General features: G+C 35.3%; 6 protein-coding genes across 11 annotated transcripts in view; 3 read left to right on the top strand and 3 right to left on the bottom strand.

Annotated features, from left to right (window-relative positions):
- Positions 1-30,543: 30,543 nt before the first annotated feature.
- c18h3orf33 (c18h3orf33 homolog (H. sapiens)) lies at positions 30,544-35,382 on the bottom strand. Of its 2 annotated transcripts, none has more exons than XM_051135525.1 (5): positions 35,162-35,382; positions 34,930-34,989; positions 33,963-34,116; positions 32,877-33,040; positions 30,544-30,981 (listed from the first exon to the last, which is right to left on the bottom strand). In XM_051135525.1, exons 1-5 carry the CDS (start codon positions 35,267-35,269, stop codon positions 30,709-30,711), a joined length of 759 nt encoding a protein of 252 aa, XP_050991482.1. In that variant the 5' UTR covers positions 35,270-35,382; the 3' UTR covers positions 30,544-30,708. The 2 variants fall into 2 exon arrangements, with proteins under 2 accessions (XP_050991482.1, XP_050991484.1); XM_051135527.1 differs by having other exon boundaries at positions 32,877-33,037.
- A 587-nt stretch (positions 35,383-35,969) lies between these two features.
- slc33a1 (solute carrier family 33 member 1) lies at positions 35,970-43,644 on the bottom strand. Of its 3 annotated transcripts, none has more exons than XM_051135524.1 (7): positions 43,552-43,644; positions 41,895-42,678; positions 40,231-40,433; positions 39,935-40,119; positions 39,666-39,783; positions 37,854-38,069; positions 35,970-37,767 (listed from the first exon to the last, which is right to left on the bottom strand). In XM_051135524.1, exons 2-7 carry the CDS (start codon positions 42,634-42,636, stop codon positions 37,600-37,602), a joined length of 1,632 nt encoding a protein of 543 aa, XP_050991481.1. In that variant the 5' UTR covers positions 42,637-42,678; positions 43,552-43,644; the 3' UTR covers positions 35,970-37,599. The 3 variants fall into 3 exon arrangements, with proteins under 3 accessions (XP_050991481.1, XP_050991479.1, XP_050991480.1); XM_051135522.1 differs by having other exon boundaries at positions 43,398-43,631; XM_051135523.1 differs by having other exon boundaries at positions 43,486-43,631.
- Positions 43,645-48,366: 4,722 nt separating this feature from the next.
- On the top strand, positions 48,367-73,453 carry gmps (guanine monophosphate synthase). Its single transcript, XM_051135352.1, has 16 exons — positions 48,367-48,557; positions 51,270-51,448; positions 52,367-52,481; positions 53,996-54,093; positions 54,214-54,317; positions 54,451-54,644; positions 56,922-57,087; positions 59,999-60,150; positions 60,444-60,617; positions 61,557-61,662; positions 63,393-63,508; positions 63,720-63,845; positions 67,428-67,543; positions 69,122-69,252; positions 71,315-71,487; positions 71,565-73,453. Exons 1-16 carry the CDS (start codon positions 48,531-48,533, stop codon positions 71,664-71,666), a joined length of 2,079 nt encoding a protein of 692 aa, XP_050991309.1. The 5' UTR covers positions 48,367-48,530; the 3' UTR covers positions 71,667-73,453.
- Positions 73,454-79,139: 5,686 nt separating this feature from the next.
- LOC127180459 (vomeronasal type-2 receptor 1) lies at positions 79,140-89,854 on the top strand. The gene is given in 7 exon segments (XM_051134503.1): positions 79,140-79,420; positions 79,956-80,160; positions 80,162-80,248; positions 83,454-84,263; positions 84,347-84,574; positions 86,946-87,069; positions 87,159-89,854. Coding segments are annotated over 7 exon segments (2,784 nt in total). The 5' UTR covers positions 79,140-79,178; the 3' UTR covers positions 88,247-89,854.
- Positions 89,855-113,647: 23,793 nt separating this feature from the next.
- On the top strand, positions 113,648-241,596 carry kcnab1a (potassium voltage-gated channel subfamily A regulatory beta subunit 1a). 3 transcript variants are annotated; one of them, XM_051135551.1, is made up of 14 exons: positions 113,648-114,156; positions 194,653-194,696; positions 206,804-206,841; positions 213,943-214,022; positions 214,105-214,149; positions 219,087-219,131; positions 219,632-219,675; positions 224,553-224,639; positions 230,527-230,612; positions 234,327-234,447; positions 234,585-234,679; positions 234,837-234,957; positions 237,485-237,573; positions 237,652-241,596. In XM_051135551.1, the coding sequence occupies exons 1-14, from the start codon at positions 113,921-113,923 to the stop codon at positions 237,739-237,741; spliced, it is 1,221 nt and encodes a 406-aa protein (XP_050991508.1). In that variant the 5' UTR covers positions 113,648-113,920; the 3' UTR covers positions 237,742-241,596. The 3 variants fall into 3 exon arrangements, with proteins under 3 accessions (XP_050991508.1, XP_050991510.1, XP_050991509.1); XM_051135553.1 differs by lacking the exon at positions 113,648-114,156 and adding an exon at positions 120,908-120,926 and having other exon boundaries at positions 237,652-241,595; XM_051135552.1 differs by lacking the exon at positions 113,648-114,156 and adding an exon at positions 147,772-148,673 and having other exon boundaries at positions 237,652-241,595.
- Positions 241,597-246,352: 4,756 nt separating this feature from the next.
- Positions 246,353-247,999, bottom strand: part of ssr3 (signal sequence receptor, gamma) — a 1,792-nt gene continuing 145 nt past the window's right edge. Inside the window, exons 1-5 of the mRNA XM_051135554.1 lie at positions 247,912-247,999; positions 247,515-247,641; positions 247,278-247,376; positions 246,741-246,872; positions 246,353-246,650 (exon numbers count right to left, since the gene is read on the bottom strand). The exon at positions 247,912-247,999 is cut by the window's right edge and continues 145 nt beyond it. Coding sequence (XP_050991511.1) covers positions 246,584-246,650; positions 246,741-246,872; positions 247,278-247,376; positions 247,515-247,641; positions 247,912-247,999 — 513 coding nt within the window. The 3' untranslated portion in view covers positions 246,353-246,583. The remainder of the gene's footprint in view (positions 246,651-246,740; positions 246,873-247,277; positions 247,377-247,514; positions 247,642-247,911) is intronic.

Genomic DNA, 247,999 nt, shown 5'->3' with positions numbered 1-247,999 from the left:
CTGTGAATAAACAGACTGTCGGATTTCTTTACATATTTAAAAAAAAATGATTATTTGACACGAGAACATTATACACAATGGAGCTGCATGATAAAGAAACTGATAATCACAACTATTTTGCTCCAAAATTATAACTGTGATAATTAATCATAACTGTTTTCCTTTGTAAAAGTGGTTTTACATTTAATCAGAATTATTGCACTGTCATGCAGGGATTATTTTCCCTCAGTTAGTTTCCTGATTTATTGTATTTATTATATAAATTAATACACTCTCCACATTATGAAAAACAAAAAACTTTTCTCAAAACCCAAAACATGAAATTTCTACTAATTCCAAATAATGTTTTTTTTTTTTTTTATTAAAACAATAAAACGTATTTATTCTATATTTATTTTATATCTAGTGAAACGATCGGCCATTTTTACGAAAAATAAAAATTTGTATACTTTTTAAGCACAAAAGCTCATGTAGCACAGGCTCTGGGATGTGCGTCCACGATGCTACGAATCCCGTCTAAGTTCATCATCTGTGTGCTCAAAAAGGTAGAGTATGGTGAAAAAACTCCATCTTATTTTCTCCTACAGCTTCAGAATCGTCCGACATCGTTGTACCTTTTTGTTTGTAAACAGAGTTTGACTTACTTGCACTTCCTTAGTCTTTGCGTTTTCCCTTTTGTAATCACTGGGTCTGTAGTTCCGTGTGACCTTTCGACGTGATTCAATAGTACGTAGCATCGTGGACGCGCATCCCAGAGCTAGTGCTACACAAGCTTTTGTGCTTAAAACGTATGCTCTTCTTCCTCGGCTAGGATCGTTTAGAGCCCTTTGAAGCTGCATTTAAACTACATTTTGGAAGTTCAAAATCGGGGCACCAATGAAGTCAATTATATGGAGAAAAATCTTGAAATGCTTTCCTCAAAACCATAATTTCTACATGACAGAAGACAGAAAGACATGCACATCTTGAATGACAAGGGGGTGAGTAAATTATTTGTAAATTGTTGTTCTGGAAGTGGACTTCTCTTTTAAGTAAAACTCCATTTATGGGAAAAGCACTAATTTAAACTTTTGACATCCAGGATAAATAAATAGCAGGCCAGTATCACAGATCATTAAAGGATTTGTTCACTTCCAGAATACAAATTTCAGTGACATTTTAGTATAGGGCCCGATTCACACTGTTAAAGGGATAGTTCATCCAAAATGAAAATTCTGTCATTAATTACTCACCCTCATGTTGTTCCAAACCTGTAAGACCTTCGTTCATCTTCGGAACACAAATTGAGATATATCTGATGAAATCCGAGAGGTCTCTGACTCTCCTGTACAGCAAGGTTACTACCACGTTCAAGGCTCAGAAAAGTACGAAGATGATCGACAATGTAGTCCATGCGACATCAGTGGTACAACTGTAATTTTACGAAGCTACGAGACTTCTTTTGTGTGCAAAGAAAACTAAAACAACGACTTTATTCCATATTTTCATCTCTACTGTGTCAGTTGGGTATGCGCATTTGAGAGTACGATACCATGCATGTGGGGGCGCCAACGCTGACCTAGATATGGTGTTATGACGTTGAAAACATGCGTTGTGCCTTGTTTACATTCGGAGAAAGACACACACTGCATGAAAGTGTCGCCACACATCAGGATACTCTCATGAACACGCATCCACAACTGACACAGTAGAGACGAAAATGTGGAATAAAGTCGTTATTTTACAGTTGAACCACTGATAAAATTACAGTTGAGCCACTGATGTCACATGAACCACTTTGTCGATCATCTTGGTACTTTTCTGAGCCTTGAATGTGGTAGTACCCTTGCTGTCTATGGGAGTGTCAGAGACCTCTCGGATTTCATCAAAAATATCTTAATTTGTGTTCTGAAGATGAACAAAGGCCTTTGAACAGGTTTGAAACAACATGAGGGTGAATAATTAATGACAGCATTTTTATTTTTATTATCAGGTGAACTAACCCTTTAACTAGTTAAAGTAAACTATCAAGGCAAACGGTTAGTTAACAGCGAGAATTGGACCTTAAAATAAAGTGTGACCCAAATTTCTTGATAAGTCACTCACCCCCTATGTCATTCAAATGTTCATGTCTTTCTTTCTTCAGTCGAAAAGAAATTAAGGCTTTTGAGAAAAACAATCCTTTTTTTTCCCATATAGTAGATTTTAATGGAGAAATTCACTTCCAGAACAAAAATGTACAGATAATTTACTCACCTCCTTGTCATCCAAGATGTTCATGTCTTTCTTTCTTCAGTCGATAAGAAATTATGTTTCTTGAAGAAAACATTTCTGGAATTATCTCCATATAGTGGACTTCAATGGTGCCCCAAAGTTTGAACTTTCTAAATGCAGCTTCAATTGACTTTAAACATCCCAGCCGAGGAAGAGGGGTCTTATCTAGCGAAATGATCAGCTGTTTTCGAAACAATTTGACAATTTATATACCTTTTAACCTCAAATGCTCATCTTGTCACGTTTCTGTGATGTGCATGCGTAGTCTGTGTAATCTGGGTTAACACAGTTAGGATATGTTGAAAAACTCCCATCTCATTTTCTTCTTCAACTTCAAAATCGTCCTACGTCGCTGTTTTACCTTAAAGGCCGTTTGATCTTCTTTGCATGTTCACTTTGTAAATAATGTATCGGTACTTCTGCAGCGATGTAGGACAATCGTGAAGTTGGGAAAACGAGTTTTTCGACATACCCTAACTCTTGAACCGGACAAAAACAGAGTTCACACAGACCTAGACAAGATGAGCATTTGAGGTTAAAAACTATATAAATTGTCAATTTGTTTCACAAATGACAGATCGTTTCGCTAGATAAGAACCTTCTTCCTCAGCTGGGATTGTTTAGAGCCATTTAAAGCTGCATTTAAACTACATTTTGGAAGTTTAAACTTGGGGGCACCATAGAAGTCCACTATATGGAACTAATTCCTGATTTTTTTTCTCAAGAAACAATTTCTTATCGACTGAAGAAAGAAAGACATGAACATCTTGGATGACAATGGGGTGAGTAAATTATCTGTAAATTTTTGTTCAGGACGTGAACTTCTCCTTTAATGGGAGCCAATGGATTAAAGGTCCAAATTCCAGTTTCAATACAGCTTTAAAGGGCTCTGCATGATCCCAGCCGAGAAATAAGGGTCTTATCTACCAAAACAATATACTTTTTAACCACAAATGCTCAACTTGCAGTAGCTCAACCGCACATTACAATGTCATGTTGGAAAGGTCACGTGACATACAGTAGACAGAAGTACTAACCCAATGTTTACAAAACAAACGTGGAAAAAAAGATTTGCCTTCTACAAAAAAAGGTAAAACAATGATGTCAAATGATTTTGAAGTTGGGGGAGAAAATGAGTTTTTCACCCTACCATACCTTTTTGAACCGAAGTACACAGAAGAAGAACTAACCAAGATGGCCTTTCCAGAAAATGACCGATTGTTTCACTAGATAAAACCCTTATTTCTCAGCTGGGATCGTGTAGAGGCCTTTGAAGCTGCATTGAAACTCCAATTTGGATCTTCAACCCACTGGCTTTCTTTGAAGTCCACTATATGGACAAAAAACTATTTTTGACTGAAGAAAGAAAGCTTGATAAATGATAACATGGGGTTGTGTAAATTATCAAGGAATTTTTATTTTTAAGTGAACTAATCCTTTACGCTTAATTAATCGAGAGAAATAGAAATTGTGAACATGATTAATACTCAACTAATCGTGTAGTCCTAGTACAGGACACTCTTAAACTAATCATAATTCCATGACTGTTTGATGTTAATTTAATATTCTGTCATCATTTACTCACCCTCATGCCATTTCAAACCTACATGACTTTATTTCTTCTGTGAAACACAAATGTGTTGGTCACTTAGTCAATGCAATTGACCCTTCGCCAGGAGTTTGACAGACAGGCGATCTGACTAATCATAACGCAGAATCTGCCATTTTTGTCCGACAAACAAACCATAAAGGAGACTAGATTAACGTTGGACTTGAACTTGAAAAATGGTGTGTATTGATGTCTTTACGCACTTGAAACAAGATACCTTCTGATGTTCATTCATGTTTTTTTTGTGCTATAGTAAAGAGGAAGAGAGAGCGCATTATTGTAGCGCAAAAGCACATTAATAGAATTACGTGAGCGCAAAATCTTGTGTGGATTTCCTTTGCTCTCGCACAAAACCAGATGCACGCTCTCAGATTCACACTGCTCTCGCCCAGAGAGAGTGCGTGCACTTAAAACATCTTTCCTCTATCTCAAACTGTGTCCTGTGCACTCACAAATCTCTCCGTGCTCATGCGCTAGATATTAATTCTTTTCGCACATGGATTAAACGTTGTCAAAAGTTATCAACCAATCAGATTTTTCTACGACTGACAGATGAAAATACTATATGAAATCTTATTGGCTAGGATATGAACCTGTAATTCTTTTGACAATCAAAGATGGATCTGTAATAAATGGAATCTGACCCTGATCTAAAAAGTTCTGACTTAAATCATAAGATATATATAAATATCTTATGATTTAAGTCAGAACTTTTTAGATCAGGGTCATATGCACTATTCCCTAAATACTTAAGATGTGGAGACCAAATATAACACTAATAATGAATTTCTCATATTTGTCATAACACCACTACATTATATTCTATGGGTTTAATGCATTTGCAGACAATGTAATTACCTGTAACTGTAACATAATATATCTGACATAATATGACATAACAGTGATCTTTTATCTTTTAGAAGTCTCTAGAGCCATAGGTTATTATATGTTCCTTTTAAATAAATCGCTCAGAGGGGTTTGACCAACCAGTATTTAGAGGTTATTTATATGTAAAAATCATCCAAGCACCCAATTTCTAATATAGATTTGATTAACATAATAACAACTAAAAATTATTAAACTGGAAATAAATTAAAGATCCATCTTTGATTCTACATACATAAAATAAAGTAGTAAAACAAAGTACAATAACCAGTTTATGTTAAAATAAAAATACAACAATAAAAAAAAATCAAGGAAAAGGCCTAACAAATCTGTTTTGAGATTTGAACTTCCAAAATGTAGTTTAAATGCAGCTTCAAAGGGCTCTAAACGACCCCAGCCGAGGAAGAAGGGTCTTATCTAGAGAAACGATCTGTAATTTTTTTTGGAAAATAAAAATGTGTATACTTTTTAAGCACAAAAGGTTGTATAGCACAGGTTCTGGCATGCGCGTTCACAACGCTATGTACTATTGAATCATGTCGAAAGCTCACGCCAAATGTAGGCGGAACCACAGACCCAGTGTTTACAAAGCGAACGCGCCAAGACTAAGAAAGTGCAAGTCAAACACTGTTTACAAACAAAAAGGTACAACGTGTCGGACAATTCTGAAGATTCGAAACAGGCGAACTAATTCCAGTACAGAACCTAGTAGGATGTTCCGCATGCGCAACTGAACGAATCACTCCCCAAGATGACTCTTCACGAGTCACATTAAAGATTTGTTCAAAATGAACAAATCGTTCAAGAACGACCTGTGGACGTGCATCCAAGAGCCTGTGCTACGCGAGCTTTTGTGCTTAAAAAGTATACAAATTTGTATTTTTTGAAAAAAATGGCCAATCGTTTCGCTAGATAAGACCCTTCTTCCTTGGCTGAGATCATTTAGAGCCCTTTGAAGCTGCATTAAACTACATTGTGGAAGTTTCAAATCAGGGGCACAACTGAAGTCCATTATATGAAGAAAAATGCTGAAATGTTTTCCTCAAAAACCATAATTTCTTTACGACTAAAGACAGAAAGACTTGGATGACAAGGGGGTGAGTAAATTATTTGTAAATTGTTGTTGAAGTGGACTTTTCCTTTAAGTGTCCAGTTTAAGCATCCGGTTTTGTGCGAGAGCAAAGGAAATTCACGTGCGAGCCGTGAGATTCTTGCTTACGCATTCTATTAATCTACTTTCGCACTACAATAATGTGCTCAAGACATTTGTCATTAAAATAACGCCATAGATGATCAGTTATTCCGTTTTCTGAAGTCATATGATAGCTTTGTGTCAGAAACAGGCCAACATTAAAAGCTGTTGTTCAGCGATAATCTCAATGAGCAGATCAGACTGATCCATAAACATAAAATTCAGATCAGTTTTGTGAAGTTAATCAACCAATTAATTGAAAAAATATGACTTGAAATGACTCATGAGCAAAGTTTTTTTAGTGACTGACATACATTTTGTCCTGGTTGTCACACAGAGCTGTCCTATGGTTTCACAAGACTAAGAATGCGGTTTCATTTTGATGTATGAACCACTTTATGCTACTTTGTAGTGCTTTTAAAAATTTTGGAGCTTGGAGCAATTCCGGTCCTCATTCTCTTCATTATACTGAAAATGTGAAAAGTATATTCTTCAAAAAGTCACTTTTTCTGTTCCATGGATGAAGGAAGCTAAATGGGTTTAGAAGGTTAAGTAAGTGATGACAACTTTTTTGGCTGAATTATCCATTTAACAGCAGTGTCCTCTATGCAAGTCTGCACTGCCAAATATCACATCACCAGACAGATTATTTTTCATCTGCTTCTATTATTATTTCGAAAACCTTCTGTCAGGGTATTCAGAAAAGCTGGAAGGATGTCTTGTGGGAGAATATAGGAACTAATTAAAGACCAATAATAGCGCCCTGGTGGACACTGTTGGAAACTGGTTCCTTGCAGAGCTCTCGAGAGAACAGTAGATCCTCAACATCCACACACCAAATGGTGGATCCAAACAGAGGAAAACACCACTTATCACATCTTTTCTGTCTTAATTAGAAACGATGATATTACTGCCTTCACTCAAACTTCACAACCATGCTTTCAACAGGAACCCCCACTGAGCCCGCACAATCCATCAGAGCACAAATAACTGTGCGGAATCTTAATATATTCATGACTGCTGCTCTGACAGCGTTCCCTCCTTGCATTCTTAGTATTGACATCAAAGAAGCACTGTTAGACAGTGTGGCGTTTGGGGAGATGCTCAGTAAGGTATTGGGCCAATTGGGGAAGCCCCTCCCCTTTGCCATTTCCCTTTACCCCGCACAAGGATGGTGTAGAGCTGATACAGATATCTCACAGAACAGAAACAAGCACCACTGTGAACTGTCTAATCTTCTCCACTTCAGAAAGAATGGCCATGGAGATGCATTGAATGGAAATTTGCCTCCAGTTTTGCTCTAATGGGGCTTGTTGTGCAGCTGAAGCCTATTAGCTTATACAGAATGGGTGATCGTAAAGGCCTATGGCTACATTCAACATTAAAATGAAAGTCATGTCCATTCTCTTGAGCTTGCTACACTAGAGGGATCACTACATCCCCAAAACAACCTCTTAAGTTTACCTCATTACATTTAATGCAGTTAATGGATAATTGGGCTTGTCTCTTATAATTTTCAAAATTCAAGGAAAGGAAAGGAAAGGAAAGGAAAGGAAAGGAAAGGAAAGGAAAGGAAAGGAGGTAACGCTTTAGTATAGGGACCAATTCTCACTATTACACAACTAGGTGCTTATTAGCATGCTTATTATTAATATAATGGCTATATTCTATATCCCTAATCCTACCCAATACCTAAACTTAACAACTATCTTACTAACTATTAATAAGCAGCAAATTCAACTGGAAAGGAAAGGAAAGGAAAGGAAAGGAAAGGAAAGGAAAGGAAAGGAAAGGAAAGGAAAGGAAAGGAAAGGAAAGGAGAGGAAAGGAAAGGAAAGGAAATAGGAAATTACAGAAAAGGGAAATGGAAATGAAATAGGACATGACGGAAAAGGAGAAAAGAAAGAAAAGAAAAGGAAAGGAAAGGAAAGGAGAAAGGATGGAAAAGGAAATAGGAAAGGACAGAAGAAAAGAAAAGAAAAGAAAAGAAAAGAAAAGAAAAGAAAAGAAAAGAAAAGAAAAGAAAAGAAAAAGGAAAGGAAAGGAAAGGAAAGGAAAGGAAAGGAAAGGAAAGGAAAGGAAAGGAAAGGAAAGGAAAGGAAAGGAAAGGAAAAGGAAAGGAAAGGAAAGGAAAGGAAAGGAAAGGAAAGGAAAGGAAAGGAAAGGAAAGGAAAAGGTAGAGGAATTAGGAAAATGAAAGAAAAGGAAATGAAATGTAAGGAAAGGCCAGAAAAGGTAGAGGAAATAGGAAACGGAAAGGAAAGGAGAGGCAAGGAAAGGAAAGGAAAGGAAAGGAAAGGAAAGGAAAGGAAAGGAAAGGAAAGGAAAGGAAAGGAAAGGAAAGGAAAGGAAAGGAAGGTAGAGGAAATAGGAAAAGGAAAGGATGGAAAAGGTAGAGGAAATAGGGAAAGGAAAGGAAAGGAAAGGAAAGGAAAGGAAAGGAAAGGAAAGGAAAGGAAAGGAAAGGAAAGGAAAGGAACATGGAGAAAGAGAAAGGGATGGGTGTACGTAGGTGAGGTCTGAAAATAAAGGGAATACTGCAGTGAATCATCATTATCTGAGAGGGAAAGCACTTTTTTTTTACATGAAAGACCTATTTTCTCTTTGCGTGGGAGTACCAAACAGTCACTGCAGTCAAAAACAAACATAAACTTACAAACGAGAGCAACCTGTTGAAATGATATATACCTGAGAACAGCAAGGTCATTCCATTGTGATGCAGGAACCAAACAGCATTTATTATTGCTGTGTATTTTACATTACGAGCAAGTACAGACACATTTGGCCAATAATAATATACTGATATTTACACTTTTCAGTTTTTCAATATTAAACATGTCACTATTCATAAATGGCACCATTATAAAGAACAGCACCCAAAATCTCTAGTGACAATTAAAATCTTTTATCAAACTCTCTACAAATATGACAGAAATAACACAGTGCTAAAAGAATGCACAAAGCACCGACGGAATGATCCTAGGAGACCCTGGTTATCATCACAGCTCACACACTCATAAACACCTTTATAGTTCATTACATGAAGCATTATGTATCCCTGTAGTCAGAGGCAGAGGTGATACATTCGCCTAGAGCAGCACTAAAGCACTGCACCCCTCTCTCAGACACGTGTTTGATCTCGTTTCGCAACGAAATCACGGAATAAAATGCATCCACGCATGACCATGTTTCTATAAATACACTATATGCAACCAAAATGTGCTTAATTTTGAACCCACTGCTGGTGTCAAAAGCAAGAAGCAACACATTTTTAATATGTGTTCCACTTTTGATTAATTAATTATTTCATAGTGTTTGCTTTGGTTACTAGCAAATATGTGTAACCTGAGTACAATCAAAAGGTTTTCAACATGTATACATTTATATTTATTCATTTAATAGATGTTTTTATCCACTGCATTAAAGGTATGCAATTTTAACAGTAAATGCATTTCCTGGGAATCGAACCCATGACTTATTAATACCAGAATCATTGTCAGATTTTTAGGTTCCTCACCCAGAAATCCCAATCTAACTGCAGATCATGACACAGATGGCACCAAAAACAATAACTAACTCTATCCTAATAAAGCAGAGCTTTAAGGCTGGGGTAAAAATCCCATCTATTTTATAGCTCCAAAATACCAATAGGTTCTTCATAATGAACCGTAATGGTTTTAATATAATTGGTATCACAAATCACATCCTCAGTTATAAAATCAAAATATTAAGTTTCACAGCTTGAGAACTAAATAGATGGCAAACATTCAATTAGCCACAGCCTGTAGATTTGTATTTTGGAGCGGAATCTCTTCCCCCCTCCCACTGAGTACAACAGCATTCCGATGTAGAACCCTGGATAGCTCCTTTCAGCACAGCACTTAAAGTCATGCCTGTACAAACCCAAGCACATCCCTAATATTAAAATGCTCAATAGGAGACTTAGTCTAGTATTGGTTAGTCTAAATTAAGTGCCTAATCAAAAGAAAAACAAAACACCCGTCAGAAAATAAACAAAACCAGTGCACAACTGCATCGTAACGTCCACACACATGCTAGAAAATGAATCAGTTATGCGATTGATATTATAGCAGCGTAATGTATGACTCACCCTTCTCAAAAGTGATATTTTTCAAAACTTCCAGCTCTGCCATTATAGTTGATAACAGGTAAACACCGCATTAAGACCGAATCCCTTTCGGTAAGACGGACAGAAAACAAAACGTGCGCTTCGGAATGCAGGTGTCATTACACTATTCCATTAAATATATCTGTAATAGGACACCCTTCCGCAGGAATTTATATGCGGTTACATTTTAATAAATAGATGCTGGCTATAAATTTTACATGAATCGTTTTAAAAAATCCATCTGATTCGTGTAATCAATGCGCGCGGAAAGGAGCTCTCCAATCTCCGCTCAGTAAGGCACGCGCGCTCCTCTTCTCTCACTCGCGCTCGTTTCGCCTCATTCTCAGTGACTCTGATCTCTGCATGAGGCATATCTGCGCTTCTTTTCTGCACATATTCGCGAGCAGAGGGGAGGAGGGGAGACGAGGGGATGTGGGTGTTATGAAAGCGATTAAGGGGTCAACAGAACTCGCAGTGTAACTCTCAGTCTCCTTAGTCTTTCTTATAAATCAAACTAAAAGCAAATTACTTGAGGAGTCGGAGTGCACCTGAGGCGCATGTCATTTTGTCTGGTAGTTAGAGGAATACTTAATACAAAAATCCTGTAATTCCCTCATGCCGTTCCAAACCTTTATGACTTTCTTTTCGTTGTGGAGATGTCAGGCAGAATGACTCCGTTCACTTCCATCGCGTCTTTTTCCAAACAATGAAAATGACTGTCTTATCTCACTTACATCCCGGAGACGTCTATTTGATGTCTGTATTTACATCTGGAAGACGTATTTTTTAGAGTGTTTGCTCATTTGCAATACGTCTATAGGATGTTTCCTTTTAGATGTCAAATAGACATCTATTAGATGTCTTTAAGATGTTTATCACGTGATCTTTAACAGATATCTTGCTGACGTGTGTGTGCTATCTGGGATACTACCTAGATAGCACGTGTACGTCTGCAAGATGTCTGTTAAAGATCACTTGATCTGGAAAGCATCTGCTGTGTGCAAACATCTGACAGACATCTGTCAGTTTTACATACATTCTAAATCATTAACATATTGCAGATGAGCAAACACTATAAAAAATATGTCTAAAGAAAAAAATAATAAAATCTAAGAGCAACTATTATTTAGTTAGGGAGAATTCTGGTAAACTAGGTCACTTTTTGACCATGATTTCTAAAATATGTTCCAATTTACTTATAATCAACCTATTTCACTGGTATTTGAGGATAAATTGATTAAAACACCATCTGATATTAGTTTAAACTCACATTTCTGGGATAATAAATGAACTTTCTCATCACATCATTACATATGAATGCACACTGATGCACGGTTCAGAGCTATTAGAATTAAGTGGAAGGTTTCTAAAAGATTAATATGTCCTAATGTACAGTATTGCTCATTGATTTATGTGCTGGAATGTTGGACTGCTGACAGTGAAAGGGAATACCCTGATAGCACACGTACATCTCAGAGAGGTCTATTTGACGTCTGCATTTACATCTGCAAGACGTATTTTTTAGATTGTTTGTTCATCTGCAATATGTCTATAGAAGGTTTCCTATGAGATGTCACATAGACATCTGTTAGATGTCTTTGAGATGTTTACGATTTAAAGTGTATGTAAAACTGACATCCTTCAGACATCTGTCAGATGTTTGTACACAGTAGATGCTTTCCAGATCAAGTGATCTTTAACAGACATCTTGCAGACGTCCGTGTACTGAGTAATAACTGAAAAAAAAGTTAAAACTTCACTTGTCTTTCACATCATATCTAGATAACACACAATAGTACGTCTGCAAGACATCTGTTAAAGATCACTTGATCTGCAAAGCATCTGCTGCATACAAACATCTGACAGACATCTGCAAGATGCCAGTTTTACATACTTTCTAAATCATAAACATCTTAAAGACTAATCTAATACCCTGAAAGCACATGTACATCACAGAGATGACTATTTGATGTCTGCTTTTACATCTGCAAGATGTATTTTTAGTGTTTGTGCATCTGCAATACGTCTATAAGACGATTCCTATCAGATGTCAAATAGACGTTTATTAGATGTCTTTAAGATGTTTATGATTTAGAATGTCTGTAAAACTTACATCTTTGTACACAGCAGATGCTTTCTACATCAAGTGATCATCTTGCAGATATATGTGTGCTATCTGGGTAGACATCTATTTGACATCTTATAGGAAACGTCCTATAGACATATTGCAGATGAGCAAACATAAAAAATATGTCTTGCAGATGTAAATGCTGACGTCAAATAGATTTCTCTGAGATGTACGTGTGCTACCAGGGTACTTTACTCCCCAGGCACATAATGGCCTACATTATACACTTACCACAAACTTCAGCCAAAATGTTGTGTCATTATTCACTCACTTATTCACTGGTCGTTCCAAATCTGTTTTTTCTACATTTACATTTATGCATCTGGCAGACAAATTAATCCCAAGTGATTTACATTGCTTTCAACCTATACAATTACATTTGATCAGTTGTTGCTTTCCCTCAGAATCAAACCCCTGACCTTAGCATTGCTACAGCAATGTTCGAAGTAAAACAGCGAGCACTTGTAATCGCTTCTAGTTATGATTACAGCTCCATATTTCACTTTCCAGATGTAACAAGCGGTAGTTCAGCTGGCATGAAATTGGACTTAGGATGCAGAATCCATGGGTACAAATCCTGTTAAAACATCACTCATAAGAGCTGAAAGATGAGAGATCGAAAAACAAGCTAAAGTGGCATGTTTGTCATTGCGTTTTGAAGTCACATACGTTTTTGTTCATACTGTTGGGTAGAGTTAGGTGTAGTGCAGATGGTACGTTATTTTAAAACGTCACTTAGCACCACTCAATGTACATTTCAAGAACTGCAACACATACAAAACCAAAGTCACATAAAATGTACCATATGTACATTCATCTGTTTCTGGGGGGAAACAAAAGAACATTCTTTTAGCGCCACCCAGTGGACATTTCACATCGAATATGACATAAAAACGTACATGGCAGTACGTATTTCGCATGTTGTAAAAGAGTTCCCAGAGGTACGTTTTCGTCATGAGACCAGGTTGCGTTTCTTATACAGAACACAAAAAATGTTTTGTAGAATGTTCATACTACTCATTTCCATACAACTAAAGAATACAGTGTCTGGCAAGCTTTAAAACTGAAAAAAACACCCCAAAAGCATAATAAAAGTAGTCCATATGACTTATTTGCTACATTCCAAGTCTTAAAAACATGTAAAATTGTGAAATATTTTTACATTTTAAAATAACTGTTTCCATTTTAAAGGGTTCATGAACTGAGAAATCAAAATTCCCTTGATCTTCAGAGGTCATTGTACTATAAAAACATCCTGTAAGTTTCAGAACTCAAAACGTTCTTGTTAGTCTAAAAACAGAATACATCGAAGCCAATTTGCCAAAACGATAAGCTGTGGAATGCACTACTTTATGACAAAATAGAACTTCTGAATATTATATGAGTTTTGTATTACTGATGTCAAAACTAATGTGTTCGACTGCACAAAAGTGTGACAGCCATAACCACAACATTTGTTAAATGGAAACAAGCAGCCTGAACATTCTGCAAAATCTCTCATTTTATGTTCCACCAAAGAAAGTCAAAGAAGTTTGGAACAATATGAATAAATCTGTAACGTATACATGCAAATATAAAAAATGTATAAATGATGACAGAATGTTTTGGATTTAAGTACTGTATTGCTTTAATTGCTCCTTTTCACAGTCATTAATTTTGCTGTAATATCTGACAAATGTTAAAATCACCACTATATAGACTAAAAATGACTTAAAAATACTCAGTGTGAGTAAAATACACTCATTCAGTGTTTCAACTGGCAAGCACTTCACTGTGAAGCTTCTGTCACACTCATTCATCACGCAGCATTAGTGATGGACAGAAATAAAGCCTTATAAAATATAAGCAAGCCTGGATCTTGTTGTCTACTACTTTGAGGGTATAATATTCACAGTATATAAATAAGCCAACTTTTCTTCAGACTGTGTATGCGTGCCCTTAAAGTGCTAAATGTCAAACTTGACATTGCTGCTGACTGAAAAACAGTCTAAATTAACCAATCAAACTCCCAAGAATAGATCCCGATAAACACAATGTAGATGTTCCCAAAGCTGTAAAGTGGTTTGGAATGAAGCTGACTCAATCAATATTGTCTGAGGAATCTGTTAGGTCAGGATAATGTTAGACTTCCCTGCTCTATTCATGTATGTGTTGTGTGGCAAGAAAATGTGTCTGAGCCGCTATCAAATTGGGCTGGTCAGGCATTACAGTGAGAAATCAAAGCTGTAGTCTATCGTATAATCAATTTACACACCAACACACGCATACACAGCTCTTGGTTTTATTTTACATGTGATTCATATCATATAAAACCTTTAAGATTTTCTACTAACGCATTTAAACTAGATTTCCACTTCATCCTTACTCCTTATTTTTTCTCTTTCATTTCTATCTCCTCCTTCATCGTTATTGCACTAGCCATGTGAGACAAACAAGCAAGCAAATGGCAATAAAATGGTGAGAGAGAGAATGAGACACAATCTGAGAGGGAAAAACTGGAAACCAGTGCAATATAAAAAGAGACCTGTGGAATTGGGAAGCAAATACAGGTTTCATAAACTTAAATCACTCACTTTTGTCATTTTCCCAGGCAGGCTGGCTACGGCAGGAGTGAAAACGTTTAAAGAATGAAAGAGGGTAAATTACTGCAGCAGTGCAGCCCAGCATGCCACGCAAGGAGAGCCAGACAAAACACCTCCCTTTAGACAGACAGGCGGGCTGCAGCCCACAGGGCTGATGGACATCATGCATCAACTGCCCAGCCACTAGGCAACAATCCCGCCTCTCTCAGAGGAACAAACACACCGCCATACCACCACACAACTGCATCTTGTTCATGTCATTGATGGCAATAGAATATGGGAATGGTAGGTCTACTTAAGCATTAATGTACATTACGTAACGTTGTACGTTACTACATTTTGAGTTAAACTGTGGCAAATTAATTTGAATGAGTATGGTTTTTATAAAGGCACACACTTCTCAGAAAAGGTCAAACAGCTGAAAATGCAAATCAGAGCAAAAACCAAGCCCTGAGGTCAAAATAACTGCCTGTAGCAAAGAGTATAGAAGTACCAAGAGGCGAAACTCTGTACTGATATGGGCAACAGTCTATAGATGGCGCTGCGGAGGCGTTGCCGCCATTTTGGACTGACACCTGCAAAAAGTGTGTAGAAGATGCGAGCGAGCAAGTGGCTGAAACGTAAGCAGTGTGCTGCAATAAATTGCAGCAATTATCAATCCACCAGGCATGATTTTGCGTTTCACCGGTTTCCAAGTGATCCACAAAGGTAATAATAATAAGGGGAAATATTTTAACTATGAATCGATTTTACAGTACATATTAAATTGTTAGCAGGACTGCTTGACATTAACATCCGCCAACTCGCCAAATGCAGGTTGATTTCAGCTGTAGCGGGTAACACAATTGCCGGTGGTGGTTTTGATCTCTGTTGCTTATTTGATTTTGATCTATTACTATTTTCAGTTCAGTGTTCACTTAATACATGACAAATTACAGAGACCTCACAATAGTTGGAGTCCGTGAGACAATGGTTGCTAGGTGTTCATATTTTGTGATAAATTTGAACAGTTTTTTATGAATGTGTACCATTTTTTTATAAATGTATTTTTTAATAAAAAAAAAATTACATTGTGAATAAATAAATTTGAGTATGTCTGACTCTATCACTACCAAACATCGAATCTGGTTATTTCACTACATTAAGTTTTTAACTTAACAAGGAAAAAAATACAATAGAACATAGATATGGGTAAGTAAAGGGTTTGCAGTAATTGTATCGGTTTACTTGGTAAACAGTAAGCAGTATGAAACAGTCTAGTCAATTGGTGAAGGGGACCTGTCTATAATATTTAATTTAGATATAAATACATATATATACAAACTTTACATAAGTCATTGTAAGTTGGTCAAGCGTGACTGGCTCATATTATTCTACGGCGTTTTGTGTAGGTGTCAGTCCAAAATGGCGGCAGCACAGTTATGTCATGGGCGGAACTGTTGCTATGGAGCGTTCTATTGAGTTTCGCCTCTTGGTACTTCTATACTCTTTGCCTGTAGTGCTCAGAAACAGGCTTGAGGCATCACTGCAACACTCCACCAATCCGGTCTTTATGGCGGTGTGGCCAAACTCAGCCCTCTCCTCAGTGAAGACACATAAAACCCACTTGGAATTTGCAAAAAAGCACCTAAAGGACCCTCAGACTGTGAGAAACAATATTCTCTGGTCAGATGAACTTGGAACCTGGAGAAACCTGAAAATATCTGGCAGCCTCCATCCAAGCTGACAGAGGTGAAGAGGTGAGGCAAAGAATGGCAGATAATTGCCAAATGGAGATGTGCAAAGCTTGTCGAATCATACCCAAAAAGACTTGCTTCAACTAAGGACTAAGTTAAGGGTATGAATACTTATGCAATCTACTTATTTCAGTGTTTTATTTTTAATAAATTTGCAAAGTTGTCACAAATCTGTTTTCTGCTTTGTCATTATGGTGTATGGTGTGTGAACTGATGTTGGAAAAAAAATTATTTAATGCAGTTTAACAAGGCTGCAACATAAAATGTGAAAAAAAAAAAAAAAAAAAAATGAAGGGGTATGAATACTTTCACTCAATCACTGTAGGATCAACCTGACTGCACTGGGTCACACACACAACTTCTAAGGCTTATCAGGAAGAAAGGCTTGTTAAACAACTGCATGTTTCTGAGAAAGACATTCTGACTAATATATTTCCACATTTTTCCAGTTGTTTGTGACTGTATTTTTTAGAAGGAGTAGTATTTTTAAGAACAATTTTATAGAGTTTGCACCTACAAATGTAGTCAATTATATGTGAAGAGCACTGGCCACAAACAGTTTGGGGTCAGTCATTTTTAAAGAAAATAATATTTTTTATCATTTTAACATTTAGAATTTTATTTTATTCAGCAAGAATTGATCAAAAGACAGTTAGAATGTTTCTAGTTATAAGATTTATAACATTTCTATTTCAAATAAATTCTGTTCTTTCAAACTTTTTATTCATCAAATAATTCTAAAAGAAAAAGACGGTTTTTACAAAAATATTATATTGTTTTAAACATTGATAAAAAATGTTACTTAAACATCAAATCAGCATATTAAAATGATTTCTGAAGGATCATGTGACACTGACGACTGAAGCAATGACAACTGAATATTAATAAATCAGAAATTGCCAATCATAAAATAACACATCACATCATGAATTAAATTTGTATACAATTTTTGGTAACACTTTACAATAAGGTTCATTAGTTGACATTAGTTAACTAAATTAGTTAAAGTGAACTAAGAATAAACAATACTTCTAAAGCACTTATTAATCTTAATGTTAATTTCAGCATTTACTAATTAATTAATAAAATCACAAGTTGTGTTTATTAACATTAGGTAATGAACTGTGAACTAACATGAACAGTGAACGACATTTTTATAAACTAACATTAATAAAGATAAATAAATGGTGTAATAAATGTATTGTTCATTGTTTGTTCATGTTAGTTAATACATTAACTAATGTTAACAAATGACACCTTATTGTAAAATGTTACCAAATTTTTAAACTTCTTTTTACATTTTAATAATATTTCACATTTATTTATTTATTTATTTACTCACTTATTTACTTATTTGATCAAATAAATGCAGCCTTAAGAAACTGAGAATAAGAAACCTTTGAGAAAAGACAAAAAAACCCTGTTTTTAATTCCGTGATATTTCTAGGTTTCTGAGCACTGTGGAAGCATAACTTATAAATATTATAATCAATATAAAAAATTACATTAAATTCCATTACATTCCAGGCCTTGAAATCATAATGTGATTCATAAAAAATGAAATGACTGGAAATGTCACAGGAAAATGTGGTTAATATTTCATTTAAAGCATCTGATGAACATATTAAGATCTGCGGTCTAGTATTTCGTAGGCTATAACCTTTAGCATTTAATAATGAGAGTTTATTGCCTGGCTCTTTGCACATCTGTCATTCTCTCCTCTACTCCTGTCTCTCCAATTTGCACGTAAGCATGCTGGACAAATTCTTTCATTTTTCAAACCATCTGTAGCCATTTGTAGTAGGGACTGTAGGAATATTTCTGTCAAGCTGTCAGTTTTGTGCTCAGAGCAGTGTGGCCTTGGGGACTCAGTCCCATTTAAACAAACGGCATCAAGTCAAGAAGGACTGATTTCCTTTCCTTTCAGTACCAAACAATCCAGCACAAGCGCTTTATTATTCTCATGATGTGAGATACAGCACCACCTTGTGTATACCAGTCCCAAATGCATTCGATAGTCAAGCAATCACTCTTTGCATTTCCTGAGATTTGGAGAAGAGCAAGATTCCCAGTTCTCATATTATGTATAACAATGCCGCATTACAGTATATCCATCATACGGACATAAACCTACCATGGAAGATGCTGTTGTCAGCTAGAAAATGGCGGCAATATTGTGGGCTTCCATGCTTGTCCATCTTCCTGTAGCTCATGATGGGATCCAGGAAGGATGGAGAGTGGAATATCTGTAATGGAGAAAAAAAATGTTGTTAAAAATACAGTACATCTTATCAAACAGAATACAGCATTACATTTAAATATGCATTTTACATACATAAAGACATATTCAAATGGTAAATGTCTTGACCTCTGCTATAAGAGCTAGAGGTTGATGTTCAGTGTGAAGACTGATCACACACGAGTCTCACATCTCGTCAGGCACAAAGCGGTCTGATTGGAAATGACAGGTGCAGTCCTACAGTTACAACACTGATTGTACTGATGGGATTACAAAAGAGATTTTGGAGAACGAGATGAGAGCAACAAATAAGATGAGGGAATGAAAAGGAGTGAGTATGTGTGTAGGGTAGAAAGGGACTGAGGGCTGAAGGTGCCCTGAGAGAGTTTATTACACATCCATGTCAATTATAAATGCAGAATAGAATACATAGTTGTGAAATGATAAGTGGAAATCTTCTCAAAGATGTAAATTAGTGCAGTATCACCTCTGTAATCTACAAATTTTTGCAATTAATTTAAATGGAAGATTTCTAATTTTCGGAAGATTTGGAAGATTTCTGAGGAACTTCTCACCTGAATTATTTTGTTCTTATAAATAGCGTTCTTATTACAGTGGTATTCATAAAGTAAAATAAAAAATAAAAAATAAAAAATAAATAAATAAATAATATAAATAAATAAAAGACTAATTTAAAATTAAATTAAAAAATAATAAAAAATGAGAGAAACTGTAATGCTCAATATGACCACTATAGGAATAAAAGTTCTAGCTTCCCATAAAAACAACAACAAAGAAGAAAGAAGGAAAATTAAAGAAACAAAAGCTTTCGATTAAATAAAATCTGGAAATAAGAATAGCAAGATTGTTAATGTTTTTTTTTTTTTTTTACATTTATAGTGTTACAAAAAAATTCTATTTCAGATAAATGCTGTTCAGAAATCACCAAAGAAATCACAGGAATAAATTACACACACACACACACATATATATATATATATATAGAAAATAGTTATTTTAAAATTTTAAAAATATTTTAAAATTTTACTGTTTTGTTGTACTTTGGATCAAATAAATACAGACTTGGTGAGCAGAAGAGAATTTCGATTCTTGAAAAACTGCCACTTTTGATCAATTTAATGCAATAATTAATTATCAATAGAAACATTTCTTTAGTTTAAAACAAATAAAATAAAATAATATAAAATAAAAACAAAATAAAATATACAAAATAAAATAAAATAATAAAACATAAAAATAAAATAAAATAAAATAAAATAAAATAAAAAAATCTTACCACTCTAAAACTTTTGACAAAAATAGTTATGATCAGACAGTGTAAACCCCAAGGATGAATTACCACTTTCGTAGATTAAAAATTGAATACGGTAACACTTTAGTATAGGGAACAATTCTCACTATTAATTAGTTGCTTATTAGCATACCTATTATTAACATATCGGTTGTTTATTAGTGCTTATAATGCACATTTTATGCATGACCATATTCTACATCGCTAATCCTACACAATACCTGAACGTAACAACTACCTTACTAGGAGTTTATTGAGGCAAAAGTCATAGTTAATGGTTGTTAATAGTGAGAATTGGACCTTACAATATGTCCAGTTTGCTACCCATAATTTGTGAAATGAAGAGCATGTGGAGCCAGATCGTAACAGAAACTAATCACTCTAACAAGAGCCCCCCACAACGTCTATGCGTTTGACCCTTTGCCCTCAGTCTGCACTAATTTCCTGAAACAAGCTGAAATCAGACACTAAAGCAGGAGCCGACGGGGGTCTCGCTTTTTCCGGAACTTTCTCCCTCAGGATGTTCCCATAAATCACCAGCAGACAAACACGCAACAGGTGCTGCTGAAGAAGAAACTTAACAGAACTAATGGATGATGATCAGTAACAGAGATATAAATGAAAAATGGTTACTTTGAAACATACAATACTGTACAGAGAGTTCAGGAAGAGACTCCCGGGGGAGGTATTTTTAAGGGAAAAAGTAGTTTCTGTGTGGCTGAAGGTTAAAAAAATCAAAAACAATGTCATATTCAGAGCATTCAGAGCAACAGTGTATGTGTATTCCATTCTGGCGATTAATAGAAATGCTTCTTGAATTGAACCACACTGCCATGATTCAAGACAAATCGACAAAAAGCGGTTTTGAATCTCTAAAACATGCTGTAAGTGCAATTCATATGGCCCAGGAGACCTGTTTCGAAAACTGCCCACTGTTAAAACTCCTCGCTCCATTCACCTCTCCTGGTTTCTCTCATCTTGTGATTTGTCGCTTACTGTCAGAATAGCTGGAATTTAAATGTGAGGGTAATCAAAAGCTGTCACATGTGCTTGAGATATTTATTCCCGTGACTATGAGACACATTAGCTATGGGATAAGAGGCTAGCAGCCCTTTTCAACAGGCATTATCCACACAGAGGGAGAAAATTGAGAATGATTATAGTGTCAGAGTGTGGTAATGTGAGCACTTGGCTTTTCAATAAACCATGCTGTTTGTACTGTCATAAGAAAGTCCCATCTGCCCCTGAGGAACACAATCTGGTTTGGTGGTGTCCCACTATTAGAAAGTGGAAATATATAACCTTCCTGGATTATGAAAGGCCTGCGTCTATAGCTGATGGACAGTGGTCACATTTCTGTGTATCAATTAATACAAGGTTTTAAACGCATTTAAACTGACAATTCAGTAGCTGGATGTTTGGATGTTAGGCATTTCTATTCAGTCGCATTAACCATATCTGGTGGTAGATCTCAGTGGTAGTCAAATTGATGGTGCAATTTGCATACATTTTGTATGCAAAACTTTGTCGTACTATCAGTCTCTGTCACTAATGTCACCTCCAACTGCAAGCTCTCATCCAAATCAAATGACTTCCAGTTGTTTTTCAGTGTAAATCAATCAGTGTAAACACCCTATTAGTAATCAATTGAGCGTTTATCTTGTCAAGTAAGAAATTAGGCACAATTAATGATATTTATCTCTCCTAAATTAAATTTATGAAACACTTGGCTGCATGTTATGCTGCCAACACACTACACAGCTTTCAAAGTAATCACATTGCTGTTATTTTCATATCTTTCATACTGACTGTCTGTCATCGCCAACTCTAATTCCACTCAAACACATTTCAGTCTAGGACCTGGATCGGAGACAGGTCTAGATATTTAACCTGCTTCAAACCTACTTAATTTAAGTATCTCTCGGGCATCTGTGATGCATCAGAACCATCTCTTAGATTGTGTCTTTGATAATTTAAGCATGGCTATTGTCATTGTGAGCTGTGCAGTGTGAGAGTGATATTAGTCCCTATAAAAGGAAAACTTTCGAATACAAATAGGGTCATTCCGTGTCAAATACCCAAATTTCAAAAACTTCCCCAGCTCAAATTTTTGATTTTGCTAATATTTTTTCAGAAGAAAGATATACATGTATAGTGATGAAAGACAAAATACTAAATGTCATGGATGAATATTCACTGAGTAATCCACTATTTTGTAGAGGGAGGTCAAAATGGCAATTTTCATCTGAGAGCCAAATTACAATTACAAGATTGGAGGCTCTATTAGTAAAATCTGTCAACTTTAGCAATCTTTGTTGCATTATATGCCAATGCTGACAGTTCAAAAATAAGGAAACAGCACTTTTTAAGTTTGTTTCTCCAAAGTTTGCATGCCTGTAACTTAAGAAGTATTAAAGATATCTTAATCATATTTTAGATAGTGGGTCTTAACTTTCCTTTTGGCATTTTCATTTTTAAGGCCCTATATAGTTCAGTTCCAGAGATATTGGAATTTCAATATGGCTCCAGCAGTAAATTGTTAAATTGTACACATTTTTAGAGGTTGCAAACCAAAAGTTGGTCACTTTGCATAAAGCTGATACTTATTATATTTAAAACGGAATGAAGTAATGTTGAAACTTGAAATGCATCTTGTTTTGTGGCTTGTGTGTGGTATAGTGATGAATGTGGCTTTCACCACTAAACATGTCTATCTTTCTTCAGAAGAAAAATATTAGCAAAATCAAAAATTTGAGCCGAGGACCTGTGGTTAAGTTGACACGGAATGACCCAATAGTACTTTGGCACAAGAAGATGACAAAAAGTCATCTCACTAGCATCTTATTTATCAATTGACACTGGCCTTTTAACATTTTCAATGCGTTTATTTAATCTTCAAGGACTGTAACTACTTTAAGTGAAGGAGCAGGCAAATTTCCCATTTATTTAGCAGTGGGCTGATAAATGCAATATTATTTCAGCTCTGATAAATGTACTAAACTAAGCAGACAGTAATAATTTGTCTCTCAGCAGATCATTTATCAGCTGATGTGCCTGCCTTAAAAATACAGCAGATTCTTAGTACTGACTTCATTTAGCATTCATACAACCCTGCACTGCTGAAAATGCTACCATGCATTAGATATGTTGGTTAGGCAGACTGTAACACTAAGTTAATAGTGACGATGGGTGATGAACAACCATTATTAAACTTTACTTGGTAATAAGGAATTTATTTGAAACATTTTCTGCCTCATAAAATAAAACACAATTAGAAATATAAAAGCTAATGATAAAGTTAAAAACAAGATATAAAGTTGAGGAAGAAAACAGACAGAAAGTTGTAGTTACAATATATAAAGTCATACTGTTACAGTTGAAGTCAAAAGCTGACATAGCCTGCACCATGCAGAATCTGCTAAATGTTAATTATTTGACCAAAATAAGAGGGATCATACAAAATGCATGTTATTTTTTATTTAGTACTGACCTGAATAAAATATTTCACATAAAACTGTCTGCTGTTCTTCAGAAAAATCTTTCAGGTCCCACAGATTTTTTAGTTTTTCAGCACTTTTGTATATTTGAACCCTTTCTAACAATGACTGTGTGATTTTGAGATCGATGTTTTCATACTGAGGACAACTGAGGCCTCATATGCAACTATTAAAAAGGTTAAAATGCTCACTGATGCTCCAGAAAGAAAAATGATGTATTAAGAGCCAGGGGTATAAACTTTTGAACAGAATGAAGATTGCCTAAATATCATATTTTTTCCATGTAGTACTGCCCTTTAGAAGCTACAGAAGATACTAATATGTTTCCCAGAAAACCAAAAAAATTTAAAATTACCCTGATATTTAAATTCAAAAAGTTTTCACCACTGTGGATCATATAGGTAACAACACAGTATTAAGAATCAAGCGTATGTAAACTTTTGAACAGGGTCATTTTTATAAATTCAACTACTATTTTCTCTTGTGGACTATATATAAAAGTCTTTTATGTGAAATATCTTATTCAGATTAGATACTAATACTATTACTATACGATAGATACTATTCAGATACTAAATAACAAATAACATTAATTTTTTATGATCCCGCTTATTTTGGTAAAATAACTGAAATTTTGCAGATTCTGCAAGGTGTATGTAAACTTTTGACTGCAAATGTAGTACTTTTTACATCAGCACATCTCAAGTGATATGTCACTTATGTTACGTAATGTAATACGTTATGTTATGTAATATTTCGAATATATTACTTGTTTACTAGGGATAACTAAAACATGCTTTCATAAATATAGAAACAGGACTATCAATACAAAGCACACAGACAGAGACAAGGAACAAAGAGTACATTTTAAGCCCGCCACCACTGTGATTCTTGTATGTGAGTAATTATATTAGAGGAAAGAAAGGTCATTAATAAATCAGCAAGTATGAGAGGGTTTGAGCACAAGGGATTGGGGTGACAGCACTTAAAATAGATTTAACTGTGGGGGTAGAGTCTAACCTGTGACCCCACACCCCCTCTGACTGTAAAGCAAGACACTTTCCCCCTTACAAGCCCCCTCGTGAGAGCCCTCCCTTATCCGGCAGAAAAAGTGGACGGCCTCTTCCGCTCACCCTGTCAAGCAGGATAAAGATCAGTCCAGCTAAAATGCTGACTCATGTTTCTGCATTATCATCTGTATCTGAAAGTCACTTTCACTCACAAACAGATAATGCTGCTATTTTATTGCCAGAATCTGTCATCTTTGAGAGCATCACAATATTTGGTACGTATCTCTTCAAGCTTTTGTTTTCAGAGCCTACTTGCTTCCCCCATCGAACCACTTGCCCTTCCCTCCCACTATCCCATCTATTATGCATTGAATTTGCAGAATGGTAACTGTATAAAAGGTCTCCTAGATGGTTATAACAACACTAAATCACAATAAAGTTAGAAATTTGTTTTTGAAACTTTTGAAACAAGATACTGGCTGCTTACTACATGCATCACTGTTAGAAAATAGGAGTAACATTTTAGTTTCTCACTTTTAGTTCTCTTTTAACCAATTGCTTATTAGCATGCATATTACTAGCACATTGGCTGTTTATTAGTACTCATAAAGCATCAAACTTCAGATCCCTTAATCTCACCCCATACCTAAACAACTAACTTACTAACCGTTAATAAGCAGCAAATTAGGAGTTTATTAAGGCAAAAGTCACAGTTATTAGTGGGAAGTGGTTACCAAATTAATGTGGCCATCTAGAGACATATATATATATACATACCAAAGTAATATAGCACATAAAAAGTATTGAAATAATGGCTATATTCATTCACACTCTTTATGTGCAACCTGTACCTTTTAAGCCCACCTGAAAGAAATGCTAATTTTCAAAAAAATATATTAAACATGACAAAATGAGACAGAAAATATAAAATGGGTACACTGTAAAAAGTTTTCACCAGTTTTAACTTAAAAACTTAAGTTCAGCAGCTGCCTTAAAATTTGAAGTTAAATCCACTTAAAACTACAAGTCATTTCAACTCACTATAATAAAATGAGTTAAAATGACTTGTACTTTAAGTTGATTTAACTTATGAGTTGACATTACTTGTACTTTTAAAGGAGAACTGCACTTCCAGAACAACGGTTTACAAATAATTTACTCACCCCGTTGTCATCCAAGATTTTCATGTCTTTCTTTCTTCAGTCGTAAAGAAATTATGTTTTTTGAGGAAAACATTTCAGCATTTTTCTCCATATAATGGACTGATATGGTGCCCCGATTTTGAACTTCCAAAATGCAGTTTAAATGTGGCTTCAAGCAATCTCAAATGTGGTTGTAAACGAACCGAGCCAAGAAAGAAGGGTCTTATCTAGCATAACGATTGGTTATTTTAATAAAAATAATACAATTTATATATTTTTAATGCTAAACGCCCGTCCTGTCTTACTCTGCCTGGACTGTTTTTGTTCCGGTTCATGACAGTTAGGGTATGTCGAAAAACTCCTCATCTCATGTTCTCCCTCAACTTCAAAATAGTCTACAAAATAGTCGCTGTTTTACCTTTTTTGTTAAGGGTATTTGATCTTCCTTGCATGTTCACTTTGCAAAGACTGGGTTGGAACTTCTGCAGCAATATAGGATGATTTTGAAATGATTTTTGAAGTTGAAGGAGACAATACGATTGGAGTTTTTCGACATACCCGAACTGTCTTAAGTCAGAATACACAGAGTTCAGGAGAGGAAGACAAGACGAGTGTTTGAGATTAAAAAAGTATTTAAATTGTTTTTTTTTTTTTTAATGATAACTGATAAGACACTTCTTCCTCAGCTGGGATCGTTTAGAACCGCATTTGTGATCGTTCGAAGCCGCATTTAAACTGCCTTTTGGAAGTTCAAAATCGGGACACCATACCAGTCCATTATATGGAGAATAGTGGACTTCTCCTTTAAGTTGATTAAACTTAAAATTTTAAGGCAGCTGCTTAACTTAAGTTTTTAAGTTGAAACTGGTGAAAGCAGATAGATAGACAGACAGATAGATAGATAGATAGATGGATCTGAAAGTTCTTGGCTTTGACTGATCTACACAGTACGAGTGGCAGACACATACACTACGACCCAGAACTATAGTGACAGACACTGGGATCTGTTTCAAGGCCACCGAGGACTAACTTCACCGAAGCCACATTGAGAACACAAAGAATACAGTTAACATGCCTTGTCTTCTGTTCTCGATGAATAAAGGCTAAATAATTAATCAGGTCTCCGCTTCCACACCGAAGCTTGTTTGCCGCCCCACGCTATACCCGAGCAGGGGAGCAAAATGATACGCTGTGCTTGGAAAACACTGGAGTCATTTTACCCCACACGTTCCAATACACAGAAATATGCATACGCTTTGAATAGAAGCTCTTTGCAGTGACAAACGCAAGACTGTCTTGGTTGCAAAACCTAACCTTTCCAAAGTGTGTGTCTGACATTTATATCACTATAATGTGATTCTCTGGATGGGGGCATCTTGTAGATACATAGGTAATATAATTTTAGTGTATCAATATACGCTACCAGTCAAAAGTATTTTTTTTACTGTTTTTGAACATTTTTTTAAAGAAGTCTATTCTGCTCACCAAGCCTACATTTATTTGATCCAAGGTACAGCAAAAACTGTACAATTTTGAAATAGTTTTATTATTTAAAATAAATGTTTTCTATTTGAAAATATTTTAAAATGTAATTTATTCCTGTGATTGTAAAGCTGAATTTTTTGAAATTTCTCAATTTAAAGCATCCTTGCTAAATAAAAATATTCATCTTTATCATTTCTTTCCCAAAAACTAACTAATAATAAATAATTATACTGAGTCCAAGCTTTTAAATAGTATAGTGTATAATGTTACAAAAGCTTTTTATTTTAGATAAATGCTGATCTTCGGATCTTTCTATTCGTCAAAGAATCCTAAAAATACATACACAGTAGTCAACAAATGAAGTGGATCAAAAAAGTTGAAGTTAAAGTTGTTAAAAGACAAGAATGGGTATTGGTTTGCTTTTAGGACAAATTTAATGAAAGGTTTTGATCCACTTCAAATGTTGACTACTGTATACTCAACTGTTTTAAATATTGATAATAATAAAAATAAATGTTTCTTGAACAGCAAATCAGCATATTAGAATGATTTCTGAAGGATCATGTGACACTGAAGACTGGAGTAATGATGGTGAAATTTTAGTTTTAATCACAGAAATAAATTACATTTTAAAATATATTCAAACAGAAAGCAGTTACTTTAAAAAGTAAAAATATTTCACAGTATCACTGCATTTGCTGTATTTTGGATCAAATAAATGCATGCTTGGTAAGGTGACAAGACTTTTTTGAAAAGCATTAAAAACTTACTGTTCAAAAATTTTTGACTGGTAGTGTATAATAAAACTCTTTTGATTTTTGAGATTAATCGGTTATGGGTTAAACCTCGAGAGTGTCATCTTGTTCAATCCTTGAGCTTTTTTTATTTAAGCTTGTTCATATTTGCCTGGTTAAAGTCTGTAAATAATATACAATTTGGGGAAATTATGAACATGAGCAACAATGATTGTTGAGGCTTCAGGGAACAGCACACACCCAGATAAATTTACCAGCCTGCAAAGTCAGTATGCTGTCAACATGTGTTTGAACATGCTTTGCCTTACTTACCCCCAGAACATTACATTTAACACAGAGCAGTCATCTCTGCACATGACTGGTGATTTGAACAATTCCCCTCTAGATAGGCTACTGTAAATCCCCTCCACTGGACCTGAAGACCACCTGCGCCTTTGCTTTTTTTATATATATAAGGCACCCTCTGAATATATAAAGCTTTTTTTTTTAATGTCATGTCATTTCCATCTGCCAAACTGCACACCAAGAAGATTATGCAAGTAAGTAAATAATAAATGTACTGTTTACAAAGTAATTCCTACAGGGTTTTTAACATTGCACAACAAAAGTCATACACAGCATAATTATTCACTGTCACTTTAAAATATTATATAGACAGTTCATAAGTGTAAAACAGAAGGAAGAAGAAAAGGGAAAAAGTGAAACATATTCGCTTGATACCGTTCAAACGTGCACCTGCTCTCAACAAAGAACGGAGACAAATCACTTACTTCAGTTTCTCTCACTCAAGAGTTTGCTTGTAATTCCGTTTTGGTTACAAAGTCAGCCTTGACTCTTATCATGGAAACATTGGAAACATTGTGTACTTATTTTCCTCCACACACGCGTCTCCAGGGCTCTCCTTCCCATGTAAAGCAGTGTTTACTGTTTAACTGTAAGTCTCCGCTCTCATTCAAAAGCTCCGGACTGGTAACTGACCGGAGCCGAGAGAAGCAGCCGCAAAAACAGGTGCGGACTTTTAGGAACGGACTGACAATGACCGACTGAAGGCAGGAGCGATAAACACCCGCTAATATTACCATCCAACAGCTAATAAGGTACTGTCGGTTCAGTTTTCCAGTAATATTTGTTTTTGCAAACACTGTTAATGGCACATTTCAACAAACAACTCATTTACACGTGGACTTTATTTTTCTTTCAAAAATCGTTAGAAAGTTATTGTTAAAAAATAAAACATACATTATAAATGAATACTTATATTAGTTATTATATAAAAAAAATAGATGGGATAAAATAGTGTACTACTGCAAAACCTAAAATGAGAGTTGTAAATTCAGTTGAGGGGCTCGAAATTCCAAGCTTAGAATTTGATACAATGAGAAAAGAGACGTTCTGTTCCCTCTCCCACACGAAAACAAAGGGCATATTTTCCTGTCACACATCTCTCATCTCTCACTCCTTCCACAGTTTCCACAGGTCTTTCTGTGTAACCGCCCATGTGCTGAATCTAGGTTCAAAGTCTGCTAGACTCATACCCAATGCACCTTACAATTCAAACCGCCTGTCCAATAAGAGTCCAGTATCTCTGCCATAGTCGCAAGGGACATTTGCACAACAAAGGGCCGAAGGGAGGGGGCAGGACACTTACCCGGTCATTCCCTCCCCCTTGTGCCCATTAGAGTAGATAGACTATTGCCATTGAGAACTGAGGCGAAAACAAAACCCCTACCAGAGAACCTGCGCTCTCACTGTTGAACAAACCACTGGGAGGGCCATTAGATGTTAGTTAAGCTTTTTTTTTTAAAGAGTCTAACAGGTCTGAGACTACATATTTTCCATGATTTGTTGTTCATAGAAAAAATGAAACCACCATGAGTAATTCTGAAACAAGAATAAACCAGAATGACTTCATGTTCAGACACCAGATTTTTATAGTTGGTACATGCAACACTAATATATTCGCTTTAAAAAATCTTGTTGACATTTCAAATGTTGCAAAGCTCATAATTATGAAACAAGTTCAATTCATCTCAAGTCAGCTCAATGCTGATTCAATTCAGTTTAAAACAGTCAATGCTCAATTCAATTCAGTTCTGAGTATTAAAACTATTGCCTTAATTTTTCAGATACTTTTTTTTCTCTCTTCTAGCCTCTTTTCTCTGTCTCCAAGTACTAAGGCATTTAGGACCCTGAGAAGGTGGCACCCCTGATGCACTTTGTCTTCTGAGTGTGATGTTTCTATAGTAATGGGGATCCCTCCTCCTCATTGTTTCCGTGGGGGCATCGGTAGACCCCCACTGCCGTGTCATCGTGACAAAGCACTCCCCCGCCTCCCCAGGGAAAGAGAAAACCGAGAGGTCTGTGGTATATGGATTTATGGGAGGAGGGAAGAGTACAAAGGCTTTCCGGTTGTCAGGAATATGATGGTGGTGTCCAGCACTACAGGTGTAGGACAGCATGAAAAATGTGATGGATTACACAACACTGCGATGTGTTAAGAACGTCTATCTTCATGTTGGGTAAATAAGGGCATGTGTGAAGAGACACATTCTTTACAGGTCAAAGTAAAAATTAGCAGAAAAACACATGGAAGTTTCAATCATTTAAGTTTAATTGCTGCTCACCTCATCCATGAAGTTCAGGTCTGAGATCAGCAACGCACCACTTTTAGAATAAATACACTTTTTTTAGAATAGATACAAAACACAAAGTTTTTGTGGTTTTTTTGAAAAAAGAAAAAAAAAGAGGAAGATTTCACTTCTCTTTAGTCCCTGATGTCCATTTGAAGAGTTTCTTTATTGAGCTGACCAGCATATTGTTCTTCAAGACGTTAGCAGCTCTCTCCCAGCGACTCTCTTCCTTCCACAGGCCTTTCCCTTTCTTCTCTGCTCTGCTCTCGGCCCTTAGAAAGCGCTTGTAGAGACGCCAGTAGATCCGAGAGTGAGGGTCCAGACCCACAAAAGGAGAGGTCCTAGCCAATCCATACCTCAAAAGTTCCTCATTCACACAGGTGTTGAAAAGTGAGCCCTATGTGATAGAGTGGGTTTAATGGATCATCTTGTGTTCAGTGCACTAATAACATGAAAATAACATTAAATTTATTATAAATTTAAATATTAATATCTAATATATAACAGTATTTACAATAGCTCCGCCCACCAACATGTGGTTGGGCTAGACAACGTTACAAAAGATGGTTGCCAAACAACAGCTCCAGTGGTGTAGATGATAAAGCGCATAGTCTTTTTGACGTGATCGACCCGAGTTTGAATCTGCCTTTTCACATCTCATATCAGAATCAGAAAATATTATATCGGAAAGGCATTTATTTTCAGTAAAAATTAAGGAAATAGTCAAAAAGTTGGAAATAAAGTTTCGGCTAATGTTAGGGGCAGGTGTAGAGAGGGTTTTATTGTCCCAACAAGGCGGGATAATTATTACATTTTAATCAGTGAATCTACATTCATTTTCCAGTTGCTTGTGATTACTATATTTTTTAAAAATCATTTTATAGAAGCTGCATATAACAATACAAAGCACAATTTTTTGCCATTTTTTTTTCTAGAGCCAACAGTTGAAATCAGAAGTTTTATATACACCCTGCAGAATCTACAAAATGCTCATTGATGCTTCAGAAGAAAAAAAAACGATGTATTAAGAGCCGGGGGTGAAAACTTTTGGAATTTGAAGTTCATGGTAAAATTACATATTTTGTCTTCTGGAGAACATCTTCTGTAGCTTCTGAAGGGCAGTACTAAATGGAAAAAAAAATATATGATATTTAGGCAAAATAGAAAAAAATTACACATCCTTATTCCGTTCGAAGTTTATACCCCTGCTTCTTAATGCATCATTTTTCCTTTTGGAGCATCAGTGAGCGTTTGAACCCTCTGTAATAGTTGCATGAGTCCGTCAGTTGTCCTTTGTGTGAAAAGATGGATCTCAGACTCATACAGTCATTGTTGGAAAGAGTTCAAACACACGAAAATGCCAAAACACCAAAGAATCTGTGACCTGAAGGACTTTTCTGAAGAACAGCAGGCAGTTTAACTGTTCAGGACAAACAAGGAACTCACTTACAACTATCACTAAACAAAAAAAGTACAGCTGTGGATCATTCAGTTAACAACACAGCATTAAGAATTAAGCGTATGCAAACTTTTGAACAGGGTCATCTTTATAAATTCAACTATTATTTTTTCTTGTGCACTGTAAACGTCTTTTATGTGAAATATCTTATACAGGTCAGTACTACATAACAAAAATAATATGCATTTTGTGTGATCCCTTTTATTTTGGTAAAATAATTAACATTTTGCAGATTCTGCATGGTGTATGAAAACTTTTGGTGTAAAAATTAAAATTAATATCAAAATTAAGAATAACAAGGGCTCTGACAAAAACTTTCTTTAAATGCTTTTAAATTATTTTATCTGCAAATCAGTTTTGAAAATGACCAATACCGATAATCATAAAAAATGCTTAATATCACACCGATAATCGGTCTACCCCAATTTAAACAAATTGTTTCAACTGGGAACCCACCTTTTTTTTGTTTTGAAAAACCCAAGCTTTATTAACAATAAATAAATACAAAATAAACACATTTCTACACTTGGAAAATGCAAATTAATACAATCTCATAATTCTGTGGTCATTTGTATACTAAATATATCTTCTTTTTTTTTTTTAGTCATGCCATGCTCTAAAAAAATTTATAAGGTCAAAATGTTTGAGTAATTAAAAAATAAAATCTAGTAAATCACAAACAGCTGGAAAAGAAAATAGGTCTTTCTTTGAATGTTGTTGTGGAAAACTGGGTCTTGTAGCCAGAAAGGTTATTCCCTAAGACTCTCATTTGTCAAGCTAACAACTTTCCTGGTGGCGTCTGACCCTGTGCAAATTTAGTAAATCACACCTACCCTGTTAACTGACACTAGGCAGTGGAGGGTCTCATTCTGTCGAGCGATCAGTCGGAGCCACACCGTCTCAGCTGGTTTCAGCTGTTGACCAATCCAGTCTTGCCCTTCTGAGGTCAGCTCCACTCCAGCCAGACGCACATCCAAAAGGGTCACGGGCTGACCTGCTGAAGCCAGTGTGAGTTGTCATCTCAAGCCAACGACCCTTTAAAACACTATATCAACAAGACTGTATTTCAAAGTGCTTTTATGATGGGAAAATAGTTTACGGAGCCAGTGTAAAGCAGCGAGACTTCTAAAAGATTTAAAGAATGGATCATTTTCTGTGGTCTGGGAGGACTGTTATGTGAACAAGACCCATAAGGTCACGCTATCCTGATGAGTATTAGTCTCTGTGGTTTACAGGAGAAAGCTAGATACGTCCATATGGTACAAGCACTAAGAGGTCAAGCTTAACAAGGCCATCTGTGAATCACAGTGACATTGATTGATATAATCTCCTTATCTAAACTTCAGGGAGTTGATACGTGACTGGTATAGCACATTTAAATCACATCTAAACTCATTTTAAAGGCATGGCTGGTTCATAATAGAATTACTTTTGACGACCTCTTTCTATTATCTAGCTTACAGAGATTAATTTGAAAATACTGAAACACAATCTTGTAGATGTGCAAATGTTATCAGTTCAGTGGCAATTTGATTAAGTTCTGAAACAACAGGAGGTTTTACAGGGTTTGGAGTGTAACAATAGCATGAGGGGACAGAGAAATCATGCTTCAGTGACTTGAGTGAATAGGCCTGAATCCAAGTTCAAAGCCAAAGTCACTTTTTTTGGTAGCAAGAAAAAAACGTCTTTATGCTTCCTAACACAGCAGGAGATACACAATTATGAAAAACGATAAAATAGTTTCTAAGAAAAATGGGCTTTTAAAGATTGATTTATAATTGAGGCCAGCTGTTCAGATGAACCCAGTGGTCCCTGTGACAGCTGTGAAATAATGTGCAGGCCTACTGAAAGGATATTTAATTAAAGTGTGTGAGGGGGTCTTCTAAAGGACTGCAAAAGGGGGTTGTGTGGTTACTTACGTTTACTAAGTAGGCGACTGACCAAAGGGACATAAATTGGGATGTGTTCCACTTCAAGCCCTTTCTCTGTGATATTACTTAGTCTTCCTCTGATGCTGATGTTTCTTTCAATGAATCGGGCTGGAATGTCAGCTGCGGAGCCAAATTTTGTAATCTGCAAAACAAAGACAGGACAATATGACAAGAAAAACATTATAGTTCACCCAAAAAATGAAAATCCTGTCATTAATTACTCAGGCTCATGTCATTCCAAACCCGTAAGACCTACGTTCGCCTTCAGAACACAAATTAAGATATTTTTGATAAAATCTGAGAGTTTTCTGACCCTCCATAGACAGCAAGGGTCCTACCACGGTCAAGGCACAGAAACACAGTAAGGAGGGTCAGAAAGCTCTTGGAATTTACCTAAAATATCTTAATTTGTGTTCCGAAGAAGAACGAATGTCTAACGGGTTTGGAACGACATGAGGGTAAGTAATTAACGACAGAATTTTCATTTTTGGGTGAACTATCAGGGCATCAGGAACCTCTGGTGGTTTATGCCATAACTACACCGTCATGCTGGCAGAAACCATGCTCCCATCCCCTTTAACGTAAATAAAAGTAGCTTTATAAAACACCAGGCATAAAATATCACTATTACCTGACAGATATCAATAAATTAGTTACCATGATATATATAACTATTGTTTGTGAGAGCCCAATGCTCTGCCAACAGTAAGAAAATACAATAATATGCCGCGGCCAGCGTGTGTTAGCCAATCAGTAAAACAGTATAGACAGCATTCTGCCAAACTCAACCAATGGTGTGCGTTTGGGGCGTGGCTACCCGTTTGTTTTACAATGTTTTTGTTTGCAGGCTGAGCTATTACCATCCGTTCAAATGCAAAATACAAAAACTGAAGTATTAGCATAAACACATTACTTAAACTTGAAAGCGTGTCATCGAGTGTGTTTGTGTATTTACCAGTCTGATGCTTCTTGCTATGATGAGAAGACCAGCGAGACCAAGACACGTGCTTATACTCTGTTGGGAAGCACATTAAAATATGCAAATAATAAGATAACACAATGAAACATGAATTGCGTCTTGCATGGATAGCTGGCATATTCAGTTTGTAGTCCGTAAACGCAGTATCTCAATACATTTCTACACCATTAAAATGAAATGACACGCATTGTTCAAATCTGTTACTTACCCGGACAAACGTTAAGTTATCGTCAGCAAATTGTGATATATGTGCAATAACGTTTTTGGAGGGCTTATCCTCCTCGTTCACTTCTAAAGGATCCGAACCTGGCGGCATGTTGTTTACAGAGGAAGAACTACAAAATGAAGCCACGCCCACTGTTCAAGGGTAGCAACGTAGGACAAAATAGTGAAAAACGTTTTCCATTTTACATGCACATGTTTTAAATGGATCCAACTTCCTTTCATTTATTTGTATATAACATATGCATTTATTTTTTTTTTTTTTTTTTTACATAGAGTTTCGGAATGTTGATAAAAACGTTCCTTGGAACAAGTATTTACAAAGATCCAAAGTCACCGCAGCTGTACCCTCTCCTCAAACCCCTCTTCCCACTATAAAACAACATAAAACAAATTATGGTGAACACTTAATGAAAATTACAAATATAAAGAAATTTGCATGAGGAAAATTTTTACAGCAGGTAAAATATTTAGCCATACAGTACAGTATTTTACAGGGATAGTTTACAAAAATTCTGCAATTCAGTCAAACTCATTTGGCTTTTTTTCCCTCCATGGAACACATATCTGTCAGAATGGCAGCCTCAATCACTGTTCACTTTTATTGAAAAAGATGATGCAAAAGTGAAGGGAGACTGAGGCTGCCAGTCCTTAAAGCGATAGTGCACCCCTAAATTAAAACTGTCACCTGAATTTGTTCAAACCTTTCTTTCTTCTGTTGAACACAAAAGATGATGTCTTAAAGAATGTTAGGAAACAAACAGTTGCCGGTAAACACTGACTTCCATAGTATGAAAAAAAAAAAAGAATGATAAAATGATAAAAGATGAATAACTAATTAAATAATTGTCAGTTTTGGGTGCACAATCTCTTTAAATTTCACCTCGGCATCACTGAAAACCAACTTTTAGTAAAAGTGCTGGTGATTGTTTAAATATCCCAGTCAACCAATAACAAACATTACAGTTGTAAATTCTAGGCTTTCCTTTCCACTGCTGAAAAGTCTAAATCATTTACAGAAATTCTAATGATTAATTTGCTGACATGGGTTTTGGTTGCGCTAACAAAATCTGTTGTCTTAAAAGACAAAGCTGGTTTCATGAATAGTAAGTTCAGTCACACACATTCAAACTTCACTAAAATCACTGGCCAGAAAAACAAAGAAAAAATACAAAAAAGAAATTAAATATAGTCTGCTATCAATATTATTTTTTTTTCCTGGCCTTGCAGAAGTTATAGTTAACTTTCTTCACTATACATTATATTGATAGCTAGGTCATTTGATTTATATACATAATAGAAACCGACACTGAACATAATAGAAAACAACATAATAAAACCATTTCCACCTCTAAAACCAATTTCAATAGCATTACAACCAGTTTCATTCACAATTATGTGACTGATGAGGCAATTTGGGTCTATAATGTATTAATATTTACATTCCACCTGAAGAGTTCAATTAGAATCAAGTCTTTCTGGAGATAAAGCATAAAAGCTGAAATGTGAATTTTGCATGCATATACTTGAGGTCAAAAGTTTACATACACCTTGCAGAATCTGCAAAATGTTAATTATTTTACCAAAATAAGAGGGACCATACAATAAGATCATAAGATATTTCACATTAAAAAAGACATTTACATATACGTCCACAAGAGAAAATAATAGTTGAAGGGCAGTACTAAATGAAAAAAATTATTACATTTAGGCAAAATATGAAAAATGTACGCATCTTCATTCTGTTCAAAAGTTTACACCCCTGGTTCTTAATGCATAACTTATTTTTTGGAGCATCAACAGCTGTGGATCATCCAGGAAACAACACAGTATTAAGAATCAAGTGTATGTAAACTTTTATAACTTCAACTATTATTTTCTCTTGTGGACATATATGTAAAATTCTTTTATGTGAAATATTTTATACAGGTCACTACTAAATAAAAAAATAACATGTATTTTGTATGATCCCTCTTATTTTAGGTGTATGTAAACTTTTGGCCTCAACTGTATATCATGTATGATCATGTACAGTCTTGTTGGAAGAAATGTGTATGATATTAGAAACGCAAAACCACAAGGCACAGGAACTCAAGTATTTCTAAGACAAATGCTTGATTAAATAGAGCAGTGAATGGCATGCCGCTATTTTGTATCGTGTACTTCACACATACGCTAGTGCCATTTCTAGATGTACAGATTCAAATTTGGCCTTAAAGCTTTAATTCTTGGGAATAATGGAACAGTTATGCTAAAAATTTGATAGTACAGTATATTTTACTATTTCAGTCCTCAAAGTGTTTAAAGCCTGTCTACAGGCCTGCTGTAGCATGACAAAAATAAGTCGTCACTCAGAGAAGGAAAAGAGAGGGCAAGGCATGGAGTAACTTTAAAACAAGAGACAAGAGTCCAGTTGAGATTATGCTATTTGGCAACCCTGCAATGCCACGCAGAGGGGCTTTCTTCTTGTAACCGCTTAATTCTTTTCCCGAAGAAGATCCACCAGCAGAGACCGATCAGAACACACACCACAGACTCAACGTAGTAACCGTCCAATGTTGTCACACATGTACCACCCTCTCTGACACAGAGCTGAAGACAATATAAGAACAGGTTAAAATAGGTTAAGCATAACCAATTAGCAAATGCCTCAAAGAATGATTCAATTTAACGCTTACCCCTGCTTCTTCAACCGAGCCGCATGTCTGGCCTGGGGCTCCCTGACACTCTTTAAAGGTGAGAGGGTCTACCAGCCATAGAGCTAGAGTAGAGGGCCAGTTCCCACCTAGATTAGTCACAGTGTTCAGAAGGGTCATGTAGGTGCCCCCTATTACAGGGTCACTGACCTTGGCATGAAAAGCCATGCAGGCAACATACATGCTGTATAGTGCCACCTAGTGGAGAAACACATTTCACAATAAATGCTAACACTTTACAATACAGTGACATTTGTTAGCATTAGTTAATATTAACTAACATGACCGAACAATGATCAATACATTTATTACACTATTTATTCATCTTTGTTAATGTTAGTTAATAAAAATACAGTCATTCATTGTTCAGGTTAGTTCACAGTGTATCAACTACTGTTAACAAACACAACTTGTGATTTTTATGAAGCATTAGTAAATGCTAAAATTTACATGAACTAAGATTAATAAATGCTGTAGAGGTACTGTTCATTCTTAATTCGTGTTAACTAATGTAGTTAACTAATGTTAACTGATGAACCTTATTGTAAAATGTGTTACCCAACAAGTGTGTTGATTTTAATGAACAATTAATAATTTAAACAACAATAATATATTATTATATGGGTATATATTAGTGCTGTCAAACTGATTAATCGCGATTAGTCATATCCAAAGTAAAAGTTTGTTTGTACACAATATGTATGTGTGTGTGTGTGTGTGTGTAGTGTAGTGTGCACACACATACACACAATCTTAATCACTTTAAACTTAGAATTATAATAATATTATTATGGCTGGTCTGTGTGTGTGATTCCAAAAAATTGGAAGACTTTCCAAACATATATAAGAAACAGACTCTTTTAAAAAGAAAAAAAAAAAGGTATTTTTATATTAGGCAATCATATAATCAGAAAAAGTAACTAATCTTAATTTGAGTATTTTAAAACATAATGTAATATATCACTGTAACACTGTATGTATGTATACATATGTACAAATAAATAAATAATTTTAATACATTTAATCTATATTTAATAAATAGATTCTATAATTGCAGGTACATTTGGTGTCCAAAGTCATTATTTTTTTCTGCTTTTTCCATTATAATTTGCTGCTTATATTTTTAATTATGTTTTTTTTTTCCAGTTAATTATTGTTTTTTTTATTATATTGATTATTTTAATAATTTGTATAAATATTATATTGTTATGGCCTGTAACATCTTGTGATCCATGACAATAAGTAACAATTTATTAAAATAATAATAAAAACAAAAAAAAAATCCAAATGTCCAAAGTCACTTTTTTCCCCCAGCTTTTTTCAAGTTATATTTTAATTATTTTAATAAGTTATGGATCACAAGATGTTACAACCCATAACAATATAATATTTATTTATATTATAAGTTATTAAAATAATAAAAAATATGTCCAAACGTCCAAAGTCATTTTCTTTAAGCTTTTTTCAAAGCTATATTTCAATTATTATAATAAGTTATGGATCACAAGATGTAACAGGCCATTAAAATAATAATTATATAATTAAAATAATACTTATTAAAATATAAGCAGATTGATGAGGCAATTTGAATCTATAGCATATTCATATTATAGTATAATACTATTTATAGAATAATAGTAAATGCTGAAATTAACATTAATTAAGATTAATAAATGCTCTATAAGTACTGTTCATTCTTAATTTGTGTTAATTCATGTACTCAACTAATGTTAACTAATGAACCTTAACAAAAAGTCATTGATCAAACTGCTGACAAAGTTAATATAAACTAACCTGATGTACTGCATAGCTCAGCAGCACAACAGCATAGTAATACACTGGAAAGCCTTCCTCCTGCCGAACACTTGGGGTCCACCAGACCAGCAGGGCATACTCCAGACCAATCAGCAGCCTTTGAGGAACACAAGCCACAGGTATCCCATTACTTTAGCCGATGCATGTATTCCCTCTAATGATTACACATGTGGCTGTATCAAATCTTGTGTACATCACAGCCAAGAATCAGTCAAGAGTCAGGGCACGTGTGTTGATTTTGTTTGTACCTGAATGGGAAAGCTTTGTAGAAAACATCAAGTGGACGTGGTCCAGCTGTGTATTTACTAATAACTAGAGGCAGCAGGATCTGCAGAGGCACCATGGGAACTGCCAGTAGAGCCAGCTGCTCTTTAGGAACCCCAGCTTCTACTAGCTTTAGCCCTGTCACGGCATCAGCTGCAGAGAAACCGATCTGAAAGTAGAGAGGAAGAGGAAAAAATGAGACTGATTTACATATAACTATAAAGTTACAGGAATCAAAACTAGAGTAAAAGTAAGGTAAGGCTTGACTAAATGACATTACCTTAGCAGTCAACAGAAGGGCACAGAATGTAAAGACAGTGGGCATTTTAATTATAGACAACAAAAGTTTGTAAGTCTCCATAACACTCTGTGTCTCCTCTCTAGGCTTCTTCTTATTAAGATGCTGTTTGTTGTTTTCCTTTTTCAAGACAGCAACCAGAGTGGTAGATACCATGAACACAATCCCCCAGAAAAACAGGAAATCTGAAAGAGAGCAGAACAGAACAAAGTACAAAGTATCAGTAAACCTGCATCTCTTGTTACAAGATTTCATTTATTTAGGGGGGGGAGGTAAGGCACCCTAAATTTATTCAAGAAATATTTTTTTTTAAAGATTTTTTTAAAAAGTTTCCTATGCTCATCAAGGTTGCATTTTTTTAACAAAAATACAGAAAAAAGTTATATTGTGAAATATTATTGAGATTTAAAATACCGGGTTTCTATTTTAATATACTTTAAAATGGAATCTATTCATGTAATGCAGCGCCAAATATTCATCAGCCATTACTCCTCAGTCTTCAGTGTCAAATGCTCCTTCAGAAATCATTCTGATTAATTATCAATATGCTGAAGTGTTGGAAACATTTGTGCAGCTTAATATTTTTTTCAGAACCTGTGATACTTTTTCAGGATTCTTTGATGAATAAAAAGTTCAAAAATCTTTAAAATGGAAATATTTTCTAACAATATAAGTCTTTACTATCACTTTTTTATCACGTTAACACATCTTTGCTGAATAAAAGTATTAATTTCTTTCAAAAAAAGACAGAAAACAACTGACTGATCGCAAACCTTTGAACGGTAGCGTGTATTGTTACAAAAGATTTCTATTTTAAATAAACACTGTTCTTTTTTACTTTTTACTATTTTTTTTTTATTATTATTATTATTTATAAATTTTAATATTAATTCACAGGTTCCAAAAATTAATATTAGGCTGCACAACTGTTTCATTGATAATAAATCAGCATATTAGAATGATTTCTGAAGGATCATATGACACAAGACTGGTGTAATGGCTGATGAAAATTCAGCTTTGCATCACAGGAATAAAGAAAAGGATATTAAAACAAACAAATCTCTATTTTAAATTGCAATAATATTACACAATATTAAAATTTTTATGTATTTTTAATCAAACAAAAGAAGCCTTGATGAGCATCAGAAACTACTTTAAAAAAACATAAAAAATCTTACCAATCCAAAACTTTTGAATGACAGTGTATGTATATATGAAGAAAGAAGAGGCTTCTTTCAGAAACACCAAACATACACACATATATATATATATAAGACGTCCTTATGCTTACCAAAACTGCATTTAAGTAATATTAATAATTTATTAATTAATTTAATTAAAAAGTAAAAACTGTAATATTGTGAAATTAGTTTGAAAAAGAAAGAAAAATAAAAGATTTTATAAAAATATTATTTATTCCTGTTGTGCTGCTTCATATTTTTGTGGAAACCAAAGAAACATTTTTTTTCAGGATCCATTAATGAACAAAAACATCAAAAGAACACTTAAAATAAAAATGTTATGTAACAATTTCCAATTTTTTACTGTCATGTTCATTTTAATGCATTTTTGCTGAATAAAAATATGAATTTCTTTAAAAATAATAATAATACTTATATATAATGAATATAAGTTGTTAAGCATACCTGAGAGTGTTACAATGCCCCGCTCCTGAGGCTCAAACCTCAGATACTTGTTGCAGAAATCAGCAGACTCCAGAGCCAGAAACAACACATTTCCTAGAAAGTATCCAGCCGTCTGACCCACAGAGTTACAAGTGGAAGCATAACCTACATTCTCCCTGGACAGCATAGTCAAAGCCCAGCCATCAACAGCAATATCTTGCGTGGCTGCGAGGAAAGCCAGCATGAAGAAGACCGCGGTCAGAGTGATTACATCCGGCCCTTTTTGTCCATCTGCCTGAAGCATTCCATCAACCGTGACGGATAGGTAAAGCATAAAAAGACCCAGCAGGTACTGAGTGGGCACCAGCCACGACTTCCTCCTGCCAAACTGCCGCAGGTAAAGCGAGTCCACCAGGGGAGCCCATAACAGCTTTAGACTGAAGGGCCAAAAGACAAAGCTAAAATAGGCCTGGTCCTTGTAGCTAACGTTCTTACTCTGCATGATGAGAGGAATGCTTCCGGCCAAGCCTAAGGGAATGCCCTGAAGTACATACAAAAATAATAACAGGGCCACATTGCCCAGTTCTCCTTTAATTCCACGACTCGCTTTTGTTTGTCCATCAGCCTTGTCTGAGTTTGGTAGAAGAGCCTCCTCATCACCCTCCACTTGTAGCTTGGATTCCCTTTCTCCCATGTCTGGGTTGGACACCACAGGCTTCCGCTGCCTCCCGTTCTTGTGTGTGATAGATTCAGACAGTTCCATCTTAACCTGCTGGGCATCAATCCAGATATCTTCTCAAAACACCTGTGTAAAAAAATATATAATAAAAAACAAATGAATAAATAAAACAATGAATACAGCTGCACCAATGTGTCTGTGAAAAACTTGAACATCATTGAGATTCTAATATTATTCTTTTTAATACATTAAATTACTTATTATTGTATTCATTCATTTTTATTTCAGTTTTAGTTTATTATGGTGGTACATGAAGTTACTAAACAAAAATGAGAAATTCCAAGCCTTGGCAACTAGCTGAGGTTTAGATACATAGATAGACAAACAGACAGACAGACAGATAGATAGATAGATAGATAGATAGATAGATAGATAGTTAGAGACAGACAAACAGACAGACAGATAGATAGATAGATAGATAGATAGAGATGGACAGACAGACAGATAGATAGATTTAACATCTGTTTCAGCTAGCATTTGTTTTGTTTCAAATATCAAAAATAGTTTTAGTTTGCTATAACAACAGTATAACACTATAACAAGACTAGGGAAAATGTGCATTCCACTCCAGAGAAGTTCTCTGACATGAAACCACTTAACGAAACAGATGATGAAGAAAAAATAGCTTGTTTTTCTTGTCACGTTAAGCTGAGTAAACAAAACAAATAATATTAGCTCGAGACATTATTATGCAGCACATTTTGATTGTCGGACATACTCAGAACGTGACAGTCACACAAGTATGAGATGGTATAGAAGCAGAAAATATACTGATTCATGGTTACCTTGCAATATGAGGACATACCACATGACAAGTCAAGACATCAAAGAATCAATGAACAAAATGCTATATGAATGACGAAATAAACAGACCGCTTCTTGACTTCAGATGAGCAGCACTTTACTGACACAAAAAATCCATGTAAATATATAGTATACCTAATGTTTACAAGACGCAGGGAAGCGCAGTTAGTACACCTGACTGCCGAAATGAGTAGGAAGCCGGAGCGGTGCGTCAGTAAAATGTGTCCGAAAGCTTCAGCTGACGTGTCTTACAGCGTTTGTTTTCAGTTCCGGCATCATGTAATTTGCACACCGTTTGTTTAAAGATAATTAATATTCTGTCCATGCATATATTTTACATATTAGTGACACATGACAGGTTTGCTGTTGTTTCTATATATATTCAACCCCCCAGAGACTGCAGTACTTTACAAATACAAGCTTTTCTGCAGATCTTTATAAGATTGCATCTACAACACATTACTGGCATATTAAAAGCGATAATGTCAAATTATAATGTAATATTTTTAAGTTCTACGATTTTTTTTAATAACACAGCTATGTCGTAATTATTTAACCCAAGTTCAATATTGCTGTTTTTAGTCACTTATTTGTATGGTGCGGAACAAAATTCCCTTAAATACAATTACACTTTTAGAAACTTTATTAGAAAACAGAACTAGCTTGAGCTGTTACACATACATACAGTTAGCCCATGCATGTGTTGAAGCTGAGCAGCAAATAAGGCAAAGTCAGCGGAGCTCTCGCAAAAGCTATAGAGAATAAATAATTTTATTACTTTAGAAAGTCTAAGGCTACCTGAAGATTTCCAAGACATTAAAAGTTCCTAGAGACACAGCTGGCAGCCTTATTCCTTAGCTTAAAATGTGTTGTACCAGAAAACCTTTGAGGGTGTTTAACAAAAAAAGCACAGTATCATAAAATGTTTGATCAGAGCAATTGAGAAAAACTTGCAATGTACAGCCAAAGACTTGCAAGATCTAATGAATGGTGGAAAAACATTTCAATGCAGTGTATAAGAAGAAGAACAATAGATGTTGTTTTTCATGTTGAGGCATCTTGCTAAATACCATTCTTGACCAAGAAGAAAAAAAAGGCAGACTTAAACATACTAAAATTCATTTGGACATACCGGAACAATGTTTTATGGATTGATGTGACCAAACTCGAACTTTCTGGACCTATGGATCAGTAGTATGTCTGGTGCAAAAAGGGCAAAGCTTAAAAGCTGAAGAACACCATCTACATGGTCAAACATGGAGGTGGGCTAGTTCTGTCATGGGGGTGTTTTACTGTTGCATAAAAGTGGAAATCATTACTGTATGAAGGACATCTTGGATTCTTAGATGTATCAGGCCATTTTGGCAAGAATTGTGATGCCTGTGGTGCAAAGACTGAAGCTAATGATCAATGGACTTTCCTGCAGGACAATCATCCCAAGGTAAACATCCAAATCTACTTATGCTTGGTTCAAGGATCAGTCAAAGAATGTTCTATAGTTCTATAGATTCCCATTAAAAATATTTGGTTGAATTTGTTAGAATGCAATGACAAAGTGAAAACCAAAGATTATCAGTGATCCAAAAGCTTTTTCAGGCGAGGAATGGGCCAAGATTGCAGTAGAGAGGTGACAGAAACTTCTAAGCACTGCCAAGCATCATTTATTGGTGGCTTTCAAGAATAAAAGACTCTACACCAAATTTGACTTTTGGGGGTTGAATCATTTTGAACATGAACATTTAGAGCCTATTTGTTTTTTGTTTTTGTTTTTTTTTCATTATTCATCAACTCAGAATTATTCAAATATGCATTAATAAACTTTCTCTAAAAGTGTTATTTATTTATTTATGTCTCTTATTTTGTGTGTGTTTATATATATATAAACACACACACAAAAAAAATATATTTATTTAGAGAGATGCTGCATTTATTGTGAAATAGTATGAGCCTATTTGTTTTTTGATTTGTTTTTTCATTATTCATCATCTTAAGATCTCAGAATTACTTAAATGTGTATTAATAAACTTTCTCTAATAGTGCCCTGATGCTATTGCTGAATTGTTTTGACAAAAAAATTGTTCTCTGTAGCAAAATGTCTTGCAGGTCAAGGGGGTTTAATAATTTCAATATATATACATATATGTGTATTTACTGTGAAATATTAGTATTTATTAGTGTTTATATACAACCCATAGTACATATTAAATTAAAGTATTGACAAGTTGTTTAATGTCATTAGTGTATTCATGTAACAAGAAGCGAAGTTTTCAATACTAAAAAAATACATCATCAAAGAGGCCTTATATATTGGTATCACTGTGGTGTGCATGGGCAAAAATATATAAATACATCACTATATTGCTCCTGGTGCTTCTCAAAACATTACTGGCTTATATTAAAATTTAATGACTTTCTAAACACCAGACTAAACTAGAGTCATAACTCATAAACTAAAACACATGTGACCATGGCCTGAAATAGCTGTCCCATTCACACAAGGCCACAGATGCAGTGTGTAATTAAAGTCAGCAGCAATAACTAAAAGTGGAAAGAAAAAGAAGAAAACTGGAAGAAATGTGTTATATATGCCTAGCATATATTTTGCCTTATTTCTATGATACTCACATTAAGTCACATAATGTAACTATGATATCTGATACTCAGTTGTGCTAATACTAATAAAGCTGATCCTAACCCATGCAATCCTGTACAAAGCAGTGTGTTGTTTGTGCTCTTTATGTTCTATACGAGCCATTTTATGCTTTCACTGTGAACGAGGACATCTCCCATTTCCTCTCAACAGAGATAATGAATGACAGTATGTGCAGTGTGTGGAGCCGTGTGGAGTCAGTAAAAAGGTTTAAATGCATGTGACTGAGAATGTTGAATAAAGACATGTGACCAGACGTGTGAGTGCAAACTAAATCAAACTTTTTCTATTAGCAGCCAGAGTAACTGTTATTTTCTCAGTACTCATTCAAGCTCCTTTTCATTTATTTACTAATGGATTGCTTCTGTTTTCTTGCCCAAACAAGACCACATAAATGTATTCTTAAAGCTTGCAAAGACAGCAAAGATTGCAATATCATATTAAAATTGTAATACTTAAATACTGAATTTGGGCAGCACCTTGCAGCTCAGGGCAAACATATAGCCTAAGTGTCATATTATGCAGAGGTGCAAAGTCAGCATCATATTTAAACAGAAAGGGTGTAAAATTTAAACTGTCAGTTGATTTCAGAATATGTAACCTTGTAGTAATCTCTCCTGTTATGCGTTGTCAATGTAAATGAAGCAAACTAGAACTCTTTTCATGACTAAATGCTTTATGTAAACACACATCCCATTAATTCCACTGGAGGACATTTCAAGACAGCTACAGCTCTGTAACAAGTTCTTCTATTGCCACTGTGATAAGTCGACTAGGGTTAGAATAGTAATAAGTAACCGTTTTTATAGAACTCAACAATATTAATATAATGTACAACAATCAACAATATTAATATAATGAATTTACTGTGAAGCATAAAGCAAGTCTGATTCACAAACAAACTCTGACTATGAGCCAGTCTTTGTAGTGGACTCAACAAGGTAGTCCAGTTTCCAAACGGATGACTCCAGTGAACCAGATTTTCATGAATCAGAATATTTAAGAATCAGGTTACTGACACTTATAAATGATTGACTGAAGTTATCCACACACACATGGAAATCCTGTCACCATTTACCTTGTTATTTGTATATATATATATATATATATAGATAGATATATATATATATATATAGATATAGATATATATAGATAGATAGATAGATAGATAAATGCTGTTTGAATGTCTAAACATCAAACATTTCTGAAAAAAAAAAATCAGTCTGCACAAAAATATTTCCCAAGAAAGATTTCTTATTATTAGCAAATCAATATATATTACAATGATTTCTACCAGAACAAAAATGTACAGATAATTTACTCACCCCCTTGTCATCCAAAATGTTCATGTCTTTCTTTCTTCAGTCATAAAGAAATTATGTTTCTTGAGGAAAACATTTCAAGATATTTCTCCATATAGTGGACTTCTATGGTGCCTGTGACTTTAAACTTCCAAAATGCAGTTTAAATGCAGCTTGAAAGGGCTCTAAACGATTCTTTGTAAACACTGGGTCGGTACTTCTGCAGTGATGTAGGATCATTTTGAAGTTGGCCGAGAAATGAGATGGAAGTTTTTCGACATACCCTAACACAGAGTTCACACAGAGCTAGACAAGATAAGCATTTGAGGTCAAAAAAGTTTTTTTTTTTTTTTTTTTTTTAGAAAATAACCAATAAGACACTTCTTCCTCTGCTGGGATTGTTTAGAGCCCTTTGAAGATGCATTTGAACTGCACTTTGGAAGTTCGAACTCACGGGCACCATTGAAGCCCACTATATGGAGAAAAATCCTGTACCATATATATATATATATATATATATATATATATATATATATGCTTTTGACAAAACAAACTAAATCCCTAAAACTTCCAAATATCTTATTTTATGTTCTACAGGAGAAAAGTCAAATTTTCAAACAATTTAGATTTTACATACAGCTATTAAATATGCCAATTATCTGCTAGCTAGTTGGCTGGTCTTTGCTGGTCTATAACCAGCCTGCTGACCAGCTAAGACCAGGCTAGATGATCTTTTTGGATGACCTTTTTTTTAGCAGGGGCATGTGAAAATCATGTACAGAAATCTGTTCCAAACACAACTTGCAATAACTGCAACCTATTTTTTTTTTTTTCCTCCTCTGTTTTGATCGTATATTTTTTGATGGTATGTTTTTCACATATTTCCTCTTTAAAAAGTAGCCTACTAAACGAATCGTTATTTGGATTCCCATGCCCACTGACGGGCCCCAGCCAACAGAAACTTTTATGACTCCTAACGTCAAACTCCTCCCTATCAGCGATCGCATACCACGAGCGGGCTGAGATACGGAGCTGTAGTAGTAAGCGGCCAGCAGGCGAGTGGGTGACACCGTCAACGATCACACGGAAGAGAGAGCAGCCGCTGAACACACTTACAACAGAAACACGGCAAGACAGGGCTGTCCGCTCCACATCACACATTCATGGCGCTGTGTAACGGGGATAGCAAGGTCAGTAAACCGGCCTAAGCATGTACAGAACCTAAACTGTTCAATCCGTCCTTGTGCGTATCACCGGTACTCGCCACCGGTACTCCCCGTTCACACGCGGCCCTGTCTGCGCTGGGAAACTTAGAACGCGCGGCGGACCCGGGGTTTTTGCCTTGGCTGATTGTTGTACTTTTATCAGGGCATATATGCTATTATAGAGAATTTTTACTGTCGGATCGTGCCTACAGCACTCCACCTGGATGATGTCGTGGTACGGTTTATGATATAGTGAGATCATCACATGCCCCGGGCGAAGCTCAGAGGCTCTCCCGCGTACAGCCCTGAGAAATAGCAGCTTGTACGTTCAGTTAGCCGGGCAGGCGCGCACAAGCTAATGCTAGTTAGCCACAATCAATGTGACATGCTGGGCTGCCATAGCTAATGAGGTTTCGGAGCTGTGCCTCAAATGAACAGCCAATCGTGAAACACTGTTGCGTTTCATGCAGCTACAAAAGATTTATCCTTTATACATTTAAATAGGACAAACTAAAAACTTGAACTGGTCAGTGTTAACATGCTATTACGAGCTGTAAATGCTGTACAGGCCAGTGCATTTTCACACTGGAGATGGGGTGATGTTTGCTATTTGTTTTAGTTTTGCATATTAAATTACTGTTAGTTAATGTTTGCTCTCTTTTAGCCGTTCATTAAGTAAGTTTAATTGCATTTTACCGGCGTTTTCTTTTGTTTTGAGTTCGTACTGCTGTGCTTGAGTCAGTCAGAAAGTGCTGTTTTCGTGTACTCACAAACCACGTGGGAGCGTTTCGTACTTATAAACTATAGTGAGAGATGCATGTTTTTGTAGTATGCGCATTATCTGTCTTTACTGATATAATGGCTAAGCTATTTTTACCTCACTGATCTTACTGTAAGTGTTTGGAGTTGCTTAAAATTTAAAGAAGTTATGATTTGATGACCAAAATTGCCCAAGAGGATATATTGCCAAAATATAGTTTAGTATAAGTATATAGTGTCTATCCCTCAAGCAGAAATTTGTGATTGTGTAGTGTTTTTGTAAAATAATTTAGAATTTAAAAAGTGTTGATCCTTTGCTGGAATTGCTCATTTAAATCATACTTGATACTATAAGTATATTCTTTCTGTTATAATAATAAAATGTAAAATATGTAATATTATATCTGGCTGCAAAGTTTGTTAGCTTTTATTCTTCTAATTATTAAGAATTTATGAAATTTTGATTCTTGTGGATGAATTGTTTATCTTAATAAGTATATACACCATATTCTGTATATTTACACTACCGGTCAAAAATTTTTGAACAGTAAGATATTTAATGTATTTTAAAGAAGTCTCTTCTGGTCACCAAGCCTGCATTTATTTGATCCAAAGTACAGCAACACAGTAAAATTTTAAAATATTTTTACTGTTTAAAATAACTGTTTTCTATTTGAATATATTTTAATTTATTCCTGTGATTTCAAAGCTGAATTTTTAGCATCATTACTCCAGTCACATGATGCTTCAGAAATCATTCTGATATTCTGATTTACTGATCAAAAAACATTTATTATTTTCATTATTATTATGTTGAAAACAACTGATTAGATTTTTTTTTTTTTCAGGTTTCTTAGATGAATAGAAAGTTCAGAAGAGCAGCATATATCTGAAATAGAAATTTTTTTGTAACATTCTGAATGTTTTTATCATCAACTTTGATCAATTTAAAGCATACTTGCTAAATAAAAGTAATAATAAAATATAATCTATGATTTCTTTAAAAAATATAGTGTATAATGTTACAAAACCATTTTACTTCAAATAAATGCTGATATTTGGATCTTTCTATTCATCAAATAATTTTAATAAAAATAGTCCTGTTTTAAATATTGATAATAATAATAAAAGCCTAAATGTTTCTTGAACGGCAAATCAGCATATTAGAATGATTTTCAAAGGATCATGTGACACTGAAAACTAATGATGGAAAAATTAGCTTTGATCACAGGATTTAATTAATTTTTAAATATATTCAAATAGAAAGCAGTTATTTTAAATAGTAAAATATTTCAGAATATTACTGCTTTTGCTGTGTTTTGGATCAAATAAATTCAGGCTTGGTTAGCAGAAGAGAATTCTTCAAAAAACAATAAAAATCTTACTGTTCAAAAACTTTTGACTGGTAATGTATATATGATAATAAAACGAATAATAATATAATAACGTTAAAAAACTTGACCAACCATAGGCAGTTTTGTACTTTGTACTAAAAATACTAACTTGATATCTAAGGAGCTGGCTGGCTGTCCATTGTGGTATTTATAAATATGTAATATATAAATATGATCATGAAATTGTATTAGATATTTAATAAGATGGACATAATTATATGTAATATAACCAAACTGATTAAAATAGCCAAATATTTGCATATTAATCAGCTTTCCTGATATACATTTTTACAAATTTTGTGTGCGCATTCATTTACAATGTGCAGGATCCGACAGTAACGCTTGCGTGCACTGCACGGGACATCACTTTCCTGGGACTCATGTGACTGATTTATCAGAAGCAGCACATCTTTAGTCTCCAGTCACATGCACACATGCACTTTAAATGCATTACAAATTTAATTAGCAGCATTTTACTTGCTTAGCACGGGGAATTACGTAATGTGTGTTCTTCATTGTGCTTTCTGTGTGTGTGTATCTGCAGCTGGATATCGTCGGCGAGCCTAAAGATGGTTTATGTTCCTACGAGGGTGCTGTGGTGATCCTAGACGCGGGAGCACAGTACGGGAAAGTGATTGACAGGCGGGTACGAGAGCTGTTTGTCCAGTCTGAGATTCTGCCTTTAGAGACGCCAGCCTTCGCCATCAGAGAGCAGGGTTTCAGGTGAGTCCATCAGTGCCAAGATAGATGTAGTAGTAGATGCTGTTTGGCTCTCATGTTCAAAAGTGCTTGGGAAACCTAATTGAATTGCAAAGTAGAAATGTTTGATATGGTAACTGACAGGCTTTAGTATCTGAACTAGCATTTTGTGAATCAAAAGCCTTCTTTGTTTAAAAGCAGAATACGTCATAATGATTAACCTTTATTGCTTGTAGCATATTTTCTTTGAACTTTGTGGTTAATGGGGAACACGCTGTTATTGGGTCGTAAAAGTCGAAAGGTTAGGTATTGTATGTTTTCTTCCATTCTATTTCAAGTTTTATTAAACAGCAGTTGCGTGGTGCAGCAAAGAGTAAAGCTTGTAATTGATTGTGATCAAGTTTTATTAGAGTCGTTGTGTACTTTAGGAGTTGTAAATGAAGACTGTGTATTTCAGATAAAATTTACTAAGTCATTGTATTTTCCATGATTAAATGTTTTGTTGAATGCATGATTGGAGACTGCTAACAGCTTCTCCTTTAAGACCTAAAACTATTTTAGAAAATTGTAAGGCACCAGTTGCTGAAGATAAACAGTCATATTGGTTTATTTTGTTAGTCGGTCTGTCCTTGAGAGAACACAGTGTGAGTGCTGTGCGTTCCACCTGTGAGGACATAAAAGGAAACAAAGCAGTTGTGTTTTTCTGAAGCTGTGAACATTGAGAGTTGGAATGTGGCTGATAGAAGGACAGAGTAACCCACACGTTGGAGAGATAAGTGGCTTTGATGAGCAGGCCTTTGCATTAGAACTTTCCTAGTCTCAGTAATCCGACAGACAGACTCTTTCCATCTTTCTCAGCCCCTTGAGATTTTTTGTAATTATATTTTGGTTAATGTAAATTGGTTTAGAATGTGTATATCAAATTATTGTCTCCAATGTTAGGGCCATTATTATATCCGGAGGGCCAAACTCTGTCTATGCTGAAGATGCACCCTGGTTTGATCCGGCCATATTCACCATCGGAAAACCGGTTCTCGGAATCTGCTATGGAATGCAGGTGAGAAACGAAGTAGCAATAATAATAATTGTTATTACTAATAATAACCATCAGAAACCATCATGAGGTTGGCATAATATATATATGTGTGTGTGTGTGTGTGTGTGTGTGTGTATATATATGTGTGTGTGTGTGTGTGTGTATATATATATATATATATTTTTTTTTAAAGCAGTCTCTTGTGCTTACCAAGGCTGAATTTATTGGATCAAAAATACAGTAGAACAGTTATATTGGGAGTCTTATTACAATTTCAAATAGCTTTTGTCTATATTAATATGTTGAAATTAAATTATTACTGACAAAGCTGAATTTTCAGCAGCAATTGCTCCAGTCTTCAGTGTCAAATGATTGTTTAGAAGTCATTCTAATATACTGATTTGATAATAAGAAATCCTTCTTTAGCACCATTGTTGAAAACAGTTGTGCTTCTTAATATTTTTCTGGAAATGGTGTACCTTTTTTCGGGATTTTTTTTTAATGGTTAGAACATTTAAATGTTTCATTTCCTGAACACAAAATTACAGATAATTTACTCAGCCCCTTGTCATCCAAGATGTTCATATCTTTCTTTCTTCAGTTGTAAAGAAATTGTTTCTTAAGGAAAACATTTCAGGAATGTTCTCCATATAATGGACTTCTATGGTGCCTGTGAGTTTGAACTTCCAAAATGCAGTTTAAATGCAGCTTAAAAGGGCTCTAAAGGATCCCAGCTGAGTAAGAAGGGTCTTATCTAGAAATGATTGGTTATGTTCTAAAAAAATGTATAATTTATATACTTTTTAACCTCAAATGCTCGTCTTGTCTAGCTCTGCAACATGCGTACTCTGTATGTTCCAGTTGAATACGGTTACGGAATGTCGAAAAACCCATCTCATTTTCTCCTCCAACTTCAAAATCTTTTTTTGGGCGTTTGACTTCTGCACCTTCACTTTGTAAACACTGGACTGGTACATCTGCAGCAATGTAGGACGATGTAAGTTTTTCGACCTACACTAACTCTGTTGAACAGAGTACGCATGCATGGAGCAGAGCTAGAGAAGATGAGAATTTGAGGTTAAAAAGTATATAAACTGTAATTTGTTTTTAGAAAATAACCAATTGTTTCGCTAGATAAGATCCTCCTTCCTCGGCTGGGATCGTTTAGAACCCTTCGAAGCTACATTTTTAAGTGCATTTTGGAAGTTTGAACTCGTGTGCACTGTAGAAGTCCACTATATGGAGAACATTTCTGAAATGCTTTCCTCAAGAAACATAATTTCTTTACGACCGAAGAAAGAAAGACATGAACATCTTGGATGACAACGAGGTGAGTAAATTATCTGTAAATTTTTGTTGTGGAAGTGAACTTCTCCTTTAATGTCACTTCATTTTATTGTTTTTTTTATGAGAGTGTATTCTTTCAAAAACAAAATTCTACCTACTTCAAACTTGAACAGTAGTGTATCATTTCTAAAACTCATAAATGCTATCAAAAATCAAAATGCTAAAAGTGTTTATTTTGTGTTCATCAGATGATGAATAAAGTTTTTGGAGGCACAGTACACAGGAAGAGTGTGAGGGAGGATGGTGTTTTCAACATTGCGTTGGACAATTCCTGCTCACTTTTCAGGTAAAGTCCTTTTATGATGTCAGATAGCACAGTGTTTTTTTCCCTTTATTCCTTTTTTTCCCCATTTATAGATGTGTAAAAGTAGTTTCCTTGCAATGAAACCCTTTTGTGTGTTTCAAGGGGGCTGCAAAAGGAGGAGCATGTTCTGCTGACACATGGAGACAGTGTTGACAAAGTAGCAGATGGATTCAAAGTCGTTGCACAGTCTGGAAACATCGTTGCAGGTGTGTAGGGAACCTGAAGAATATTTCCTAGACTTGCTTTGTGTCAAAAAAAAGTGTTACGGATGCTAGATTCTTTGTTGTGGCTGTGGGTGTTTGTGGTTTAAGATATTTCCCGTTTTTATTTCTGTCTTAGCCATTGCTAATGAGCAGAAGAAGCTTTACGGCACTCAGTTTCATCCAGAGGTCGATCTGACTGAGAGGGGGATGGACATGCTACGCAACTTCCTGTTTGAGATTGCTGGCTGTAGCAGTAACTTTACAGTACAGAACCGTCAGATGAACTGCATCAGGGAGATCAAAGAAAAGGTGGACAAATCCAAAGTTCTGGTGAGTGTCATTTCAAACATTGATCAGTCATTAATCAGTTACAGGTAAAGTGTGGCGTTTTGTTGAAGTGACTTCGGTTATGTGGATCGTTGGCAGATCTTTGCAATTACATCTATTACATTAACCACGATTAATAACATCCAGAATAAAGGTTTTATATATATATATATATATATATATATATATACATACATATACATACATACATACATACATACATATAAATATGTATATGTGTATTTTTATACAGTCAAACCAAAATTTAGTAAGACACCTTTAACATTTCTCACATTTATACACTATAGTTTAGAAAATGGTAATAAAATTTGACAAGAACTCTGAGTTAAACTGTGTCAGAACAAATGCATTTTTATAATGTCAGATAACTTCGATGGAAAGGTATGTAATAGATTACAATCAACCAAAAATTCAGACAACTGTTAGTATGACAATATTTACACAACTATCAATACGTTGTTGACCATTTACCAAGCAATGCTTAATTTTGTTCACTCTGTGGTGTGAAAAGGTTGCATTAACAAAAAAACATTAGAGCAAAACATTGTCAGGTCAAAGTGTCTGTATGAATATTTTGTGGGTATAAAATATCACAGTTGCCTTATTTTACATAAATGAACTATACTGTCTTGCACCCACTAGTAAAAAAAAATATATATTAAAAAAATTATATCTGGTGTCTGAATAATTTTTGGTTCGACTGTATATGTATATAAGTATACACAGTACACACATACATATTATATAAACACAAACTTTTATTTTGGATGCAGTTAATTGCAAATAATTGATTTGACAGCACTATTAGTGATTCTAGTGAAGTGTTGATATTAACTATATATAAAAAAATACTAATAATTAATTAGTATATTAATAATTCAATAATTAAAATAAAGCAGAAATATAAACACTACATGAAAAGCTCAGGTTTTCCTTAAGTTTGAGTTGAATTACTAAAATTATTATAGCTAAAATGAAAATAAATGCTAAACAATAAATAAAAAGTAAAGATGACAAAAGACACAACAAATAGACAAATTAAAATTTAAATGAAAATGTAAAACTAAAAGCTAATTCAAAACGTTAAATACTATAATGGTGCATGATACTAAAAAACGCACTGTTCTCCCTAGCAAAACAAAATAATAATAATAATTAAAAAAATTAATGCCTTAATTGATTTAAAATACATTTAATTTATCCTAAATAAACTTCAAATCCATTAACATATTTATTGACTTATCACTTAAGACTTACTGATATTAAATTATAATAAAATTTTATTTGGAGTATTTATTTAATGCACAATGCACATTTCTTACTATCATGCCCTAAAATGTGTTTTAAAATCTCTGTATAATATCAGTCTTTAAATGCAAGATATTTAACGTGAACCTGAAGTGTACTTGAAATAGTTCCACTTTTGCTCAATCAAATATAATTAAGTATATATTTAGTTGGACTTAAGCACTGTTTCTGCACAATTAAAGTGCATTAAGCACAAAATTAATTGTTCCAATTTAGCAGTTTAAGTATACCGGTTTAGTATACCAAAAGTACAATTGCGGAGTATTTTTATTAAACACACAAATATGTAAATGTATTTGTAGTGTATTTTGTACACAATATTTCAATGTGTTTCAAATACATTTTAGCATATATTGTTTTCAGTAGGGCTAGTGGTGCAGAAATAAGGAAGAGGAATCGTTCTGTAATTTTAATAATTAAGAGATTTCTATTTAGTAAAACTTAGATTTAACTGGTTAGTGTATACATGCGTGTATGTGTAGTGGATGTTACTATTATTGTGGGCTCAATGAGATGCTGATCTTCCTCCGTCTATGAAGGGCCTTTTGTTTGGTTGAAGGCGCATATGTGATTAGTGCCATAATACTCTAATTTGTCTAATTCCTATTAATTGATGTTGCTTCAGGCAGTGCTTTGGTGGGATGTGTGTGTGTGTGGGTGACTAATTAAAAATTCCAATTAGTTAGTGTTCTTTCCTAAAGCAAGGTGATTTCCTCCCTGAGTTTCTGCAAAGTGGGTCTTTTCTCCAGAGTATGAACTGAGCGTTATATTGAATTTATAATCTATTAATGAGCACAATATTATAGTAATGTTGTTTGCACATTTCCCCCAAAGTCATCTCTGGTGTACTGTTTATTAGGTGTATTTGAACATTTGCGTCTATTGGATGTTGTGTAGAGTTATAGTCCGAAGTGAGTCAGGATCTCTGTGTGTGTGTTTCTATGTGTGCAGGTGTTATTGAGTGGTGGTGTGGATTCCACTGTGTGCACAGCCCTGCTGAATAAAGCCCTAAATCAGGAGCAAGTGATTGCTGTTCACATCGACAACGGCTTCATGAGGAAGAGAGAGAGTCAAAGTGTTGAGGAGGCATTGACTAAACTCAGCATCAAACTCAAAGGTAACATTCAGAAGGTTCCTTTTAGTAGTCTGGTCTAGGGCTGAAACGATTCCTCGAATAACTCGAATACAAATATCATCGAGGCAAATTATTTGCCTCAAGGGTTTGTTTATTCCATTTACTGTAACTACACATGGAACACTGTGTTTCCCCACGGACCATTATTACCGACTCACAAACCGATAAACACTGGACATATTTAAAACCGTAAATTAATGGTGGTTAGTTATGATGTTTTTAAGTTAGCTATGCTTTTTGAAAGACTAAGTGCCGTTTATTTTGATTGTCTCATTCTCTCTCTGTGACACACAGAAAATTAGAAAGTTAGTCGATATCAAATTAAGAGTGCCTCAGCATGATTACAAATGTGATACAGATTTTATGCAAAAGTTCATCAATAAAGAAGTTAATATTTAGAGACTTATATTTTAGACAGCATATTGCTTGCTTTTGCTCTATTTCGCCAACAAATAATTATTCCAAACACATCCACAAGAACTGTTTTGCGTCTTTGAGCAACATGACGGTGTTTCGTTCTTGAATAAATCACCCGTTAAATGATTCAGTTCAATTGCAATGACTCACTTACGTAACAGTGACTTGCTGCCACCTACTGGTGGTATTGATTTCACATTTAAAGTATCTTCATTTTAAAAATACATGTAAATATCAGTATTCAGTGTTTTGTTTAAAATAAAAATAAAATGTTATATATGCATTTGTAACTGCAAGTTAAATGCATTCATGTCCCTCTGAGCTGAATTAAATAGTGAATAAATAGGTGTACATATATATGCCTCAATTTCTTGATTTATGCATTCGTTTTAGGTTGTAATGTTTAACTTTTTCTAAAGTAATGTGAAATTGATTTTTGTATTTTTATTAATTTGCATACATTTATTCATGTATGCAGTTTCACCAATAAAATTATTACTTTTTCTAAGGAAACAAATTAGTTGTTTATTTTAAGAAGCCTATATTATTTTCTCTTGTATATTTAATATTGCTTTTTAATAAAGAAAAATGACTTCTTATCCGATTGCTCGATTAATCGATAGAATAATCAGTAGAATACTCGATTACTAAAATAATCGATAGCTACAGCCCTAGTCTGGTCAATGAAAGTTTAGAAATTCTTTTTTCTTTCTTTCTTTCTTTGGTTCACACAAATTTTACTATTAATTTACTTACCCTCAGACCTTCCAAGATTTGTCACTTTTTTTTTTCAGTAGAACATTAAAGAAGGTGTTTTTTTTGTTTGTTTTGTTTCTTTTTGAAACAGCGGTCCTATGTGATTCATGAAATAAAAGTCAATTGTTACCGTCACTTTAAAAATAGCATATCAGGCAACACATAATTAATACCCGTGGCTCCTGACGATATATTGAGGTCCTATGAAGAGAAACAGTTCATCTGTACAAGAAACTGAACTTTATTTACAACATTATTACTTGTAATCCATAACCTTAGGGCAAATGGTGAAGTCGGATTCTTTTCTGCAAACTGGTTCTTTTGGACCATTTATTTTAATGAACAGAATGATGGACAGCAACCAGTCTGGCTTCAGAAGTAGACATTCAATCAAGACTCCCTTGCTCTCGTTGTTGAAGCCCTAAGACTGGCAAGAGTGGCTTCCAAATCTTCAATTCTTATCTTACTTGGTCTGTCCGCTGCTTTTGACATGGTTAACCACCAGGTCCTCCTGTCAACGCTATTGGTAAAGGTCATCTCAGGAACCGCACTCCAGTGTTTGGAGTCTTATCTCCAAGATAGGTCATTCAAGGTATCTTGGAGGGTTGAGGTGTCCAAGTTGCAACATCTAGCTACTGGGGTGCCTCAGGGCTCAGTTCTTGGCTCAGTTCTTGGACCACTTCTCTTCTCTGTCTACATGGCATCACTAGGTCCTGTCATTCAGAAACATGGCTTTTCATATCACTGCTATGCAGATGACACTCAGCTCTACCTCTCATTCCATCCTGATAATCTGACGGTGTATGCTAAATAACTAAATGTAATGACGCAATGATGTATATGCAATTGTTAATAATGAACCCAAAATTATGTGAAATCCAGATGTCTTACACTTCAGACCATTTGCCTGAGGCTATTGATTACAGGTTGTCATGTTGTAAATAATGTTTTGTTTCATGCACAAATCATTTGTTTCACTTCATAATATATCTGTATGTCATCAGGTGCCATAGGTATTAATTTTGTGTTGCATGATATACTTTTTTTTTATACTTTTACTTTTTTCAATAAAGTGTATCCATCTATCCATCCATCAAAAAAAAATATTCCACACGTCTCCGGGGGGGGGTTAACCATATCTTTAGCTTCTGCTAACTGTTGTACACAGATGACATAGGATGTAAACAAATGCAGAGAGCAAAACAAAACACACAAATTAGGAAAAAAAAAAAACGGATTTCAATATAAGCCAAGACTTTCCTTCGCTGTAAATAAAACTTGGTTCTCGCGCCTACGTCATCCGCTGGAATGCCACTTTCTCATGAATATGCGTACAACAGTTAGCAGAAGCTAGAGATTGCTGTTTATAAAGTTTTAAATCTGGATATTTTTCTTACACAAATGCATCAATTAACTTCAGAAGGCCTTATTAACTGCCTGGAGCCATGTGGAACACTTTATGATGGATGGGCGCACTTTATTGGACTTAAAAATCTCACCAGCCAATCACTGCCATTATAAAGCTTAGAAGAGCCAGAACATTTTTGTATATAATTGTAATATAAGTGTATTTGTCTGGAAAAATACAGTCATATACACCTAGGATGGCTTGAAGGTGAGTAATTCATGGGGCAATTTTTATTTTTGGGTGAACTATCACTTTAATGAGTAAAACACACATCTGTGTTGAGACTAAAATGTCACTCTCCTTGCTTTACAGTGGTAAATGCAGCACACACATTTTACAACGGCACAACGACCCTCCCAATATCAGAAGAGGATCGCACACCTAGGAAACGCATCAGCAAAACCCTCAACATGACCACCAATCCAGAAGAGAAACGGAAAATCATTGGGGATACGTTTGTAAAAGTGAGTAGCTCTGTTGTGTAGATGACTGTGCTCATACCCTGTTTCAACCAGTAACAGAATTATGTTATTATTATTATTAGATGATCCTGTAATGATATTAGTGTGGGGAACGGTCGACTTCAGTATTGATTTGCCTAAAATATCTTGTGTACAAATCAAACAAGACTTTGCGTGGAGAATAAACATAGAGCATTAAAGTCTCTTGAGTTACGAGGTGATCTGAGAATGTGTAGCAGATGATTGACTGTAGTATGGAGCAGAACAGTGAGGCTCTAATTTGCTGTCTTTCTTAGGTTGCAAATGAGGTGATTGGAGAGATGAATCTAAAGCCAGAGGATGTGTTCTTGGCTCAAGGCACGCTCAGGCCAGACCTTATTGAGAGCGCGTCTCACCTGGCTAGCGGGAAGGCAGAAGTTATCAAAACACACCACAATGACACAGAGCTCATCCGCAAACTCAGAGATGAGGTAAAGATTAATATCAACCAAATTTGATTTTATAATACATATATATATATATATATATATATATATATATATACATACACAGTTGAGGTCAAAAGTTTGCACCCCCCTTTCAGAATCACTAAAAATGTTATTTTACCAAAATAAGAGGGATCATACCAAATGCATGTTATTGTTTATTTAGTACTGACCTGAATAAGATATTTCACATAAAAGATGTTTATATAATAATAGTTGAATTTATAAAAATTACCCGGTTCAAAAGTCCCCTTGACTCTTAATACTGTGTTGTTGCCTGAATGATCCACAGCTGTGTTGTTGTTGTTTTTTTTGGTTGTTTAATGAAAGTTGTTCATGAGTCCCGTATTTGTCCTGAACAGTTAAACTGCCTGCTGTTCTTTGGAAAAGTTCTTCAAATTCTTTGGTTTTCCAGCATTTTTGTGTATTTGAACCCTATCCAACAATGACTGTATCATTTTGAGATCCATCTTTTGACACAGAGGACAAATGAGGAACTCATATGCAACTATCGCGTAAGGTTCAAATGCTCACTGTTGCTCTGGAAGGAAAAACCATGCATTAAGAGCAAGGGGGTGAAATAAACAATAACATGCATTTTGTATGATCCCTCTTATTTTGGTAAAATAATTAACATTTGTAATGATTCTGAAAAGGGGATGCAAACTTTTGACCTCAGCTGTATATATTTTTAGTAGTAATTTGTTAGCTCTGAAGTGTGTGTAGTAGTTTCCTTTGTCAATAGTGTTGAACTCAAGCAGGGAAAGTGGTTTTATAATATATTTGGCTGCAGTATATTCAGAACCCCCTGTAGTGTGCCAGAATTGAGGTGCACAATAGGGAACCTCTTCAAGTTAGAGGAACACAGTTATAGCTATGATCCTAACTGTTGTTTGCTGGTTCTCTGAATGCCTTGCCCTTTAGGGTAAAGTAATCGAACCGCTGAAGGATTTCCATAAGGATGAAGTGAGAGCACTAGGTAGAGAGCTGGGGCTCCCTGAAGAGATCGTCTCCCGACACCCCTTCCCCGGTAAGACCATCGCAAACCTTCCCTTTTTCTGCCTAATTAAAAAAAATTATTTGATTCAGGTTCACTAATAATTAGATAAGTTGCACAATTTGTTGGGTGGTCTTTTTTGTATATGCGTTTAAACATTTTAAATGCTGTGATGTAAGTCTGGGTAAAAATATAGATTTCTTGATTTTAATTTTTTTTTAAATTTAAGAATATTGATTCTTAAATTCCAAGAATTGATTAGTCTAGCCTGTTTTCATTTAATTAACGGAACACTGTAGCTCGTCTCACATCCAACAAATCACAATAAGGTTTGTGCTTTGATACATTTGATATAAAACAAATTCTCAAATTTCAAATTCTGTCCATTTTATTACAATATTCAGTCAATACCTTTTTCACTGTTCAGTGTGGAATGACAGATCACTGTAGCGCTTCTGTTCAAAGGAAGCTCACGCGAACTGATAGTCTCCTTTGCTTTAATGCCAGGTACAGCACAAAATAAACATGAATAAACATCCGAAGGTATAAAAGAGAGAGTACAACTTACCGAAATTCGTATCCTGCCTCATGTAATCACTCAATCAGGGTTTCACCCATGGAATAGTGTCAGTATAACAGCTTGTAAACAATATCACATAACGTCATATTTACCTCTGAAAAAAAACATATTTGGTGACCATAAACTTGTTAGTCAACTGGAAAATTGAACTCTAGAGAGGAGCATTTTGCTAAATATCTGCTCCATATAGCATATTCATTTGATTTTTGTACTGTTCTTTAATATTTAATTTACATTTGAAGAAATTTGTCAAGTTTTTATGACAACCACCATTTAAATATTTATATTTCAAAAAAAAATTCATTGGAGTAGAAATACAGTTATGTTATAGTAAAGTACTTTGTTATTATGAAAACATCATTGAATGTAATTTAAGGGTTTGTATACAAATTAGTTAGTTTTAACCCCCAATATTATAATGTATTAGCTGATTCTCATTGATATTTTACAGCATAATTTGAGAGTTTTTTTTTTTGGTATGTACTATACCTGATAAATAGCCAAAATAATCTGATCGAATTTGTAGTTGAAGCTAATCACAAGCTTGTGAATAAAAATTGAATCGTGCAATCCGTGTTAATATCTAGCCTTACTGTAATGTGTTAGAGCTAAGGTCTAGCAGTTAGAAAAAATGATTTTGATTTTGACTGCCCATCATTTCCTGTCTATAACCATAAATTAATGTCAGAAAGGTCAAAAACAGTTACATGTAGTTGGTGTTTAGTAGGTAAAAACAGAATTATTTTTTTTTCCAATAATACAAGCGCACACACAATGTTTTATTCAGCAGCATTGCATTCAATAAAGTTACTGACAGTAAACAAATATTTTTTCAATTTCAAAATAATGCTGTTCTTTTGAATTTTCTATTTATCAGAAAGGCTTAAATGTTTTGTGGTTTCCACAAAAATATTAAGCAGCAACTATTTTCAACATTGATTAATATTAAAAATGATAATTGAGCACCAAATCATCCTGTTGGAATAATTTAGTTTTGCCATCACAAAAAATGAAGCACATTTGAAAATGGACAGACAGTTATTTTGAGTTTGTAATAATATTTGACAGTATTACTGTTTTGTTGTTTATATTTAATTATTATATATATATATATATATATATATATATATATATAAAGATGCATGTGTGTGCTTTGCTGAAATGTGTATAATGTGTGTTGCAGGTCCAGGTCTTGCCATTAGAGTGATCTGCGCCGATGAGCCTTACATCTGTAAAGACTTCGCTGAGACCAACAACATCCTGAAAATCATCACAGACTTTTCTGCCAGCGTCAAAAAGGTGTGTGTGTGCGAGTTTAAACATTGCTTATTTCTTGTCTGAATTATTGACACTGACCTTAAATAATTGATCTTCCTCAACTTAAAAGTCTGTAAGTTTGCTGATTAAGTTGAAAGTGGATACTTGAAAGCTCACAGTCGTTCCAGAGTTCCCTCTGGATTATATATGGCATGCTATAAAATCTCAATCCTTTTGATGTCAATCCATTCAGCCGCACACCCTTCTTCAGAGAGTGAAGTCATGCATATCAGATGAGGAGGAAGAGAAACTCATGCAGATCACCAGCCTTCATTCACTTAATGCCTTTCTGCTGCCAATTAAAACTGTCGGTGTCCAGGTAAGCATTGTCATCTGCCATTACTTATTTACTTATAATGTGAGCATAAGAATGACTCACTTAGTATTTTTTGTTTGTTGCAGTGGCCGATATGTCGATCGGCTTTGTTTTAATGCTGACACATAGTTTTAAGTTGCAGATGCTGTAGAAATGCACTCAGCAGTCAGCCCTAATTCATTTATTCTACATGCAAAAGTGTCTAATAACAAAGTTACTGAGATAAAGCGAATAGTATTTGGCAGGTCATGTGAGCTCAGCATACTGGCTCCCATGAACCCTTTCATTGTAAAAAAAAAAAAAAAACAAAAAACCTGCTTTTCCCTGTTTTCAATCAGCTGCAATTTTAAAGGGATAGTTCTCCCAAAATCCGAGAGCTTTCTGACCCTGCGTAAACAGCAATGCAACTGACACGTTAAAGGCCCAGAAAGGTAGTAAGGACATTGTTAAAATAGTCTGGGTGACATCAGTGGTTCTACAGTAATGTTATGAAGCTACAGTGCCTTGCGAAAGTATTCATACCCCTGCATTTTCTTCAATATTATGATGCAGCAGCCTTATGTTAAACTGCTTTAAATTACTTTTTTTCCACATCAGTCTACACTCCGTACACCATAATGACAAAGCACGAAACAGGTTTGTAACAACTTTGCAAATTTCTTGGAAATAATAACTGAAATGATTCCATTGCATAAGTATTCATACCCTTTTCTGGGACACTTCACTGAAAATGCATATTAGAGCGAAAACCAAGCCCTGAGGTCAAAATAGCTGCCTTTCGAGCTCAGAAACAGGCTTGCGTCAAGAGTTCAGAAAAAAACTCTTATTTTTTTATTTATTTTTTATTTATTTATCCATAATGTAAGATGCTTAGAACAACTAGGACTCTTCCTAGAGCTGGCCTCTTGGCCAAACTGAACAATTGATGGAGAAGGGGTTTGGTTATACTGGTGGCCAAGAAGCTGACGGTCACTCTAGTTGAGCTCCATGATCATATATGCAGATGGAAGAATCTTACAGAAGGCCAAACAATCACTGTAACACTCCACCAATATGGTCTTTTTTGTGGTGTGGCCAAACTCAGTCCTCTCCTCAGTGAAGACACATGAAATCCCACTTAGTACCTAAAAGACCCTCTGACTGTGAGAAACAAGATTCTCTGGTCTGATGAACCTCAATTCCAAGCATCATCATTTGAAGGAAACCAAGCACTGCTCATCACCTGCAGAGTACCATCCCTAAAGTAAAGTGTGCTGTTTTTTCAGCAGCAGGGACTGAGGGGTTCGCCAGAGTAGAAGGAAAGCTCAGTGCACCAAAATATTGAGAGAGCCTTAATGAAAACCCAGAGCATTCAGAACCTTAGACAGGGCAGAAGGTTCACCTTCCAACAGGACAGTCACCCTAAGCATAAAGCAAGAGTGGCTTATAGACAACTCTTTGATTGACCCAGCCAGAGCCTTGGCTTGAACGCAGTCAGATATTTCTGGAGAAACCTGAAAATGTCTGCCAGCCCCCATCCAAGCTGACAGAGCTTGAGAGGTGAAGAGGTGACGCGAAGAATGGCAGATAGTTGCCAAATGCAGATGTACAAGAAGATTTGAGGCTGTAAAGGTGCTTTAACTAAGTACTGAGTTAAGGGTTTGAATACTTACACAGTGTACTTATTTCAATGTTTTATTTTTTTAAATAAATTTGTTGTCACAAATCTGTTTTTGCTTTGTCATTATGGTGTATGGAGTGTAAATTGATGTGGGGAAAAAAGTAATTTAAAGCAGTTTAACAAGGCTGCAACGTAACAAAACGTAATAAATAAAGGGGTGTGAATACTTTCGCAAGGCACTGTACGAGAATACTTTTTGTGTGCAAAAAAAATGAACAAAAAAAAACCTTTTTTTTTCTCTTTTGTGTCAGTTTTCAATGCACATTTGTGAGAGAGAGTACCATGATACCATGATATGCATGTGATGCATGTGTGTGTACCAGAGATTGTCTTGCTACTGGGAGTTGAGATTGTCTGTATTACTTACTATTGGAGAAAGCATAACGATCAACTTGGATCACGTGTGCTTCGACAACCAATCATGTTACAGCCTTGACATTATTGAATTTCAGTCAGAGTTGTGCGACATTCAATTGCCCTTTACGGATACCATAGCAATGAATGGGAAGTGCCGTAAACTGAATCCCACTTGTCACAAAAAGTCTGTGACTTCTCTTATAAAACAACATTTATAAGCTGTCGATTAAAAAAGAAATGATAAGCTATTTCCTCAAAAAACAAGCAGAGGATGATGTGTCTGAAGATTTCAACAGAGGATGACTAGCAATTTTTTACCCGGCCTTATTTATTTGAACCAGAATATACAGACGATAAACTAAGAGATGGACGTTCTATGTCAGAATGCCGGCTCCTTCGTCAGCAGCACTACATGCATGCGTCATGGTACTCTCGTGAATGGAAGTCGAAGAATGACACGGAGGAAATTGTTGAATAAAGTCCTTATGTTTGTTTTCTTTGTGCACAGAAAGTATTCTAGTGGCTTCATAAAATTACGGTTGGACCACTGATGTCAAATGGACTATTTCAATGATGTCCTTACTACCTTTCTGAGCCTTGAACGTGGTAGTATCATAGGATCAAAAAAGCACTCTGATTTCATAAAATAAGTTGTGTTCTTAAGATGAACAAAGGTCTTGCGGGTTTGGAACGACATGAGGGGGAGTCATTAATGACAGAGTTTTCATTTTTGGGAAAACTATCTTTTTAATATACTTTATGCTATAAAAGTATACTTAAATAGCACTGGCTACTGTGACTGCTCACTTATTTGAGCTGAAATTTGTACTGTCTCAAATGACAAACTCTTCTGTCTGGAAGACAGAACGACCTGTCTGGCTGCATAGCACCAATCATTGTCTGCTGACATTTCCCGGTGTCTAAATTTTTGTGGTTAGCCTTTCAAACACACAGTTCCATTGAAACACAGTTGCTCATTCCCTCACTATTGCTCTGTTTCATTTTAGGTTATTTGTAGTTATGAAAATGTCAAAGAGCAGTACTGTCAATGGAGTACAGTCTGTATATCAGCATATAGAGTGAACATTCCTCTGCCACACTGCGTGCGAGTCTCATGATGTTTGTATTTATAGACAGGTTTTCAATCACAGTGCCAGAAGAGGCTGGTTTACTTCTGTGAGATGAAGCCATTAGACAGAACACGTCCAGACAGAGGCAGTCAACGTCTCACCACATTGGTTGATGATGCATGGCTGGGTGTTTCTCTAACAGACGGCCTACTGCTATACCATGCTGTGCTAAAATTACCACGGTCTCTAGACTCTGAGCTGGGACATGCTGACACGCAGGGTGGCAAAAAGTTTTAAATACCGTGCACTGCATTTATGCATGTTGTTAAGATCTGTTGCTGTTAGCAGTTGATAGTTTAACAGTTGGCATCTTTTCCACAGTAAGAATGTACTCATTCATTGCACAAATGTTTAAAACAAATCTTTTTGGATTTCCTTAAATGGAGTTGGAAGGTTGACCGTGTTCTAACTCTGATTCCATATGATCTGTCTGTACAGGGTGATTCCCGGTCATACAGTTATGTTTGTGGGGTAAGCAGTAAAGAGGCCCCTCATTGGGATTCACTGATGTTCCTGGCCAGACTCATCCCTCGGATTTGTCACTCCATTAACAGGTAATGTTGCCACGTTGAAAATTTGCTTCAGTCAACTTCCCACCTACACTACCAGTCAAAGGTTTTTCATGTTTTTACAGAAGTCTCTTCTGCTCACCAAGCCTGCATTTATTTGATCCAAAATACAGCAAAAGTATTGTAAAATATTTTTTTATTGGTTAAAATAACTGCTTTCAATTTGAAAATATTTTAAAATGTAATTTATTCCTGTGATCAAAGCTAAATTTTAAAAATCAGCATTTATCTGAAATAAAAAAAAAGCTTTTGTAACATTATACACTATACAAAAAAAAGCTTGGACTCGGTATAATTTTTTTGGGAAAGAAATTATAGAAATTAATAATTTTATTTAGAAAGGATGTTTAAAATGATCAAAAGATTATAAAGACATTTATAATGTTACAGAAAATTTCTATTTGAGATAAATGCTGTTTATCTGAACTTTCTATTAATCAAAGAAATCTGAAAAACATCTACTCAGCTGTTTTCAACATAATAATAATAATAATAATAATACATTTTTTTGAGCAGCAAAATATTAGAATGATTTCTGAAGGATCATGTGACTGGAGCAATGATGCTAAAAATTAAGCTTTGAAATCACAAGAATAAATTACATTTTAAAATATATTTAAATAGAAAACAGTTATTTTAAATAGTAAACATATTTCAATTTTTTTTTTTTGCTGTACCTTGGATCAAATAAATACAGGCTTATTTGAGTAGAAGAGACTTTATTAAAAAAATAAAAAATAAAAATAAACATTAAAAATCTTACTGTTTTAAATCTTACTGTTCACTAACTTTTGACTGGTAGTGTATTCACTGATAATCCTCCCTATTGATAGTCTCAAACTTCTTGTGGTTCAGTTCAAATAATTTGTTTAGATGTCACATCAAGTTTGATGCCATTGATTGATACTAAATGTCATTGATTAATACTAAATGGCATTGGTTCTCATGTGTCACATGATTGAAAAACACTGTTGCAAAGGGCAAGATGATTCAAATTTCAGTCAGAAATTGCTATTGTATGCTAAAAAAAATACTAGTTAGATTTTAGCACTTTTTTTGTTAAAGAAATTAATACTTTTATTCAGCAAGAATGCAATAAATAAAAAAAAAAAAAACTGATGGTTGAGACATATAATAGTACAAAAGCTTTCCATGTCAAATGTTCTTTTGAACTTTCTATTCATGAAAGACTCTTGAGAAAAATGTATCATTGTTTCCATAAAACATATATTTGTGGTAATAACAGAAAATGTTTTTTTGAGCACCAAATCATCATATTCTAATAATTTTGAAGACTGGAGTAATGGCTGCTGAAAATTCAGCTTTGCATCACAGGAATAAACGAGTTTTAAATACCTTACTTTCACAATATTACTGTTTCACTTAGAGAAACTACTTTCATAAACATTTAAAAATTATACCAACCCCAAACTTTTGAACTGCAGTGTGTGCAACAACTCTCATAGTGTCAAGTAAAAGTCCTTTAGTATGTGTCTTTTTTGGTCTCTAATGTAAATAAAGGTTGTTCCTTTTTTCATTCCTTGTTCATCTCCTCCTTTTCAGAGTTGTTTATGTTTTTGGGTCACACGTAAAGGAGCCACCCACTGACATCACGCCCACCTTCCTGACCACTGGTGTACTCAGCACGCTAAGACAGGCAGACTTTGTAGCACACTCCATTTTAAGAGAGTCCGGTAAGAGCTGGCTGCCTCCACTGTCTGCTTCATTATTGTCATAACCTTTATTTGTGTAAACACTCCCACCACAGCTATGGCTACTGCGAGAGCTATGTAAACACTTTCACCACATTTGCGTCTCTTGAGGGGAAAATCAGCTTGGTTGGACAACGGTAGTCAAAGGCAGCAGTTGTTACTGCTGTAAGACTTTGATTACTGTTGTTTACACCATTTTAACTGGTCAAATGTTTTGTCCAACAAAACCCTAGAGGCGTTAGGGCTGTCTACAAATAAATGAATAATACTCTCCATCAAATTCCTCTTTACCTGGATTTTGTGTTTTCTGTTTTGGCAAATGAATCACACTTTAAATATATGTGTAATACAAAATAGTACGTCAACCACCTACCATTAATTGGCACTTTCTGCAGGCTGGGGTATCTAAAGACTATTCACACCAAGGACGTTAACCATAAAGACAACAATATTATCATCCATACCAATGGAAGATAACTGTCTATTCTAAGAGGTATTGAATGCTTGAGCTCTTTAAAGCAAAGTCACTTTAAGGCAAGTCCTTTCACTCGGTGCCCATCTTAGAAACGCCTCTCGGGCAGGCAAGTGCAGCTCCTATCTCTTTGAATGTTGAAACATAAAATTCTCAAACTGTTCACCAGGCTTGCGATTAAATTCCATGTTTAAATCACTTATAAAATCTGACAAGAACTGCCTCATAAATAATGTTCCTTATGCTCCAGTAGCATTAAAAAAAGCTTATTTTTTAGGTTAGCTCAGCCAGTGCGCAGTACTGAGCGCACATCTATAGCAGTTTCTATAGCAGCCAGGACTTCTAACGGCAGCTGCAGTGACGCGCTGACTTTACTAATCAACGATTGGCTCTTTCATTACGAAGGCGGGGCTTCGCGGCCATAATGAGCGTTGCATCGTTCCTCATTCAAAACTATACGAGTCACAAGTCTTTGGTATTTTATAGTCTTTGTTTAAAGTCACATGGATTGTAATCAGTTGTCAACGTTTTTACATTCTGTAAGTGATTCCAACAATATTGTGTCAAGTAAAATTCGTTAGCTGGTTCACCCAATCGCGCCCCCCCCCCCACCCAGTTTTAACTAATTTAATAAAACGCCCAGCATAAAGACCTCTACATGCTAATATTCAGTTAAAGTCAGCACCACCAGCTGACAGCAGGAAGTTTTGACTTTCTCCTATACCACTTTAAAGGCATATTTCCCACCGCTCACTGTTTTCTTGAGACCACCAAGTGGTGGTGGCTGCAGGTGCAAGGGCCCTTTCAACGCTTTTAATTTTATCATCAGTAGTGATATTGTGACACCCTTAAGATTATCATATTGATTAAGAAGGTCTTCAAATAAAAATGGACATGTTGGCAATATAATATATTATAAGACTTTTACAAAGTCTTGATTTTGTTTTGGGGGTGTATTAGAACATGCTCTCATGCTTGGTGGTTTGAAAAATGCATTATTTTTCACATAATTTACATTATTACAATACCTTTCTCCCCAGCCTGGCACAAATGGCTCGATTAGTTCGGAGTTTAAAGGCCCGCCTTCCAAAAAAACAAATGTGTTGTGATTGGTTAGCTGTCCCAGTGCTTTGTGATTGGCGAACAGTTTAGACGGTGTTTCAGTACTGCCACGCCCCTTGCCAAAGCAGCAAGTTCCGTCTGCTCCATTATAGTTAAGGATGTATTAAGGTATAGTTGACGCTACAGTAGTGTTGGGTCCTATCGTCAGCCTGCGAGATGGCCAATACGTGATATTATTGCTAATTATAGTGCTAATTTAATTATTTAAATACTTAATTTCATTGTCCGAAACCAGCTCCAGCATAAGGCTAAAAGCAGCCTAATGTTTTTAATAAGACTTAATTTGTAAAACCAAATACCTCCCTCCCAAAAACCAAATACCTCCCTTTGGCGTGGACTTTGAGATTTGTAACTTTGTAGATCCTTTTTATGCCCAAAAATTCAAAAAGTCAAAAAGCATAATCAGACTCCTTTAAAATATATTTGTACTGTTTTTTGCTTGATTTCTAGGCTACTCAAGTAAGATCAGCCAGATGCCAGTCATCCTCACCCCGCTGCACTTTGATCGCGACCCGCTGCAGAAGCAGCCATCCTGCAGACGGTCCGTCGTCATCAGAACCTTCATCACCAGCGACTTCATGACCGGCATCGCCGCAACTCCAGACAACCAAATCCCTGAAGAGGTAAGAGATCAGATCCTCCATCCACACATTAACCCTACAGCATTTCCACCCACTAACTCATGCTCCTCTGGCCACAGGTGGTTCTCAAGATGGTCAATGAGATCAAGAAAATCCCAGGCATTTCAAGAGTGATGTATGACCTGACATCCAAGCCGCCAGGAACCACCGAGTGGGAGTAGAACAGTGGACTTTTGTACCTTTTGATTTCTCCTTGTCGACTCCTCTTCTACCTCCCCCTTTCCCAGTACTGCTACATTCCCCCCGAATCCTTTTTCTCCACTCCCGCCACCCCCTTTAGGCACGCCGCCCTGTCATTGTCCCACTGAGACCGGAACATTCCCTTACAATGGCAGGTTGTACTGTGATTGGCGCTAAACTGATGACGCTACTTCAGTTCCGCCTCATTATCTGGGGTCGGTTGTAATATTGGTATTAATTGTTGTTGTTATTATCCTCATCGCTGATGATAATAATGATGATACATTGACGTTTTTTTTTGTATCTGCTCTCTGTGTTCAATGCATTGTGACAGGTCACTCCTCCATAGTTTCTGTTGTAGCCAATGAAGGTCTAAGATCATTTTAGGGCAGCTGACTGTCCATGTGCAGCATGACACAAGCAAAGCCGTTTTTTAAGCAAATCCACTCATTCAAGGGTTCAGTTCCAAGTGTTGCTGCTTTCTGCCTTTAAGATAAACTTGTTTTTGCTAACTCAGTGTTGATTTCGGTTTGGATTTCTTACCTGAACTCTTCTATGGAAGTGGCAGGTGAAGACTAGCAGTAGTAGCTCCTTAAACGTGACCAATCGATGTTTATTTGCCAAATACAGATGAGATCAGACAGTTTGCTAAATGCCGCTCTTACGCTGTGGACTGGTTGGGTTATCACAGAGGTTTTGCTGTGAAGGAGACTCTTAAATCTGGAGGCCTCCTGAAATTTGTGCCTGTTTTATCTTTTTTTTTCTTTCAGTTACTTTGTTTTTCAGGGATGTGACTTTATTTTATGCTGCATTGTTTTCTTCTGTCTTTGCAAGAGAAGGATTATTGACATTTGAATAGTGATAAATGAGAAAATGTGTATTGATGCATTTTACACCACCATCATGGCTGAGTTTGCCTGGGCTGGTTTTATTAACACGTAAGATCAGCCGTGAACTTATTTCACCAATAAAGGCCTTTGTTTTTTTTTCGTGTGTGCTAGGTAGAGCAATAGTGTTTCCAAAGGCAAATGAAATGAGATTTACAGAGGGAGGAAGAGTAGGTGATTGACAAGACACAATCTGAGAGGCATCATCCTGCAAAGTACGCCAAGTCCTTTTGAGCTAAGTTGGGCTTAAATGAATTTGGACCACGAGTTACTGTCAATATTTGAGTCCTCCTGTGTGTGTGGCCTCATTATTAATATTCCACTCCTTTAACAGAAGCGTGTTCTTATGTATAGAGAGAGGGGGGGGCTTCGATTGGGCTCAAATGGAGATCTGCGTCCAGCTCTCTGTCTAATTTATGATGTAGAGAATTGTTGTGATATGAATAACATGCTCGGTATTTATTGTCTTTAAAGATTTCATTTAAACTTTCTGTTGTCACGATGGCAAAAAAACTCAATGCAAGATGAACTTCCTTCTTGTCTTAATTGCAAATCTTGTTCTTAATGTCTTTTTCTCAGTGTCACCTTTATCATGTGTATATTTTACTTGTCTAATAGAATTACAACTAACAAGTTTAAATTCCTAGTGGGTAAACTGCAATATTACATGATATTCAGTTTAATTTATGCAATTCTATGTTGATTTTTTTTCCCTCCTCTCGCCTTTTTGTTTTGTTTTTGTTTTTTTTGTCTAAACCTGAACAATGCTGTTTTACCTTAGTATTGTGCCTCAGACCAAGCCACCGCATGCAGTTTGAAACTGATATTTGTATAATGCAAACTGAGCTTTAATAAAGAACTCTGTGTTCAGATTTCTCTCATCACAATATCTTTCACTGATTGATTAACTATAATTTGTAGGGATGCACAATATTATCAGATTGTTATTGGAATTGGCCGATGATGGCTAAAAACGTAAACATAGGCCGTATATAAAACATTATGCCGATATCCCTTTTCTAATAAAGATGAATAACTCACACGTGCTCTGGGTAAGTTCGCGATAAGCTCACGTCAGCAGTGTGGTTATTCTTTAAGTGAACTTCTGGAGCCTGATTAGATTCACTCTTTTGGATCGCCGCATTAAATCTGAGAAGGCAAGACGTGCGGTGTGTGATATACTAGCGTTTGCAGTATCAGCTACAACAACAACCTTCCCTGGGTCCTAATGCCGATTGGTCAGACCTTTATTTAATTAGGGGGTGCTGTAGGCTAACTTGTAATAAAATTACATTTAAAATGCACAAATAACATTAATTTGTAAATAAAGAAAATAAATAAAAATGTTTTAAAAGTCAGAAGCTATAGTAGTTACATAAAACAAACATGAGTTAAAATGGATCAAAAACAATTTTATATATACAGATATATTCATTATACAGATTGATTCATTGATATATTCATATTCATTGATGTGTATGTCAGTTGGATTCTGAAAACTTAACTACAAGGATTTGTCTAGAGGAAGAAAAAAACTTTTTTTTTTAAAGCTTTTAGTGTACTCTCATTATAAAAATAACCTAGTTCTAATTAGTTATTAGCTCGAAACGAACCCATTTTTTTCTTAATTTTGTTTATGATGTACGACTTACGTTTGAAGTCGTAATATTTTGAGTCAGAAGTCAAAATTACAAGAATAAAGTTGTAGCAATATGAGAATACGTGAAAATATTAAGAATAAAGTCTAAATGTTTTAAGAGTCAAGTCAAAGTTATGAGAGTAGTTCAAATATTTTGAGAATAAAGTTGAAATATTTTGAGAAAAAGTCAAAATAAAGTCGTAGCAATACAAGAATAAAGTCGCAATTATGAGAATAGTCAAAATATTTTAAGAGTCAAGTCAAAATTATGAGAAAAAAGAAAATATTTTGAGAATAAAGTAAAAATTAAAAGAATAAAAAATTACAAGAATAAAGTTGTAATATTTCAAGAAAAAGTCAAAATATTTTAAGAATAAAGTCAAAACTATGAGAATAAAGTCAAAATATTATAGGAGTCAAGTCAAAATTACGAGAATAAAGTCGTAATATTTTGAGAAAAAGTCAAAATTACAAGAATAAATTACGAGAATAAATTCAAAATTACGAAAAAAATAACTTCTAAATTACAAGAATAAAGCTGAAATATTTTAAGAGTCAAGTCAAAATTATGAGAATAAAGATAAAATATTTTGAGAATAAAGTCATAATATTTTGATAAAAAGTCAAAATTACGAGAATAAATTTGAAATTACGAGAATAAAGTTGAAATATTTTAAGAGTCAAGTCCAAATTATGAGAATAGTCTTAGTATTTTGACAAAGTCAAAATTATGAGAATAAAGTCCAAATATTTTAAGAATAAAGTTGAAATTACAAGAATTAAGTCTAAATGTTTTAAGAGTCAAGTCAAAATTATGACAATAGTTCAAATATTTTGAGAATAAAGTTGAAATTATGAGTATAAAGTCGTAATATTTTGAAAAAAAGTAAAAATGACGAGAATAAATTTATTTAATTATCAAAATTAGTCAAAATATTTGAAGAATAAAGTCAAAATTATGAGAATGAAGAGAAAATATTTTGAGAATAAAGTCGATATTACGAGAATAAAGTCAATATTTTGAGGAAAAGTCAAAATATTTTGAGAATAAAGTTGAAATTACGAGAATAAAGTCAAAATATTTTGAGAATAAAGTTGAAATTACGAGAATAGTCAAAATATTTTGAGAATAAAGTTGAAATTACGAGAATAAAGTCAAAATATTTTGAGAAAAAGTCAAAATTACGAGAATAAAGTGGTAGCAATTTGAGTATAAAGTTGAAATATTTTAATAAAGTCAAAATATTAAGTCAAGTTAAAATTCTGAGAATAAAGTTAAAATATTTTGAGAATAAAGTCGAAATTACGAGAATAAAGTCGTAATATTTTAAAAAAAAGTCAAAATTACGAGAATAAAGTCAAAGTTACAAGAATAAAGTTCAAATATTTTAAGAAAAAGTCAAAATTACGAGAATTAAGTCGTAGCAATTACAAGATTAAAGTTATAGCCTAGGAGACTATAGCCTTTAGGCTGTTGCGCATGCAAATGGCCAGGATTGGGAGCACAGGGAGAAATTCCGGTGATCTGGCAACTGATTTGAATAAACACTGAATTATTAGCAGAAATCAAAACGTGCAATATACTCGCAGGGACAGTATACTTGGAGATGATATTTCACATTTTCGAATGCATTTATTATTTGTAGTGCACCAACCACACAGTAATAGCAATAAGCTTTGTACTTTAGGTACTTTTAATATAAAATCTCAGTTTTCTCAGTTTTAACATAAAGTCTCAGTTTTCAGATTCTGTCAGTTTTATAGCAAAATACAAACAATATGTCTTACAATAATGTGTTTTTCATTTTTTAATGTGCGTGACAGATCGCTGTATTTGCCTCAGTTTAATCGGCATGTGTTATCATCTTTTCAATTACTATGAGACATTGTTAAATTATACTGTTTTCTTTGTGAAAATTACACCACCTACTCCGCAAAAACATCTGTGGTGTCCAACCTTCTATTCCTCACATGTATTTAATTTAAAAAAGCAATAATAAAACTTTCTAAAGATTGAAGTGGCTCCAACTCGTTAACTAAATAATGTTAAGTGACTGTTCACAAGCTGTTTTTTATTTCACGGTATGCCTCTTTTTCCTCAAAATATTACGATTTCAATCTCGCAATCTTTTTTTGTAATCTAAAACATTTTTTAACATGGCACTAAAACGCTGTCATAATAATCGCTGTTGTTTCCAAATAAAAGGAAATATAACCGTTTCGGCATTGGCTATTGGCAAAAATTTGTTAAAAAGTTTCGGCAAATCGGATATCTGCAAAAATCCAATATCATGCATCCTTAATAATTTGCTTTGGTTCACACTTCTGGTGTAGTCAATTAATGATTTGTTTCAATTAATGAACACTATTTTGAAAAGTTTTAGGTAACAGTAACAAAACAGATGACCTGATCATACACTATCACGTGGGATTTGTGGGACTTTTTCAGGACTAATAAAGATTAAGAAAATCTGGTAAACTACGGTCTGTTTATGTGTGGCAAATTAGGTGTTTATCAACATTAAATAACAAGGCAAATGCGCCCACTAGTGGACCAAGTGTCTATTGCAGCTCACAATATACTTCTATATTTCTTAATCCAAAGACATTTTACATGCATTCTTCAGCTGTTTTCCACACATTTGTATTACAACTGGCTTAAAAACAATCCTACAGCACCACTTTTTATCTGTGGCTTTTTATATTAGCATTTCATACAGCAAATAAATGTCTTTAAATATCTGTTCATCTACCCATGTCCCTTAGAACAATCACAGAGAAGGAAGTAATGTAATAAATGTAATGCATTGTTGTTTTGTCAATTTCTCAGCTCTACTCAAAAATTTGTTATAATGCCCTAACATGCACTGACGTGTGAAGCCTGAATAAAATAAGCCACTTTTTTAGAAAATCCTCCTCTCTGTGTCAACACCATATGTTCAGCTAAAATGGACAGTTAAAACATGTTAGTAGTTAAACTAATGGCTTGTGATGTTTCACCGAAGCGTTAAGAGCAGATATTGTGTAATGTGACAGGCTTGTTTGTGAACTCAGTGTGCTTGTGTGTGTTTCTCGCTTTCACTTGGGAAGAGGGTTCAGGTGTGTGTCGCTGTGCTGATTGAAGAACATGTAGTGACAAGCACATCCACAAACAGCAAGATCCCAAAGGAAAGGAAAGATACAGTATCAAGTCTATTATAGAGCTAAACAACAGGCGAGGTTCAAGCACCAGTGCTGTCACCGAACAAGCTGAAGCATGCCGATCACAATTAAATCAAACCCCATGGTGAATTCACCCCATCACCTTCATCTGTCTCTACAGTACATGTCCCAGTCAGTAGACTGATCTTTAATTAAAATGTTTTCAATGTATGAAAAAAAGAGGTTCTTTTTTCACTGTTTCAATTGTTGGAGAGACAAGCTAAGTGTAGAGAGAGAGAGAGAGATGTTGTCTATATTTTTTATATATTTGTCCATGTGTGTCCATTTGAATCTTCACAGACAAACATAATGAAACATAATGTGAAGTGTCAGAAACTGCAAATTTTATTAAATGTGTGTGTGTGTGTGTGTGCGCGTACGAACACACACACACACACACATATATATATATATATATATATATATATATATATACATAATTTTACTTTTTAATTAAATTATTTATTTGTATTGTATAATTGAATTATTTGCTCATAAAAATATCAAAATTATATATGAAGACATTTTCCCCAAAACGTTGTATTTAAATTGTCCTTTTCTACTAATAAAGCATTATTAATTAATTACTTTAATATTAATTTACTACAAAATTGATTAGATTTTTTTTGTAAATGTCTTTACTGTCAATTTAATTGCTTAATAAAGGTATTAATTTCTTCAAAAAAGCTTTTGAACAGTATTGTATGTCAAAAATATTTCAAAAGAAACAATTAAATAAAAATGAATTTGCAAAACAATTCCCCTTACAATTCCCCAAAAGTAGCTGTAAATAATTCAGTTTAGTTATATGCAGCTTTCTATATTCTGTCTGATTTTGGTTTTTAGTGACTTTTTTTTTTTTCATCAAAACCATTTTAATAGTTACATGATTCATCATAATGTACCTCTAAGTAAATACATACATTGTCGTTCAAAAATTTCGTATCGGTAAGAAGTTTTTTAATGGTTATCAAAGTTCTGTTTATGTGATTAAAAATCTTTACTACCACTTTTTTAAATCAATTTAACACACTGTTGCTGAATAAACGTATTAATTTCAAACAATAAAAAAAAAACTTTGAACAGTACTGTATATTGTTAAAAAAGATTTCTATTTTAAATAAATGCTGTGCTTTTTAACATTTTATTCATCAAAGCATCCTGAAAAAAAAGAACCAAAACAAAACTAAACTTTAGTTTTCAACACTGATAATAAATCAGCATATTGTTTTTTAAAGGATCATTTCATCATTTGAAGACTGGAGTAATGATGCTAAAATTTTACTTTTGATCACAGGAATAAATTCTATTTTAAAGTATATTAAATAGGAAAACCAGTATTTTAAATTACAATAATATTTCACAATATTACTGCTTCTCTTTCTGTATTTTTATTCAAATGAAGCCTTGATGAGCAGAAAAGACTTCTTTAAACAACATAAAAAATCTTACTGATCCCAAACTTTTGAATGGCAGTGTATATATGATATCTACTGGATCTACACTACTTAAACCGTGGTACAAAACCTATTAATAAATAAGACATAAAAAATCAATATGATGAAAGAAAATAGGACTTTGTAATACATTATCTTGAGCCCTGGTTATTTGATGTGAATCACACTGAAAGCAGCTTTAATCACTTGTCTTATGCAATCTTCAGAGATCCCAGGAGAGATCATGGGAACTCAGGTGTTAGTCTGTCGTACCTCTCCCAACACATGCACATCAAAGCAGCTTGTCTTTTACATGTCCCTACTCTAAAAATGGAATTAACTGGATTTACCTCTAAAGGACGCTTTTTGGTGGTCTTATGTATACTTTCTTACCTTTACAAATCCACCGCTGCTGAGGGGAGCTGCAAACTCAAGGCCAAATTTAACCTGAGGGGTTATAAGGAAGTGGAGAAGAAGACGGTGGTTATTGGCGGTATGTTTCCCGTTCATCAACGCCTAGTTGACACTGACAGCAACACCACAATCGCTCCAGAATCCTCTGATTGTGAGGGGTAAGATGCTATATTTGATATTTATTTTGCAAGCGAAAACTCGCCACGAACTGCGTGATATTTTTTCTAATGAGCAATAAAGTTATTCTGACTATATTATATGTAGCCTATTGTCGCAATAGTATAATCAAATAAAACGTGCATACTAAGTACATACTTGCTTGTTGTTATTATACAAATGAATGTTTCTAAACGTGTAAAGAAGTTTAATTCTAAACGCTTAATTTGTCTTAATTACTTTTATTGATTGTACAGTTGTAGTACAGTTTACTGTAATCAATCTGTTTGGAGACATCTAGTGGTGACAGCTGGTAGTTACATGCAGCATCAACAAGATCATAAATACAGTTTGACAAGAAATATAAAAGCTAATTTATTGAATTGTAAGAACATGGAAGACTTCAATTAAACATAAACATTTAAGTCATGCAGCCTGAGTGAACAAACTGAAGACACACTGTAATTCAGTCTAGCACTACTTGTAAATTTTGTTTGGGGGACCCCATTAAATTCTAACATGTGAATTCTCCCTCAGCTTTAACTTCCGTACTTTCCGCTGGGCTCAGACCATGCTGTTTGCCTTGAATGAGATCAACAACAGAAATGACATCTTACCCTATACTGAGCTGGGTTACGTCATCTATGACTCCTGCTTCACTATTTCCAAAGCCGTAGAGGGAACACTCACCTTCTTGACAGGCCAGGACGAAGCTGTGCCTAACTACCGTTGCGGGGATGGACCCCCCTCTCTCTGCTTTGGTGGGGGCTGGAAGCTCTGATCTGTCCATAGCCACAGCCAGGATACTCGGCCTCTACTATTTCCCACAAGTACCTTTCAATTACCACTTTATTTGGGGCAAATGACATGATACTCATTTATTGGTCCAGATCTATTACTAATTTGTTACTAGAAAAGAATGCCCTGACCTGAATATTTTTTGGAATTATTGAATATTTCATGAATTATTTTTGGGGGGTATAAATGACAGAAATGTCAAGGTGATACAGTTGTCCTGATAGCATAACAAAGAGAAAACCCTGATTAAACTTAGGAAATTCTTGAGAAAAAAAAACACACCAAATTCATTAAGTATTTTTTCTTTTTAATATTATACTATTATTATTATTATTTTAATTTAATTATTTTAAATAAATGTACCTATCTAACTCTAATGCCATTCAAAGTTTGGTGTCAGTAAGAGTTTTAGATTTTCTTTAAGATTACAAAAATTTATTTGGCAAGGATGCCATGAATCAGTCAAAAGTCACAGTAAAGACTTTTACACTGTTGCAGATTTCAAATAAATGCTTTTTTTGATAATTTTCTTGATTAAAGCATAATAAAAAAGTATCAGTTTCCACAAAAATATTAAGCAGCACAACTGTTTATAACATTGATAATAACAAGAAATGTTTCTTGAGCTCCAAATTAGCATATTAGGATGATCAACCCGATCTCACTGCAATTCGTACATATTTTGCGAGGTGGTTAATTCATACCAATTCATACGACCTGTGAAAAATTGTGCATGTTTTATGAGGTGGCAAATTCGTTTGAATGACCATCCCTAAACCTGCCCCTCACAGAAAACGTACAAAATTGTATAAGTGAGGTCGTATAAATTTGTATGAATTAGCCACCTCGTAAAATGTGTATGAATTGGTCCTGAGATAGCACTGGAATGATATCTGAAGGATCATGTGACACTAAAAGCTTGAGTACTTGAGAATTTCATTCTAGCATTTAATAAAATTTAAAACAGTTACTCTATTAATATTTAACAGCATTACAGTTTTAACCATATTATTGATTGATTGACTGATTGATTGATAACATGAATGTATTATTAAAATTGTTATGATTATTCAATAAGGACTCTGGGTTTTAAGACTTGTATTGCTTAATATAACGTAAATGATGCTTGCTGAAATATGTAGTAGAAAACACGGGAAAGATTTACTTTATTTAAAAAATCCACATCCTTTTATACATATTTTGGACTATGGGGGGCGCCATTATTTCAATGACGTGAAATGGTTGCACTTGGTGAGCTAATGGTGCTTCCTGTTACTATTTTTACATAACTCAGATTACACAATTCTGAAAATAAAATAATGATACAATGCCACATTGTGCGGCTTTTGGTTGTAAGTTTCAGTCAAAAGGCAACAATTGAAGCGATGGCACATTTGGTCCTGGTCCGCTTAGTGTTCACACTGGGATTTTTGACAGCGAACCTATGTGTTGTATAATTTTTCCCTTGTAGAATAAAAAACACAGTCAGAGACAGATTCTTTTGAGATTGTATTCCTGCCGACTGTTATTATTATTTCCTTAACTACTTTAAAATGGCTTTAAGTCAACTGCTGTAGCCTATATCCAGCTTAGGCGTTTTCTGCCTTTATTTTTAATTTGTATATATATACTGTTTGAATGACAGCTTGGTAAATCCGTAAATCAAATATTCAATATTGCTACTCATTATAGTACTTGGTACAGTATTAGCGCAGCGGGAGATGTTCAAACTAATATCACGTAATTTACGTCTCTATGATGATTGGTTGAAATAACAGAAGGGAGGCTAGCCCTTCTTTTCTCGACACTCCTCAGCGCTGAAAGTGAACACTCGATAGTGATTAGCTAATTTTTTTTACCAACGGAGGCACGAGAGCTCAGCTCTCCACCCCCCTGTTCTGGATACACCACTTGCTCCCTTTGTGAAATCATCTCACATAGCGCCTTATCATTACTTCCTGTTTTTGGTTCATTTAGAAGTATTTGGTCCATGTTGTGTTCATATTTCATTCGAACTGCACCAGAGTTAAATTGGAAGCGGACCAGGAAGCTTGTTTGGCATTGTTTTTGGCGTTAAAATTGTACTGTCAGGTTTTACTAAAGAAACGCAGTGACAGCTATTTTTGCACCTGACCTTATTGATTATGCATTTGTAGGGGTTTCCCTTTTAGACGCAAAATTTTACGGGGGGAGAGTATTTAAATGAATTACGCAACGCATTTTACTAACGTTTGTGCTCGTCAAATTACTGGCATTTGTGCCATTATTTAACACCCTGTCTTAAACTATTTTGCGGAGAAGGGACTGCAGAGAACAGAGAGCATGTGGTAGAATGGTATGAATTTATTTATGAATGTATTTATTAATGCCAGAAAAACGCATCATCCGAAAATATGATTTGCCAAGCCGTGCTATTTTTAATTTGCTTCAGAAAATAAAAGACGACTTGGAACCCTCAACTAGGAGTCACACAATACCAGGTCTATCAAAACTTTTAGCAAACCTTCATTTTTTGATCTCCGGTTCTTTTCAACGTACTGTGGCTTCTTTATTCTTTATTTGTGACTACGCTCATTTGATTTGCACTAGGTGTATTCCATTGGTCGATATGTAAATGAGAACACCTGTAAATCACCTGCAGAAATTTCCCCTCCCGTCAGCGCTGTTTTGGAATTGCGCTCTTAGTCCCTTAGTCTTCACTGCTTTCATAGTGATAAGAAGAGGAGAAAAGAATGGAAAGATGCCTGTGGACGAATAAAACTTCCTAAAGATCTGCGTCTTTGTTCTTTCCACTTTATCCCTGATGCCTTTAAGGCTTTTAGCAGTCCACAGCTGAAAGAGCTTACAAATGGCAGAAACAAGAAACGCTAAATGCCATCCTGGCAGAATGTAAACATTCACTTAATATCCAGGGGTGTTTAGACTCCTTGTGGGGAAAAATCGATGGAACTATATTTGGATTAGGGCTACGCTTATATCCATTGCCACCTCTAAGCTCTTTCAATAGCTGTGATCATTGTATCAGTATTTTATTTTCCGAGTTGTGTTGTGGTAAAAATAGCAACAGGTAGCGGCAGTGGCACACAGAGTGCAATAATTTACGCTATATTAACCCATACAAGTCTTAATACCCGGGGTTCCCTTTAGTAATATCAGAAGTCTAACAAAAGAAAGTCTAACAACAAATACATCCCTGAGCATTTAAACTAAGTTTAATTTGTCTTTGCACTTCCCTAGATGAGTTATGCATCTTCGTGCTCAGTTCTTGAAAGCAGGTTTCAGTACCCCACCTTCCTCCGCACCATCCCTAGCGATGAGCACCAGTCTGTCGCCATGGCAAAACTAGTGCTTCATTTTGGCTGGACCTGGGTGGGTACCATTGCGGCTGAGGATGATTACGGGAAATACGGCATCAAGAGGTTCAAAGAGGTGGTGGAGGAGGCAGGAGTTTGCATATCCTTCTCCGAAACCCTCCCCAAGATCAGGAACCCAGAGGCCATCGAGCGCATCGTGCAGACGGTGCTGGATTCCACGGCTAAGATCATCGTGGTGTTCTCCTCCGATGTGGATCTGAGCCCTCTAGTGGGGGAACTCTTGCGTAACAACGTCACTAACCGCACGTGGATCGCCAGCGAGGCCTGGGTGACGTCAGCCGCCATCTCCCGTCACCCCAACATACTGCCTGTCCTGGGAGGTACAATAGGGTTTGCCGTCAAGCGTGCAGAAATACCTGGCCTGCAAGAGCATCTGCTGAGCGTTAGTCCATATAATGACACTCTGACAGAAGAGTTTTGGGGGATAGTCTTCAACTGTACAATGAATTATAAGCAGATAATGAGAGGCATGAGGAGATGCACCGGAGAAGAGATGCTACAGAAGTTAAGTAATACTTTCACGGACGTGTCTCAGTTAAGGATTACATATAATGTGTATAAGGCTGTATATGCTGTGGCATATGCCCTGCATAACCTAGAGGACTGTAAAGACGGCAGTGGCCCATTTGAGAATGGCACATGCGCTGACATTACCAAATTTGAGCCTTGGCAGGTACAACACACAATGACAGTGATGTTTTGTTGTGTTTTCAATTTTGTCCTCTCATTTTTAACTACTACATGCTTTCCTTTTAGCTGATGTACTACTTGAAAAATCTCAGATTCACTGTTCCTCACACCGGAGAGGAGATATACTTCAATAATGGCGATGTAGATGGCTTTTATGAAATCTTAAATTGGCAGAGTGATTCAGAAGGAGAGATTACATATAACCATATTGGTTACTACAATAGCACAGCACCCCCTGAGGAGAAGCTGATCATCAATAATGGATCCATCATATGGAACAATGATGTTCTGGAGGTGAGGAATGTGATGTGTATAATTTAGTATAATCATAAAAGTGAGCATGCTGTATAATAATAATAAGGCTGTCAGTCGATTAAAATATATATATTTTTTTAAATATTAAAAGCTTTCTATTAAAGTATTAAATATATGTTTAATAAATGTGCAATATCCATTTATTCATTGCAGCATTTAATCTTTTATATTTTATCTACGGTGACGCATTGCTGCCATACATATTATTTTTTCTCAATTATGTCGTAATAACCAGATATGTCATTTTGACAACATCTTTTCTAGTAATAACGAGTTGTTATATCATTAAAACTACATCTTTTCTTGTAATTACAAGATGTTGTCGTTAAAACAACATCTTTTTCTCATAATAACAAAATGTAATGTCATTAAAACGACATCTTTTCCTCATAATAAGATGTGATGTCATTAAAACATCATATTTTTCTTGTTAAAATAGCATATTTTCTTGAAATAACAAGATGTGATGTCGTTAAAATGACATCTTTTTCTCGTAATAAGATGTGATGTCATTAAAACAACATCTTTTTCTCATTAAAACGACATATTTTCTTGAAATAAGATGTGATGTTGTTAAAATGACATTTTCGTGTTAAAACAACATCTTTTTTTCATTAAAACATCTTTTTGTCATTAAAACATTTTTTCTCATAATAAAAAGATGCAATATCGTTAAAACAATATTTTCTTCAAACAAGATGTGATGTCATTAAAATTACATCTTTTTCTTGTTAAAACTATATTTTCTTGAAATAAAAAGATGTTATGTTGTTAAAACAACATCTTTTTCTCATTAAATCAACATATTTTCTTGAAATAACAAAATGTTATGTTATTAAAACGACATGTTTTTCTCACTAAAATGCCATCTTTTCTTGTAATAACAAGATGTGATGTCGTTAAAATAACATATTTTCTTGAAATAACAAGATGTGATGTCGTTAAAACAACATTTTCTTGAAATGTGATGTCATTAAAACAACATATTTTTCTCGTTAAAACAACATCTTTGTCTCATAATAACAAGATGTGATGTCGTTAAAACATCTTTTTCTTGTTAAAACGAAATTTTCTTGAAATAAGATGTCCTTAAAACAACATCTTTTTCTTGTTAAATAGACATTTTCTTGAAAAAAACAAGATGTTAAGTCAGTTAAAACGACATCATTTTCTCATTAAAAATACATCTCGTACTAAGATGTGATGTCGTTAAAACAACATTTTCTTGAAATATGATGTTGTTAAAATGACCTTTTCTTGTAATAAGACGTCATTAAATAATATGAAATGTGATGTGATGTCATTAAAACAACATCTTTGTCTCATAATAACAAGATGTGATGACATTTAAACATCTTTTTCTTGTTAAAACATATTTTATTGAAATAAGATGTTATGTCATTAAAACAACATCTTTTTCTTGTTAAATCAACTTTTTTTTTCCAAAAAAAAACAAGTCAGTTGAAAACATCTTTTTGTCGTTAAAACAACATATTTTCTTGAAATAGCAAGATGGTATGTCGTTAAAACAACATATTTTTCTCGTTAAAACGACATCTTTTCTCGTAATAATGAGATGTTAAAACATTTTTCTCATAATGATATATTATGTCATAAAACAATATGTCTTTTTTCTGTTATAGAAGATAGTTACATTATGTGAACAAGCTAAAGATATCATTTCTGCTGAGTAAATAATTAATTCTTATAATCGGACTAATCAAGACTGCCCACACATGTGAAACAAATATTAAAGCATTTGCTTTTTGTTTTTTTAACCCATGAACAAAAAAAAAAAACAGAAAAATCTAGCTTAATTTTCAATTTTCCGCTTCTTCCGCTTGTTTTTATTTGTTTTTATTTCGATTTGGTGTTAAATGTACGTTTGGTGGCGGGGTTAATTGAGAATGAATGGGGGAAAGTCACATGGGAGGATATCCATCGTGACGTGATATGATTGTGCATGGCTGGTTATGTTCGGCTGTGATTGGTTCATGTGAAAAATTCCCACCTCTTGTGTTTGTGTGAGTTCCATGTTCGTGAATCATTCTGAATGAACAATATAATGGCTTGGTGAAATTTAAAGTAAATCTTAATGTCTGTGACCAATATCTGTCAAAACATTTAATTTTTAATTTTTTAATATATTTAAGTTATATAAGTTATACTTGATTAATATTTAATATCAGTGACTGTATATATTAGATTTAACAAAAGATTTATATTTAATAAAATAAGACCATTAAAATGTGTTGATATAATCTACCAAATGCCATTATTGCATGTGGAATCATATAGAGTATAAACTGAAAAATGTCTGCATTTCACTGTTGTTCTGCTTATGTCACAGATACCACGATCTGTGTGCAGTGAGCGATGCCAGCCCGGCACCAGGATGGGTATCCGACAGGGAGAACCAGTTTGCTGCTTTGACTGCATCCCCTGCGCAGATGGCGAGATCTCTAACACAACAGGTTATGAGAAAAATGGCTTTTTTTTTAATTGGTTACTTTTAATAGGCCATTATCATAATTGATTGTAACACCTCATACACTTTCAACAGATGCACGAGGCTGTATCCAATGCGATGAAGACTACTGGTCCAATGCTAATCACGATGAGTGTGTGCCAAAGACCATTGAATTCCTAGACTTTGCTGAACCACTTGGGATCACGTTGATTGCCATTTCTGCTTTTGGGGCTTTAGCTACTATTGTAGTTGCGATTATCTTATTGATGCACCTTAACACACCTTTGGTGAATGCCAACGATCCACTGCTTAGCTTCTCCCTGCTACTGGGTTTAGTGATAACCTTTCTCTGCTCCATTGTATTCCTTGGTGAGCCTCAGATGTGGTCTTGCATGACCAGCCAGGTGGCTTTGGCCGTAGGCTTTGCTCTGATCCTCTCCTCACTAATGGGCAAATCTGCTCTGCTCATGCTGAGAGCCAGAGCTGTAAAAGCCGTCAAATCTGCTGTCAAAGCAGCCAAAGCGGCAGCTGCGGCATCTGAGCAGAGTCCCGACACTGCCGTTATCGCTCCAGCTATTCCTCAGAAGAATGACATAGATCCCATACATCCCAGACACCAGAGGGCGATAATGATAGTTTGCACTCTTATCCAAGCAGTGGGCTGCACCGTGTGGCTGATTCTGATGCCGCCACATCCTGTAAAGAACACAGCCGCCCAGAACATCAAGATTATTCTGGAGTGCGACCCTGGAAACATCATCTTCATCTGCTCGATCTTTGCCTATGACATTCTTTTGGCCGTGCTGACTTTTGCTTTTGCTTTTGTGGCACGAAAGTTGGAAGACCACTTCAACGAGGGCAAGAGCGTGACCTTCGGCATGCTGGTGTTTTTCATCGTTTGGATCTCCTTCGTGCCTGCCTACCTGAGCACACGGGGGAAATTCATGGTGGCGGTGCAAATCTTCGCCATTTTGGCTTCCAGCTTCGGCCTGCTGGCGTGCGTCTTCATCCCCAAGTGCTATGTGCTGCTTATCAAACCAGAGAGAAACAAAGAGGAAATGTTGATACCCCGAGCCAAATCACGTGACACAGCCGCCGCAAGCTCTGCGTCGCTCGCCACCACCAGCAGCTCCGCTAACGCTAATGGAACCACTGTATCCACTGTGTCTCTAGATGACTGAAGCCAGTCCCAAAAAAACTATCTACTATGTCACTGTGAATGTAGAAATCTTATACTGGACTTTGCCATATTTCCAGGATGTTTAATATAAGTTTATTTAGAATAACAGTAAAGGGCTTAAGACTTGCGTGCATGTGAAATGAGGTACATCTTTTAATATCTAACTGTGGGTCCAAACCATTTTTAACTTTTGCATTCCAATGTGTTCATCTAACATCAGAATACTCCCTGATAGCACAGGTACATCACAGAGATGTCTATTTGACATCTCCATTTACATGTGCAAGACGTATTTTTTAGTGTTTGCTCATCTCCAATACGTCTATAGGATGTCTCCTATCAGATGCCAAATAGACATCTATTAGATGTCTTTAAAATGTATATGGTTTAGAATGTATGTAAAACTGACATCTTACAGACGTCTGTCAGATGTACTGTTTGTACAGCAGATGCTTTCCAGATCAAGTGATCTTTAACAGACATCTTGCAGACGTACATGTGCTATCTGGGCTGGGAAGTCTCATTTTCGAAGCTTAGTTTCAATAAATTAAACCATAAAAAATTAAAGAGCACAAAAAAAAGGGAAAAAAAAGATGCAACACTTTTAATGAACCCAATAAATAAATACATTTATTTTAATAAATTACACCTTTTTTTTCATGAGGTTTGTACAGTACAGTTACGTTGTGTTTTTATACTACTTACATTAAATTTCAGAAGGTCAAGGAACAACTGATTCCTATTTTTTGCTATTTTATTTTTGGTAGTTTAAACAACAAATACGCTATAAAAGTGAAAAAAGAAACAAATAAAGAGAATGGGAAAAGAAAAAGATGCAAACCCTTTAAATGAGCAGGAATTTGTGCTCAGAGATTTTTTTTTTTATGACTGTAGCTTAGTTGTTCAAATTACAGCAAAAACCCAGCACTGACTACATCATAAAATAAATAAATAAACAAATATTTTCAGAGGTAAATTTTGATCTTAAATCAGGGGTGTCCAAACTCATCCTGGAGGGCCGGTGTCCTGCAGAGTTTAGTTCCAACCCCAATTAGACACACTTGAACCAGCTAATCACACTCTTACTAGGCATACTAGAAATTTTCAGGTAGGTGTGTTGAGGCAAGTTGAAGCTAAACTCTGCAGGACACCAGCCCTCCAGGACTGGGTTTGGGCACCCCTGCCTTAAATGGATGAAAAATGAAAGAGGTACATGTAATACTGATGTCTGACAGCAGGTGGAAGCATTGAAGGGCCATAAACTGAGATCTCTTCCACTGGAGATGACACAATAAAATAAACTGTTCTGTTTGTTCTCAGTTGTTATATAAAAAAATGATTGTAATAGTTTTGCTAACATACAATGAAGTATATTTTTGTGAAAACTCTGTAAACTATACTGGTAATTGATGTGTGATTTTGAAAATTAATTTTCAAATTTAGATTAGACTTTGTGTGTTTTTAGATATATATGGGAGGCATCATTGATTCATACACAAACTGCATCTAATGTGAACTGTTTAGAGGTACAGTTAATTCTAAACAGGACTCTAGGCCTTCGTTGTGTTGCTCGTAAACACTACTAATGAAAACATATGTATTGCTTTGTCTCTTTGCTTTATCTTGTTCATAAAATAAAGTACAATAAACTACTAATGTCCTGTTTCATTATGCTGTTTTTATTTATTTTTTTTAGTTACCAGACACTATGTGACAGTGTGACTTTTTTTTAGTAATTTAGTAATTAAAATCCCCACAGACTCTTAACAGTTCCTGCTCTAAAGAACGTGTTCATTTTTTAAAAGAGCATCAGATCACACACTTCCTGAAAGAAGACAAAGAGAATCCAGTCAAAGAAGACAAAAATACATACATTGTCATTTATTCATTGAGAAAAAATGATCCAGTTACATATCTGTGAGTGGTAAAAGTATGTGAATCTTTGCTTTCAGTATCTACTCTGATCCCCTTTTGTAGCAACAAATGCAGATAAACATTTTCTGTAACTTCTGATCAGTGCTGCACAAGGGCTTGTAGGAATTTTAGCCCATTTCTCAGTACAGAACCACTTCAACTCTGTGGTGTTGGTGGGTTTCCTCCTATGAACTTGCTTCAGGTCCTTCCACAACATTTCAGTTGGATTAAGGTCTGGACTTCGACTCGGCCATTCCAAAACATTAACTTTGTTCTTGCTTGGTGGAACGAATTGTGTGCTTGGGGTTGTTGTCTTGCTGCATGACCCACTTTTTCTTGAGATTCAGTTCTTGGACAGATGTCCTGATGTTCTCTATAGAATTTGCTGGTATAATTCAGAATTCATTGTTCCATCAATGATGGTAAGCCGTCCTGGCCCAGATGCAGCAAAAAAGGACCAACTCATGATCTTATACTGGACTATCAAAACATAACGCTTCTCATTTAAACCAAAACGTTCTATTTTGGTCTCATTGTTCACATAACGTTTGTTCAGTAGCCTCTGGCTTGTCCACATGGTCTTTACCAAACTTAAGATGGGCAGCAATGTTCTTTTTGGAGAGCAGATACTTTCACCTTGCAACTCTGCCATGCACACTATGGTTGTTCAGTGTTCTTCTGACATTGGACTCATGAACATTAACATTAGCCAATGTGGGAAAGATCTTTAGTTGCTTAGAAGTTACTTTGGGGTACTCTGCAACCTCGCAGTCTCTTGCACGTCTTGCTTTTGGAGTGACCTTTGCTAGTGGACCACATCTAGGGAGGGTAACAGTGGTCTTGAATCTCCTCCTTTTGTTCACAATATGTCTGATTGTGGACTTATGGAGTCCAAACTGTTTAGACATGGTTTTGTAATATTTTCTACACTCTTAAAAGAAGGTGCTTCACGATGCCATAGAAGAACCTTTTTTTTGTCAAAATAGTTCCACAAAGAACCTTTAACATCTAAAGAACCTTTCTGTTTCACAAAAGGTTCTTCATGGCAAAAGAAGGTTCTTCAGATTCTAAAAAGCTAAGAAAGAGATGGTTTCTTAAAGAACCTTTGAATGAATGGTTCTTTGTGGAACCAAAAATGGTTCTTCTATGGCAGTGCTGTGAAGAACCTTTTAAAATACCTTTATTTTTAAGAATGTAGCCTGATGATCAACAACGATGCTTTTCTTAAGTCCTCAGAATTCTCCTTTGTTCATGCTATGATACACTTCCACAAACATGTTTAGAATTTGATAGATCCCTGTTCTTTAAATAAAACAGGGCATGCACTGACAACTCATATTCATCCCATTGATTGAAAACAACTTTGAACAGATGGACTCTAATTCCCACTCACAATGAATGAACTGAAAGATGAAAGATTGAAAAACAAACTAAAATGGCATGCTTGCGATTTGCATTTTTTTAAATGTCACATTCGCTTTTGTTACTAAAATACTATTGGGTAGGTTTAGGTGTGGTGCAGATGCGTTGACACATACAGCACTTGTAATGTACGTTCATCTGTTACGAACACTCCGGAAAAACGGAACACCCTTTTAGCGCCACTCTGTGGACATTTTACTTAGAATATGTCATGAAACAAACATGGCAGTACCTATTTCGCGTCTTGTGAAAAAGTTCTCACATGTACGTTTTCGTCATGAGATCAGGTTGAAAACTTTTATATTTAGGATTCTGCACTAGTTCTAGGTCACTAATCAAAATGATCCCTTTAAAGGAGAAGTCCACTTCCAGAACAAAAATTTACATATAATGTACTCACCTCCTTGTCATCCAAGATGTTCATGTCTTTCTTTCTTCAGTCGTAAAGAAATTATGTTTTTTGAGGAACACATTTCAGCTTTTTAGCATTTTTAGCATTTTTCTCCATATAGTGGACTTCTATGGTGCCCCGTGTTTGAACTTCCAAAATGCAGTTTAAATGGGGTTTTAAACGATCCCAAATACGGTTGTAAACAATCCCAGCCGAGGAAGAAGGGACTTATCTAGTGAAATAATTGGTTATTTTCATAAAAATAATACAATTTATATAATTTTTAATGTCAAACGCTCGTCTTGTGTTGCTCTGCCTGAACTCTGTTTTTTTCCGGTTCATGATAGTTAGGGTATGTCGAAAAACTCCCATCTCATGTTCTCCCTCAACTTCAAAATAGTCCTACATCGCTGTTTTACCGTTTTTGTTAAGGGTGTTTGATCTTCTTTACATGTTCAATGTTCAAATTTAATTTTTATTTATCACATTACAAAATTAGCAAAATACAAGTTCGTTCATAGTTGTCTTTGACTTTTGGACCTCACAATATCTTCTTAAATAAAAAACTAAGTTTGTGCATTCTAAGGATGAACAATATTTACGAGGTGTGTTAGAGAGAATGAGTGCGCATGGTTCACTTAATGCCACTCGCCACTCTAGATGCCTTGTGGAGTGATGATATTTTTCTATAATTGGACGTGTAACAACACACCCTCAGTGAGGAATAGCCCGGAGTGCCTGAGGAAGACCTTTGTGGTCTATATGTGTGTGTGTGCCTGGTAACTGTGGTTGTGGTGTAAACAAAATACTTGAATATGGTCTTGGCAGAAAGGCCAAGTGGGCATTCAACTCTGGACTGACCACTGAAAACACTGAGCACTGATAAATGCAAACCGACTGACCTGTCAAGGTATGATTTTAATAATTCATCAGGTCTTTGTGAACAACTCGTTAGAGGGTGAGATTAATTATGGATGCAATCCAATGGGAGGCATTAGGATGCATGCGCTTGCTACTATTTTGGAGGGTGGGATTCATGTCAAGGGTTGCCCTATGGTTCATGGTGATTCTGTGGGGTTTCTTCTCCAACCTGTCAGTTTACTTAATGCAGGCGGGGTATGTATGTTTATGATATATGAACTCGGAGTCCAAAATATATATCTAAAGGTTAGGAGCTGTAAGAGTATTCAGGATGTGTGTGTGGGGGGCAGGGGCGAGGGTATGGACCTTCCAAAGAAGGTCAAAGCACAAAGGATTACGTGTGTGTTTGGCGGTCTTAAAATTTTTAAGTACACACCACAAGTCTCAAAAACTCATTTTACACATTATACTAGTGTCTATTTTTTTTTAACCTGATGTAAAGGCTTGTTTTAAAGAGAGAGTTAACTCAAAAATGAAAATTTTGTCATTAATTACTTTGTTTATCTTCGGAAACACAAATTAAGATATTTTTGATGAAATCCGAGAGATCTCTGATCCTTCATCGACAGCAACACAACTGACACATTCAGAGAGTACCATGTGTGTGTATTGAGTAATTTAGTAAATATGGTAGCGTTTTAGTACCATGATTTTTAGAATAAAGTCAAAATTACACCTATTCCAACAACAACAAAAGGTCTATGCCAGTTAACTGACTGATTTATGAAAATAATAAAACAATGTTCGCAAAGTTATATTGTTGGCGTTTCTGAGGTTGTTACATCTGTTATGCTGTATACAAGATGTTTTATTGACGATTTTCAAACACTGATTGATCGATTACGAGACGTTCGTTTTATTATGTTGTTCTTATTTTTTTCAGCATGTCTTCTGATATTTATTCCTGTTTATTTCAAGCTGTAACTAGTAGAAAAGAGAAAAATATGATTGTTTCACATGCTGCTTGAACTGAGGAGAATACAGTAATCACATGATACATTAAAGAGCTTAAAAACACATTTATTGTTTGTATTTCGTGACAAAATTTAAAGGCTAAAATTTGTGTTATAAAAGTAACGAAACGCTTATTGCAATTTTTGGGTGGCTGGCGTGCTACAAATAATGAATACACTTATTTCCAAGCATTTATACCATCAATAAAACAGCTTGTGAACAGTCATGTAATGTGATTTACCTCAGAAAAGACAACAATAAGAAGCGTTAGAGCCTACATTAACCTATAATGTTTGGGGGACCTATCATTGATCTACAGTCCACAGTAGTTCAGACTGTGAAAGATTTAGTTGTTTTTGTATACTGTCTGTCATATTCCAAAGTTCATGTAAACATGCACTTACGTCTTTGGATGCTGTGTCACATCTTGTTGGATTTGAACCATAAGTTTGAAGTGTTTAAATCTAGACAACAACACAATAATCATTCAATTTCAGCTCTGAGTTTATTGCGCTTCACTGTATTTCATTTAAGTCTTTTGAAGTCTTTGGTAATTATTTTCCTCATTATTTTGAATATGTATTTGATTTCTATCTACTCATAAATATGGTTTATAGCAGGTGTTTATGATGATTAACAACTATTACTAATGAAGGGCGGGGTCAGGTGGGGTTGCTATAAACCATTAAAGCTCATTTGGTTAGAGAAAATAACCACCCCGTCCTTCTGTTGTCAATCACCGTGTCACACCCCCCACCACCAAACACAACGCACTACACCACACCGGGCTTTTACGACTCTACGCAGCCCCCCCTACAGACCACCACAGCCTGACAGGGGGGGCAACTATACCGACTTCAGTTGGGTGCAAACTCGTCCCGGACAGCAGGTAAAATATCATGTTACAACAGAGAAACACGTCAATCCCGCGAGGAGAACAGGTAGATTATGCGGCGCTTAATTTAAACTCAGAACTGACCAACAGTACTTTAGAACGCTGCTTTCCAGATCGCTTTTATGACGTCATATTAAGCCGTCTCGGAAGGGCGTTTTTTAAAAAAAAAATAAAAATAAAATAAAAATATGTAATGTCTCCAATTTAAAGCACTCGCCGTCACTGCTTACATATTAGGCCTTTAATACCAACATAAATACTAAGAACACTAGCACACATGGTGTTATAAGGCGATCATATTTAGCTATAAGAATATATATGGTGGATTCTCAGGAGTTTATTTTTATTAAAAGTAATACATTCCCTATTTTTGTTAAAGTCACGTTATAATAGTTTTTCTTTTTTATAATAAACATTTTTACCACATTATTGTTGTTGCTTTTCAAATGCCATTTATGCATACTGTTTTTTCTTTGTTATTATTTGATCGATTTATTTATATTATTTGATTTATTTATCTATTATTTGAATGTGGGTTACATACATTTTTCAAAAATAAGACGTGGTGTTACTGCACCACAGCTGTTTGTTTTTCTTCAAATTATTGTGCTGCAAATAATGAATAGACTTAAAAAATGTTAAAAAATTATTTCCAAGCATATATACCATAAGTAAAACAGCTTGTGAATAGTCATGTAATGTGATTTACCTCAGAAAAGACAACAATAATGAGCTTTGTAGTCCATATTAACCTATAACGTGTGAGGGGGTGGTACAAATGTTTTTGCATTTGCACAGAACAGAAGAAATCGTAGAATAAAGTTGTTATTTTCGTTTTCTTTGCATACAGAAAGTATTCTTGTAGATTCATGCCATTACGGTTAAACCACCGATGCCACATATGGATTATTTCATAAAAGTCCTTACTGACTTTTTAGGCCTTGAATGTGTCAGTTGCGTTGCTGTCTATGCAGGGTCAGAATGCTCTCAGATTTCATCAAAAATATCTTCATTTGTGTTCAGAAGATGAAAAAAGGTCTTGTGGATTTGGAGCGCCATGAGGGTGAGTAACTGCGACAGAATTTTCACTATTCACACTATTTAACTATTTAACCCTATTCACAATTGGCTAATCAAATTTAGTATATCATAAACAGTCAATGAGAAAAATTAAGATATGCGTGTTATTTTGTAGCTGATGTTCAAAAACAAACAAACAAACAAACACAAAAAAAACACAGCTAATCTCAAGGGCACCTTTGCTTTACTTTGCGATGATTGTTTCAACTAAATTCAATAACCATCCATCAAGCTCAAGTCCCATCAACTGACAGGACGGGAATGAATCAGAGTTTAAAAAAAGCACACCACTCAAAGACATTATTTACCAAGCAGATAATCATCATCAACAGATTGTTAGCTGGGCAGTTAAACATAGCAGTTTGCGCTGTTCTGTGCTGACAGAAACTGTTGAGAGGTTCTGAGAGACCTCCATTAACACTTACATCATCTCTGCTCAAGTGTTGAATATTAAATGTTTTTTCAGGTGGGCTAAAGATAAAATGGAGACAGAACGAGATATGACAGATGACAGTGACAGATGTTGCAGAAGTTCAAAAGTGCCCTACAGGTGAGTAAAAAACCTTTAGATGAATAATGAACAGATTTAACATATGCTGCAATGAATAAATTGAATGTTGTTGAGCAAACTCTCATAGTGTTACATTATGACATGCACTTGAGTATTTTATTATGCATCAGATTCAGACGCATTATAACAATATGTGTTTCTGAATGCACATTTTCTGGGGTTTATGCTGAAAGGTGATATCTTGTCCATAAGATATCTTTTGAGATACTACCATTCCACAGAGAGACAGATCAGTAGCTAGAGCTGATAATTACATTCAGACTACTGTCATGGTAGATTAGTGTTTAAAAAAAGTCTTTGTTTGTCCAGCAGGAGGAGCTGCCCAATGATGTCATTTTCACTTGCTCTTCATTCATTGCTTTTGAATAGATGCGATTTGGCAGTTGCATGGCAGTCAATTTACTCCTTCCTCTCTCTTTGAGAGAAACTAACAGAACAAAGACTTTTACATTAAGCAGTCACACTTCACATTGAATTACTGAGGCTGTAGAACACAGTGACAGCATTAGAAATGGAAGAATAAACATGGAAAAGAAAAAAAAATGGCAATGTGCACATACTCACTTTATCATATTATTCCAGGCTATAGCATGAGTTTTTGGATCAGTGACTTACAAACCAAGGACGTAACCAAAAACAAACATTTATATATGAAGAGTTCATATGCAAAACCAGCTAAAAGCCATCTCGGTCAAAAATGAGATAATGATACTGAGTGAATGCTCTCGACACACATTATACGTCCATCAAATACCTTTTCTTCAAACTCGCTAAAATACCAGCCTCAGCCCAATCAGAAGTATCAGTGCTTACATAGAAACCTATATATCTGAGCCTGATAAAAATGCATTTTTTAAAGAAAGATGTCAGATGGATTTAGCTGGTTTTGCATCTGAACTCTTCATATACTGTTAGCTATTTGGAAATATATATATATATATATATATATATATATGTATGTATATTTTAGCTGGTTAAACCAGCAAAGACCAGCCAACCAACTTGGCTGGTTTTAGTATTTATTTATTTATTTTTAGCAGGGTTGTCTTTTTAAATTCAATTATGAATTACATGAATCATGTAAACAGATCTTTTTTATATTCAAAACTGTGAAATTTGACAAAAAGTTAAGTAGTTTGCATATTTAAATATTATTGTTCTATTGTAAAACAGTTCACAAGTGTTAAATGGTTAGCAGCATTTTCGATTGAAAATTTGATATTTGATATTGAAGTACTGACACTGACTGTAGAGACAGACCACGTAAAAATGTAACTTTAAAACCTGTCAAAATGTATAAAATTTTGGCCATTTGACTATTGCGGTAATTAATTTCTTTGTTCTTTGAACTATTCACTCTCGTGAGTCAGTTCTTTTGAATGAAACGGCCAAACAAAGCTTGAATCGGTTCGCGATTCAGTTTTATGGACTCTGTCACACACTAAATTGTTTGGAGGGCTTAGTTAAACATTAAACTTATGGAATCCCATTTCCACCATTTAATAAAAAGTAAAAAAGGGTTATTACAACTTTTTTTACTCACAATTCTGACTTTTCTCAGAATTGTGTGATACAAACTCGCAATTCTGACTTGTTTTCTCAGAATTGTGTGATGTAAACTGTATTACGTTAATACAGTAAAACTGAAGCAAATCAGTGACATAACTACATTGGAAAACTTGATGGAGATGGACCATGCCTCCCAAATCTCCAAGAATATGGGGGCAGCCTATAGACTAGATGTTTACTAGATGAGGACCTATAAACAGCCTTGGTAAGTGTATATGTATATGTTATGTACACAGCTCTTTAGAACGTGGGACTTCATGATTGTTAAACATGTAGCGTTAGCTATTTTCATTTATGGTTATGCTTATGATGCTTACGTAAATCCACAATCCGATGTGTTTATTTCAGTTATTACACTGGTTGTTGTGAAGACCTAGAGTCTGCCTGTTCACAGTACGTCGTAGTTTAAAAAGACTGAAATATTACAAGTAATTACACTTATTTATTTGTTTTTGCTTAGTTATATCAGCAAAGGTAAGACTGTCTTTTTTACAAATAAACCCATTGGCCTGTAATGCTGCACTTACTGTATTACGGTTATTAATAAAGTTACTGGCCAACTGCTAAGCTCCTCTGTTTTATTTACTAACCAAATCCTTGGTGAGTGTTAATTATGGACCGTGCATGAAGGTGAGAAATGGTGCAGAATCAATCTAAATGTGTGTGTGGAAAGAACTGGAGCCTGTGAACAGCTGTTCTGTCTGGTTAGAATGGCATACTGGAGTAATTAGACACCAGATTGTCAGGAAAGCTTTGCTACACAGTGGCTGCGAAGAATCTGTTTACCATTCTAGAATGGAAGGACAGGACTTTGGGCATTTGCGTACACAGAGAGAGAATCTTATTCCTTGCTCCTTTTCTTTCTCTCTTCTCGTACAATCTCCAATGCCTCCTTGTGCACTAATTATGGAAACTGCTGTTTTTTTTTTTTTTTTCTTCTCTGCATATCCACTAGAGATAAAGCTGTTCCCTTGGCTCTTTCAGATAAGAGGCAGTCATCATTCCATTATTTCTCCCCCCTTTCATTTTAATCTTCAGCCTTCACAATTGAAATAAAATCACTTGGCTGAATGAGAGCCCTTGGGACGGAGACAATTATATTTGAAGCTCTCCTGGCTATGACTCAATATTATTTGGCTTGATGAATTATATCAGACTAAGTAACCTATTTGACCCCTACTCATACAGTACAGTGTGAGTATCTGTGTGTTATAGAAGAGAACATGACCAGTCATTTCAATGCCAAACAGCGAAAACTAAGTGTTGATCTCAAGAGCCAGAGTCCAGGGACAGACCACAGATAAATCACAGTCAGTTCAGTAAAAAAGAAATGCATTTCCACACATATTTAGTAGGTTTTCTTTTTAGAACCATTTAAACGTCAATCAGGATCTAACAGCAATTCCTCTCTCGTCATCAGTGATTCTGTCTTTATCTTTTTTTTCCATTATCATGACTCAAGTTATTGCTCACTAATTTATCTTTCATCCCTCCTCTTCTGTTATATTTTGCAGTGCCTTCTCCCTCAGTATTGCTTCATTTCCTGTCTCATTCATTACAATGTAAAAGTGATGTATAGTTTTACTCTCAGGATGAAAAACATCTTTTAATGTGTGGAAATAGCAGGATATGAAACCATATAGCATCTGCTCTGTGAAGGGTTGTGCTACATTCAGATTGCATAACTTATAGCTTTAAAGGAATAGTTCACCCAAAAATGAAAATTCTGTCATGAATTACTCACCCTTATGTCGATCCAAACCCGTGTAAACAAGAAGTAGCGCATCTGGGTTTTAGGTCAGAACATCGGCTCCTGCATCAGTAGCACCACACCAATACGTTGGGTTACTCTCGTGGGTGTGTGTTGAAGACTGACATGGAAGAGAAGAAGTTGTTGTTAGAATGTATTTTTGTTTTCTTTGCGCACAAAAGGTATTCTCATAGCTTGATTAAATTAAGGTTGAACTACTGATGTCACTGTATATTCCACTGTCTGATGGAATATTTTATATTCTTACTACTTTTCTGGGCCTTGAACATGGTAGTTGTGTTGCTGTCTATACAGGATCATAAACATATTGTATTTCATCAAAAAAAACTTGTCTTCCAAAGATGCATGAAGATCTCACGGGTTTGGAATGACATTAGGGTAAGTAATTAATGACAGATTTTTTTTTTTTTTGTTTGGGGGGGGTGAACTATCCTTTTAATGATAATAATTAATCAGATGGTATAGCTAAACTGGCATATTTAGAGAAATGTACAATTTTATCAGACCTTTATGTGGACTTTGTAAATCTAGGCTAATTACAGCAAAGTATATTTGTGTGGTTATGGCTCATTGCATAATTAATTTATTAAGTTATCTGAAAACATCTGGTGGATATTTGATAGTGCTCTATAGCAAAAATACAATTTTGCTGTGTTAATTGTTTTGTTTTTTTATTTGTGAAATATGCATACTACCTCTCTTATGCTTACCAAGGCTGCATTTATATTGAATACTTAATTTAATATTTATATTTAATATATTAAAAACTGTAATACAGTAAAGTAATATTACAATTTTAGCTGTATTCTACTTTAAGTTAATGTTTTTAAAATCAAAATATTACAGTATTTTTATCAGCCAGTTTTTAGTGTCACATGACCCTTCAAAATGATTCTAATATGGTGATTTGATACTCAAGAAATTGCCTGTTTCTTATTATTATCATTACTGAAAACGACTGTATCATGGTTTCGGGGGGAAAAAATAGCACTTTTTTTCAGGATTCTTTGATGAATAAAAAGTTTGAAAAAAGGATTTATTTGTAATTAATAATCTTCTGCAACATTAATAATTGTATGAACAAAGTAATAGTCTTTACTTACACTTTTGATCAATTTAATTTGCCATTGCTGAATAAAGTTTTTTTTTTTTTTTTTTTTTTTTCTTTCTTATTAACCCTAAACTTTTGAATAATAGTTTTAAATTATGTTCTTTATAATACACATAATTACATTAGTCTGAAATTATTATTTGACATTTTCGCAAGTTAAAAAATAAATACAACCTCACGTTGTGTCAGTCAAGTCACATTGCCTCCTAAACTTTTGTCGGTCATTTAAAAAAAATGGATCAGGTTTAATTTTCTGAATTTCGTGCAAGAACCTTTACTATAGTAATGAGCCTGATCTCATGACGAAAACGTACCGGTGGGAACTTTTTCACAAGACATGAAATACGAAATATGCGCTATGTACGTTTCATGACATATTCATTGTAAAATGTCCACTGAGTGACGCTAAAAGACTGTTTGTTTGTTTTCCTGTAACAGATACAGATGGTACTTGTATTGTACTCATTTCATTTTTTATTTATTTATTTTTTTAATGAATTTATGAAATTGTGATTCTGTTTTTGCTTTGTCATTATGTTGGATGGAGTGTAGATTGATGTGAAAAAAAGTTATTTAAACCAGTTTTATATAAGGCAGCAACATAACAAAACATGAAAAAAAAATGAAAGGGTATGAATACTTTCGCAAGGCATTGTATTTCAGATCCGTCAGGAATTAAATGAATGCTGATTTCTAAATTCTCAAACTGTCCAGCTATTATTGTCTAGAGGTTATAAGCTCGACCTGTTCCTCTGGGAAAATGAATAATTTTAAGTCACACATACGATCTCTGTGTTTCTCGGGCAACCTTTTAATGCCTCATGAGAGGTAACAGATATATTTTCTATAATGATGATGTGTAAAGTGACTGTGGAAGTGATTGGAGCTGTAGTAGATTTCTTTAGTTTTGTCTCTGGGGCCATATACATTTTCAGAACTAGTCCACAATGTGACTGTTTGGTTCTTGTTTGGATGTGTGAGTGTATTTGTGATCTATGTTATGTTTGCTGTCATAGTAACAGGCTTTGCGATAGCATTTGAGCAATGAGACAGCAACTGTAGTAGAGTCAGCTCTGCAGTACCGGGTGCAGAGGTCGTAACCTCTGTTGATGGATGTACGGAGACGTAATGGTCACCAGCGTAGGAGGAGTTTAGTTACCCTGTCTGAAACGAGTAACTCAAATAGTCATGAATACTTTCACCTCTGCCCTCTTATATATGAGTGAGTGTCTTTGCTGTACATTTTCAGCATATTGTTTCACACTCGCCCGAGGAGTCCGATATGCTTCAGACAGTGAATGACGGCGTTCGCACCTTTGTCATCGGGCCAAAGACTGACCTACTTGTGCTCCGGTTTCCACATCTAAGGTCCACTCGGCAGGGTTCTGGTTTCTTCAGCTTCTCCTTCTGTTAGCTCTCACTTTCCATCTCGCAAAACACTTCGCCCAAACCAAAAAGCCACGCGCATATACTCTTAACCCCAGTCAACAGCCAGACTAGATAGACATTACCTGTATCAATTATTAAGCCTTGAGAATAGCACTCATCTTTGGAAACTTGACCCGAGAGGTCAGAGCCTGTGGGCTACAGAGAATATCTGAAAGAGCGGCATTGAGTTACTCTAAAATTCATATTTGATTAGCCATTAATTTGTAAGTGATTGTGACTAATCAACATTAGCAAGGTGATACTATATCTTATCGAGAATAATATACGTATATATCATATTTGCTGTTGTGATCAACATACGGGTTTGTGCCAGGCAGTTGCTCACATCTCAGCTCCACAAAGTCTCCAATTTTTTTTGCATTTTGCTATTGTTCCTGTGTTTTTCTGGTATCAGTGTTGGCACACCTCTGACAGGAGATTTGATGGACTCAGAGAACATCGATCACTCCCGTTTTGCGCCCATTGGCATGTATGCTGGCACATTGCCGAAATTGATTAAGAGAGCCTGTCTTGGGACGTCCTTTTCTGTAACCTTCAGGTGAGAGACTTTCAGTTTGCTGTCAAACTCCTCTACTCAAGCGTGAAATAAGGTTCCATACTCCTCTGAAGTGCTTGAGAGGAAATTTGAACAACACAAAACTTATTTTTTGCTGATAATCAGAGAAAGGATTAATTTTTATGTTGATTTTGGTGGCGGGGAAAGACAATTTGTCAATTTGCTGAATGATTTCCATATTTATCTCGTTTGGACCCTTGAGGTAAGCATGGATTGATTAGCCAGATTACTTTAAGATTATATTACCTAGTTTTATGAACGACCCTAAGGGCCGTTCTATTTTTTTTAATTGCTTCAAATTATGCAGTGATCCATTTTATTTAGGAAGCAGATGTTCAGGTGTGTGTTTGTGTGAAAGTGAGTAAGTTGCAAGTTACAGCAGTCTTAGGCATGTCTTATGAGGCTTATCAATGCCCCACTTGAGAATATCATCACAGTAACAAGCAAGTGCACTACATCTACGTCTTTGTGCACAGACCCTGAAGACTCTTTCATATGGTTAAATATAGAAAGTCAATGTTTTAAAAGGTTACCATTTTAATCATCGCCTTAACTGTCTGTTTGTTTGGTGAGTGTAAGCTTCAGTGAACTTCATCAGAGCACCTGCAGTCGCCCTAAGAGGAGATTATGAGATATTGTTGAGACCCGCTGGGTGCCGACCTGTGAAGGTAGAGGCTGTGAAATGGCTCGATGATTGCAATTTTTTGTCCTGTCTGTGTTGACATCTGTCCTGTTGATTCAAAAGCAGAGACACACTGAAGCTCTGAAGCCCCCACCCCTCCTTTTTTAAAATAGTCTGTATATGCCACACACCATGCTTTGTTACTAACTGTTGCTTAGGCAGGTTTATTCCTACTGTATAACATTTTGTTGGAGAAAAAATAGGGGTGTATGATATTCACTAGCATTCGTAAGTTTTGAGTTGTGTTTGATGTGAGATGTGTTGTGATGTGTTTCGAAGAAGTCTCTTCTCACCAAGGCTGGTTTATTTGACCAAAAATACTGTAAAACAGTAATATGAAATATTATTTAAATTTAAAATAACTGTTTTCTATTTGAATATATATATATATTTAAAGGTAATTTATTCCTGTGAATGGCAAAGTAGAATTTTCAGCAGGCATTACTCCAGTCTTCAGTGTCACATGATCCTTCAGAAATAATTCTAATATGCTGATTTGGTGAACAAGAAAAAAGTAAAGTTGGCCATATGCATTGTAATTTACATATATATATATATATATATATAAATATAATTTTTTTTTTTTAGTTATAAATATTTTATTTATTAATTTATTTATTTAATTAAATACAAATTAAAATTAGTATGGTCAATTCTCCACTGAAAAAGAAAAGGCAAAAAAAAAGCGCACTTCCATATTGTACTTAAAGTGCTCTATTTTCACACACTAATTTTGTAGTTTTTTTTTTTTTTTTAAGAGTTCTCTTCTGCTTACCAAGCCTGAATTTATTTGAACCAAAATACAGCAAAAGCAGTAATATTGTGAAATATTTTTTACTGTTTAAAATGACTGTTCTATTTGAGTATATTTTAAAATGTAAATTATTCCTGTGATCAAAGCTAAATTTTCAGCATCGTTACTCCAGTCTTTAGTGTCACGTGATCCTTCAAAAGAAACATTTTATTGCAGTGATTATCATTCTGTACTCCGCTGTTTTCAAGATAATAATAACTGTTTTTTTGAGCAGCAATCAGAATATTAGAATGATTTCTGAAGGATCATGTGACTGGAGTAATGATGCTAAAAATTCAGCTTTGTAACCACAGGAATAAATTACATTTTAAAATACATTCAAATAGAAAACAGTTATTTTAAATAGTAAAAATATTTCAATATTTTACTGTTTTTGCAGTACTTTGGATCAAATAATTACAGGCTTGGTGAGCAGAAGAGACTTCTTTAAAAAACATTAAAAATCTTACTATTCAAAAACTTTTAACTGGTAGTGTACTATTACTATTATTCTTTATTACTTAAGAACATCTAAGTGTACTCAAATGTGCTATTTTGGGACACCGTGTATATTAACTAAAAAGTGCTTTTAACATAGTATATTAAAAAAAAAAAAAAAAAAAAAAAAATTAGTTACCACTTGTAGTACACCCTAAGTACATTATGGAAGAGCACTGGTTTTTCACCTGGGTAGTCAACTTTTAGCATAGTAGCATGGGCTAAAATCCACTAAACTTCACTTTTGTTTTCATGTGATTTTTAATAACATTATTTAAGTAGCATGCAAGGCATCTTAAACCCAAGCTTAGCTTGGTGCCTTTGTTTTCTACCATGCCCAACCCAACCCAACCCAACCCGGCCCTGCCCAGCCCTGCAGCCAGACCTAAGTGCTCAGCCAGATCTGGTTTCATCCTCAGCACACAGGGAGGTTATAAGAGAGGCTGGAGAAGATCACACGCACATAGAAAGAGAAGGAAAAGAAGACCGAGAAATGTGTAGAGAGATGAATATCTGACCGTGAGTGAGTTTTAGTCAGAAAGCTACTCATCTTTTGATTAAACGGTCTCAGACTACCCCGGACTCCAAAGGGGGGAGGGGGCCCTGCCGGCATGATTGCAGCTCGCAGTAGTTCGGTGGGTCGGGGGGCCCTGAGGAGCCCTCCAGGCACCGCAGACAGTCAGCTGCTTCTCTGGCAGGGCACCGTGGGCACCGCAACTCTCAAGAAAGCACTCGTGATAGCCATGCTCAGCACCGGCAGGGGGCACTGCTGCGGGCGAGGAAAGCGTTTCTTATCAGGGAGATGGAGACCAACTGGTACTTGAAGCTGTGTGGCCGGGCCAGAGAAGATAGTGTTGCTTATGAGACTGGCATGCCTTACCGGTGAGTCCTAAAGGTGCAGTTATTTGAGCCGTTTGCTCGCGGGTGGATTTGATGTCTGAGAAAACCTTCCCACAGTGCATTTGTGTTTGTTTAAGGCAAAAATAGTCTCAGGTATGAGATCTTCATCTCTTTCCATGTGTTTGTTAATATGAATTTAATTGTAAAAACATGAACGCGGGAGGTTTTTATTGCTGTTGTGTGTTAATGCACAGAATGTGTGTTTTAGTACATTTAGGCATGGTTTCAAAGACAGGATTTAGACTAAGCCAGGATTAGGCCATAGTTAAGTTAGGACACAATGTGTCTTAAAAAACAAAAAACAAACAAACAAACAAAAAAAAACATTACTGGTGTGCATCTTGAGACCAAACAAAGGCACTGATGTATTTTAAGATCAGTCAGTGCAAGTTTCTTTCAGTTGAAACAGCTCAGACTTACATTTTAGTCAGGGACTAGGCTTAAGCCTTGTCTGTGAAACCAGGGGTTATAGTGTTAATAATCAGGAAATGTTGATGAAATCTTGCAGTGAGCAGTTTCTGATTGACATTTGTTAATTAAAAATAAATAGGTCAGGGGTCTTCAGTGGGAGGCTGCAGTGGCACTGCAATTATTGTTTGATCTTGATCTAATTTTGTGAATAAAATGAAAATATGCAATCGACACAAATACCATAATAATTTAATTTTCAGGCAAAATGAAGTTATGAAAAGTTTGCTTAAATGGTCTATTAACCCTCCTAAATTAGGATTTTTATTTAAAAAATAAATTTTTATTTTACTTTTTATTTTATTAACAAGGTGACTCTGCACATTAAGTTTTTTATATTATTATATTAAATTATATATATAATGATTATTTTAAGGACTGTTCCAATATAACCATTACAGCAAAGTATATACACTATATAAAAAAAAAAATCCAGCAAGAATACATAACCTAAAGTAAATAATAAAGGCATTTAAGGTTACTTAATATTTATATTTTCAGTAAATGCTGTTCTTTTGAACTTTCTAATCATCAAAGTGTCCTGAAAAAAAAAATCCACAAACAAATATTAAGCAGCACAACTGTTTTCAACATTGATAACAAAAAAAACGTATGTTTATGGAGCACCAAAATCAACATATTAGAATGATTACTGAAGGATCGTGTGACATTGAAGACTAGAGTAATTAATGACTGCTGAAAATTCAGCTTTGTTATCACAGGAATAATTAGCATTTTAAAACATATAGTACAAAATAGTTATTTTGGTAACACTTTACAATAAGGTGTCATTTGTTAACATTAATTAATGTATTAATGAACATGAACGAACAATACATCTATTACAGTATTTTTATTAATCTTTGTTAATGTTAGCTAATAAAAATAGTCGTTCATTGTTCATGTTAGTTCACAGTGCATTAACTATTGTTAACAAACACAACTTGTGATTTTAATAGGTTACACTTTATTTTGATAGTCCACTTTAGACATTCTACTAACTCTAAGTAACTTTGCAACTACATGTCAACTAACTCTCAGAGCAGACTGTTAGGTTAGGTTTAGGGTTAGTAGAATAAGTTGACATATACTTGCAAAGTTTAGAGGAGTGTTAGAAGATATTAAGCAGACAGTCTACTAATACTCTAATGACTAGTTGACATGCAGTTGCAAAGTTACTGTTAGTAGAAGGTCTAAAGTGGACTATCAAAATAAAGTGTTACCTTTTAATAAAGCATTAGTAAATGCTGAAATTATCATTAACTAAGATTAATAAATCTGTAGAAGTATCGTTCATTCTTAGTTCATGTCAACTTTTGTAGTTAACTAGTGTTAACTAATGAACCTTATTGTAAAGTGTTACCTAAAAAAACACACATGTTCTATCTCTGTTTTTACCAAGAGGTCATTGACCTGAAGAAGGTTAAGAAATGTTGATCTACAGTAAGTTATTCTTAGCTAATGCGTATGTGAATTAACATTTAATCTTCTTTGGGAAAGTAATTATGAACGTAGTATCTACCCTTAATGCACAGACTCTCTAAACATCTTTTTTGGTCATACTTAGTGAATAATAAGGAATAAAATGGTTAGGTTGAAACTCGAGCATGTTGACACTGCAGTCCTTGCCATTTCAGGCCTTTGACCCTCAAACTCCATGAATAACTGACATTCTCACCTGTGCGCATACTGACATCACATATTTCCCACAGGAGATGAATTCTCAATGAGAGCAAATTAAGACTTTTGCACAAGTCTCCACTAGAGAAATACAGCTGAAGTCAAAAATGTACATACACCTTGCAGAATCTACAAAATGTTTATTTTACCAAAATAAGAGGGATCATACAAAATGCATGTTATTCTTTATTTAGTACTGACGTGAATAAGATATTTCACATAAAAGATGTTTACATATAGTCCACGAAAGAAAATAATAGTTGAATTTATAAAAATGACACAGTTCAAAAGTGTACATACATTTTATTCTTAATACTGTGTTGTTACCTGAATGATCCACAGCTGTTTTTTGTTTATTTGTTTGTTTGTTTAGTGATAGTTATTAATGAGTCCATTGTTTGAAATATGAAAGAAAAATCCTTCAGGTCCCAAATCCTTTTTGTTTTTTCAGCATTTTTGTGCATTTGAATCCTTTCCAACAATGACTGTATGATTTTGCGATCCATCTTTTTACACTGAGGACACTTTTTACACTGACATTCAAATGCTCACTGATGCTTCAAAAGGACTTTTTGAATTTGAATATCAGGGTAAATGTAACTTTTTTTGTCTTTTGGGAAACATGTAAGTATCTTCTGTAGCTTCTAAAGAGCAGTACTAAATGAAAAAAAAAAAGATATGTAGGCAGAATAAGAAGTTTACACATCCTCATTCTCTTCAAAAGTTTACACCCCTGGCTCTTAATATGAAAAGATGGATCGCAAAATCATACAGTCATTGTTGTAAAGGGTTCAAATACACAAAAATGCTGAAACACCAAAGAATTTGTGTTCATAGTCTGCAATCGAAAGTTTCAGCAAACATTTCTCATCAAATTCTTTCATCAGATTATCTGAGCTTCATTTATTTCATTAATTTATAGCTGTACTGTACATCATCAATAGTCTTGTTTGTTTCTATTTTTGTTCCTCCCAAGTAATTCAATTCATGATACAGCAGTGTCTGGTTTATTAGTTATCCCCTGCATGAATGCCAAAACTGGGATTGTTGCAAGTGTTTGGGAGAATTTTGTTTTGCGGTTCTAATTCTCTTTTGGGATGTTTGCCATTATGAGTGTTCTACCACAAATCCTTTCATCCTGCCATATATTGTGTACATCTTTCTTTTGCATCCTCCAGCTTCAGAACCCTGTCCTTGAGCTGATTTAGCTTTTTATGTCTTTAAGAAAATGAAACATGCAGAAAAGGTTAATGGAAGGGTTTAAAGCCGGAGCCCTGCAGCTGTAGGATGCGAGAATGCTGGCTGCCTTTTATTCTGTTTCTCTTAAGGCTCAAAATATATCTGATGAAACAGGTCGTGAAACAGAAAGACAGACAGAGAGAAGCATGGTATATTAAGTATTACTGTGTTTCATGCTAGTTTATTACAGCTTCATATTTATTTCATTTGGCACACAATGAAAATAAGCAAGGTTCATTAGTTAACATTAGTTAATGCACTGTGAACTAACACGAACAAACAATGAACAACTGCTTTTGTGATTATTTACATTTTAATTTTTAATATAAATAGTTTATTTATTCACAGATTATGCAGTTTTCCAGTACTGGGTGAAATGATGAATTAAGTTTTGTGGCACAGTTATGAAGTCTGTATTTTTCAGAAGAAATTTTGTTACTGATCTTAATTCTTAAGTTTTAATACCTGCAGGGAAAAATCAATAAAAGGCAATTAATTCTATTGCTGTGAGAAATTTTAATTTGGACAGGGGAGATGGAGCTGCTGAGTTTAATGACACAGTTATTACAGCATTGCTTTAAACTTATTATTATTTTATTCATGTATTGATTTTTTTTTTTTTTTTAATTAAGTGGATGACGCACTTGTCTTGACTAGACATTATTTTTAAAGAACCCTACTTTAAACTACCTTTTTTTTTTTTTAGAAACAGTGGGTGTTATTCACTAACTGTGCATGAAATCTGTATGATTGATTGAGTCAAAAATGTATTCTTAAGCTATGGAAAAAAAAAAAAAAAAAATCTCCTGCAAGGTTTCTCTGTATTACAGCACAGATATGGTTATGTACAGTTGAGGTCAAAAGTTTACATCCCCCTTTCAGAATCATTAAAAAATGTTAATTATTTTACCAAAATAAGAGGGATCACACAAAATGCATATTATTGTTTATTTAGTACTGACCTGAATAAGATATTTCACATTAAAGATGTTTACATATAGTCAACAAGAGAAAATAATACTTACATTTATAAAAATGACTTGGTTCAAAAGTTTACATACACTTGATTCTTAATACTGTGTTCTTACCTGAATGATCCACAGCTGTGTTTTTTAGTTTAGTGATAGTTGTTCATTAGTCCCTTGTTTGTCCTGAACAGTTAAACTGCCTGCTGTTCTTCAGAAAAAATCCTTCAGGTCCCACAAATTCTTTGGTTTTCCAGCATTTTTGTGTATTTGAACCCTGTCCACCAATGACTGTATGACTTTGGGATCCATCTTTTCGCATTGAGGACAACTGAGGGACTCATATGCAACTATTACAGAAGGTTCAAACGCTCACTGATGCTCCAGAAGGAAAACAGTAAGAGCTGGGGGTGAAAACTTTTGAACAGGATGGGCATGTGTACATTTTCCTTATTTATTTTATTTTTTATTTTTTTCACAGCAGTGGATCATTCAGATAAGAACACCGTGTTAAGACTCAAGGGGGTGTAAACTTTTGAACTTTCATTTTTATAAATTCAACTATTATTTTTTTCTTCTGGACTTTAATATCTTATTTAGGTCAGTACAAAATAAAAAATAGCATGCATTTTGTATGATCCTTCTTATTCTGGTAAAATAATTAACATTTTTAATGATTCTGAAAGGGGATGTAAACTTTCGACCTCAGTTGTACAGCTGGCTAATGAGAGGTCTGTAATCTGGGTCTGCATAAAAGGTCTTTGTGTTTGAACTGGTTTTGAGGATGGCACACTTGGCATTGCTCAATGATCTTGTTGCACGTCTCTCAGGCAAGAACGCTTCTTAAGAGCGCATCATATGTTTGTTGAGAGTGACGTAAAGCTACAAAGGAAATGGAGATTGTTTGGGCATTTGTTTTTTATGCAAACAACTAACCTGAGGCAATAAATAAATAAATCTTCTTTTGTTTGTTCCTATTCAAGATGCCTACACATTCTGAGATGCTAACATAACTTGCATTGCTGTCAGAGAGCTTACCATCTATTAGTAGTAAAAAATTTCTCACATTTCTTTTCAAGCTGTAAACATTAAAGCGATAATAAGCTGCAAGTGTTCAGTAATAATTAGTCTCACACAGATCAGATTCAATAATAACATGTGAGACGTGAGGTGCAGGACATATATGACACCACCAGTGGCCTTCACTCCTAAAATTATTACCCTCCCAGGGGTGTACTGATCATTAATCCATGTAGCAATGCAACTTCAGATCTTTATCTTTTAATGGCAAAAAACTATCTGAGGTCTGTTAGATAGAATGTTCTCTCGCTTGTGCATCTCAAGCGCAGACACTGATCATACTATGCTTTAGAAATGGAGCGGAAATGGATGCTTATATGGGGACAATGAATGGATGGTTAACTAGGAAAAAGAGAGTCCTGAATGGCCTTAGGTTTCACTTTGTTTATAGTGTATTGGAAGCTCTCTGGAATACTTCATTCTGATTGGTTAGTGGTTGCATTCTGTGGTCAGATGTTTGTATAATGACTAAACTACACTATAACAGTAAATTAGTTTTCTACGTTGTGCTAGTTTAATGTGTTTCTGCACATTTTTATTTCTTTTTTAGATAATTATTAATAATATTATTATTTTATTGTAATTATAATTACAATAATTATTTTCTTGGCCAGTAACTAATAATTGTCCAATGTTAAAATCATATTCTGAATAAATAATAAATAAATAAATACATATATACATACATACATACATACATACATACATGCATAAATAAAAGAATATTTAAAAATTAAATCCAATTATTTTTAACATTAAGACTGAGTTTAGGAAGTATGAAAATGGATATTCATTTTGAGATTTGCTAAAAATTATATTTAGCACAGTGTTTCTTAACCTTTTTCACTTTAAAACCCCTTATTATTTCCAACACAATATTCAGAAGTGCCCATATACAGGCTATTTCTTATATTTTTATCTGTAATTATGACAAAGCTGCTTGTTTTGGGAGTATATTATGATATAAGTACTATGATATACGAACTGAATTAACCACAACTCATTTGTGATTTGAGAAGTTTCAAGTAGTATATGTTCTTAAATTCAATATATAAAACAGTTATTTAATATAAATATTAATTATATTTATTTATATTTTTGTTCATTATTATTTTTATTATATTGTAAAATTATTTAAGAAACTAATTTCATTCATCTTGATTTTATTATTTGTTATTTTTATTTATTTTATTTGTCAAAGTGTTTCTGCAGACACATTCTTCTCATGTGTAGAATTATTTTAGATTATTAAAGAATAATAAATATTAGTAATGTTATTATTTCACTGCAATTATAATTAAAAATATTATTTTCTTGTATTTTTTTTACTAGTAACCAATAATTATCCAATTTTTATAATGTATTAATAATGATTTAATTAATTTTAAAACGTATTTATTTATTTATTTATTTTAATACTCACAGAACACTGGTGGGCATTTAGGTTGAGAACAAAAAAATTATAATAATTATAATAATAATAATAATTATTATTATTATTATTATTTTATTGTGGTAATTAATTATATTTATTAAATTATTGCTTGGCCAGTAACTAATAAATGTCCAATATTAATAATTTATTACAAATAATTTAATGAATTTAAATACTTAAAAAAAACAAAAACAAAAAAACCCCTCAGAAAACACTAGTGGGTCCTAAGGTTGAGAACCACAATATATAAAAAAAAAAAAAAAGAAATCTCTAAAACTAAGTTTAGCCGATAACCAGTAATGGTTTTAGTGTGTTGTGCACCCCAGCCGTTACTGTACAATAAACCTATTCACGGTAATTAGGGATTAATCCTCCTCATTGCTTTTGAGTTTATGTTACGAACTGCAAAGAGTGAGTTATCTGTCCTCGGTCATGAACTCATGTGCTCTTGGGAAAGTCCTGCAGGTGTGACAAATTCATTGGGGGTTATTTATAGGACCCCGTCTGTCACCTAAAAATAAACTTAAACAAAAGCATAACTGACACTACACCACCTCCGCTGACACTATTGTAGCTGACCAGTTTTCCACAGCCTCTAATCTTGAACACACACCGCTATCCATCAGTGCTTCGCTGTGTACATTTCTGTCTCTCCTGAATTTGTGATATGTGTATGACTTTGTTAGGGTCTGTCAGTGAGTGTGTATGGATTACTGCCCCACTGTGTGTGTGTTTGTTGGCTCATCTCCATGGAATTCTGGCTGGGATGCTCAAGCATGCCGATATATCTAGATATGGGAAAGAAAGTCTTTATCACATTCCCACAATCCTCTGGAACAGACATGATGTCAGAGCTGTAGCTCCAGCACTAGCCGAGGGTCAAAGGTCGACTGTAGACGAAGTCTACTGTATCTGTGGAGGCATGAAAGCTGGATCAGAAAATAGTATAGGGGATGAAACAGTGAGTGAGGGAGGGAGAGAGAGAGGTGGAGCGACAGAGATGGAAAGGGTGGGAGAGCAGGGGGAGGGATGGAGGGAGAGATACAGGCAGGGAAAATGTCCCAGATTCCCATGGTGTTTATTAGAGAGTGAAACTAAGAGTCGATCGACTGCAGTCAGATGTGTAACTGACAAGACGGCGAACAGAGAGACAAATTCAATCAGAGGATATTTGCTAGCAAAACCAAGAGCAACAGGATTCTGGGAAACTTGGCTAAAGAGGACATCCAGGTTGTTTGGTTTCTTCCAAAAGGCTAAATACTGAAGAAACAGGAGGAGAAGCTTGTTTCCTAAGGGCCTGCTTGGACTTTGTATGGACGTGAGCAGTCGAGATGTACTTGTACAAAGCCACTTGCCCTGATATCCCCACTCCAAAGCAGAAGGGTGGGCAAAAGGACAGGGGTCAGAGCCGCTGCGGCAAGCAGAACGCCGGAGGGAAGCTTTATCCTCCGCTCGTGTGCCTGCGTTCCAACTCTCAGGTAGAACTCAAACATCTGGAGGAGTTCCTCAACGTACACACACTCTCATTACAGGATTCTGTCCGAGCCAGGACTGGCATGGCCTACAGGTACACACTGAAAAAGTGCAAAGAAACTTTGCGCACACCAGATCCATTCAGTATGTCTTTGGGATTTGTTTTGATACCATTTTTAGATTTTCTGATTCTATGTTTGTGTCTCTGTTTACTTGTCCTTCTGAGTTTTCGAATCCTCTGTCTTTGACAGTTGTTAAGTGAACTTGTCAAATACAAAGAAGTACCGAGAGTGGGAGGAAAAAATCTTTTAAGACTCCTGTGACGTGCTGTTCGTCTTTTCGCCCACATGTGGTTGCATATTGTGTTCTCCTCTGAGTGACGTTACCAGATACCAGAGGAGGAGGAAGATGTTTCCATTGTTCTCATTTGTGCTCATTACCGTTCTGCACGTTTTTTTATTATCTCCCACAGGGAAATCAGGAACATTGGTTGCCCCAGGTCAAAAGCTCTGATTTCTGCTGATAATTTTGTCATTTACATTTATTAATGTTCGCTTTTAATCCAAAGGGACTTGCAAGAGAAGACTGCTAGTTTCATAGTTGCTCAGAAAAGTACAATCATTCCTGTAGTCCATTTTAGAAATGACAAGGCATTGCACAAGGAATTGTGGGGTATGGTCTGATCAAAAAGGTCTGATTTTCCTCATGTGGTATCTGCATGTCAACTGGTTTTTGTGATGTCGTTCCTAAAGTTCAGCTGGTCAACGATGTCAGAATGTTCCTGGCTGAGCTGGATGGTGTTAGAGAAGGCCAGAGAGCCAATAACAAAGGATTTGCACTAGCTTTTATTAGTCTATTCATTTATTAGTGGTTTGCTTTGCGGTTTTGGCTCCCCATCACAGTGTGTCCTTAGGTTCCCCATGGATCACACTACTGGAAAACTGGTGACATCATGAGGTAGTTTTGTCACACACGTGTTTCGAGCAAATGGTCAATAGATAAATCATGATGATTTGTACTGGACTTGAAGACTTAAGTTGATGCTGTAGGTAGGGAGTAGACATATGGTCAAAGTCACTGTCAAGTAAGATTCTGATGTAACAGGGCTGTTCTGCTTTCAAATAACATATGGTGTCTTAACAGGGCTGGAGGGCATATTGGTTCAGTGATAGTGTATTGGAGTGAACTGTAAACTGTCTATTGCATATTTTGGATCTGCATGAAGGTCATTTATCATAACCATCTCTCTCTCGTTGATTTTAAAGCTCTCTCTATCCACAAATAAGCATGGATATTGCTTAGTGAGGGCACAGTAATAATCTTTTAAAAATAAAGCTGAAATATTTGCTATTCTCTTCGAGTAAGTAAAAAGATAATTTCCTTAAAGGATAAGTTCACTTGGAGAATTTTATTTTTCTCCATATAGTGCACTTCAATAGGAGCCAACAGGCTGAAGGTCCAAACTGTAGTTTCAATACAGCTTCAAAGGCCTCTATGATCCCAGTGAAACCATTATTCATTTTCTAAAAAAAAAATGAAAATGAAATAAAAATTTATATACTTTTTAACCACAGATGCTCATCTTGCACTAACTCTGCGATGCACATCTGTGACTTCACGTATTACATGACTCCGTCTAATTTTCTACTCCCACAAAATCATCCAACATCATTATTTTACCTTTTTTTTTGTAAAGGGTGTTTGACTTTATTTGCATGTTCACTTTGGTTGGTACTTTCGCCTACATCATGTGTGACCTTTCCAACGTGATTACATAATGCGTGAAGTCGAGCTAGTGCAGGATGTGCATATGTGGTTAAAAAGTATATACATTTTAATATATTTTTTTAGAAAATGTGCTCTTTGAATTCATGACAAAAACTTACCTGGGGAACTTTTTCGAGAGATGCGAAATATGTACCAATAAATACATATCACTGCAGTTTATAACAGAAATGTCCACTGAGTGGCGCTAAAAGAGTGCTAGGGTTTTTTTTCACCAGAACAGATGAACATACATACAGGTGCATCTCAAAAAATTAAAATATCATGAAAAAGTTCATTTTTTGTTTGTAACTTATTTCAAAAACTGAAACTTTCATATTTTCTATATTACATGTAAAGTAAAAGATTTCAAAAGTGTTTTTGTTTTAATTTTGATGATTAGAGCTTACAGCTCATGTAAATCAAAAATCCAGTATCTCAAAATATTAAAATATTACTTGTAGATAATAGATCAATCAAAAAATGGATTTGCGAAACAGAAAAGTTCAAGTTCTTTAAAGAATGTTAATTTATGCATTCAATTCTTGGTTGGCAGCACAAATTACGGCAAATTACTTGCTCCTAGCACAAATGACAGCATGAGTAAGGAGTGGCGTGGAAGCGATCAGCCTGTGGCACTGCTGAGGGACTATTGAACCTTCAGATCATCTGTATATTGTTGGATCGACTCTTTCTCATCTTATTCTTGAAAATATCCCATAGATTGTTAGTGGAGTTCAGGTCAGGCATGTTGGCTGGCCAATCAAGGACAGTAATATCATGGTCAGCAAACTACTTGGAAGTGTTTTTTGCACTGTGGGTAGGTGCTAAAGTCCTGCTGGAAAAGGAAATCAGCATCTCCATAAAGCTTTTCAGCAGATGGAAGCATAAAGTGCTCCAAAATCTCCTGGTAGATGGCTGCATTGACTTTGGACTTGATACAACACAATGGACCAACACCAGCAGACTTCAAACAGCTTGGATTCTGTGCCTCTCCAGTCTTTCTCTAGACTCTGGGATCATGATTTCAACATGAAATGCAAAATTTACTTTTATCTGAAAAGAGGACTTTGCACCAATGAGCAACAGTCAGTTCTTTTTCTCCTTAGCCCAGGTAAGATGCTTCTGATGTTGTTTCTGTTTCAGAAGTGGCTTGGTAGCCCTTCTACTGAAGACGTCTGAGCGTGGTGACTCTTGATGCGCTGACTCCGGCTTCAGTCCACTCCTTGTGAAGCTCTCCCAAGTGTTTGAATCAGCTTTGCTTGACAGTATTCTCAAGCTTGCAGTCATCCCTATTGCATGTGTACCTTTTCCTACCCAATTTCTTCCTTCCAGTCAACTTTGCATTTAATATGCTTTCATACAGCACTCTGTAAACAGCCACCCCTTTCAGTAATGACCTTTTGTGACTTACCCTCTTTGTGGAGGGTGTCAATTATTGTCTTCTGGACCATTGCCAAATCAGCAGTCTTTCCCATTATTGTGGTTTCAAAGAACAAGAGATACCTGGAATTTATACTGTAGGAATGGACATTTAATGAAGCTCAAATGTAAATATTCTAATATTTTGAGATACTGGATTTTTTGACTTTCATGAGCTGTAAGCTCTAATCATCGAAATTAAAAAAAAAAAAACACTTTTGAAATGTTTCACTTTACATGTAATGAATCTAGAATATATGAAAGTTTCAGTTTTTTAAAATAAGTTACAAACAAAAAATGAACTTTTTCACTATATTCTAAAAGCAGCGCTGTTTTATCATACTAGATACATTTGCAGAAACAATAAAGGTCACATTTCTTTGTTTGCTCTGGTTCAAATAGATAGGGTTGTGCACATTTACTTTGTAAGTTGGTACTTCAAACATGTTACATAATTTGTGAAGTCAAGCTAGTGCAGAATGAGCATTTATGGTTAAAAAGTATATAAATTATTATATTATTATTATTATTATTATTATTTATAAATTTTTTTTTTTAGAAAATGTGCTTTTTGTATTCATATTGGTTTGCACAGAAAAGTTTCTACCTGGTTCTGATGACAAAAATTTACCTGGGGGAACTTGTTCTCATTTCTCTTCCATTACATTTAAACATTCTACAAATCATTTGGAACAATGTAAGTGCAAAATATATAACACTGTTCTAGTAGTTTTTTTTTTTTTTTTTTTTTTTTTTATATTTTAAAAAAAGCTTACAAAAAAAAAAAAAAAAAAAAAAAAAAAAAACTTACTTTTTTTTCACATAATTTGGACAACTTTAAAGGCGATTTTCTCAATATAAATTTTTTAGCACCCACAGATTCCAAATTTTCAAATAGTTGTATCTTGGCCAAATATTGTGCTATCCTAAGAGATCATACATCAATGAAAAGCTTATGATGAATAAATCTCAATTTCCAAAAAATTACACTTCTGACTGCTTTTGTGGTCCAGGGTCACATATGGTACGTTTTATGGTAAAGGCTAGATAGTATACAGATGAACTGTATACAGTAATTACTGTTTTTGAATTATTGTAAGGGGTAGGTTAGGGGTTGGGGTAGGTGATGTTAGAAGATTTGATTTATTTGACGTTTTAAAATTACGTACTATCTGCACTACACCTAAACCTACCCCATAGTGTATGAACAAAAGTGAATGTGAGGTAAAAACGCAGTCAAAAGCATGGCGTGTTTGCTTGTTTTTTCAATCTCTCATCTTTCAGCTCATCCTGAGTCATGTTTTTTTTTCATACCCAAGGATTCTGCATCCTAAGTCCAATTCTGTGTTGGCTAAGCTACCGAGCAAGCTTGTTACGTCTGGTGTTGTGTCCATTTATGCTACCCTGTCGTGGACACCTACCCTAACCCTAACCCAGCATAATCTGATAGGTAGCATTATTTGTCAGAACACCGGAAAAGCAAAACATATAGAGCTGTAATCGTAACTGTGTACAAAAAAGATTACAAGTGCACGCCGTTTTACTGCCTCTAGTGTTCATTTCTTTTTGGAAACTGCAGTGATATGTACTTATTGGTATGTATTTCGCATCTTGTGAAAAGGTTCCCTCAAGTACGTTTTTGTCATGAGACTGGGTTGAAAAGTTCATATTTAAAATGTCATTTGGGGTAACCATCAAGTAACCCCGTAAATTAACATCTTTCTTATACCTTGAATATGTGTAAGTGTACACTACTTAATCATTACAAATATATTCTTTTTGAAAATGTTTTTAAACAAATATAATTAAGTACTAATTCATAAATATATTAAATTGTTTTAGGTTTTGCACCATGTGACATTTAACAACCTAACTTTGCCTTGTCATAAAGGCAGTGAAAAGCAGTAAAACACAAAATTTTTCAAAATCAAAAATGTCTTCTAAGAAAAAATTAAATAAACCAAACTACTTAATCGTGTTTTATTTTCAATAATTGTATTATTTTGATAAAGTTATTTCTTCGTTATAATATCAAGACAGTTTATCAAGACAGTATCACCATGATGTTTTTACATATGCCACCCCAAAAGTATCTAAATGCATTTTAATTTGGAAATGAAAAACATGTTTATTTTGGAAAATGTATGCAGTTTTATGTATCTTTGAATACATTAATAAGCAGGGAAGAAAAAAAGTTGGGCCATGCCCCATTTTGTGGCTTGTGACATTCAGGCATGTGACCCAGGCCACCAGAGCATCATGGTCTGTCAGTCAGTGACATTAGGTCAGTCATTCATGATAACAAACCCAATAAGTCCAATGACTTCATGCTGTTGCACCGTAGCAACTGCACGTTGATGCCTGGAAACAGTTCCATAGGGAGGTCACAGTGCACTTGTAGCTAGTTATGCAACTCTGAGGCATCTCAGATCCAAAACACTAACAGAAAATGAAGCATTTACAATCCCTCATGGTTGCCAAGTGCAGTGATTTAGATCCTGATGTAATGCAAAGGCCTGTGGAAAAAAACTTTTATAGTACATAACCATAACATCTACTACACGTTGTACATTTATGGGCCAGTGTGGTGTTGTTAAATACACTTTTATGGACAAGTAGCGCTGGTGATTAATATCTGTTTGTCAGTTGAGGGAATGCACTGCATAATATTGACTGGAAAGAACTTTAGGGCATAATCTATTTAATCTATTTTCTGTCATCGCTTTCTTTGTTCATTTATTTACAACCCTGCATTCTGCTTAGGGTGCTGGGTTGTAGTTGTGGTTCAGATGCAATTTCTGTCTGACTTATGGTTCTGACAGGTCAGTCCAGAAGACATTCATGGTGGGATCTTGTTGTTTGTGTTTTACTACACTGTGTCATTAAATAAAGGTGGCTTGCCCGGTCTTATTTTCATCAGGCCCCACCAAATCCACAAACTCTCAGTTGTTTTGTTTTCCAGTGGTCCTCAAAGAATTGAATGTTGTGGCCTATTCTGTCATCTTTAGAGTTTGCAGATCAAAATTTGATTATCTTTGGCTTACTGTGTCTTTCCCCATAATACCTTTGCCATGTGCATACACACGTAGTGAAACAAGAGAAATCATCTTATATAAACTCTCTACTCTCTCGCTCCACAGGTTAAATTTCTTTTTGGTCTTGCACATTCCTTTAAAGGAATAAAGCAGCCAAAAATAAAAATGTGCTGAAGATTTACTCAGGCCATCCAAGATATAGATGATTTTGGTTCTTCATCAGAACAGCATTTTTCATTAAATTACTTGCTCACTATGCAGTGAATGGGTGCCGTCAGAATGATAGTTCAGACACCACAATAATCTACAAGTAATCCACTCCATCTTGTGAAGTGAAAAGCTGCATGCTTGTAAGAAACAAATGCATAATTACAGTGTTTTAACTTGAAACCACTGCTTCTTGCTAAAATAGTAGTCCATAACCCATTATAACCTTTAATTTCAGTAAAAATGTCCATCCCCTGTTGTTCTCATAGATGAAAATCCACCAACATATTTGTTTATAACTGTTTTGGACTCTTTTAATGTGTGAACGGTGCATGATCTGTGCATATTTCTCTTCTGATTCAGATGAGATGCTTTTTTGGAGAAAACAATATTATGAATAGAAGACTTGGACTTTACCCGGAACCTGGAAGCAAAGGTTAAACATGTTAATAATGGATTTGTTTATTACAAACACGCAGATTTTCGTTTCACGATTTCTCCAAATACAGTTCAGGTCAAAAGTTTACATACACCTTGCAGAATCTGCAAAATGCTAATTATTTTACTAAACTAAGAGAAATCATACAAAATGCATGTTATTTTTTATTTAATACTGACCTGAATAAGATATTTCACACAAGAGAAAATAGTTGAATTTCTAAAAATGACCCTGTTCAAAAGTTTACATACTCTTGATTCTTTTTTTTTCCCCTTCAGAAAAATCCTTCAGGTCCCACAATTTTTTTTTTTTTTTTTTTTAGCATTTTTGTGTATATGAACCCTTTCCAACAATGACTGTATGATTTTGAGATCCATCTTTTCACACTGAAAACAACTGAGGCACTCATGTGCAACTATTACAGAAGGTTCAAACGCTCACTGATGCTCCAGAATGAAAATTATGCAGTAAGAGGTGGGGGTGAAAACTTTTGGAATTTGATGATCAGGTTAAATTTGACTTATTTTGTTCTCTGGGAAACATATAAGTATCTTCTGTAGCTTCTGAAGGGCAATACTAAATGGAAAAAAAGACATTTAGGCAAAATAGGTAAATGTACACATCTTCATTCTGTTCAAAAGTTTACACCTCTGTCTCTTAATACATTGTTTTTCCTTCTGGAGCATCAATGAGCAAATTAGTCCCTCAGTTGTCCTCAGTGTGAAAAGATGGATCTCAAAAACATTCAGTCATTGCTGGAAAGGGTTCAAACACACAAAAATGCTGAAAAACTGAAGAAAACAAGGGACTAATGAACAACTATCACTAAACAAAAAACACAGCTGTGGATCATTCAGGTAACTACACAGTATTAAGAACGAAGCTGATGTAAACTTTTGACCTCAACTGTATGTTCTAATGAAAAAAAATAAACTACTCTACATCTTGGATGGCCTAAGGGTGATTACATTTCAGCAAATTCTCATTTTTAGGTTAACTATTCCTGACTGTTTATCACAGTCTCAACATAAACAGCTTTAAATGGGCCAGTTTCGAAATCACCAAGAAAGTGCCAGTCACTGATCATTTATTCATTCTGGAAAACTGATAAATGATTGAGGAACGATCACCAGGTGTCCCCATTAAATACTTAATTGCCTTCGCAATTAGATAAGGGATAAACCTGTGACACTGCGTCACTCTGTGCCCCTGTGTCTCATATAGGCCTGAAGGGAGAGGCAGGGTCATATAGACAGAATAGAATCAGTCCTACCACATTCAGACAGGACAGCTCAAAACATGCTACTGGTTTTGACTGATTAGCAGTTCTTTGTCATAATTGATGATCAATGAAATAATTTGGTGAGTGTCAGAATTGGGGATATTTTATAACTTGGCCTTCAAAGGTGAGGTGAGATTGCGCCTTTAGCAACCTGAACTGTAAAAATAAATCCAAACAGTTTTCCCAAACCCTCCCTTCAATATATTCCATTGTCACAGCCAATCGCATGCCATTGGTTTGGCCAGAAGTTTACATGTCAGGCCAGTCAAGCGAACAGAGTCACAGGTTGTATTCGAAACTGAAGGCAGCTGTCTAGCGGACTCCCTTCTCGTATAATCAATTACTTAACTGGCAGCATTTGAAGGCACCATTTAAGGGAAATGATTTGCAAGGCACCATAATGTCACTTCTAATGATCTATAACAAATTCAAGTAAGCTTTAGAAATAGCCAAGTGAATATTTAATGACTGTAGAGCTTATTTCCTACTAGAAATTGAATTGGATTCATTGGATTTGAATGTACCTTAATGACTTCCTCTGCATACTGCTTGAGAAAGATTTATAGTTGTCTCTATACATTAAAGATAAAAGAACATATACTTTATACAGTTGGTAGCTTTTATTGTGTATTTAATAATTAATGTTAGAAAATTCATCTATATAGTTATCCTCACATGCTGAACGCAATAATGTATAGCACAACCAGTGTTCTTTAATTCTTCTGGTTTTTGAACCAGTTATTTTTAGTGAATCATAAACATACAAAGCAACCAGTGTAGTCTTTGAACAATTATTCATTCAAATAAATAATATTTCAAATAATGGTAATATTTTTGTAATGTACCAAGTTGTTAAATTCCCTGTATAATTTACAGTGGCAATATGGACATTATAGCTCATTTGTTATTTAATTCTGATTCATGATTCTGATTTCGCAATCGATTTGAGTGCTTGTGAGTAGTGAATAAAATGTAATGTTTGAATGTGTATTGATTTCCAGCCCTGTAAATACATCACCTATTAAACTAAATTACTGGAATACACACACACACACACACACATATATATATGGGTCACTGACTTATAAGGACTTTCAACAGGCCAATTTACATAAATATATATATATCTGTTGTATTTGTTCAAACATTAAGAATGTCGTGTACACATAAATTCATATTAAAATTTTTAATTAAGTGATTTTAGTATTTTTTCATCTTGATGAATTGGCCATAGCCTTAAAAATGTCATGGCACGACCATGATTTATATTAAAATGAATTAATTTTGTTAGCATGCTTAACATTTTTTAGATGTTCTCAGTAATTAAAGCGTTTATAAACAAAGTATTTGCATTTATTTTGAGTTTGTGTAAATAATAATCTCATATTTTTGTTTTATATAATATATATGTTTTATATAATTTGTTTTATATAATTTCTGAGTTGCCATATTAAATGTAGTTAGCAGACTTATTTTTTCTTCTAACTTGCATAAAACTGATAAAAATGTTTTAAAAATATCAATCACTTAAGCATACTGTAGCAGTGATTCATATTTCAACCACAGAAACAAGATATTTTATTTTTAATTTAATACAGTTATTCTTCTTATTGGTCGCACCACATGATGAGTGGTCAAATAATTAAAAATCCATGTAGAGAGACGTGTGAAAAGTGCAGTATATGCCATTAACTGGAGGCATTTCTTTAGCCCCAGTTATTTCTGAACTTCCCAGTCTTGGCTTCTTAATAGACCCTTCGGCGGGAGTTTGATTAATAGGTGATCTGACCAATCATAACACCAAATACATTGTGTGTACTGACATCTTTCTAACAAGAAACCTTCTGATGTTTATTCATGTTTATTTTGTGCTATAACTAGTAAAGATGAAGAGATGATCGGTTCATGTGTCGCTTGAACTGAGGTGCTACAGCGATCTGTCAGGACACAAAACAATATTTGTTTTTTGAATTTATTTTAAAAAATTACAAAATTTAAACGTAGATTTTTTTCATACCAAAAGTAACCAGTTCTGTCTTGTATATCAGCACGTTGTCAGTTTCCTCTTTGCACTGTGATGCATTTTTCATGATGCATGAGAACATGATGTGTGCCATAAAAGTGCCATGGTTTGTTGGATGTAGCAATAGTAACTAAGGGGGGGGGTGGGTCTTTGCGAAGGGTCAGTTTAGAGTAGCGGGAGGTTGCTGGTTCAGTTTCTAAGATGACAACATGAACATCTTACAGTAGAAAATGACATCAGGAGTTTGTGCTTGACTGAAGTGTCAGAATTAACATCTTGCCTATGGCGAGCATTTATTTTGGCAGTGGAGTGTGGTAAATAAAACGTGGTAAATAGTTATTAATAAATAAATAATAAATTACTAATAGATGCATAATTGCCTAACTAAAATTATATGCTCTAAATTTTTTTTTGCATTTTTTCTCGTATTGTACAAAGATTAAACAAAAACTGAAATGACCCAAATTACATAAAAATCTATTCCAAATGATACTAAAATAAAGAATTATATGTATATAAACCATCAATTGAATATAAAAGCACAAAAACGGCCAATCTGGGACATATATCTATAATGGAAAACACTCTGCAGTGGTCACACCACGTGATATTTGGTCGCACCACATGATATTTTCAAATTCAGTCTATATTTACAAACACAGAATTGGCCACCTAAACAAAACTTAGCTTACTAGCTTACTAGCTAACAAAAATTTACAGATGTACTCACCCTCTTGTCATCCAAGATTTTTTCTGTCTTTCTTTCTTCAGTCATAAAGAAATTATGTTTTGGAAAACATTTCAGGATTTTTCTCCATATAATGGACTGCTATGGTGCCCAGAGTTTGAACTTTCAAATTGCTGTTTAAATGCAGCTTCAAATGATCCCTAATGCGGTTGTAAATGATCCCAGCCAAGGAAGAAGGGTCTAACTTAAGGGTCTTTTCATTTAAAAAAAAAAAAACAAAAACTAAAAATACTAATAATTTAAATATATTTCAATCTCAAACGCTCATCTTGTCTTGCTCTGCCTGAACTCTGTGTATTCTGGCTCAAGACAGGGTATGTCGAAAATCTATTGTCGATCAATTGTATTTTCTCCCTTAACTTCAAAAATTATGTCAAAATCATCCTACATCGCTGCAGAAGTACCGACCCAGTCTTTGCAAACTGAACATGCAAAGAAGATCAAACACCCTTAACAAAAAGGTAAAACAGCGATATAGGATGATTTTGAAGTTGAGGGAGAACATGAGATGGGAATTTTGCGACATAACCTAACTGTCAAGAACCAGAAAAAAAACAGAGTAAGACAAAACGAGCGTTTGACATTAAAAAGTATATAAATTGTATTATTTCTATGAAAATAACAGATCGTTTCGCGATCATGCTTCTTCCTCGGCTGGGATTGTTTACAACCGCATTTGGGATCATTTGAAGCCACATTTAAACTGCATTTTGAAAGTTCAAACTCAGGGCACCATAGATGTCCACTACATGGAGAAAAATGCTGAAATGTTTTTCTCAAAAAAACATAATTTCTTTACGACTAAAGAAAGAAGGACATGAACATCTTGAATGACAAGGGGGTGAGTACATTATATGTACATTTTTGTTTTGGAAGTGGACTTTCAGAGAATCCTTCAGCTTTTCACAAAAACATTAAGCAGCATGTTTCCGAAGCAGGACTTCCGAAAGGGTCATGTGATATCATAGGAATAAATTACATTTTAAAATATATTAATATAGAAAGTATACTAATATTTCATAATATTACTATTTTACTGTATTTTTGATCAAATAAATACACTGGTAAGCATTAGAGGCTTCTTATCGAACTCATTAGTGTATGTATATGAGTATATACTCTCACATCCACCATTTAGCCTGAATAAAGTAAAGTGAGCGAATGATCTTGTATTAAGAACCATAAATAATGTGATTAGATAGCTCTGTCTTTGTCCACTAACAATGCCGACTAGATGTTATTTAGTAGGCAATGGTGTTGGAGAAATGTCTGCCGGTGATGTGATCATGGCATCGGGTTTTAAACACAATCAATAATGCAACCATCAGTTTCAGATCACGTAAACCTGGCGGATCGCTCTGTTCCTCTCTCTCCGTCTCTCTTTTTCACTGTTCGCCTATGACTTTCTTCTCTCTCACTCTCTCTCCTGCTCCATGGAATTACTCCCTTATTTACATAACCTCTGCTGTATTAACCCGAAAGCAGATGCACAGACATTATGTAATTCAATGACCATACTGAGGAACTGCTTAAGTTTCTCAGTTAAAGATCTCTGTTCTTGGCATTTCACAATCATCTTCTTTGTAGCTCATTACTATTGCAATGTTATTAAAGTTTCCTGTCAGTGTTTTGACATTCAAACCTCAGTCAGACTAATGCAGTGTGTGATGTGTGTGAATTATTAACCAAACCGTCTGACCATCGCGTGGTAATTGAGATGTTCACACACCCATGACAGTCTAAATGGGTTCACCTCAGGCACATTGACAGATCTTTCACCGCAGAGACCTGGCGTCAGCATTCAGAATTCCGACTTTGGTCTGAAGAAAACATGAGTAACAAAATGCTAGCCCCCCTCACCCCCGTGAATAGCAATTAGTCTTCATAGAGAATGATTAGAAGGTGTCTTAATGAGCAGATGGATATTGAAGGAGGCATAGGCTGTAACAGTATACTTTCTACTAGCTGGGTGGTGATGGCTCTGTGTAGGTGTGTGTTATGGCAAACACTGTGGTAGGTAAACTTGAGCTCAAATCAGAGTGTAAACAGAACGGATTGTACCCTTGTTCACCAACAGGGGGCCCTATAACCCTTAGTAGTCAGGCTTTCCTTGGTGCAGCAGGTGTACTTTGCTGTGTGTACATTAGTGTGGGTTTTTAATTAAATTGAGAAGCATCAGACTGTTAGAAATTACTTTTTATTGCACCCAATATATTTATATTTGTATTGGAAGAGTTGTAGATGAGTTACAGATGCACTTTTCTCTGTTCAAACTTTTCCTGTGGATAAGGTTTTTTTTTTTTTTTGAAGCAACTATGCTCAACAAGGCTGTTTTTATTTGATTTAAAATTATTATTAAATTATACCATATTTATTGCATTAAAATGTGCTAATACTTTAATATAGGTTAGATTTTAGATTATTAGGTTTTATAATTTTTAATCAATTTTTTGTTATTCATGCAACAATACACTGTTATAATTTTCATTAATAACCATTGCTATTTAGATGATAACTTTGTCTAGTGCTACAGTATGGATGTTTTACTAGTGTTAAATGCTACTTTTACTAGTGTTAAATGCTACTTTTTTCATTGCGCTGATCATTTTTCTGACAGATAATAAGTATAGGTGATGCAGTGTTGCCAGATATTATAAAACAATTATAAAAATAAAATAAAAAAGAAACCAAAATTAGTTAAAATCTATTTTGCTCACCCTAAATGGTAACTTCCTACTTTATTAACTTTCTAAAGTGTCAAATGACATTTAAAAGACACAATCGCTTATAATAATTTGATCTGGCAACACGGGTTTAGGCTCCGCCCATGCTCTTACTCACAACTATCTCAAGCCTTGTTCACTCCGCCAGTGTCTGTTAGCGATCGTTGTCATACCACAAACACTAAACGCAATTCTTGCAAATTGTCTAAACTTAATTATACATGCCGACACTCGTATGAGTTTTAAACAGTCATTCAGAGAAAAAAAAATATTTTTGAACATGAAAAATTTACTGAGGTCTGGACCAATTCGTACATATTTTACGAAAGTGCCTAATTCATATGAATTTGTGCAACCTCACTCGTTTGAATTAGTATGATTTTTGTTAATCATACATATATTACGATATATGTGTGTGTATATATATATATATATATATATATATATGTGTACCAATTCATATGAATTCATACGATTGACCTAATCCTAACCCCACCACTAAACCTACCCGTCACTTTGGAATAGACAAATTGTACAAAATCGTACGAGTGAAGTCATATTCTATTCTCAAAAATGCTTAGAATAGCCGGATCTGCCAACAAGACCCACCCATGCCCTCACTCACAACTTTCTCAAGCCTCGTTCACTTCGCCAGCGTCTTGTAGCAATCATTTTCATACCAACTCTAAATCTTGCAAACTGTCTAAACTTAATTATACATGCAGACACTCATATGAGTTTTAAACATTAAATTAGTCATTCGGAGAAGAAATTGTATTTTTGAACATGAAAAATTTACAGAGGTCTGGACCAATTCATACATATGTAAGGGAAACAGGTCAATTTAGCTCAAAGGGAATTATTTAAGATTTTATAGGGAATTTGAACAGAATCTCCGTTCTACGGCAGATCAGTAAAGATACTTCTCATTTAATATGAGGAAATTCGAATTGTTGGAGGGAGGGTAGGGACGAGGTGGGGGATTAGCCTAACTTTAGCAATGCAGCGCGGAGAGCCACTTCAACAAGCCACAGCGCGGCGGGTATAAACACAACCATTGACTAGAGTGGCTGCTTAGAGCTGTAACACACCACAGATGTGTGCAGTGTGTGGTAAGAGATTTATTCATCATACAGTGTAGACAGCGTTAGCATCACTTATAACGTGAGTGTTTTTTAAAATGCAGAAACTTGCACTAGAATAGGCTAGGCTAATCAGTGATGATGTTCTTTGATAATGTTAGGCTGCTTTTAGCTTTATGCTGGAGCTGGTTTCGGGCAATGAAACTAAGTATGTAAATAATTAAATACATTAGCACGATAATATCATGTATTGGCGATCTCACAGGCTGATGATAGGACCCAACGCTACTGTAGTGTATTATTTACTCACCCTCCACGCATCCTAGGTGTATATGACTTCCTTCTTTCAGACGAATGCAATCAGAGTTATATTAAAATTTATCCTGGCACTCCCTCTGGGGGGTTAATAAAGGCCTCCTGTAGCGAATCGATGCATTTTTGTAAGAAAAATATTTAAAACGTAAGAACCACTTTAATTTAGCTTGCACTAACAGTTGTACACGGAACTTGATTCTTCGACAAGGGGCGTGGCAGTACTGAAACACGGTCTAAGCTGTTCGCCAATCACAACGCAGTGGGAGAGCTAACCAGTCACAACACATTTTGTTTTTCGGAAGGCGGGCCTTCATTAAACCCGGAACTAATCAAGCCTTATGTGCCATGGGAGAGATGTATTGTAATAATGTAAATTATGTGAAAAATAAAAAATGCGTTTTTCGAACCACCAAGCATGAAAGCATGTTCTAGTACACCCCCAAAACAAAATCAAGACTTTGTAAAAGGGCATAATAGGGCTTCTTTAAACAAAATACATGAGAGGATCTTCTGCTTATGTTTTTTAATTTCTGAAACAGCATGACATCCTCAAGTCATGTGGTGCTCTTGTAATAAGTAGCCCCAACGCTATCTCGTAACAAATTTGTATGTATTTTACGAGGTGGCTAATACGTACGAATTCGTATGACCATTTTGTACATTAGTTTGAGAGATAGGTTCAGGGGTGGTAATACGTACAAATTCCTACAAATTTGCCACCTTGTTAAGTACATTAGATTTTTCACAAAACGTATGAATTAGCCACCTCGTAAAATATGTGCGAATTGCCATGATATTGGGTTGGTAGCCTCACCTTTAAATACCATCGTCCAACCATTGCCCGTTCCAGTTCAGGCCTCAAGTCTTATTAACGTAGGTAGACACCGTGAAGCACTTCCCGTCAAGCACAGGAGGATTTCTTACTCTCTTTCTCATCAGTCTTGTACTGCACTTATCCTACTGTCCCGTAAAATGCCTCATCGTGTGTGTGAGACAGTGACTGTAGCTGTCAGGCCTGAGGGACAAGAGAGAGACAGAGGACAGATGAGAGCATTGCCTTTGAGAGCGCCTGCGGTATTTATGCTGCTGTGAGTCAGGCAGGGAGCGAGGGGAAATATGTATCGCCCACTCACTCACACACACATACACACACGGAGCTACTTTATTCTGTCCCACTCTGCATTGCCGTGGCAACGTCACATTGAGCCCTTTCCATCCCCTTTGACAGCACAATCTGTTTCACCCACTCTCCTCTCGTTTACTCTTTCTCTCATTTTCCTCTCTCTCTTTTGCTGTCTGTCAAAAATGGACATGTCTTTGTTATTCTGCGTCAATACAGCTGAGATCTGCATACATCTGGAGATGTGTGTATGTGTTTGATATAATAGTGTTACTGGTATGTGGTCTGTGAATTCAAACGCAGGTGGTTGGGGCAAACAGAGGCAAACAGATGGATCCCTAATGCAACTCTCTCGTTCTCCATCAGTAAACATGTAAATATACTTTAGGAATTGCTTATGTCCACTCATTATGTGCTTCAGATGGCATTATCAGTGTGTGCAAACATTTTGCCCTGCTTCTGTGACCTCAGAATACACTTGGAATGTAGATTCTGATTTGATATGAGCTATGTTCCAGGCCATTATAACCCCATTATATGCACACCTGTGATCACACTCTCTTGTTACTGTGTGCCAAGGTGGTTGGCAACAGTAAACGGCCTACAAAAGTAGACTAATTAACTATATTTCACTGTGGAGTAATTACATTAATAGATGTAGTTGCTGAACATCGCTGCAGATTGCTGTTGACACAGTTTTTAGAAGGATGCATTATACAGTATGTTGGTTTTTAGATGATGTTGTTTATTGTATCCATTGATATGTAAATGTTAATGGTAATATCCCCTATTTTTACATGTAGATTGCCTTTGCTGTCATCTAACGCTGACTTAGTTTCACGAGTTCATGCTTACATATAATTAGCCGGAGTATAGTAATGCATGTTTGGTGTGCTGTCCGGGGGAAGGGCTCCGAGCTCGGGAATGGCCCGAACCCAGAGAACCCCCCTTAGGTGTAGTGAGAACTCGGAGTGAGGAGATGGGGTGGTGGAGGGATGCTGATAAACCGTCAAAAGGATAGAGGTAAGTCAGCTGTATTTGAATGCATAGCGTTGATTGACTTGAGTGGACTCCTCCTTGTGTTAATTAGGCTAGGTATCTGACGCGCTCCTCCCGAACCTTGTTAATAAAACATCATTAAGATTCTGTCACGTTAGCCAACTTTCACCTAAACTTCGTGTTGATCTCAAATCTGCAACAGGAACTAAACTACCATACTAAACTACCAACTTTGTGGATTCCTATGGAAAATGATTGGATTTTGCTTGCTAAATTTTATAGCGCAACAGTAAATGATCTCATGTTTAATCTTTAAAGGGATAGCTCAACTAAAAATGAAAATCCTGTCATTAATTACTCACCCTCTAGTTCCAATGATCCACAGCTGTTTTATTATTATTATTATTATTATTATTATTATTAATAATCATATTTTTGTTGTTGTTGTTGCTGCTTAGTGATAGTTGTTTATGAGTCCCTTGTTTGTCCTGAGCAGTTAACTGCCCACTGTTCTTGAGAAGAATCCTTCAGGTCCCACAAATTATTTGGTTTTTGTGTATTTAAACCTTTTCCAACAATGACTGTATGATTTTGAGATCCATCTTTTGACGCTAAGGACAACTGAGGGACAACTGAGGGATATGCAACTATTCTAGAAGGTTCAAATGCTCACTAATGCTCCAGAAAAAAACAAAAAACAATGCATTAAGGGCCAGGGGTGTAAACTTTTGAACAGAATGAAGATGTGTACATTTTTCTTATTTTGCCTAAATATTGTGGGTTTTTTTTAGTACTGCCCTCCAGAAGCTACAGAAGATACTTACATGTTTCCCAGAAGACAAAATAAGTTAAATTTACCTTAATCTTCAAATTCAAAAAGTTTTCACCCCCCAGCTTTACTTTTGTGTTTACATTGTGTTTCCTTCTGAAGCATCAGCAAATATCAGTATATATCGAATCAAAATGTTGGCTATGGGTCCATTTGATATGTAATAATCGGTATCGGCATCAGCCAAGAAAAACACATATCGGTCGACCCCTATAAATAACAGTTTGCTAATTTATTCTATTTTAAAATGTAATTTATTCCTTTGATGGAAAAGCTGAATTTTAAGCAGCTATTGGTGAGTCTTCAAAATCAGATGGTCCTTCTGAAATCATTCTGATTTGGGTCTTTAGAGATATTTCTTCTTATCAGTGTTGAAAACATTCAGTGACATTTACTCTAGTGACTAAATCAAGACTGGCTCATGTGTAAAAGTGTGTTTATTAAGCTGTATTTATTTGTTAAATGCAGATATAGTTAATACACTGTACTGTAAGATGGTGGAGTGAAAGTGTTAAGTTTCTCTTTTGGTTTACTAGGGATCTGTTGTGGGTGGTACAGGTTGAAAAGCAGTTTCCAACCTGTGTGTGTGTGTGTGTTTTTTTTTTTTTTTTTTCTCTCTCTCTCTCTCTCTCTCTCTCTCTCTCTCTCTCTCTCTCTCTCTCTCTGTCTTTACTACGTTACTATGTATGTGTGTGCTGTAGAGTGTGTATTGGATGTGAAATGTGCCCTGTCAGTCTGTTCTGTACGTCACTGTATGATTTTTTTTATTATTTTTCTTAAAGAGCCGAGTTTCTTTTGACATGTATGCACAGCACTGTTCATACATTAGCAGCAGATAAAAGGCGAAGTCAGCAACTGTGCACTTGATAGTGGACACAGTGTGTGGCCATACTCTTAAAGACACACTCACACTCCATTAATGCTATTTCATTTCAGGCTAGACTTTCATTTATATTTCTTAATAATTACCTGAGTTATATTCAGGTAGTCCGCATTAATATGACTATCCTGCTCTCTCTGTTCAAACATACTCCCTCTGTCATTATTACTGCCATGTTTCTTCATGGTCTGTTCATTCATCATTTAATTTCATAAAGTTCAAAATTTACCTACATTTTTTTTTATTTGCATTTTGTCTTTTTTCAGTTAAACAAAAGACTATTTTCCCTATATATTTCCTCATTGAGGATTTCCTAAGAAAAGTTGAAAAGTCTTGTTCTCGTGAACCCAGTCTTGTGTCTCGTCTCATGGGATAAGTGTCTTGTCACACCCCTAATATTTACTATATATGTTGCATTTATTTAATAAAATACAGTAATATTATTAAATATTATTGCTGTTCAAAATATCTGTTTACTACAGTGCCACACGCATGATATACAGGAAGAATATTTTACCATTCCGGGCCTTGAACATGCTAGTTGCATTTCTGTCTATGCAGGGTCAGAAAGCTCTTGCATTTCATCAAAAATATCTTAATTTGTGTTTCAAAGATAAACTAAGGACTTACGGGTTTGGAAAGACATGAGGTTCAAAGCAATGCATTATGTTTGAATGTTCTGGGGATATATATCCTGAAGTGAAAAACACCTGATGTGAGAACTCCTTTTTTGAACAATTAAAATGATTTTTCCCCTTTGGGTTATTATACAGTTGTGATGCTATTGCTGCAGCACCTCCAGGTGTTGTTTTAAAGCCCTCCCATCCCTCTCTCTCTCTCTTTCTCAGTATGCTACAGTACAGTGTGTTCCGTTTGCAGTAATTACCCCCGTGAGATTGCTCAGTGAGATCACACACCTCTCGTTAGACTGTCCCTCTTACTCGTTACCACTGAAGCGTGTGTTTGAGAAGCGAGTGTATGTATGAGAGAAATGATGAGGCTGTGTTTATGTTGAATATGGGTGACAGTGTTTCTGAATGCAAGCATGATGAGTGATACACACCGGTATGTAGTGTGAAGAGGTCACGCTCTCCGAGCGTCTGCCTGTTAACTCTGTCTTTCTGTGTGAAGAAATGCAGTTCTTTATGCATTCAGTTAGTGAGCGCGGAAACTTTCTTAACTCTTTTTATAATCTCACTCTCTTTAAGGCCACTGGACATGATTATGCATGATTATTCTGACTTTGCAAACCTTGCAAACAAAACACTTCACACCACAGTCACAGCTTTTAGGGCGGAAAAAAACAATAGTTCCACCTGTCGTCACCTCTGGCCAGGCCTCTAGTGCACAAATAAGGGAAGGCAAACAAAAAACTCTCTCCAATTTATGCTGCAGTTTGTTTTTGTTTTGTCTAAGGCAATTAATTTACTTTACTTTTAAAAATGCTGGTGTTTTTATGATTTTTAAACATTTTAAAGTCCATATGCTGACTAAAACTGCATTTATTTGGCAAAATACTACAAAAATAGTAACATTGTGAAATACTGTTATAGTTTAAAATAACTGTTTTCTATTTTAACATTTTTTAAGTAATTTAGGGTCACATGATCTTTCAGAAATCGTTATAATATGCTCATTTGGTGCTCAAAAACATTTGTCAATTTTGTTTAATATTTATAAACTGTCATAATGTAAATAAGTTTACAGTATTTACATTATTTACAGTATGTCTTTTACTGTCACATTTAATCAGTTTAATGTGTCCTTGCTGAATTAAATGAATAATTCCTTTAATAAAAATAGTGACATTGTTCATCCTGAAATTAAATAACTAAAAAGGGTAATCTTTCGAATATGCTGATTTGGTGCTGAGGAAATTTTCTTCATATTGTCAGAGTTAAAAACAGTGATTTGTATTTTGTGGAAATCGTGATACATTTTCAAAATACATGTTCTAAAGAACAGCATTTAAATTGTGTGTCACTTTTGATCAATCTTTGCTCAATAAAAGCATTAATTTATTTCTTTAAACATGAATGGCATGTGTACATATTATAAACAAATACCAAATATAACAATAATTTGTAACTGAGTTTTTAGTCAAGGTGCTTCTTATTTCAGTCAGCAATGAACCCAAACCGATCTGCAGCCTGTAGGCAATTTTACATAACCAATCATAAAGTAATTTTGCATGTATTTGAGTTGTATTTGTGTTTTGCTGTTGTTAGATGTATTCATGGAAGCCTCAAGTGATTCAGTTTGTTTTTAATCTTGTGGTACTATACTGAATCTTGCCTAAGGAAACCATGATCTTAAGCTCCAGCATCCTTGAAAAGTCTTGCCAAACAGCCTGACAGACACAGTGCTTTTAGAGGAAATGTGCACTGAATATTTCAGTTTTAATATCAGAGAATCAGGCATTGGTTTATAATACTCTTCATATGTTGATTACGTCTCATGCATTCATTACTTAATCATTAATTCTTTCTTTCTTTCTTTCTTTCAAAATGATACATTTTGAGAGAGTAGTGGACACCATGCATTCAGGATTGTATTGAAATGTAAGCCAGTGGCAATTTCTAGCCATTAATGTTGTTTCAACACCATCAACCTACAACAAATGGTTATGAACATGTGAAATAATAATTTATTATTTTGTCCTATAGAAAATATTACAGCAAATCAGTAACTGAGCTGTTTGAACTTTTAAAGACTGAATGATACATGTGAACAGGCAACCTTCCGCAAACCCACACATGGACACTCACACGTTCACAAAATTGTGTCTGCATTATGGGTCGACCGATATGTGTTCTTCAGGGCCGATGCCGATTCAGATTTTTATAGTTCAAGTAGACTGATAACCAATATTTTGAACCAATATATATGTCTGGTGTAAAAATGAAAATTAATGTTAAAATTAGGAATAAAATCTCTCTGACAAAAACTTTCTTTAAATGTTTTTAAACTATTTTATCGGCAAATCGGTTTTGAAAATGAAAGATAACCGATAACCATGAAAATGGTTAATATCTGCACCAATAATCGGCCAGTCTTCATTGTATTTCCTTACATTTCCCCATATTTCTACACTATAAAAACTATTTAAAAAAATAAAGCAAATATGTGTGTTTTTCTAAAATACTGTTACTTGTTTTTTAATTACTAAAATGACTTCCCAGAAATCCCTGCATGACACACCAAATATGTCTTTAAATAGATATTAATTGGCTTTACTTTTTTAACACATGTATATTTGTTAGAAGTAATGTGTTGTTGTTGTTTTTTTAATGTTATTTATTTCATTTTTATTGCATTTTAGCATAATTGTTCTGTTTTTCTGATTAGTGTTTTGTCTTTATGTGTATAACCCTGTGCATCTTTTTTGTATGGTAAACAATGATTCACGTTTCTTTTTTATTGTACCATCTGTATTATGGTGGTTATCAGTACACTTTATGGTAAAAAAAAACCAGATTCATTCAATTAATTCAAGTAGACTGTCACTTATTGAAATATAGGGTTATACAGTCAGTTAAAAAAATACACAGGCACCAGTATGCCTTGCCATAATACCTGAAACGTTGTCGTGTTAGTTTGTTTATTTGTAACCAGGGCCTAAAACCAAACCTGCCAATGGCCGGTGATGGGATAAAATTTACCGGACCAATTTTTATTTATTTATTTATTTTTTTACCAGCCATGAAACGCTTTTTGCAAAAACAGGCAATCTTTTACTACAATGACTAAGCATATTTGCAATGTCTTTAATATTTCCTGCTACTGATGTCTCTATTAAAGAACTCCATTTCCAGAACAACAATTTACAGATAATGTAATCACTCCCTTGTCATCTAAGATGTTCATGTCTTTCTTTCTTCAGTCGTAAAGAAATTATGTTTTTTGAGGAAAACGTTTTGGGATTTTTCTCCATATAATGGACTGATACGGTGCCCCGAGTTTGAACTTCCAAAATGCAGTTTAAATGCGGCTTCAAATGATCCCAAATGCGGTTGTAAACTATCCCAGCCGAGGACAAAGGGTCTTATCTAGCAAAACGATCGGTTATTTTCATAAAAATAATACAATTTATATACTTTTTAGTGTCAAATGCTCGTCTTGTCTTGATCTCCCTGAACTCTGTGTATTCTGGCTCAATTTCCTTTGTTTTTGCTGTAAATATTACCAGATTTTTTTTTTTTTGCTCACAATGCATGCATTTTATAAGTTTATAAGTATTTGATTATGCACAATGTAATTTATCAATATCCTTGTGAAAGTTGCAGCACTATTTAAAATATTCTTAGGTAGTATTTAGAGAAAAATAAAATTAGAAATTAGAAATAGAAATTATCGAAAACTTCATCAGTTACAATTCAGTGTTTGCAAACAGTGATGACCTTTTTTTGTGGGTACTATCATTAGAGTTAAACTGAATTATAAAGTTCGAAATAGGAGATATAAGCAAGAAAAAATAGTCAGAATTGTGAGATAAAATCGGTAAATGTTATGTAAAAAATCAAATAGTAATTCATGCTATAACTGTAGGGCTAATACAATATGTCCCCTATGAACTGCATATGTGAACATTATGTGGAGCTATTTTTTACATCAATTTTATGCTTTAAAAGTAGGGTAATCGTAGCAGGTTTCATCCATAGTCTGACTGTGTTTAGCTTTAAATGGGGTCTTTGATGACAGTATTCTAGAAAAACGATTTGGATTCCGATTCTGACATTCAAAGGCACAACAGTAATTTTTGTCTCTTATTCCATGGCTTTTACCTGTTTCCCTCCGCTTGTTTCCAGTGTTACCAGCTGCAAGTGACGTAACTGTGACATCTACTCCAAATTGGTCTATAATACCTCAATAATATATTATTCCATTTAATCTTTTTTTACTGATATGAATGACCTTGAATTAAAGCAGTATATATTCTAGAGGTACTTCAGCACTTTCATCTGCCACTTAGGATTTATGTCGTCATAAAAAACACAATGATGAACAAAGAGGCAGTTATGTAGAATTATGGGATGGGGGTACCAAAGCCATGCTGGTTTTAATGAAAAATCACACCTTGATGCTCAGAAATGGCTTTTTAAAGCTTTGTCTTCTACAGTGGATGCCAGTTTCTGAGAGTTCACTCTACTGGTTTCTAGTGAAAGTCAGATGTCCTCTGTCAGACAGCAGAGAGAAGGATTGTGTTTACAGAATCAATGACCGTAAAAAGAGGGAGTGAGAAGCAGAGATAAACAGAAATGGTCTCAGGGGAGAGATAAAGAAGTTATGCAAGGTCAAAAAACAGGTAATTTAAGAAGCTCCCAAGGCGATGTGTTGCTTGTCTTTAGAGGTCTCTCTCTTTCTGCGATCTTCATTTCAGTGCAGTATTGTTACACACGTTTCTTCCTAGACACACTAATAGCCAATCTCATTTACCCCTTTCCAGCAAGGTTGCCATAGTGATTTGAAATAAATAAGTAAAACTGCTCAACAGTTTTCTCTAATGTATAGCATCTGTCATAATGCTGTGGGGAATATAGTTGTTTTTTAGTGTTGGGAAAGAACTGATAGTGTTGCTCAGTGCTGACTGAAAGTGTTTAAGAAATAAATAATTTAGAATTGCTAATTAAGGGTAATTTACCCAAAAATGAATATGTTGTCATGATACTACTGTACTACTACCATACTACGAAATCAATGGCTGCCATCAACTGTTAGATTACTCATATTCAGTAAAATGATTCTCCCCTGACAATATTTTATCTGGCCTCACAACAAAAATTATACTTCTTAGTATAATAATAATAATAATAATAATAATAATAATAATAATAATAATAATAATATATATATATATATATATATATATATATATACATATATAATATCTATATACAGTAATTATACACAATAATTATTATACACAATAATTATACATAGTATTAGTATTAGTATAAAGAAGTAAGATTTAGTATAAATATTTAATTTAATTTAATTTAATTTAATTTAATTTAATTTAATTTAATTTAATTTAATTTAATTATTATATTTTCACTGGCCCCACATAGTACATAGTAGTGTTAGTATAAATAAGTATAGATTAAGTATAAATTTTATTTTATTTTATTTTATTTTACATAATTTAATTTAAAAATGTAAAAATTTTTAACTTGCCTCACCACAGTAATTATACTTAATATTAGTATTAGTATAAAGAAGTATAAATGGCTTATAAATTACAAATATTTGTAATAATTGAATTGAATTTGAATTGAATTTAATTTGACATAATTTAATTAAAAATATATTTTTAACTGGCTCCACCACAGTAATTATGCATAATATTAGTATTAGTATAAAGAAGTATAGATTTAGTATACATATTTTAATTTTAATTTATTTTAATTTAATTAAAAAATTATATTTTCACTGGCCCCACCACAGTAATTATACATAATATTATTATTAGTATAAAGAAGTATAGATTTATATTCTTAATTTAATTTAATTTTTTCCCCCAATTATTCTATTTTTATTGTTAGTAGGTAATCTTGTGTGTCATACGAGGACATCGAGACGTTTTACGACTAGCTCTTTTTCAGTGCTTAATGAGGCACCAGTAGTTTAAACATCTTAAGATGCGAGTCTGAGTGAAATGTTAATCTGTAGTGAGCCGAACTGAAGAAGAATGTTTCCCTTTGCTGTAAGATTGCATAGAAATGGACTCCCGTTGCCACTTCATTTTTCATGGAGTTTAATGTTCATGCATGTCCTTAGGCACTGTGTGTGCATAAACGGGTTAGGTGTTCACAGAGTGCTGTTGAGTGAGTGTCTATCTGTCCTCCCACATGGGAGAACTAAGAGAGATTCTGCCTTTGGTCTTTTCACCTCATTTTACATCACACTGGGGTCCAAATGTGCTCTTTCTCACACAGGCTGTATACACAATGGCAAACAAAACCAAGGCATTGATGTTTATATTTGCACTGTTGTAAAGTTTTTTTTATAGTGGCAAAATGGTAGCAAATACAATCCATTCCTCTAGTGGGCAGTATAGAGCGTTTATGCATAATCACAATATTCACTTCTCATAAATGTTTTATTAAATCATAAACACCCTAAATGAACATATGACAATATGTTAACAGGATTGGGAACAATCAGTGGCATTTGAAAACATTTTCACCCAACACTAACTGTTTGTATTAAAATTAGATTTTGCCCTGCACATTATAAGATCATCATGATCAATATTAGCCACGATCATCTGCTCTTTATGCAGTTAGTAATTGGATACACAATATACCCAATGATCCCTGTTGATTTGGGAATGATGGAAAATCAATAGTGCCTCAGCCTTTGGAATTACACCAGGAGTTTTTAATTATTCAAGCTTCAAAATATACTCCGTAATCTCATTAGTTTAGTCAAGCAGTGAGGTATGGGTGTCTGGAAATAAATAGGCTTTTCAGTCACCAGGGACACAGACGACATCCAGGGTTATGTAAGGGTGTCCCTCTAAGGGTTATTTGAAATGCCGGTGCTAGTGGAATTGCCTTAGAGTACAGTGTCATATACACATATAAACAAGATGTCATTGTATTGGATTGATCAAGTAGCAGTGTTAAAAAATAACACTCTCATTTACTCTAATATAACCTTTCATTTAATGCATCAAACTTGATTTACTGAATGGGTGATATATGAGTGCTTGGCTTCTACATTCACTTTCCGTAAATGCACAAGAAAAAGGGCAGGTTATCCCTGGCCTTGTTGTCAATTTAGACTTATGTCACATTCACATTCGGTTAGTTGTTGTGTCTCCATGCAAGGCCCTGGCCTGACTACATGGCTGTAACAACCTTGAGAAAGAAATTGCCTGGGATTCCTCATCCGTTCTTAAAAATGAGATCAAGGGGACCACAGCCAAGGATGCTGAAAAAAGAAATTTGTGTGTTTTAAGTATCCACAGTCAGTGATTTATCATGCAAATACATTGCTCTAAGTAAAAGTATTTGGACAATTATGCCACACTTTTGTATGAATGTTAATCATTGATCATTATTGATTGATTGATTGAATGATTGATTGATTTTTAACACAGGAAAATCCTTTTAACTATGTAAAATACAGTGGAAATACAATACCATTGTATTTGTAATACAGTATTTAAACAGAATAATATTGTAAAATCTTATTACAATTTAAAATAACTAGTTAATATTTTAACATATGTTGAAATTTATTTTTATTCCTGTGATAGGAAAGCTGGATTTTCAGCAGCTTTTACTTCAGTTTTCAGTGTCAGATGATCCTTCAGAAATCATTGTAATATACTGATTTTGTGCTCAAGAAAATATTCATATTATTATCAATACTGACAACAGTTAATATTTTTGTGTAAATGTATTTTTTTCAGGATTCTTTGAATGGAAATGTAAAAAAATAATTTACTGTATTCAAAATGGATTTTTTGTAATAATGTAAAAAACTTTCTTGTCACTCCTAATCAGTATAACACATCTTCGCAGGGGAAAAATAAATAAATAAAAAATTAAACCGGCATGCAGTGTTGATAGGGCCCTCGCACCCGGGCTCACCACCACCCACTGGCTTTAGGAAAACAGTGAATGGTGAGCAATATGCAAGTGTTAAACACATGAGGAATATCTCAAAGTCATTTATTTGTACCAAACTTCCTGCTGCCAGTTGGTGGCGCTATGACCATAACTGGATATTGGCATGTAGATGTCTTCAAGCAAGACTGTGATCAAACATGTGAAGTTTGGTGCAGATTGAACATAGTATGTTTGAATCAGTGTAAAACATGACATGTCCTGTTCCCAACAGGTGGTGCTATGATTATAACTAAACATTGGCCTTTAGATGTGTTTAGGCTTTCAGAGTAGACTGACCAAATATAATGTGGATGTCATTAAATCTCTATGAGGAGTTATGCTGCGTTCACGCCATATCGTAATTACCGTAATTTCGAGATGACAACATGTGACGTTTTACTCGGAGCTGTTCACGTCCTCAGACTTGGAATTATGCTTTTTTTATGGCAACACTATCAATGCATAAACAGAGCCTACATTGGTCAGGTGGTACAGCGGTCATGTGGTACAAGTCGTAGCTCTCAGAAGACTCCCAGTTCACAAGTTGTAATTACGAGTTCTACGAGGACGCGAACGCTTTTTACAAGTTGAAATCTCGTAATTACGGGAATTCTGATATGGCGTGAACGCACCTTAAGTTAGAACATAAAACATACCACTTCCTGTTGCCAGCAGGTGGTGCTATGACTAGCTGAATATGTGCATGGGCATGTGTTCAGGACAGGACTCTTATGAAACGTGAAGTTTGCGGCAGATCGGACATTGTATGCCTGAATTATAACAACTTCCTTTTACGTGGTGAAACATCAAACTTTGTCAGGCCACCACAGACACACCCTTAAACAAAAACTCAAGATCTTCGCAATTTTGCGTTACAAAGGGATTTTATTTACACTGACGAAATTTGGTTATGATCTTTTTAAATCTCTAGGAAGAGTTCATTTAAATACAATGCCTGAAACTTGCCAAGAAAATTCAAAATAACAGACTTCCTGTTGGGTTTCGAACTTTGTACCGGGGACTTTTTTGTAGGTATTGGTGTGTTACATCTGTCTACTGAATTTCGTACATGTATGTGAAACATAGCTCGAGGGACACTTCGTTTAATGTGAATAGGTGTGCCACAGCCCCTTTCTGAAACCAATATCAGATGTAAATTTTACTGCTTTTGGTGTGTGTGTAACGCTTCATGAGATTTCGAGCATGTTTAGGCCCTCAAAATTGCAATTCATTTTGGAGAAGAAGAAGAAACTGAGCAATTCTGATAGGGTCCTCACACCATCGGTGCTTGGGCCCTAAGAAAACTATTAATATATATTAAAAAATAGTACTGACTCCAAACTTTTAAAATTTTGTCATACTTTTCATTTAGTTTATCTGGTGACACTTTACAATAAGGTGTCATTTTTTAACATTGGTTAATGTATTAACTAACATGCATGAACAATAAACAATACATTTCTTACACTTTTTATTAATCAGTATATTAATTAGTCTTATTGTTTGTTTGTTAGTTCACAATGCATTAACTAATGTTAACGAACACAGCTTGTGATTTTAATAATGCATTATTAATGCTGAAATTAACTAAGATTAATAAATGCTGTAGAAGTATTATTCATTCTTAGCTCATGTTAACTAATTTAGCTAACTAATGTTAACTAATGAACCTTATTTTTAAAACTGAGACAACTTCCAAATATTTTTGTTCTTTTATTTTAAAAACTTTTAAAATAAATTCCACTTACAACAACATTTTTTTTAGTATGCTTACAAAATACTTCTTGGAGCCACTGTATATTTGCCGAAGTATAAACATTATAGGCTCAAAAAAGCTCCATGGCAAATAAATGGCTTTTCCTGTGGGAAAATTTCCGTAAGCTTGCCTTCTTTTAATTTCTTCTACGTCTTTCCCATAGGTCAATTTTTGAACATGCATTTTCGGCCAATCAGAACTCAAGCTTTAGTTTTTATTCTCTAGTGAAAAATGTCTTTTCTCCTGTTACATTAGCAGAGAAGTCAAACACGTCAGTGCTGTGGGGTCAGGGAGAGGATAGAGGGATCGCATCATGCATCTCTGATGCAGTAACTCAAGGCCACCTCTATTGCTTGCATGGTAATTATCATCATTGTCGTACAGTTACTGATGCAAATCAAACAGTATTGTAGAATGTCTTTCAGCGGTTAGTAGAAAATCACCACCCCCACACCACACACCTGGACACTCAGTTACCGATTGAGTATTTATGCCTTTAAATGGTCTGTGCAGTACGGCACCCTGTCAGGAGAGTTGCTAGTATGTTTTGAATACATTGGTCTACTGCATGAGTGATTAATGTTCTGCTATTACCACGTATCACATGCAAAATCATTGGAGCTGCCCAATAATACCAGCCAATGCTCATATGTGAGTGCCAAAATGGTTCAAAAAGGTGTTGTGTGGCCCAAAGACCGATCCAGAAAAAAACTGGGACACAGTTGAGGTTGTTGGCCTGTGCAGTAATTGTTCTGTGATTCGTGGGGGCGGCAAAAATTGGATCTGAGAAATTAGATGCGCTGTGATGGCACTCGTTCACATGTTAATCGCAATAAGTTTTTAGCAGTTAACACACTTGATCCTGAGGAAGAACAAGAGGGCGAGAAACCGAGAGACAGTTTGAAGCTTAGCTGACTATTACAGAGCAGTAAAACAGATGTAACTGCTGCTACTGTGAAAAAAATGAGCCTTTTGTGGAAATGTTTTAATGGAAACTGATTCTACTTACTGTGGTTTCCATAGACACAGCTGGGTACTGTGTTTTGAGGTGTATCTCATAGCGCTTCCTGGTTAATGAGGAAATTTGGGTGAATGGTAAGAGTCATAAAATTTTTGCTGCTCCATTGATCAATATTGATTCAAGACCCACAGTTAAAGTGCAGAGATTTAAGGGCAAGCATGTGAAACTGACACTGCGCTGAGTGTGAGTGTGATCTCACATCGATCAGTAAAATACTGTTTCTGGTGATAAGAGGTGGATAAGGACTGAAGATTGTGGTTGAGGAGTTGTTGGCAGGTGGTACTTCGACTGGTAAAGGCACCCTTTTATATTGTCAGGATGCAAACAAGCTCAGTAGTAACATCCAAATTTACAAGGGAAACATTGTCCCCAAAGAACTTTAGGTAATGCTAAGAATACTGTACAGGCACTGGGGAGTCATATATTAGAGCGATTCTGGATCGGGAGCTTCAATTAGCACTCAAGCACTCAAGTAGAGGTCAATTGATTTGTAATGGATTTAAATGAGGTCAGAATAGTGTCAACCGACTCAAAGTAGCTAATATACTAGATTTAATAACAGAGACTGTCGTGTCTCCTTTCATTTGTCTCAAATTTGTATGTAGGCTGTTTGTTTGATTATGAAAGTGTGTGATGTGCTGAAAATACCCTCTTTACACAGATATCCATATAGCACCAATTAAATTAGATGCGGATGCCATAAATTTACAGTTTTAAGGTTAGTCACATTGAGAAATATTGTGGTTCTACATTGTTTTACAGTATGCGCACTTAACTGTACTTACAGTGTACTTAAGAAAGTACTGGATAATGTAAGGTAACTACATGGGTTAGGATTAGGTTTATTGGTAAGTTCAGGGTTACTACCTTGTTATTACCCAGTTACTGTGTTGTAATTACTATAACAAGTACATAGTATGTACATGCAGAACAGGACTTGAAAATAAAGTGCTGCCAACATTGTTTAGATTTAGTATAACTCTACAATTACATTTATACTCATACCTTGCATAATATGAATCGTTATATTTTATAATAAGTATTGTTATGTTATAATTATATATATATATATTAATGATACTAAATTATAATTTATTCTAATTATTATTTGGTTAAAAAGTCTGCAACTGTTAAAAAGTATGTTATATACAAATATGAATGTGTGTAGTATCAACCTGATCTCAGCAATTCGTACATATATTACAAGGTGACTAATTAACGAATTTTCAAAAATCATGCAAATTCTTCTACCTGATCTCATGACGAAAACGTACCTGTGGGAAGTTTTTTGCAAGACACAAAATACGTACCAATAAGCAATTTTTCACATTCGCTTTTGTTCATACTATCAGGTAAGTTTAGGTGTAGTGCAGATGGTGCAGATGTTATTTTAAAACATCACTGAGCATTAGAGTTATAGCATCACCCAACAGAAATTTCAAGTCAGAACTGCGGTGACACGTGCAAAACCAGCGTCAGATAAAACATACCATATGCACGTTAATCTGTTTCAGAGAAAAAACAAACTAACAGTCTTAGCGCCACTTAGTGGACATTTCACATCAAATATGTCACGAAACGTACATGGCGGCATGTATTTTGCATCTTGTGAAAAAGATTAAAAATCATGCAAATTCTTCTGCCTGATCTCACGATGAAAACGTACCTGTGGAATCCTGTGAAAAACATGACTCACTATGAAAGAGATGAAAGATGAAAAAGAGATGAAAAAAAAAAAGTTGTGACATGGTTGCGATTGCATTTTCATATCGCATTCGCTTTTGTTCATACTTTCAGGTAGGTTTAGGTATAGTGCAGATGGTACGTTATTTTAAAACATCACTGAGTTATAGCGTCACTAAATGGACATTTCAAGTCAGAATTACAAAACCAGCGTCACATAAAATGTACCATATGTACGTTCAACTGTTCTTGGGAAAAAAACAAACACTCTTTTTAGCGCCACTCGGTGGACATTTCACACTGAATATGTCACAATGTACAGTACATGGCGGTACGTATTTCAGATCTTGCGAAAAAGTTCCCACGGGTACGTTTACGTTGTGATATCAGGTCGGAATTCTTACTGAGGTTGAGGTCTCACTTAGTGGGGTAGTACGAATTCGCACAATTTTTGAAAAATCGCACGTATTTTACGAGGTCGGAATTCATAAGTTAACCTAACTCTTACAAAATTGTACAAGTGATGTCGTACAAATTTGTACGAATTAGCCAATATGTATGAAAATATGTACGAATTGGTAATGAGATTGCGTTGGTAGTACAATTGCAATCCAAATTTAATACATCTAGTAGCCCCTTTCACACAGTAATACTAGTAAAGTGCCGTCAAATTACCGGAACGACTATACTGGTAAATACAAAGATGCGCTGTTTTTATATATTTTTTGTATATTCTGGCCGAGAGACAGAGAAAATGCGTCATTGCATCAACTGCATCAGAATATTATGATTGGCCCAGAGTAGACGTCTTGTGTCAGCACATTCTGAATTCGTACGTGCTCATACCGGTGAACTCGTTCTGCGTTCACACAGAGCACATTACCGGTAATTTACTGGTAATGTTACAACTTCTCAACAAATTTAAAAATGAAATTACTGGGATTTTTGAAAAGGTCCTGTTTACACATGATCTCTTAACAGTAATTTACCAGTAATTTACCAGAAAACACTGTATGTGTGAAAGGGGCTATTGTCATGTGACCTTTAATATTAGTCGTACCATTTACAGTCAATCAGATGCGCACTTTTCTCAGTGGAAGTAGAAAGTCTTCCATGTATTTTCCCCAAACTATTCTGGTATTTTGTGAAAGCTATTTTTGCTACTATATTGAGGATTATGAATTCGGATACACTACTCATTTCACATACTGCTTTTCGCATACTATATATACTATGTAATAAATGTATGTGGATGTAGGGAATAATTAAGTTAATTAAGTTAATAATTAAGTTTTCTAATGTGCAATTGGTCGAATAAATAGATAACTCCACCTTAAACTGACACTATTGGTTGAGTCAGTGTTGCTTGTTGGGATATTCAAACAAACAGACCAATGTTTTGATAGCGCCACAATGGTACACTTTGTGATGAAATCAACCAACAGACATCTCGCAGTTGTTTTTGCATATTTAGCTATGACATGAGAAAGTATTTTAACCTGAAATTACACACTTCACCTTGAAAGGGCTTGAATATGTTCTGATATCTTTCAAAATGTCTTTTAACAGCTTTCAATTTAGCATTTGTTGGTTTTAGGCTTAGCACCGAAAGAGTGTTGAGCGCATGTGTGCACAGGTGCACAAAACATCGCGCTTGGTCCGTGTCACAGACTTTATGCTCCACAGCAGTGGAGCAAGAGCGCGATATGCTGAAGAAAAAGAGAGCGAAAAGAAAGAGAGCGAGGCAGATAAAGGGAGGGAGAGAGTGCTTTAAACAGACGTGGACGGCTGCCTACTGCTCATTCCCCCAGAGCTGTAGCGCAGATGAAGCATCACTGCTGAGCTCACCAAAAAACAGATCTAAAGAGAAAAGAGGAAAAAAGAGTAAACAGAGAAAGAAAAAGCAGGACAGATGTTCATTAGAAGCTCAAATTATTATCAGCTGGAGAAAGTGTTTTGAATGTGTGTGAGTGAGAGAGTGTAAGAAAAGAGGAAGACCTCCGAAGAGAGGAGAGAAGTGTCAGCAGAGCTGTGGATTTATGCTGTCCAGTCTTGACATCCCTCCCTCCTTTCCTCCTCCTCTCCTCCCCCCTTCAGCAGGCGGGCTTTTTGTGGCTGACCATGCGAGGATCCTCTCAGTGCTGCGGGAATCTCCTCTCCTCCTCCGGATAGTTCTGCAGCTCTCGTTCTGTGGCTCATTGACCCCGACGCAGCTTTGATAGTTGTCTTTGTCACGAGGGAACGTCTTGGACAAGGAGCAACGCAACTTTTGGACTGTGTAGACATCTCCTTTTTCCTTGTGCTCAATAATTGATGCAGTTGCTCTGCTGTTGCTTTGACCGTATCCACAGGACGGGATCAGGGAGGAAGGTCGGGACTGTGACCCCCGCATGATCCCTCAGTGTGTCCACTCTGTATTGTAGACTGCATCTTCTTCGTTCTCCTCATCCAGCATGCAGGTCTCAATCGCTTGCACGGACCACAATCTGAAGGGTCGGAATGGGGACCACGGAAAAACAAATGCCACCAGCCCCAATGTGGTGAACGCGGCACGGGCGAAGTTCCGCACAGTCGCCATCATCGCCCGGAGCTTTGGCTCTTTTACCCCACGCCACCACATCTCCCTCAAAGAATCTACTGGCAAGCTCACCGGCATGAAGTACCGGTATGTCTCTCTCTCTCTCCCTCCTTCATTCCAACCACTTTCCTTCATTTCCATTTCTTCCTTTCATGGATTCCTTCACCTGTGGCTCTTTCTCTCGCTGGAATGGTTTGGATCCTCTCAAACTCTTCTGAGATCAGTTTTACGAAGATCAGTAGTAGTTTGAAAGTTTGACATGATGTTTAGCTTGAATTGTGGTGGTCCAGGTGATTTATCTGTCACTGTCCATTACTTAAAGGATGTTACTGTTCTTCATAGAAGTGAAGAGTGTTTCATCGGTGTGATGTATGAGTTTGACCCAATCTTGATCTCCAAGCTCTGTTCGTTGTTAGCTGAGCTTGCTCTGTTAGCTTTGACTGTCTCGGGACAAACAAACCATAATTGTTTGCTGTTCCATATTTACACTCTAGGAAGCACAGTTCTCAGATTGATGCCTCATTACGTGCGGAGAATATCCAGTTTGTTGATTCTTTGGAGTGTTTCCCCTCTCCCTGTTCTAGTAGAGCATAATTGCGGGTGTTTTTTCTTTGATTATCCTTGATCATTTCCAGCATGTGTTGTTGCTCGATTTGATGCAATATTTTCAGTGATTTCAGGGAATTTTCTACCTACTCTGCTGCACATGTTCTGTCCCTGGTGGGACGTGCTCTGCCTGTGTGCGTGTGTGCGCAGGTGCCAGTGGTTTCTGAGCCTAATTGGAGAATAAATGTTTCTAAATGCAAATGTTGTGTGGAGCACATTAGTGTCTTTCACATGATGTCCTGAATCAGCACATCGCACACAGAACCTGACTGGTTCACATTAAGTGGTTCACCTACTGGTTATGGTCACATTAAGCTTTACGTTTACCAAATTACTTCATCATTACCCCACAATAATAATGGCTTCTAGAGCTCAAGGGATTTTGTTTTTTTTAATAATAAGCAAATAATAATAATAAAAAAATGTACTACTTCATGGTTCCTGCAAGATAGCAAACACTGCAGCTTTGATGTCTGGTCTTAATGTAATGAGTCAAGAGTTCAGTTTGTGTTGTTAGATCTATTGGTCAATCTGTATGCTACTCTCTACACTCAAAAATGTACAAAAATTTTACTTCTACGTTTAATTGTACCATCTTGTCACTGGGGCAGTACCCTCAAATGGACATGTTTATACGGCACCTTATTTGCCCCAAAAGGTTCATAGTAGTACATTAATGGGTACATACCACTACTGTAGAGTTCTAATATGCACATTTTAGGGGTAGATATGGTACAAAGTTGTCTCTTTATGAGTACTGTTTCGGTGACAAGCTGTTATAGCTAGGGGTTGGCCTGGCCGATTGTGTGATATTTGGCATTTTTATGGTTATCAGTGATTTTCAAAACCGATTTGCAGATAAAATAATTTAAGCATTTAAAGAGAGTTTATGTCAGAGCTCTTGTTATTCTTAATTTTGACAATAAATTGAATTTTTACCCCAGACATATGTATCATTTCAAATTATCGGCAACGGTCTACTTGATCTTTAAGAAATGCAACCCAGGCTTATGACAATACGTGCATCTATATATATTTCTGCAACATCATAATTACATACCTTAATGCATGTTTCTCGGCAGTTTTAAAGTGAACTGTCCAGAGAGTGGCGCTACAACACACGTTCAATACGTTTACTGTACATTAGTACAAGCACGTATTGCTGTGTTTTTATTACGCTGCTTGAGGTACTTATTGCAGTTGTTCCAAATTAAAAAATCTGGAATAACTCTTTCTTAGTCTTTTTCTTAGCAGTTTTGTACATTAGGGTTGTATGTTACATCTAATGTTGTTAAATTAATGTTTATTGTATTTATCAATGTGTGTTACCATGATGGTGTTTAGTGTTTGTGTGAATAAAACTGTGCACCTTCTATATATGTTAATATTTAAAAGCTATTTGTGATGAACTTTGGTTCATCATGTGACTTTCTCATCACCACCTGCTTTTGGTGGTTATCAGTGTATTACAAAGGTACAAAACAGATTTCAGTATTTCAATAGGCTGGTGCATTAATATTATATCAGTTAATGAAATTACAGTATTTACCTGTAAATTTAAGTGAAAACTTTAAAACATAAAACATTGCTACCGTATTTTTTACGGTACAATTCTGGCAACCACAGCTGCCGATTTTTTTTCTATTTTACAGTGTAAACCTACCTGATGCAAAAGTGATTTGTTAATTTGTTGATGCAGCCCTGCCATTTGAACTTTCTTATGCGGATATGAGCAGTTTTGTCGAACCATAGTCTCCAAGGTTTGTACCGAAGCTTTTCATCACTAAAGTGCAATGCCATATTGTGTGAGCTGTGAGTAAACCTACTGAATTAGAAAACTCATGCACATAAAGCTGTATATGTGACGACAACATTGAAAAGTACGAGTTTTAAAATCGTGCAGAATGTTAAAATTAAGCCATAACATAATATTCTGCAAGTAATTGTATGAAAATTAGGATTTATTAATTAAAACTTTGTGTGTAAATCATACTTAGTGTGAAAATGAATAAATGTTTAAAACCATTCCAACTTCAAAATGATTTGTGATTCATACATATAGGTACATTTTTTTTCAGTTTTGCAGAAATGTATATAGAGGCACAAATTTCCAATGAGCCTATGTTGAATAATCGGTATAATCGACCCTGAAAAACACATATCAGTTGACCCCTAGTTATATATACAGTTACAATATTTGTACTTTTTTTTGTTCGGACAGTGTATTTGAATTTAACTTTTTTTTTTTTTATGCGGATGAGTGAAAGTGAATGGAGATTTCTAAATGAAGCAGGATATACAAAGAAAAAAATATAGGGGGTTGACTTGATTTTTTCCATTGGGAATTGATTAGAATGTGAGAAGGGATGGGAGGTTGAACGAGACGGGGTTTATGAGAGGAGATTGGATGGGAGGAGTTGACAAATTGGACTTCTGGCAAGTTATTACATTTTGATGAAAGAATTATGAAGAAAAGCATTTGTCTTTGATAAACCTGAACAATAAGATCAGGAAGTTGTATTAGGAAAGAAGAAATAATCAGTTTTGATTTTAATTTTTATAGAATTTCCTCTAACATTGTATTTATCTTATTATATTAGTCTGAGATGACATCCTATTTCTAGAAGTAAATTTAAACAGCCACTGAACAGCTAAACAGACTTTATCATACTGTACAATGTACTGTTGAACAAGTGTATGTATGTGTGTGGTGAGTTTGGTGTTGTGTATCTGACCGTACAGGCTATAATGTCTTCTCTTTTGTTTCCTTTCCTTATCCTCTACAGTAGCTCCCGTGGGATTTCTGACCTCAGACCATCCCTGTCATTTCTAGAGATGGATATTTTGCTCATTTTGTCTGCTTGAGTACTCAACAGATAAATTAACTAAACACTTTGGGGGTGGTAGGTTTATCTGCGCCATTATTTAAAGGGGTCATCGGATGCTAAGTTCACTTTTACATGCTGTTTGAACATTAACGTGTGTTGGCAGTGTATATACAAATTTACCCTGTAATGGTAAAATCCATGCAATGGTTTTTAATTAATCTGTAAAAATAATATCCCTTTTTCAAATCAAGCCATTCTCAGATGCCTGTCGTTGTTGCATCACACCCACAGAGGCCGCTCCCATGATAGTTGATTGACATTAGCGTCTTACCTCAGATCAGTTGTTTTGATGCCGGAGCAGGGATGCAAGTTAGGCAAGAATTGAGCGATTGAGGTGTTGTAATATTGAACCATAGTGGTCGTCATGTACTCCCGACATCTGAGCTGCTGAAGATGCAGTGGATTACATTTGTTTGTGAAGGGAATGCGCCTCCCGATCTACATATATATTTGTCTATGTTCACACGAATCATTAGTGATCCAGCTTCACTTACAGCAGAAGTGAGAGTATAAGGTTTTTTTTTTATGAATCTTTGTGATCGCCTTTCCTAATAATGTGCTAGTTAGCAAGTTTAGCGGCTAAATGCGGCTAAAGTAAACAGGCTCCTCAATCCACAGACAAAGAGAAGAGAAGGGCGGGGCGAGCAGAGCTCATTTGCATTTAAAGCAGCCTCGACCAGAATGGGATGATTTCAGAATAAGCTGATTTTGGCAAGGTAAAAAGGGTGTTGTTTTACACTACCATTGATAATTTTTAACCAAAGTTTATTAGACTTTTCATTAAGACCCTAAAGAATCATATTAACTTGTGGAAAATGGGCATCCGATGACCCCTTTAAAGTCTTTTCCTCACAGAACATCATGGTGTTTGTAAGGGTGTCAAACCAAGTTTTTAAAATGTGGTGGATCAAAAATAGTTCTTTTAAAAAGAAATACCTTTGTACACCACTGTGTTCTGTTCCATTTGTGTGCGTGGCATGTAGCTGTTTGAAAGAAAGAATGTCCTGTGTGTCGCCCTCTAATCCTGTCCAGACAGAGTACTGGGTTGTTCCTCCCTTGAACTGAAAGTCACCGTGTATGGTGTTGACACACACTTCTGGCTGATGAATCGGACCACAGGTACCGAACAAAAATAACACTAATTAATCACAAGCTAGTGTTGTTGCTACTTAATTTTAACTAGTGTATATTTTAGTGTAATATTTTGAAGTTGAAAACATTGGCTGTCACTTCCAAGTACTTGAGTTGAGATGGACAGCAGTATTATATATATATATATATATACATATATTTTTGTTTCCCAGATTCAGTGTTTCTCTTCATATCTACTACACAGAACACTAGCGTATAAATGCTTCTCTCTCCTTCCCAACCTCTCTGTCTTCCCTGTGTGTGTTGATAGTGATCTCTGTGTCGTTGACAGCCCATCAGGACAGCATTAAAAGTGCAGGAGAGCGTACTGATGCAACATACAGTGTATGAGTGAGCAGCAGATAGAGGAGGATTGGGTTTCTAGAAGTTACACTTATAGCTCTGCATGTCTATCATGACTTCATTGTACAAGCTTGACAGGGAGCTGCTCGGAAGGAAGCTTTCTATTACTGCTCTCATTACACACACTCATACGTGTTCACTCATGGTAAACATTGGAGGCCAGTAGGCTTCATTGTGTCTTTATGTTTAGTGCTGCAATAGAAACCCTGGAGACCCATTAGATGAGGTCATTTTTTTCCTCCTCACAGCAGCTCCTTTCATCTGCTCATCACCAATCTCGTATATGAACTGCTGACTAAAAATACTGGATTAACATTAACATCTGGATTGACTACAGATGACACTTGAGTCAAAGCCTTTCTATGATACCTCAGTAAAGTTGGAAACCAGCTCCAAACCAAGTCCAGCTTGGTCGAACAGGATCGGTGGTGGTCAATATGAAATTGTAAATGAAGAATGAGAGGAAGTGGCCAATCGTGACCAATAATCCTTTGGAAACCACTTACAAGTCACAGAGGTTTAATAGGTTTCGAGGCGACAATAGTGCCTTTGAAATGGATCCTGTAATGTATCATGAATAGAGAACAGGCAAACAGAGATTGAACCATTCTGTATTTGAATTGGCCCTGTGGAAACAAAGAGTGGTAAATAAAAAAATAAAAAAACAAATGATTCTTCTGGTGTGAATATCCCATTTGTCATGGCTGACCTTTAAAGGGATTTGTAGGGAAGGAATGAAGGGCTTCTCTGTGAAGATCTCAAAGCAGGAGATCAGACTGAAAGGTCACAGTGAAAAGACTCACCCAAAAGTTTCATTAAATCTCTGAATGAGAGTAGCATGTAAATAATCTAATGAAAAGTTTTACTAGTACCTTTTTTTAGGATCAAATTTTTACTTTGACAGTTCAGTTTGGAACTTTTGGGAGGGTGGAGGATGGGGGGGGTGTAATTGAGAATTAATTGGGGAAAGTCACATGATTGGATATGCCTGGCTATGTTCGGCTGTGATTGGTTAATGCTAGGGCTGCCCTCGACTTAAGATTTTTCTGGTCGACTAGTAGTGTTAATTAAGGTATAATTGCACATTTTCTAATAAACCATTTGAATCATAATAATGATTCTTTAATTGCCTACTGTGCATAACCTAATAAGCGCTCAAGTGCATGCATAAAACTTGCCAGTAGTAATTATTATGAATGTGTCAGGGAAAAAACATAAAGAGGCTGCATTAATATTTTAATAATTTATTGATAAACTAGTGCTTTCTTTGTTTTCGGCTTAAAGAGATGAAGTCGACGACACTGACTTGTCATCTCCGCAGTGGATGCGACTGTATGTTTCATACGGATACATAATCTGAGAATATTTGTTTTCCATTTGAATTGGTTCATTTGAACGTAGACATTTCACTCTCAATAGATATATTTTTCATGTCTGTGAGGCAAGTATACAAGGAGTTTTGCACTCAGGTTAACAGAGAGAAAGCACATCCTGTTTGCTTTCATTATTTTACAAAACCACAATGTTTTGTTGTTATTGTGAGTGCACACAAATAAATGTAGAATCTTTACAAATTCAAAAGATGCTTTACTCTTATCTGTATGACCAAAAATATTTTGACCAGAAGTATTTTAAGAGCAAGTGACCGCACCAGTGCCTCCATCTGTCATGCAGTATCTGCACTACTATTAATGATCTGTCTGTCACGGACTGCTGACTTCGCCACTTCACAAGCCTAACAGCTTCGACTAACGGTTAGTTGACTATTAGTGGGCAGCCCTAGTTCATGCGATAAAACCTGCCTCTTGTGTTTGTGCACGTTCCGCATTCACAAATCAGTCTGAATGAACAATATAATGGCGTTAATGGGAAGACTAATTAAAAAAAGTAATCAAGTCACACACTTGGATATATCTGCTTTGTTACAACAAAATAAGACTTAAAAATGACAACATGAAAACATGATCCGTTGAAGTTTTCAGTGAGTAATCAACTTTTAAAATTTAAAGTAAATCTACATGGCTGTGACCAATATTTACCAAGCTTTGATGACTGATGATCTGAAAATTCAAAAATAGTTAAACGTTTACTATTAAAAAAAAATAGCTGAACATAAGTTCACAAATTAAAACCACTGTTTAAAAACACTTTATGAGATTCATACTTGGCTTTAACAAATAGAAAATTGATTACTTTGTTATTGTAAAAATTTAACATTTTTTCTTTTTTCTGATAGTGTAAGTAATGTTTATTTAACCAAGAAAAGGTGACAGGGACATGAATTTACAGTTAATTAAAAAACAAAAGAAATCAAAAAAAAAAAAAAACTGACTTTTTACCTTTCAACCAGCATATCAAAAAATGTTTCTGATCAAAATCACCTACCCTGCCTTGAATGCTTTTATTCAGCAAAGATGCATTAAATTCATCAAAAGTGACAGCAAATGCAATAATAATGTTAAAAACGATTTTGTATTTCAATCACTTGCTATTCTTTTGAACTTTATATTCAAAGAATTGTGGAAAAAACACAACTCACAACTGTTTTCAACATAGACAATATTAAAGAATGTTTCTTAAACATAAAATCAACATATTAGAAGGATTTCTAAAGGTTAATGTGGCACTGAATAAATTTATCGCATGGATAAATTACATTTTAAAATGATTTTAAATAGAAAACGGTTACTTTACTAATATTTAACAATATTACTGTTTTAGTGTTTTATTTATTTATTTTTTATTAATAGCATAATGTATAAGATACTTTTTAAAAAAAAAAACATTTTAAAGAAGAAGAAGAAAAAAAAGCAACTTCTCCACTATCAGTTAATGTGATTCTTAAAAAAATAGGTTTTTAAAAGATAATCTAGTTTTTATTTATCCCAAGGGAGGATGGCAGGTCAAAAGTACACCCATTAATGTTATATTAGCCAGATAACAACCAAGAGCTCTAGCTACTATTTTTTTTCTAACATAGTCATGCATTTTTGATGTTGCTTTATAAGATTTTGAAGTCAGTGTTAAAGTTAGAATTAATTATATTGCATGTGGCCCATTCTCAGCATTTTGAGTCCTTTCATTTTGTACTTAACAGACTGCAAATTTTTAGATCAGATTTTTAATCATATTCGCTTGTACATATAAAGTCTGGGTTTATTTAACATCTGTTAACTGAAGTTTTCATTTAGTTAACATTGTTTCTTACTTCATCAAATCTCTCTCTCTCCGTCTTTGTGTATCAGTATTTTGGTGCAAACTGCTTGTCACTGGGGTCTTATTTTCTGCATGAGAGCTCAGAGTCACCTGACCTCCCACTGCAGCACTGAGGCAAAGAAAATAAGAGGCGCCAAGACAAGCACCCATACTTGCACCAAGAGCTTAGCTGATGAATAAATAATTGAATGCACGCTCACATAGTCAAACCAAAATATGCAGACGTATTTTAAGGATGGCAGATAATAGGATGGTGCTTAATGATCGAGGCTAATCCTGCTGAAACTTTCCTATCACTATAAAATCCCAAAGAAATTTTGCACCATGACAAAGCAGCTCAGACTTTGATTCAGTATGTAGATCTTGATGCCTGTAACCTTTGAGAGAACACTAACCATGTGTGAAGACAAAAATAAGTACAGACATCTAAAGATGAAAGCAAATAGGCTGAAATATTTGGAATTTCTCATAAGCTTAATTATGATTAGATTAATAAAATCCCCAAACTAGCAGCTCAGCTGTACTGATGTGTGTTGTTCTCTAGAACTTGAAGTACAAAGATACACTCTTCATCTATTAAAGCATAAGATGAACTGGCTGGAGATAAATGAAAGACCCATGAACAGGGGGGTTCATTTGTTGACTGTCATTTACAAAGTGTTAATGAAGAACATCTTGTTGCTTGTGGCCTCCAATGGCCCTGCAGCTAAAACCTTAAATTAGCCTGAGTAGTTTCCATGACAACATTTAGACTTTGAAGCGTCTCGCTTTGTAATTTTACTGGTTAGTTGCACATTATTGCATCCTTCAAAAATAGAAATGTGTCTTGAAGGCATAGTTCACCCAAAAATGCTAATTCTGCCATCATTTACTCAACCTCATCTTGCTTTCTTCTGTGGAAATTTTGAAGAATGTTGATAACCAAACAGTTTTGGTTACATTGCCTTTAGTTGTATGGATCATAAACAGATTTATTATGAGACATTTATCAAATATCTTTCATCACTTTAATCTTAGATTTTACTACTGTGTTGTGAATAAATATTATAGTTCTAGAAAGATACTTTTTTTTTTCCTTTACATTTTGGAAATAAATACAAAAATAAGTAAATAAAATTAAAAACAATTTTCACTGCTTTTTTGCATTACTATTCAGCTTAACTTTCACATCAGTTAAATACATTCAAATTTATATTTATATTTCTATGCTATTTTATGCTAAGAACATGCTAGTCATGTAAAAACCTAACAGCATGCTAATCATGTTAAAAACATTAACATGTAATCATGTTAAAAATGTACAAGCAACATGCTAATCACACTAGAAACATGTTATTTGTGCTAAAACAAGCTAACAACATGCTAATAATGCTAGCAACATGATAATACATGCTACATCCTTTGAACTTATCATCAATTTATTAAATTTAGATTTCTATTTCTATGCTATTTCATGCTAGGAACATGCTAGGCATGCTAAAATATGCTAGCAACATGCTAATCATGTTGAAACATGCTAGTCATCCTAAAAACATTCTAACAATATGTTAATAATGCTAGTAACATGGTAATCAATATGCTAGCTATATGTTAATAATGTAAAACATGTAAGTAAAATGCTAATAATGTTAAAAACATGCTAGCAACATGTTAGTCATGTTACAAAACATGCTATTCATGCTAAAACATGATGTTAATCATGATAGTAATATGGTACTAATACATGCTACATCCTTTAAATGTTCTCATCAGTTCAATAAACTAAAATGTATACTTTCTAACAACATACTAACAACAAATCATCTGAAAATGTTATCGAAATGCTAATCATGTTAAAATGTATTAGCAATATGGTGCTAACAACATGCTAACAACATGCTAATAATGTTATCAACATACTAATCATGCTAGAAATATGTAAAAAACATGTTAAATTGGGTAAAACAAAATAACATGCTAATAATATTAAATCAACATGTTAGTAACATGCTAATGTACGCTACATCCTTTGAACTTTTTCATAAATTCAATAAATTCTAATTTCTGTTTCTATGCTATTTATTGCTAAGAACACATAAGCATGCTAAAACAGGCTAGCAACATGCTAAAAATGTTAAAACATGCTAACAACATGCAACTTGATGATAATCCAAAAACGTTATCAACATGCTAATCAAGTAAAATACGTTGACAACCTGTTAATGATGCTAAAAATGTATTAGCAACATGTTAATCATGCTAACAACATGCTAATAATGCTAGCAGCATAGTAATCATGTGAGAATTATGTTAGCAACAGGTTAATCATAAACAAAACGTGAGAAGCATGCTAATAGTGTTACATCATGCTAGCAACATGTTAATAACATTAATCATGTTAGAAAACATGCTAGTAGCATGCTAATCATGCTAAAAACGTAATAACAACATGTTATCTATGCTAGCAATATGCTAAATCATGCTAACAACATGTTAATACGTGCTACTTTCTCATCAGTTCAATAAAGTTATATTTTTATTTCTATACTATTTTGTGCTACATGTTAAAGCATGTTAAAACATCCTAACAGCGTGCTAATAATGTTAAACATGCTAACAACACTACACTAATCATGCAAAAAACATGTTAATCATGTTAAAACGTGGTAACATGTTAATCATGTTACAAATGTACTACCAACATGCTAGGCATGCTAGATACATGCAAACAACATACTAATCATGCAAAATCACTGTTAATTGTGTTAAAACATGGTAACATGTTAATCATGTTACAAATGTACTACCAACATTGCTAAGCATGCTAGATACATGCTAATTGTTACAACATGCTAATAACATGCTAATAAAGCTAGAAACAAGCTAATCATGCTAGAAATATGTTAGCAACATGTTAATCATGTTAAAAACATGTAAGCAACAAGCTAATAATGCTAAAACCCATGGCGAAACCCCTCATCTGAGTGGTAAATAACCATGGAATACAGTTCCATTTCGAGTATTATATTTTAAGGTGATATTTACTGTCTCAATGTCTGTGTTTTGTTAAAGGGGTCATTGGATGCCCATTTTTCACAAGTTGATATGATTCTTTAGGGTCTTAGTGAAAAGTCTCTAATATACTTTGATTAAAAATTCTCAATGGTTTTGTAAAACAACACCTTTTTTACCGTGTCAAAATGAGCTCAGCAAAAATCATCTCATTCTAAGGGGTTGTTCCTTTAAATGCAGATGAGCTCTGCTCACCCCGCCCCTCTCGTCTCTCTGTGGAATGACAATCCTGTTTACTGTAGCCGCATTTAGCCACGTTTAGCCGCTAAATTTCCTAACTACTACGTTATAAGGAAAGGCGAAGCTGGATCACAAATGATTCGTGCGAACATCGGGAGACACATTCCATTCACAAACAAATGTAATCTACTGCATCTTCAGCTGCTCAGATGTCGGGAGTAAATGACGACCACTATGTTAATTATTACATCCATCAACACAACACCTCAGTCGCTCAATCGGAGATATTCTTGTCTAACTTATGTCCGGCATCGAAACAAGGAAAGTTACTGGACTGTGACAGCTGGTCTGAGGTAAGAGCTCATGTCAATCAACTATTGTGGCAGCGGCCTCTGTCGGTGTGACGGCAAACCGACAGGCATCTGAGAACGGCTTGATTTGAAAAAGGGGATATTATTTTTACAGATTAATTAAAAACCACTGCATGGATTTTTATCATTATAGGGTAGATTTGTACATACACTGCCAACACACATAAATGTTCAAACAACATGAAAAAGTGAACTTAACATCCAATGACCCCTTTAAGAATTAAGAGTGTACATTAAGCATATGTACCTTGTAGGATCCCCAAAACCTTTCTGTTATACTTTTGGAATGTTTGAGTCTTATTTCAGGAGTTTAGATATGTTCCCTGGTGAAAAAAACAGCATATGCTGGTAGGTATGTTTTGATGCTGGGATGCTGGTTAGGTATGTTTTGGTGCTGGTTTAAGCTGGTCCGTTGCTGGTTTGTGCTGATCCTTTGCTGGTTGATGCTGGTCCTTGACCAGCAACATTACCAGCATAAACCAACAAAGGACTAGCAAAAACCAGCTAAAGACCAGCTTAAACCAGCATCAAAACATACCTAACCAGCATCCCAGCATCAAAACCTACCTACCAGCATATGTTGGTTTTTTCACCAGGGTTGTTATAATCAGAATGGTCAGGGTTAGAACTTACGTTCTCTCCCATCTCTGACTCCTGATACCCCTACGTACACAGCATGGTGGATGGCCGGCTGCCATTGACTGTCCAGAAATGAGAAAATGAAATGGATTTAAAGCTATGGATGGTGACAGGATGCAGCCTAGGGTCTGATGGACATGTCTTTCACACCTCCTGGAGGTGATGGTGGGCTGTCATGTTCATCTCCTCACAGCACTGCCTGCCTCTCTTCATTATCTGCCCATTCACTGTCGTCCTTAAACAAGCGCTTGTGCACTTCATTCCCTCACCTCAATGTGAAATCCCACTTGTGTTTGATTAAAATAGTTTTATGGTGTTTTGTTTTGACTAATGACTTTGTCTTTATGTAAATCTGTTACAGCGTACAACACCATACTTTTTTAATAACATATGTTAGTAGGGAAGTATGTGAAATGTTGGAAAATAAGACGGATAATTGCACAGCTTGGTCAATTGCTGCATTGTGTAGTCTAATGACCACTAAAATGTGTTTGACCTTTGCTCACTGCCTTCGTTTATTTCACGATAATGACCATCTGACTGTTTGTTATCCCTTGTAGATAGTCTAATAAACATCAGGCAGCAAAACCTCCAAACCAGGGGCAACTGTGAGATTTTAAACACATCATTCTAAGCATAGACAGTTCTGTTATAGCTGTAAAACTCATATGGCTATTCTTATTGTGTCATCTTTTAGCATCATTATACTTTTGTTAAATCCCAAGCTGGCAAGATTTCATTTTACTCCGTAAAAACTACTCTTCTGGGAGAATGATGAGCTGACATTTAACAGACTTCAAAAATCACTGAACATTTCTTTTTCCTGTTTTTTTCTGAGACACGTAAAGAGGTTTTACATTAAATGAGAAGCCAGTATGATAATGAAAGTGTTTTCGAGGCACAGTTCTGTTTTGCTGACGGCGTAGCTGCATTTTGTAAAATAAGTGTAATAAATGCATACTTCATTTAGAGAAAACCCAGGCAAAGAATCTTAACAATCAAAGGAAAGTCTGCCATTTAGCAGACTCACACTGTTTTGCTTATAGATTTTCTTTCGATTGGTGGTTTTCCATAGCAAACCTCCCACACTTTCATGAATTTGAACTGAGTTTTGAATCTGTTTATATTTTTAATTAATGTCAATTAAGCATTTAATTAGACAAACTAGGCACAACAAGATGTAAATTATAAGGACCAATATTTTAAAGTAAAAACAACACACCTAGAGAGAGAGCAAGCGGTAGCATCTCTTAAATACGTCCTCATGCCGTTGTAATAATGGAGTTTTTTAAACGTGTTTTTCTGATCAAAGAGTGATTCAATCTGAGCTCAGCCTTTATGCTCACAGAGAGGAAAAAACAATCAAAACCTTTAAACACTCTTTCCAACTGGAAAAGCTTTAAGCCTTCTACTATAGAAACAGGAAATTAGTCTTCCTTAATGAATTGATATTTGTTTAAAAAAAAAAGATAAAGAAAGAAAGAAGCCTAATACATCAAAAACAGGAAATGAGAAAAATTTCACCTATATTTCACCTATATATCTGTGTTGTCCACCCTGGGGAGCCAAAATGAAACAGCCTTGTGCTCAGATGTCTCAGGTGGAAACAGAACTGCAGAAGGTGAACCTCATTAGCTAAAGTGAATGACTGAAGTTTTGTCAGGACCACTATCATCAAAATGATTGACAGAGTTTAGATTGGTGGTGTGGTAGTGTTCTGGGCAAAAACTCCCTACCCATCCATGCAGCCTGTCATTGAATGAGCAAGGAGAGCAGCAATAACCCCCTTAGGGTAAACAGAACTAAAACAAATGTAGCAGACATCATTAATGTTCTTAATGACAATTTAATTGTAACAACTTTATTCAAAATAAAGTGAGTCTGATATGGGAAAACAAGGAATATGATGAAAGGAGGAGCTGGGGATGGAGAAGGGTAATTTGCTTCTGAGCAAACGAAAAAGCTGCTGAATAATACTGAATAGACCTTATATGTGACCCTGGACGACAAAACAAGTCTTAAGTAGCATGGGTATATTTGTAGCAATAGCCAAAAAATAAACTGTAAGTGTCACGTAATATGCGAGGAAGACACACAGCATGAAGATGAAAGTCAAAGATAGAGTCTTTAATATAATCCACATGTAAATCCACACAGGTATGTTCACATGGAGGGTAGCACACACGTACATATTGCGGAGACCGGACGACAAACACTGAACTGATAAAGACAGGTGATTACAATGAACTTAATTAAGACACAGGTTATACAAGGTTAACTAATAATGACATAATGAGGGAACATGAGGGAAAAACCAATACCAGTATGGGTCAAAATGATTGATTTTTATTTTATGCCAAAAATCATTAAGATATTAAGTAAAAATCATGTTCTATGAAGATATTTTTTAAATTTCCTACCGTAAATATATCAAAGCCTAATTTTTGATTAGTAATATGCATTGCCAAGAACTTCATTTGGACAACTTTAGGCGATTTTCTCAATATTTTGTTTTTTTTTTTTTTTTTTTTTTCACCCTCAGATTCCAGATTTTCAAATAGTTTCTCGGACAAATGTTGTCCTATCCCTATTGGAAGTAAAAAAGAACATAATTTACAGTGGATAACTGTAAATTGACATTCCCAAACTTCCCTGCGTTACTTTTCAAATTTGATGGGTTTTTTTTGTTAAAATAACTATATTTCTTAGTTTTTTTTTTTTATATATATATATCAGTTTTGGACATTAGGGTTGTATGTTACACCTAATGTTGTTAAATGAATGTTTTTTGCATTATTTCAGTTTCATGTGTTACCATGATGGTGTTTAGTGTTTGTGTGAATGATACTGTGCACCTTCTGTATATGTTATTATTTAAAAGCTGTTTGTGATGGGCTTTGATTTATCATATGACTTTCTCATCACCACCTGCATTTGGTGGTTATCAGTGTATTACAAAGGTACAAAACAGATTTCAGTACTTCAATAGGTTGGTGTGTTGACATTATATAAGTTAATGAAATTATGGTATTTAACTGTAAATTTGAGTTAAAATCATAAAACCTAAAATGTTGCTACTGTATTTTTTCGGTAAAATTCCAATAATCACAGCTGCCGTTTTTTACTGTAAATTTTACAATTATTATTTTTTTTTTTTTTTTTTCAACAGTGTAGTTATGTCCACTTACATAAATACCTTTACAAATTATGTTTTTAAAGTAGGGCTGTCAAACGATTAATCGTTTACAAAATAAAAGTTAGAGTTTGCCTAATATATGTGTGTGTACTGTGTGTAATTACTTTGTATACATAAATACACACAAATTAATGTATATATTTAAGAGAAATGTCATGTGCAAAATATTTTCATTTATATATAATATACATTCTACAAAAATACATACACTTGTAAATATTTCTTAAAATATATACATGAATGTGCTAGTATTTATATATACATAATAATTACACACAGTACACACACATATATTAGGCAAACTCAAACTTTTATTTTGTATGCGATTAATCGTGATTAATGTTTTGCCGGCTATAATTTAAAGAGATAATCCAAACAAAAATGAAAATTCTGTCATTAATCCTTACCCGCATGTCATTCCAAACCTGTAAGACCTTTGTTCATCTTCAGAACACAAATGAATATATTTTTGATGAAATCTGAGAGCTTTCTGACCCTTCATAAACATCAATGCAACTACCACATTCAAGGCCCAGAAAGGTAGTTATTTTTTTGAAGCTACGAGAATACTTTTGTCTGCAAAGAAAACAAAATTGTCATTGTCATTGTCATCAGCTCTTCCTTTTTTTTTCCGTCCCTTAGCCTCTCACTATTCTGCTGGTGAAGGTGACAGGCTGCAGTAAAATTTTTGCTGATTTATTTCTATGGCAAATCTGTACAAATGCATTTAGTATTAGTCAAATGAATGAGAAGACAAATGAGATTCTATAATTTATTAAAGGTTTTGTAGTCCATTGATGCAATAGGTTACATGACAGTTTGAACACTGAAATTGAAAAATTGCGTTAACACTAGTAATTACGCATTAAATAGAGCTGAGCCAGTGTGAAAGGTGAACAGAAGCTTTCTGTTTTTAGACTCCTGTCTGTCTGACAGATACCACATATTACTCTCTCCACAGTCAGCAGGACTGAGGTTAGAGTGTTAATTATCTCTGAGAACACACACCCAAAACCCAAACTCAGAGCCAGCATACTGAACAAGCTTGCTTCAAGTTCAGCCAATCACAGCTTCAAACACATCTGATAACCACTCAAATGAATGGTAGAGACAAATTAATACATCCACGCACACACATTTTTATCATTGTAGACTATGTAGAATGGAGATTCTCTTAGATAAATTGACTTAAAGGTGATTTCACCTATAAATTACACCTCATTAATTACTCACCCTCAAACACGTAAGACCTTTATTCATCTTCAGAATTTATTGTTGTAATCTGAGAGCTTTCTGACCCTCCAAAGACAGCAATGCAACTGAAACATTCAAGGCCCAGAAAGGTAGTAAGGACATCCTTAAAATAGTCTATGTGACATCAGTGGTTCAACCTTAATATTATGAAGCTATGAGAATACTTTTTGTGCAAAGAGAAAACAAAAATAAGGACTTTATTCAACAATTTCTGCTCTTCTGTGTCAGTCTTTGATGCGTGTTAACGAGAGTACCATGACTCATGTGTGCATTCCTCTGCTTGTAAATGCGGCACAACGTATCTGAGTTCTACTGTAAAAGAAACAGAAGCAGCTGAAGTGGCATTTAGATGCATTTACATAGCATGAATGCATTCACACTGCAAGTGTTTTTTTTTAAAAAAAATAAACAAATATGAATTTTAGACAAAATGCGAAGATAAGCTACTTTTAAATAAGAAAATAAACCACCAGTAGGTGGCAGCAAGTGACAAGCAAGTCTTCATTTAAGAATGAAGCAAATGCCTTTATGAATGGACCACTGAATCATTAGCCAGGTTTCCATCCAAAGATGCAAATTTACGCTAAACTGCAATGTCGCTTAAAACATTTGCGAATAAGCACTGTTTCCATCCAACGAGTCAAAGAGAACAAAATCATTACTTCCTGATAAACTGGCACTAAATATCACTAAGAAAAGTAGGAGAAGCCACTGAATATAATCATTTTCACATATAATACAGTACTTGCGATTCATGGAGAGCAGACGAAACAGTACATGCGGTCATTGCTTTCGGAGGCGGATATCAGCTGTTTGGAAACAAAGTCTTGTAATACAGTTCTTTGAGGCAATTATGCAAAAATAATTTGATGGCAGACTTTGCTCAGGCATCTTAGAATGACCATAACAACATTTCAGATGCTGTGCAATGAGATCAGTCTGCTAGTTAGTCAAGTTATCCTATCCGATAACTCACCCTGGTGTGTGTGTGGAGGAATTAATTTGCAAAATGCGTTTCTATCTCTCATTATTCACATTAACCCTTTTTTCGCATTCAAAAACCACCTCAAGTCAGTATAAAAAAAAATAAAAAATCTTCAGATTTTGGTGTTTCCATCACTTGTTTCTGATGCGATACTTCAAAATGCGCATAAAAACAGGGTGATGGAAACAGCTATTGACTCAAATGATTTATTTAATAACGCAAATCATTCAGTAACAAAACACTGCTCTGTGTTGCTTAGAAATGCGTGACTTTGACTTTGATGCGTGACAAATTGAGCAAAAACAGTTAACATTGACAATATTGTACTGAAATGTATATTAACTCCTCGTTTGAACTCTTGTATAAAATCAATATCAAATTTACAATGGTGGTTTTCAGGGAAAACTTCACTCTCTTGGTTATGTCATGTTTCTTAACTAGGTTATATGTTTTGAATATAAAAACTACATTTCACATTTTTACCACAGTATGTTTCTTCTGTGTGCAGTTGTAATCATTGTTTTGATTTCTCCACATACAGACAGGCTGAATGAGCCTCAATTGGTGCCACCATGTTACTGTTGATCATCCCTTATCAGTTGCCTTTTACACCGAATGTAATAAAATCAGAATCATTCTCGCTGAAATTGTATTTTTTAGCAGATTAGTTGTCCAGTCGGACAAGTTAAAGTCTCCTTCATATGCCCTTCAAAAATCCACTTGTCCCAAACAAGCTCTATATAGTAGGCTATATAAAAATGACCAAAATGGCCAGTGGGAGTGACCATATTACCCTCCACTGCTAAAATGCACCCACATTTGGTGGGTTGGCAGGTGTTAATATCAAGACTTGACCACTACAATAGTTAGGCAATCAATAACTGAAAGTGAACTAATGCTTAGATGGGATAATCCTCCTTGGCACATTAACCGAGCAACACGCTTTTTTCTCACTTTCTCTTTTTCTCAATCTAGCATTAACACTACACTATTCATCCATACCTTCCCTTTATTGCCCACCTCTTTTATGACACTGCTGAGAAGGCTTTAACACTGCCAGCATGATATTTGTGTAATTTCCCAAAGTACATGTTTATAACATGACAACAGAAATAATTCACCTGCCATGCAGAGACGGTCAGTTATAATTGAACTTAATTTCACATAGGAGATATTAAATTAATCAAAAGTGTCAATAAAGATATTTATATTGTTTCATAATATTTTTATATTTTAAAGAAATGTTGTTCCTTAAAATTTTCTATTAATAAAATAATCCTGAAAATATCAGTTTCCACAAAATATTCAACATCGCAACTGTTACAGATACATTCAACATTTATAATTAAAAACTGTATTATTTATTACCATATATTAAAATGATTTCTGAAGGATCAAGTGACACTAAAGATGGGAGTAATGATGATGAAAATTCAGTTTTGCCATCACAGGAATACGTTACATTTTAAAATATATTATTTTAAATATGTTATTTTAAATTGTAATAATATTTAACAATATTACTGTTTTACTCTATTTTTAGGGGCCAAGTACCGAAGGCACCTATTGTATCCATTAACGTTCTTTTTCTTCTTATTATTCTGCTCTGGAAGTCTATGGCAGCCCACAGAACCGCTTGCAGGAAAGTTGTGAAGTTGTCAGATAGATGACAGTCTCAACATTAACCACAGAAGCAAAATCTAAAAATGTTTTTTTTTTTTTTTTTTTAATTGTTAGAAAAAACTACTTTTTCGAACTTGTCCTAGACGGTTTGTTTGACTTTCACCAAAATTGGCTCAGATTATGATCCGACCATGCAGGCAAAAAGTTATGCAATTCAAGTTTTTTGAATAACGTGTGAATGAATTCGACAAAAAGCATGCAAATATTAATGTGAGGCTATATCTCCACAACGGTTTGGCACATTGAGACCAAACTTGGTGTTTTATAACAAGCATGACCTGAGTCTACCTGCAACGTTTCAGCACAGTGCCACCTACTGGTCAGAAGATATGAAAAATGTCTATTTTTGCTTATAACTTCTCAATGGTTTCACCAAAGTTGAATCATACCCAATTTTTTCATGTCAGCCATTTTGAAATTTGTCAAAAAATGGTATATTTTATCAATGCATGGCTGTATCTTTATGAAACTTGGTATGTGTCTTCAGCACCATGCCCTAACAGTACTCAAAAAGGCAGCACCATCTTGTGGTCAAAAGTTATAATGAAATTTTGAAAAATGCTAATAACTTTTGTTTAAATTAGCCTTCTTTAATGAAACTTGTTTTGATATATTCCTTGGATCATACCAAGAACACTAATACCAATTATGCCATAACTGGATGAACTTCCTGTCTGCCATTTTGATTTATGTTGAAAATCTACTTTTTCTAAATCCTCCTAGACCGACTCCAATTTTCACAAAATTTGACTCAGATCATGCCGCCAAAAAGTTATGGATTTTGTGTCGATATACAGTAGGAAATGTTTTTTATTTAGCACATCATCAGATTTGCAGGTAAGATGCCAAAGTGCATCTGAGGCTGTATCTCTGCAAAGCTTTGACGTATTGATGGCAAATGTTTTATGTGCCATTGCCACCTCTCACTGACCACGCCACATCAGTTTGGTAACAGTGCCAGCTATTCGTCAAGAGTACTAAACCATTCATTAACCATTAATTATGAAATTTCCAAAAATGCTAATAACTTTTGATCGCATTAGCCTATTGCAATGACTGGTCTCAAAATATTCCTTGGATTTGATAACAGTGTCACCTGTTGGTCAAAAGTGATAAGCCATTAAATCATATTACTAGTGGTTATATTTATGATTTTTTTTAGCTATTTTGACTAAAATCATCTTAAAATGGCTTTAATTACTCATTGCTGCAATTGGTCTGATGCTTGCTAGGTTGCTTGCTTCTGTAGTGCTTGGCTTCTTAATTGTTGCTTGCAGCTATATTTTCAGTTGTCGTTTGAATGTGACGTGTTTATAATAAGGTCTTTTTCATAAGTAAATAAGTATAAGTAAATTGACTCAATAATGAGCAGCATAAATGGTCTAAATAAGATACGGCAGATTGACACCTGTTGGCCAAAAGTGATAATCCACTAAATCATATTACTAGTGGTTACTTTTATGATTTATCACCCATTTTGACTAATATTGTCTTAAAATGCCTTGCTTGCCTAGTGCTTGTCCCTGTAATTGCTGCTTGCAGCTATATTTTATTAAATAAATTCAGTCCTGGTTAATAGGGAGAAATATTATATCTATACATATATAATTGTCTAATTAACCCTTCATCTTTCCCCTTTTTGAAATCTGTGATGGTGATTTCTCTTCACATTTTCGAAAAACAGAGACTCCAGTAAGCTATCTAAGGTTATTTCTCCCCGAATCCTCCCCTTACAAACTATTAAGTTTGTTACATAATTATCTTTCCCTCTAGTAAGTGGCAGCCCTGTCATGAGCGATAGAATTTGGCTGTCACAGACACACAATGCGTTTCTCTAACTCTAATCTGAGATCTCTCCGTTCCAGTGAATACTAAATAAAATGCAACTAATCACACTAGTTACTTGTGATTTGATATGCTTAACAAGTCTACAATTACTGTTTGAAAACTGTTGATTATAATGATGTTATCCCTGATGTATCTGAGCAAAGAATATCGCTGACTCTGAAGAAGTATATAGCTAACCTGTATATCCCAAAGTCCCAGATCTCCTTATTCAGAGTCACGTAAGCGGTTTACACGCCACCTCATTTATTATAGACTATTTTCAGCGCACTGTTGAGGCACATTTGGCTTTAATACAATCACAACAACAGAATCTTTTATGCTGGACTAAAACATGCTGAATCTGTTGAAAAGGGGAAAGTTTCTATTGTCTCTCACCACGAGAGTTAATAAACCCCTAGAACGTAGTTGTCATCGTGCAACGGGGCAGGTGAATAATGAATGTTATCGCTCTCAGTAGTGAACGTTTGCTGATATCGGGTCTAAGTGTCTATTCAGCACCACTTCATTCATCTCAACATGTAGAAACAGCACACTGGTAAATAATGCAGGTCCTGGAGGGGGAATTGCATTTCTTTCTTTATTTATCTGTTTATTTATTTATTTTTCTGTCAACTCTACCAAGACAAACATGTTTTGTCAAGCCATTGGGCTTCAGGCTCTGTTGCGACCAACAAAAGCATGTTCGACACAAGCAACATGCACACAAGCTGATCCATTTTACATGCAGACTAAATGAATATGTTTGTTTGTTTAAATAATTACAACCAGTGTTAGTGTAAATAGGCAGTTTCTTTTGCACGGTTTTCTGTGCAGCCTAGTCATAGCATTGCAGATTATTTTGAGAGAAAAAATTAATGAAAGAAAGAAAATGTGAAAATGCATTAAGAGCAAGGGGTGTAAACTTTTGAACAAATTGAAGATAAGTAAATTTTTCTTATTTTGCCTGAAAAAAAAAAAAAAAAAAGCATACGAGTTCCTCGGTTATCCTCAGTGTAAAAGTACGGATCTCAAAATCATACAGTCATTGTTGTAAAGGGTTCAAATACACAAAAATGCTGAAAAACCAAAGAATTTACAGGAAGTGTATATTTTTCTGAAGAACAGCTGGCATTTTAACTGTTGAACAACTATCACTAAAAAAAAAAAAAATCTCAGCTGTGGGTCATTCATATAACAACACAGTGTTAAGAATCAAGTGTATGTAAACTTTTGAACAGGATATTTTTTATAAATTCAACTATTATTTTGTCTTATGGACTATATGTCAGCATCTTTTATGTGAAATATCTTGTTCAGGTGAGTACTAAATAAAAAATAACATGCATTTTGTATGATCCCTCCCTATATTCTGCAAGGTGTATGTAAACTTTTGACCTCAACTGTACATACAGGTTTGGAATGATATAAGAGTGTGTAAATGATGACAAAATTAAATTTTTGGGGTGAAAAGTGGACGTTTATGACTAAATATTGCATATTTATAATTCGGAAGTACCTAAAAGTGCTTAGAGGATAGTTTATATGGTCTATAAATCTATTTGACTTGTAAAATAACTAACAATGTGAGTAGCAAATACTGTGATTATTATGATAAATAATCTTAACATAAGAAATCAACATCTGTGAGTGAGAAATGATAAAACGTGTTTTACTGAAAGGCATCTTATCATTTAACATTTAGCATCATCAAGTGTTTATCTCAGGGTTCATTCTGTCCCCTGTGCGCTGTGACAGGCAGTCTAGGGTCCAAGGCTGACAGAATCTATTAAAGTGTGATTCAGAGGGTTCATCAGCTTCCCCTCTCACTCCTGCTGCTGATTTATTATTGAGCTTTTTTTCTCACCCCTTCCACCCCCCATCATACTCACCAAGCACAAAAATAATAAAGGGCAGAAATTCTGCTAGTTCTCATTATTTTTCCCTTCCTCCCCTAGATGAATCACTGTGTGTGTGTGTGTGCGTGTGTTTGTGGATATTGTACTTTGGCAGCTGTACAGGCCTGTCACACTAGAATTGGCTTTTCCACAGATCTAACAGGCTATCAAATGGTATTTTTATGGATTTCTTTGCCTGAAGTGAAAAGCAACTCAAATGGGAATACTGAAGCGAATATGAACTATGTTGTAAGATGAATAGCCAGAATTCTCATAGAATTGTCTCTGCTACTGTGGTTACATGCACATTCTTACAGTTATGTCCTAAACACTATGGCAAATAGTGGAATGCCTCTGGAAAAATGCATTTGTATTGACTGAAGAAGTGTTTAACAAAACCAATAACCATCAGTGTTAAAGGTGCACCACAGAACCACAGTTTCAACCTACAAATTACTTCATATGTTTATTATCCTGAGCACCAAACCAACACATTAGAATTAATTCTGATGGCTGGAGTAATGGCTTTTGAAAATTCAGCTGATTTCGAAAAATATTTAGGGACCAAGCACCAAAGGTGTGATGGCACCTATTGCATCAGTTAGCATTCTTCTTCTTCTTTTTCTTCTTCTGCTTTGAAAGACTATGAACTTAGTACACAGATGGAGTACAGTCTCAAGATTAACCATAGCAAGTTTAGAGTCTCTAACTCAAACTCTCTAGCGCCACCACTTGTCCGAAGTTTCCCTCATGTTTATGCTAATGCATTTTGAACTGTAACATCTAGGAGGAGTACAAACTCGTCCTAGATAGAAGGTTTGTCTGATTTTTACCAAAAATTGCTCAGATCATCTTTAGACCATGTTGCCAAAAAGTTATGGAATTCAAGTTGATCAGTAAAACTGTAACGCATGAACGAATTTGACGAAAAACACACAAAAATGGACGTGAGGCTATATCTGTGCAATGCTTTAGCATATTGAGACCGAACTTGTTGTGTTTTATAATAACCATGACCTGAGGCTACCGACACAGTTTTGGTGCAGTGCCACCTAGTGGTCAGGAGATATGAAAAATGGCTATTTTTGCTTTATAGCTTCTGAATGGTTTGGCCAAAAATCAGAAAACGGGTCTCGTTTGGAATTAGATTCGGTACAGCATGCAGAGTCAAACCATACCCATATGAATTTTGTCATAAAATGCTATATTTATGAATGCATTGGTGTATACATATGAAACTCTATGTATCTTCAGCACCATGCCCTGAAGGTACTTAAAAAGTTTTGTGACAGCGCCAACTTGTGGTCAAAAATTATAATGAAATTTTCAAAAATGCTAATAACTTTTGAGTTTATAAGCCTATTGTAATGAAATTGTATCTCTGCTAAATATTGACACCAAACTTTGTATGTGCCATAGTTACCTCATACTGACCACACCACATCAATTTGGTGACAGGGCCACCTATTCGTCAAGAGTGTTAAACCATTCATTAACCATTAATAATGACATTTTTAAAAACACTAATAACTTTTGAGTATATTAGCCCACTGCGATGAAACTTGTCTCAATATATTCCTTGGGTCATGCTGAGAACATAGATATCAATTTTACCATACCATAGTCATAGTCAGCCGAACTTCCTGTCCGACATTTTGATTTATACTGAAAATGTACTTTTATTGAACTCCTCTTAGACTGTCTGTCCAATTTTCACCAAATTTGACTCAGATCATCTTCAGACCATGCTGACAAAACATGGATTTCATGTGGATATACAAAATGGTTATCGTTTAACACATCAACAAATTTGCCAAACTGCATCTGAGGCTGTATCTCTGCTAAACGTTGATATATTGACACCAAAATTGGTGTGTGCCTTTGTCACCTCACACAGAACACACCACATCGATTTGATAACAGCGCCACCTGTTGGTCAAAAGTGATAAGCCATTAAATCATATTACTAGTGGTTATATTTATGATTTTTCAGCTATTTTGACTAAAATCATCTTAAAATGGCTTCAATTACTCATTGCTGCAGTTGGTCTGATGCTTGCTAGGTTGCTTGCTTCTGTAGTGCTTGGCTTCTTAATTGCTGCTTGCAGCTATATTTTCAGTTGTCGTTTGAATGTGACGTGTTTATAATAAGGTCTTTTTCATAAGTAAATAAGTATAAGTAAATTGACTCAATAATGAGCAGCATAAATAGTCTAAATAAGATATGGCAGATAACCACACATAATCGTCAAAAACTGAAGGATTATGAGTCAGTCCAACATGAAAGAGCCATGGAGTTGATACAGGTGATTGCTTCTCTCATCAAAAGGCTTATTGAGCTCTACAGGGCTTCTTGCTCCCTCGCACAGAACTTGAACAGTTGCATAACAAGCCACTTACAGAAGCAATGACATGGTGAAAAATTTGAATCAGCATTGGCATGATTTACTGCCATCTCAGCTTTTCTTTCTCTCTGTTTCAAGTAAAGCAGACTCAACAAAAGAGTTGACAGACCGGCTGACAGCAAGCAAACACAGTGGTTTTGTTCAGAAATGATCAGATGAGACAGTGCTCAACTGAGTGTTTGAACGACTTTTGATTACAGTTACAGTTCACACCCATCAGAAATAATAGAAAGATTGTCTGAAACAGGAACAAGGGTTAGGCTACATGATATTCTCTGTGTTTGACCTTAAGGAGCTGACAAATGCTCGAATTTGACCTTACACTTTTCTGTTTTTGTTTTGTTTTGTTTTTTTTTTTCTTCCTTTTTTGCTTCTGTATGCTTTTTGCATTCATTCTTTCAATTGAAATATGCATATTTTTCATTTTCTCTTTTCCACCCTCTGACGTGATTTCTTTGGTTTCTCTCAGTCATCTTATATCATATACCAGCCAAATGTGTCATCATATTTTCAAAACATTATAATCACATGCCCTGTAATTAAAGAATAGCTTGCTAAGCAGAACGAAACACCTCTCTCTTCACTCAAAGGAACCGCTATCCAATACACCCACATCGTTAGATTATACTTTTCTACAATAAGTCTTCTCACTTCGCCTTTCTTTTCAAATTAACTTCAGGCGTTGTTGCTGCCTAAAAAGATTTCAGGTAGAAACGGGGAGAGAAGCGATTGCTGCTGCCGTGTTCATCTGTTGGGGAAAGATTTACATAATCTGTTTTTCAAAAGGCTTTGTTCATTTTCTGAGATTTATGAACAGAACCTTTCCAGATATTTACATATCACAGTATTCCTTCATAAAATAATGTTTTTGAATCGCACGTTGTTGGAACAATAAATTGTGAGTACTGTTATGCCATGTTGCGAGGGATTTGTGATCTATTTGTGTGTTTTACAGAGGGAGTCAGTGATTATCATTGAGACCTTTGGCAGCTTTTCACTACAAATCACGTTCCTTCATCTTGAAGATGCACCCAGATCAGATGAGCATTTTTCATTCCATGTGAATAATTACCAATTTTATTGTGCAAAAGGTTCAGTGAAAAAAATAAAACTTCTTTAAATTTAAAAATGGTTTTCTTCAAACACAGAAAGCTTCTTTGGGGAACCCAGAGATGATTCTTCTGTGGCATTGCCATAAAAAAAAAAAAAAAAAACATTTAGCACTTTTATTTTTAAAAGTGTATAGCTTGGACTTTACTTTTGATCTGTTCTCTTTGCTGAGGTATGTTGGACCACAGCAGATGCCAGGAAGAGCTTTGTCTCGGTATGAGGGCATCATCAATCTTTTTTTTTTTAATTTGAACTTCTTATTATCCAGCAGAGAGCAGGATAGCGGTGCAGTCCTCATTTCCTCAGAATGGAAATCTGTGTGATAGAATGCATTGGAGTTAGTAATACTGAGGATGGGGGTATTGCTATTTTGTTAGTCCTGGCTCACTTGATACCTTGTAGGCAAGTTACAACATGAAATGTGTCAAGTTGAGTAGTAGATGATTCACCGTTTTATCTTCATAAAGTGCAGTTTTGTTGGATAAATTAAATGTGAATGTTGAGTATTTCTTTCTTTCTTCTTTCTTTTCTTCTTTCTTTCTTTCATTCTTTCTTTCTTTCTTTCTTTCTTTCTTTCTTTCTTTCTTTCTTTCTTTCTTTCTTTCTTTCTTTCTTGTCATGACAACAATTGTCATTGTCATCAATTCCCTGTTATTTATTAATTAATTAATTTATTTTAGCAAACACATTTCCTAATGATAATCATGCAAACTATCTATCAAAATATTATTTGTTTGTTTGTTTTTGTTTTTTTATATTATTGTCATGTTATTTTATTTTTAGAAAAGACACATTTTCCCAATGTTATTCATGCAAACTATCAAAAGTATTTACTTATTTATTTGTCATGGCATAACAATTGTCACTGCTATCATCAGTTGTCTGTGTTTTCTTTCTTTCTTTCTTTCTTTCTTTCTTTCTTTGTTATATTATTGTCATTGTAATCAATTCTCTGTTTGTTTGTTTGTTTGTTTATTTTAACCAAACACATTACCCTAATGATAATCATGCAAACTATCTATTAAAAATTTATTTATTTATTTGTTTGTATGTTTATAGTATTGTTGTGGTATTTCATCATCATTATTATTATTATTATTATTTATTTTATTTTTAGGTAAAAAACACATTTTCCTAATGATAATCTTGCAAACTATCAGAAGTATTTATTTATTTATTTACTTTTGTTTGTTTGTTATGTCATTGTCATTGTCATTGCCATTGTCATCAGTTCTCTGTTTGTTTGTTTGTTTGTTTGTTTATTTATTTATTTTTTTTTTTTATTGTCATGGCTTGACAATTGTCATTGTCATCAGTTCTCTAGGCATTTATTTGTTTGTTTGTTTATTTATTTATTTATTTCCTAATTATAATCATGGAAACTAACTGTTAGAAGTTTGTTTTATTTTATTTTATTTTTATATATATATATATATAATCATGGAAACTAACTGTTAGAAGTTTGTTTTATTTTATTTTATTATATATATATATATATATATATATATATATATATATATATATATATATGTATATACATATATACATATATCATTACCTAATTAGTTACTTTATTTGTTGTTTGGAAATGTTACTTAAGCTCCTTCAAATTAATTTTATTACCCAGGATTGGTAAATTAATTGAAAGATACCTGTTGTTATATCACTATTAATAACATAAAATTAAATAAGCTTATGGTTTCAAAAAGACGTGTGATGCATTACTGCATTACTTAGGTTTTGTTAAAAGGAGCAAGAGAACAGAACTGAGAAACTGATTTAATCATAAACAATCGCAGATATGTGGATGAGTCATTTTTTTTCACAAACTGATCTCTTTCACAGAGTTCTTATACCTTCATTGAGTGTAGTGAAATGACCAGTGTGTGATGTTTTAAGCAGTCACTCAATCAGACACCCACACAAGGTGCTGAAGTCTCGCCGGAAGCAAACGCTAAGCGGATGCTTGAATCCCCACGCTAATGCCAGTGGAGTTTTTTTTTTTTTCCTCTGCCCACTCGCAGCAACGTTGCTTGGCGACCTTCTTTCTCTCACTTGCTCTGTCCTGCTCACAGTGTAATTATGATTGTAAGTACGTATTAGTGTGCCTGTGTTGGACTCATGTGAGAGTTTGATGTGCGTATGTGTTTGTATGTGAGTGTGAGCTTGAACTCGGGAACTGTCCTCTGACTCAGTCTCACACACAAGGGGAAGGGATAATCACGGGGTAACTGCATCCTGGCATCATGGGGAGGGAAACAGCTCAGCTCAACATGTGAAGGTGTAAATGAGACCCAAGAGAAATAACACCTCTCTTACAGATTAATGCATGCCAGCTCATTTCTTCTGTGAGGACATTGTACATACTGTAGCAAAAGACTAGAGTACAGCTGTTGCTCTGGTCATTTTAAGGATTAGTTCATTCCAGAATTAAAATTTCATGGTATTTTTTCACCTGTATGTCATTTAAGATGTTCATGTCTTTCTTTCTTCATTCAAAAAGGAATTAAGGTTTTTGAGGAAAACATTATGAGGATTTTTCTCCATGTGGTGGACTTCAATGGGGATCAGTAGGTTGAAGGCCCAAACTGCAGTTTCAAATCAGCTTCAAAGGGCTCTACATGATCCCATAATACGGGTCTTTTCTAGTGAAACAATCTGTCATTTTCTAAAACAAATACAAATTTATATACTCTTTAACCACAAATGCTCATCTCACACTAGCTTGTGTATTACATTACATTAAAAAAGTATAGAAAATGTTATTTATTTATTTTTAGAAAATTACAGATTGTTTCGCTAGATAAAACTCTCGACTGGGATTGTGTAGAGGTCTTTGGACCTTCAACCTGTTGATTCCCACTGAAGTCTGCTATTTGGAGAAAAATCCTGGAATGTTTTCCTCAAAAACCTTAATTTCTTTTTGACTGAAGAAAGAAAGACATGAACATCTTGGATGACATGGGGTGAGTAAATTATCTGGAAATTATTAATTCAGGAGTGAACAATCCCTTAAAGCTCCCTTATAGGAGATTTTTGTGGAGTGGTGTAGCCTCTTGGTTAAAGATCTAGGCTGGTAATCAAAAGGTTGTAGGTTCAAACCCTGCAAGGATGGATGTGTAAATGGTCCTGTTGTAAAGTCTAATTTGCATTGAATCATGTAAATGTAACTTTGTAGCATACATTTTATGCTGTTTGAAGGTTCCTGATATCCTCAGTTCAAAAAAAGTATGAGTAAGAGGTCATTCACACAGAACGAGACGTGGGCAGTGAAATGAAGAAAATACACAAGGTCTCAAAAAATGTTTTTAAAAGTTGCACTTCTTTTACTTTGAGTGTTGATTTAAGAACACTGTCTTGTGTAAGATGCTGCAAAAGACGCAAGACTTGAGCGCAATGGTCAAAGATGTCCATCTAGCGTTTTTACATACAAAAACAATGCAAAATCTGTTTTTTTCAATTCTGTCAGCCGTTTTGGTTTGGACAGTTGGCAGAGACATAAAACACCAATGTGATCTGATTAGTATCCATAGCTTTAGTATTCATAGCTATTTCATCATTTATTTTATAAATTAAACTGTATGTTTACTGATAAATGATAGTTCCACTTATATTTTGTTCTGATCAGTCTTTTTCCATGATCTGTACAGGTATGTCTCTAAAATTAAAGGGGTTATCGGATGCAGAACTCACTTTTACGTGTTGTTTAAACATAAATGTGTGTTGACAGTGTGTGTACACAGCAACCCTATAATGATAAAAATCCACCCAGTGGTATTTTTTTAATCTTCAGAAGTTGTATTCCCTTTTTCAAATCAAGCCATTCTCAGCATCTTGTCTGTGTGACATCACACCGAACCAAGGCCGCTCCCACAATAGTTGATTGACACGGTCGTCTTACCTTAGACCCGCCCTGAGTGAGCTGAGTGTAAACAGTCTGACCGCCACTGTGTTGACTCCGTTGCAGGGGAATACAAGAATGTCTCCGACTGAGCGATTGAGATGTTCTATTTTTGGATGTAGTAATGAACATAGCAGTCATCATTTACTCCAAACATCTGAGCTGCTGAAGACACAGAAAATTACTTTCATTTTTGAAGAAAATGCACCCGGCGATCTACATAAATATGTCTATGTTCGCGCAAATCATTCGTGATTCAGCTTCACCTACAGCAAAGGTGAGTATAAGGGTTTTTAATGCATTTTTGCAAATCGCCTTTTTTAATAATGTGCTAGTTAGCAAGTTTCACAGCTAAATGTGGCTGAAGTAAACATTACAGCTTGTCACCCCACAGAAGAGATGGGCGGGCTTTGCAGAGCTCATTAGCATTTAAAGACGAATGCACCAAAACAGCTTGCTCTGAAAAGGGCTGATTTTGACAAGGTAAAAATTGTTTTTTACACTACCACTGACAAATTTTAACCAACATACGTTTCTCATTAAGACCCTAACAAATCATATCCACTCGTGGAAAATGGGCATCCGATGACCCCTTTCAAGTGAGAATGCTTTTCAGTTGAAATTCAGTTTCTAAATTTTAATTTAATTTAAATACAAAAGGTATAGCGAACAGGGTGCAAATTTGCAAATGCAATCTATATTTTAATGTAAGGAAACAGAATTAAAATGAATTGAAATTCAAAACATATAATCTGGTAACTATCATTTTTAAAAGAGCAAAGTTTGTTAACATAAACTTCAAAAACTCAAAAATGGTTTATAGGGATTGATGGATGAATGGATGGATGGATCGATGTATAGACAGATAAAGAGAGACAGACAGATACATGCAGTCATGGCCAAAAATATCAGCACCCTTGCAATTTTGTCAGAAAATGCAACACTTCTCTCAGAAAATTGTTCCAATTGCACATGTTTTGGTATTCACATGCTTATTGTTTTTGTTTGCACTGCAACAACAAAAAACAGAGAAGAAAAGTCAAACTTAAAATTTCACACAGAACTCAAAAATGGAATGGACAAAATTATTGGCACCTTGTCAAAATTGTAAGAAATAATTGCTTTTCAAGCATGTGATGCTCCTGTAATTTGTATTTAGACACACCTGTGGCAAGTAACAGGTGTGGGCAATATAGTAATCACACTTGCAACCAGTTAAAATGGAGAAAAGCTGACTTAACCTTTGTGTTGTGTATCACACTGAGCATGGAGAAAGCAAGAAGTGTAAAAAGTTGTCTGTGGATTTGAGAAAAAAAAAAAAGTGGAAAAACATGGACAATCTCAAGGCTATAAGTCCATCTCAAGAGATCTTAATATTCCTGTGTCCACTGTGCGCAATATCATCAAGAGGTTTACAGCCCATGGCACTGTAGCTAACCTCCCTGGACATGGACGGAGGAGCAAAATGAATGAAAAATGACAACAAATGATTGTTTGAATGGTGGATAAAGAACCCAGATTAACTTCCAAACAAATTAAAGCTGATCTGCAGACACAGGGTACAACTGTGTCAGCTCACACTATCCGTCTGCATCTGAATGAAAAGGGATGCTATGGTAGCAGATCCAGGAGGACACCACTGCTGACACATAGGCATAAAAAAGCAAGACTGGAGTTTGCCAAAACTTATGTGACAAAACCACAATCCTTCTGGGAGAACGTACTGTGGTCAGATCAGACAAAAGTAGAGGTTTTTGGTAAAGGACATCATGGCACTGTTTACAGAAAAAGAAATGAGGCCTTCTAAGAAAAGAACACAGTACCTACAGTCAAACGTGGTGGAGGTTCAAAGATGTTTTGTGGTTGCTGTGCTGCTTCTGGTACTGGATGCCTTGACTGTGTGAACAGTATCATGAAATCTGATGATTACCAAAGAATTTTGGGGCCCAACGTAGTGGCCAATGTCAGAAAGCTCCATCTCCACCAGAGGTCATGGGTCTTCCAGCAGGACAATGACCCGAAACAAGCCCTCAGAAATGATTACAAACAAAGAGCTGGAGAGTTCTGAAATGGCCAGCAATGAGTCCAGATCTAAATACCACAGAACACCTTTAGATAGATCTCAAAACAGCAGTTGGGAAAAGACATCCTTCAAATCCAAATGACCTGTAGCAGTTTGCAAAAAAGAGTGGTCCAAAATTCCACTAGAAATGTGTAAGAAACTCATTCATGGTTACAGGAAGAAATTGATTTCAGTTATTTTGTCCAAAGGGTGCTACCAAATATTAAGTTAAGGGTGCCAATAATTTTGTCCAGTGCATTTTTCGGGTTCTGTGTGGAAACAACAACAACAACAACAACAAAAATAAATAAACATGTGAGTACCAAAACATTTGCAACTGCAACAATTTTCTGAGAGAAGGGTAACATTTTTTTCAGAATTGCAAGGGTGCCAATATTTTTGGCCATGACTGTAGATACATGGAGTGATTAAATTTCTATTTCTGTCAATCCAGTTTCACAAATTCCACAAACAGCAATAGAAACAACAATAAATAAATAAAATGAATAATAATAATATTCAGATCTGGATAGCTTATTTATTCTTCAGTTGACCTTTAATATATTAAATTACAACAGTCAGATCTCTTGACTCCTGGAGTCCGCAGCGACAATTTCTAATGCATACAGCTCAAGCTGTGGAAGTAGGTGATTTGCTTGTGATTTATGCAGATTGCTCTCTCTTCTTTTGAGCAGAGCACAAGGCAAAGCATTGCTCAACGTGGCAGAACTGTTGATTTCCAACACTTTATTTACTTCATTTCTCTCTGCATTGTAAGATTTATTCAGTCAGGATTCCTGGTTAGTCAAACTTTAAGACTCAGTCTGACATCATATAACTCCAAATATCAACATCACATATAATATTCTTTCCCCATGAGAGGATTCTCTTTTCTTACTGCTGGGTGGATCGTCTGCAGTGTTTCATGCATCTTATTATACCCCTCTGCATTTTGTTGTCCATTAAACATGCAGCCCAACATCTCAGACTTTTATCTGCATCAGAGTATAAGAAGGAAAAAGCCCGCTGTCAATCAGCTTGATTTATGTGTGCTAGCCTGGCACAGAGGCACTGCATCCTTAGGTTCTACCCTACTGAGCATCTGGCAGTTGATATTTCTTTCTCATCTGCTGCAGAGTAAATATATCCAGATATTAGAAGTTTACATTTGCAGTGTTCACTGTTGGTAGGCAGTTCTCAGAGTTGTTGTATAATGAAGTTTTGATTGCCCCATGACACTCAAATCATTTTTGTTTACTGAAGCCTCCAAAGAAATGAATTAAAGTTCTGTTTTAAATAACCCGAGTGCCAGACTTCATTAAGTAGAGTGTCACACTATGGCTTATTTTTAACTTAAGATTTCATTCATTGCTTTGTTTTGACAGGAAGCAAAGCCAGTGAAAGAACATTGTGTGAATGAGGGCATAGATATTGCATCATATTTTTTTTCTGAAATTGATTGTGACAGCTGACCTTTGTTGTTTGGGTGGACATTATTAAATCAAGAGGCAAAATTCTTAGTGCTCCGTTTTGTTTTTCAAGTGTACAGTGGCTCCAAAACCTATTTGAAAGCCTAAGCGACACTTAAAATGTATAAAATGTATTTCACTGCATCATATAACAAAATGTCAAATCAAGTGGCATTTCTTATAAAAAAGCATAGCATAACACTTTTCAGACAAATAATCTCACAAAAAGATGTTGGTTCTTTTGATAAATCATTTATGTTTGATAAATCAGAAATTAATAGGAATGCTATTAATAATAATAATAATAATAATAATAATAACAACAACAATAATAACAATCATCATTATATTATTATTTTTATGTTATTATTATTATTAAACAGGAAAACATTGGTCAGTTGATGTTTTGTATTTATTATTATTATTATTATTATTATTATTATTATTATTATCTGTCCAGTGTGCTTTGTGTGGAGGCCATTTCTGTCACTGAATATATATTTTTTTAATCTCACAGTTCTGACATTTTTCTCAAAATTGCTGACTTTTTTCACAGTTGTGAGTTGTAAAGTCAGAATTGCAAGATATATAAACTCGCAATTCTGAGAAATGAAGTCTGAATTGCGAGATATAAACAAGAAAATCGGACTATTTTCTCAGAATTGTGAGATATAATGTCAGAATTGTGGGATATAATCTCGAAATGGCGAGAAATAAAGTCAATTGCGAGATATATTTTGACTTTTTTTTCCCTCAGAATTGTGAGATAAATTTGCAATTGTGAGTTATAAAATCTGAATTGCGGAATATAAACTTGCAGTTCTGATAAATGAAGTCTGAAGAATTGTGAGATATAAATTAACAGTTGTGAGTCGTAAAGTCAGAATTGCAGGATGTAAACTCGCAATTGCAAGAAAAAAATTCGGAATTGCAAGATATATGAACCCACAATTCTGAGGAATAAAGTCAATTGCGAGATATAAACTTGCAATTATGATAAATGAAGTCTGAATTGCGAGATATGAACAGCCAATTTTGACTCTTTTTTTTCTCAGAATTGTGAGATAAACTCGCAGTTGCGAGTTATAAAATCAGAATTGTGGAATATAAACTTGCAGTTGCAAGAAATAAAGTCAGAATTGTGAGATATAAACTCACAGTTCTGATAAATGAAGTCTGAATTGCGAAATATAAACAGGCAGTTCTGACTTTTTTTTGAAGAATTGTGAGATATAAATGAACAACTGTGAGTTGTAAAGTCAGAACTGCAGGATATAAACTCGCAATTCTGAGAAATGAAGTCTAAATTGCGAGATATAAACAGGCAATTCTGACTATTTTGTCGGAATTTTGAGATATAATGTCAGAATTCTGCAATATATACTCGCAATTGCGAGAAATAAAGTTAATTGCGAGATATAAACTTGCAATTCTGAGAAATTAATTCTGAATCGCAAGATATAAACAAGCAATTCAGACTTTTTTCTCAGAACTATGTTAAAGAAATTTTGTGTTCTAAAGCCAGAGTTGTAACTTGCAATTCTGAAAAAAAAATGTTTTTATAACTCACAAGATATCACTTAAAAATATAGTGATTGCGAGATATAATAAAAATATAATTGTGAGATATAAAGTCAGAATTGTGAGTTATAAAGTCCAGTTCTGAGGGGGAAAAATACTTTTTTTTTTCTTTCTCAGAATTTACTTTAAAACACACAATTGCGATACATAAACTCACAGTTCTGACTTTTTTCTCAGAATTGTGAGATATAAACCTAATAAACATAATTTCTGACTTCATTTCTCATTCTGACTTTATTACTTGAAGAATTGTGAGATAAAAAGTCGCAAAAAAGTCTTTTTTTTTTATTTTATTATTATTATTTTTTATTCTGTGGTGGAAACGGGCTTCCATAGGTTTTGCAATTTTCTTCATTTTTATCCATTAACAAAAATATCATGCTTCACAAAATTATATGTTTTATGAAATGACAGTATCTATGTCTTTTATGGCTAGTCAGTAGAGAACGGATATTTCCTTGGTAAGAGTATCGGTAGCATGTGTTTGCACGTGAGAGATGCAGACAGTTTTCTAACGATGACAGATGGGGTCTCCCCTGACACATCAGAATACTGGCAGAGTCAAACCAGCCAAACACTGCTGTATATGCCTCTTACTATGTCTTTTTCTTTCCATTTTTTTTTCTCTTATTCTATCCTCTCATTCACTTTATTTCATCAAATTCATATCTTCTGTCTTTGTCACTTAAATAATAACTATATCGTGCTGTTCTTCACCAGCTTTTCTCACATCACCATACCTTCTGCGTCTCTCTGCTATGAAACATGAAGTAATGTTTCATGTGCACAGGGACTTCTTACCTAATTAGGCTCGTACTGGTCAAAGATGCACGTCTGAAGAGACAGCGATTCTCTAAGTATAGCATGCGGTGACTGTAACCTTCATGAAAAACCCGTTACAATTCCTCTGGCACATCAATTTCATGTAGAACACCACGGCACATGGATCTGACACACCAGTATGACATTCAATGCTGGAAAAGAGTCAAGAGAGACTGAATGAAATGGATGGATTGTAAATCTGAGATTACAGAACTGATTCGAGTAGAGCAAAACTGTAGATGTGACATGAACTACGTCCTGCAGGAACTGTGGTTGACCCTGAAAATGCAATGATAAACAACATAAACCAAACTAGGGCTCAGGTGTGTTGTTCTGGAAAAACCAAGTGCATACAAACACACTCATATACACATACAAACAGATGCTGAGGCACATAAGCAGATAGCACACTTACATGCACATGTGCACTCAAACTGCTTCCAGAGGATGCACCTGGGGTCTCAGAATCACCAGAGGTCAGGATCGCATTGACCCAAATCACATCTCCACTTTACACCATCATTTTATACCGCATTACTTTATTATGACAGATCGTAGAGACAATGGGTGAGAGAACTGTTCCTTGATTATTGCTCCATGAATACTGCATGAGGCTGATTCACTCGGTTCTTTTCAGATTATGGGTTATGTTCTCTAAAGTAATCATGACAGTTCAGCTTCCAACTAAATTTTACGCCATTTACATGCACACACATACACACACATTTGCACACAGCCTCATCAGGAAAACAGCAGGGAGAGAGCATGGTTACAGTAAACTCCTTGAACTGACTGTGGTTGAAGTAATGAGTGTATCTAGGTCTCTGCCTGCAGTAGAACTCTTTGATTCTGTTTTGGGCCAGGAAAGGGGAAAAAAAATGACATTAATTAGTGTACAAATGGCTAATTTGACAGTGTTCAAAACCGACACAGTTGAAGTTACAACATCTCTCTTGCCTCCCTTGAACCTACTGAGTTTAAATAAAACCCCGATGTGATGATGTATTTTTATAGGCAAGCCTATAAGTTAGCGTCACACTGGTTCCCTCAACAAAAACCCAACAGGATTGGATTATTGCAGAAAATAAGCTTTGTGAACAACAAAATATGATACTTACATATTTAGTTCATCATGGTAATCTGCACAAATTAAAACTTTTATAAATTTTGAAGCCTCGACGTCATAAACAAACTACACCATAGTAACAAGACTTCAATGTCAGCACCATTAAGCTTCTTGCATCTCTTTTAGGTTTTTTTAAAAAAGTTTTTTTTTTTTTTTTTTTTTTTTGGAGTCATTTTAAGCATAGATATATATGCAGATGCCTCATTAGAGACTTTCTCTATGGGCTGCTATACGTAAGTCATCTGCCATATTGGAATGGTCAACTTTACGTCATTCACCATAGCAATCACTGAATATTCCAAATCCCCCAATCCTGCACAGCCGTTGGTCTGTGAACCTATAGTATGGCGAATGACGTCAAGTTGACCATTCCTAGATTGCGGACACATCTACATGCTTGGAGCGGTCAAATGGGGCATCTATACATATCTATGGTTGCAAGAGCACGATTATAATCACAATGAGACTGTGAAAGTGGTCAAGTGCGGCGTTTCCCAACTCTAGTCCTCCCACCCCCCTGCTTTGCATATTTTGTATGTATCTCTTATCACGTACAACGTTTGTTCTATTTGACTGTGTGTGCCCTGTGAAGTGAACATCACAGGATATTCCGCCATGATTCCATTTCGAAACGAGTGTATATCTTCCATTCAAAAGGCATCGAAGTGTGCGAGATGTGAATTTAAATTGTGTGTTGGTGTGATGTTTAATGTCCCCAATAACCTCTGTAGTTCCATTTATCCACTTGTTAGCATCCATCCCTGCTGAAAAAAACCCCAGCTAAAACCAGGTTGATTGGCTTTAGCTGGTCAACCAGGCTGGTTTTAGCTGGTCATAGCTGGTCAGCAGGCTGGTTTTAGAGGGGTTTTGGCCACTTTTTTTTTTTTTTTTTTTTTTTTTTTTTTGGACCACTGCAGTAGCTGGATTTTGGCCAGGCTGGAAGACCAGCTAAAACCAGCTACTTCCAGCTTAAACCAGTTAAGACCAGCCAACCAGCCTAGGCTGGTTTTAGCTGTTTTTTTTTTCAGTGGGGATGTTTAGTCATGTTTAGTAAATGTGTGTAAAGCCATGTGTGTAAAACTCTCAGACATATTTTAAAGATTCTATGCTGCGAACTTTAAAATTTTCATATACTTTTGAAAATCCAGCGTTTAGTTGATCCTGATAAGCGCTCGTTGTCACAGTTTTAAACACGACGGCTTTCCTCTTTCGTGAGGGGGTTTGGCACCACTGGCATTTTTGTTTCCAGGCAGAGACCGCTACACACGCCTCTCCCGGAAATCCTGTATAATCTAACAAATACGACGATGACTTTAAAACTCCTCAAGGGTTTCCAGCTAATTGTACCTTAGCCAATGTTCCATGGGCGTGGCGTTTGAGGCCGAGACATGCAAACCGAAAGCCTTGTACAGAACGGTTCGATACGAATATGTGTATCGTTGCACCCCTAGTTTATTTATTAGTTTTTTATTATTATGTGTGAAAAAAGACTATTTAGTTGTTTTAGTTTGTTATTTGCCTAATAAATGACCTCTTTTCTCTTTGTGGAGTGATGAGCCTGTTTACTTTAGCCCCGTTTAGCTGCTAAACTTGCTAACTAGCACATTATTAGCAAAGGCGATCGCAAAGATTAATAAAAAAAACCCTTATACTCACTTCTGCTGTTAGTGAAGCTGGATCACAAATGATTTACGCGAACATAGACGGATATATGTAGACTGGGAGGCGCATTCCATTCACAAACAAACGTAATCCACTGCATCTTCAGCCCTGGCTCAGATGTTAAATCTTAAAATTACTTAAATAGGATTTGTGAGTTTCTATTTTTTGCATTCTTACAGTTATTGCTTTTGAATAAATGAAGAATGTGTATAAAACACTACTTTGATGACATTTATATTTGGCTTTAGTGTTGTCACGATACCAAAATTCTGACTTCGATACGATACCTGACTAAAATGTCATGATACTTCTACTAAGAGGGCCCTATGAAATCTGTTTTATTTTTCATAAATTCCATTTTAATTTTAATACTCTATTTTAATGGTTACATTAAAAAATATTTATCAAAAAGCATGTCTAATTAATTGAAATTTATTAAAAGTTTAACAAAAGTTACATGTTTTTAAGGCCCTATGAAATATGTTTTATTATTTTTCAGTTTTGTTTGTGAATCTCTGTTTTCCATGAATTTTCTGGATTCTATTTTAATCATTCCATTACATTTTAATAATCAAAAGCATGTCTAATGAATTTATAAAGGATAATTAGATTTGATAAAGAATTAATTTATTATAGGCTATTTATTTCCTTTCTTATAGAAATACTGTGTTGTGTATTTATAATTTTCTGGCTAATAAATTTTAGTAAATAGGTTTATCGCGGTATATTGTACAACATTACTTGGCTTTAATAAATAGTACATTATATACAAGGTTAGTGTTATTAAATAGAATATACACTATATGGGAACAGTATTTGGACAACTGGCCATTACACCAACAGGGACTTTAATGTTTCTAAATACATAGACATTAATATGGAGTTGGTCCATCATTTGCAGCTGTAATGGCATCTTCTGGGAAGACTTTTCACAAGATTTTTGAGAATTTCTGTGGAAAGTTTTGCCCACAGTGCATTTGCAAAGTCAGGCACTGATGTTTGACGAGAAGGCCTGGCTCACAATCTCTGTTCCAGTTCATCCCAAAGGTGTTCGATGGGGCTGAGGTCAGGGCTCTGTGCGGGCCAGAAAAGTTCTTTCACGCCAAATTCATCCAACCGTGTCCTTACGGACATTGCCCGATTATGCTGGAATAGAAAAGTGCCTTCCCCAAACTTTTCCCACAAAGTTGAAAGCATGGCATTGTCCAAAATGTCATGGCATGCTGAAACAGATTTCCCTTCATTGGAAGAAAAAGAAGTGCATTTGCTTAGAAGAGTTTTCAGATAGAAGTGTCTTTATATTTGTTCCCTTTGCTTGCTTTTTTCATTTTATGCTGGCCTTAAGACAGTAATTATTATGTGTACTCCTTGTAGACAACCAGATAAATTTGTGTTATTTTTCTAAATGTGTCTGTCATACACACACCCAGGAACATTTACGTTTGTAGAATGTATATCTGAGTGAGTGTGTGTGTGTGTGTTTTGTACTAATCTATGTCGTTGTAATCTGAGGAGTTGCATATCCCTGATCTCACATGAGCAGTCTTCTGAAAAACACTCCTAATTGTTCAGTCAGTTCTTTATTTTGAATCGCTATGCTATACAATACTTTCTGATGCTGTTTGACGTCAGAACAATACATCTGCTTTACTCCCTTAATTATTCATTGAGAAACATGTCGAGCGATCAGCGCAAGTCTGCTGAAAGGAACTGCTGGTGCAGTAACTGCTTCATTCCCCTTAGAGCCGCTGACCAGACGGCCTGCAGGAGTGCCTTTAAAGAGCATGATTATGATGATTAATTACATCGTTTAAACTCAGTCTACTGATTTTAGCACCTCTATCTCACTTGCAGGCTTAAACATCCTCACTTTAACTATGATATGTTGTGTGTGTGTATGTGTGTATAAGTCTCTGGATGGTTCTGCCCTGTTTGATACTGTCAGTGCAGATTGACATTCACATTGTAGATGTACAATACACAGAGAATTATACATTACATGCTGTCCCCTACAACACTAGAACTCGTTTTCTTGAGCTGTGCTGTGGTTGTTGTGGTCATGCTTCTCTGTTTTTCTGCAGTGCGCAACACTCCATTTGTCTTTGGTGCAGCTTATTTTGAGCAGACGCTTTAATGTAATCTTAAACGTCTTTCTCAATTTGACTGAAACCAAATCATTTTTGTCCTCTGATTGTTTCAGTGATAGATAGCTTTCTTCTGCAGTGCTGTCAGTTACAAAATACAAATTCACCCCAGCTCACTGAATGCACAACCACATGTGCGCTAACAGATGAAATCTTAAAATAAATAAATAAATAAATATAAATAAATGATTTTATGTATGTATTTATTTATTTAATGAAGTTCCAAACGTAGGTTCGGGAGGAGCGAAATCATTCAGTCCTGTCAATCATCATTACGAGCTTATATAAGCAGCTCTCATTGCACCATCCCAGCCTCAGTTTTTCCGGCATCCCTCCACCTCCCCTTCTCCTCCTCTATTTCTGTTATTCTCCCTCTAGGTAATATCGCAATGGGGGGGTTGAACTCGGCACTCAAGCCAAGCCTCAGGTTCGAGCCTCCATTAAGGACAGTAAGCCAAGTTTGTTTACCATTGGCCATCAGGACTGGATGGGCAGGCGAACTTGTGAGTTTTAATTTAGTATCACCCTGCAGTACAGGTGAGGTCAAAAGTTTACATACACCTGGCAGAATCTGCAAAATGTTATTTTACCAAAAATAGGAGGAATCAATCAAAATGCATGTTTGTTTTTATTCAGTACTGACCTGAATAAAATATTTAATATGAAAGACATTTACATATAGTCCACAAGAGAAAATAATAGTTGAGTTCATAAAAATGACTCCATCTAAAAGTTTACATTTGCTTGATTCTTAATTCTGTTGTTACCTGATGATGATCCACAGAAGATACTTGTTTCCCAGAAGACAAAGTAATTACATACAGTCATTGTTGGAAAGGGTTCAAATACACAGAACTGCTGAAAAACAAAAAATGTTGTGAGAACTGAAGAAAGAACAGTTCAGGACAAACAAGGGACTCATGAACAATTATCACTAAACAAAAAACACAGCTGTGGATCAGTCAGATAACAACACAGTATTAAGAACCAAGCATATGTAAACTTTTGAACAGGGTCGTTTTTATAAATTCAACTATATTATTTTCTCTTGTGGACTATATGTAATCATCTTTCATGTAAAATGTTTTATTCAGGTCAGTACTAAATAAAAAAAATAACATGAATTTTGTATGATCCCTCTTATTTTTGGTAAAATAATTAACATTTAGGTGTATGTAAACTTTTGACCTCAACTGTATATGCTCACCAAGGCTGCATTTAGTGCTCAAAAATACAGTTATTCAATTTTTTATAATGGTTCTTATCATTATCAATGCTGAAAATAGTTTTTGCTGCTTAACAGTTTTGTGGAGACCAAAATAAATTTTTTAGGATTCTTTGGTAAATAATGCCAAAAGACAAATTTTTTGTAACATTATGTTTTTGTCACTTTTGATCAGTTGAATACATGCTTGTTGAATGTATAGGCCAGTATTAAAAAATAAATACATAAATAAAAAATAAAATATTGCATACAATATTATTTTTCCCCCCACCTTCCCACAATCCCACTTATTTTATTCAAATTATTAACAATTATGAATTTGAATATGATTATTAAATTTGGCAACTGTTGCAATTCATGATGCCTAATATTTAAGGGATAGTTTACCAAAAAAAAAGGAAATTCTGTCATTGATTACTCACCCTCATAACGTTACAACCTGGCAAGACCTTCGGTCATCTTGGAATACAAATCAAGATATTTTTGATAAAATCCAAGAGCTTTCTGACCCTGCACAGACAGCAACGTGACTGACATATTCAAGTACCAAAAAGGTAGTAAAATCATCCTTAAAATAATACATGTGACATCAGTTGTTTCATCATAATTTTATAAAGCTACGAAAATACTTTTTGTACGTAACAAAAACAAAAACAACAACTTTATTCAACAATTTCTTCTCTTGTGTACTCTCATGAATGTGAATCGAAGACTGATAAGACTGACGTTTAACAATGTCCTTATTTCTGTTCTGGGCCTTGAATGTTTCAGATGTGTTGCTGTCTACGCAGGGTCAGAAAGCTCTCGGATTTCATCAAAAATATCTTAATTTGTGTTCTGAAGATGAACAAAGGTCTTACGGGTTTGGAACGACACGAGGGCGAGTAATTAATGACAGAATTTTCATTTTTAAGTGAACTATTCCTTTAATGTACTGGAAAAAAATAAAAATTGATGAATGACTTTGTGTGCCGTTTTGAGTACTGTAGGTCCATAGGAAACCTTTTCTTCTGTATGAAATGTTGTTTGCAACAAACATCCACACAAAATATTTAGTCCTTGTGGTCATGTTATTGTTTCTGCTTCTTTCTACCTTGGTCTGGGTCTTGAAAGCAGATTGTGCTATTTCCTCCGTCACACTCTTCAACTTAATGTTGTTATGAACTGTCACAAGTTGACAGATGGATCCTTGGAAACTAATGGTAGCGACAGGCTGTATATTACAGAACGTGCTGTGTAAGTTCTCAGGCACTGGTTGTGCATTAGGCATGTGTAATCTGTCACACATGCAGGTTTATTATCTGCAGCACGGTGAATCTGTTATTATCCCGCACCTTCGTTCTCTGGCCTTGATGCAGAGAAATAAATTCATACTGATAGTAGCACAGTGGTAATACACTCTCACTGCAGAATGCACCCACTTGCATTTTCTCTCTCTTGCTCATCCTCATTTTCGCTCTCTGTCAGCAGTTTTACTGTGCTCCCTGCAAAGTTTGTCGCTAATCCCAACCCACTTGATATCAATAAATCTTATTAAAAACAATGAATTCCCTTTTATCTGGTTCATGGTGTTCACACAGCTGTCCTGAAAGTCTTCACACTTGCTGTGGAGTTTTTTTTTTTTAACTGTTTATGGGATTTAGCAAACTGCATTACTAAAGCTAAGTGGTGCTGTTTTAGACTATGACCAGAAACATATTTTATGCTTTATTAACACATTGCCAGTGCTTTTGTTTTCTGTATTTAGATTTCTGTAACTACTATACACCATCTGGACCCAAATCATAGTTTTAAAACTATGGTTAATTTGTGGTTACCATGGTTCAAAAATTGCCTCATCAACGAATATTGAGAACAGCTTAGCCTTTTTCATGATTAAACCCAATGGTAAAACTTTACAATAAGGTTTCATCTGTTAACATTAACTAACTATATTATTTAACATGAACAAGATTTATATAATATTCATTAATCTTAGTTAATATTAGCCCTTTAACTGTCACCCCCATTTTTGAACACAGACGTGAAAGTGCACTATCTAAACTTAAATTGTTAAAATTCATGAACAAATAGCCTGTATTTTCTAATATGATTTTAAAGTACCATTTCGATGGTAATACAATGTCAGATTTGAAAATGGGTTTCAAAGGATGAGTTTTGAGGTTTTAAACTTTAAATTGATATATAATTTATGATCATTTTTAAAACATGATAGGGAAAAAAGGCAACGAAAAAGTACTTTTGGTGACAAAGGTCAGAACTCCTGTTATTATGTGGATTTTTGAGGTGCACTGTTGTCATAAATTAATCTTGTAAAATCATAATAATGATTTAATCATTTATTGTAATCATAAATTAAAGTTGTATCTGTTAACATTAGTTCATGTACTGTGAATTAACATAAAATTTTATTTCAGTTAATGTTTCTTTTAAGCAATATTAATTTAAATTAAATTAATTAAAAATAGTTTGAAACATTAACTATAATAAAATTAAATAATTATTCTTCTTTTCATGATGTACTCAAATTACTAAAACTGAAGCTAAATTTAAAAATAATAAAAATATAAAATAAACTATATGGACATTAAAAAAAAAAATGACAAAAACACAACAAAATTACTAAAGTTTTAAAATTTAAATGAAAATGGAAAGTATAGAAATATTTAAAAATATTTAAAATGTTAATAAAAAACATAATATGTCTCCTAAATACTAAAATAATAATTAACCTGACAGCAAAGATAATTTACTGGTTTTGAATCACTGTTCAGCTTCATCTCATGCAGCTCTAGTTTAACACTGGTTAAAACTATAATTACTTAATTAATAATTAATAAATTAATTTTCTTATACAACACTAGTTTATATTACAATTTTTGACATTTGACACATTTGTTGGCATTTTTGTATTAGTATTTCATGTGTTTCAGCTAGAATCTTCATATTTTAGGTTTTTTTTAACGAGATGGCTAATTTGCATGACCGGACTAGTACAAATTTGTACGTTTTGTGAAAAATTGTACGCATTTTACAAGGTGGCAAATTTGTAGGAATTTGTAAGAATGACCGCCCTAAATCTACCCCTCAAAGAAAAAGAGTGAGGTTGTACAAATGTATATAAATTAGCCACTTCATAATATACGTCCAGCTTGGTCATGAAAATGCTGTTTAGCTCCATGAAGCCTGAGCCAGATGGACACCAATGTCAAATCTAATATAAATGTTTTATTTTCTCTCCCTTCTCTCTCTCTCTCTACTTCTGTCTGTCTAGGAACCTCGGGAAATCTGGACTGCGAGTATCATGCCTCGGTCTGGGTGAGTATTACATTATATCGAAGAAGATATTTCCATATGCTGTATGTTTTTGGTGCAGTAAATCAGCAGATAGCAGCACAGACAATTTTTGCAGTGTTTGGTACTGTTTAACAGTTCATTAATCATGAAACCACGCTGATTCTCTAGCATTTTCCTTTTTTCATAAAACACACACACACACAATCTGGCTCTTGATGTCTGGGAAAGGAGGACTGGGACTTGAACAGTGGGATATATGAACGCAATTACAAAAGCTGAAGTCTGGTAACCGGAGTGGGCCAGTCAGCTTCGGTACCTCTGAGACGACAAAAGGCAGACTCAGCTTTCAGAGTGAAGCAGGCCAACGCTACAGGGACTCCGTATGCCTGTGTGTGTCTTTTAAAATATGGCCACTATAGTGTATGTTTGTTACTAAATATAAAAATATCCAGGAAGATAAATAGCTCAGAATGCGATGCTCATGTAGGAGACACAGGTTTGAACCTGGCCTGTGTCTGGTCATGATCCCATTCTTCTCTCTCGTTTTCTCTTTCTCTCTCCCACTCTTCACCTGTATGTCAATAAAAAAGTGACAGAGCCCAAAATAAAACTATCATGTATGCTCCTATACAACAGTGGTTTACAACTGGCAATCTTTACAACATTCCTGCTTAGTGTACTTGTAGGCACATGCATTTTGGCAAAAATATGAAGTATCTGTTTTAAATACATCAATTGAGTAAACAAATCAGTGATTAGCTTATTAATGTAACCTGTCCTTGCAGAACAATTCACTGAACAAATTGGAAAAAATTCAAAAGATTCATTGAGAAGAAACAATAGTTTATTTGTGATGACTAGGGAATTGGTTGAGTGAATGAATCAGGGTCACTAAAGGAATCAGTGAACAAATCTAAACAAATCTTTTTGGTAAACAAAATTCATTCAAATGATTCATTTAGAAGAAACTATTGTCTATTCATGACAAATCAATTTTTTAAGGAATCATTTGAGTAAATGAATCATCGTCACACATTTATAATATAACATGTCATGCAGAAAGGGTCACTGAAGGAATCAGTGAACAAATCTGAACTAATCTTTTTGGTAAACATATTAAAATTATTCATTTAGAAGAAACAATTGTCTATTCATAACAAATCAGTTTTTTACTAAATCAGTTGAGTAAATGAATCAGTGATGCACTCAAAATGTAACCGGTCCTGCAGAAAGGGTCACTAAAGAAATCAGTGAACAAATCTGAACTAATCTTTTTGGTAAACATATTCAAATGATTCAATTAGAAGAAACAATTGTCTATTCATGACAGATCAGTTTTTAAGGAATCAGTTGAGTAAATGAATCAGCGACGCACTCATAATGTAACGTCATGCAGAAAGGGTCACTAAAGAAGTCAGAGAACAAATTTAAAAAAATCTTTTTGGTAAACATATTCAAATGATTCATTTAGAAATAAAAATTGTTGATTCATGACAAATCAGTTTTTAAGGAATCAGTTGAGTAAATGAATCAGTGGCACACTCATAATGTAACACAAGGAATCAGTGAACAAATCTGAACAAATCTTTTTGGTAAACATATTCAGATGATTTATTTAGAAGAAGCAATTGCTTATTCATGATGACTCAGATCTAAACTAATAATTTTGGTAAACAAATTCAAAAATGTATTATTTTTTTCAGTGAATGACTTTTACAAATCAGTTGGGTAAATGAATCAGTGACATGCTTATAATGTAAACTGTCCTGCGGAAAGAGTCCCTGATTTAATCAGTAAACAGATGTTTTTGGTAAACAGATTCAAATGATTCATTTAGAAGAAACAACTGTTTATTCATAACAATTTTTAGGGAATCAGTTCAGCAGTTGAATCAGTGACACACTTATGATGTAACCTGTCCTGCAGAAAGGGTCACTAATCGGTAAACAAATCTAAACTAATCATTTTGATGAACACCTTCAAAAGCTACATTTATTTATTTATTTTTTATGTCTTTTTTTAACAAATCATTTGGGTAAATGAATTAGTGACACACTTATTAATGCAAACTTTCCTGCAGAAAGAGTCTATCAATACATCAAGAAGAAAGTATTTTGTTTGGGTGAACAACTGTGTTTTTTAATGAATCAGCTGAATAAATAAATTGGTGGCATGCTCATAATGTAACTTGTAATGCAAAAAGTGTCAGATCCAAGAGTTTCAAATGATTCAAAAGATTACATTTGTCATTTGGTCAAAACTAGCAAAATTAAGCATATTCCAACAGAGACAGGTTGCTTAACATACTTTCGTCCTCAAAAAAACTTGAAAAAAACCAATGCAAAATCAAGGAAAATATGACCCAGGCCATATTAAATATGGGTTCAGTTTCAACAATCAAAAACATTGCTTATGAAATTATCAGCATAATACATCAAAAGAACACTTTTACATAATATAAACAATTTCATTGCCATGTGATGTCTGATTCAAATCATCTGGGTCCTGAAGTGAAACCATCTGAGAAGCATTGATCTAAAACATCCTGTACTCTTTGTTTCTAAGAATCCACTACAGAACATGAATGGGTCAAAAGCTCCTTTATAATTGCGTTTCATTTAATAAAGCTATTTTGTCTGAATTGAATTTAAGTGAAGTGCGCCACTTTTGTCACTGAGAGAGCTAACAAAAAATTGCTAAATTTAACGTGAATTCAAACGTGAACAACAAAAGCATGCAGATTGAGACTGAGAACAGCTCAGATGTTTCAGTACTAGAATGTCTGAATATCATTTTCCAAGAACATAAAGTGCATGTTAGTCATATCACAGCTCTGTGAGACAAATCGATGGCTCATGTGCTGTGTCACATCTGTATTTATCACAGAGCACACCAGACAGGTCGAGGTGATGGCGCCATCACGTCTGTCTCCACAACAAGTTAGGAATCTGTTATGTAACTCAGATTTTTCAAATCAAACACTAGGGACAGAGAAAAGGATATCTGACTCTAGTATAGAAGGAACATGAGTTAAATATAGAAAGAGGCAGGTTAAGTGTGCAGTAGAGAGTCTATGTGGGTTTGGAGAACATAGGAGGAGACTCACCTCAGCCTTATTCAAAGACTATAGACTTATATAAATCTGTCTTTGTATCTTTCTGTTGGTCTGAGTTGGTCTTTTTTTCTTTTTTAACTACATTTGAATAAACATGAGCCAAAATAGTCAATGTTACAGGAAAAGATTCTTTGGATGAGGATGATAGTTGGAGTTGACAGGGTCAGGAGAATTTTTTGTATGAGCAAAATTGAGAGCAGCCGCCCAGGAAGCGGTCTCATGCAAAGGTCAGCTTGCTGCCAACTGGCAATCTCCCATAATGCCATAAGTGCACAAAACGGGTGGTTCTACACCAATGTTTAGGCAGGGAGCACACTCAGAGACGGCTGCCCACCGCGGATGCTGCCAAACTGCATTAGGCAAAGCAGGAGAACACCTCAATGCACCAACAGCTTCTCACAATTCAACTCTGAAGAGCAGATCATAGCTAGTAGAGCATTTCATTAAAAATACATCCTTAAAAAGCAAAAGTTCTCAAGTGATTTCTCTTAATCAAGAGCAAATGTAAAGTTCAGTATTCTCTTTCAGCCCCTGTAAAGTTTTTTCAGTGGCTTGAATGGGCAGGATATGCCAGGACTGAAGATACAGTTCACCTGGGGTGCGTTTCCCATAAGTATAGTTAGCCAACTATGATTGCACATTCTATTGTTAGTTCAATGATACTGTTCACAAACAGCATTCACAAACAGCATTGAGTACTTGTGTAATTGGAACTACAGTTCTCGACCTGTGGTTAGAAGAATAGTTTCCTATGGTTTGACATGCAGACAATAGATTATTTTTTTTGGGCACAGTGCTGTAGTCTGTAATCATAACTGTGTACAAAAACAATTACAAGTGCTCACTGTTTTACCACCTCTAGTGTTCGTTTCTGTTGGAAACTGCAGTGAACTTATCGGTACGAATTTCGTGTCTTGCAAAGAAGTTCCCAGAGGTACCAGAGTCAGTGGGGACCATTAGCTGTTCTTCCAACCTGATCTCATGATAAAAACATACCTGTGAGAACTTTTTCGCAAGACGTGAAATACGTAGCGCCATGTATGTTTCGTGACATATTCAGTGTTAAATGTCCACTGAGTGGTGGTAAAAGAGTGTTCTTTTTTTTTCCCCAGAACAGATGAACGTGCATGTAGTACATTTTATGTGACGCTGTTTTTTTTTCCGTTGAGTGGTGCTATAACTCTAATGCTCTGTGATGTTTTAAAATAACATACCATCTGCACTACACCTAAATCTTCTCCATAGTATGAACAAAAACATCATGTAAAACGTCATGTAAAAACACAATCGCATGGCATTTTAGCTTGTTTTTCACTCTCTCATCTTTCATCTCTTGTATCGTGAGTCATGTTTTCCACAGGATTCGTACCCAAGGATTCTACATCCTAAGTCCAATTCCGTACCAGCTGAGCTACCGAGCAAGCTTGTTATATAATACAATGGAGTAGTTCAGCCAACAAAGATAATTCTGTTATCATTTGCTCACCCACAGATTTTTATAAACCTGTATGAGTTTCTTCCTTCTGTTGAGCACAAAAGAAGATATTTTGAAGAATGTTTTTAATCAAACAGTCAATGGGGGCCAGTCTCACGACCAGTTAGTATGTATTTTACGAGGTGGTTAATTCATACGAATTTGCACGACCTCCCTCGTATGATTTTGTACGTTTGTACATTTACTCCTTGTTTTCTTTGAGGGGTAGGTTTAGGGACAGGATTAGGGGTGGTCATTCGTACAAATTCCTACAAAGTTGTCACCACGTAAAACACATATGATTTTTCACAAAATGTACAAATTTGTATGCGCCATGTCGTATGAATTCATATTCATAGCCACCCTGTAAAATATGTACAAATTGCCGTAAGATCGGGTTGGACAATCAGCTGTTATTCTTCAAAATATGTTATTTTGTGTTTAGCAAACAACTCGAGGGTGAGTAAATGATATCATATTTTTCATTTTATAACGACTTATCCATCTAAGAACCAAGTTACATCATTCCACAGGAAACACACCCCAGGCCAGCAGTGTGAGCGTATTATTGATCGTGCTTAGATATGCAAAATGTAGTAGTAGTAGTAGGCTTTTTGAGCATAAAACAGACTTGGGGATATTAGCAATTCCCTAATGTAGTGCAATCAAAGCTAATGAGATGGGCAGAAATGAGAACCAAGAAGTTAGGCAATTCTCCATATTTCTGTCAGCGTTTTCTCTCAGCCTCATTTCTCTTTCTTTCACTTTTACTTCTTTTCCCAGGTTATTTGTTCCTTGTGGCCATCAGCTTATTGAATGACTCTAAGCCACTTGGACGTAGTTGTAAAATGGTTTGTAAAGTAAATTCAAGCTCTGTCTCTAAGGGATAAGATCACTATGTTTATATGTACACAAAAAAAGAAATATTTGATTTTTTCCTATGTTGGCCCTTGGATCATTTCCCACACCCTGAGGAGAAAGCCTACTCACCTCAAAATGTCACTCACGGAAAAGTTTCAGAGGCCCAGAAAGGTTTATTTCTGTAAACACCTCAGAATTTCATCACCATAAAAGTTTTGTCATCCTGCTGCTCTTGTAATCAAGTCCCTCAGGCTAAGGTTAAACAGACTTGAGGTGCATTACAACAATCTCTCTTTTTGTTGTTGTTTTGTTTTTTGTTTTTTTTTAAGAGAGAGAGAGAGGAAGAGAGATGGAAGAGTTAGGTCCCCTCACAGGTTACTAAGGGATGTAGACCAGTTATTTAATGTATTCCTGAGGCAGTGCCTGATTTGGCACTCTTTTGGCAGTGTCAATTTAAAATATTTTTGGGAAATGGGATAACATCTACGGGAGTTTTTGTTTTTTTTGTTTTTTCTTTTTTTTTCTAATGAATTGGATTTTGAGTCATCACAGTTGGGGTCTAGTTTGAAAGGAGTGTGAAGTTGATTGTGAGGGTGTATATACACAGACAAAGCAAGTAAGATTTAAATGAACAAATAAATACATAAATGCAGTTCTTTCTACTACTTTACACTTTCAATTTTTTTTCAACATTCAAATTTGTTTTCAACACCTAGTTTTGCCTGATTCTCTGTTTCCTGATCACCTGCCTGTCTTGGATTTTGCTCTCGTCTTGTCATTTGGACTCTGTTTGTACCTCGCCTGGATAATTATCTGTCTGTGGATTATTCGCTAGGCCTCATCCTTTGGATTATGTTTGGCATTGATCGACCTACGCCTGTTTATCCGAGTACTCTTCTGGCCAGGGTCATAATATATATATATATATATATATATATATGTGTGTGTAATACATTTCACAAAAGTGAGTACACCCCTCACATATTTTACATCTTCTTAAGGAACAATACTATAGAAATGAAACTTGGATATATATATGAAGAGTTCAGATGCAAAACCAGCTAAAAGCCATCTCGGTCAAAAATGAGATAATGATACTGAGTGAATGCTCCTGACACATATTATACATCCATCAAATACTTTTTCTTCAAACTCACTAAATTTCAGCCTCAGCCCAATCAGAAGTGCCAGTACTTACATAGAAACCTATACAAAGTAGCCAGAAAGAAATGCTCATTTTAAAGAAAAACATCAGATGGATATAGCTGGTTTTGCATCTAAACTCTTCATATATATATATATATATATATATATATATATAAAATGTCTGACAGCACTCATTTTAATTAAATGAAATTGTAATAATATATATATATATATATATATATGTATATATATATACTTTTTTTTTTTTTTTTTTTTTTGCTATAAAAGGTGTTGTCAGGATGTGGAAATTGAAACTGATGCTATACCAGCAGTAATAAACAGAATTATTCCTGAGCAGCTATGGAATTTCCTATCAAACTGGTTCATATAAACCCATTATACCTGTGGATGTCTATACCAGGGAAAGGCAAAACTTATCCTAGCTTTACATACTCTGTCTATGCAGCTTGTTAAATCGATGCCCCCCAAGAGACAGGACCTGTTAGACCGCTGCTGTTCCGAGGTGTCTAGAACGGGGAATAAAACAGTAATCTATATACAGTCTACATTAGCTGCATATGGATCTGCCTAACAGCAGGGGATTTGAATGTGATGTAGCATTCAGGAGCTCAGTCATGCCCAAGACTGATTCACAGCAGGATTAGGATCAATGTGTTTGGCGACAGACTGAGCTCCTGTGTTAATTAGATGAGAAATAACATACAAAGGCATGGAGTATGAAATCCAGCCAACCATTTCAAAATATGCAAGTTTAATTTAGTCAAATGAATGATCCTTGAATGACATTGATTCATTCAGATTGCGCTAATGTGGCCACACCTTCAGTGAATATGAGTGAAGTCAATACTATTTAACTCTGGACAGTTTTCACTTTAGTTCATTCTCACCTCATTTCTTAAGGGTCATTTTGAAGGAACTCCTAGGAAAGTCTTTATCTGAAACTCCATCGAAATTATTCATCCTACGCAAAGAAAAAATTCGGACAGAGAAGGTTAACACCAGACTATTAACATTTTAAAGCTGAGACATGCAGGTGGCTGGACCAAAATACTAATGTTCCTGGAGAGAAAGAGTGAGAGAGAGAGGAATTAACAATAAGTTTCTGCACAGTCATGCTGACCTTATACATGCTGCCTAAAACTGTGGTGTCAATCAGATGGATGATCTACTCAACTAGTTTGTTCAATTATAAATGTTGTGAGTTTAGTATCAAGGTCAAGGATGTGAAATCGAACTGGTCAAATGCTTTATTCAAATGTTTCTGCACTCTGAAAACTAAGTAAAAAATATTTTCATGTGTCCTCCTGTCAGCCTCTGCTTGTGAAATGTTGAATTTGTCTGTGTGTGAAAGACTCATATTGCCCAAAGCGCTGTCAGTCCTACCCATAAGTGACATGTTTGCTTTGCCCGTCATATATCTGAGTTCTAGTGAGAGTTAATTTGCTGCCTTGTTTTCACAATTTCACTCTTGCCATCAGCACAGCGCCTACATGTCACTGACCCGCTGGCCTTTTCCCCCTCCTCTTGTCCTCTTTAAAATGACCTTGGCTCTTATCTGCATATTGTGACATTTCTACAGTCAGCGGAAGTTAAACACAATATAGAAACGAAAGCTACATATGTAATTATGTGAGTGTGTTGCTGATATTGACCATCATGATTAAAAGGATAGTTCATCCAAAAATGAAAATTCTGTAATTAATTACTCACTTTCTGTCTGAAAAGAAAAAAAAAATGGCTTTATTCAACAATTTCCTCTCTTCCAGGTCAATCTTCAATGTATGTTCATAATGTGCCGTGACGCACTGATACATTTTAAAGTTGATCTGAAAGATTTATGAATTAGATTTATCTGGTTCTCAAGTTCAACTCAGTGATCAAGTCATATTGATTAAACAGCTCATTGGATTGGAATATTAGCAGTAAATAATGACGTGAACATCACCCAAAGCTATTGTATGTCATCAGAATATAGCACACAAGTCATCTGGATTACTATTGTGATACTTACAAGATCATTTTATGGTGCTTCTGCCTTTTTTAACTGTGTTAGAAAATAGTAAAAGTTTTTCAAGCTGAAGAAAGTAAATCACATTGGTTTGAAATAGAAATGCCACCTCCTGAAGTACAAATGCTGTACATAACTGCTTTGCTTTCCTAAAGTCACCTATTGGGACATCTAGAAATAGGAAGATGGTTGCTGATGTCAGCAGCATTTTGTAGAAGAGTGTGATTAAATATAGCACAGCTTTACTTGACCCCACTGCAGCAGTGAGTGAGTGGGCAGGAATAAAGTTATGATAATTCCCCACGCTAAAATAGATCTCCATCCCTCATTAAAGCTCATAGCGTAACCGCCTCAGAGGCGCAGAACATTTCCCAATATCCTGGTGCTTCATAAGCAATGTGCCGTAAATTCAGGGTCTTCTCCACTGTCAAACCACAGCAGCATTACATCTCTGAGTCAGACAGCAGCTGCTATTTATAAGCTCTGTTGGCTGAGCTTGTAACTTCTGTTCTGCTGGCCTGGATTTACAGCTCTTTGGAGTATTTTCTCTGAATCTGCAGCTGTTAGAAAGAGGTAAAGCTTCTCCGCTGTAGGTTCCCACTGCTGGAGTAACCGGCTAAAAACAGCCGATCCATAATTCAGCTGGAGTGGCACCGTAATTAGGCTGATCGTGCTTTAGGAGAGATTGTGCCATTTTCAAATGTCACACTTTTTAATGTATTTGGGGTTGAGTAAATATTTTGAAGGTTTCGAGTATGGACCTTAAATATAAATTTAAATGCACCAATCTAATGAAATGTAAATGTTAAATGTAAAAGTGGATACAGTTTAGTAGACAGGAGATTTTGCATTAAATAACTGTTATTATGCATGTGACCTTTGGTACTTGGGAAATAGAGAGTAGCAAAAATCTTAGTGTATTTGAGCACTTTGAAAACAGTGATTTGAAATGTATGTTTTCTCAAGCTCTAACAGTGTCTTTTGTTGTTTGTTGACAGTGGTCAAAGTGTCACCAATTACCTTTTTATTTAAATATTTAGCTTTTCATTTTTTTTTTAGGGGTCAAGCACCAAAGGTGCAAAGGCATTCCTCTTTTTATTTGTTTGTTCTGCTCTTGAGTCTATTGCAGTCCATAGAACTGCTTGCGGGAAAGTTATGAAATTTGGCACACTGATAGAGGACAGTCTGGTCTGTCACCATAGCAAATTTGGAGTCTCTAACAAAATCCCTTTAGTGCCACTAACTGTCCAAGTTTTTACTTATGTTTATGCTAATAACTTAAAACGTAAGATCTAGAACCCTGATAGCACATGTACATCTCAGAGATGTTTATCTGACGTCTGCATTTACATCTGGAAGATGTATTTTTTTGATGTTTTCTCATCTCCAATACGTCTATAGGACATTTTCTATCAGATGTCAAATAGACGTCTATTAGATGTCTTTAAGATGTTTATGATTTAGAGTGTATGTAAAACTGATATCTTACAGACGTCTGTCAGATGTTTGTACACAGCAGATTCTTTCCAGATCAAGTGATCTTTAACAGACATCTTGCAGACATGCGTGTGCTATCTGGGAAGCAAAATTCCATGGCTCATACCGAGTCAAACGGACACCAAAATTTAAAAATCGTACGGTCAAATTTTTCCGTTATTTTTAATAGTTCCTCCTAGACAGTTTGTCTGATTTTGCCAAAACTGGCTAAGATCATCTTTAGACCATGCTGGCAAAATGTTATGGAATTCAAGTTGATTAGTCAAACCATTCTCGTATAATGTTTGAACGAATTTGGTGAAGAGCATGCAAAATGGATGTGAGACTATATCTCTGCAATGGTTTGGCGTATTGAGAAAAAAACTTGGTGTGTGCTATAACAACCATGACCTGAGGCTACCTGCACTAGTGGTCAGGAAATATGAAAAATGTCTATTTTTGCTGATACCTTCTGAATGGTTTGGCCAAAAATCACAAAACTGGTCTGATTAGATTTGGTGCAGCATGCTGAGTCAAATTAAATTTCCTATGTTAGCCATTTTGGGCGCCTGCCATTTTGACTTTTGTCGTAAAATGCTATATTTTACGAACACATCAGCCTATCATTACAAAACTTGGTATGTGTCTTCGGCACCATGCTTTGACAGTTCCCAAAAAGTTTTGTGGCAGTGCCACCTTGTGGTCGTTTTGATTAAATTAAACTTTTGATTAAATTGGCCTATTGTAATGAAACTGGTCTCAAAATATTCGCTGGGTCATGCCGAGAACATAAATACCAAAACGTACTTTTTCTTAATCCTCCTAGACCATTGGTCTAATTTTCACCAAATTTGACTAGGATCATCTTTAGACCGTGCTTGCAAAACATTATGGATTTTGTGTCGATATACAAACCGGTTATCGTTTAACGCATCAACAAATTTGCTGGAATGATGCCAAACTGTGTCTGAGACTGGTCAAAAAGTTGGTCAAAAGTAATAAACCATTCATTAAGCATTAATATGGATTTTTTTTTTTTTTTTTTTTTAATGCTAATAACCTGCATTAGCCTATTGTAATTAAACTGGTCTCAAAATATTCCTTGAGTAATGGCAAGGAAATAGATACCATTTTTGCCATAGCTGGCCGAAATTCCTGTTCGCCATTTTGATTTATGTTGAAAATCTACTTTTTCAAACTCATTCTAGATCGTTCGTCCAATTTTCACCAAAATCTAGTCAGATCATCTTCAGACTGTGCTGACAAAACTTTATGGATTTTGTGTCGATAGATGAAACTGTTTTTGTATAGTGCCGCAATTACCCTAATTAATATACAGTGAAAATAAAGGGAATAGAATAATTTAATTAATATTTTATATGAATTAAAAACAACTATTTGAAAATCATTTACAATGATAAATGAAAAACAAAAAATGTTGTACTAAAAACACAAAAACAATATTGTTGTAATGGCATTCTTCAGCTTAAAGGGATAGTTCACTGTCCCTTCTTCATTTGTGTTCTGAAGATGAACAAAGGTCTTAGGTGTTTGGAACGACATGAGAGTGAGTAATTAATGACAGAATTTTAATTTTTGGGTGAACTATCCTTTTAAGTTTGAAAGTGTTGTCATATGTAAGCTGTGGAATTACCACAGTGTTATGTGGCAAGCCATAAAAAATGCGAAAAATGTGCTTCTTTGAGTTAAATATGGCTTAACTGGCCGTTATTTGCAGCATTATTATTTCACATTTGGTACAATGTGTACATTCAGCCGCACCACACATGAAAATCTTAAAGGTCGAGAAAGAATTGGCTGCTTAATTGCATAGTTAGTAGAGCCTTATGGAGAATGAAACTGACAATACAGAAAACACAAATGAGCAGGTTTTCTCTGGTCCCATGCTTTTTGCTCTCCAAGTAATAATCAAACAGTCATTAAATGAGACTGAAGTGCTTTTGCAAGAAATATCACAATTTATTCTTAGAAACGCTTAATATACTTTTTCTTTTTTTCATTTGCAGGCACATGGGTGACATTTGGAGGACAGATTTCAGATGAAGTAAGTGAGAATTTTTCTGCTTTCTTCACTGCACTTACCTGAAGCAATGAAAGTATGAAACTGTTAAAATCAGAGCATAGTGAAAATAACAGCAAGAGTGACAAGAAAAGCCTGCAGATGGCAAATAAGTGTGTGTGAGCACACATGATGCAAGAGCCCCTGACATTTTGTTCTAGAAGTTGTGTAAAACACACAAGCACACAGCTGCAGATGTTGTGGAAGGGACAGTCGCGTCAAACTAGAGGACAAGTGAGGATGATAATTTGCTTCTGAGGGCATGTAAGTTTATATAAAACAGCCTGCTGTCCTTCTGCCTCGATGGAAGGGTTAAAATGTCCCCAGTCTCTGCGGTCAAACAGCCCTTTCCTTTCTGTGCTGGTTGTCAAGAGATAGAGCATGAAATGTTGGAATCGTCACCCTGTCCTAAACACACGCACACACACAGTTTTCAGCTCCCCTCGGCAGCAGAATGACTCAGCGTCCTGTCGGCTAAGTCGATTTGACTGGACTCCTAGCGTAGAGTGACAGGGCAGTTTGTTTCTCTGCCATCGTAAGGGATTTGCTTTCTCTGAGGCACTGGGGTGTCAGAGGGCAACATCTGAATCAGGACTTTATGTTAGCACTTTGTGTGAGTAACACTCTTGGAGTGTGGGGAAGCAGTAGGAGGAGGATTAAAGGAAGTGTTAAGAGGCTTCTGTTAAATGAACTAGAGTTGACGTTTGTATTAAATGTGAGGCTACGGACTGTGAAAACTGCTCTTCTCTCAGTTCCTCTTGTACAGATGATCACACAGTGCTGTGATTTGAACACCAGCATTTATATTTGAGTTTTATTTAATAACCTTACTGAAAACAAGGAATGCAATAGATAATTCAAAACAGTATGTTTTTGCGACAGGTCAGATGCATTTTTTTGAGTGTTATAATACGTCTATAGGATGTTTCCTATCAGATGTCAAATACACATCTATTAGATGTCTTTAAGATGTTTATAATTTAGATTGTATGTAAAACTGACATCTTACAGACATCTGTCAGATGTTTGTACACAGCAGATGCTTTCCAGATCAAGTGATATTTAACAGACATCTTGCAGACGTACACGTGCTGTCTGCCCAGATGTCAGTTTTACATACATTCTAAATATTAAAGACATCTAATAGACGTCTATTTGACATCTGATAGGAAACGTCCCATAGACGATGAGCAAACACTCAACTAAAAACACACTAAAAAATACGCCTTGCAGATGTCAAATAGATGTCTTTGAGATGTATGTTTGCTATCAGGGTGGGTAGGTAGTACTTCAACTTACAGTTGAGAGCAAAAGTTTACATACACCTTGCAGAATCTGCAAAATTATTTTACCAAAATAAGAGGGATCATACAAAATACATGTTATTTTTTTTGTTTAGTACTGACACGAATAAAGGGGGGTGAAAACTTTTTGAATTTGAAGATCAGGGTAAATTTAACTTATTTTGTCTTATGTGGAAACATGTAAGTAGCTTCTGAAAAAGCAGTACTAAAGGAAAAAAAAAATAGGCAAAATAAAAAAATGTACACATCTTCATTCTGTTCAAAAGTTTACACCCCTGACTCTTAATGGAACGTTTTTCCTTTTGAAACATCAGCGAGCATTTGAACCTTCCGTAATAGTTGCATATGAGTTGTCCTCAGCGTGAAAGATGTACCTCAAAATCTGTCATTTTTTCAAAAAATAAAAAATTGTATACTTTTTAAGCACAAAAGCTCATGTAGCACAGGCTCTGGGATGTGCGTCCATGATAAAATAATTAACATTTTGGAGATCCTGTAAACTTTTGACCTCAGCTGTATAATATTGCAGATCGATTTTATTTATTTTGTCTTATTAATCATACCAAATGAATGCATTCATTTGACAGGACCAGTTAATTCACATAGTTTCATTATAAAGTCATAATTAAATCAAAACCAAATTTTGAGAGTAAATTCGGATGATATGTGCTGTATGAATTAAATGGCAAATGAAAAATACATTTTCTTTTGTGACACTGACTTTAGGGTTTTCTGCCTTTGTTAGGTTCTGAAAATTTCAGAAAATAGCAATATTGTGTGAATAAAACTTTTGTTAAGAGGAGAAAGTGTCCTGAAAAGAAGGTTACTTGTTAGTACAGACAATATTCAATCCACCCCTGCTAGACAGTTTAATCATTAGAGAGTCACACCTGTTACTTACAGTTTCCAATCCCAAACACGGGCTGTGTTATGTTTACATAACACATTACCCTTGACTAGTTGCAGCCTATATCAGCAAAATCATCACATAATGTTCTTGATCATTAAACTTTCCACATCTTTAATCTTCCGTGAAAGTATTTGGCATTTTTCCATGGCTCTTCCTCCCTTTCTTCTTTTCTACTTTCTGCTGAAGGTCACCTTCTTGGCTAAGCAGCTCTGTATTGATGAGCTGGGAGATTTGTTGAACTTGACAGAAAAAAAAAAAAAAAAAGTTTAATTACACTAAGTTTAGAGCTCCTTTAATGGCATTTCTTAAGAAAACTTTTGCGAGTTCAAAGCTAAGAATAAGCAGACAGAAAGTCAAACGCATTTACATTACTACTCTTAAATGTTACATTACCGTACACTGACAAGTAAGGTGAATATCTAAAACCTTATGCTCTTCTATCTTCTGTATTTAATTTTTAAAAAAGCTTTTATTCCTTTATCAAGTGGTTTGCTTTTGCCCCCTTTTATGCTGATTCATCAAGTGATTTAGGCTTGAGGGAAAGCATGAGAGACTCAGAAGGCAGGAGAACAATCAAATAAGCCTCCACATACACCCATACTTATGCAAATATGCACACATACTCATATAAACATATTCACCCAAAACCCACTCTCACCCTGCAGATTTTGCTGCATATTCGCTTGTAGCCTACTGAACAACAAAACACACGCACAAAAAAGGTTAATGGTCTCTTGCAGCCCCTGTGAGACTTACCAAGGACACCCAAGAACCTGCTAGATGTCTACAGGATTTCTGTAACTGCTTAAAATGCAATCAAACCTAAACAACGTAGGGTGGCCGTTGGCTAAAATATGCAATTGATACATACAGTAAGTTTTAAAAAGTGTAAATATCTCTTAATATTTTTATATGTGAAATAATTGGCCTGGCCTTGTTGAAATTTACAATAGCACCAAACATTTTCACTTCATATAGGTAAATATGGAAGGAAGCTGGTGTAAAACAGTGATAATACTTGGTACCTTCAATGAGACTTTTTAGATTAAAAATTTCATTTCAGTGTCATTTTGGGGGTTTGCAATGTTTTAAGCCAAAATGCCTGCAATTATAATAAACCATTTGCAAGGAACACCCTTAGGGAAAAAATGCATTTCTATGTATAATAATACATTTAAACTCTGAGAAAAAGACAGTTCATATTATGAAGACATGGGGCCTTATCATACAGCCGGCACGATGTGGTGCCAGGCGCAACGCAAGTGTTTTTTGCCTACGCATTTTCACGTCTTGCACCACGTTGTTTAACCCTTTAACTGTCACTGTCCGCTCTGTGGGATGCCTATGTTTACTTCATCATATTGCAAATAAATTCTAATCTAATCATGACAAACTATATATCGTTGGGAAGGTCTAAGACTCCTAAATAGATATTTTACCACTCTTTTGTGTTACAAATTATGTAGGAAAAGTAATAGATTAATTTATGACAAGAGTGCACCTTAGAAATATACATCATAACATGAGTTCTGACCTTTGTCACAAAAATACTTTCTTCATTGCTTTTTTCCCTATCACACAATAGAAATCTTAAGAAATTATATATCAACTGAAAACTTAAAATCTCAAAATTCATCCTTTGAAAATCATTTTAAAATCAGACTTTGCTTTACCATGGAAATTGTACATCAAATCATATTACAAAATGTTTTGTTCATGAATTATAAAAATTTAACATTGGATAGTGCATTTTCATGTCTATGTTCAAGATAGAGAGTGACAGTTAAAAGGTTAAATAGCCAATACATTTGCGCCCGTTTGTGTGCCCATGGGTGTGCTGGTCTGAAAACGAGATGTGTTCAGGTGCATTGTTAGCGTGTTTCTATTTTGAGGCAACTGAAATAGACTGCGCCATTGACCAACTGAAACCTGGTCTAAAGTTTTTTGTTTGTTTTTTTTGTTTTTTTTTAAAGAGCGCTAAATATGCACCTATAGGCAGGTGCACGACACACATATACTCTGCTTTTTACGCACACAGGGATGCGCAGCAGCACACAAACATGCCAAATATTAAAATCTGAAAGGATTACAATGTAAAAGATCATTATTATGTACATATATATAAAAATGCCTATATGGATAGTCAGTCACTTTCTTATGCGCGCCGTTTTTTCGGTTTCACTTTCGCTTTTGAAAACGATCATGTTCAGCAAGGAGGGAAGAGGATGGAAAGGGGGTGCGGTGTTCAACCTTTGTTCTTGCAAATACCGCTGTGTAAATAGCAAATCTGCCAGGGTGTGAGCACAACTGGCTCTTAAAGGGAATGGGATATGAGACTCTGATTGGTTTAATGCACATTACACCCAAAACACACCCATGACTCGTTAAGATAATAGGGACAACCCTTTTAGACTGTGCACCGGGCGCACAGACCATTTTTCCCGTCCTTAAACTAGCAAAAGTAGAATCGGACACCCCCTAAGTGTGCCTGTGGCGTGCGCTTTAGACCATGTGCTTTAGACAATGCGCTTAGATTGTTAAAACAGGGCCCATGGTGTTTAGTCATGTTAAGCAGCTGGTTTTTATATTGTTACTGTTCTAAGCCAGAAGCTTAGAAAGATGGCAATATATCAATTATTAGTCAATAGTTAATTATTAAAAAAAAAAGAGAGAGAGAGAGATTCAGAATCAATTGAATGAATGTACAGCTCTGGAAAAAAAATTAGGAGACCGCTGAAGAATGATCACTTTCTCGTTTTACTATTTATAGGTATGTGTTTGAGTATTTTGTTATATTCTATAAACTACTGACAACATTTCTTCCAAATTCCAGATTCTGTCATTTACATAATTTATTTGCAGAAAATGATCACTGGTTAAAACAACAAAAACAATGCGGTGTATTCAGACCTCAAGTAATACAAGAAAAAGTTTGTATTCATTTTTTTAACAACACAATACTAATGTTTTAGCTTAGGAAGAGTTCAAAAATCAGTATTTGATGGAATAACCCTGATTTTTGTTAAAAACTGGTTTATTGAGTTTTCTTTTCAATGGTCTTTTCAAAGGTTCTTTTCTTTACAAACCTAAAACCCACCCCTGGTAAACTTCAATAATATAGAAATAAAACACAAACACAGAATCTAGTTACCAAATAAATACAATATAAATGAGGGAATAGATAAAAAAGACAATACAGGTTCACAAAGAAGATAAAAAATGTTGACAGTATCAAAAGCAGCATGCCATATAATCACAGTCTTAGTATGGGATCTGTGTATACGTAAGATTGAGAGTTCAATTGATATAATGTCCAGCAAAGACGCAGTCAGTGTTTGTCTGTCCATTGTATGCGGAGGATGGAATAATACTGATCATCAATCACAGCTTTCATGCGTCTTGTTTTGCTCTCCAACAGTCTTTCACATTGCTGTTGGGTGACTTTATGCCACCCCCAGTGCACAAATTCAAGCAACGTGGCTTTGTTTGATGGTTTGTGACCATCCATCTTCCTCCTGATCACATACCAAAGGTTTTCAGTGGGGTTCAGGTCTGGAGATTGGGCTGGTCATGACAGGGTCTTGATCTGGTGGTCCTCCGTCAACACCTTAATTGACCTGGCTGTGTGGAATGGAACATTGTCCTGCTGGAAAAAAACAATCCTCAGTGTTGGGAAACACTGGGCAGAATGAAGCAAGTTTTTTCTTCCAGGACAACCATGTATGTGGCTTGATTCATGTGCCCTTCACAAAGACGAATGTGCCCGATTCCAGCCTTGCTGATGCACCACCAGATTATCATTGATCCTCCACCAAATTTTACAGTGGGTGCGAGATTCTGTGGCTTGTGGGCCTCTCCAAGTCTTCATCTAACCATTAGACGACCAGATGTTGTGCATAGCAGAAAATTTGACTTATCAGAGAAGATAAGTCCTCACCTCTATCCTCTATGTTCCAATCCTTCTAGTATTTTGCAAACTTCAGTCTGGTTCTTCTTTGCTCCTCATTGATGAAGGGCTTTTTTTTTTAGCTTTGCCCTGTCCCTATAAGTCTGTTTCGTACCATCCTTGTAGTGCACTTTAGCCCAGCTGCTGTTTACAATTCTTATTAGGTCTCCTGATGTCATCCTATGATTGTTGAGTGACATTCAAATAAATTGATGGTCATCCCAGTCAGCAGGGAGATATTTTGACCCTCTGCTGGTCTGTAGCTTTGTTGTCCGTAATGTCTACAGCTTGATCTTGTTCTTATGAACCAGTTTTTTTTTTTCAATTTTAAGGATGGAAGCAACCTGACACTCACTGTATCCATCTGTGAGTAAAGCCACAATTGAACCCTTCTTTTCTTCACTCAGAAACCTTTCTTTTCACCTCTTTTGCCATGGTCGATAGTTATTGTTTGATTTCAGATACTTTTGAGATACTACTAGCACTGTTTTTGCCACCTAGATGGGCCAAATGCAAGAGGATAGTGATGACCACAGCAGTGGTTTTTATACTTTTTCTTATTAAATAAGATATGGATGAGGTGATCACCTAATCAGTACTTTAGTAAACAGAATGAGGTGTGCCTGTGTTGGTTATTAATTACTCACCCTCTTTTCGTTCCAAACCCGTAAGACCTTCGTCCATATTTTTGATGAAATCCAAGAGCTTTCTAACCCTGCATAGACAACAGAACTACCATGTTCAAGGACCAAAAAAATAATAAATTATTGAAATGAAATTATTTAATAAAGTCATTATTTTTTTCTTTGTACACAAAAAGTATTCTCGTAGCTTCATAAATTATGTAGCTACATCTATTATGATGGCTGCGACATATATAGGTTGACCCTTCTATCTCTAGTTTTATATGTGTGTGTGTCTTCCAGGTGGCGGAGCAGCTGATGACTATCGCGTATGAGAGTGGGGTGAACCTTTTTGACACCGCAGAGGTGTATGCTGCTGGAAAGTGAGTATGATTCAGCGTTAACAAGATTAACCATAATTCACTTTACTTCATGAGTCATTATTAACATCTCTATCTGTTACAGAGCTGAAGTCATACTGGGAAACATCATCAAAAAAAAGGGCTGGAGGTATGGTTGAGTTGTATGTATGTCAAGCACACCTGTGTAACTGTAATACAAGATAAAGGAGGTACAAACAAAAAAAATGAGTGGAACTAAAGCTTTTATTCTCTTTGTAGTACTTGCTGTAGCTGCTGGCTCTGGCATTGGTTACATGTCGGTACTTACAGACACTTTTGATGGAGACTTTGCTCTCTGGGATCCTGTTTAGTTTGTATCACTAATCAATGCCAGCAGATGAGTACATCCTAGTGAGGTCTGTTGCCATAGCAACAGATGACAACCCACTGTGATCACCATGACTTCTGGAATGACAGTGCTTTTGCTGACTATGAAAACTATGAAAAATTACTCAGCTGATTTGTCACTTGAAGCGAGATTTATCATTCACTGTGAGATTCACAGCAGTTTGCACATTAGCTGGAGGAAAGAGTTAGAAAAGAAAAGTTGGAAGTATTTGTTAGCCTGCTATTTTTTTTTTTTTTTTAAAGTTGTATTGGAAATTATATGTGGTTTGTTCCCAGACGTAACTATGATTTGAGGGGGCATTAATGTACAACATACAAATGATGTTGAGAATAATTGCATATACATGAAGGCAGCAATAACTCAGCAAGAAACCAATTATCATCTGGAAAATAAAAAGTGACATAACTCCCAACAGTTCAAGCAGTTGGTTAAAAAGAAATAATTATTATATTATTTTGGTAACACTTTGCAATAAGGTGTCAGTCAAACACAACATGTGATCCCTGATAGCACACATCCCAGATATGCAAGATGTCTGTTAAAGATCACTTGATCTGGAAAGCATCTGCTGTGTACAAACCTCTGGCAGACGTCTGTAAGATGTCAGTTTTACATACATTCTAAATCAGAAACATCTTAAAGACATCTAATAGACATCGATTTGACATCTGATAGGCGTCTCCATGGTGTATCCCTGATAGCACAGGTACATCTCGGAGACGTCTAATTGACTTCTCCATTTACATCTGCAAGACATGTTTTTTAGATTGTTTGCTCATCTGCAATACGTCTATAGAACATTTCCTATCAGATGTCAAATAGACGTTTATTAGATGTCTTTAAGATGTTTATGATTTAGAATGTATGTAAAACTGATATCTTAGAGATGTCTGTCAGATGTTTGTACACAGAATATGCTTTCCAGATCAAGGGATCTTTAACAGACATCTTGCAGAAGTATGTGTGCTGTCTGGGATTTTAATAATGCATTCGTAAATGCTGAAATTAACTTTAAAGACTGATTAATGCTATAGAAATACTGTTCATTCTTAGTTAACTAATGTAGTTAACTAATGTTAACTAATGAAAGTTATTGTAAAGTGTTACCATTATTTCCAGTTTATTTGCCTCATCTGCAAGATCAAGTTAAGTGCACTGAATTATGGGAAACATACTTTAAATTTAAATTTGTTGACTTGAAACATATTGCAAACTTTTAATTACATACTTTTAATTACTTTTTGATTACTTTTCTAAATTTCTAATTTTTTCAACTGTTAATCATTTTGAAACATTTAAACCAGGCAGAGTTAGCCTTACAGTAGCGTTCAACACTGATTACTGTCAGACCTTCAAAATCCTTTATCACTTGAATTAAGAATCACTTATTATAAGTAAGGGATAATATACATCTTTATTTTGCGATAGCAACTGGCTGAATGTACATTATCCCTCTTATTACACAGCTGCTTGATAGATTATTAGATGTTTTGTGTCAGAATTATTAGACACGAAACACTGATCTGAGTTGAAATATTTGAACGCAAAGCTTTCATGAAGAAATCAGTTGCTAGCAAATGGCAAGTTCAAGCTAGACATTTTAGGGATACAGTGCAGTCATACCAGTTTTCTTACACAACATTTCACCACATAAATAATTAAGTAGTAGTACTAGTTTGTTAGTTATCTTATAATCCATTACAATGTAATGGATTATAAGATAAAAAAAAAAAAAAAAAAAATGGCAGTAGCTGCGTTTGTATGAAACAATAGAGCAAGTCCACGATACCCGGATGACAGAATTAAGAAATTGTCCACATAATACTGAATTAAGCTTTAATATTTTATTAGCTAACAAAACGCAAAGCTTCCGCCAAGAAAAATGATCAAGCATATAGCACTGACTTTTTTTTTTTACTTATATTTTTGGGCTTTTTATGCCTTTTATTGTGATAGGACAGTAGAGAGATGACAGGAAAGAGCTGGGAGGATAGAGGGGAGCAGGGTCGGCAAAGGCTCTCAAGACGGGAATCGAACTTGGGTCACCGTGAGCCCAGTTGTGCTATATGTCATAACAAGATCATAATATAAATAACATTATAACAAGAAATAGCTATGATACTGGGTTTGAAATCAAATGTTTGCATAGTTATGACAGAAAACACTAGCATCTAACAATGCCTTGGAAAAAAAAATCTTAAAAAATAAAGTTTATGCATAAACCCAAATAGGAAATAAAACAGTTATCGAATAAGCATGTGTCCTGTTCTGTGTCCTAAAAACATTGAAACATTTGTGTCTCATTTTAGAGCAGTCAGTGCAATTTAAAAGAAGTCAATTAAATCTGTAAGTGGGGGTGGGTGTGTGAAAAAATTCAGATGTAATCCCCTTTGTAATCACTGGCATTTTTAAAAAGTAACTGTAATTTAATTACATATTTTTTCTCAGTAACTGTAACTAATTACAATTACATGTATTTTGTAATTAAATTACGTAATTCCGTTACATGTAACTAGTTACTCCCCAACACTGCATATAAGTTTTCATAAATTGGCTTCTGAGTAAGCTTGAATATACTGAGCAACCTTAACTAGATTTATTTTTTTAAAGTAATATTAACATGTTTACAAATTTACAGTTAGTATACGTAAGTTAGTATAGTATATAAGATTTAATACTTTTGTTCAGCAAGGAAGCATTGAACTGATCAAATGTTAAAGAAAAACATTAATAATGTTAATTAAAAACTTGATACTAAATGCTGTCTATTTGCAGGGCCGATTCATCAAAGAATTCTGAACAAAATATATTATGGTTTAATGTATCAAATATTAAGCAGCACAGCTGTTTTCAACATTGATAAATAATAGGAAATACATTATTTTGTGAGCACCAAAATTTAAATATAATATATACCCAACCCCCAACATTTCAGTGATAGTGTACATGTAGGAGGTACCTTTAATTTGAATAGAGATGTGGTATTATTATATGTATATTGCATGACATACACTATTAAATATGAAGGTTCTTTGCTGGCATCAATGGTTCTATGAATAACATCCATGGAACCTTTCAAATGCAGAAAAGGTGCTTTATCGTCAGAAAAGGTTCTTTAGATTTTTAAAACGTTCTTCAATATGGTTCTTTTAAGAGCTGTTCACTGGAAGGTTCTTTGGGGAATCAGAAATGGTTCTTCTATGGCATCACTGCAAAAAACACCCTTTTGGAACATTTGTTTTTAAGAGTGTATGCACAAGTATTATAGAATGTTACTCCAAAGATTGCAATGGACTCTCTCTTTTCCTCTCCTTCTCTCTTTCCCCTTGATACATATCTCATCAGACTTATAGGGTTTAGATCCGCTCTGTCCCTGAACTAATTTAATCTGGCCACCTTTATAAGTTTCACAATCTTCTCAGATATAAGATCTGTGTTACAGATCATGCTGTTATGCTGACAGATTTGCTCATTCCACTGCAGTGAGCATACATGAATATCCCATGACCACAATCAAAATTCAAGAACGCATCTGTATGGATCTCTTCTGTAAATGTTTGATGGATATACATTAAAACTGAAGTGACCCACGAGATCTTTAGTTTTAATGAACAGTGCAGAGATGCTGGTACACTGTGGGAGTAGTTTGCCATCTCCTCTTCTTTCATCAGTTTACTTTCCTACTCAATCTTTTATATCTTCCCAGTTCATCCTCTCTCTCTCTCTCTCTCTCTCTCTCTCTCTCCGATATTCTAATTCCTGTCCCATTCCCCATTTCCCTCATAACCCAGTTTCTCCTTCTCAGCTTTTCGTTCATTCTCTTTCCTTTCGTCATCTTTTTCACCAACTCATTCCCTCTGTGGAGATGATGGTGTGAAGTTCATGTGTTTTTACACCAGCTGCTGGTTTGCTACGCAGTGACAATTGGGTGTGAATCCCAAAGCCATTGAATTCACTTATAATATGACATCTGGCCTAATATATCTGTTCAATTTCAAGACCCAGCTTTCTTGTTTAAAATCTTAATTATTTTGTAAGGCCAAAATTTAGAGAGCAGTTCTCAGTTTTTGTGAGCCGTGAATGTAGGACACAGCGAGAGTTCACACCAGTGAAAGCTCATTTACACCCATTTACAATGCAGATGAGAGTGACTCTGAGAGACCTGCAGATTACTGCCAAAACAGCTACAGGCGAAGGTTACACATGTATCATCACTGAGCAATAGCATCACTATTTCTGCAGTTCTGCCTCTACAATCTGCTTCCTGTTTGATGAAGTCATAAGACCAATAAACCAGCGACTAACTGGCCAAAATAAATAGAAGCCATTTGATATCTGTTTGATTTAAACCACAACTTGTCTTTTTAAAATTAGATTTTTCCAATATTTGTATAAAAATGTCATGTTCAGTAAAATTCAAACATTTAGAGTTGTGCTGGCTAAATATTTTTGAAATGGAAATATTTTGTAATGCTTTGACAGTCACTTTCAATCAATTTAATCCATCCTTGCTAAATAAAAGTATTCATTTATTTAAAAAAAAAATCAAACTGACACCAAAAACTGCCCATAACTGAAAACCGTAGCTTGACTACGCAAAAACCAATTGTGGTTTGATTATAACTGCACATGTATTGATTAATCAACATTTTATGTTGCAAAATATAACTTTGCTTTCCCCTCTATCTTTTCTCAAGGCGATCCAGTCTGGTTATTACCACAAAGCTCTACTGGGGTGGAAAGTGAGTAAACTGTCAGTTCGCTCATTGTGCATGTCACGTCCTGTCATGGGAACTTTTATTTCATAACTTTCACACTGTTGCGCATTCTAAAAGGTAGCATACTTAAAGCAGACATCTGTGGATTCCCACATTTCATAAATGAAATTACAAACCTCCGTTTAGGTCAAGCGCTGACCCAGCTGTTTTCTGTATGAGTATTCTGCAAGTAAGTGAGCAGAAGTGCAGCTGCAAAGCTTGATAAGACTAAAGAAAAGGCCTGTCCCATTTCCCCACAAATCCTCTCTCATGAATAATAATCAGAATTTAAATATGCCAGGGTTTTATTTGAAGTGTAAAAAAGTGAACACACAAGAGGGACAGTTTGAAAAGAAAAAAAAAGATGAGCAAGAAACTCTGGCAGAAGGAGGACATGTCTCATATGCTAGACTGAACTTGGCTCTGTCTGAAATTTTGCTTTTTGATGTATGTCTGTCTCTGTTTGTGTCTCTTTTTCATCACAGAGCCGAGACTGAACGAGGCCTTTCTAGGAAACACATTATTGAAGGTGAAGTACACACATTCGCTTTCTAAATACTCTCACTCTGTGATCATAGCTTGTGTGTATGTGTTTATATGTGTGTGATGTGTTCAGCTCCTCGCTGGGCATTGATTGAGTGGATTTAGTGTAAGTGTCGCTCTAGCAGGCAGAACTAACAGACAGCAGGACTAAAGATGATGTAGACGCAAATTACTTTCTTAACGGCATCAGTAACTGAACACACATTGCACAGAATAAAGCCAAGAATGAACATCATGTGTATCTTTTTTTATCATGTAATCTCTGTTGCGCTGTATGTCGGCGCACTAACCGCAAAGCTATTTGGCACCGACAACATCGTGTGTATCTGACTTTCAAAAAATATCATAATGTTCCCCTGACTGATTTTCATCTGACACCAATAGGCATCTTGAATTGTAGACTTGCTTGAAATTTAAGCAAGCTGTATACATATACAGTGCCTTGCGAAAGTATTCATACCCCTTCATTTTTTTAATCATGTTTTATGTTGCAGCCTTATGATAAACTGTTTTAAATAACTTTTTTTCCACATCAATCTACACTCCATACACCATAATAATAAAGCAAAAACAGATTTGTGACAAATTTACAATAATTAAAAAAAAAAATGAAATAAGTACATTGCATAAGTATTCATACCCTAAACAATATACGTAGTTAAAGCACCTTTACAGCCTCGTCTTTTTGGTACAATGCGACAAGCTTTGGACATCTACATTTGGCAATTCTCTGCCATTCTTCTCCGCACTGCTTCACCTATCAAGCTCTGTCAGCTTGGATGGAGGCTGGCAGACATTTTCAAGTTTCTCCAGAAGTGTTTGATTGAGTTCAAGCCCAGTCTCTGGTTGGGCCACTCAAGGACATTGTCTATAATTGTCTCACAGAGTTGTCTATAAGCCACACTTGCTGTGTCCTAGTGTCATTGACCTTTTGGAAGGTAAATCTTCTGCCCAGTCTGAGGTTCTGAATGCTGTCGACTTAGGATATCTCTATATTTTGCTGTGTTGAGCTTTGCTTCTACTCTGACGAGTCCTTCAGTCCCTGCCGCATACTTTGAGCATTGAGTTTGGCCACACTACCATAAAGACTGGATTGGTGGAGTGTTTACTGATGTTTGTCCATCTGTAAGTTTTCCCATCTGCATAAGTTAATGGAGCTCAACTAGAGTGACCATTATCTTCTTGGTGACCAGTTTAATCAGGGCCCTTCTCCATCAATTGCTCAGTTTGGCCAGGAGGCCAGAACTAAGAAAAGTCCTAGTTGTTCCAGACTTCTTCCAATATGGATAATGGACGCTACATGCTTCTCTAATCCTTTAATGCAGCTGAATTTTTTCTGAACTCTTCCCAACATGTGTGGCTTGACGCAATCCTGTTTCTGAGCTTTACAGGCAGGCTTTTTTTTTTTTTTTTTTTTTTTCCCTCAGGGCTTTTTTTTTTTTTTTTGCTCTGATATGTATTTCCGGCTGTTAGAAGTTTTATTAGGATGTGTGTGCCTTCCAAATCCTACCCATTCAATTGAATTTGCCACAGGTTAACTCCACTCAAAGTGTAGTAATGTCTACAAGTGAATGCTCCTGAGCAAATTTCATATGTCACAGAAAAGAGTATGAATACTTATGAAATATAATCATTTACAGTGGGTACGGAAAGTATTCAGACCCCCTTAAATTTTTCACTCTTTGTTATATTGTAGCCATTTGCTAAAATCATTTAAGTTCATTTTTTTCCTCATTAATGTACACACAGCACCCCATATTGACAGAAAAACACAGAATTGTTGACATTTTTGCAGATTTAAAAAGAAAAACTGAAATATCACATGGTCCTAAGTATTCAGACCCTTTGCTCAGTATTTAGTAGAAGCACCCTTTTGATCTAATACAGCCATGAGTCTTTTTGGGAAAGATGCAACAAGTTTTTCACACCTGGATTTGGGGATCCCCTGTCATTCCTCCTTGCAGATCCTCTCCAGTTCTGTCAGGTTGGATGGTAAACGTTGGTGGACAGCCATTTTTAGGTCTCTCCAGAGATGCTCAATTGGGTTTAAGTCAGGGCTCTGGCTGGGCCATTCAAGAACAGTCACGGAGTTGTTGTGAAGCCACTCCTTCGTTATTTTAGCTGTGTGCTTAGGGTCATTGTCTTGGTGGAAGGTAAACCTTCGGCTCAGTCTGAGGTCCTGAGCACTCTGGAGAAGGTTTTCGTCCAGGATATCCCTGTACTTGGCCGCATTCATATTTCCCTCGATTGCAACCAGTCGTCCTGTCCCTGCAGCTGAAAAACACCCCCACAGCATGATGCTGCCACCACCATGCTTCACTGTTGGGACTGTATTGGACAGGTGATGAGCAGTGCCTGGTTTTCTCCACACATACCACTTAGAATTAAGGCCAAAAAGTTCTATCTTGGTCTCATCAGACCAGAGAATCTTATTTCTCACCATCTTGGAGTCCTTCAGGTGTGTTTTAGCAAGCTCCATGCGGGCTTTCATGTGTCTTGCACTGAGGAGAGGCTTCCGTCGGGCCACTCTGCCATAAAGCCCCGACTGGTGGAGGGCTGCAGTGATGGTTGACTTTCTACAACTTTCTCCCATCTCCCGACTGCATCTCTGGAGCTCAGCCACAGTGATCTTTGGGTTCTTCTTTACCTCTCTCACCAAGGCTCTTCTCCCCCGATAGCTCAGTTTGGCCGGACGGCCAGCTCTAGGAAGGGTTCTGGTTGTCCCAAACGTCTTCCATTTAAGGATTATGGAGGCCACTGTGCTCTTAGGAACCTTAAGTGCAGCAGAAATTTTTTTGTAACCTTGGCCAGATCTGTGCCTTGCCACAATGCCGTCTCTGAGCTCTTCAGGCAGTTCCTTTGACCTAATGATTCTCATTTGCTCTGACATGCACTGTGAGCTGTAAGGTCTTATATAGACAGGTGTGTGGCTTTCCTAATCAAGTCCAATCAGTATAATCAAACACACCTGGACTCAAATGAAGGTGTAGAACAATCTCAAGGATGATCAGAAGAAATGGACAGCACCTGAGTTAAATATATGAGTGTGATACCATGTGATATTTCAGTTTTTCTTTTTTAATAAATCTGCAGAAATGTCAACAATTATGTGTTTTTCTGTCAATATGGGGTGCTGTGTGTACATTAATGAGGAAAAAATGAACTTTAATGATTTTAGCAAATGGCTGCAATATAACAAAGAGTGAAAAATTTAAGGGGGTCTGAATACTTTCCGTACCCACTGTAAATGTTTTATTTCTAATAAATTTGCAATGTTGTTACAAACCTGTTTTTTTTGCTTTGTAATTATGGTGTATGCAGTGTAGATTGATGTTGAAAAAAAGTTGTTTAAAGCAGTTTAACATAAGGCTGTAACATAAAAAAGGAGTATGAATATTTTCACAAGGCACTGTAAGATGTAGAGCCTAGTGAAAATAAAGTAAATAATGGGACCTTTTTATTTGTGGGTGAATAAAACTAGTTTCTATGTTCTATTGCATACAGTAGATGCCATCAGTAGGGTCAGAGATACATTTGGTGTAAAAGTACAGAAATAATTCCCATCCCTGGCCTAGATATTCAGGGTTACAGGGAGGATGAATAATTGGTTGTGTGTGCTGTTCCTCCCTGGCCTTTATTTTTCTTCCACACCAGCAAGTTTGGGGCCAGACACCTACTTTACAAACATAGAGCTCAGAATACACACTGCTCTCGCCCACCTGCAGCTCCCTGCATTTGGAGCATGTCTGTGAACACGCCAGCCGTATTATAGTTACATCACTGAATTCGGTTCAGTCATTGGTCTGGTCAGGCTGGAAAGCACACACACAGATAAGGGTGGCCTGAGACTCTGAGACACATTTTTGCCACACAGGTTTAGACACACAATCTGTCTCATGGTATTGTGTGTGTGTGGCTCTGTGATATTAAGCAACAGCCATTCCTCACGACCATGTGAACATGAATTCCGTTATTCAAAAATACACACAAAATAAAATAAAATTCTGTTATTAATTACTCACCCTCATATTGTTCCAAACCGGTAAGACCTTTGTTCGTCTTCGGAAGACAAATTAAGATATTTTTGATCAAATCCGAGAGCTTTCTGACCCTGCATAAAACCCTGGTGTCCATAAGAGACAAAAACATTAAAACCCCAACAGACCTTGACTTTTGAATGATATTGTATATTCATTTTTCTTGAACTAATCTAAGCAGTCACACATAAACATTTAGAGAAAGAGAATACAGAGCAATAGTTTAGCTGTACTGAAATAAACAGAATGAATCTACAATTGAGTGTCATGGCAAAGATTGAATGTCTTGACATTGTTGTGCTACTTTGCACAGTATAATTGATCAATCAAATAGCTTTCTTTGGCTCGCTGTGTCTCAAACTGCTGACAACCACCCTCATTTCTGGACTGTAAAGTCTCAGCTGACCTCAAGATGCTGACCCTGTCAGAGTGAGGACACAGGAGGGAATCCAGTCCCAAATTCTCTTCATTACGCTTGACGATCAATCCAGCACTCTGCCGAATTAAAGACAGAGACACAAAGAATGAACGAGCCCTAGGGCCCCGTACAGGACAAACTTGATTGCAAGAGTCAACCAGGCTCACACAGCTGGGCATCCCTCGTCTGCGGAGCTTGATTAAGTGGGGAAAGTTTGTCCTGATGTTATGAGGGCTTGAAATTGGTGTCTGTCAGAGCATGCAACTTTTCAATTAGCACTAACCTGTCCCTAATGTATAACTATGTATTAATGCTGCATTGGTAGATGAACAGATAACGGTTTTCTGTTTTGAAAAGAAACACAAACAAATATCCAGCCTGACTCACAATGTACATTTTGTCTTTCAGGTCTTAAGGGCTCCTTGCAGAGGATGCAGCTGGAATATGTCGATGTGGTCTTCGCCAACCGGCCTGATAGTAACACACCGATGGAGGGTAAGTTTGGCCATTAAAATAAGGGTAGCCAGATCAAAAGTTTAAAAATTTGGAAGACTTTAGTAGACATTAATACCAGTTCCCCTAGAAGTAATTTTCTTGAACTTCAACAAAGCACTTCGGGAAACTCTCTAGAAAGTGCTGAGAAGTTAGTGATGACAATGCTGCCATGTACAAAGGAATGAGTGTGTCAGACTAAAAGGGTTGGTGTCCTGCAGGCACATCTGTCTAAGGTCTGTGTTCTCTGAAAGATGTATTTGTGATAACAGGGTTATGATTAAGTGCAGTCCCTGGGGTGCCATCACGGTACAAATTCTGAATAACCAAACTTCTTACTTCTACCCAAAGTATGCAATGCAGCCAGCAGGCTACAATGCTGCTGTTAAAGCTCTGCGCCGCCCAAAGCTTCAAGTGCAGTCAGCCTGAAAATCTAATCTACTGTTTAATAATGTGCTTTTGGTACAAACCACAGGATTGCAAAATCTCTTGAACAGTATAAACTGGTTACAACATATGGGACAGAGAGAAACAACTGCACCAAGAGTGTTTTAGAGAAAATGTGAAGACAGTTAATTAAAATGAGTATCTTCTGCTGATGCTGTTTTTTCAAATCGAAAATTTTATTCTCAGAAGAGCAAAATGAAAAGAAGAAAGATAATTGAGCCAGCCTCTATAACCTTCAGTACTCATAAAGAAATTACCAGCTGTTGTAACAACACCTTTTCTCTTTCGTTTATCCATCCTATTAAGTTTAGACATTTGCTTGAGCACATGCAGAGAAGAGAGAAGAACAAATAGTAGAGGAAGATATTGAATTTATAATAAAAGGGGAGCATTTGGCTTCAAAATAGTTTTTCTTCTGATCAATAACAAAGATGAAAGCCAGAAATAGATGTGAATACATTGCAAGCATCGTAGTGCATACTTGATTTGCATTCTTGCTTTAGCCTAATGTTGCGGCAACAACAGTTTAATGCATAACAGTTTAATTCATGTCTGCTACTGAAAAATGTTGTAGAAAGCCCATGAAATGGCTTATTATTTTTATTTAAAAAAAAATTAACACATTGTTTAACACATGGTTTAATACATATTTTGGACAATTGGGGGTGCTATTATTTCGATGCCGTGAAATGGTTGCACTCTGTGACTTCTGGCACTACCTGTCATTATTTTTTCCGCAACACAACTCAGAAAATAAAATACTGATACAATGCCACATTGTATGACTTTTGGTTGTAACAACAAGAGAAGTGATGGAAGTCTTCACTGCTTTCCTTCCGATGAGAAGAGGAGAAAAGAATGGGAAAATGTTTGTGGACGAAAAACGTAACTCAAAAACAACTCAGTTTCGATTATTTGGCACCCCAGCACTGGGTAAATACTGGACAGAATGCATGCTGGGTTAGTTTGCCCCAGCTGGCTGAGTTAAATATTTTTACCCAACATGCTGGGTTGTTTTACAGTCATGGCCAAAAATATTGGCACCCTTGCAATTCTGTCAGAAAATGCAACCCTTCTCTCAGATAATTGTAGCAGTTGCAAATGTTTTGGTATTCACATGTTTATTTTTTTTATTGTTGTTTGTTTGTTTGCATTGGAACAACACAAAAAAAAAAAAAAAAAAAAAACAGAAAAAAAAGTCTGATACAATTCCACACTGAACCCAAAAAATGCACTGGACAAAATTACTGGCACCCCTAACTTAATATTTGGTAGCACCCCCTTTGGAAAACATAACTAAAATAAATCGCTTCCTGTAACCATGAATGAGTTTCTTACACCTCTCTACTGGAATTTATAACCCCTCTTCTTTTGCTAACTGCTCCAGGTCATTCAGATTTGAAGGATGTCTTCTCCCAACTGCTGTTTTGAGATCTCTCCACAGGTGTTCTATGGGATTCAGATCTGGACTCATTGCTGGCCATTTCAGAACTCTCCAGTGCTTTGTTTGTAACCATTTCTGAGTGCTTTTTGAAATGTGTTTCTGGTCATTGTCCTGCTGGAAGACCCATGACCTCTGGTGGAGCAGCTTTTTGACACTGGCCACTACATTACGCCCCAAAATTCTTTGGTAATCATTAGATTTCATAATACCGTTCACACAGTCAAGGCATCCAGTACCAGAAGCAGCAAAGCAACCCCAAAATATCTTTGAACCTCCACCATGTTTGACTGTAGGGACTGTGTTCTTTTCTTTGAAAGGCTCATTTCTTTTTCTGTAAACAGTACCATGATGTCTTTTACCAGAAAGCTCTACTTTTGTCTCATCTGTCCACAGTATGTTCTACCAGAAGGGTTGTGGTTTTGTCACATAAGTTTTGGCAAACTCCAGTCTTGCTTTTTTATGCCTTTGTGTCAGCGGTGGTGTCCTCCTGGGTCACCTACCATAGCGTCCCTTTCATTCAGATGCAAACGGATAGTGTGAGATGACACTGTTGTACCCTGTGTCTGCAGATCAGCTTTAATTTGTTTTGAAGTTAATCTGGCTTCCTTATCCACCATTCGAACAATCCTTCGTTGTAATTTTTCATTAATTTTGCTCTTCCGTCCATGTTCAAGGAGGTTAGCTACAGTGCCATGGGCTGTAAACCTCTTGATATTGTGCACAGTGGACACAGGAACATTAAGATAATTGCCAATAATTTTTGAGTTCTGTTTGAAATTGTTATCAAATTTGACTTCTCTTTTTTTTTTCTCTCTGTTTTTTTTTTGTTATTGTTGTTGTTGCTGCTGCTGGGCAAACAAAAACAATAAGCATTAGAATACCAAAACATTTGCAAATGGAACAATTTTCTGAGAGAAGTGTTGCATTTTCTGACAAAATTGCAAGAGTGCCAATATTTTTGGCCATGACTGTCAATGAAAGTCAACTATTATAAAAATATTTGTATATTGCTGGCTTAAAATGGGCTGGAATTTAAAAAGCACGCAGAATTGTAGAGGCAACAGCAATAATCAAAAGATTATTGATAAAAAGATAATCAAAAAAGATAAAAAGATTTTTTGATAATCAAAAACATTCATTATTAAGCAAGAACACCCATGGACAAAAATATAAGACAAATTGAATTTGTCTTTTAAAAACATTTAAAAGTAATTTTAATTTAAGTGTATTCCACTGTTCTCTGTTTTCACTGAAATGCTAATTTTTGTGTCGGTGTCAGCGAAATCTGAACCAGTGATGGGCTGCTGTTTGCCAGGGGAACTATGAACCTCAGACTGCCACCTAACGTTTCACTCGTAGCTGAAAGATGCCGTGACTGACTCCATAACCTGCCCATAAACAAATAGCACTGAGGTTAAAGAACATATTTTAACATCAAATTAAATTAAATTTAATATTATAATAAATAAAATCAGCTTATGTTATGCAAGACAAAAGGCGTTTCCATCATGCAAAACAAAGGCTGCTGACATCTATTCCTTGTATGTTGCGTTGTGTAAAATAATATAATTTATATCACAGTAAAGACATTATAAATAAAATTAAATGTATACAAATCTTTATAGAGTGCAGAAAAACCACCCAGTACCTTGGTAAAAATGATAAAAACGACCCGATAAAATGACCCAACATTTTTTAGAGTGTACTTGGATGCATTGCAGGTTTGCTGAAGCGTCTGTGAAGGATGGCATTTAGAGTTAGCAAAGATGGCTAAAATAGCACCTTGTAGAGGCAAAAAGGAGATTTTCGAAAGAGAGAGATTTTCATAGTCACTCTCTTTTCGTGAGCTCAATCAATATTCTCTTGTTAGGGGGGGATCGGTATGGCCCTCTGGTAATGCATGTACCGCTTAGAGCTGTTCTGTTATGTAGCATTCAGGGCTTAGTAATATTTCAAAGCTCTGCGCTGGATGCCAAGGTCACCCTGACTCAGCCATTTGTTCCAGACCTCACTACTTTAACAAGCTTTTCAGCTTTCACTCCATCACTTCTCACTCATGGAATCTAACACAGTGCCTGCCAACCTGCTACCCTTGACAATTTTTTTTAGTGCTACTTGCCATTACTGTTCCCTAAACTAAAGATGTAAAAATGTTTGTCACAAATTCAAAGTTAATTTATGACAACCTTATGGGACCGTAAATCTTATACATTTTTAAATGTATTATACATTTTTGTTTAATCTGTAATTACAATATAAGAAACTGAGGGCATGCTAACATGTCAAAGAACTGTCTTAACGTTGTTGACTTGCTCTTACTAGTGCTTCCTATCACAGTGAACATGAAAACAATCTTAAGGAAAAAAATGTGCCTGTAGCTACAGTTTTGCTAAACTCCAAAAACCTACATACAATTCATTGCAGTTTCCCACTTAAATCAACACTGGTGTTTTATTTCTTTTTTCACAAACTATTATAACAGGGGCAGATTATCAATTAACAAAAACATATTTTCACACAGTGCTTTGAATATTACTGTGTTAGGACCTCAAAACATTTCAGATTACATAACCAGTTCCTTTTCTGATATAGTAAACTTGCTTGGTAGCTCACCTGATACAGCATTGCACTTGTGATACAAGAGTCACGACTCTCAACAGAAGAGCTCAAAGACTTATAGAAGCATGGTTGCTGTATCAAATGCATTTTTATCTCACATTTGCTTTTGTTAACACTATCCATTTTAGTGAAGGTGGTATGTTGTTTTCAAATTTGTTAAAGCATTAACCTTTTACCATCACTCAAAACACATTCTTTTTTGAAAGTGCTGTGAAAATTGCATGTCTAGACTCCTTAATCATCTCTGGTTCTTATCTTTAAACATGGGACAGATGTGGATGCCCCTCTCTCTCTCTCTCTCTCTCTCTCTGTCTGTCTCATAGGCATGGGCAGGGAGATCGCTATGCAGTGGTTTTATGCGGCATTGATGCAAAAAGTGTCCAGAGTTTAACGCTCCTTACTGTGTGCAGTGCATATTAAAGTTCCTCAGTGGCTCTGCAGTCCCCTGACTCTGCTTTTTCACTTTTCTTACCTGATTACAATTTCATCTGCATGAAGGGTAAAAGCTGAAGGGAATATAAAGTTACACAGTACTTTATCATTCAATTTTTCCTCATGAGTGCACTTATTGAATTAAGTGAAACCACACAAAAGTACATAAAGCTGAACTTAATCCACACAAGCTGAGACTCACTGTGAATGAAACTATATTGTACTACACCAGATTAAGTCACAACCTGAAGTCTGAGATAGTATGCACAGGTGTACACTGTAAGAATGAAGAAACACAGTATAAAAATAGAAAAAGGTACTAGAAACTGCCAGGAAGATATCTGTTAAATTTACACATACATACATTTCCTTTAGCGCCAGTTCAATGCATAATTCAGTATATGGGAAAACTCTAATATTAAAAAGAGAATTAAAACTTCTCTTAAAGTGTATAGCATCAGAACATAACAGGAGTGAATTTATCTCTTTCAAAGTTCAGGTGAAGTAACTGTGAATCACTGAATGTCCATAAAAAAAAAAAAACATTTTTGAGAGTGGAGAAAGAGGTCGCTGAAGCACCAGTTACACACAGCTTTAGAAAATTACACAATTGATGACCAGCAGAACTATCATTATATTTTTATAATAGCATCATCTATTTGACTTTTCCCACCTTTTTCGAGATAAATGAAAAGAAAATGAAAGATAAAAAACTGCAGTGGTTTTAAAATGTCCGCCCTTGTAAACAAGAAGAAAAAAATGCTACTCATAGTGTGAGAGAGAGAGAGAGAGAGAGAGAAAGAGAGAGATTAGATTTAGTATGTTAGTCAATCTCTGCAGATAGTTTTTTATATACTTTCAAGATTGAAGTATGAGTTTGACATTCAATAAAAATACATTTGCATCTTTTTCACAAGAGTAGTAACAATTTGTGAAATTTCTCCACAGAGATTGTCAGAGCCATGACCTACGTGATAAACCAAGGCATGTCCATGTACTGGGGAACCTCACGATGGACTGCTATGGAAATAATGGCAAGTAACATTTTTCTAAACAGCATTTGTCATGAGAAACTTAGGCCTAATTCAACGTGTCACTCTGCAGAGCACAGCATTTCAAGTGAATTCAAGCGTATCACTTATATGAGAGTGTTGTCACTGATCATTGACTTCCTACAACAAAGTACCCTCTTGTATCTCAGCGTCACATGTACATAAGTATTCACAGCCTTTGCCATGACACTCAAAATTGAGCTCAGGTGCATTACTGTTTCCACTGATCATCTTTTAGATGTTTCTACAACTTGATTGGAGTCCACCTGTGGTAAATTCAGTTGACTGGACATGATTTGGAAAGGCACACACCTGTCTATATAAGGTCCAACAGTTAACAGTGCAAGCCTCAGAAAAAAAAAAACAAGGCATGTCCAAGAAATTGTGTGTAGACCTCCGAGACAGGATTGTATCGAGGCACAGATCTGGGGGAAGGGTGCAGAAAAAATCTTGCAGCATTGCAGGTCCCAATGAGTACACTGACCTCCATCAACCGTAAATGGAAGAAGCTTGAAACCACCAGGACTCTTCCTAGAGCTTGCCTCCTGGCCAAACTGAGCAATTGATTGAGAAGGGTCTTGTCTTCTTGGTAACCAAGAAGCTAATGATCACTCTAGTTGAGCACCATGTTCATATGTGGAGATAGGAGAAATCTACAGAAGTGCAACACTCCACCAATCTGGTCTTTATGGCTGTGTGTTCAAACTCAGTCCTCTCATCAGTGAAGACACATGAAAACATGCTCGGAATTTGCACAAAATCACCTAAAGGACCCTCAGGAAATCAAACAAGATTTTCTGGTGTGATGAACCTCAAATCTAGGTGTCATGTTTGAAGAAAACCAACTCTGCTCATCACCTGCAGAGCACCATCCCAAAAGTAAAGTGTGCTGGTACCAGCCTCATGCTGTGGGTCTGTTTTTCAGCGGCACGGTCAGTGGGAGTCATCAGAGTAGAAGAAAAGCTCAATGCACCAAAATATTGAGAGCCTTAATGAAAACCCAGTCCCAAGCATTCAGAACCTCAGACTGGGCAGAAGGTTCACCTTCCAACATGACAATGAGCCTAAGCACACAGCAAGAGTGGCTTATAGACAACTCTGTAAATCCCCTTGAGTGGCCCAGCCACAGCCTGGGCTTGAACCCAATCAAATATTTCTGGAGAAACCTGAAAATGTGCATCTGCCTCCATCCAACCTGACAGAGCTTGAGAGGTGAAGATATGAGGAGAAGAATGGCAGATAATTGCCAAATGATGATGAACAAAACTTGTAGCATCAAAAAGACTTAAGGATGTAATTGGTGCCAAAGGTGCTTCAACAAAGTATTGCACAAAGGCTGTGAATACATATGTACATGTGAATTTTTTATTTTTAAGAAATTTGCAAATATTTCAAACAAACTTCTTTCACATTGTCATTATGGGGTATTGTCTGTAGAATTTGGAGGAAAATAATGAATTGATTCTGGAATAAGGCTGTTACATAAAATGTGGAAAAAGTGAAGCGCTGTGAATACTTTCCGGATGCACTGTATATTGACCACATCACACATTTTTATCACAGTGTTTTGCAGTACTGTATGTTGCTGTAATTGCAGTGTAGCAAGAAGCAAGTTGGCCCAAACTGATATGTTGTAATTAAGTACTGACATTATTAATTCATGGGTGACAAATGAAGGCTTGATCAGGGTTTTTACAGAGAGGACACACACTGATGACCTGCAATTTGTGTGACTGTGATAATACCATGTTCTGATGTCATGCCAGATCCATCCCACGTAAACACACCCCCTCGACTGGAACTTGTGTTCACAGCCTGAAATGAGCTCTGTACATGCATATGCAAACAAGGAGTCAATAGGGTTGTCAGCAGTCATGTGATATTACTATAGACTGTATATAGAGGGAACCAGAACAAGTTGTCGCTTTTATTACAGTCAGTATTTCTCAGGGTGTACATAGCTAAAAACCTGGCTACAGAAAAGCAAAGTTGCATATGGTACACAACTACGTCATATGTCATTCCAAAATAAAGCACAGTTCATATATTTGTTTTTATTTTTTCAATGATTCACACTTTTATTTAGCAAGGATGCATTAAATTGATCAAAAGTGGCTTTTTCTGTTTATCAAAGAGTAATGAAAAAAATATCACTATCTCCACAAAATTAAACATCACAGCTGTTTTCAACACTATATTAAAATTATTTCTGAAGTATCTGAAGGAAATTCAGGTTTGCCTGAGACTAAATTTGGACTGTATTTCAAGATCTCAAGAGTTTTCAGGCTACAACCACCAAACTTGGGTCAGACCTTCAGACTGGTCTGACTTGGGTTGCTATATCTTTTTTTTTTTGTAACTGATCGGACTTGCGTTTTTCGTTAAACAGATGAAAAACTAAAAAAAAAGTCCCATAGATTTTTATTGACATGCTAGCAACATGTTAGATCACGTTAGCAATGTGCTAAATCATGCTAGCAACATGTTATCAACATTTGTCTAATCATATGTCACAGTTAAATCTTTTACAACTGCTTCAAATTTTCAGGCTTGGCTTTTTCAAGCCAACTTCAAAGTTTGTTCAAAATTTTGCTCATCTAGTTTTATATTGTCATAATATTTCACAATATTACTGTTTTTACAGTATTTTCGATTAAATTAATGCAGCTTTGATGAATGGTAAATAAATAAAACCAGCCTAAGCTGGTTGGCTGGTCTTAGCTAGTTTAAGCTGGAAGTACCTTGTTTTAGTTGGTCTCCCAGCCTGGCTAAGCTGGTTTTAGCTGGTTGCCCAGTTTGTCTCCCAGCCTGATCAACTAAGACCAGCCTGACCAGCTAAAGAAGTGGACAGAAGCCCTCTAAAATCAGTCTGCTGATGAGTTATGCAGCTATGACCAGGCTGGAAGACAAGCTAAAATGAGCCAAGGCTAGTTTTTCTTGTGTTTTTCAGCTTTCAAAAGCATCTTATTGACCCCAATTTTTTTTAACAGTACTGTATATGAGAACACATTTTTACTTTTAAGTCTTGCCTAGATGTGATTTCATTGTTCACTTTTTACCCAACAGCAATAGTAAAAATGTGAAATTTTAGACTGAAGGATAGAAATGAGCATTTGAAATCAAGCTCACATTGAGAGACCTGCTGAAAACATCATCAACAACAACAACAACAAAATAACAATAGAAACCTCCACAGAATTTTGTAATGGTTTTACTGGTTATCATGTGAATTGTACTGGTTTAAATGGAAACTGTAATGGTGCCTATTGGTCTCTGGTAACTGGTCGCCGTCTATCAGTGGCTTGTTAAAACCACTAAATCCTAATGGAATATGTCCCAAAACACACTACAGGAAACCATTTTTAATGGCTTTAATGGTAAGAAGTTGATGGTTTGTAATGTTTGTAATGGTATTTGTAGTGGAAGCCATTAGAATTTCTATGACGGTTTCTATTGTTTTTTTTTTGTTTTTTTTCAACAGGAAAAATAAGCATTTGTGTACATATTTTAAATGAAACCAGCAAGTGTAATATCTGCAATATCTGATCTGATAATATCTGATCTGATGTTCCAGTAGAGAAATTATGAAACAATGTGTAGATCATATGGTGAAATTATAGCTATGACAAATATACCATACACACTGTATATATTCTGATACGAAAGTGTAATGTATTTTTTATTCTGTCTTTCTAGGAGGCATACTCTGTAGCGAGGCAGTTTAACCTGATTCCTCCAGTGTGTGAGCAGGCTGAATATCATCTTTTCCAGAGGGAGAAGGTCGAGGTGCAGCTGCCTGAGCTCTACCATAAGATAGGCAGGTGTCAATCAATCATCATTTACTCAGTCAATCTCAGTGAATGTGATACTGTCAATTTTAGAGAATTCATCAGTGAGAGCTGCAGCTGCTCATCTTGGCCATAAATATGACCTTGATTCTGTTGGGGACTGTAGGTGTTGGCGCCATGACATGGTCTCCTTTGGCCTGCGGGATCATCACTGGAAAATATGAAAACGGTATCCCAGAATCCTCCAGGGCAGCTATGAAGGTACCCAGTGTTAAAGGCAAATTTTCTTAGAATTTTCTAGGATTTTCTAGAAGCTTACTGCTGCATATACACAAAGACAAATCAAATATTTATTTTCTGCCATGCTTCTTCCTACCTGACTCAACTCATCTACTTCTCTTGTCTTTTTGTCTTGAAGTCATACCAGTGGCTGAAAGACAAGATAGTCAGTGAGGACGGACGAAAGCAGCAGGCAAAGCTGAAAGAACTCAGTCATATTGCTGAGAAGCTGGGCTGCACTTTGCCTCAACTTGCCGTAGGTAAGAATTCTCCCATCAACACTTTTACAAGGTTGTCTTACCAGTGGAGCTGCCAGTTCAGTGTAGACTTTTGAGCTAGCAGAGCTTGTGGAGTTCTTGCTTCTTGTTCTTAAATTATTGCTGAAGTTTTAAAGAATTTGCTGCATTGACAGAACCAAGAAGAGAGCGGGTCATATGGGTTTTCGAAAAATATCTTTTTTTTTTTTTTTTGCAGTTTGTAACATAGCTATCCTTCAATGTAAACAGTCTGCAACGTTGTTAATCAAAAAAGTGTATGATAAACAAAGATGCCTTTGTCTTCTGCCTGTTACGTCACTAGTGTTTACAGTTTACCGGGTAAACTTTAGCTCTGGGCACTATTCGCTTACATAAGTGGACATCAAAAACAACCGCAGACTTGGCAACACTGATGGTAGCGCTCGCTAACTTGCTCGAGTGCTCCTCTCTGTACCAATCACAACAGGCTTGGCCTTCTGACCAATCAGAGCACAGCAGACTTATGGAAGGGAGGGGTTTACAGACCTTAAGCTTAGAACTGATCAAACTAATTGTTGTAAAATCATTGAGAAATGAGTCTATGTATAAATGTATATTTTGAGAAAATTACAATATTTTCTGACCTTAAATGCATTTAAACCTGTTGTAGGGGACTCCAACACAATATTAGGACATTTTAAAATACCATATGACCTGCTCTTTTAAAAAGCTATTTGTTAGTGTTTACTGCGACCATTCTTGAGTGCAATAGGTAAAACATGTTTGTTCCATGCATTTTAAAGGGTAGTTCACCCAAAAATGAAAATTCTGTCATTAATTCTTCACTATCATATTGTTTCAAACCTGTAAGACCTTCGTTCATCTACAGAACACAAATTAAGGTTTTTTTTTTTTGATGAAATCCGTCATTATTTTTGTTTTCTTTGCACACAAAAAGTCTTCTTGTCCTTCATTACATTAAATGGGTCATCGGATGCCCATTTTCCACAAGTTGATATGATTCTTTAGGTTCTTAATGAAAGGTCTACAATATACTTTGGTTAAAAATTCTCAATGGTAGTGTAAAACAACACCCTTTTTACCTTGTCAAAATGAGCTCTGCAAAAATCATCCCATTCTGATGGATTCACAAACAAATGTAATCCACTGCATTTTCAGCGGCTCAGATGTCAGGAGTAAATGACGACCACTATGTTCATTATTACATCCAGCAACACAACACCTCAATCGCTCAGTCAGAGATATTCTTGTCTACATCCGGTGACGCCACACCGACTGGCATCTGAGAATGGCTCAGTTTGAAAAAGGAGATATTATTTTTACAGATTAATTAAAAACCACTGCATGGATTTTTATCATTTAAGGGTAGATGTGTACATACACTGCCAATACACATTAATGTTCAAAAAAACATGTAAAAGTGAACTTTGCATCCGATGCCACCTTTAAAGTTGAACCACTGATGTCACATGGACTATTTTAACAATGTCCTTACTACCTTTCTGGACCCTGCACATTTTTGGATGAACTGTCCCTTTAAAAACCCTCCAAAACTGTCACAGGTAAAATCTCCGATAATATGATTAAATTGTCTATACAGTACAGTTCAGAAGTTTGGGTTCAGTAAATAATTGTTTTATTATTATTATTTGTATTAATCTTATTTTAGTTTTATAGTTTTATTCACCCAGGACATCAAATTGATCAAGAATGACATTCAAGACATTTATAAAGATTTCTGTCTGAAATGTAGAATTTTCCATAAATCAAAGAATCCTGATTTTAAAAAAATCTGCTTTGTCATCATTCGAAAGTATATTTAAACAGAAAATCTTATTTTAAATAGTAAAAATATTTTTGCAATATTGTTGTTTTTACTATATATATATATATATATATATAGTATCAAATATGTCTGCTTCAATCTCGCTAAATTCCAGCCTCAGCCCAATCAGAAGTACCAGTACTTACATAGAAACCTATACAAAGTAGCCAGAAAGAAATGCTAATTTTAAAGAAATACATCAGATGGATTTAGAGGCTTCTGCATCTGAACTCTTCATATATATATTCAGATGCAAAACCAGCTAAAAGCCATCTCGGTCAAAAAGATAATGATAATAATAAGATAATGCTCCTGACACATAGTATATGTCCATCAAATACTTTTACTTCAAACTCGCTAAATTCCAGCCTCAGTCCAATCAGAAGTACCAGTACTTACATAGAAACCTATACAAAGTAGCCAGATAGAAATGCTAATTTTAAAGAAATACTAGACAAATAGACAAAAACATTCAAATATCTTACCGACCCAAACTTGTAAACTGTGCTGTTTATATGCAGACTTAATGAGAAGTACTTTTGAATGGCCATTCAATGAAGAAATATGACTTTTGACCACAAAATGGTGTAGTTACAATACACTAATATGTTTACGTTTAGTTCTGTTTTGCCACCTAATTTCCCACAAATTGTAATCTGCTAAAAACGTAATTTTGAAGACTTCTTTGTCACTTTTTCACTCCAGCTTGGTGTCTGCGGAACGAGGGAGTGAGCTCGGTACTATTAGGGACCTCAAATGCAGAGCAGCTAACTGAAAACCTGGGAGCCATACAGGTGAGCACTGAATCTATTGACTTTCGAAGCATCTGTTAATTCCCAAAAGCTTCCTGACTAATTTCTCTTCACATTCAGGTTCTTCCAAAGATGACATCCCATGTGGTCTCAGACATTGATCACATACTTGGGAACAGGCCATACAGTAAGAAGGACTATCGGTCCTAGGGTCTCTGGACACAGGCTCAGGGTGAAGAGAGATATGTGTGTAGCAGTATTCGTGCCCTAGTGGTTCCTGCTCCGAATCTGTTTGCATCATCGGTCTGACCTCTCTCTGTCTGAAGCCTTAGAGTGCGGTCCTCCTTAACCTGTACATGCATCCCCTCTGTTTCTGCTAGTGTGCCTTTGCACTCAAACACCACAGCAAGAATCCCATTGACTGGCGTCCTGGTGTCAGTTGTAACGGCACTTTGTAGGAGAGCTTCACTCACAAATGTGATTTATGAACCTTACCCATGCTTGTCCTCTGCTCTCAAAACCATCAGCCACCATCCGGGATGTCTGGCGGTATTAGCACACAGAGTGGAGGAACAGAGCATGTCGCCCTCTTGTGTTCAAACGCAGCAACTGCAAACCTGTTTCACAGACTGTAGAGCACAGACCCAGTGGAACAGTGTGCATCATAAAGCTGTTTTGCCTGTACAAGAATGCCTGTGTTGATATTTTATGAAGGATATTTTAAAAAGATTATGCGTGTTTGCTTTATAATGTGAGCCACAGGTACATGTGGTAGAAGAATAAATAATGCACACATCCGACCTATAGGAAATTACTTGAACGAGGGTAGCATAAATCTATGAATACATGCTTACTGAACATGCAACTGTATTATAAACAGACCTCAAGCCGCACTGCAGTATAAATATACAGTATTAGAGTTGATCAGACATGCGTAGAATATATTATGCCAGCAGACTAATGCATTCATGATAATGTTATATAAATGAATGACTTGTTTTTCCTTTTAGTAACAGTATGGAAGATATTCAGAGGAAAACAACTGCAAGGGATCCCCTTGTGAAAAAGAAGCGAGCTTAATTGTATTAAACGTGCACATTTAGTGTACTTCAAAAAGTATGTTTTTTAAAAACTATACTTTTAAATAACATAATATCAATGAAGGCCATGTAAGTGTACTGAAATATAGAGCATTTTCATGAACATTTTTCGTAATACACTTAAATGGATTTTGGAAGAAAGTCAAATGAAAAGAATTACTTTTAAAGGAGAAGTTCACAGAACAAAAATTCAATCACCCCCTCGTCATCCAAGGTGTTCATGTCTTTCTTTCTTCAGTCGATAAGAAATTATATTTCTTAAAGAAACAATTCAGTTCTCCATATATTGGACTTCAATGGTGCCCCCAAGTTTGAACTTCCAAAATACAGTTTAAATTTTTAAATAAATATCTAGCCATTTTTAAACAAACTGACAATTTATATTCCAGTATATCTTTTTAACCTCAACCTCGTCTTGTCTCGTTTCTGCGATGTGCTTGCGTAGTCTGTGTAATCCGGGTCAATACAGTTAGGGTATGCTGAAAAACCCCCATCTCGTTTTCTTCTTCAACGTCAAAATTGTCCTACATCACTGTTTAACCTTTTTTTGTAACAGGCGTTTGATCTTTGCATGTTCACTTTGGAAACACTGGGTCGGTACTTCTGCAGTGATGTAGGACAATTTTAAAGTTGGGGAAGAAAACAAATGATGTTTTTCAACATTCCCTAACTGTATTGACCATAATGAACCGGAAAAAAACTGAGTTCACAGACTTAGACAAGATGAGCGTTTGAGGTTAAACAGTATATAAATTGTCAATTTGTTTCGAAAATGGCCGATCGTTTTGCTAGATCATTTAAAGCCATTTGAAGCTGCATTTAAACTGCATTTTGGAAGTTCAAACTTGGGGGCACCATTGAAGTCCATTATATGGAGATAATTCCTAAATTTTATTCCTCAAGAAACATAATTTCTTATCAACAGAAGAAAGAAAGACACAAACATCTTGGATAACAAGGGGGAGAGTAAACTATCTGTAAATTTTTGTTCTGGAAGTGAACTTCTCCTTTAAGTACATGTTAAGTCATTATGTTTTAATAATCGGTTGTTGTGCTCTAAAGAAGTACACTTATTTTTATGTGTTGACTAACATATTAAAGCACATTTAAAGAACTTTATTATATTGTGTGTTATGCGTAGTGTGTAGTGTGTTAATACATTTAAAATTACTATATTTTAAATGTACTGAATTGCAGCTTCATTATTATTATAAATGTGTAATTACATATATTTTTTAATTTATTATATATAGGTTTCAATTGAAATTACATGAAAATATATTTTAGTTTACCATAAATGCTTGTCAGTACATATTAACCACATTTCAAAAACAAAATAAATAATTATGAAAGTACAAATAAAGATGTACTTAAAGGGATAGTTCACCCAAAAACAAAAATTCTGTCATTAATTACTCACACTCATATTGTTCCAAACCTGTAAGACCTTCGTTCATCTTTGGAACACAAATTAAGATATTTTTGTTGAAATGAGAGCTTTCTGAACCTGCATAGACAGCAACGCAACTACCACGTTCAAGGCCCAGAAAGTTACTAAGGACATTATTAAAATAGTCCATGTGACATCAGTGGTTCAACCTTAATTTTATGAAGCTACAAGAATACTTTTTGGTGCAAAGAAAACAAAAATAACAAATTTATTCAACAATTTCAACAAGGTCCTCTACTATCTTTCTGGGCCTTGAATGTGTCAGTTGCATTTCTGTCTATGCAGGGCAGAAAGCTCTCGGATTTAATAAAAAAATATCTTAATTTGTGTTCCAAAGATGAACAAAGGTCTTACGGTTTTGGAAAGACATGAGGGTGAGTCATTAATGAAAGAATTTTCATTTTTGAGTGAACTAACCCATTAAGTCCAATTTAAGTGGACCAAAAAACACTCTAAATTTCAGCAAACAACATTTAATATAAATTTAAACTATAATAAGTACTCTTTTTAAAAGTATTCTAAAGTCTTCTTCTTTTTCACAAGGGTAGTTCACCCAAAAATGAACATTCTGTCATCATTTACTTCACCCTCATGTCGTTCCGAACTTGAATGACTTTTTCTTCTATAAGATGTATGAATAACTGTTTGAATAACTGTATGAATAACTAATGTATAAATGACAGTCCACTGGGTCAAAAACAAGAAGTAACCCAAAAAATCCTGTTGTTTAAGAAATTTTTAAGAAAAAAAGAAAAAAAAACTGAGGGTCAGTGAATGACAAGTTTTCATTTTGGAGTGGACTGTCCCTTTAAGAAACCAAGGAGCTCCTGATATGCATGGCAGCGTTAAGATATAATGGGAGCGAATCTGATTTACTGTTTTCGGGTGCCTCATGTTTGATTTTATAGCTCTGTCTCGCCCTACTTGAAAGCCATACTTTATCACGCCCTAGATATTTTAAACACAGATGAGCTGCTTTACCCTGTAGTATTTCGATTCTCAGAGTGTTTAGATTCATTTGAAACCTGTCTTGATGAAACACAATGGCTCTGTATAAAAAACATAAAGGGTGAAACTTCAAAAATAGTGTTTTGAGAAACCCAGAAGGCTTTATGAGATCCGTGTGTACATAGTGTTACCTTTAGTCTCCCTGCGGAGTGCCTTGATTCTCACCTGCATGAACATTAGGGCTTGCCCATTCTCCCATGGGTCCATGAGTGTAATACTGTGAGCTTTTCTCAATTGTAAATGATGTCTTTTACAGAAACTAAGAAATCACACCACGTGGTGACTATTGTTTTCTAAAGTTTGTAACATTGTTTTGGAGAAAAGAGGAGCTGTTGGATACACAGGCTGTTCTGAGTCTCTGCATCAGGGTCTTTTATCATATCATGCATCTCTCTCCCTGTATGGCAGCAGTAACTTCTGTAAATATAAATATGTAAACAGTACATAGAGGTAGATTATATGCTTGAAATAAAAACGCATATGGCCAGTAAACCCATGTGTGTTTCCTTAATAGGGCTGGGCAATATAACGGTGTACACAATAAACTATTAAGACCCTTAAGATAAGACCCTTCTTCCTCAGCTGGGATCGTTTAGAGTCCTTTGAAGCTGCATTTAAACTACATTTTGGAAGTTCAAAATCGGAGCACCAATGAAGTCCATTATATGGAGAATAATCCTGAAATGCTTTCCTCAAAAGCTATAATTTCTTTATGACTGAAGACAGAAAGACATGAACATCTTGGATAACGAGGGGGTGAGTAAATTATTTGTAAATTGTTGTTTTAGAAGTGGACTTCTCCTTTAACTGTAGCATTTGTTATAAGAGGACTAGCCTATTAATCATTTTTTTTAACTGATCAATATAGCATTTGTTAAAAAGATTTTAATATATGTTAGTGCTGGTTCAAGACTGTTTTCTTCTCTTTTTTTATCAGTCACTTACTGGTGAACGCGCTGGTGAACGCGTACAGAGTATATGGTGATTCATGCGATGCTCACAAACTGCGCTTCAGTCATATGTGACCCTGGACCACAAAACCAGTCTTAAGTAGCACGGGTATATTTGTAGCAATAGCCAACAATACATTGTATGGGTCAAAATTATTGGTTTTTCTTTTATGCCAAAAATCATTAGGATAGTAAAACATCATGTTCCATGAAGACATTTTGTCCTAACAAACCATGCATCAATAGAAAGCTTATTTATTTAGCTTTCAGGTGATGTATAAGTCTCAATTTTGAAAAATTGGCACTTATGGTTTTGTGGTCCAGGGTCACATATTGTGATGATAACTGCTCAGTTCGGTTCATAAAGTTAGCGCTTATAAAAGTGCCATAGGCACGAGTTAAAGGGATCATCTGATGCAAAGTTCACTTTTACATGTTGTTTGAACATTAATGTGTGTTGGCAGTGTATGTACACATCTACCCTATAATGCTAAAAATCCATGCAGTGGTTTTTAATTAATCATTAAAAATAATATCCCCTATTTCAAAGCTATTCTCAGATGCCTGTCGGTGTGACCACTCCCACGATAGTTGATTGACATGAGCATCTTACCTCAGACCCATCCTACAATATGTGTAGCAGTCCAACCTCCATTGTTTCGATGCTGGAATATATTCAATCGAGCAATTGAGGTCTTGTGTTGCTGGATGTAATAATGAACATAGTAGTTGTCATTTACTCCTGACAACTGAGCCACTGAAGTTGCAGTGGATTACGTTTGTTTGTGAAGGGAATGTGCCTCCCGATCTACATAAATGCATTTATATTTGCACAAATCATTCGTGATCCAGCTTCACCAACAGCAGAAGTGAGTATAAGAGGTTTTTTTTTTATGAGGTTTTTTTTTTTTTCATGAATCTCTGCAATCACCTTTCCTAATACCGTGCTGGTTAGCAAGTTTAGCGGATAAAATAAACAGGCTCGTCACTCCACAGAAAGAAGAGGGGGAAGGGCAAGCTCATTTGCATTTAAAGGAACAATCCCCTCAGAATTGGATGATTTTTGCAGAGCTCATTTTGACACGGTAAAAAGGGTGCTGTTTTAAACCACCATTGAGAATTTTTAACCAAAGTATATTATAGACTTTTCATCAAGACTCTAAAGAATCATATCAACTTGTGGAAAATGGGCATCTGATGTCCCCTTTAAATAAGTAATAGTCTGATTTTGCCTGATTGGGTTATACTTGCTAGTTTTGTTTTTGGGGGGGAGTTATATCCCTCTTATCCCACCCACAAACGACGTCCCTGCATGTATCTAAACAGCTGGCTGTGAACAGAGCTGATTTTGACAAGGTAAAAAGGGCGCTGTTTCACACTACCATTGAGAAATTTTAACCAAAAGACCCTAAAGAATCATATCAACTTGTCCAGCTATTCACCTGGGGGCAACAAAAACATTTTGACTTCACTTTTTTGCATATGTGAGGAACACCTGGTTCTTTTCAGACAGAACAGCACAATGAATTGTATTTGATCATGATTATAGTTTCTACTTCTCTTGATTTATTAAGCATGATTGTGTGCGATATTTGCCTGCTGGTTATCTCTCCTGAATGCTTTTCATTTCATTTGCATTTGTGTTATCTTGCATTGGTAACAAGCCTTCACAAGCTTTCGTGGATGTGGTTGCCAGATGTCAAAAGTTTAAACGCCTCAGAGCTTTTTTTTCTTTGCTTTTGCTTAATCTTCCCAAACTGGCATATTAGTTAATGTTATTATTACCATTGTTGGGGGTAATGGATTACAAGTAATGTGAGTTACGTAATCAGATTACTTTTTTTAAAAGTAACTAGTAATATGACACATTACTTTTGGATTTCTAAGCAAATATCTGAGTTACTTTTTTTCCCCATTTATTGATTTCCCCATATATTAAGTTTCCTGTTGGGAAATCGTGAGTAAACATGATGTTACTGTAGTTCTAGACTAAATGTGAACATGCATTAATTCATCTTACTCACAAAAACAGATTCTGTATTCCTCCAAATGAATAAAATCAGTGAAATGCAAACTCAGAATATGATGCAAACCTGCAATAATTAGATATGTTAAATAATACAAATATCCTTTCTGTATTTAATCACATTTTATTAACCAGTGTCTTTGCTGCTAACATTCAATGATCTAATTCAACAATATGAATTAGCAAAAATTACTTTAGATAAACTAACATTTGTGCTTCATAATCTCCTGCATGAATGTACTTTTCTTTCGGCCTGAGGTGAATTCATTTTACTTCTGGTGTGAAAGGGCTTTTACAATTGCCAAAATTAGAATTTTTTATATTAAAAACGAAGAAGCAAGCCCTGCCCAGATTTAAAAAGTAACACAAAAGTAAGGTAACGCATTACTTTCCACAAAAAGTAACTAATGTAATTAGTTACTTTTAGGGAGTAGCGCAAAAATTGTGATGCATTACATTTAATACAGCAAAACGGAGAAACAGAACACAGCTAGACATTAAAAAAAAAAGCTTTGCACAGATATTTATGATATTAATGTCACATATTTTCCTGACTGATAAACACTGAGCATGACTAAGAACTGTACATCTTTTTCAACCAGCGTGACAGGTATTTGTAATGCAACACTGAAATCCGAAATGCAGCTCATAAGTTAAAATACAGAAGGTCTTAAAGTGACAGTAGCCTAATATAGGGTAAATCGAGAGCACTTCAAGAAGGAGAACCTATTTGAAGGGCCATTCCAAATAAAAGTGAATTAATTCACTACAGTCCCTTCCAGAAGTCCATTAGAAAAGGGTGATGGTCACTTCAAGGAAGAAATTTTGTTATTTATGGTCATGTGACCGAGGATGGCGAGACTTCATGATTAATTTCAAAGCTAATTAGCAGTTGTTGTAACATCGTTTTGTCATATGTAAAAAAAAAAAAAAAAAAAAAAAAGTCATATATGTCATATTAAGTTTAAAGAAGTTTAATATGTAAGAAATGTGTTTAATAGTTGATAACATATGTGATTACCCGATCTCACTGCAATTCATACATATTTTATGAAGTGGTTCATTTGTACAAATTCGTACAACATGGCTTGTACGAATTAGTACGTTTTGTGAGAAATCTTACATATTTTACGAGGTGGCAAATTCAAATTCGAATGAATGACTACCCATAACCCCGCCCCTAAACCTACCCCTTACAGACAGTGTTGCCAAGTCCATGGTTTTCCTGCGGAATTGGGCTTCTTTAATACTGTTGTCGTGGGTTGTTTTTGATCTTTGCGTGTTGGAGCGTCCCCAATAACGTCATATTTATCCCCTGAAATACGAATTTACCAGGGGAACCCTGACAAAAAAATGCGTATTTTATCCCCCAGAATGTGATTTTTAACGGTGGACCCCCCTCGAAATGCGATTGGGCTAGTTTTGGGCTAGTTCTGAGTAGCAATTGGGCAGATTTTGTTGTGAAAACCTGGCAACCCTGCTCACAGAACTTATACAAAATTGTACAAGTGATGTCATACAAATTTTTATGAATTAGCTACCTCGTAAAATACGTACGAATTGGTCACGATATAGCGTTGGATTACCTGCCGGATCCAAAGAAGAGATGGCAAGTTTTATGAAGTATGTTGTATAAACATTTTATGATAGAGTTGTGCAACTGTGATGTAGTTTGTTGTTTGTATTTAGGCTTAAAAATTCATTAAGGCTATGTTCATTTTTGAAGATTATCATGATGAACGAAACACGTCAGAACCATACATTTTTATTTTCTGCAATAATTCAAAGGCCAATGAAAAATCCTGTTGAGTTTTTGTCAAGAGAAACAGGCTAGCCTACAAAAATATTTAATTTCTGCAGCACTCTGTACCTAAATATACAGATAGTTTAAACTTTAATTCAGAAAGTTTTTTTTTTTTTTAATTTAATTACTAGTATTGCATTTTATCTTCGTTCTATTGTATTTATTTGTCTCAAAAGACATATTTCCAGCCAAAACAATTATACTGTATTGTGATCAAACATTAAGTGCCAGTTGCGTAAACATAACCACTATGTTAAGACTGTGTCCTAAAAACTAGTTTGACCACCAAGCTGTTAACCAAGAAAAAAAGCTTATTTTTCTGATTCATATTGGGCCAGTCTACCTCTTTAAAATGTTATGCGCAGCCTTTAAGAAAACTAATTAGATGAAAAAATGTGTATAAGTAGTCTTAAAAATGTATTGAATTGGCACTTGGTCACATCATCCTCCCCTATTCCCTCTATTAAAATATGACAAAATACATGAGTAAACAGTCTTTTATTGGTACAAAACAAAAACAAGAGAAGACCGGACAAAAAAGGCCTTAACCAATCATGAATTTCATGAAACTTGAACAGATGAAATGATAAACGCCCTCCTAAAAGATAACAAACCTCCTTTCACACATTGCCTCCCCTCCCTTTCTTCCCCCAAATCCCATAATCCTCTCATTTGTTTGTTCCTCAATCTTCTCCTCCTAATGCAATCAGTCTTTTATTTGGACCCTGTGGACAGCAAGGCGATCAGACCTGAAGAGGCACTAATGGACAGAATGTAGTTCCTGCAACAGACAAATGAAGAAAACATTAAACATATGGATCAATCAATACACTTCAACAGACACAAAGACTAAATATTACAGTAAACTTACACTGTTGGATTGAAGTTCTTCAGCAAGAAGAAAGAGGCAATGATGACAATCAAGAGGAACAGAGTGTTGTTGTAAAAGATGGAAAAAGTGGTGGCCTCGTAATCAGCGACCTCGTTCTTCTTCCACAGGATTCTGCAACAAACACTGACTGTTAGCAACAAAATACTTCTAAAATGATGGAACATGCATGTTCTGTGCCACATTTAAGACAGCAGATCAACAGGATAAAGTTGTTAATTCAATCAATGTCTTAATCACCAGTGTTATTTTAGGTAACTGAAATAAATCTAAAATAAAATATGAATATTACAAAACAAAAAAACAGATATAAAAGCTCAAGTTGAAGTACTAGAATTACTATAAAAAAACAAAACAATAAATAAACCAAAACTATACAGAAACATAACAATAAAATAAGAAAACTGAAACAAAAAAATGCTATTTAAACTAATGAACACCATATTATGTAAGTATTAACATTTTATCAATAACAGCTGTCATAAACATTAGAATTTATCACAATTAAGACTAACATACCTCTCGTCCTTCTCTTTGCGGGACATTTTGCGGTTGTCTGCCTCAGAGAGCTTGCGGGTCACTTCCTTGGACACGGCATCTTCACGTTTCTGAGCGACCCTGGAAGTACAGTTCCATAATTATCAATTCTATCTTTTGCTAAAGTTCAATTCTGTCTTCTGGTAAACCAAAAGAGTCTCTCAGGAGTCAGAGAAACAGAAAAGAATGCATTGAAACAATGTTTGAGGTCATTCTTACTTGTGCTTGAGGACGAATTTGACGTTCTTGTAAGCAAAGGCAACCAGGTAGGTGCTGACTAGAGTCATAACTGCATACAGGACTGCAGACTGAACCAAATCCATATGCCAGATCCTCCAAAACAGCCCTGTTACAAAATAATACACATGCAAGAACCAGGTCAGACCAAAATACAGAAATTTTGCTATACTGTATTCACTAAAATATCACTATGAGTAAGTAAAACAATAACAGTGGTCATATAGAGTCCACAAATTTTAAGTTAGCTTTAAGTTAGAATCTATAGCAAACCTATAGAATGGAACAGAATAGAATAGGCACCTCACTTTTAAGACACAACCTACACGTCAGGAGGAACGCTGAGAGTTTTATTAGCTGGAACAGTTTAGGAACTTACAGATGGGGATTGCGGACACGATTAGCGCATTGCCGTAGAATAGCGCCGTAGATTTCGCCGACAGGTTCCTGCTAAAGTCTTGCAGGAG

Source organism: Labeo rohita, chromosome 18, assembly GCF_022985175.1.
Source record: "Labeo rohita strain BAU-BD-2019 chromosome 18, IGBB_LRoh.1.0, whole genome shotgun sequence".
Taxonomy (NCBI): domain Eukaryota; kingdom Metazoa; phylum Chordata; class Actinopteri; order Cypriniformes; family Cyprinidae; genus Labeo; species Labeo rohita.
This window is presented reverse-complemented; position numbering and strand designations above follow the sequence as displayed.

Excerpts from the sequence above, each read along its gene's own strand:
- gmps (XM_051135352.1), top strand. The coding sequence starts at position 48,531 with ATGGCGCTGTGTAACGGGGATAGCAAG. Across the intron at positions 60,151-60,443 it reads TTGGGGATACGTTTGTAAAA|GTTGCAAATGAGGTGATTGG; the intron begins GTGAGTAGCTCT and ends TGTCTTTCTTAG. Across the intron at positions 67,544-69,121 it reads ATTTGTCACTCCATTAACAG|AGTTGTTTATGTTTTTGGGT; the intron begins GTAATGTTGCCA and ends CCTCCTTTTCAG.
- c18h3orf33 (XM_051135525.1), bottom strand. The coding sequence starts at position 35,269 with ATGCCGCCAGGTTCGGATCCTTTAGAAGTGAACGAGGAGGATAAGCCC. Across the intron at positions 33,041-33,962 it reads CAGTCGCCTACTTAGTAAAC|CAGGTCAGCCCGTGACCCTT; the intron begins GTAAGTAACCAC and ends CACTGGCTTCAG. Across the intron at positions 30,982-32,876 it reads GCCTAGTGTCAGTTAACAGG|GGCTCACTTTTCAACACCTG; the intron begins GTAGGTGTGATT and ends TCTATCACATAG.
- kcnab1a (XM_051135551.1), top strand. The coding sequence starts at position 113,921 with ATGTACTTGTACAAAGCCACTTGCCCTGATATCCCCACTCCAAAGCAG. Across the intron at positions 214,023-214,104 it reads GAGGTGTATGCTGCTGGAAA|AGCTGAAGTCATACTGGGAA; the intron begins GTGAGTATGATT and ends TATCTGTTACAG. Across the intron at positions 219,676-224,552 it reads TAGGAAACACATTATTGAAG|GTCTTAAGGGCTCCTTGCAG; the intron begins GTGAAGTACACA and ends TTTGTCTTTCAG.
- slc33a1 (XM_051135524.1), bottom strand. The coding sequence starts at position 42,636 with ATGGAACTGTCTGAATCTATCACACACAAGAACGGGAGGCAGCGGAAG. Across the intron at positions 40,434-41,894 it reads GGGCATTGTAACACTCTCAG|ATTTCCTGTTTTTCTGGGGG; the intron begins GTATGCTTAACA and ends GCTCTCTTTCAG. Across the intron at positions 37,768-37,853 it reads GCTCGGTTGAAGAAGCAGGG|CTCTGTGTCAGAGAGGGTGG; the intron begins GTAAGCGTTAAA and ends TATTGTCTTCAG.